The sequence below is a fragment of the Pezoporus wallicus genome, unplaced genomic scaffold, assembly GCF_028554395.1.
Source record: "Pezoporus wallicus isolate ANWC-B61680 ecotype Strahan unplaced genomic scaffold, APGP_CSIRO_Pwel_v1 contig_2348, whole genome shotgun sequence".
Lineage (NCBI taxonomy): Eukaryota > Metazoa > Chordata > Aves > Psittaciformes > Psittacidae > Pezoporus > Pezoporus wallicus.
In genome coordinates this window covers 1075906-1346364 of record NW_026636985.1, presented here as the reverse complement: position 1 = coordinate 1346364, position 270459 = coordinate 1075906, and the positions used below count along the sequence as shown (strand labels likewise).

Genomic DNA, 270459 nt, shown 5'->3' with positions numbered 1-270459 from the left:
GGTAAATCAACCCTCTCAGGTTCATTTTTCCACTCGTACAAGTTATAATCATCCCTGTGCCTCTTTGCACATGCTCTTTTGGTGGAAGAGACCTAAATTTAGCAGCTGGGATGAATGCAGGCTGTGCTCCTGTGAGCATGTCTGTGAGCTGCCTTATTATAGCTCTCACTGCAACTCAGCTCCCAAAAACAACCCCACAGAGGCCACCAAGAGCATCTACTCCCTCCCTGCTGCTGCAGGGGGTCACTGAGCAGAGGGGAATGGACAAAACAAGGCTGAAGCCACAAGCACTCTCCTTTTCCATTGCAGATTCCTTTTCCTTACAGAACTTGGCACTTCACCCTGTGCAGGATCCAGTGTGGATTAGTGCATGTTATCAACAGTCACTAAGGAGAAGCTCTGCTCTTTCCTACATCTGTTAAAGTTTCCATTCTCAGCCCTTCCTCTCACGTCAGCTGTCTCCTGCTCTGAGCCCATACCCCTCATTTTAACCCACCACCAGAACTGCTGTTTCTCCATCTTATGTTGCCTGGGGTTTTTTTTTTTAGCCTGTGTATTTTCAAAGCTTCCTTCTGCTGCTTTCCAACCTCTTCAACCCAAAGACTGGATGGCTGTGACACTGCAGCATTGGTACATGCAACAGTAAGTATTTATGTGCAACAGTAATTAGTTAAGACCAGAAGTTAGTCAGCATTTCTGTATTTATCCTTTATATATTGCCCCAATCCTGCCATTTGTGATTTGGATAATTCAGCCTTTGCTTTCCCTTTGGGAGAGGCTCCAAGTAGAGAAGAATATTTGAAGATAAAGTGTGTGGATGCTTTTGGCCATCTGGAATTAGTCATGTAAATGTAGTCCATTCAGAAGCCAGATCCTGACCCAACACACACCTGAGTTCCCTATAACCTTGGTTGGTTATGGTTGCTGCCTCCATAGCCATCCAACTCATATCACAATTACTCAGAAGAGAGTTAAAAAAAGCCCAAACCAAAGTACAAAAGCTTCTGACCATGCTGAGAGTTGCTGAACTGCTCTGGAAAGTGGATGGAAGGATGAGGGATGTAGGGCAGTGTTTGTCTGAACCCTGTTGTAACTTTCTCCATGAGCTGCTCCCTTCAGGAAGGCAAAGGGCTGTTACTGTAGGAGAAATTTCCTATATAAGATTCAGGAGACAAAGCTTTGGCCCTCCAGGAGCCTTTTATCTAAGGTCTGCTCAGCTTTCAGCATGTCTCTTCATCTCTTAAAGGATGAAAAGGTTACGGCTATCCTTAAATATCTCCAGCGTGAAGCACTAACACAGCTTTGCTGTCCTTACATCAACAGTAATGGACAAGCCCATAGCTCTTATCAGTGTAGCAAGTGACAAAGCACATTTCACTGATAACTCCTGTTTGTCCCATTGATTATTTTAAGCCCCCTTATTATAAAGGTCTCCAAAACTCCAGACTTTCCGTGGTTGCATACCTGCTCTGTATTCCCTCTCCATCCTACTGTTTTCCCAGCTCTACAAATGACATAATAGAAATTAAAGGTCACAGAAAGACAGGGAAGTGTGTAATGGGTAAAAAAATTGAGCTCAAGCAGCCTGGTAGGAAGGAGGTTTTTATTTTAGGTCCCACAATGAGAACAGAGCTGAATCTCCTGAAAAACGGTAGCATTTGTGGTTTTGCCCTGAGGACCTACCCTTTCAAATCTGCACCTCACAGAGCAGCAGAGCCTGGTGCTGGAAGGAGAAATCTGATTAGCAGATACCTGCCTTTAGCTTTAGAGAAACAGCCTCACCTCAATCACTGAGGTCCAAATCCTGGCACTAATGAAGTCATCAGCCAATCTCCCACAGGTTTACGGATGGCCAGAATTTGGACCTTTGGGGATCGTGCAGGTGTTCTCAGGAAATTCATAAGGGAATGTTCATTTTTATACCCAAGTACCAGCAGATTGCAATCAGCAGCCCCTGAAAATGGGGTTGTTCAACTGTTGCGCAAGTGTTGTTGGCGCTGTGCAGCGATGCTGTAGCTCTGCTGTTTCCATAGCAGGGTAGCCAAGGTTAGGGTGGAGGCTGAAAACCAGCACTGGCTTTTCTAAAGGACCAATTTTCTTGTGGTTGTAAGAGAGTAAAGAATTCTCACCTTCTGCATATTGGTATCAGGTTATTCAAAGTTAACTGCAGATATTAGGACTCACTGCAAAGACTTAGGGGTACTTTTGACTCCTTACCTCCAGTTCAGCACTGTATAAGGAGAAATCCATTTCCACATGTCAGAGGTAGCCTCAGTGTAGAAACAGTGGTGTTTTGGCAAAGACCCTAGGAACAGCCATCCTGAAGCTTTTGTTCTCAAGTGAAGCCCTTTAACACAAAGAGAGGAAGGAAGGTGACATACACACTCCCAGAACTAGGTAAGCACTCTTGATTTGAGGTGGGAAAACTTAAATAGTCCAATTCATGTAAGAAATGAAAGTGTTCTTAGCTCTTCATCACTTACCATGACCATGAGAGGCGTTGTTATGAGGGGAATGTGTAGCACTCCACCTTGTAGCAATTCAGAGAGAGCTTCACAATGGCCTGAGCCAGTTCTGCTATGCAAGTTAAGGGCTCTTTGCATAGATCCAGGCTGATTACATAAACACACATGTCACATAAGGTCAAGGAACAGGGGAGCAGAACTGATCTGAGAAAATCCCTTTAACCTAACATGCCTTTAAAACAAGAGCCTGCATAGACACAATGATCTACACACCTCAGAATGAGGTGTATGGTGAGACAGGAATGAGCAGCTGTATGGAAGAGCCACAAATCAAACTCCCCACTTCAAGTGTGCTTCAATCACAAGACTTTTTAAGACAGGGCTGCTTGCATGTTCTGCAGGCGAGGAGAGGAGCTCCTAGGTGCTATTGCCATTTATAAGTGACAGCTATAACAGCGTCTGGGGTGCTACCACACTCAGCGCTTTCCACACTGCTGTCCCACAGCATATGCTGTGCTGCCACCATCTCAGAAGTGCCCACACACTCTGCCTTCCTCTCACAGAGAAACTTCAGGCTGCACTTGGCCACGAGCCCAGTCTGCTGTTTTCTTTTATTAACTAAAGCTATAAACAACAGGGAGCACAAACAGTCCTGGGCCAGTGGTTGTCTGACAGCCTCATCAGCTGCTTGTGTTAATGAATGCCATCCAAAGAGGGGCTGGAGTCAGTGAGCATCTCTGTAGTGGGCTTGTGAAGAAGGTTAAGCATTTGTAGGTGATGCTTTTGCTTTCAGAACAACTTGCAGCCATACAAGTTGCCACTTGCTCTTGATCCTAGTTGTGTTGGCTCACCTTCCACTGTTCAAACTGAACGGGGGAAAACACCCATAGCAGACATTCAGTACAGACTGTGGCCTTAAGACAGAAGTCTTCACAGGATCTAAGGTTGCCTACTCTTAATAAGCCATTCCCAATCCTTGCTGGGAAGGCATCACCCAGTGTGGATGCAGTGCAATCGAGGTAACACTGCTTATCACGGTATAGCCTATGTACATTAAGGACAAGACTAGACTACTGTAATTGCATTTACATTACAGTTTGTACAAATATATTAATTTTGCCTCAAATAAATCAAGACTAAGTGATATTACTTAAACCCCAAGCCTTAGGATATTTGCCAGCTCCATGGGGAGACATTCAGTAAGGGAAACTCCCAATGCCCCTGTGGTACAACCTAAACTGTCCTTCCCCAAAGCTGCAGGCTATGAACCACTACACCATTGCTTCCAGCAGCCTTAAATGCATTATCAAACCTAAATTCCATTTAATGAGCTTAATGAATGTTTGCTTTAATTAGCATACATACAGATCTGAAGAGGAAATGAGTAGCTTTCATTTTTTTCTCCTTAATTAATATCTGCTTCTATGTAGCTTTATCTTTCTTGGCTGCTCTGTAATTTGGCTTTAACACAGCCCTCAGGGAGGGAAACAGGGCTGTGACTGCCCAGCTCAGTGGGACTTCTAAGGCACGTGTGTATTCATTCCTTGATGGAAATGCAATAGAAGCTCATTACAGCTGATAACAACTTCGAGAGAAAAAGACATATTAAGCATCTTAAACATACACAGGGGAAGTTCAGGTTAGATCTAAGGCAGAAATTCTTCCCTGTGAGGGTGCTGAGGCGCTGGCACAGGGTGCCCAGAGAAGCTGTGGCTGCCCCATCCCTGGCAGTGCTCAAGGCCAGGTTGGACACAGGGGCTTGGAGCAAGCTGCTCTAGTGGAAGGGGTCCTTACCCATGGCAGGGAGTTGGAATGGGATGAGCTTTAAGGTCCCTTCCAACAAAACCAGCCTGGGAGTCTATGATCTTAACGTAAGGAATCTAGTGCTTAGAAAGCAAAACAAGCAGCCCTGCTGCACAAGGGAAAACAAGCTAGGAGCAAAGGATGCTGCTAGCATTGTGGATAAGCCTGCAAATAGGATCCAGTCCTACCATGCCTAAAGATAGTCAGGAGCAATAACCAGCTTCATCAACCACTCAGTAACCATGAGGCAGACCAAGACAACAAGTCCACAGCCTACTTGGGAAGCCATCTTTTAAACACCAATGAGCAACACTACTTACATACAAGTCCAGAGCTTTACTAGCAAAACCAAAAGCACCCCTACAACTGTTCTAAAGAGAATGATTATCTTGTGCCTGTGCTTAAATAGAGGTAATAGCTGATGAGTGGTGGTGGGTAGAGGCCCAGGTGAGCCTGCCTGGGGCAATGAGAGCCTGAGGGTACATTCAGGACCCTGACACTTGAAACACAGCTGACAAATCCCTTCTCAGTGACAATCCAAGCTGCAAATTTCTCTTAATGTAACAGTAACTTACTTTAAACAAGAGCATCTCTTTGTAGTGCACAGTCATGCTCCAGAAGCATGGCTCTTGTTGACTTGGTGCTCAGTCTCAATCCAGGCTGTGTGTAGCATTGCATCAAACATGCATGAGCCTGCAACAATCAGATGGCAATTAGTTCCATGTGTGCCTTCTATATTTATACATAGGCCATGCACTATTCCTACTGATGGAAGAGGAGGGCTTCTAGCTGTAGGAAGTGGAGCCATTGCTGGGTATAGTGAGTATGCCTTACATAAAAGGGTAATCAGGAGTGTGTAAGAAGTGGAAGTTTTTAAGCAGGTAGCATACAGCTATATGTTTTGGAGCCTTTTTATCTCTGCAGAGCTTGGAAGCCAGCTGAGTTACTGACTGTGTGGTGGTATGCTTGAGAGTTGACCTTTTCTTGGGGGTGGTAAAGAAAAGTGATGGCTTTTCTGGTTATGCTAACAGCGTTTGTGGGTCATTGCTATGCAATTAAAAGAAATTCATGGGATAAAATTGTGGCTCTATTACTGTTTAGCTGGTGAGAAGCTTGACAGAAAAGTTTGCAGTAAATATATGTGGTGAAGGGGAAATGCTTATCAAGGTAAAAATAACTGAATGAGAAGATTTTATTCTTATGCATTGACTACAGGAAAACACAAGCATTGCTTTGTTGCCCGTGAGTAGATCTGTGTAATCAAGCAGAGGAAGCTTGTGCAGGCTGTTTTCTACCTTGTTGCCGCTTCCCAAACTGTTCGGGAGGGGTCACTGTGCCCTCGCTTTTAGGTTGAGAGCCTGAAACCTTTCCAAAGGTCTGGTTTTATTTAGAAAACGCTGAGCTGTCTGGAAAGTTTGATGGGTAGGGATGCAGCTGGATTCATGTGCTGCTTCCTGGGGATTTGAATGCGTTTTACTAGCAGTATAGAGGGATCAGGGAGACGATATGCATGCAAACACCTCTGCTGACCACATCATCAGGACTTGATGTTTTAAATCCAGCATCATGGGATTCTAACAGATAAGATTTGGTGTTTAGGGTTGTCAGGTTTCTCTCTGCAGTAGGACAAATCTGTCTGTGAGCACAGTGGATTTGCTCCAGGCTAACACAGGAGTACCAGACCATGTCTCTCCTGCAGTCACTGGTTAGCTTTTTCACTTAAAGCTTTCAGGGTCAGTTCTCTGATCCCTGTGAAGGTCACTGGGATTGCAGCAGTGCAGCCTTCTGGAATAAAGAGTATAATCTGCAACTGATGATCAGCTTCTGCTGTGCTTTTGCTCCTCAGAATGGTCACTATGTGCCTTTGGAGAGAACATCAGTTGCGTGTGGGTCTGACACTCATCTGCATTACAGTTTAGCACTCCCAGGTACATTTAGAAGTACTTCTCAGTGCCTAGTTTAGATGTTCAGCAATGCATCTGCAAGCTGCCTGCACAGCAGTAGGCTTTATCTCCTTTAGTTGGAAATGAGTCATTTCCCTGTACTGTACTGAGATGCTCAATTTCCTTGGAAATCATTCAGTTCTGCAGAGTCCCCAGAAATCACTGATTACTGGACTCTCATTTTGCACTGGGTGTTTTACCTCAGCCTTAATAGATCCCTAAGGAGCTTTCACAGGTTAGAGTAATTAAAAAAGAAAGGCTATAGAAGCAACTGGGCCTTTACCCACTTAATATTTAATCTGAAGGGCAAGTGAACCTTCTGTATTGACCACTGGCACCTCATCACACAGCCCCAAAACACAGCTGAGCAAGCTTTAATGAAGATTAAATGAGAAAGGGCTGTGTTAGCTGGCTGAGATGACGGCAGTTGTAGCTATGTGGATGTAGGGTGCCATGTATATGACACTTGGGAATGAGGTGCAGATAGAAGCCACTCTGCAGCCCCTTACAAACTGTGGGTGAAGGATGGTGGTCAAAGAGGACTTCGAGGTCTGCAGGGTGGGTTTGTGGAGCCTTGTGTACAAGAACTGCTGAGAAGGATGATAAGAGCTGTAGCATTAACTGTGATGAAGAGGCACAGTGGCTCAGCAGAAAAGCAACTGTATAGCAATGCAGTTCTGCATCTGCACATCCAACATGCTCAAGATTATTACCACCAGCTATTTTGCCTATTCAGAGAGCCACATGCCTCTTAAAAGCCTCCAAATGGGGAGGGAGATGGGGACAATTGGGTCTGTTTCCAACGCGATGATCCAGTCTGTTGGCATGGCAGGAAGCCTGTGCCCAAGAGCAATGCAGGGACAAGGGTAAACATTTCTGCTATCCCACAGAAAGCAGGGCCTGCCTTTCCTATCCGCCTGGGACAGGAGCTTGTCAGCAGGATGGCTGTAGCTATTGCCATGATACAGGAAATAACACTCACAGGGAGAGGATGAGCGTGCTCTGGTTTCCTCTTCTGCCCCAGTCCGAGGGGAGGAAGGAGCAGTCCTGTCCTGGAGGCACTCCTGTGGCAGTGAGCTGCTCCTCAGGGTTCTATGCATTGGGGTGCAGGCTGGGAAAACTAGTTTCCCCCCCCTCATTTGAACGTTTCTGTTTGGAATCCCAGCTCTGGCGTTCCCAGCAGGAATGAGCCAGCTGCTGTGGATGCTGTTGGCTGGAAAAATCTCCTCACTTCTGAGGGGAAAAAAGAGGCATTTAAAGTAAAATTCCATCAGATTCAAACTAAACTGCTCTGAGGCTTGACCCAAAGGCTTTAGGCTCTTTGCATGAGCGGTGTGGCTGCTTGTGAGCATCTTGCTGTCAGCTCCGTGAGGTGGAGAAAGATGTAATTTAGAGTAAATTTGAGGCTTTACACACCCAACTGCGAGGCTTAAAGCCCTCAAAGGGTGTAGAGGGCTCGGGATCCTGTTTATACTTAATTTGAGGTTCTCAAACCCGGCATTTTGAAGGGCCTGTGTGAAGACAACCCAGGCCCCGAGATATCACCACAGGGGGGCTATTATTATTGCTATTATCATCATCATTATTAAGTTTAGGCGCACTGTCTGTAAAATACATGTAAATAACCATCACCAGGCGAGGCGTCAACACGGGCCGCGGCTCCTCGCTGACAGGATTTTAACGCCCATCCCTCACGCCGAAGGGAGGAAATGCCCCCCCGGGCATCCCTTGATGCCGCTGGACCGGCCGGGGTCCCCATCGCGGCCGGGCACACTGAGGAGAGCTCTCGGTACCGGAGTCTCCCCTCACGGCCCCACCACACATCGCCCCCCGCCCGCGCCCCCTCCTCTTCCCCGCCCGCCTACTCCGCCACCCTCCTTTGCCAAAGGGCGATTCCCCCCCCCGCCGCGCTGTGGGGCGGGAGCCGCGCTACCGGGCAGCGGGGGCTCCGCCGGCGGGAGCGGCCACCGGGGGTGACGGGGCCGGGCCGGGTCCCCCGGGCTCGGCCGAGAAGCGAGGGGGCGGCGCTGCCGGCGGCAGCCGGGACTTCCTGTGACAGCCCATTTCCTGGTCGGATGGGGCCGGCGGGCGGCGGGGTCGGTCCTTGACGGGCTCAGTGGCCGCCAGGCAGCGATGCGGGCCCCGGGCCCTGCCGGCAGGCGGCCCCCGCCGTGACCCGCCGCGGGCAGCCGCTGGGGCTGCGGCTAGGCCGGCCCTGGGCGCCGCTGCGGGGTGCATGGAGTCACCCCCCCCCGCCCGCACAGAGATACCGGGCGGGGGCCGTGTCAGGGGCCCTGTCACTCGGGCCTCCGCTGAGGGGGCTGCGGCGGCCCAGGCCGCGCTGTGGGGGTAGCTGCCAACCCCTTCCCGTTCTCCGCGTTGTGCTTTCGCAGGGGTGAATCCCTCACACCCCGCTCGGCCCCGGACCCCCGTCTTTGCCCGGCGGCAGGAAGCAGGAGAAGGGGGTTTGGGACCGGCAGAGCAGCATTGCCCCGCGCACGCAGGCGGCTGCTGCCTCCTGAGACATGAAGAAGTTTTTCGACTCGCGTCGGGAGCAGGGTGGCTCTGGCCCTGGATCGGGCACCAGCGGCGGCGGCGGTGGCAGCGGCGGCCCGGGCAGCGGGTACATCGGGAGGGTGTTCAGCATCGGCCGGCACCAGGTGACGGTGGACGAGGTGCTGGCGGAAGGTAAGACCCCAGGGCCTCTGCTTCCACAGAGCTGGAAACGGGAGGCTTTGGCCGTTCTTGGGCATTCCGCCTCCCCCTCTATCCCTAGCTCCCCATATATTGTATTGTCCTTGACAGAAGTGGCACCTGCAAGCTGACGTTTGTGGGCTTCCCATATGGAAACCCAGTGTGGGTTTGCTGGGGTTTATTTAAAGTGCTTTAGAAACTGAGGGGATTTCAGAAGTTCTTTCCCACCTTCCCTACACCAAATCAAATGGCAAATGTTTCACTGCTGTAAAATAACGCAAGCAGTGGCCTTCATTCTAACTTTCTTCAGCCTCCTTTCCTACTGTGAGCAGAGAGGAATAAAGCACTGGAGTAAATTCCTTGTAGATAATGTAATGCATGTAGGTAGGCTGAGTAGAGCTGCCTGTGATTTGGGCTGAGGGATTCCATTTGTGTGGGGTTCTGCAGTAATCCCAATTGTCTGGGGGGTTTTGGGGTGTATTTGGGCTTTTTTTGGAGGAGGTGTCAAAATCGAGGAATTAAAGGACTAAAAATGAGCAATAGGGGTTATAAAACTCTTTGCATGTCCAGTCCTTGCAGTGCAGCAAGCTGGTGGTGGTATCTTTTAAAGTGCAGCCAGCACTGCTGCTGTAACTATCATTTCCCATTTCATCTGCTTGGGGTATAAGGAACCTTCTGCATGAATTTGGCTGCTAACCTTAGCCTTGACCTTCAGAGAGATGTTGGCCACCTCCTGGTCCATCTCCTTTGCAATTCCAGTCAAAACAGTGTTATGTTTTGCTGGTGTAAGTGTGAGGGAGGGGGTAGCCGCTTGTGAGAGCGGAGTGGGAGGACCTGTGTAGGCTTCTGCAGAGAAAAAGCCCTAAAATGGGAAAGGGACTCTGTGTACGCCGTGTGCCTTCAGGTTTGTAACAAGTCACCACAGTGCAGAAGAAAATAGAGCTGTGACCATCTTCCAGGCATGGTTTCTGACATGTTCTGCGTGCTGAGCTGAGAGGAGCCCCAACACCAGGCCTCCAGCTAGTAACTATAGTGATCTTTTCCATCTTGACTTGAAATTTGCAATATAGGTTTGCCTTGGCTGATATTTCCAAGGCCTTAGAAGCTTAAGAACTACAGGAGCTCAACCTGAGAAGCTGTCACAGTCTTCTTTAACTCACGTTGGCCTCATCCTGGTAACATGGGGAACCAGAGGCTTTCTTTGCTGATGAATAATGTGCTGGCAGGTTCTGCCCTGGTGCTGACAGCACTGGGAAGCAAGCCCGTGTGTCACTGGGCTCTCTGCTCCAGAGCCCTAAGCTACAGCTGCAAAAGCACAGGTTGCACAGGAGATGTGCTTCCCCTTTATACCTTGCTGCCCCAGAGGAGCTGCTGCTTGTTGAGGGCTTTTCCCTATGATTCCTGCTTTCTTGGCTAGCCTTTGGGATGAAGCATGGCTTAGGGTGGGTTACAACTATTACATCTGCATGCACAAGCCAAGCGAGGAGTGACAGGCCTGTAAAAAGGGTGCTGTGTTCTCTTCCTGGCTGCATTACAAGGCAAAAGAAGTTCTCTTGTTGAAATGTGCTATGCAGGTGTTTTCCTCACACTTGGACTCCTGGTGTGGGCAGTCCAAAAGCATTCTGTGTGCTGAATGAAGTCTCCAAGGGGACAGGAACAAGGTGGTTTGTAGGTTTGCAGGTTGATGGGAACAGAGGGGTGAAATACCATTTCCTTTATCAAAAGGTAGGTCATCTGGGGAGGCAGCATGGGTCAAAAGCACAGCTTTGCATGCTTCTGGTCTTTGGGTGTAGCTCTGTGTGCTCCCCAGGTGCTGGTAAACAGCATTTTTCCACTGACTCAGCTGGAGACCTGAGGGGTTCTCAGGCAACCTGGTCCCTGCGTTACTGATGTCCCAATCCTTGGCTGGAAAGCTTCCTTGTGTCTGCAGTGAATTTTGGTGCTTCAGCAGTGTTAAAAAGGCAACTTGTGAAGTCTTGGCTATTTCTGCTAAAAGGAAAAGTCTCCTGGGAAGCACTTTGGTGGAGGAGGAATATCCTGTCTGGGAAAGAGACATCTGTCTTCTCTGTTGCTTTGGAAGGGAGAGAAGAGGCCTGGGTTTTGGTGCAGCATAGAATCAACTAGGTTGGAAAAGACCTTTAAGATCACCAAATCCAACTGTTACCCCAGGACCACCAAATCATGTGAGCCTAGAAAAGAAATGATATGTAAAAGAGACTGAAATGATGGATACTGTGGGGGAGATTGGAGTTGCAGGCCCAAGGAACTGCTTGAACCAGAGCTTTTGGAGTTAAAGTGTTGGGATTTATGTCTCTCGGTCAAGCTGCGACTGGTCCCTCTCAATTCTGCTGAGCAACCCTGCTGAGGATGAGCATTCCCTGGCCCAGGATGGGAGCTCTTGATGCAGTCACAGAGCCAGATGGCAAATGTCTCCACGTGATCCCCCAAAATATCTGCTGCGGTTAGGTAGTTCCACACCCCCTTAAAAATAGTTGTCTGGATACTTGCTTTCCTGGGCAGGGAGGAAGTGGATGGGAATAATACATCAGGAACTTGAATGGTTGTTTGTCTGTGGTGATGTTATACTGATGAATCAGTGCCTTTTTACAAGTATATTGCAGTAAATGAGTCTTAGTTGAGGCTTTGTAGATGTCTTGCTCTGATCCATATAATAGCAGAACCCTGGAGAAATTCCCCTCAAAGTCTGCATGAGGATTACGTGCTGTGGGAAGCCAGCACTGCTGGCCTTGGAGTTCTGCAAGGTCAGGGTTAAAGGCAGTGGCATCATCCATACTGGAACTCTAAGGGGGCTCGAGTTCCCATTTGGAAGGTGTCTGGTGCTTCAGGGAGCTGAGGTGAATGCCCAGGAGGTATTTGAGTGTGGAGGAGAGTCAGGCTGCGATCTTACTGTTTCATTTGTGAAAAGAAACCCAACCAGTGTGATCCGATTGGATGCCTCAATCCAACGGGATTGCCCCAATATCCAGTTTTTGGGATACATGCTTTGCGTTACCCTCTGTACTTGCAATAATGTGAGAGTGCTGAATTGATCCAAGGTACAAAAGCATTGATGGGGTGCGTGTTTGAGCTGGGATTTTGTTAGTCGTGGTGTATTCCCAGCAAAAGATGCAGGCTGTTTCTTCAGCTCTGTGAAAAGTCACTTTTTCCCTTAGTAGTATCCTTCTGAATGTGCTACTTGTAGTCTTTTCCCCTTAAAATATATAAGTTAGGGGATTCAGTTTAGTAACTGTCAGAATGTGTTTCAGATACATGCCTTGTGTGTGCTGCTGGCTAATGTCCACTTCAAAGCGTTCAATAGTGGGCCTTAGAAACCAGTGTAAAAATCAGCTTCAATTTGGCAGCTGTATGCTTTACTCTGTGCTGAAAGGATGGGCTCTGTGGGGAGGTGTCATCAAGAGCCTGGTCATGTACAGCCTGTACTGAAGGGGGAAGGTGGTCCCCTGGGCTGCCTGAATGTGTGGTTGGGCTTAATTGCAGAGGGCTCACCCCAGTTCCAGTGTGGTTGGGTTGAAGGCATCACTTTGAAGTTCATTTTGTCGCTTCTGGCTTCTGCCATTTGGGTTAGGAATTAAACTATTTCTCCTCTTGGAATGGGATGTGGGATTCTTTTAATTTAGCTTTTCCTGTGTACCTTGTGAGGCAGGGCATGTGTGCTCTGCACTGCTGGGTAGCATACTGGCTCCTCTGTGGTGTGGTAGTCTGGTTTCTTGAGTGTACAAGCCAGGCAGACTGGTGAAGGATCCCCAGTGAGTTAAATGTTGAGGTGCCCCATGTGCTTTGGTGCCTTTAGCAGCACAGATTTTGCTGGGTTAGAGCATGTGCCATGTCCCTGGATGTAGCCAGGAAGGAAAGGAAGGTGTTAATGGATTTAACTGTATAAGAAGTTGTATAGTGTAGAGACTCGCATCATCTAGCCTCACTTCTAAGCTTTATGCAACATGTCAGAAAATGGGTCTGGGATTGTACATGGGGGTGGCTGTTTTCTCTTTAGGTATACTTAAATATACTTCATCAGTATATTTAATGGCAGGGATTGCCCTCTGCAGTCATGGGGAGATGAGACTTCTGCAGTTGTTCTCCCAGGAAGGAGCTTTCCATGTTAAAACAAAATAGTTCCTGATTCAAGCAGTCCTGCAGCAGCCTTAGGAAGTTGCCAGTTCCTTAGTGTAAAAAAGCTTAGGTTTAGGATTCTGACTGGGGAGACGACAGGGTTTAACTCTCCAACACTGGTCTTGCAGAGCGTCCTAGTGGTGATGTATGAACAGGTTACCTCTGGTTGCAACTGCAGCAGCGACACTTTGGATCTAAGGAAAACCTCATGGCAGTGCATGTTCTCATTGTGTTGTGGCCCTTCTCCCCTTTGCACAGGAGCTTGTCAGCAGTTGCAGAGAGCAGGTGGTAAGTTATAAATGTGCTGAAGACAAGCTGGAATCCACTTTGGGGTTAGCACTTGCTGCTTTCCAAGTTCACCCACCTGCATTAATCATGGCTAATAAGGGCAGGACTGACTAGGTGCTGCACACTCGCACTGCAGCTGGAAGCTGCTTCCTTGGAAGGTGGCTTTTCCCAGTGCAAATAGTGATTTGGACAGACTGAGGCTGTGCTTGTTGGAACAGCAGCCGCAGGACTCACTGCTGCTCTGAGAAGTTGCAACCAATTTACCTTTCTTTGTACTAAGTAAGTGTTTACTCGTGTTTCACATGTGGAAGGAGATGGGAACTCTCTGAGGAAAAACATGCCATAAGCAAACTGAGTTTATGGAGGAGTTCTCTTTTGGTAACAAGAGGTAACCAAACCAGTTGTTTCCAGGAAAGGATTAAGGGAAGCACAGGATACCCTCTGGATACCATACTGGAATAACACCTCCTTAAACCAGGTACTGGCTGTTGTACTTTCCTGAATGTAGGAGCGATACAGACAGAGGTTTACAAGCACAAGGAAAAGGTTTGGAAAGGCTTAAGTGAAACACAGTTGCAGGATAATTCTTTCTCATTTGTGGGCTTTAGCATTAGGGAAACTTTCCTTTTCTCCTTTTGTAGGAGGTGCCACTAAACAAAGTGAAGGTGCCTCAGTATGATGCCATAGAATGAAAGCAGAGGAGAGCTGCTGCAGCTCCTCTAATGTGAGGAGCTCTCACTACCCTGTTGCCAGAGTATCTGAGCCCTGGCACAGGCGGTGGAAATGTCCTTCTGTTCCTTTTAGGGCTGCTGGGAAATAATATACTGAGATATGAAGGTGAAGAGTATGTGTGGCCAAGTGCAGAATTGATCTCTGGCCTTCCAGCTTGAGTGCTTTAATTGCAGTTGGTGTTCTCTCTCCAGTGCTGCCTCTGTGTTTTCAGTGGGGTTGCTCTTTGGGCATACATTTACACTTGCTGGGTGGTGCAACCCATGCTGACACCAGGACCTTGGGCCCTGTGTCACAAGAGTGCATTAAAGACATCTTTAGGAACAAGATGCTCATAGCATCTGGTTTGATTCATGATCTTGCAGAAACAAATCGTGTACCAGGGATGGGTGATCTCATAGATTAAAAATACAAGAAGCCATCAGCAGCTGAGTTCCCCAAGCCAGACTTTGCATGCATATACATCTACCCCAGAGCTGAGCTGGAAGCTGCGATGACGACAGGTAGATCTGATCTTTTTTCATTCAGTGGTAGGAATATGCTGGTCTTACTTCTTATTTGGTGTTGGTAGGGCTGTAATAGGGGACTGACCCCAAAATGTGCCTGTGTGAACTTAAAAAGCAATCCGGCATGCTGTTCTCAAGGGTGTAATAGTAGAATGCTTGGTCTTCTGAAGCTGTTTAAGTGCAGATCTGTTACCAGATGATAGCATGTCTCTCCTTTACTTCTGTAACCTAAATGATGCTTGCAAGGTTGACGTGTGCTTTTGCTGCACAGCTCTAATGGCAGCAGTAAAATAAACCCAGAGCTTGTCTCCCAAGTACAGGATGCTCCAGGAGAAGCGTGATGTGGCCTGGTTTGTGTGGGCTTTCCCTGAACAGCTCTTTCTCTTCCAAGTGCTGTAGCAGGCAAGAGAAGCCCTTGGTTTCATGGGGTACACCTGTGTTTGTGACTTCACTGCTGTCCTGGATGTAGATAGAAGCTATTTGGATGTTGTGAGAGTGAGTGGTCTCAAACTCTGACTTTCAAAGTGGTTTAAAATGCTTAAAATGAACACGAATAACCAGTGTTGATGTGAGAGGAGCACTGTAGCACAGCTTTATGTGCCTTCCCTGTGCAACCTACCTGCTAAGTCAGTGATACCCTAGTTACCTGTCATTAACTGCTTCTAACTGGAAAGTGCTTCAGAAATAAAGACCTTCCCTCAGTTGCTGCTTTGGAGGGGTGAGCTGGAGCAATAGGAAATCCCTGCCTTAGAACTGCAGCGTGGTCACAAGGAGATGTTTGTGGCTGCTCTTGGCCCTTGGGTTCTGCTCTGATGGTCAGTGATACCAGGGGATATGTAACTGATTAGTGGCGTGAAAGATAGGGTAAAATTCGTAAAGAAAGTAATATCCTTTTAAGAGAAGGATCTGTGTGTGTGTGTGTGTGTGTGTTCATGTGCTGTGTGCTGACATACCTGCTTTTCCTCCTGGGTATCATAGCATCTCTTGTTAGGCCGGCATAAGGGTGATGTGTAGAGATTAGGTGGGTAACAAGGAATAACCACTCCTCTGGGATTGAGCACTGACAGGCAAGAAACGTTGGCCGGAGGAAAGAGGCAGTGCCATGGCTCTGTGGGGAGAGGCATGGGGTAAGGGTAGGAGGTAGGCAGAGATGAGGATGGCTCAGTGATTGGGATGGAAGGGTTTCCTCTTTGTAGGATCCTGTTGCTTTGACTGGAGTCCCGCAGATGCCCTGTTAGGCAACTTACACACTTGAGAGGTGCCTGCTACGCTCATGGACCATCTCTATGCCTCATTTCCCCCTTGCAGTGTCAGCAGGATGCTCGTGACTGTGTTGGAGGGCAGCTGATGTGGACTGTAGCTGGTGTGCACTGAATGGTCCCTGGGGATTTCAGCAAGTGCTGCTTGCAAAGTTGAATGTGTTCTAACTTAAGCTCTTTGGTGGCTGCATGTTCACTACAGCCCTTTCACAATGTAAGTGAATGTAAGATGACACAAGAATCCAGTCCCAGTTACCAGCTGGTGAGATCATGCTGGTTCAGATGTTCTGTTTGTGCTGGTTATGTTTGCAAGGAAATGAAATGCATCCCAGAGCACTGATGTGTGGATTGGGGATGGCAGAGAGAAAAGGCAAGGGGTACTGCAGACATGAGTCAGACTGGCAAGAAAAGCTCTCCTGAAAGTCAGAGCCCTTCTTTTGGCCCTTACCTGTTGCTTTGGAATTAGAAGATGCACTTAGATAAGTGAATATGAGTTTACCCTTCTGTTTCGATGCCTGATTACTGGTTGTAGTTTGAGCTGTTGTGCAGCCTCTGCTCTCAGTGAACATGAAGACCCTGTGTCCTATGTGTCCTGTGCAACCTGTGGTTCTGCCCATGGCTGTTCCCTTCCCCTCTCTGCAGAGCAGACAAACAGATGGTGGAATAAAGGCTTATCAAGGTATTTCACAACTGAGAAACTGAAGCCCAGGAAGATGCAGTGATTTGATAAGGGCTACGGAGGAAAGCGGTGGTGAAGCTTTGTATTAAATGCAGATAGGTCCTTGTCTGGTGTTTTAACCACAGTGTCATTAATATTCATGTCACCATAGTACTGAGGAACTTTTATTGTGGTCTAGGGCCCTGTGTCACATCATGCAAACACAGACCAAAGATGCCCATGCTCCTGGGAGGTGCCTGGCTGCTCTTGCCAGTGACTGCTGAGGCTCAACGCTTGTGTTTGGCCCCAACATGTGCTCCTGTGCTGCTGCCTTAGGAAACACATTCAGAAAGACACAAGCAGCTGTACTCTTACAGCTGATCATTAGCACACGGTATCTTCTACAGTGCTGCTGTTATTCACAGGCCCCGGGAGACACACAAAGTCCTTCCTCACCCAGCATTCATGTTGTACTGACAGACTGGGCACACCACAAAGTGACCACACGCTAGCTGTATAATATACAGAGTTTATTAAGCAAGCACACTGATGTGAACTAGGTAAATATCTCTATATAGTGAATAAGTACGTTAAAGCAAATCAGTGATATAGGTATATAGGTAGAGTACTAAAGAATGTTAGCAATGCATCAAATCATTACTGCATAGAGAACAGAGATTAAGAAGAAATACATCACCAGTTACCACTGAATCATCATCCAGGCTGAGACTTCCAGCTGGGAAGCCCCGTTGCAGCCAGTGCCAGGAGTTTCAGGTAATTCTACCTTCAAAACTTTTTCTGCTACCAAGCAGCCTTGAAATACATCTGTCAATATCCTGTACGTCAGTTGGGGTTCTCCAGCAATTCTGGAAGTTCATTTGAGCTGATGAATTAAATCCATGATAATTATGGTGCTTGTGAGTACTGGGCACAAAAGTGCAGGTTCTGGATCCCCACAGCCCTTTCCATCTGACAAATGAACAGACAGACATATGCCTATCCATAGCAGCTTCCAGTGTCTGAAAGAGGCCTGCAAGGATCCTGGAGAGGGACCCTTCATCAGGGACTGTAGCGATAGGACAAGGGCTGATGGGTTCAAACTGAAACAGGGGACATTCAGGTTGGAGATAAGGCAGAAGCTATTTACTGTGAGGGTGCTGAGGCGCTGGCACAGAGTGCCCAGAGAAGCTGTGGCTGCCCAATCCCTGGCAGTGTTCAAGGCCAGGTTGGACACAGGGGCTTGGAGCAAGCTGCTCTAGTGGAAGGGGTCCCTGCCCGTGGCAGGGGGTTGGAACTGCATGAGCTTTAAGGTCTCTTCTAATCCAAACCATTCTATGATCTCTCTCCTTCCCCTCCTGCATACATGTGGAAAGAATCAAAGCCTGTTTCATGTAGGGCTTAATTTTCTTGTAGTATTTATTTAGTTTTACTTTTTCCCTGTGCTGAACGATGACTGCTGCGTGCTCCTGCCTGTACCCAGTGTTACTGAATCCCCTGAGAGCTGCCTTGTGGGATAGATGTCTCTGTGCTGTGAGAAGCTGGAAAGTTCATGGCTGTCTTCAGGCTTCAATCAGCATATACTCTTCTAGAGGAATGTGATGTAGTCCTTAATGTGTGTTTTCCTGTTAGTCAGTGAGATGTCACTTCTGTGGCTCAAGTATGCAGCTGGGAGACCTGTAAAGGCTGAAACCTGGGTTTAAGCAGAAGAGCCTTGTTTGAAACAAGCCTACGTACACTGTAGTGAAGCTCATACAGTATCATGTCGCCTGCAAACCTGAGCTTTGCCTACACCATATGTATGTATTAGGGCTTCTCTTGTGTTTTCCATCCTGCTTTGCTCAGGGATGTCTGAGTGCTACCATAGTAATCAGAATTCCTTCATGTCTGCCTTGGCTGTTGCCATGAGCTCTCTTTGGATCCTTGCATAACTGCTTCCCAAATGGAGTTTGCTGTTACCGTAGCACTTGAGGTCTCCATAAACCCACCCTGGCTGGCCTTTGCAAGCAAGTCCCATTAAAACCAGTCCCAGCCCAGCCACCTTAGTCTTGCTTTCTCCTTTGCACCTCCACTTACACCCTGCTCTCTGCTCAGCTAGTCCTGTGTTTTCTCTCCTCTCCTGTCAGTGTGATTCACCCTTCCTCGCCTTTCCACTGAAGCTTTTCAGCTGCAGCTTCTTGCTGGCGTTGCACTTCCAGTCATGTTCACTCAGAACAGTCATGCTCTGTAGCATGTTTATGGCACTGCTGATTTCACTTGGAGATGAACAAGGTCTCAGATGCTATTAGCAGCTGCTTGGAATAATGGTAGCTGAAATGTGCTTTGGAGAGGGCTGACTGATAACTAAACGAATGGTATTTTTTGAAGCTGTGAGTTATTCATGACCCAGTAATTACTCTTCCTTTTTTTGCCAGTCTTACAGTGGAAGTTCAAGGACTAAAATTGTCACAGGAGAGAGGGACTCACTCTGCTTTGCCAAATAATCTGCTTGGAGGCAGTGTATCTTGCTGCATAGTAATAAAGCACTGCTTTATCAGCTTTGGGTTTCCAAGCCTGCCTGACAGGGAGGAATTTGAGTGGATGCACAAGCCTGTAAAGCAGAGCACATGCCTGGCAAACCTACCCACGTGAACATCTGAACCTGCTGGGAAGACCAGTACAGCTCCGCAGCCTTCAGTGAGCTGCTGTTTGCTATGATCTTGCTGTCCCGAGTACTGTGAGACTTTAATCCCCCTAAATGAAGGTGCTCAGGCTGTGTTCTGACTGTGTGCTTGGAGGATGGAGTAGTGTGACCAAGCTATTGCTGCCCTTGAACTAGAGCTTCTGAAAATGGAATGCAGTGTTAATGCACAGGATGAGTCTTGCTCATTGATTTTAGGCTTCTAATATGCTGTTGCATGACGGAGATTAATTTCATTTATTTGGCCCCCCCCTTATTTCTCTGCTCTATTACAATTTATAGCTTCCTTTTTGACTTTCTCCATGGAAGCTGTTAGGTGTTGAAGTATCATCTAGGGGAGCAGAGTGGTTCTTAAGGACCTGTAATGAGACAGGGTCCTGGAAAATGCAAAGAGATAAAGCAAAACAGCTTTAAACCAGACCTATATAAACCCCACAGAAGGAAGGAAGAGGCAGTTAAGCTTTCTCCATGTTATCAATGCAGGCAAAATGCCTGGGACTGTATAAATATGAGGGGATCCCATCAATGTAGATCAATAGCTCAAAGGTGAGTGCCAGGAGGATGGGGACAGACTCTTCCCAGTGGTGCCCAGTGACAGGACAAGGAGCAATGGCCATAAACTAAAACACAACAAGTGTCACCTCAACACGAGCAAGAACTTCTTTACATTGAGGGTGTCAGAGCCCTGGCATAGGCTGCCCAGGGGGGTTGTGGAGTCTCCCTCTCTGGAGCCATCCCAAATCTGTCATGGACATGTTTCTGGGTGCCCCTGTGCTGGCAGGGGGTTGCACTGGGTGATCTCCAGAGGGCCCTTCCAACCGGAATGGCTCTGGGATTCAGTGGCTGTTTGTGGTTGTGAGCATCATGGCCAACAAATGAAATATTCACCCCCAAACCCCACAGTAATCCTCAGCCAACCAGTCCTGCTCTCCTCCAGTTGGGAGGGGTAAAGCCTGTGCTACTGTTCTGTGGTGGGGGATGTTTCTGGCCGTGTTCTTTCGCCCAGTTTGGGCCACACTAATGTTAACTGTGCCGTCCTGCCTATTGGAAAAGCACCCTGAAGAGGGTGGAGCCTCTAAATCTAAATCTCTCTTGTCATGGCCTAGATATTGCAGCAGTGTTGCTAAGTTATGTTGGTAATATTGGCTAATCACATTAGGATTCTCAGCTATGGTAAATCTGTAGGGCTATCAGTGTCCCTGCTTTACTCATGCTGAGAACCTGACCCACGAGCTCTACGAGAGCCTTTGCTTTACCTGGGGGAGAATTCCTTTGCTCTGTCAAGTATGCTGGATGTTTTATTATGTTTAAAGACTAGAGCTTAAGCAGGGCTGGAGCTGGGAGCCCTAAAGAGCAGGGCTTTGCCTGCGCACCTTGCACTGTTTCGCAGTATTGGATGCAGAGCTTTGCCTCTGGGGGTGTTGTCAATGGATGCACATGACTCCAGAGGTATCTTTATAGCTGTCTGGGTTTTATTTCCTTTTATTCTTCCCCCTCTTCCCACTACACTGGTTGTGATTTGAGATGCATTTGGTACCCAGCACAAAGCTGCCACGGATGCTGGGCTTTCCGTGCGCAGGGAACTTGCTCAGCATGAAGCTTCTTTTAAGCCAGTAGAACCTGGAAACCAGATTGCTCATACAATCAAATTGCTCATGTGATTTGCTTGCAGACATGCAAATTTACCTTATGAAGACCCAATTCTTTCCAGCTCAAATGTGAGCTGAGTGGAAAGTTTCTTGTTGCTCATAATGGTTAGTGGTGCAGGAGTGTGGAGCCTGACACCTAAACCTGGAGACCTCTGGAACTGTAGGGCTGCATGTGGCATTCTCTCTGCCACAGGCTGTGTGAAGCAGAGGATTAATGTGAGTTTGTGACCTGTTCTACTCTGAACTGGTGTTGATGTGAACCAGGTGAATGCAGACCCTGCCTTTGGATGCTGGAGAGGGGCTCTTCATCAGGAACTGTAGGGATAGGACAAGGGGTGAAGGGTTCAAACTGAAACAGGGGGAGTTCAGATTGGAGATAAGGCAGAAGTTCTTTACTGTGAGGGTGCTGAGGCGCTGGCACAGGGTGCCCAGAGAAGCTGTGGCTGCCCCATCCCTGGCAGTGCTCAAGGCCAGGTTGGACACAGGGGCTTGGAGCAAGCTGCTCTAGTGGAAGGTGTCCCTGCCCGTGGCAGACGTTGGAGCTGGATGAGCTTTAAGGTCCCTTCCAACCCAAACCATTCCTTGATTTCCTAACACTGCTTTCCTCTGGCAGTAGGATGCAACCCATGCAGCTGCAGCCTTTGCTGGGAGGAAGCAGTTGTGTGTGTGTTTGTTCTGCAGGAGGGAAGGCTGTGGGTGATGCGATGGAGCTGCTGCCCAGCAATGTTGCATGTTCTTGAAGAGCTTGTGCTGGCCAGGAGGATGCTGTTCTTGCACACCTTGACCCACGGCCTATGCCCATATTCCTTGTCTGGTTTCTTTAGTTGAAGTATCACTAGAAATACTTAGCAAATGAGAAGCTGCTTTTCCTGTAAGTTCAGTTTAACTCAGAGCTCTGTTGACTCTTTACAGTTGTGTCACTGCTATAATCTCCTTTCAAATAGGATCACTATTAAATTCCTGATCTTGTGGCAAATATACCTGCTTAGCTGAGTTTTCCATCAGCTTAGTATCTCATGTGGGGAGATGCAGGTTTCAGCTGATTCTCCTGCTATTTGTGCCTGCTTCAGGTTTCCTGCCTTGAAATCCTGAGTGTGCTTTATGCTTTATTGAGGTGCTCTCTGCTTTCCCCACATTTCTGAAGCTCTGATTTACTCCTACAGCCACAGGTGAATATGGTAACTGAGAGCTCTTGGAAATGAGCATGGGGAGCTTCCCAGTGCATGAAAGGAAACCTGGTACTTTGGTTTGTGTGGCCTCATTTCCTTCATAGCCGTAAGTCCTGCATGGACTATAAGGACTTTATCTTTGTGTTTTAGAGCCCTAGAGCTGAAAGAGAACCCCTGCAGTATTGCACAGAGACCCTGCTCTCTACCCTGCAGAGACCAGTGGTTTGTATTCCTGCTATGTAGAGCTTAGCTTAGCCTAAGAGATGCTGGTCAGGGCCTTTTAGATTGAAGTAGTCCCTTAAACTTGGCACTCTTAAGCTCTAGCTTAAAACAATAACCCCAAACCCAACTAAGTAAAGCTTGTTATTTCCTTTGAGTCAGAAAGTCTGGGCTGAGAGCAGGCCTGTTTAGTTTAGCATTATCCTATCTGCTTTGCCCAGTTGCAGAGCCTCTTGGCAGGGCATGAAGGCTTTTGTTATGTTCTTGCTCAGAGCTGGACTCCGTGGTTTCTATCACACGTTTATACACACATGAACACGTGCTCTGCTTGGAGTTAGGGCAACTTGGGTGTGCTAAAACCATTTTCAGGCCTTCCTGCTTCTGCAGCTTGTTCTGCTGTGGGTGCAGTGTGTCCCGTGTTTCACCAGTTATTTCCATGTACTCCAGAGACGTGATGCAAGCCTGTGCCTCTAGGACAAGCTGTGTGATTCCTGTGCGTGCAGCTTGAGGGGGAATAATCTTTGCTTCTACCAGTATAAAACAACATGGAAATAGCCTAATGTAACCAGAGGATTATGGAGTCGGGTGGCAGAGTGAGTCATAGGCATTAGTTAAATCCCAAACCCCAAGCGTGACGATGAACACTCAGACGTGTAGTAATCGACCAGTAAAATACAAACGCAAAGGAGCAGATTGGTTACAACCCTCACTGGCTTCAAGTCTTTTTAGCCTTTTTGTGTTAGGTAACCTGGAAATGACACCCTGGACAGCATAGCTCCAGCTCTGCAGGATGGCAGTGACTTGGTGTCTGGTGCGGAGGGTAAGAATCTGGGGTTGAGATCAAGTCAGGGAGGGTTTGGTGAGGCTTCCTGACTGTAACAGTGACCCAGGAATAAAGTGCTCCAAGAGCATGTGGGGGATGTGTGAGTATAGTTAAAGAAGAGGTTAGACAGTCAGCAGTGACTGAGGGCATTGTGAGTCCTGCCTGTAAGCAAGGGGCTGAGTCAGGTGAAATCCTGTGGCAGGCAGTGACGTGGTGACAGGGCCATGGTTTTACACCGGGGCAGCCCTGTGTTGCGTACCAGCCTCTTCTTGCTGTCTGGAGAGGGTGAAATGAGGCTGGAGAAAGCCTCCCTCTGTCTGCTGTTTTTCATCCTCCACCTATGTCCATTCAACGCCACTGGGTCAAGAAGAAAATCCTCTCTTTATGTTGTGCAGATTTGGGATGTTAGTCACCAAGCTGTAAAGCCACTGGGAGGGAGACCTAAGTGTGAAGACCCAAAGCACTCGCTTTTTGGGATGACCATTGAAAAGGAATGATAGTGATCCTGCAGTTACCAGTTTAACTGCAGCGAGGCTGGTGTCTTCACTGGGGTAAGGCTGAAGTGCCCTTTGCATCCAGGCTTTATAGAGCTGCTCTGCTGCCTTCTAAAAAGCAGAGCATGTAGGAAATGCTCTTTGACTTCCTCAGGGGTTAATCTTTCACCAGACCAAAGCAAGCTGGTGGGGAGCAGAGCTAATGTTCACTTTAAGACTGGATTCTTGGCAACAGTCAGAGCCCTTTGTGATACCTGGGAAGCTTCCAAAAGGGTTTCTTCCTGTTGGGAATGTGTGGTACCATACCCTAAATGTAGTGAGAGGGTAAACCTATAGTCCCATCCTGTTAGGTTGATTTGCTGTATCTTTATATATCTATCTCTATCTAGCTATATCTTTACTATGAGATGCTGTGGTTTGAAGGGTCTTTTCTGGTGCCTTTGCAGCAGAGATTTGCTTTCTGGAGGCAGGCTGCAGAGCCCAGGGACATGAGCTGTGTGAAGAGGGCCTTTGCTTCATGCTGCTGTGAGCAGTGTGCTGTCCCACTGACCCACATGGTCTTTGGGCAGCTTTCTTCTTTGCCTTTTCTGTTAACTGCAGGTTTTCCTACCCTAGCAGCACCCTTTTGAAGACCATGATGTAAAGAACAGAGGATTTACTTGCAAATTGCTTGTGCTTGTGACAAGCTTCACCTCAAGGAAGTGGGAGCAGAGTTAACGTTCCAGGTTGACCTGGGTAAATAGATGGTACCAGTGTTGTCTTTGATAGGGCTGTGATCTTGGGTGTTACAGCCCTAATGCAAAGTCTGCCTCATTACTGTGGCTTCTTAATTAAACCTCCAACCACTTGAAAAAGCAAATCTTGAGGGAGTTGCTATATTTTTCTTTAAAGGTGTTAATGCTGACATCTTTGTCTAAAGCTGTTGTAGGTGCTTCATAAGGCAGAAAAAAATCAGCGTGCAATGATCCTGACGGTTCCAATTCCTTGTTAGACATCAAAGCAGAACACTTCACAATACTGATCCCAGTTTCTGGGAGTATTTGGTAATAAAAGGGGTAATATTAGAACAGAAAACTTACTTTGGGGTGAAATATCCTGCCCTGGAAACACAGAGCTCTGAAATGATGGAGAAGTTTCGTCAAAAGGGGAAAAATGGGATTTGGAATCCTGTGGTTTTTAGCAGTTATGCTGCAGTAATACCCTGCAATGGAAGAGGGGAATAAAAGATAGCAGAAAGAATATATTAGTGCAGATTAATAGCAACAGAAATAGCCCTGTAATCCTAATGCCCACCAGAGCTGACTAGGGGAGTTATAATTCAAAGAAAAAGCCTGTATAAAAGTTAACCAGCAAATATTTGCCTGTGGGGAGGGTAATCCAAGAGACATGGTCACTGGGGGAGGTTGCTGGGTTCTTGGGACTGAGTGTGGTGTGTTTTATAAGAGCTGCTAGGCAAGGATCCTCTGAACGGCAAGACTGACGTTGAGGTGCGCAGTGGCACTTTCTAGCTGTTACAGGGAGCTGTTGTGAAGATCTCGACGGCCCCAGTGTGGTCCAAGGAGCAAATCCCAAGGCACATTGGTGGTTTTTGCCTGTCCTACAGATAGGTCACTTGTCCATCCTTGGTTTATATGTGGGGAATGCTGAGACTGGGCTGTTCCTTCACCTTTGTTGGGAACTGATGCTCAGAGCTGTGGGACAGAAGCACTGGCACGTGTGGATGCTTTTCCCTCCTGTTTGCAGAGCTCAGTGCTAGCACTAGCTGCCCTTGGCTGTTAGGTAGAATAACACCACATTATTGTATTGCTTAACCTCACCCAAAGTGCTTTCCTTGGCCTTCTTTCTTTGTGATGGAGAATAGGTGACTCCAAAGTTGAGGTTTGCTGAAGCCATCTCTGTCCTTTGAAAGCATAGAATAGAATCATAGTTAGGGTTGGAAAGGACCTTAAGTTCATCCAGTTCCAGCCCTTGCCATGGGCAGGGACACTTCACACTAAACCATGTCATCCAAGGCTCTGTCCAGCCTGGCCTTGAACACTGCCAAGGATGGAGCATAAAGGACCATGCCCTGATATGCTGGCGCTTTATCATCCAGAATCATATTCTAGAATGGTTTGGGTTGGAAGGGATGATTATGGTGTATATACAGCTCGGGAAAACCTTATTTTTTGTTCAGTGTCATGTTATGCCAGCTGGAGAGAGGTGTCAGAGGTGCAGGATGGCTTTCACAGCACAGCATCCCAGTGAAAATGGTGCTGGTGTTGCGAAGAGATGATGCTCAGTGATGGGTAACGTGCAGCATCTGTATTGGCTGGTTGTGGCTATGACTGTGGGGAGAAATAAGAGCTGGGAAGTCCGTTTTGGGAACGGTGAGCTGCAAACACCCCATGCAAGAGAACAGATAATGGTTTTCCTGTAACTGGATCACAGCATCCTGACTTGGGAAGGGTGGGGAATAAAAAGCGGAATGAGGCTGCCCTTGTACTTAGGAAAAGTAAATGCTACAGAAGTCCTTGTAGCTTGGGAGATAAGGCAAAGCATGACATCATTCTTGATGGATAAGGCTCAGGAAGTATTCCAGTGGTGCAACTGAGGAGTGGCTTTGTGCCTGGTGTTAGTGTGCAGCTGGAGCTTAAAATGCCCTGTTGGCTGGGGCTCAGTATTCCTGGGGCAGTTGTTGGGGCATCTAAAAAGCACTTGGCTGTCCCTCAGCTTCAAGGTGGAGGAGATAGAACTGAGCCACAGAAAGCTGGAAAGGATCTGGTGGGAAAGCACATGCATTGTTTGTCCAGCTCGGGAAGGAATTTCACCCCTGAAGAATGGAGTTTTTCGTGGCATCCAGAAGGTTTATCAGGAACTCTGGGAACTCCTGATAATGTTTGGTTGCTTGTAGAAGGGTGTGGAGCCAATCCAAACTGAAGAAGTGATTTTTCTGGTTTCTTTTAAGTGGGAATTGATGACTTGGCACTTGGCCCTTTGAAGCCCAATGATTTGAATAACTTAGCTGATAAGGGGAGTAATTCCTCCTCCTCAAACCTGGGCTGCTTTTGGGTTATTCAACATAGCCTTGGGGAGGTGGAAAGAGCGATGGGATCTAAGGCAATGTTTGCAGGGAGGAGACCCATCCAAGCAGTGGAGATGTTTTTGTAGCTGTGATTGCAGAGCTCAAGCATGCAGCTGGAAGATCATCCTGTCTCATTCCCACCTCTGCAAAGAGCACTTCAGGTCTCTGGGAGGTACTTCCAGTGTGGATTTTAAAGGGAGATGCTGGTTCTGGTTTGTCAGTGTACCTGCTGTCTCCTGTAGAGGGTGGTGGATCAGCGCAGCAGGGTAACACAAAGTGCAGGTGTTTTGAGGACACTGGTGGCTGTGAAAAGGCCTTTGGTCCTGCAGATCCTGTGAAATCCAACCTGCTTTACTCTGTGTGTACAGGGCAGGGTCCAGCCTGTCCTCTTCTAGACTGTGATTAACGTGGGTGAAGTGGTCTGAGCTGGTGCTTCAAGCACTGGTTCTGCTTGAGCTTGGTTTATTTTGACTCAGCATGAACAAAACGGGCTTTTATTTTTCTTATGGGGGCCTGTTGTCTGCAGGCACAAATCCTGCCTTCAGGAATATCTTGTTTCCTTCTCTGTGATTAAATACTTACCCGATAGGATGTGCTTGAAGCTCTGGAGCAGGACTTAAATGCAGCTCAAAGAGCAAGAGTAAGTGATGGTGAAGATACAGTAACAGTGTGGGCAGGAAGGGGGTTCTCAGGACAAGCTATTTCTGATGGTTCCTTACCACCACCACTAATGGTGCCATCCCAGGACAAGGTGGATTTGTTGCTCTGGAAGACCCGGGATGTGTGGGAGGGCAGCTGTGTTCATCCAAGGATGAAGGTGGGCAGCTCATCTGCTGCTGCAGCACCCACTGACCTTAGCTAACATATGTTCTGCAGTGAAAGGCAGCTCTGGAAGAGGCCCTCACAAAAGGGTGATAGAAGGAGCAACCCATTTCTCTGTGAACTTCCTCACCGCAGCATCAATGCAACTTGTTTGGAAGCAGCATCTTGTGCCTGCCTGCAGGTGGGTGGTGCTGGCTGCAGGAGGACTCCAGGCACTTGAGTGCAGCAGGATGCTATCTTCTTCCATTGCTCAGAGGTAGGAGAGGGGATCATGTGCAGCTGCTTTTACCTCCTTTAGAAGTGCTCACCCGGCTGTGGAGAGTTCTGCATCCTGCTGAAATTACAGAAGGGCTGAGGATACAACTCCCAGCACTGGAAGCTGGCCAGCCCGCTGCCAGGAGCCTGCATGGAAAATGGCTCTGGCATTCGCTGGCCATCACTGGAACCTCCTTTTATTCTCAGCTTATCCTGAAGCTGCTCAGCAAGACCAACAGCCAGTGCAGAAGTGTGTGGTAGGGTAAGTGTTGTTATGCTGTTGTAGAGGTAGATGCATTCCTGAGAGCTAAAGGCAGTGCTCTTTCCCAGGAGACCCATGGCTGTTGCTGGCTCTGAGCTGACTGTAATCATAGACTCACAGAATGGTTTGGGTTGGAAAGGACCTTAAATAATCCACTTCCAAACCCCCTGCCACTGTGGATTTATTTGCTCCATTGCATCTAAAGCCTGGACTCATCTCTTGACTTCTGCTTTCCATACATGTACTGGGAAGAAGGCTCGACCAGCAAAGAGGATGTTCCCAGTTCATGCTTCCAAGCTCTGCCTTGTGTGACCCACCCTCCTTGGCTGCATGTAGCACAATTATATCTGACTTCACTTGAGGCAACTCTTGACCTTGGTTGGATTGGAGTTACCCAAATCCTGGCGTGTCTATTGTACTGGAGCTGGCATAGAGCATTAGAGCTGGCAGCCTGTGCCTCTTGGAAGGGTTGCCTTGCTTGCTGCTCACTGAGAATAGAAGTAAATGGTCTTGTAATGTGCATCTGGCAGTGTTTCAGTGTAATTGTTGTCTATTTGCTTTTGATCTGGTTCCTTTCAACTTTGCCCGGATTTGGAAAGTTGAGGGTTGGACTGGAATAATGAGGGAGAAATTGGTTGTGGTCTGAGGCTCTGGAAGCTGAAAGCAGCCCTTGGGGCTGAGGAGGTGGTGATGTTGTCGTTAGGTGGTGTGCAAGGAGGAAGGGTTAACCAGTGGGGGGAGCAGCTCTCACAAGAGAGTTAAAAGCTAAAGTAAGTGTTTTAGTTTCAGCTTGGTGCTATGAAAAGCCACCAGAGCTTTCTAGAGCCATTTGTGTATGAGGAGTGTGGCAAGAAGCTGCTGTTCTTCGAGCTCTTTCTCTGTCCCTTTCCCTCATCCTCCTGCTGTTTTACTGTCTGCAGTCCTGTTCTCTGCAGCAAAACTGAAGCCAATTAGCAGTGGAAGTGTAATAAATGCAGAGAAATTCAAATGAAGGTGGTATTTTTCACACTTCCTCTGATTGAAATGTGGAATGATGCGACCTGAGGGGAGTGAGGCACTCTTGAGAAGCTGTATGGAGACCTCAGAGCAGCTTCCAGTGTCTGAAGGGGGCCATAAGGATGCTGGAGAGGGGCCCTTCATCAGGGACTGTAGGGATAGGACAAGGGGTGATGGGTTCAAACTGAAACAGGGGGAGTTCAGGTTGGAGATGAGGCAAAAGCTGTTCCCTGTGAGGGTGCCCAGAGAAGCTGTGGCTGCCCCATCCCTGGCAGTGTTCAAGGCCAGGTTGGACACAGGGGCTTGGAGCAAGCTGCTCTAGTGGAAGGTGTCCCTGCCCGTGGCAGGGGCTGGACCTGGAGGAGCTTTAAGCTCCCTTCCAACACAAACCAGTCTGGGATTGTGTTGTGCCTTTCTGGATACAGGTTACCGGGCTCAGTAAATGGAGTTTGCAAGGAATATTGTGCTCTGTTTAACTGAGACAATCAGACCGGGTGACACATAGAATCATAGAATAGTTAAGGTTGGAAAGGACCTTAAGATCATCCAGTTCCAACCCCCGTGCCATGGGCAGTTTGACAGGATAGTAGGACTTTGCACCCTCTTTTGAGTGGACGTGGATCATCAATTTTTGCTTCTCCAAAGGCAGGCGCTTACTGTAGGTCGCTGTGTGACAACTGCTGTGTGCACCCTGATGAAATCAATGCTTGTTTTCTCTGCAGTGCTGCTTTTACGAGCAGCAAAGTTGTCATGTTTTAATCTGCAGCCAGTGGGAGTTCAATAATGAAGTAATCAAATGGGTAGGTGTATTTGCAGACAAAAGAAGTTGAATGATTTTGCAGCGCTTCCGTGTGTGGTGTCATCAGGTGAAGTCTGCAGGAGTTAAAGGTAAGGGAGAGAAGGACACAAGGAAGGCCAGGTTGGACAGAGCCTTGGGTGAGATGGCTTAGTGTGAGATGTCCCTGCCCATGGCAGGGGGTTGGAACTGCATGATCTTAAGGTCCTTTCCAACCCTAACTATTCTATGATTCTATGTAATTTTCCCATGACTTTCCTATTGTGACAACTCTACAAATGTTGTAGGCATCCTCTTCCACCTGAAGGATTTGACTCCTGCTTCTGTTTCGGAGACGGTGGAATCCCAGACTGGTTTGGGTTGGAAGGGACCTTAAAGCTCATCCAGTTCCAGCCCCTGCCATGGGCAGGGACCCCTTCCACTGGAGCAGCTTGCTCTGAGCCCTGTCCAGCCTGGCCTTGAGCACTGCCAGTAGTGACTTTGTTCATCAGCCCAGCATCCGGACTAGAGGAGAAGCGCCTTGCTCAACACTTTGCTAATGAGACATGAGCAGTTGGTCTTGGGTACTGGTCCCACTTCAGCTGAAGAAGGAGAGCCTTAAATCTAGTGGATCTGCTGTTTCAAGGAAGTTGAATTGCTCTTTGTGCTGCTCAGCTCCTGTTTCCTTCTGCTGAGTGGTGTAAACAGAGGTACAGTGTCCTGCTGGCTTCCAGGCCTGGCAGGAGGAGCCCTGAGAAGGGAACTGCACCCCTTCCAATGAAAGAAAGAGTGAAAAGAGTGTTGTGCTTGCCCAGTTTTGATGATAACTGAGACTGCAAGAAACCCCCTCCTGTTTTTCTTTCTTCTTACTCTCTCTGTTGCATCCTTTTGCAACTTCTCTGGGGCTGCTATGAGTTAATTCTGTTGCTTAAAGCCGGTGGGGCTTCCTTGGCAAACATGCTCTGCTTCCTATGGCCAACTATGATGTGTAAAACTAAGGGGTTTGTATGCTAAGAGATTCTTTAGAGCTCTGGTACTGACAGGCATGGGATCTGCATCTGGAGCTCCTGTGATCGTTTTGGCTCTAATGGAATGCTGTAGAGCTGTGTGCTAAGGGATGGGGAGGGCTGTCCTTTGAGCACAGCAGTGTTGTCTGGTTGTTTGCTCTTTTCCAATCTTTTCTTGGTAAAAAGAAATCCCAGTTTTAGTAAAAGCTTCAATGGGCCTTTAGGCTCTGGTGGTTGATTTGTGATCAGCTATAAGCGCCTGTTGCTGCAAGACTGGAGTTGTCAAATTAAACCTATTTAAACACTCAATTTTACCCAAACGCAGCTTTCTCGCTTGTTCCATTTGACATGATTTAAGTGCTAAATAACCCTTCCTAATAATTATGTACAACCATGTCCAATATATAACCCTGTATGTGTTGTTACCTGATGGTTTCTGGCAGCAGAATGGGATTCTCCAAAGGGCTCAGACTTTTAAAGTGGGAATTCTTTGGGGTGTGACTGGCTCTTTACAGTCTGTAACTGCAGCTTTTGGTGAAGTGGGACTTTAGAAGTCCTTAAGCATCAAAGAAATATGTGCTGTAATATAAGGTAACGGAGAACAAATGAAGTGCTTTTAGGTTGCGGCATCGACAGTGTTGTTGTGCAGCACTTCCTGGGTACATGAGGCTCTTTGGATGTATTTGGGTCTCTGGAGCCAGGTGCCTCCATCAGCTTTTCCTCTGTCTATCCAGGCCTAAAACCCTGAGATTTTGATGCGTTGCTATCATACGAAAAGCTTTCATCCTGAACAAGTCCAGCATCCTGGGAGTCCTGACATTGCTACCAGCAATGCCCACAGAATGAATTGTGGTTGGCTAGGGTTTGAGATTTGTTCTTCTGGCCTTTCTTAAAAGCCCTGCCATCAAACCATGGGTGCGAGATTGTTTCTAATGCTTCTTGCTCAAACCAGCTTTGTACTGTGACTTTGCTCCCAAAGTTGGGGAGCCTTTTAAGTACGGGCCTTTGGTGATTCAGTGGGGGATCTGTGCCTCTGGTTTCTGTCCAAGGCAACACTGCTGTTTATACTTCAGCTTTCTTCTTCATAATGGGAATTAATGGAGCAGTGTCTGGCAGGACAAGTAACCAGTGTAATTGCTTGGGTTTAGGGTGATGTTAAATGTGAGCTTTGCTTCCAGTAGTTCAAGGTTTTCCCCCTTGGATTCCTCTCAGTTCCCAGAAATAATCATTTAGGAAGAGTGGGAGCTAAGGACATGGGAAGGTGCTTGGTTGGTGGCTGCTGAGCGTCCTCCCTCTTCCGGAGGCAGGGGCAGGGTTGGAGGCAAGGTCCAGGAGGTTTCTTTGCTAACAAACAGGAGGGTTTATGTCTTCCCCAGGTGGATTTGCAATAGTGTTTCTGGTGAGGACCAACAATGGGATGAAATGTGCCCTCAAGAGGATGTACGTCAACAACGAGTACGACCTGCAGGTCTGCAAAAGGGAGATCCAGATCATGGTAAGTCATCACCCAAACTGGGTGTGGGGTGCTGTCAGAGCCTGGTCACATTCTGCCCGTGGTCTGTGTAGCAGCTTGTCCCAAACAGTGTGTTTTCATAGCAGAATTGGCTTGCTTTTGGAAAGACCTAACTCCTGGAGTTAGCAGCTATGTGGGAAGCTCTTATTGACCTGTTTAAAATGGATGTGGTTTCAGTGGACAATAAAAACATGGAAGGTGAAAAAGGAGAGGGAATTTCAGGACAACGAGGGGAGGAAAAACCCCATGTGTCAACCCCATGACTTACTGGGAAAAGGAAGAGCTGAAGAGGTGAGCTGAGAAGGGATGTTAAACTTCAGTCTAACAATCCTCAGGTCAGGGCTAAAGTCTTCACCCTCTTAGACTTCATCAGAAAAGGCTGATGATGCTGGTGTACCATCTCTGAACTCCAGTCAGTGCATGAATGAGAGACCTCCATCCTGAGATCAGTTTGTGTCATGATAGCTCCTGTCTTTGGGGTTGGGATGGTTATCTCTGTATTGATGAGGTTGATAGATTAAAACAGTGTTCGTGGGGTGGCTACTGCCTGGCCTCGTGAAACAGGGAGGTATTTATAATAAGCACTGAGATTGTCTCTAGATTATTGGATACAAGGAGTTATAGCTATTTTTAATAGTTGTTTTAAACTTAGCATCTCTAAATAAAGAAGAAATTGAGATGATCCCCATAGATTTGCTTAGCCTTGTTTGGAGCCTGGTAAACATGGAAAGTGCCCCCTTTGAAGCTGTATTCAAAGATCCTGATGAGCACTTAGAGCAGCTGTGAGGTAGGGAATTGAATCGAAGATCCTGGTTCTGCTCATTTACAACACAAGGTGTAGATTTGGGGTAGAGGATCTTCAGAGCAGAAGCTCTTACCTGTAGCAGTTCTGGGGTTGTGTTTTGAAGTAGCTTTAAATCAGGTTAATACCTTTAAAGTTAACTTCTGAAGTTGGGCGATAGCGCAGTGGAGCTTGTGGGCATGGTTTGTTGTCACTGTGGCTGATGCTGTGTGGGAAAAGTTGAGATTAGATCTTACATCAAAGCCTTGAGCTGTGCTCACAAAGCTTCTTTACTTAGGTTTTGCTTGCTGCTGTCTCCTTCATGTGAGATGGGGAATGTGTGGCTAACCTGGAAGGCGAGGGTGAGGAGTATCCTTCTCACTTGGCAGGTCCGCTTGCTTCCATGCTGAATTCCATCAGAAGCACTTACCTTTGTCTTGAAGAAACCAGTATATAACTCAAAGGGAATATTTCCTTCTTTCCTAGCTTCTGTGCAATAAAGAATTACCTTAACTTTAACTCTACAGTGCTAGAGCAGAACATGGCCAGCAGAATCTTTCACTGGTGAACCTGAATGTGTGTGAAGGAGATATCCCAAAGAAATGACTTTTCCCTGCATGTGTCATGGATAAGTCATTGGTCTGAGAACTTGTGCTTTGATCCATTGAATTACTGAAGGTTCTTCTAAAACCAAAGTTAAGGTTTATTAACCTAATGGGGTTTTGGAGTATTTGAAGATCTAAGATACTGTTCACCAGCAGAGGAATGGAAGGCAGTGAGAACAGCAAGCCCAACATGTCCACATCCCCACCACAAACACCTTCCTTGTTCTCCTGGAGTGGGAAAGAGGAGCAGCTCCACATGGCTTGGCCTGAGCCATCTAAGGGAGCATGCAAAGATCCGGAGTGATCCTTGGATGAGTTAGTTCAGCAGAGTGGCTCTCTGCTGTTTGCCTCAGATCATTCTGGAAGGAGAATAGGTAGTGACAGACCTCAGGTTTAAGTTGCATATGGTGGTTAATCTAGAGTTGTGCCTGTCCTGAAGAGCTGGGAAAGCTGGGCAGTGTAGAGGAGCCAGGTAGAAAGGTTGCTCACTCTACATGGCTGGCTTGGGCTTTGAATTTATCTGTCTTACAGCGGGATCTGTCTGGCCACAAGAACATTGTGGGATACATTGACTCCAGTATAAACTCCGTGAGCAGCGGGGACGTGTGGGAAGTGCTCATCCTGATGGACTTCTGCCGAGGTGAGTGGTGTTCCTTGGGGATTTGCCCCTTTTCAGTGCTTACAGGAAACTTGCACAGCATCTTCCTGTAACAAAACCAAACCTCTTCCTAGGCCTGGCCCTTCCTTGGCTCCCAAGGAGCTGCTGTGCAAAGCAAAGCTAAAACCGGGGATGGAGATGAGGCGATGTTGACTCTGCTGATGGGATTTGTAATGCCTTTGCCCCTGCCCAGGGTGGTCCTAGATCCTTTCTGTTGTGAAGGACAACCCTTAAATATATATAGTGCTATTTTCCATAGGCTGATCCACACAGGAAGTGGCTGTTACAAAGCTGCCAGGCTGTGGAATGAAATTCTCCTTCACTTTATATCAGATTGCAAGCTTTTTTCCACTTCAGCCTGACTTAGGATTGTTCTGGAAGAAGCACGAAACAGATAACATGAAGCCAAGAAGTATTCCTCTTACCTCTGACCTTTTTGCTTGGCTGTCTCTAACCAGGCAGGCTCTTCCAGGCTTTTCCAGATGTCCTAAAGCTTTGATCTGCTGTGGCTAGGATGTGGTGTTTGGAAAATAATGTGTTCCAATGCCTCTCACAGGAATAGTGTTAAGCAAAACCAGTGTTTGGCCAGGTGACTTCCCAAATCTGTGGCTGCTTTTGGATGGTTGCAGCTGATGGAAATAGGCATCCGTGGCACCATGCACAAGCCAGGTGCATTGTAGCATGAACAACTAGATGCTAAAATGCCTTTAAGCATGTCTGATAGAGCTTTGTGTTCTGCCATGACCTCTTTGCTGCTTCATTTTGATGCAGGAGTCTTGATTAACTGCATTGTTTGCTGGTAAAAGGAAGAGCCTTATGTGGAGTTTTGCTGAAGGAATCATTACCTAAGCTCTCTGCAGGCCTAAACCTAAATATCACAAGGAGAGCTGTAAGAAACAGGCCTGGGCAATGCTGGTAAATCCTTACTCTGCTCCAGGTTGCAGAGCTCATGGTGGAGGAATGCACCCCTGCAGCTGCATCAGCCTCCCCTCTGTGCCACAGTGACCTAAAATGTGTGTTTCTAAGGTGCTCCCTTCCATCTGAAAGGTGGAGAGCTGTAAGGTGGTTGTTCCTTGTAGACAAGGCCCTCAGTGCCATGGGTTAGTGGTGCCCTTGGCAGTGCTGGAGAGTGGTTGGACTGGATGAGCTTAAAGGTCTTTTCCAGCCTGGTTGATTCCATGATTCTCACATGGTTTGCTTTTGCCAGATGCTCTGCTCAGCACACATCTGCCTCTGTCTCCAGCATTCAGACTGAAGCACAGGAATTGCTGTTGCATGCTGGTTTTTCCCTTTTGTGTCCAACAGCTTCCAAACCAAATCAGTGTCTTTGTGTGCAGAACTGCACTCGCTTGGAGTGGGAAATGTTCGCAGCTGTAATGTTTATTAGGCTGAGCTTTCCCTTTGTCCCATGCAAATGACTTTTTTCTGGCACTTGTGATGTGAAATGATGCAGTTTTGCGTTGCCAAAGGTTCAGAAAGGAGATTTTTTTCCCCTGTGTATATAGGGTGCTTTGAGAGGGGAAGAATCGGACTGTTTTGGAAAGGCCTTGACAGCAACAAAACCTGAAAGCCGAGGCAAATTCAGGACTCATTCATGAAAACTTGCTTTGGTTTGTGAGGAGTTTCCCTTGTTCCAGATGGATTTTAAGTTTGCTTTGCCAATCTGTGACTTTAGCCAAGCCTCTTGGTTGTGTATGGGGGATTTTAGTAGCTCACTTTCCCCCTCCTCTTGCTTGTATGTGGCAAACTACTCTTTGGACTGTGTGTGCCCCATATTCAGCCTTTATTTCTCTAGTCTGCCAAAAAGAAGTCTTATTTTGAAGAAGAAAGGGAAAGATGTGGCTTAGAATCACATCGGAGTGTTAACACAGCCAGGTGGCTGCGGGCCTTAGAAGCTAACTTGGTGCTCTTGTTTGAAGACAAGATGAGATGCAACACCCCTTGGCAGATATGCAGACCCCCCCTTGGTTTAGATGAGGAAATGAGAGCAGCACAAGAGGAATAAGAAGCCTCTGGGGAAGGTTTGGTGTGAATTTGGTGTTTGAACTGACTGTACAGCCACAGTGTGGGGAGCAGACAAAGACAAGTGATGTCTGCTAGGGCTGGGGCTTAGACCAGGCCAGCCCTCGCTTTGCTTTGCTTTGCTTGCAGTTTTCCCTTGTTCCAGCCCCATCCCTGCTCTGACTCTTGGTGCTGTTTGTGCTCAGGGGGTCAGGTGGTGAACCTCATGAACCAGCGCCTGCAGACGGGCTTCACGGAGGCCGAGGTCCTGCAGATCTTCTGTGACACCTGCGAGGCTGTAGCCAGGTTGCACCAGTGTAAAACACCCATAATCCACAGGGATTTGAAGGTGAGTTGTGGGTTCCACTGGTACAGCAGGGGGTGGGCATCCTCCTCCACGTGTCTGTCTGCTGCCTACGCCACGGCAGACAGGCTTGGAACGCTGGTGCTGTGCTTCTGTTGTTAGCAGTGAGGAAAAACAGGCATAAATATCTCTCTGTATTGGAAGATAAAAACAGAGATGAGCCTCTCATTGCTCCTTACCATATGTTTGCCATCTAGAGATCTCCTTAAAGCACACAAATGTTGGTGAATAGTTCTGGTTTGCACAGATGAAAGTAGTGGATGAATTATTCAGGGGGACTTTCTACCACCTGAAACAGAAATGGTGATAGAAGGTAGGGAGCAAAAAGCAGGCTGTAAATTTGTTCCCTGGACCCGCATTAAAAGGATCCCTCCAGAGATGTTGGCCGTGGGGCAGGAGGCGTCAGAAGCTTTTGAAAGTGGCCTCTAACTCTCTGTTGACCATGAAAGTGCATTGTAAAGCTCTTGTGTGCTTAGCTGGGCACAGAGGGGATTGCTTTGGAAAAATCCCATGCCTATCATCAAACAAACGGAAAGATGTTCCCTTTCTTCTCAAGCTGCTCATAAAATGCCTGAATAACACATTCAGCCACGGAGGAGGCTCCTGTGTGCATTTGAAATTCAGATGTGCTTTGTAGGTCAGGCTCTGCTTTCCGAGCCCTCAGCAGATGTTTGCTTTGTGCTGTTGGTTATAGGAGCCAAAGACCCCACATGTGCCAACGAGAGCCAGGTATTGCAGGGGGGGTGGGGAAATCCTCAGGAGTTGGTGTGATTTAACATGTTTCATGAGGCTTAGGAACAGGGACCTGTTCAGATGATATTAACCCTGCTGTTACCTTCTGCTGTTCATAAGGAACAAACTCATTGTGTGGCACGTGAATGAATTCTGGGACATCTGTGGTGGGTTAATGAGTTGATCTTGAGTGCTGCTTTCTACACTGAGCTGCAATTGAAAGGGGCTGTTATGGTCTAGTGTCCAGCCCACTGCTGTGTGCTGAGATCAGTAAAGCCTCTGCAAGGCTTGGCTCTTGGTAAGCTGTGTCCAAGGAATGAGAGTTGGCTTTTCTCTGTTTTGTGGCACGTTTCCCACTTGGCTGTTGTGTTATTTCTGTTGGGATGGCCTCTGCAGCTCCTGTCACGATTGGGAATCCAAGTGCTAACACAGAATGAATGGTTTAGATATGTTTTCACTTTGAGTTCAAACTCAAACACCAAGAAGGAACTGTAATTCCAAGAGAGACATTAGGGCCAGCAAAGCTTTGTACAAGTCCCGAGTGTAAGGAAGGGCATCATCAGGTAGGTATTTTGGTGGGTGAACACAACCCTGTTGAAGAGTGAAGATGTTGACTTTGGGGACTGGGGGATTTTTTTGCCTTCCAGCTCTTTGATGTTGCTCTAATGCTGGAGGTTCCTGCTCAGAAAGCTCTGCCAGCAGAAAGGATGGTGTGAATAATCTCTAAGCCCTTTCAGTGCAGCTGGATTAGCTTCAGTGGCCTGTAGCTGTGATTCTGAATTAACCCAACAGGCTTTGCCTGAAGCAGAACAACCTCTTGTTGGCCCAGTCTCCAGCTGGTGGTATGTAACCAGCAGCTGGGGACAACACCTTTGAGCAGCTTGCCTATAAGCAAACACGGACAACTCACTGCAGATAACGGCCATGAAAAATACACTGTGTGATCCTAGGGTGTTTGTTAAGGTTTTCTTTCCTGATCATAGAACCCTAGACTGGTTTGGGTTGGAAGGGACTTTAAAGCTCATCCAGCTCCAACCCCTGCCATGGGCAGGGACCCCTTCCACTGGAGCAGCTTGCTCCAAGCCCCTGTGTCCAACCTTGAACACTGCCAGGGATGGGGCAGCCACAGCTTCTCTGGGCACCCTGTGCCAGCGCCTCAGCACCCTCACAGGGAAGAGCTTCTGCCTCAGAGCTCATCTCAGTCTCCCCTCTGGCAGGTTAAAGCCATTCCCCTTGGCCTGTCCCTTACAGGCCCTTGTCAGAAGGCAGTGATGATGGCTGCCCCTGAGGAGCTGTGTCAGCCTGTCCCTGTGTGCTTAGAGCTGCATGATGTGCAGTACAGGGGGTGATGCTTGTTCCCATGTGCTTTGACTGACACAGAACCAGGTGTATATTGATGCTGCTTTTTCCCTAGAAATGAAGAAGCCCCTCATGTGCTGCCTCTGCGCTAGTTAGGACCCCTAGAGAAGCCCTGTAAGCCTACAGGCCTGCTTTGTGTGGTTACCTTTGCTTGTCCTTTTGGGTATTTTCCTTGCCCTCAGGGTTCACAGGCTATTGCTGCTGCAGAGCCTTCCCTGGAGTAAGAATTCCTGTTTCCTTACAATAGTGGAGAACAAATGGCCAGATCTTCTTCTGGCTGTGTGTTAATATTACCCTGGCTGTGCAGCCTCAGCTTTGAAGCTGGAATCTGTTAAGAGAAACTATGACTGTCAGGCCCCAGAGAAGGGGGGTTAGCGAAGTGGGGGGAGCACAAAATCTATCTGTCCCTGCTCATAACTATTTACTCAGCTCCTCTCTACCTGGTGGCAGTTGTTGGCATAACTTGGTTTATATTTAACCTTTCCAGTCTCACACCCTGTACCTCACGGTGTTAAAAGCACCAGCTTCAAGCCAGCTTTGATTTCTACAGCTCGGAGCTTTCCACAGTGAGACATCTCCCACTTTACCTGGGCTGCTTCTATTCTGATCCCATCTTGTTCCAGGAGTGGCTTGTGGATGAGTGCCTGATTGTCTTGTAGTAGTCACCCAGCAGGATACACCAAAATACTCTATCAAAATACTCCATCAGTCAACCCAGAGGATGCTGTTGATCAAAACAGCTTTTTCTTTCCCTTTCTCTGCTTTCTGAAGTAAGAAACTTGTGCTCTCCTGTTAAGGATTTAGTTTCTTCTGCTTTCATTGCAGCAGCAGCGTTTCCCAGTGTCGCTCTTCTCTGCGGTGTGATAAGAGAGTCACGCTGTGCTGCTCTTATCTCGCTGCCTTCCATCACCCTGCTTTGTAATGCCAAGTCTTGCCCTGATGCCACCAACAAGCTTCTGCCTGGAATGTGTTTGCCTGGATCTGTGTGCAGAGTGTGATATGTAAAATTCTTGAGTCCTCGATTGGTAAACCCTTGTATCGACCATGTTAAGCGTATGGCTGTGCCAAAATCAGGCAGTGCTCTTAGATGTCACGTTGCATTCGTTTCTTGGCCATGAAGTAGTAAATAAGCTTTCGGAAGCAAATAGTGGATGGTGTCACAGGAGAAAGGGATGTTGAAACGTCTCTTTAGAGACTGGAAGGTACAGGAGGGCAAGCTGAGAGTGTACCTGGGTCGTGCATCCCACCCACATCACCATGTGAGCTTAGGAGCACTGGCCTTAGAAGCCATTGCTCTCATGAGAAGATAAGTGTTGATTTTGCTAATTAAAGGCAGCTTTATTCTTTATCCCTCACCAGTGTGTGTCTGTACAGTCTTATAGGACCCCAGTCTGGTTTGGGTTGTAGGAACCTCAAAGTTCATCCAGCTCCAACCCCTGCCACGGGCAGGGACCCCTTCCACTGGAGCAGCTTGCTCCAAGCCCCTGTGTCCAACCTGGCCTTGAACACTGCCAGGGATGGGGCAGCCACAGCTTCTCTGGGCACCCTGGGCCAGCGCCTCAGCACCCTCACAGGAAGAGCTTCTGCCTTATCTCCAACCTGAATGTCCCCTGTTTCAGTTTGAACCCATCAGCCCTTGTCCTATCCCTACAGTCCCTGATGAAGGGTCCCTCTCCAGCATCCTTGTAGCCCCCTTCAGACACTGGAAGCTGCTCCGAGTTCTTTGCGCATCTTTTCTTCTCCAGCTGAACAACCCCAAGAGTTTTCTTACGACTTCAGCAAAGGAAATCATTTGTGTCATAGAGTAAAGGCAGAAGCTGCACACTCATAGTTTCCCTTAAAGGTGTTTTTTGGAGGCATGAAAATCTGACATTGGGCACATCAAAGACTGCAGCTGGAGTTGCAAGCGTTGAGCAGTGCTGGCAAGTGACTGAGGAGTCACCTCAGACTTCTCAGCCAGATAAAGTGGAAGGGCTCTTCTGGAAGTGTTTGCAGGGAATAGGGAATAACACTGTCAGTGTTGATCTGGGGAGAACATCTGTGTGTGGTGCTTTATCCAAAGCAGATGGGTGCTGGAGGGGGAAGCGGTGTTGTTTAACCCTTGGTTTCAAGCCAGCCTTTCCCCCCTCAGCTGTTCTGCTTTGGCTGCATTTTCTGGTGCTTAAAATGCTGACTCCTTCTTTTTCTTTCCTTCTTGTAAAGATCAGCCTTGTTGGGGAGCTCTGCTTCCAAAGGCTTTTGTTAGTCCACAGTTCTGGGGTGGGTTTGGGGAGATGGCTGAGCAATGTGTTTGATCTCATGGCTGTATCTGAGCATTTGACATTGATTGAAGAGAAATACGTTCAAACCTGGGTGTATTCCCTTGAGAGAGCATCTTGGTCATGCCACTGTGCAGGTGAGGAGCTGGAATACAGGCGTGCTCTGCCAAAGCAAAGACTGAACCTAGGTTTTTCCACATCTTAGGTCAGTGTTGAACCATTCAGACAGCTTTCCTAGGTGGGTGCAAGCTGGACTTCTGTTGCTGTGTGATTAAGTGTGAGTATTTAGGGGAAAGGCAGTGACTGCTGGCTTGATTTCCTGACTTCCAGCTCTCCCAGGTGTTGCTTTCAGCGTGTGTTTCAGTTGTCTCATTCCAAACACTACTTCAAAGAAGGGGCTCATCTCTTCAGCAGCACATGGTGGTTTTAGCAGAGGCAAGGTAATGTGCTTGTGAAAGGAGAAGGGAGAGGTGGCAGAGGGAAGACAGTTCCTAGGTACAACTATGCTTCCATGATTTGACTTCTATTTCAGGAGATGTGACAGAGTTTTGATGCCTGTTTCCTTTGCTGTCATGTTATGCTTTTATGTCAGACATACCTGCTATGTCTTCAGGCACTAAAAGCTCATCTGAAGAACATGAATGAGTTTTTTGTCTGTTTCTCTATTTGTGATGCTTGTAGGTTGAAAACATCCTGCTGCATGACCGTGGCCACTATGTCCTGTGTGACTTTGGCAGTGCTACTAACAAATTCCAGAACCCTCAAACAGAAGGGGTGAATGCAGTAGAGGAGGAGATCAAAAAGTAAGTGTGCTTTTCCTTTGCAGCTCAGACACAGTTTGTATTTGTTGCAGGTAAGTGCCTGTGGGAAGGTGAAACAATAAACTGAGCTTGATGTAATTGCTTTGGACCTGAAAGACTGAGGCATTACTGCAGAGAGGTTGCCCACGTTGAGGAGGTAGTGACCTGTTCTGTTATGTATGGGGTCTGTCTCTGTCCTTCCTCTATCTTGGCTTCTTTGGACTGTGATACAGCAGATGACAGAATCCCTGTCCTCCACAAGCATAAATCCTTGCAGTGACTAAGGGAACTCATGGCCTGACTCCTCAGCTCCTAAGATCCTTGAAGTGTTTCATCTGGCTCTTTCTCTTGCTGCATGCACGACTAGCTGTATGATAGCAACTAGGTGCACCCTGATGCTTTTGAAAAGGGGCCTTAGGTGGCAGTTCAGTAGGACATAAGTGAGGAATGGGGCACTGTCTGGGTCCTTTGTCTTGCTTTAGTTGTATAACATCACTGCTGCAGACGTTCCAGTTCTGTTAATACAATGTTCTGGTTAGAAAAGAACAAATGCCTCCTTTTTGTTAGAATTCAGTTCCACCTCCTTAGGTTTCCTAGGCTTCTTTGGCTGAAGCTGCTAGTCTGGCTTTGCAGCCCCTTTGGAGCCCTTTTCTATAGGCTTGTACACTTATTAACAAGCCTATAGAAACTTTGCCTTTAGCAACGCTTTCTTGTGATCAAGGTAAAGAGCATGTGAGGTGCCACAGCAGAAATGGTAGGAAATCTTCTCGTAGGAGTCTCTTCAGCTGTGGTGCAGCTTCCAGCTTTTCTGTTTGTTAAAAAGAGGCAGATTCTACCTATATTTGTGATGCAGAATAACTTTTCCCTTGTGTACAATGACTCTGAGTAGGGCTCTGGGTATGGAAGCCTATTTATTAGGAGCCACATATCCAGTTACAATCTTTGTAATTCACTTGGCCAAAGCCCCAGCAGTGAGGACATTGCCGAGGACATTTGGCTGCTGACCTTGTTTAATACTCTGAATCCTTGGATATTTCTGTTCTAGTTCTTAAAATGACTGCACAGATTTAGGAGTGAATTGCTCACTTTAGGCAGGATCTTGGTCTCTGCTTTGGTTCCACAGGGCAGTTTGCAGTGCTTGGTGTTTTATTGTTAGAGGGATGCAGCAGATGCTGTTGTTAAAAGATTTCTCCACTAGATGATCATCTTTACTATCCCTTTCCTTAAAATGAATAGGGAAAGAGTGAATTTTGAATCGTTTGGAAATGTGACACAGTGCAAGTGCATCTTCCAGCCATTCCCAACTCACTGATAGACTTTTCTCCTGCAGGTACACTACATTGTCCTACAGAGCACCAGAAATGGTCAACCTGTACAGTGGCAAACTTATTACTACAAAAGCAGACATATGGGTACGTATCAAACCCACTTACCGTCATACAACCAGACTGCAGCTTGTTTTCATTACCATAATGATGGGGTAGCTTTCTGGCTGGGGCTAACCCAGTTTCCTTAAGAGACTGGGCAGTTTCTGAGTACAGAGTTTCTCTGCTTGATGTTTCCCAGCAGTTAACTGCTGAGTAGGATGCCTTGTGGATAAAACATGCGTGCTTCTTTGCATGCTACTTGCAGTGTGGTTTTAATTTGGAGATGAATGAAATCCCGGGGCTGAACAGTGCAAACCTGATGCCATAGCAGGAATTGAAACAGGAAATTCAGAGGGCTGTGACTACTTGTGCCTGAGTTGCTTTGCAAGCATGTGAAAGCAAAGTCACTGGTTAGAATTGAGTAGAAAACAGACCTTCCCTCAGGAGCGATAGTATGCTTATCCTGGCTAGTGTCACGCAGTTACTTTGTCAAACCTGGCCAAAGACCAAGCATTTTGCAGTGCTGTTTCTAATGATCAATGCAGTCTTGCCCTGTGCTTTTCATGTTGAGAGCAAAATGCAACTGGGGTGTAATCCATTCCTGGCTAAGCTGGTGAAGGATGGAAGGCTTCCCTTTAGTTGGGTTGGAGGTGAAAAGAAGTCTGTGCTGTTTGTAGTGCAGTGGCGATTCAGCACATGGGAGGTGTTTAAATTCAGAGCATGTTTGTAGGGTTTAGGAGGCCTTGAGCTAGGAAGTAACAAGGCAGGAGCAGTATAAGCAGAGGTTTAATGTCTCCTCTATAGCTCTGCATCTGCATATACAAGAGGGAAACTTGCTGGGAAGAGTCCTCTGTCCTCTCTTGAGCTGAGCTTGGAGGCAGGAAAGCAGCAGCTCCTGTGGGGCTCTTGCTCTGCGGGGTTCAGCAGGAGGTTTGTAGGGCCAGGCTCTGTACCAGTGCTGGGTCACTCCTCTTGGGGTTAGAGGGCTGAAGAGGGACTCACAGCTAGAACAGCATGGAAAGATTGCCAGGTCTCAAAGGTACTAGGATTCACCCTCCTTCCCGTGATAACATGGAAGGGAGGAGACCCAAAGACTCTCCCCTTCCTGACATGGAAGGAATTTTGTTCCAGTAACCCACTGAGTGTTTCCAAACCAGCCTGTGGTGCTCTGCACAGTGGGGCCTCGACTTCAAGGCTGCTGCAGTGCTTGTCCTGCTGGAAACGTCCCTCTCCTTAAATCTTATCAAGGTTATTTTAAACCGGAGTGCAGCTGGACTGTGACATCCTATGACAAAAGATAGAAGCTGCTGCTGAGTTGCTTAGGATGGGGAAATGCTTCCCCCTCTCCCCTCTGAAGTGGTGGGAGGGTTTTATAATTAGCCTTTTGTGCAAAACATGGCTTTTCTTTTGCAATAGGTGGTGGTTCTTGCTGTCAGAAGCAGCACAGGGATAGAGGGCAGGGTGACAGAAGCTAGAAGCCTGCAGCCGTACGCGTGTGGCTCTCCCTGCAACACCTTTATAATGGTTGAAAGGTTGAACTTCAGCTTGAGCACAGTTTGGATCTTTCTGTGTCAGAAAAAAACGTATTAAGGATGATGGGTACCATTTATTTTTGCTATTGCTTTGCCTTTTCCTCCCAGCATGGGCAGAAACAGGCTTTGCCTGTTTCATGATGTGAATGGCTGCGCTGTATAGTGGTATTTGGAGCTCTCTGTGTGATGCTGCTTGCACAGTCCCCCAGGTTACGGTGTCTCAGCCTGGAGATGGGAGAGCTTTTCATGTGTTTACCTACGTGTGTAACTGTGCTTGTTTCCAAGTGCATCACAGGGATGTTAAAATGTAGTGGGTGCCATGTGGGACCCATGCAGCAGAAGGAGCTGGAGACTTCTCCTCTTATCCACGAGGGTGTTTGAATTTTACCGTTCCCAGTTTAAACCCTTTGCTGTGTTCTGTCTCTTCAGGCCCTCGGCTGTTTGCTGTACAAGCTGTGTTACTTCACCTTGCCCTTTGGAGAGAGTCAGGTGGCAATCTGTGATGGCAACTTCACCATTCCAGATAATTCCCGGCACTCACAAGACATGCACTGCCTCATCCGTGAGTTCTGGTCCCCTTCTGTGCAACTCGGGTCTTCTGTTCTTGTATCTCCTGCCCCTACAGTGAAACTCTTGGTGTTTCTCTTCTTTTAAGACACTTCCTTGCACACAAGGGTGGTTAAAGTGATCTTTTGGTAGCTATGGGATCACTCTTTGACAGACGGTTGTGACAGAGGTTGCTGTTTGGCCAGGCTGTCGTGAGCTCTGGAAAGGCAGGAAAACAGAGAACCATTTGGTTTAGGAGTCCCACAGGAACTTGCACAATAACCCTATTGATGTCGAAACGTATTTCCCCAGTAATAAATCTATTTGGATAAGGAACTGAAAGGACCCACAGTGACTTAAGACGAGCGATAAGAATTCATCTTCTGTGAACTGAGAAACAGAACTGAAATGATTTATAAATAAGGCACTGACTGGAATGAATGTGGAACGAAGGGGACAATGCGCTGCTCTTGGCAAAGCTGGGGCAGCTCTCTTGTTTCCAGCACAGCATTTGAGTTTATTTTTCTTTGCCTAGCCACAATCTTGACTAATACAGACTTGGATGTGTTTGCAGAGCAGCCTGGTATTTTCTTTGCTTATGTGGTGTGGTGGATGGGTACGCATGGACAGAGCCATCTTTAACTAGATCAGGTTGCTCAGAGCCCCCTCCAGTATGACCTTGAATGTTTTCAGGGATGGGACATATTCCACCTCTCTTCCTTATCTCTATTCTTGATACACTGCCACAAATGGCTTGTGAACCTGTCTGTTCTGTTGCTCTGATGTTAGCATCTCTATCTCTTAAAGGGTATATGCTTGAACCAGACCCTGATAAGAGACCTGATATTTATCAGGTCTCCTACTTTGCATTCAAACTGGCAAAGAAGGAATGTCCAGTCCAGAACGTCCAGGTGAGTGGCAAAGGAGTGGATTGATGCAGGGCTTTGTGGGAGGAGACTGGGGGTGGCATTTGCTGAATATTGAGTATTCAGCTGGATTCTGCCAAGCTCTGACATTAGGAGGGTCTTTCTTTTTCAACTAGCAAAGCTGTTTGGGATTTTGGCATGTTTCTGGGGAGGAATAAGGGCAGGAATCAGGATTTTGTTTCCTGTGTTGTGTATTTCTGTCCCTGATTTACCTCTTCACCCAGTTACCAGCGTGAGGTCAAGCAAGAGATCCTGTGCATGTGAGCATGGAAAATTAGGCCATGCTTGTGCAGCTGATTGGATTTCCAGGCACATTCATCATTGCATGTGTAATTTGTGCTGCAGTTGGGTTTAGACATAGCAGGTTGTGTCTGCTTCCATTTGAACTACACCAGACCCTCCACCACCATCTTAGTGTATCTTTATAGGCTTCAACTGAAAAACAGGGTGGACAAGTATTTTCTTATGGTGTTATGGCACTATTCTACCCGTATTTTTTACAGTAGTATTAGTAAGTATTGTTGCTCTTGTCCCCAGGTTGTGCTATGAAGCTTTGTGTCCACATGTAGGAAGTGGTCAGAAAGCTGAACTGTATTCTTCCCTTGTAAAGACTCTCCCATACTCCTGTTTCTACATGACATTAACATTGAGGGGTTTTGTCCTTTGTCCAGCGTGAGGAATAGTTGCTTTGGGGATCCCCCAATCTGCCTGTTTCATTGTGCAAATGGTTTCTGATTCTATTTTCACACTAAATGTGGTGCTTTTGGGATCTGCAGAACTCGCCAATCCCCACTAAACTCCCAGACCCAGTTAAAGCAAGTGAAGCTGCTGCAAAGAAGAGTCAACCCAAGGCCAGGTAACCACATCTGCATTATGCTCAGACCTTTTTAGTGCCTGTTGTCCTTCTGCTTTTAGGAAAGGTGCCTGGTATATTTAGCTGCTTCCTTGGGGGCTTACATCTACACTGCAGTCCTGAGGGTTCTGCTTCAGTGACATAAATAACTATTGATCCCATTGACCTGAAAGGCAGAAAATGCAGATATTAAAGGAAATCTTTCTGCATGGGGAGGACTTGGGTGATACTCAGCATGACTCAACAGCTTAGCTTTTTGTACTGGAGACACTGCTTGACAGCAGCACTTGAGGTTCATGCACTTAAATGAATGTAGTGTGTCATCCATCCGGAGTACCTGAGAGCAAAGTCAGGAGGCAGACTGCAGCTGGCCTGCACTGGGCTTGGAATTGGCCCAGAGAACAGGAGTCTGCTGAGAAACTGCATCACGGACTGTTGCTGTTAGAGTTTGACCCTTGGTAGATGATAAAACCCAGTACTTACTGGATGAAATTGCTGTGATTTCTGCAAGAGCCCTATAATATCTTCCAGGGGACACACACAAAAGCCCAAGGAGGCTCCATCCATCTGAGGAACCCAGTTAGGGGGGAAACCACTGTACTGCTGTGGTTTTAATCCTCTCCTGATGCTGCTGCTCTGCTTATGATACTGTGATTGAGACTTGGAAATTCTCTTGGGCAAAACTTGCCCCTTGTTTTCCTGCAAAGTGAGCAGTGCAGCAGCAGGCTCTGCAAACCCAGCAGCTTCCTTCACTCTGGAGCAGGGAATCTCTCCTCCTGCCTGTCAGTCCCAGGAGTCTGCTTTGTTTGGTTTTGTAACTGAGTGCAGCTACTTCCACGTTAGTAGAACAACTTGAGACCTAATGAGCAATGCACAGAAGGGCAGGGGGGTGTCTGGCTGCTTGGCTCTGTTGTGTGCGTTGTTGGAGTGAATTGCTCAGTGAATGCTGAGCAGAGATCAGAAGAGGCGCAGTGACCTATTCTGGGGCAGATGGACTAAAGTTAAGGTACTTCCAAAGATGCCAATTTAGATAACTCTGCCCAAAGGTGCCAGCTGCTCCTAATCTGATTTGTGATGCCCTTCCTTTGCTCATCCAGAACTCTAAGTGGATTTAAACAAGATGTTGTATCAAGTATTTGAATGAGTGGTTTTAACAGCTTCCGGCCGTCACAACAGGAGAAGATGCCACAGTTGGTCAAAGAAGTCGAAAGGACGGTGTTAGATCAATTGTTGGAGATGCATCTGTTCAGTTTTACTGTGCTTGCAGCTTTCTGGAAAGAGTCAGTGTGTGTGTCTGGATGTCACCAGCATCAGTCACGTGTTTCAAGCCTCTAGTGTGTGTTGCGTGCAGCAGCTATCAGGCTAACAAAGACTGTGCTTTTCCCACTCTTCCTTTTATTCCTTACCTTCTAGGCTGACAGATCCCATCCCTACAACAGAAACTTCCATAGCACCCCGCCAGAGACCTAAAGCAGGACAGACACAACCCAACCCTGGAATTCTGCCCATTCAGCCAGCCCTGACACCTAGGAAGAGACCCACGGTTCCAGCAGCCATTCAGCCGCAAGGTGAGGTGGTGCTCCCTGTGTGGTACCACAGGGCTGTGGTACACCTTGATCTAACTGAGCTGTTTTGTTTCTCCCTCCCCACCAGTTGCAGGCCCTGCTGCCCTGGGCAGTGCTCAGCCCTCGCTCCCTGCAAGTGTTCCCCAGCAAAAAGCAGCACCTCAACAGGCTCCAGCACAGCCCCAAGCCAAGCAAGCACCGGCTCCACAGCAAGCCCCGCAGGCACAGCCCCAGGTCCCCTCTACTCAGCCACAAGCCACACCTCAGCATCAGCAGCAGCTTTTCTTGAAGCAGCAGCTCCTGCAGCAGCAGCAGCAGCAGCAACAACAACAGGCTGCCTATTACCAGCAGCAGCAGCAGATGATGCAGGCGCAGCAGGTAAATGGGCACAGCTGTGTTTGTCACATGCTTACTGTGCTAGAGGCCTGTGAGGTTGCATCTTTGCATTTAGGGCAAGCCCTCTGGTTTTGGGGGGAGAAAGGGCAGGTTTTGGACATTTTCCAATGTGTCTGCAGTTCTCTAGTGAGATTTTTTTGCTACACAAGGCTGGTATTTTTAACTGTTAATGTTAAAAGGCCTTGAGATAGTTTAGTCACATACAGACATGAAATAGGCAGTGAAGATTTTACAGCTCCAACTGTTTCAGAGTCTTGAGGTCAATGTTCAGCTGATGAACAGAAGGGTGCAATTTCTCTTCTGCTCTTGTGATACAAGGAGCCTGGCATGTCTTCTGAATTGTAAGATTCAGGTCTGGGTTTGTGGTAGCCAGCAGTGATAAGGAGGCCTGTGGACGCATGATGTGTTAGATGGGGTGGGTGTAGATGACAGACTTGCATGCTGTTTATAGGTGTTTATAGCAGCAGAAATCCCTGCTAAAGCATATTTAACAGTAGAAGCAAAGGCATGGTAAATCTTCTTATCCTGGGGAAAGGTGTAGAATTGATAGAAGTGAAGAAAGGAGTTTGGGACCACAGGAGAGTCTGTGCTGAGGGAGCCCCTTATGGGTGTAACTCAGCATCTGTCCTTAGATCAGAAGGCCACTTCCCACCACACATTTGGCCTCCAAGCCATCCCAGCCTGTGACTGCTTCACCACTTGCAGTGCCTGTAACCATTCCTGTGGCTGGCCCCAAGTTGGGGTGATGGTACCCCAGTGCCCAGTTGCTCACCAAGCAGCTCAACCGCTGCTTGTTTCCCAGTTCCCAGTGATGCAGCAAGGAGCGCCAGCACAGCAGCAGCTCATGCAGAACTATTACCAGCAGCAGCAGCAACAGCAGCAGCAGCAGATGATGGCCCAGCAGGCAGCAATGCAGCAGAAGACAGCAGGAGCAGCAGGTCAGCAGAAGCAGCAAGCCCCAGCCCCGCCGCAGCCCCAGCCCCAGCAGAGTGTGGCCCAGCCAGCACAGCCACAGGAGCAAGTGGTAAGAGCCTTGTGGGAAGGCGTTCGGAGTTGCTGGTGAGTGTTCTCCTGCCAGGTCCTACAGCCCAGGAGCAGCTCAGCAGGGCTTTTCTGACCCACAGAGCCCAGGTAATGGGTGCTCTGGGGCCTGCTGGTCCCTAGTGTGCTGTCCATAGTGTCTGGGTGGCAGATGTCAGCGCAAACCTTGCTACCTCAGGCACCTGTGCAGTTGGTTGCACTACTCTTTGCAACAGGGTGCTGTACATGGGAGTTGTGCTCTGTGTCCATAGGAAGAAGACGAGTAGATGATGACCAGAAAGCAGATAAGATCTTTATAGCTGCTTAATGCAGCTTTCCCCTACCCCTCCCCTGTCATGCTGCCTTAGAAGGCATGCAGTAAACTTCTAGAACTTATTTGTATGTAATGCATCATGGTGGGCATTAGGCAACAGAACAACACTGTTTATGTCCCCAGTGTAAGAAGGACATGGAGCTGTTGGAGCAATTCCAGGGGAGGCCATGAGGATGCTCAGGGGCTGGAGCACCTCCTGTATGGAGCCAGAATGAGAACACTGGGGCTGTTCAGCCTGGAGCAGAGAAGCTGCGTGGAGACCTCAGAGCAGCTTCCAGTGTCTGAAGGGGGTTACAAGGATGCTGGAGAGGGACTCTTCATAGGGACTGTAGGGATAGGACAAGGGGTGATGGGTTTAAACAGGGAACAGAGAAGATTTACCTTAGATATAAGGAAGTTCTTTACTGTGAGGGTGCTGAGGCGCTGGCACAGGGTGCCCAGAGAAGCTGTGGCTGCCCCATCACTGGCAGTGTTCAAGGCCAGGTTGGACAGAGGGTCTTGGAGCAGTCTGCTGTAGTGGAAGGTGATTTAAGGCCCTTTCCAACCCAAACCAGTCTGGGATTCTATATTGCTGCTTGTTTGGCTATCTTCCATCCCGTATTAAGGGCTCTGATGCAGAAGGAGGTGCAACAGCCTTTCCTGGCTGTTTCTGACACTGGGATAACTTTGTTCCAAAATGAATGCTGTGGAAAGGAGCCTTTTCAGAGCACCTCTCTCAAAACCTAAAAGTAAAGAAGCAAATCCTCCATTTTAATCATGTGAATGTGCATCCAAAATAAATGCTCTTTACTTAATGGCAAATCTCTGTCTGCTCCAGGGAAGTAGCTGCCCGCAGTGGTAAAGGCAGGGAGCTGCACCAGAGGGCAGGATCCCCGCTGCCAAAGTGTCTCTGCAGTGCATATGGGAGGAAGCTGGGCATTTTCCTTTCATTCCTGCATAATCCCAGGTTTTGGAAGTGCAAAGGGATGGCCCTAACACTAGCTGTGGGTTGGGCAGAAAGCATGTGCAGGGAAGCTGCCTGTTACCGTGCTGTACCACAGCAAGCAGTAATTAATAAGGAACCACTTCAGGAGCACAGAGCTCGAGTCCAAACTAAGGGGTCATTGCTTGTGCATGACTTGCCAGGTATTCAGGATCTGATGAATCTCCTTTGAAGTAACATCAGGGATTAATTTGACTGATAAAGTCCATAAGCCAGTGACCTGTGCAATACTGGGGAAGCATCATTTTACCCTCCAATGTGTCTCAAGGCTGTCACATTCACCCCTTTGTTTTATAGTAATTCTCAGTGCTAATCTGGTGCTTAGGGGAGGTGACAGCCTTGGAGCTGTTGTGTTCCTGGGCTTGTTGCTGTTCTGAATGACCTGGGGCAAGTCAGTTCCTTAAAGGTGGTGGGAGATTTTCAGTGCATGCAGGCAGGTTTTGGATGAGGCCCATTATGATCCTGGTCCTTTCAGAGGAGAAATGCTGAACCCAGTGCACATGGTAATGAAGAGCATCTCTAAAGGGCTTTGCTGTGATTCACTAGCACAAAAAATGGCCTTAGTTTTATTCCATCAGGTAGATGGAGAGTTAGCATTCTTCCCCTGGAAGGCTGCTCTGAATGGATGCATCTGGACTCTTTTCCACTCCTGCAGCAGTCAGGAGAGCAAAAGCAGTTGATGGGCTCATTTAAAAAGTGATTGTGAAACATGGTCTCTGCAGAGCCTTTGAGCAGAATGTATCAAGCCAGGACCCATCAGGACCTTTTCACGTTGTGAGACTTCAGCTTAATCAGCTCTGCGTTCATTTCTGGGGTGGTTTTTGGCACTGCCCTTTGATTTCTCAGCACCAAATGTACTGTTCTGCAGTGACCTATATAGCGAGATGCAAGGTGGGTGCATCAGGAGCAGGCAGGTCAGCTTGCACCTCAGTGAATTGACAGGATGCTAAATGAAAAGCAAGGCAGCTAACCACTTGTTTGCCTTCCCCCACTGTGGTTAAGTACCACGCTGGGGATATAACTCTCATTGCCCTCTTAGGTATTCCCAAGTATTTCCTCTGTTTTCCCTGGTTGGATATGGTCAGGGGGGATAGAGGGAGTGCCCAGGCAGTGGAGGTGTTGTGCACAGCTCTTTGCATTCCAGTTTTCCTGCTTTAAATCCAGCCATGCTATCTCACTGCAGAGTCTGGAAACTCACACAGCTGTAAGCGATGCTGTTATTTATCACTACCAAACGGTATTTCAAGTACTTAAAGGGATGTGAGTTTAACACAAGACTGAGGGAATGGAAGAAGATCAGTGTGAGGAGTTTCCAAAGGGTTTGTAGCTGGCTATCTTGACTTAAAACCACCCAAACCAAACGTGCCTGGGTTTCTCCTCCATTGTTTTAATGACAAATGATGCTCCTGTGGTCCTTGGAGGGGGTTTCCCCTAAAAGAAAGCTTCTTGCACAAGATTTCTGCACAAACCCTGTATCCCCTTTAGGGATTTGACCCCAGTCACGCATTATCTGCTGGAAGAAGCGCTGCTCTTCACTCCTTGTGTCCCTACAATAGGAGTCCTGCACACTCTGAACTGATGTTACCTCTGCCCTGGATCTCAGCCTCTTCATCTGTGTTCAAGCTCCTGAGACCAGGCAGTCTTTAACACCAAGCACTAACAGAGGCTTTGCCTTCCATAGAAAGAGGAGAAAGCCTCTACTTGTGCAGTTGTAGCAATACTGGAATTCTGTGCATCAGTGAATTGAATTCCTCCTTGTCCCCAGTTCTTTGTGTGTTTGTTCCCCTCCTGACTATTCCCAATCCATGACTCGAAGCTCAGATCCTTCAGCACGGAGCTGTGTTTTCATCGTGCCTGCTCTTCATGAACAGGGACATATTACTGCCCTTTCTCTCCTAGATGCAGGCACAAATGAGGCCACAGCAAAAGCCTCAGACGACCCCCCCTCCAGCAGTGCAGGGGCAGAAGCTGGGGTCTCTCACCCCTCCATCCTCCCCTAAGACCCAGCGTGCAGGCCACAGGAGGATTCTGAGCGACGTGACCCACAGCGCGGTGTTCGGGGTTCCAGCCAGCAAGTCCACCCAGCTCCTGCAGGCAGCTGCTGCTGAGGCCAGTCTCAACAAGTCCAAGTAGGTGCTTGGTCACCTGGTGTCAAAGGGTATGGAGGGAGGGGGGAAATGAGGTTCTTGAGGCTCCCTAGACGTAAAGATGAAGGTAGGCAGCAAACTGCCAAAGACTCTAAATGAGTCTTTGCTTTCTGAAGACCAGAAGTTTAGGGCTTGGCACAAAGTGCCTGAAAAGCTTCCCCAAGGGCAGAAGTCCTGAGTGCTTCCATGCTTACTAAAAGCAAAGCAGACAGGGCCTGCACTCTGGATTACAGAAGCTACTGCTGTTTCAGCTCTTCCACCAGTAGCCCTGGTGCATGCTTCGTGCTTGCTGCTTGACATCAGCACTCCCCTGGGATACTGACTAGCTCCCTCTCACAGTGTCTACAGGCAGGAAGTCTCCATGAGGGCATTGCAGGGAATTGTTTCAAATGGGGTGCTGCTGATCCTGGTTTTAATCCTCGACTCCAGGATGCACAACCACGTTAAGAATAGGCAAGGGTAGCAGGTCCCAGGTCCCTGAGCATGCAAGTACAATGACTTGTGTTTTAAGTAGGAAGTAATTGTAATGTAGTAGCTTGGACCAGCACCTAGTGCTGGCCAGAGAGTTTCAGATGGGTTATTAATGTCTGTTGTTTGGTTGGGATGATCACATACAGATCTGCTTCCACCACACCCTCGGGTTCCCCAAGGACCTCACAGCAGAATGTCTATAACCCGCCCGATGTCTCCACGTGGAATCCATTTGATGATGATAACTTCTCCAAACTCACAGCTGAGGAGCTGCTGAACAAGGACTTTGCAAAGCTGGGTGATGGTAGGTTCATGGAGATCCTTTTATACCCGCCTGCCCTCAGAACAGAAGATGGCATGGAATGGTGATGCTGTTGGGCAAATGCTGCTGGGCTTTTCCCATATTATCACGGTCCTCTGTGCTTGTAAGAGCTAAATCCTTCTCAGTCCTTGTCCTCTTTGCTGAGCCATTGCAGTTAAATGAGCATGATCCTCAAAGGCAGAGGTACTAACCCCTCCCAAAGCAGCCTTGATCAGTTGGTGTAGGAGCTGCAGTTTAAACTCTGCTTAATCTGTGAGTTGGGGTTTGCAGGAAGGGGCTTAAAGCCACATCCTGCAGTAGCATCATGAAAAGTCTAGGGAAGGACCCAACCTTCGCAATGGAAGTTTTATCCCTAAATGTGCATCTGGCATTTCAGGGAAAGCTCCAGAGAAGATGGGCAGCTCCACAGAGAACTTGATCCCAGGTTTCCAGCCGGCTTCATCTGCGGCCCAGCCGGATGCATTTGGTGGCTCTTCCTTCGCTCCTGGACCAGGTGAGTGTGTGGATGTGACCTAGAGGATGATGCTCTGCAGAAGCACTGCAGGAAAACAGCAACTTTTTGTCATAGCCTCTTTGAAAGGATGGCAAAACTGATCGAAATAGAGCTGGGCCTTGGCTTTGAGAGCTCTAGGATAGGGTTGGTGTTTCAGTGGAGAAGGCAAGGTAGGAATGACGTGTGCTTCTCACAGTTGGGTAGCACAGAGAGGAGGCACTGCCTGCAGGTAGAGGTGAGGCTTTTGGTGAGGGAGGAAACCAAGTGAGCCCCTTAAATTCACAAGAAAAACTCTTAATGTGTTGCAGCTCCATGCAGCTCATAATTAAAAGTGTTAATTAAAAGTAAGTCATTAATTAAAAGTGAAATATGGAGTGTGCAATAAGGGAATTGGACTCGGAGCCACAGGACAGACATGCTGGAAGGTATCCCTTGCCTGCAGCTCTTTGGCTGTATGAAGGAGGAGAGGAGCAGGGATGATAATGTCTCTGCTGCAGGAATTGCAGAGCCAGGAGTGAGCAGGGAAGAGCACAGTGGGTCTCATAACTGACATGTTAGATGATGAAGGCAAGTTTTGCCCTGGCTCTGCTGTCTGGGTCCAGAGGCCACAAGTCCTTGGCTGGTCTAAGAGACTTTTATGCAGAGGCTTCTGTATGTGTGACCTCATCTGGTGTCTCCTTTGGTGCCAAGGTTTTGCCATGAGCAGCCCCTTCCATGCTGAGAAGCTGAGTGAGCGCTGCTGCTTGGTTCTACATCTTCAGCATCACTTCTCACTGTTGGAAACCTGCTTCCAGGAGCCCTAAGGAAGCGACAAATCCATTTGTGCTTATTTCTATTTATAAAAAGAGATTTAGAGGAGCTTATAACTGAGCTTGGTGGTGTTGGCTCTTACCTAATAATGAAGGAGTTGAAGTCCATGATGCAGGAGTGCCCTGTGCTCAGTTTATGATGTTCCATCAGCCTTTGTGGAGTGATGTTGAGTTGCAGCAGCTCCAGATCCAGCTGTAATATGCCTGAGAAGCATCTGCATGTTCTGGGCTTTCTGGGTGCTATAGCATGTTTGATTCTTTTAGTAGCTCTCTCATAGGAAGGTTTCTGGGAGGTATTTTGGCACTAGGTGGTTCTAGCCCTTTTCTTTCTCTTTGCTGGTAGATACAGCTTGTCTGATGCAAGATGCTGTATATTGCTGACAAAGAGGCCCAGCGTGGGGCTGCTGTGTGGCCTTTGTGGAGGCATTTCACCTTCTGTCCTGCTTGAAGTGAGGGAATAGTACTGCCCTTTCAAGGAATGTTTAGAGGTCTGTGAGTTCAGCTGTGTTGGAAAGCTACGTGGTAATAGTTGTTTGGGGTTGTTGGGTTTTCCCTCTTTCTTTCCTTCCCCTGGCAACACAAACTGGTTCTGAGTGTGTGTGTTCTTGTCAGGCCACAGCCTGCACTCTGACACTGAGGTTTTGCTCAATGCTTTCTGCTTGTTTCTCTGCTCTGTTTCACTCTGCCTTTTCTCTTCCTGGGTACCAGCTGAGAAAACGAAAGACATTCTGAGCTTGGACACTAGCCCTTCTCTTCTGACTGTGCCTGACCCTTTCATTCCTCTCCCATTATCCGACACGCCAGGTAACTGGAACTGACTTTATAGAGGGGGGGACACATTCGTGGTCTTTGTTTTGTATGCTTAATCTGCTTCTATTTCTAGGCACACTTGAAATCCTGGGCCTCAGCCAGGAGTGCTGGGCATTGACAAGCTGTAGTGGTGTGTAAGGCTTTCATCAGTGGGAGCAGTGCAGAGCCCTTCGTTTTCATGGCAGATTGTAGGGTTATCACCTTGTTTCTAATGCCAACAGTGTTGGTGTCTTGAAAGGCTCAGTATTCAAAGGCAAAAATAATGCCTGGGTATTTGCCTGTTCTGATCTAAGCTGTGCTCAGATCAGTCTCCAGGTTTGAAAGGGTAGTTTTTATTATTGCTCCTCTTTCCTTTGCCATTAGAGTCAGTGTTTCTTTGGCTTCCAGGGTCTCTTGCAGATGCACGAGTTTAACATGGAACATTTCCTCATTTGGCAAAAGCCTCTGGTGCAGTTGGTAGCTATTTCCATTTGCTTTGCGGTGCTGCTTCAGAGCCTTTCCTATGCACGCATCTCTGCCAGCACTTTTTAGCACAAGATTATGTAAGTGCCTTGGAGCTGGTGGGGTTTGGAATATGGGAATGTTGGTTTTTTCCTTGGAGTTTCTCCTGTCAATGTATGTTTCGGGTCCCTTGTTGGCCACTAGCCCCAGAGGACAAGTGCTGGTTACAGCTCTTGCCCTTGTCCTTCTCTCAAGCTGTGGCTCACTGGTGGAGGACACCAGCCTTCAAGCTGTGCTTGCAAAGGTGGCATCTCTCCATGAACAGTTAAGCAATTCGGGGTTAAAAAAAGAAGTATCTGTTTCTTTCCCTAACTGTGGAGCTTGCTTCCTTCTGGTGGATGCTCAAAGAGCACGAGAAACGTGGTTTGCTTCCACAGGGATTTTACTCATAAATGCTGCAGGTTGAGAGAAGAAACAGAACTTACAGCACTTGACCAGCCCATCTCCTGTGTGAAACAAGCTTACAGAAGGCAGATAGGTCCCTGCATGCTCTTCTTCCTCCCAAATACCATTGGAAGCATTGGTTTTCCTGACATGAAGTCTGTCAGCTCTGGCAGTGTGCTCAGTGCAGACAGATGCACACAGAGGTGGTTGCTTTCCTTATTGCCTATTGCATTTGGTACAGCACAACCATATAAAGCAGCAGTTGGACCCTGGGCTGCAGGAGCTCTAGAGTTCTTCATAGCAGGGGCAGTTCCTCTGCAGTGGCTTCTTTCAACGCTGCCCTTGGGTACCAATAACCACTCTGCAGGTTTTGTGGTGTGTGTAGATGTGGCTTTGTTGGCTTCCTGCAAAGACATCTCCGGTTTATATATATAAAACTTGAGGCCAGATGCTCCTAAATGTTTTCAAGGGCCAGAGATCTCTCCTTAGCTTGGGAGGGAGCTATCTGTGCTTGTGAATTCAACAGAATGGACGTGGGGTTTCAGTCTGTGTGTCTGTCACACAGAACAGAGTCATCTTTGTTTCCCTGTGTCTACGTTACCTAGGCAGAAGCATCCCCACGGCAAGCAGAGAGGTCTTGGAGGAGAGCAATGTGCTGACTTGCATGTGAAAGGCATCCTTTGAGTAGAGCTGGGATTGCCTTCAGTCTCTTGGTACAGCAGCATCTCCGGCTGCACGGTTGCAGGATGCCTTTGTCGTGTGCAGAAGCAGCTCAATTTCTTTGTGAGTTCTAAATCACAGAATCCCAGCCTGGTTTGGGTTGGAAGGGACCTTAAAGCTCATCCAGTCCCAGCCCCCTCCCATGGGCAGGGACATCTTCCACTAGAGCAGCTTGCTCCAAGGCCCTGTGTCCAACCTGGCCTTGAGCACTGCCAGGGATGGGGCAGCCACAGCTTCTCTGGGCACCCTGTGCCAGCGCCTCAGCACCCTCACAGGGAAGAGCTTCTGCCTGGATACTTGCTTTCTGTTCGGAATATTTTCATTTCTTCTCAAGCCCTGACAGTGAATCTCATTGCTTTGAAACCATTGCACGTCTGGTTTATAGACTGGGAGCACGCGCAGCCCTTTGAGGAGCGAGTGTGAGCCTTCACCCCGTGCTCACAAGAGGAGTGTTGTTAGGGAAGGCTTTCAGTGCAGGCATAAGGAAGGCTTTTATCTGGTATTTTCCCTATTTGTCATACAGAGCCCGTGTTGTCAGCTCTAAACCTGTGGCAGCTGAGGGGCTGCTGAGGGCTCAGCTTCCTTATCTGCTTATGCTACGAACTTGTTCCCTTTGCTGGCACCTGAGGGTGCAGGTGGCATTGCCTGCATGGTGGCCAGGGACCTCCTTGGGCTTTCCCACCTTTCCTCAGGATGCTCAGGACGCATGAGCCTTCCTGTAACAGATTCAGGAGAAACAAACAAATGATGCCTGAAACACAGCAAACACCCATGGGGTGCATCCGCAGGCAGCCCCCTGCAGAATGGAGGAGCTGTGGAGCTGCAGCCAACACATGTGGCTCTAAGGAGGGCCATGGAGCTGCTGCGAGGGCTGGGGCAGCTCTGCTCTGGAGCCAGGCTGAGAGCTGGGCTGGGGCAGCCTGGAGAAGAGAAGGCTCCTGAAGGGGAGACCTGAGAGCAGCTCCAGTGCCTGAAGGGGCTGCAGGAAACCTGGAGAGGGGCTTGGGACAAGGGCCTGGAGGGACAGGCCAAGGGGAATGGCTTGAACCTGCCAGAGGGGAGACTGAGATGAGCTCTGAGGCAGAAGCTCTTCCCTGTGAGGGTGCTGAGGCGCTGGCACAGGGTGCCCAGAGAAGCTGTGGCTGCCCCATCCCTGGCAGTGTTCAAGGCCAGGTTGGACACAGGGGCTTGGAGCAAGCTGCTCCAGTGGAAGGAGTCCCTGCCCGTGGCAGGGATTGGAGCTGGAGGAGCTTTAAGGTCCCTTCCAACCCAATCCATTCCATGATTCTAAGTAGGGCCACTTGCTTTAGCAAGATCACAGGTTGGGATCCATGTGGTCAGTAAAGGCAAACTGGAGTGCTGGCTCTATCAGAGCATTCGTGTGGGTCACAGCACTGGAGATGCTCAGTGTCCTAGAGGAGATGGGTTTTCATTTGTTGTGGGTACCATGTTTCTCATCAAGTGCTTCTGGAGAAGAGGTAACAGCACCCATAGAAGGCAGAAATACCAGCTCTGGCCAATAATCAAGAGGAAGTAGAATGGTTTTCAATATATTCCTCCTTCTCCTGCATATAATGGCTGCAAGTCTTAATGGAATTGTAGCTAGGAAGAGGAGCTGGCAAGAGGGATGTAAAAAATATGGCAAAACATCTGTTAAAATAAGGGAGAATGAAATATTCCTGCTGCAGACATTTTTCCTTGTGTGTGTGCAGGAAAGGGAGCCAAGTTCTTCTTAAGAAGCTTATTGCAGGCTCCACTGCTGATAAATCAGAATGGGGAATGGTGATTTTCCTGTTACATGTGGCTGCTTCATGTCTATTGCTATGAATTCAGGACAATTGAACCCTAAACCTTGCTTTAGGGTTAAAGTGAGGATTTAACTGCTAAACCGTGCACCAAGGTATTTAAGAGACCTGAAACTAAACTGAGTTATGAAGCTTCAAGACTGCTCTTTCCCTTTGTCATTGAGGTTTCACTCTGTGAATAGTCCCAAATCTGGGGTTTTAAGCCTGCTCTGCAGGAGGGTTTAATGGGAGGCTTACCCCAGTGTGTGAATACTTGTGCTTTTAGCCCATGTCCCCTGTTAACCACTGAAATTGGAATGCTGCAGTCATCGTTAGTGTCAAGAAAGGGTTTAGATCCTCTTAGTCTAGAAACGTGTTGAGATAACCAAGGTGAGGGAGATGCCCTCTGAGATGCTGCCAAACCGACTCCTTTCCAGTGGCTTGAGGGTTGGTTGGGATGGGAGGGACGTGTCTCCTCCTCACTCTAGTTCCAGATACGTGACCTTCCCTAATCCTAACCCAGCTCATTCTCTCCTCTCCTGTCTGCAGAAGAGGCAGAGATGAGGTGGTGGGAGTGGGTCCTTGGCAGCAGAGCAAGCATGGAGAAGCTGTGGAGCAGCAGCACTGAGGTGTGAGAGCTGAGAAACAGCAGCTCTGCTCCCCCATGGCTCTGGCTGGAGGACAAACTCCCTCGTGCTGTGGATTGCACAGGCTGAGTCCCTGTGGTTGTACTGGGGGCCTCCCTGCATCAGAACCGACTACAGTGCCATCGTTGCACAATGAGCCCATCTTTGATAGCCCTCCTCAAAGGAGAATGGATCCTTCTTTGTGCATTGACACGACCATTTACTCCCTGCAGTAATTCAGCAGCTTAACTGCAGCTGAGGGACAAATGTGTCTTTAGTGGAGTTGTTTGTCTGAGGAACAGCACCACCAAGAGCCCTCTGTGGCATTGTCTTGACCGTAACAGAAAGTGAGACAAGAGATGTTCCATGTCTGGCACAGCTAAGTAAACACACAGATAGAGCTGGGGAGGGAAACACAGGCCAAGAAAGCACCCCTGTGCCATCTGAGCCCACGCTGGTTCTCATTTCTGATGGGAAAGCAAACAGTGTTGCTTATTATAGAGTCATTGTCATGTTGGAGTTCTCTAAAGCTTTTGAATAACACTTAAGGATGATTCTTGCCTTTTTATTTGCTTCAGATGTTCACGGTCTGATGCATTTTGGTGTTAGTCTGAGAGGATGCTCATCAAAGGGCTAAGGGAGTAGGTATCTTGCAGTGCAGATTCAAACCAAGATCATCCAGCTCCAACGCCCTGCCATGGGCAGGGGGTTGAAAAGGGACAGTTTAAGGTCCCTTCAGCCCAAACCAGTCTGGGATTCTGTGACACACTGAGATGAAGTAATTGCAGATACACACAAGCACTTATGGATGTGTAAGGATCTGAGTTCACATCTTGAGTTGGGAAGAGGCAAAAGGAGAGCTACTCATATAGGAACTTGAACTTGTTGCCATGTTGTTAACTGAGAGTACAATACGGATGAGTTGGAGGAACAAAGCCAATGGGCTACAGGGATCCCAGCGAAAGAAGTGCACATAGTATCATTTCTGTTCAGGGTTTTGGTTTGATCCAAAAGGATATTGAGATCTGAAGAGATAACCTAAGATTGAGTCTCATCTGTTAAATGCTGTCCTGTTACTCTGCGGTGCTGCAAAGTGGTGGGTATTTAAAGCATGCCAACTCCTCCTGTTTGTTATCCTTCTCTTCCTCCTTCTGCTGTATAAGAAACAATCCCAAGTCACAAGAACTCCATTAGGAAAATGAAAGTCCAGTGCCTTCCCTTGATGAGTCCAGGTGCTCTGCTGCTGCGTAGCATGCAGGGCCTCCTTTACTCTTTGGTCCTTGGCTAATCAATAGGCAGAATGACTAATCCCTGCCCACCTTGGTGACTTGCCCTCCCACTCGCAGCACACTGGACTTGGCAGGAGTTTCACACCCTTGTCTTTCTTCCTCAGTTGACATCCGAAGAAAAGACCTCTGCTGTGTGCTCTATTGAGCTGCCTTTCTTTTTGCTCTTCCTCCCCAGTACACGAGTGAGTAACGTTCTTGCTGTGTGCTGTGCCTGGCTGGTGGCATCTCCTTTGGCTTTGAGGTGTTGCATCTTGGCTGTTGGCTGTGTTACAGCTGAGGGCAGAGCTTTGCCCTCTGTTCCCTTTTTAACTTCGAGTGTTTCAGGAGTCTTTCTTCTTTCTAATGTCCTGCTCTGACTCAAACCCCATTTGCCACCCTTGTCTCTTGGTTTATAGGTTTTCATAACTCTAGTCTTTCTTAAAATGCTTCCTGCAGATACTTTGCTGCTTGACAAATCACTATCGCCCAGTATAAATGCAGCATGCCAGCTGAGGCTTTGCAGAGGCAAAGTCTGTGCAAACTGATTTAAAATCCCCCAAATCACACTGTTGCATGTGTTAGAAAAGAAGGGATCTGAAGGAAAAGGTCAGGAGTTTCTCCCTGGGTTGTCCAGAGCTGTGCTTCCCAACCTACGCATGGGGTTTGAACCTGCCTGCTGGTCCCGTGGTATAAATCAGAGTTAATGCTGCTGATGGGAAATGGCATTACCTCCTTCTTATGCTGGTGCCAATCAGAGGAAAGGCTCTTGCTTTCATTCCAGGAGGAAGTGATTTGGTTTTGCAGTCTCTGAAGCTACCAGCATCTCTGGTTTGGGGCTGCCTGTGAGAGCTGTTAGCTGTAGGCTCTCGCGTTGCTTTCTCTGCAGTGGGTTTTGCTTACTGTGGCTCTGAGAGGCAATAATCACTCGTTTCTTACTGGGAGGAACTGGAACGTCACAAGAACGTGAAACACTTGTCCAAAGGCTGCAGTATGTGCCTGGGCTTTAGCTCTGGGAAGGGCTGATGGGGCACTTTTTAATCCACCCCCTGCACACTGGTAAGCTCAGACACCTTCTTAAGGTGTGCTGTTGACTCTTGCTTACTCAGCCCCTGTCCTTACTCACTGGTGCAAAGCCATGGAGAGGTTGCTGCTATCCTGTCAGGCCTGAGAATGGGCAAAGTAGAAAACCCAATGGTCAGCTCAGTCCTGAACCAGAGCTGAGCTTTCTTCCCCTGTGACCCCCAAAGCCTGGGGGAGAGGATGTCTCCAAGAGGCAGCCTCATGTGGGAGCACAGGTATCGGTTAAAGCACCTGGAGTTTGTGTAAAGCCCTTCAGGAGCTCTGTGATAGAAATACCTTTATATTGGGTTAGGTTTTCTTGGCCTTGTGCATTTGTCTCTGTAGGAATAATCAGGATCTGTCCGTTGGGTTTGAGGCAGAAGGACTCTGACAGTATAAATTCCTCTATTTGGTGGTGGAGTCTGCTCTGCAGTTGAAGATCACTTCACCTGTACTTGACTTGGAACTGTAGGGTTAGTACAGGTACCAGAAATGAGACTACTAATCCCAGTTTTCCCTCGCCTTGCACTGCTGTATTCCTTACTCATACAGGTTACTTAGCATTGCTGCCTGCTCACCATCTCAGCCATGACTTCACTTGCAGGTGAAGCAGCTTTTCCCTTGGAAATGACAAATTAAACGTCTGCTGGAGACTTCCCTTGGTGGCAGAACCCAAACTGCAGCTCAGTATCATGAGGGAGAAGGCTTTTCCTTCTAGGGCTCCATGGAGCTGAACTGCAGCTGATACTCGTGCCCAGCGTGCAGAAGGTGCCCTCCTTGAGTCACTGCTTTGATCACTGGAGCAGTGGTGAAGCAGGGGCTCAAGAGCTGGGTTTATTTGCCACTGCAGAGGCACGCTGGGTTCTTGGACCTGAGTGTCTGATGTGGCTTCAGAAGACACATACATGTGTGTGTTTAATAACTGTGTCATGCCAAAGAGACCAATCCTAGCTCTTGTAGAGGTGTTCCTGCTAACTAATGTGGGGCCATGGATTTCACAGGGCCTTCATTAGCTTCTCCTTTGCTCTTAGTTGAACGTGAGTTTCCCCACTACTTAAAGCAACTGCTGTTCCTGTACCTCTTCATCCTCAGGTTAATAGAAGATGCAGCACAAAGCAAAGCAGGGGAATGAATTGCTAAGCCTCAAAACAGACTTGAGGCCTCTGATTTTTTTTCTGCTGCTTTTGGTCTTTCCTTTCCCATCCATCCTGACACCTTGTTCTTGTTGGACTTCCCAGCCTCACTCAAAAGGGATAAAGTTCCTTGAATCATGCACTGGGTGTTGAGGTGACTGCCAGTAACAGCACCTACAATGGGGGGAAACAAGCAAGGAGGTCTCGTGAGGCAAGATAACACAAAGAACCACTGACAGCTTAAAGTGTTGCATAAAACCAGTTGAGCCCAGGGGCCAGAGTTTAAAACTAACATGTAGGGAAGAAGGAACACCCTGTTTGGTCTCAGTTTCTGCATGTTCATAATGTGGCTCAGCTCAATAGGCAACAGTCTAGTACCTGACCAAGAGGCAGATCCACTGTGTTAAATGGAGACTCTGCAGTAATGGGAAAGGAGGAAGCTGTTTGGAAAGGTAAGGTGGAAGGAGGGAGACTTGGAGGAGCGAGACACTTGGCAATGGGATTGTAAAAGGGATGGTTACTGCAGGTGTGCTCTGACTGCAGACTGCTCTGAAAGGATTATCTTAGGCCTGAAATGGGAGTGCACTCACCATGTCCCATGTGTCACTTTACTGCTGACAAACTTCATCTCAAAGTAGGAGCCAAACCCAGCCTGAAACTGCTCAACTCTGAGGCAGTCCATAGGTCCTGCTGCAGTTGTGTCTTGTGCCTGGCTCTCTGGATTAACTGGTACCTGGCTGAATGCCTGTTACCTGCTGCTTCACTTATGGGCAAAGGAGTTGAGCATGTTCCTTGTTGTCACCAGGCCTCTCTCCTGTGTTGTGTTTTGTGCTTTCCCAACACCCTTTAAGCAATTCCATCCTCTTAGTCCCCTTTTTGATAGCATTAAGACTGCTTTTTGTTGCCAAGCCCCTGCTCCCAGCCTCCTTGTTCATCCAATGGGATGCAGTTAGGGTGTCTTTTCTTTGGCAAATGCAACCTTTAATGCTGTGTATTCCTCATTGAGGTGGGGAAGGTCGCAAGCACATCCAAGGGTGCAAGTACATTCAAGTACATCAGGTTTTTCCTTTCAGTTGACCTTCTTCAGGCCCTTAATGATACAACAGCTGCCTCTTGGCTTGCTTGTTAGATTTCCTTCCCCTCCTGGTTGCTTTAGTGGCTTGTGAGGTATTCCATGGGGAGTAGAAGTTGTGCTGCTTTGACTAAGTAGCTCCAAAGCCACAAGGCTGTGTTATTACTTACATAGGGCAATACAAAAGATGGATGGCATTGCCGTGTATGGAACAGTGCAGTTTAAGCTCTTCTTTGGCTTTCTCAGCATTGTCTTTTATAGAGCAGGATTCCAGAGCCCGAGTTGTTGAGAGCCACGTGGATAATAAATAACACCACCAGCCTTTGAGCTCCCAACACAAACCACGGATGTAAAAGCTTTGTAAAGGAGGGCCAGGGCCACAGCTCCTTCTAACCTTGGATTGCAAACGCACCGTTTCCACAAGTTGAGTGTGTCCATGTGGAGCACAGTTTATCAGAGGTGTTCTGCTGAAGGTGATTCCTTCTAGCAAGCCCTCAGAACGTCCTTTATCTCCTTCCTTTGTGAAGAATCCCTTGGGAAAGCTGAATCATTCATCTGGGTCCTGGAAACCTGCTTAGTTTGATGGTGAAATCACTCATCTCCCAGATTAATAACTGAGATGAGCTTTTTGCCCGGGCTCTCTGCATTTCTTTGTGTGAGGGATAATGGGAACCACAGAGAGTTGTGCTGCTGAGGATGATGTGTCTGATTTGAAACCTGATCATTGACATAATGAATTGGTACCTAAAGAGCTGTTTAACCCAAGGGCAGGTTCCAGTGTCTGGCACTTCAGTGTCTCCGTGATTCTTGCCTTTGCTGAAGCTGTGAGTATTCCATTCTTGAGCAAATGAATAGGCTCCTTAGGGAGAGCAGTGCACAGTGGATGAGGATATCCTCAGCTGTCTTAGAAGACCATGGTGAGTGAGGAGCTGCCCTCTACCATCTCTCAGTGATAGTGTGTTTGCCCACAACACTGTGCGGATGCTCTTTGGAGGCTGCCACGCTGGACTCTGAGGCCCTGAACTGAGCTCCTGATTAACGTTGTCTCTTCTGTTTGCTTTTCTTTCTCTGCTGCTTTCCTCCTTTTCCTGCTGTAACCCAGAAAAACTGATTGAGGGACTCAAATCTCCTGAGACTGCGCTTCTGCTCCCTGATATCCTGCCTCTCGCTGACCCCTTCGGTAGCACCTCAGATGCTGTGAATGGTAAAGAGAAACCCAGGGTGCCCCCTCCCCTCTGTCTTACACAGCATGTCTTGTCCTGCATGCTGCCTCTGCGTGTTGACCCCACTGGGCTCCCAAAACAGCTGCTGCTGTTGGGGAAACTCAGTGCAATGGGAAGCTATGGATGATGTGAGGGTGCTGAGGCGCTGGCACAGGGTGCCCAGAGAAGCTGTGGCTGCCCCATCCCTGGCAGTGCTCAAGGCCAGGTTGGACACAGGGGCTTGGAGCAAGCTGCTCTAGTGGAAGGGGTCCCTGCCCGTGGTTGGAGCTGAATAAGCTTTAAGATCCCTTCCAACCCAAACCATTCCATGATTCAAAAACAGATGTGCCTGTTCTCTGTGAGAACAGCAAAGACTTGGTGTTTACATTTAAACTCTAAGCTTACTGATGTGGCACAGCAACCATGGTTGTGCCTGCAGTGTTTGCCTGCTCACGGTAGAAGAAAGTTAAAAGCTGACTGAAGGAGATACAAGAACTCCTCTGTTTCTGCTAAAGGCTCAGTGTGGAACCATGGTCCATGTCTCCATCGGCCCTCAGCAGGGTGACGAGGGAGCATTGCCTTTGGCCTGGGGCATATGCTGGGAATCAATGTGCCCAGACCCAACAGGCTTCATATATGTTTCAGAATCATGTTTTTTATCTACTTGTCTGATGTACTAAAGGCTGACAATTGCAAGCTGCAGGCAGTTGCAGTCGGCTCCTGTTGTGGGTTTGGGTCCCAGCCATGTCCCCTGGTTAGCTGGTTGCAACCTCTGTAGCTCTGAATAGGAAGGTGGGAAATGGGTCCTGTTCTTTCTTCTTCTCCCTTCTGCAGTCTTTGGCAGTTGTCTGAATACCCTTAGATAATGACCCTGCAAATCACACACACTGCTATGCAAGCAGAAATAGTCATGAATCTCTCCTAGGCTGAGCAATCAGACCGTTTCTGGTCCTAGCATTTGAGGGCATCCTTGCTCATTGGTCATTCCCTTGATGTTGGTCCTCGAGGAAGAGACCCAGACAGGTATGACCGTGGCAGTTACCCCTTCCCTTTCTATGCAGCCTCTATAAATAACTCAGTTTGGATCCACGGAATGGGCACCAGCATTAAATGATGCTGGGGACTTGTGTTCTCCCTGAGATACTGAGTTCCAAGTCTTCACCACCTCTCTGTAGGGTGCTCCGCTCAAAATGGGACAGAAAGATGCCACAGCTTCTCTTTTGCCAAGCTTAACTGGGACTACATTAAGGGTTCTGCAGTGGGAATTTGAGTGATCTGTTACTTCTGATGCAGGGGGACACTTTAAAGGTCGATGTTTCCCTTGTGCTGGCTAAAGATCTAGTTATTTACCCAGCCTCAGGCCTTCAGACACTGATGTGTCCGAGTCCTCCTTCGGGATTGCATTAGCATCGGTCTAACTTCAGCCTGGTGTTGCTGCCAGCGTAGCTGCCATGTGTTCAAGGGTCACTAAAGCATTCAGACAGCTGCTGCCTTAATTCCTCCTAATGCTGCCTCTTGCAAACTGACCTCTGGCTTCTCCTCTGCTCTGCTGCTCCCCACGTGTGGAAAGGAAAAGCTGACGTAGCCGTGGAGAGTCTCATTCCAGGCCTGGAGGCTCCGCTGCCCCAGCGCCTCGTCTCGCAGACCGAGTCGGTGGCCTCCAACAGAACAGGTTGGTGAGGCAGGAGGGTGTTGGTTGGGGCACAGGGTTGTGTCGTACCCCTGTGGGCTGTGGGAATCACATAAGCACCCCTTCTCCTGCTGCTTTGCCCACCAGGGGAAACTGGGCTTGCTTCTGTGTCTTGGAAGCAGATGCTGTGTGGTTCCTCGGAGGTCAGGGTTGCTTGTCTCCCTGTACAAGAGCACTGGGCTCCTTCAGCCCACTACAGAGCTGTAGGTGCTGGAGTATTGCTCCAATGAAGTGCTTTAGAAATCTGGAGCAGTCAGATTTCTGACTTTTCTGCTGGACTGGGACACCGTAGGAAACGGTTCCTATCCCTTTGTTTCTGGGAAGGCCATGGAATTGGAGCAAGTCCGGAGAAAGGCACCAAGATGATAAAGGGGATGGAGCAGCTCCTGTATGGAGCCAGGCTGAGAACATTGGGGCTGTTCAGCCTGGAGAAGAGAAGCTGTGTGGAGACCTCAGAGCAGCTTCCAGTGTCTGAAGGGGGCTACAAGGATGCTGGAGAGGGGCTCTTCATCAGGGACTGTAGGGATGGGACAAGGGCTGATGGGTTCAGACTGAAACAGGGGGAGTTCAGGTTGGAGATAAGGCAGAAGCTCTTCCTGTGAGGGTGCTGAGGCTCTGGCACAGGGTGCCCAGAGAAGCTGTGGCTGCCCCATCCCTGGCAGTGTTCAAGGCCAGGTTGGACAGAGGGTCTTGGAGCAAGCTGCTCCAGTGGAAGGGGTCCCAGCCTGTGGCAGGGGTTGGAACTGGGTGAGCTTTAAGGCCCTTTCCACCCCAAACCAGTCTGGGATCTGCCCACTTTGGCTGCAGGTGGACTTGAGGTCCATCTTCTCAGAGATCTCCTATGAAATAGGCTGCACATTCACTTTTTTTGCCAGAGTTTTGCCCTTCATCTCTCTTCCCTTCCCAAACTCCCCTTTTGCTGCCCCTACTTTAACCTGTCACTTGTGTGGGATCTTGTGGTTGTGTCCTGGGCTTTAGAGGGCAGTGAGACCCAGGGAATGTGTTACTTGTTCCTGAAGGCGTTGGGAGTCCCCCTGCCCTCACTGCAGAGCAGCAGGGAGTGTTCCCACCACAACAAATGATACTGGGAAAAGGGATGTGGGAACATGAGCTTAACAGTGTTTGTGTCCTGTTTAATGCTACCTCGTGGATGCTAACGTGGATTCAGACTCTCTCACTGGGGAAGACTCTCTGCTTGACTGTTCTCTGCTTTCTAACCCTGCTGCTGACCTCGTGGATGAGTTTGCTCCGGTAGCTTTCGCAGCTCAACCTCACAAAGGTAAAACTGTCCCTTTGTCTCTTCACACCTCCCGGTCCTGGGACGTGCTCTGTAGCTGCTCCCAGTTCACACAGTCAGATGCTCTCATCCATGGTGGTGGTTTTTCTTTTTCCCCAAGCCATTGCTTTGTTTCCTTCCCAAGCTGGTTAAACTTGGACTGCACATTGAAGTACTAAGGGAAAAGGATAAATGAAAGCATTCAGCTTGACTGTAAAGACAAGGTTTCCATGAAGCAAGGATGCAGCAGAAGGGATACAATAGGTTTAAAGGGCAGGCTTGTGTATGCAGCCCTTCTTCAGGTTCATAAGTGAATGCCGTCTGGTTTTGCTCTTTGTACATGGTGTTTAAGACCTGATTTTTGGGCTGTATTATTCATTCTGGAAGGGAGCCTGACACCCATCTGTACCAGTGACAGGGGTTTGTGACACTAAAGGGGTTTGTTAGCATGTGAGGCATGGGACTGAGCTCTTCCAGATCTCGAAGCTGTTTTCCTTTTCAGAGGCTAGCAGGAGAAGGCTCTTGAGTCAAACTTCAGCCTCACAGCAGGGGTGAAAGCAGGCCTGTAAGTGCAATACCCAACTGAGAAGTGGAACAGCTTTATAGTAACCCAAGAAAGCAGAGCTGGTGAGGAGAAGCAACCCCTGTGTGGCCCATCCCAAGAGCTGCAGATCAGCTCTTGCAGTGTTTGAGCTCTAGGGCAGCTCTGGGAACACTGCAGTGACCGGAGCTCTCTGCTCTTTCCACTAACACGAGTAGAGGGCCCTGGGAAGCTGGGTCCTAACTCCACATAGCACCTGCCTACTATGGGCTAAAGCAGTTGGGCGCAGTGGGGACAACGCCAGGTGTTAGTGGGTGACTGCCATAAAGCCAGGCTTGTAGTGACTATGGGGGTGCTACACATCCACCTGGGTGGGAGGAAGACCAGGACTTCTGTGCTATTTACTGCCTTCAACAGAGGCCCATAGCACAGATGTTGACTGCTGAGTGCCCCTCGATGCTGGGTTTTGCTTAGCTCACTTGGTGAGTATCCCTATAGCAACAGAGAATGATCTGTGCTCGGAGGACTCGCTGGAAAACCAGTCTGGAATCCATTCTTACACTTGATATGCACTTCAAAATGAGCTTGTGCTTTCTTCATAGAGCTTTTGGGTTTAAACAAGCACATGCTGTAATACACTTTGAGTAAATGGCTTGGCATGTACGTGGAGCAGTTATTCCTCCGTGTGTGGAGCACAGCAAAGCCCTAACACCATGGGTGGGACAAGGAATGAATGGACCCCCTGGGCTGCTCTGCTGTTCCCTCTGGGATGAGGAGGACTTGCATTTCCTGGGGAAAATTGAGACTTTAAAACCTTCCCAAATCTCATTTCTGGCTTGTTTTCCAGCCCAGCTCTGGGTGTCATCATTCACTGTACATCCCTCTCAGTCCCTTTCTGTTTGCTTCTGTGTGCAGTCCTGGCTTTGAGGATAGCTCTGAGGCAGATGCTGCTGTCCATGGGCATAGCCAGCCTGTGGCACTGCAATGCTGCAAGTTATGGTGGGACCAGGAGGACATGAAAGAGCAGCCACAATGTGCTGTGTCCTTCACTAGGCTCCTCCTCTTTGCATCTCCCAAGTGCAGCACAGGCTGTAGGTATGGGAGAAGGGAGAATTCTCCTTCTGGTGAGGTTCAGTCCCTGAGGAGAGCTCAGAGGCTTTTGGAGGAGTTTTACCCAAGCAAGGCCACTCATCAGCCTGTTCTTCCCTTATAGTCCACAGTTAAGCAGTGCCCCTTCAGTAGCTTCTTGTACAGCAAACTGCAGGGCTGTGAGCTATTGTGTGGTTAAAGGGAGGGAAATGGAAGTAGGAGGCTTGCAAAGGCTCCCAGGTAGGTTGAGAAGAGCCAGAGTGATGGCAAGAAGAGGCTTTGTGTTGATGAAGCATCTCTGTGGTTTTGACACCTCACAGGCCAGGCTCCTCTCTGGGTCTCATCCTTCAGAGGACAGGGTGTTACCACAGGTGGTTTCTTCCTTCATCTCACCTAAAATCTGTTATCAGATTTGTCAGCTTTAGGTAAAGAGCTTTTATTCTTGATGGGAGTCAAACAGCAATCTGCTTGTTCCTTAGAAATGATCAGCTTGACTTTCATGTAGCGATTGAGGACCAGATTTTGGCAGGTATTTTAGGTGTCTAAGGTGTAATAAGCAGTGATGCACAGCAAGAGCCTCTGAAGGTGTGTAATTGCCTGATAAGGCAGATAAATGTCTCAGCTACTGTGGAGCTGGTTGAAAGTGCCTCCCACCAAGTGTCTCACTGCAGCTGACGTGGTTTGAGATCAATGGAATTGATGTGTCAGGGCTGCTCCTGGGGCCTTTAAACCCTCTCTAGTGATGTCTTCAGGCGCTTGAAATCTGACTGCACGTTGCACTGCTTGCTTTATCATCCCTGCTGAAAACTCAGGGCTTTTGTCTCATGGAGATGACTGGAGTTCCTTCTGTGGTGGTTCTCTTCTTTGGTTCTTTCCCCCCTCCAGTCCTTTCCTTCTCCTTGTGCATGGGGGTTGGAACTGGATGACCTTAAGGTCCCTTCCAACCCTACCTATTCAATGACTCTATGAGGGCTGGTAGCCAGACTGCTCTCAAGCTGTCCTAATACCTGCCAGCCACTGGATGATGATGGAGAACACCTTCAGACCTAAGGAGCTTAAGCCCTGGGCTTTTACCACAGCTTTGAGCTGTGGCAATGGCTAAGCCTTCAGATTAGCCACGTTTTATTGTGGTTCTCATGACTTGGCTTGCTTTTGGTTTGCCTGCCTTCCACTTGTGTATTTCTCTTATTCTTTACCTTGTTTCCCAAAGGCTTACCAGCTTTATTCACCTTTTCAGTGAAACTCCTGCTTCTAAACCCTGCCTCTGAAAACATAAAAGATGCTCTAACACTTTTCAGCCATTCTAACCAGCCTTCTCTGCTGTCTTTGCTTCTTTACCTCTGTTTCTCCTTTACGCTGCAGAAGATACTAACCTGATATCAGGCTTTGATGCTCCTGAGGGCTCTGAAAAGGTGACAGAAGATGAGTTTGACCCAATTCCAGTGTTGATATCCAAAAATTCACAAGGTAAGCCAGGCCGTGGGGGCGAAAAGGGTAGGGAAAAGGAAAGCAATGGCTGTAAATCAGTTGTGGGGCAGTGGTGCTGCAGCACATATGAGCTAGTTCAAATCATCAGCTGTAAGAGACCAGCACTGCAGTGTTTAGTGAGCTTAGTCTTCCCCTGATGTACCCTGGCCTTGAAACCTCTCCATACTCCGTGAGAAGACTGCATGCCCAAAAAGACAATGGACATGGGAGCGCCTTTAGAGCCCATGAGGCCAGGCAGGGCACAGACACCTCTGTGGCTAATGCACAGCAGAGAACTGGGTTCTCCTATGCCTTAGCTACTGTTCAAGCCAGTGGAAGGAAGCCCTTTGACTTCTAAGCTAAGTTGGCATGAGGCACAAGGAAGGGAGATGATGATAACCCTTTATACCACTCAGATTCCTGCTGAAAGGGAATGCTGATGCCTTTCAAAGGCATTTGTGGGAGCCGGGGGCAAGAGGTTTGGTAGATGCCACCCCCTTCCTTTGAAGAGCTTTTAAGCAGGGTCCTTAGGCCGCAGGCTGGGAAGTTTCTCCTTTCACAGCATTCCCGTGACCTGGATCACACTCGTGTGATCTTTGCAACCAGTTTCAGCCTTACTTAGGGTTAATATGAGCAGCTCTGTTCCCTTACAACAGATAACAGTGCTGCATCTCCTGGCTCTTGCAGGGACAGAAGCAGGCAGCCTTTTGCTGTCCCATCAGTCAGATAGGTCTCTGCAGTTGAAAGGTTTGGGTCATGCTAATGCTGGTTTAAAGCCAAACTCCAAGGCTCCCTTTTGATCCTGTGTTGATTCTGTCTTTGGTTTGGATGGGTTTTTAAGCTGGATTGTAGAAGTTCATTGACTTCCCTAAGGCCCCTTTTTGTTTGCAGCAGGAATGTGCTATACCCCTGCTCTGCTTCCACTGCTAGCTTGCAAAGACTGACACTCATCAGGTAGAAACCCTGCTCCTGCTGAAAGACAGAGATTTCTACCAAAGCTGGGCCATATATACCTTGGTATATGTACAAGGCATATATATACCTTGAATAAAGAGGAGCATCTCCCCTTCAGTATCAAAATACCACTTAGAGAAAGCCACCTGATAGCTCCACTCTCCTTGCAGTGGTCGCCAACTTAAAGATGCTCTTCAAACAGCAACTGAATGCCAAGATTTAAAACCTTTAATAGCCCTTTCTATAGACTAAAAACCTTTAATAGTCCTTCCTATAGATTTAAAACCTTTAATAGTCCTTTCTGTAGATATAAAACCTTTAATAGTCCTTTCTATAGGCTCTGCAGTTGTATTCACTTGATAGATCCTTTAGCAAGGACAGAATTCTGCAGCTTAGGTGCAAGCCTTGGGAAGAGGAAATGATTGCTGCTGTGATGTTTTGCCATGCAAGCCAGTTAGGATGGGGTGGTGGGAAGCGGGTGGAAGAGCGAGCCGGGAATGCTGTTGATGTGATACAAGCAATGAGAAGAGCTTGAGCAAATTTGCTGGTTTGCTTTGACTTTTGTCTTGCTTGCTTGATCTTGAACATCTGAAACTGTCGTGTGTGCGTGTCCTGTTCACTACTGAATTCCTATCTCTCACACTTTCAGGTGGGCATTCTAGAAACAACAGTGGAAGCTCTGAGTCCAGTCTTCCCAACATAGCCAGGTCTTTGCTGCTGGTGGATCAGCTCATAGACCTGTAGCAGTGACACAGTAGCAGACGCAGTTTCTGTAACGTACCTAACCCTCCGTTTTCAGTTCCAGAAGAGTTCCCTTCGCGCGTGGTCCTTTTGGCCTTTTTGGTTTTGCTGCTTTGGTTGCTTTCGTTTTCTCCTCCCTTCAAAGGAAACCAAATCTGCTGCCAGGAGCCACTCACCCACCTTTGCCCCTGTCCCCTCCCCAGGCCCTGGGAAAGAGTCTGGCTCAGGTCTCCAGGTAGCCCCATCCTCTCTAAAGCTGGTCAAAGCCTTCTGCACGTGTCTCTATAGCCTGTGTGTAAAGGGAGCACCATCCTTAGCCACCCTGCTGAGATGTCCACATAGCACCATGGAAAGCCTCACTACATGAATTAGAGAACTGGAGCTGATGTGCGATCCACAGACTCCTTTCTCCTTAGAGTAGGGCATGAACTGCTGTGTTTAAAGCTTTGGGTTTGGGTTTTGGTTTGTTCCTGTGTTCTGCTGAATGGGCAGGGGGGGTGTCCCTCTCCTGCACAACACGGGTTAGGAGAGCTGAGGTTTCTCAGTTACCCATGGAGGAGGTACAGTTCCTTCCTCTGAAGTACCTCTGGTGATGGTGCATTGAAGAGAGCTTTCTCGACTGCCCCCAGCTCTTTAACAACCCTGCTTGTGAATGAACTGCGCTTCCTTGGGGAGGGGAAAACCTCACCCAAACCTGATTGTTAAAGCTGCAGCAATGACCCCAGGGGAGCTCTTGGAAGGTTTGTGAACCAACTCCATGTGAGTATGGCTGTGACGTGCGTTTTGCTGACCCTCATTTGGATGAGAAGGGCGTTGTGGCAGCAGCAGATGTATTCCCTGTGACTTCTTTCCTGTGTTAGACTGGAAGAAAAAAGCAGATTCCCCCCCACCCACCTGTAAATTGTGTATGAATCAAATCGTCCTCCGGTCATTTGTCTATTTTTAACCCTGGTTTTAGTCCAGCATCTGGTATCTGTTCTGGGTTCCCCGTTATCTTTGTACCTGCATATAGTGCAAACCAGTTGAGTATGGAACACATTTGTTTCAGTAGACAAAGATTACCGTGGACTTCACTCCTCAGTCTGTGTGGAACAAGCATGCACTTGGTTCGGGTGGTTTGAAGTTCAGTGCTGCTACGACTCGATGGGGTTTTACCTTTTCTTTTCCCTTCCCACGCTTAGTTGGTCCATCAGCTGGATACACTAACCTGGGTTTCACTGGCTTCTGGTCCTGAAGGCTGGGATTCCTATCTTGTATTTGAAAGCTCTTTCTGAACGGAAGGACTCTTCCTCTGTAGTGGAATACTTCCTAGCTTCCTGCTAACCTTGTGTATGTGTACGTAGCTGTATTAGTACTAAGTGCAGTTTCCCATGTGCGAAAGTAGGAACGACTGAAACCTGTATGTACTGACCTCTTGCTAAGAAGGAAAGAAATCCAAGCTCGTGACTCCTCCTTTCCTCTCTCCAGCCTCTCTGCTCTTCCCCACCCCGACACTTAGTTGAACAAATCCTGTACATAGAACCACCATGGATGGTGTCCGCTCTCCATTCCTCTTCTTTTTCCAACCTTACTAATAAAAGTATTGCTGAAGTGTGTTGTATCATTCCCTGTGTATACTGCACTTCCCAAGAGAAGCTTTACATGAGAACTGTTGGAAATGACCTTAGTCCAATTGTGGATAGAAACCTCATTATTTTTTTGGGTTTATATTCCTAAAGCACAGGCGAGCTGGACTGGAACCCATGAAGATGTTATAGATAGAAAGTTATTGTATAGTCAGATACTGAGATTATATGAAAAGAGAATGGATTTTACAAAGTAACCATCTACTGTATATTAGAAACAAAGATTTCTGTGAATTAAAGTACTTTTAAAGAATGTTTAAGGTTTTAAATCTAATGGCACTTGTTCGAGGGAGTTGTTCTGGAACGAACTCTAAATGCACTGGGTTGTGAATAATGCTATTAAATAAGCAGATGTGAATGGTTATTTTATTGCTCTTTCCAGTAGCTGTTCCTGGAGCTGGGTGGGAAATGGTACAGTGGAAGCTTGCATTTGAGAGGTGTCTGTTATCTTGACCTCCCTCATCCCAAAGGACTTGTGGAATGAATGGAAAATGAGAGATGGAATGAGTGGAGATTTGGGATTCGGTTTAAGCTCTCCGAACCCCGTGCCTGCCCTATAGGTGCTGGTGTGCTGCTGGATGTGGAGGCTGCTGCTGCGAAGGGACAAAGTGAACTTGCCTGCCTGGGAGCCATTGGGTGCAGTCCCAAAGTGGTGCCAGAATAAGGCTCATAGTGATGGTTGGAGCCTTCTTGGAAGCTATGGGAGATGTTTGTGTCCCCTTGTGAGAAGGTCGCAGGGTTGGTGGTGGTAAGGAACACAGCAGATTCTCCTTCCTGCCCTAATGGGCTGGAGCTTGTGGTGGGGTTCTTGGCATTACCTGTTCAGGTGGATCCTCCTGGTAGGAGTTGTAGGTACTACCTCTGCAAGCACCCTACTGCATGGAGTAGCTGGAACTTCAGCCTCTCACAGGCCACTTACCGAAGCGAATGGCAGCTGGAGTGAATGTGTGCAGAGCAAAGTTCTTTTTAGAGGGGGCTTCTTGTGAATGAATGATGGCAAATGAATGAGGATGGCATCCTTCAGCCTGAAAGCTTGCAGGATGTTGCCTCCAGAGACTTCCCAAACCTCCTGCCTTCAAAATGGATTGGAAAAGAAAGAAACACTTACTACAGTGGAGGTTTAGATGCGATTCAGGCCAGAGTTCAGCAGGTTTTGGGTGTCCAAGCAAACACCAATGTGGAGCATGTGGGCCTCTGACTGCAGAAGGTCATCGTGCACGTGGTGTGCTGCAGTATATGTGTGTGTCTGCATGGAGCACGGCGTTCCCCTTTTTAGCCATTACGTTTCCTAGTTCAGGAGCTCGCAGGGAGCAGCGTTGGGAATGGTCGGTGTGAATGTACTGGGATGGAGTGCTCAGATGAACGAGTGAGACCAGTTCCTGTGACTTCTCCTTGCTGAGGTGATGGGCACTGCCCATCAGAACTGCAGCACCCAGCAGGAACCAGGGGATGGGGTGGGAAGGGGTTTTCTTTGTGTTCATTTCTCACCCTGGCAGAAGCTGTGCTCTGGGCCAGCCATGCCAATGCACCGAAGCACGGGCTCTCTGCACAGCATGGGATCTCCTTGTGCCTCAGGTGGTTGGAAGGATGGTACCAACGTGAGACTCGTGCTCCTGCCCTTTCTCGAGGCTTAACCCCTAGAAACTCACCTTGTGTTCTTGTGGATGGAACACGGGGCTTGTGCACAGTACCAACGGGGGGTACTAACGCTTCATTCTGCTCCCCAGATGATGCAGTCATGGTGATGCTGAGCTTTGGTGTTCTCAGAGCGTTGTATGGGGCTGCTCTGTCTTGAGGTTTGTTGCTTCCAGGAATGGGAATGCAAGGAGGAACTCCAGCGTTTCAGGAGCAAAGGCATGAGGAGTCCTTTGACCCTTTTCAAATGCCAAAGCAGTGATCCTGCGTGCTGGTGGTGGTGCTGAGTTTTAGATCCCTGTTCCTGCCTGTTGAGACCTCCCTGACTTTGGCTGGCTGAAATCAGGTGGAAGAGCAGCTTTAGGCTCTAGGAATGTCTCCATCTCCCCTTTCTTGTTCTGGGCTCAGCTCCAGCAATGAGCTCATCGTCCCAGTGGCTGCTCTGCCTCCTGCAGCCCCATCATGGGAAGAGTAATCGTTTTACAGCATTCCTGTCAGTTATTCCAGTACTTGGCCTCTTCAGGGCATGGTTTTCCTTAGAAGATGGGGAACTCCATGTGTTAGTGCTGTAACTCAGGGGTAAATGGTCTTGTAAATGCTATCTGATGGGGCATTACCAGGTGATAAGTGGTTTTAATGCTCAGGTTCTCCCTGCCTGGAGGGGGGTTTCTTTAGTACTTATCTCTGAACCTGGAATCCAGACTGATGGGCACAGGGGTAGGGCAGGACCCGAGCTGTAAGCTGAAGCTCGATGAAGACTTGATGCTGTAAAGGAGTGTGAGTGTGTGTGTGTGTGTGTGTGTGTGTGTGTGTGTGTGTGTGTGTGTGTGTGTGTGTGTTAAAACCTGGTTTCATTCAGAACCTAAGGGATGCTTCCCCATGAAGTCACGCACAGATCCTGAAGCCCAGAGGAGGAGGAGTTGGGGACACACACACACGAAAGAGGCAGCTGCCTGTTGCCTGTGTCCATCTTGGCCTAGGCAGGTGTTAGGAAGCGCTGCCTCTGCAGAAGAGGCATCTCTTTGTGTGTCTGTTCAGGCAAACCATCTGCCTGGCTCTTTTCAGGCCTCTTGCATGGTGTCAATGGGAGCGCAGGCAGGCAGAGGAGGGGCAGGGCTGCACACAGACAGGCGCTGTCTCACAGGGCTTGTCCTTTAGCAGCCCCTGGAGTGAGCCTTTCTGTGCTGTGCAGAACAAACGAACCCTTCTCGTGTGGAACCATCCCAGGCTCTCTGAGCTCAGACCTTGGAAGCATCCCTCAGCGCTGGCTGATTCCACTTCCCTGTCCTCTGAAGCCTCCTCTGCAAAGCCTGTAGCTGTGGCTGCTTGTGGGAGTGCACTGATTGTGTCTCATTAGCTCTAACCTGACCTTTACGCAAAGGGATCTGGGGGATTGCATATTTTGGTGTCTTAAGCGTAGCTCAGACCTTTATCTAACATGTAAGAGGAGGTGTCTAAGGCACTGCCCAGGCATGCTCCCAGATGTTAGCCAAAGGAAAACGCTGGCATGGGGATGTCTTCTTGTAGCGAGGCTGCTGCAGCTCCTTCTGGGCCTGTCCCTTTGCTTTCTGCCAAAGGAAGCAGATGGGACCCCAAGAACGTGGGAAGGAAAAAGTGCCTGAGGTCAGATGCTGTGGGATGGTGTCTGGAAGCCGGGTCTTCCTCCTTCAGCATCAGGAAAATAGAGCGTGGATTATAGCTGGTCCTCCTCTCTTGTCAGTAGATCCCCACGCTTCCCAGTGCGTGTTGCTGTTCCTGTGGCCATTTCCCTTCCTGCTGTGTTGCCTGGCAGCTCTGAAACCAGCTCAGCCCTGGAGGCCAGAAGGAGCTCCCACTGAAGCATCACTTCATTTTCTCCTCCCAGCCACCAGTTCTGGGCTCAGTGAGGAGGAAAACCGCTTCCCTCCTCACTCGGATGGGCAAAGAAAGCATCGGGAAAAGTCACTTTTCCAAAGGCAGTGTTCTGCCTGTTACACAAGGTCAGACGCGTGCTGCTCTGCCCTACGCAAACAGGCTCATACCGTGTCAACCCTCTTCTTGCCCTAAGTGTCGTCGCTTACACAAACGTAGGCACCTACTAACGCAAGGAGCTCTTTAAACAGGAGAATTCAGCTCAAATGACTGGTTTGTACTGGTTTTGTGCACCGAGGGGCACTGGTCTGCGTCCAGGTTCCCCATGATGAATGCCTTGTTCCTTCCCTTGTGTTCCTGCACGCGGTGTTTCCGTGAGAACCGGGGCATTCCGAGGCGGTTGCTTGATGTGGTCACTGGTTTTGCTCTGCTTCAACCCTCCTGATAACACCTGGTAAATGCATAACCAGCCTCCTGGAAGGAAACCCCGCCACACACGTACTGCTCCTGTGGGCTGAGGTTAGCATCTGGGCTTTAAAGTGCTGCTCGCACCATTCGCTTCAGGAAAGAGCGATAGTATTTTTGTAGGGTCACTTCTGGAATGTTCCTGTCTCTACACTGTCTTTCTGTAGCAGTGTAATGTATCCCAGTGAAGAGTTTCCCAATAAATACTGGTTTTGATGCCTAATGACTGACTGCTGTGTCTTTACTTGTGAGAAGGGGTTGACTTGCTGTGGAGGTGATGGAGAAGCTGTAAATGGGAATGATTCACCGGGTGATGCTCTCTTGTCATAGCAGGGTGTATTGGTTAGTACCTCACTTATCCATTAGATACCGTCATTACCCTCCTCATTCTTCCTGCGAGTCACACTGCTGCTTTTTCACATGCCTCTTTCCTATCCCCTTGCTAACAAGAGCCCAATGACACACTCCTAACCTGCCAGTAGTTCTCTGAAGGTAAGATATCTTGTGTTCTGTCTGTGCGAGTCGTAAGGCAAAGCCAACCCCATCTTGGGCTCTTCTACCCGGAGGAGCCCAGAACAGGAAGCCTCTCCCCACCCTGTCTTGTTACACTGACACAGAAGCCAGCCAGGTTGTTAGGGTTATGTTAGATGCTCAATTCGAAGCCGTGGTATGGAGTGTTGAAGATCATTTGCCTTGCAGTGATTTAAAGAATGCTGCTGTAGTTAGCTACAGGCTGACCTTCATCCTTTGAACTGTGTATGTTACTTTAGCAGGTTGCAGGGATCCATCCCTGTGTGTTTTACCTACCTGAGTGTAATTCCATGTACCCGTGGGATGGCTCACAGCAACAGAGGCTATGCCAAGCAGTACGTCTGCTTGTAGGGCAGTCAGCAAGCACCAGTACAGAATGAGGTGGCAGAACTTGGCTGCTTGCTGCAGCCCCACTCCAGCAGCACAATGTGAAAACCTCTCCTGTGGTGGTCGCTGTCGTGGGTGGCAGAGAAAAAAACCTTGTGGAAGGTGCTGAGGGGGTGCTGGGGTTGCCCATCTGTGTGTCAGACATCTTCCATCTCTTTCCGGGTTGTGAGCGGTGCTGAGCTGTGTCACTTCATGTGTCTTCAGTCCCTTCCCTTGTATGTTCTTTCATTTGCCCTCCTTCTCCTTCCCATTTTCCATGCGTGATGGTGGTTTAACTCTGAACAGCATGTTTCTTGTGTAACAAGTACCCTTCTTATGTACGACTGAGGAGATGGAGCTTGTTGAGTAACGCTCTTCTCTTGCGTTTTTAGGTCTGCAGAGGGATCCAGCCCTATTCCCAGTGGTAGCTCTTGAGCCCTGTAAAGGACCTTCTGGCAGTGATGGACTTGCTCCGTACAAGGGTCGGTGTGAGATGCGGGAGGTGAAAACGCAGCACAACTCGGAGTCAGACTACTTGGCAAGAGATGGTCCTTCAAGCAACAGCTCCTTCTACAGCAGTGAAGGAGAGGGGACAGACCATGAAGGGGACATTCTGGATTGCAGCGGGTCCAGGCCGTTGCTGATGGATTCGGAAGAGGAGGAGGAAACCTGCAAGTTGTGCCCAGGGTTCCTGCAGTCTGTGCCCAGGGAAAGGCATGAGGCCTCCAAAGAAGATCCCCACTCCCAGCCTAGAGCAGGGGAGTCGTTGTTCCCTGCCTTCCAGTCACACACCGGGGAGGTTTTTAATGAGCCGGATGTCTTTGCCACGGCTCCTTTCCGAAGCGTGAGGAAAGTGCCTGATGAGGTGGATGTCTTTACCAAAGCTCCTTTTATCTCCAAGGGGAACATGGCTCTGAGGCATCCCGAAGAAGCAGACGTGTTTCTGAGAGCCCCTTTCACTAAAAAGAAAAGCGTGGAAGAGCTGACTTCCCATAGCACATCTAAAGAGTCATTCACACCTCCCATCCTCCTGGCTCAGGGAGGCGATGGCCAGCACCGAGCTAACCCCGGGATCCCAAGCCTGGACTCCGCAATGTGTGGGTCCACAGCCACGGCGAGAGCTCAGTATGCCTCTGCTGGCTTTCATCAGCCAGGAAGCCTTCATCCCTCTTCCATCAGAGCCGCAGAGCCCCAGGAGCACATCCCTGCTACAGGCTCTGTGCCGCCAGAGCAGGGTGGCACTGCGGGCGAGAGGAGCCCGGGAGGAGCCGCGCTGCCGCAGGAGGCCGTGCTGGGCTCCGTGGCTACCAAGCCTTTCCGTCCACAAGCCCTGTCCAAATACTCCCGTCACTACAGCCCGGAAGATGGGCCGGGGCTCGACGTGAAGCCCATCGCTGCTTACAAAGTGGTTTCCCAGGCCAACAGACAGGCGATAGCAGGATCTGTCTCTGTTGTCCCTCTGTCTTCCAGGACTACGGAGCTGCCCGGCGGGGATCCCTTTGCTGCAGCACCCTTTCCTTCCAAAGCAGGAAAGCAAAAGCCTTAATCTGCTGTGAGCTGGGAGGTGTGCTTCCCTAGGGCCACCTCCCACAGGACCTTGAACCTCTTAGTTGAAATGAATGATATAGCAATATATATATAAAAATAATTATTATTTTTGGGTCAGAACTCTATTTGCAGTGCTATATAGCTGAACCGTTTTAAGTTATGTTAGCCTCAAACCTGGCTCTCAGGATCTTCATATCCTTTTCAATTGCTTCTTACCTTCCTCCTCTCATTGTCGTCCTCTCCGTTTATTGTTTAGATGCTTTCCCAAACCAGTAATATTCCATATGTTCTGGTCCTGGCTGGGAAAATGCATTACAAGATGAATGAAAATGTTTATGGATTACAGAGCAAGTCAAGCGGGACTTGCTAGTGCTCTGGAAAGGAAGTGATTTCACAGGTTAAAGGGTTTTTGTGACTTCGTCCCTCTTTCCTATCAGTGCAAGACAGCAATGTTGTATATTCCTGCTGCTTGGCCGCGATGGCAAACCTGGCAGCCAAGCTCCAGAGTCTGTCGTGTGCATCCATAGGTGATGCCATGCAGGAGGCGGTGGCACCAGGGCTGTGTTAGAGCCATTTCTTTCAGTTCATGTGCGTACTCCCTGCCTGGTTTACACCAGCACAGGGATCTGCTGATGGTGGTGTTGCAGGAGGGAGCTGGGCAGCAGTTTTACAGTATTAAACAGAAGCCTTACCGGAAAGCTGAGTGTGCAAACACCTCCCTGGCTGTCCTGAGCTCCATACCTCATGTGGTCACTTCAGTGCTGGCTGCAATCCGGTTAGACTGAGCTATAGAGAACCTCCCCTCTGTGTGTGAACTCTGCCTTCTGTTTTCCTGGTGATAAAGGATGAACCTAAGCAAAATCCATCCATGCTCCATTGGGAATGTTTGCTCTGCTTCTGAAATACTGTGTGTTCTACCCTGTTCCCAAGGAGAAAGGCAACTTCTTATGGGTTGTTCAGTCATTGAGGTAGGGAATCCCAGTACAGTGTTTGGAGGAAAAGCAGCCCTGATGGGCAGAAAGCAAGCAGACTGTGCTCCCCTCTCCTTCCACTGATGTAGGACAGGGATAAGAGTGAAACCTCCCAGCCTGATTCTGCAAAATGCCTGGTGCAGTTGTCTCAGATCTGCAACCTCTGGCCCTCAGAGGCTATTTAAGTGTGGAGTGGCTCCCAAAGATGCAGGTGTAGGGACTCTTTGGGCTCCCAGTCGTGGATGGATCTTTGCAGTGCAATCATCCTTCCCCTGAGAGGTGTTGGTGCTGCAGAATGTCTCCCAAGTGAAGATTTTGGTGGGTTTAATCTGAAGGACTTGACTTCTATGGAAAACATCCCCTTTGGCTTCTGTGGTATCTGGCCAAGCCTCTTAAAAGCCTCGTGGTGGCCATTTCCCAAGGGAGTTTGTTCATTATGGTGTGAGCTGAGCCCTGCACTGAGGGTAAGGACTTATCTCGCCTTTGGGGGTCTCCCGAGCAATGGGTGGCTTGGTGAGATCAGGATGGAGAGCAAGTCCCTGCCCTGCCCTGCCCGCTCTCTGATGGGATTGTACTGAGTACTGTCCCTGGAAGAGATGGGAGGATCAGGTACAGCTGCTCCTAACTCACTGGAGGCCCACTGGGGAGAGCTTCTGCAGCTCAAATTAGACCAGTCTAGTTTGGCAGGGAAGAGACCCCCTGATACCACCTCTAGAACAGAGCTTTGTCCAAATAATAAGCCCTAGAGGAATGCAACAGGCATATTGAAGCTAGAAGTGAAGGCTGCTGGAACAAAGCAGAGCACTGCGCAGTGCAGGGTTGACTCCTAACCCAGCAGTGTAAGGGGAGGAGGGATGGAAAAACCCTGCATGCCAGGAGCTGACTAGCAAAGCATGTGCAAAGAGGAGTTACCAACTGCTCCAGGTTTCCGTTCCCCTCCCCAGACTCCGTCCCCTCCAAACCATCTCCAATTGCAAGAGATGAGCCAGATGTTCTGCTGGACGTGCCTGGCGCGGGGATCGCCTGGAAGGGAGAGGAAGAAGTTTGGGCTGAGCCCTTGCAGCCCTGGGATGGGGAGGGAGAACACTTGGAAGCAGGGGGGCTTGCACAGCCTGATTGCTGGCAAATAGCGACTTGCTGAGCCCAGGTCAGGTCCAATTCTGCTCTGCTACACTGGGAGTGAAGTAATATTGATGCACACTGGTGGGTTTTGTGTCCTCTGTCACCATGCCTTGAGAAGTACTGTAAAGAATTCCCTGGATTTCCCCGGAGATGTTCCTTCAGCAATGCTGAGGCTGTTGTTGCTTGTGTTCTGTTGTTGCTTTCTGTTTCAATCTGTGCCTGGCAGGCGGTTGTTTCTGTTCTAAATACACGCACGATGCACACCCCAAGTCGCTTGTTGCTGGATTGGATCCGCGCGAGATGCAGACTGTGAATTCAAGGGGTACTAAGGACAGTGAGTGTGAGGACACAACTCGTGTCATGAGGCTGAACTTGGCCTCGAGCTGTTGAATTGGCTTGGGAAGCTGCTGGAAGGGAGGTCAGGCCCACGTGTAAAGAAGAGGTGGGTTCACGGCATTACCTCTGCAAACTGGATCCAGGTTCTCCTTCCTGCTTTTTGACTTGAAAACCTGCGTTTGGGTAATTCTGTGAAACGTCCTTCGATGCCACGTCCAGGCCTCCCTTAGCTGATGCTGGAGGAGCAGCATCCTGCTCCCCTTTATCCTCGGATCCCTTGCCCCTTGGTGGCAAGGTGGAGATGAGCTGTGGGTTCTTCAGCCCTCCCTTCTCCTGCCCTGCCAACCAAGGGTGGAAGGGAGAACCCAGCAAGGCCCATCGGGGTGTGCAGGCTTGCTGCAGCCCTGCTTCACCTCGGGGCAGGCTGAATCTCCGGGTTTGGCAGCTTTTATGTTCTTCAAGCACTTTACACAAAGAGCAAGCAAACCCTGCCCCAAAAGCCAGCATATATCCGGTGCTTAAGTGGTCTGAAAGCTCTTCTGGGGGGTGGAGGCAGCTTGTTTGTGTCTCTGCGTGTGACCTGTAAAGTGATGGGACTTTTGGTTCTGGGCAGAAAACTGAATTTCAGTGCCTGTTGATCTCAATCTCATTTCCAACCTGGTTTCCTCCTCATCCCGTACTACCAGTGCTGCAGCTTCAGCGTGATGCGTTGTAAATGGAAATGTGATTTCCATGCTCTCTGGAGCTTACTGGTTTTAATGAATGTGGAAGAATAATGGGAGTTGCTTCCTTTGCCACACAATCTTAATCAGATTGGTAACTCAGAACCACGCAGCCACTCGCTTACTCCCATGCCTCTGCTCCTGGAGGGATGGGGAGGAGAATGGAGAGAATGTAAATCCCATGAGTTGAGAAACGAACAGTCCAGTAACTAAGGTATAACACAATTCTACCACCTATAATAATAATGATAAGGGAACAACAAGGGAAGAGAATACAACCGCTCACCACCCACTGACCGATACCCAGCCTGACCGAGCAGTGATCTAGTCCTTCCGCGTAACTGCCCCCGGTTTATATACTGGGCATGACATGCTGTGGTATGGAATACCTCTTTGGGTAGTTTGGGTCAGGGCTCCTGTCTCTGCTTCCTCCCAATTTCCCCTCCTCCCTGGCAGAGCATGGGACTAAAAGTCCTTGATCAGAGTAAACGTTACTGAGCAGCACATCAAAGCATCAGTGTTATCAGTGTTGCTCTCAGGCTGCACCAGCTACTGAGAAGGAGCAAAATGACTGCTACTGCTGAGCCCAGATTAGTCCAGCCTCCCTGCAGCGCTTTGAGGCCACCTTGCTGAACAAACCATTGGTGTCATGTCTTGATTTTAAAGCTCTAGTACGTTGTTAACTGCCCTGGTCTTCAGGCACGGTCAGAGGGCCCCAGCCCTGGGACAATCTTACACTCATGCTGGCAAAGGGACTGGTCCTTACGCATCTGGAGCCTCTCTTTGAAGTGCTTCATCAGTTTCTGCCTGTGAAAAGTGAACTATGATTCTATGCTTCTGAACCTCTGGTTGGCTTGGCTCTGTGTGCCTCACTGCCATGGGGGTCAGACAGCACATAAGGGGCCAGCCACCCTGCTGTTAACCTGCTGCAGTATTGGTGGGGCTTGCCCCACGTCTCTCCCTCCCGTTCAGCTCCGCTCGGGTCACACACAGTGTGAAGTTTACAACCTGAAGTCCTTTTGGAGCCAGGACCCGCTCCGTCTGTGATGCACGCTCTGCATGGAGCACGCGGTGATGGGGAGCTTGGAACAGCAAACCAGTGTCAGCCCTCTCTTCAGTGGCGCTTAAAGCAAGGCTGAGCGAGATGTGGTTAATGGCTGAACCCTCCATCACTCCAAAGCAGTAACCGGTTACCTTTAACTCAGCTTCCACCAAAGACTTGCGTTGGGGAATTGAATCCTTGTGGGGTTTTTGCTGGGTTCTTTTATTCCCATGGTGTTGAATCAAGGCCTTTCAATGCACCCGGAGACTCCAAAGCGTTTTTACAGCAGTTACATCTTGGCAATGAAATCTTGTTCCAGCTCTGACACACATTCCTGAAACCTGGCCAGCTGTGTTTCTAAGATAAGCCACAGCCTATAGCTTCCATTGTAGGTAGGGTAAATACCCTCAACCACCCCTATAAATACTCCCCTATCAGAGGGGTGTTGATGCTCCACCATTCCCAGTCCCTCCTCTAGCAGTGGGGAGGCGGGCAGGGGCTTGCTCTGATGTAGGATGCAGCTACTCCACGCTACAGTGCAAGCATCTCCCTTGCTTCCTCATGGAGCTGGAAGCATCCATGGTCCCCGCTGTGACAAAGGCATCGTGTCCAGTTCACTGTTATCGAGGTTAGTCCTTGGAAGTACCCGGATCTGGCTCGCAGATTCCATGGAGTCACGTTCACATTCCGGGGGTGATCGTCCATGTTCCTGATCATCCTTATGGAGAGCTGTTGGAGTTGTAAACCTATGTGCGTTCTATTAAAGCTGTATCTGGTTGCAATGCGTCTCCGCTGTGCATTCCTTCTCCCCTCCCCATGCACAACAGTTAATCCCGGATACAAGGAATTCTTCCCAACGAGGTATTGAATCTAATGTGTTTTATCCGCCAGTCAAACTGATCCTAACGCCTTAAGATCTTTTAGGAGTGGATTTCCCCCTTTACCACTGGGAGAGACCTTCACATCCAGCTCAATGCCATGGAGCCGGATGGGGCTCAATCCAGAGCTGTGGATTGAGCACACCCAGAGGAGGGGCAGCTGGAGCTCATTCCAAAGGGGATCCGTGCCGAGCTGTGGGGGAACACAGGGGGGGATCCAAGAACAGGCTTTGGCAAAGGCAAGGGGAAACGTGTTGGACGTGAGCGGAGCAGCGGATCCAGCAAGGAACGGCTGGAACTTGGCTGCGTTTTTGGATGACATTAGTTAATTTTAGATGAAATTAGTTAATTTGAATCGAATAAGCTGTGACTGGCTTAATTTAAGGGACTTTTTGGTCCAAAATTGGCAAGATTAATCATATTAAGGGGGAGTTTTTTCATCTTGCTCAGTTCTTCATCCTCTTGTGCAACAGGCCTGAGCGCTGGCAGCTGCTGCACTGCAAAAGCAAGAGCTTCTATCTCCTAATCAAAGCAAACACACCTTTAGTTTTCCCAAAACCGCCGTGTCTGGGAGGTTTTTTGGGCTGAATTCGCAGGTTTTTGTTGCTTTGTGCGATTTGGGGAGGGGGAAAAAGCATCTTTTTGTGTGTTACCTGTGGTGAGCCCGGCTCAGCGCTGCGTGTGGTAACCCTGCTGCTTCCAGAGCGTGCCAAAGCGATGCCAGCGTTTGGGATGCGGACAGTGGGGCTTCATCGCTCTGGAATGCGCCGCAGCGATAGGAAATATTAAAAAAGAAGGGGAAAAAGTGGTGGTTTGAGGGCTAAAAACGTTAATTTCTGTCGGACCGTGAAGGTGCGGAGCCGCAGGGCAAGGCCCCGCTCCCGCCGCCGCCGCCAGGGGCCGCCGCCGCGCCTCAGGGCAGGCGGGAGCGGCGCTGAGGAGAGCCAAGATGGCGGCCGCGCGGTGGCTCGGCGCGGCTGCGGGGCTGGGCTCCCGGTAGGTGACCGCGCTGCCCCGGCCCGGAGGAGGAAACCCGGGTTTATCCCCCCCCTTCCCATCCTCGATGGGGTCCCCTCTCGCTCCTCTCCCCACACGGCTCGGGGCGGCCGCGTCGCAGCGAGCGGCACCGCGAGCCCGCAGGCCGCGTTGGCTCTTCCGCGCCGCGGCAGGGCGGACGAGGGTGAGGTTATTTCCTCCCTGCCCTCGTTACAGACGGGGAGTCTGTTTCTTCTCTCTACACCATTCTAACAGCGAGGGGTTAATTTCCCCCCCCCCCGCCACGCAGGTGCTGAGGGCCTTCCCCTGAGGGACTGCTGGGCTCCTATGCACAAAGGTGTGAGTAACGGAGTGGAATTCCCCTCACAGGGCTCAGGACCGTGCTGCAGGGAGTCATTCGCCCCCATAGGATCATGCAGTGAGGGGCAGTGGCCTCCCCCTTCGTGTACGTGTCCTTAGGGCCAAGGAGTAAGGGGAAATTCCCCCCCACCACAAGTGCTAGAGACTGTAATAAGGGGGAAATCAAAGGGCAGCATTGTTGTGGGCACATCTGGTGTGAAACGGAATCGTGTTTATTCCCCAAACCTAAGGGGGAAAGGAGAACTTGGGGGCCCTTCCTCGCTTCCCATTGTGGCCTCTCTACCTGCTCAAGACCACAAAAGTAAGCAGATAACATGATTCAGACCTCTTCTGGGTTCATGTGCCTTCACTCACACTAAAGAGGTGCATTCCTGACAGCTTTCCTCCTGTTCCCATGTTTGAGCAGTCTGGACCTGGTGTTGTGCTTGTGCTTGCTGCCTCTCTTACCAGCCCCTGTTACTCTAATGTGTTTAGTTTACCTGCTTTCCCTCCCCTGTATTCCAAAAGGAGGAGAGAAACCAGAAGTAATGAGTCCTCAGTATGTGGTATCTGTGAAACGAGGTGGATTTTGGTTCATTTCTGATTGTCACTTAGCTCTGAGATACCTTAATGCTGACAGTTAGGCCTGTTACTCCATCACTCCACCTTCCTTTTTCTCTTACAGTTCTTTTCCTCTCTGCTCTTCCCCCTTTTAACCCTATCTGAGCAGATGACGCCACTCCTGTTTTGGCTGCTAATGGCCAGCATGGAGCAGGGCCTCTTTTTCACTGGTCTGGTTTAATTCTGGAGCAATACTTGTACAGGAATGTACTGAGTTTCTTTATTCCTCCAAGGGAGGAAGTGCATAGAGGTGGACAGGGGTGAGGTATGCCTTGGTGTGAGTAGCTAAGAGGGGTTTTATTTCTTATCCAAGTGTCCTGCTATGTTTTTCTTATGTCAGTTGTTAGTGTAAGGGTAGCCATTGCATTAGCTCTTTAGCTTGTCCTGTAGCTTCTGAGAGTCCCATAGGAGACCCTTATCTTTGACCAGCTAAACCCACAGAGTATAGGATTGAATTCCAGCCTTGATTTAGCCTCAGGTGCTTGAGGCTGGATTCATCTCAGCTGTCTGTAGTCTTCTGAAAATCAGGTGTTTAGTCCAAGCTACGTTTCTAGGCACTGGCTACTGTCAAGAAGATGACAGAGGGTTTCTTTAGGATGTTTATCCTCTTCTGTCACAAGTAAGTGAGGTGATTTGCCTGGCTTTAGTGACTGAAGGAGTCTAGGTTAATGTTTTGGGTGGCTAAAACCTGGGAGCTGTGTCTCTTGTGATCCAGCCTGCTGCATTATCCAGGAGAGAAGCAATGCGAAGCACTCTCTCTGTGAGGTGGTGCAATTTGGGGATTGATAGTAAAATTCTTTTCCTCTAGGTTCTGTCGTATGATGGTGAAAGATCACAATTTGACACCTCAACAGTGTTTCCACCAGCTTGTGCAGAAGAAACCCTTTCTTCCACCTGCAGTGTGGCATAATGCAGGTAAATACTAGTTAAAAATGAAGAGATGAATGTACTGTGGCTTTGTGTCTTGTGGCAGTAAATGACAGTTTGTTATTCCTTCTGAAAGCCGAGTGGTGTCACATTTCCTACGTGGTTTTTAATGCAGTTTTAGTGCATTTGGAGCTTGGAGAGGTTTGGACGGCTCACTTTGTGCTGGATTATGCATGTTTGTTCTATGTCATTCAGCTGCCAAGGCTTACGAGGGGCTTTGTTAGTGCAAAATGTTATTTGGGCTTTGCTGCCCTTCTTAATTTAATTTCTTAGTGTAAGTGTATCTGTTGTCAAAGACTTTGTGTTGCCTTCTGTCCAGCTTCAGCTCCTGAGCTCTGCCAGATAAAACTGCTGGCTGTCCAGCTAGAACCTGGCAAGGATGGGGGCAAAGCTTTTCATTCCTAAACCTGCAGTACTCTCTTGTTTTCATTTCCCCCTGTCTAGGCATGCTTCACTAAGATTGCCTGCAACCTGGTATTACCCTGAAAAAGCAGTGTTTCAGATTGACTTTGCTGGTCCTGCCAGTTTTGGGGATAGGCTCTGATGCTCAGAAAAATTAACAGTAGTCTGAAATTTGCCATGCAGAAAAAACACTGGGTTTGCACCTGCCTGAGAGATGTAGCAACCGATCGCTAATGTTGCAGTAGGAAGAGCCTGAGACATGTTCTGCAGGTGCTGTTGCGTGGCATTAGTCACAAGTGGAAATCTAATTCAAATGAGTCTGCTCAGGCAGAAGGTTCTTTCTGGTTTTGGTTGCAGACAAGTCCTGTCTTATCAGCCCCAGCACCATTTTTCCTCTTGCGGTTTTACTCAACAGGCAGACTCTGACAAGCAGATGTAGTATTTTACCTGCTTCTGCAAGTATCCTAACAGTGGCCTCTGGTATCTTCCTCTTACCTTGAGCTGATGCTAGGCTGATGCTCTAGGTGCATGCACGGGCATGCACTGAGTGTTCCACAGAGGGTTGAAGGAAGCACTGTAGATGTTTGATGTAAATGCAGACAGTTACCAAGTGTGCAATAATAAATTCCAAATGAGTTATTTTCACAGCTGTGCACAGAGCTTGATTCCAGGTTGGTTCATGATTGAAAAACCTGGTCTTAGGAAGGCAGATCCTCAACTGCAGAAGTCACTTCTAAATACAGAGGCCCCCCACACAGATACCTTTTAGCAGCCATTTGTGTTTCAGGGTGTTAGAGATGGTAGGTGAATAATGTGACCCATTGCTTTCAAAAACTGAGCACTGTACTCAGTTTACACCATCCAAATCCCCCATTGTTGGTCATTAACAAACTACACTGTTAACACTGGATGTGATTTTGGATGCCAGCTGGGTTTGGAAGGTGAGTACTTCTTCCATCCCTGTGGATAAAGCTGACTGGTTGCTTGCTCCATTGGGATTATTCTTTCCATGTTAAAACTAAGAACATCTCTGCTAGAAAATGTGTGTGTGTGTGTGTGTGTGTGCTTTGCCACTGTGCATGTTGAAGTCAAATGGGTTGTTACCATGACAGACATATACAGTAACAATTTGGCAATCTATAAGTAGTGTCATTTGTCATCTAATACTAAAGAGTCACGAGCAAAATGTCAGCTCTTTTTGCTGCTCTAAGTCCCTGTTGCATGGGTTTTGAGTTGAGTTTGTTTCTCAACTAGTGTTTGTTTATAGATATTAGTTCCTAGAGATTTTTTGGCTTAAAATGCATTTTTATTCCCTGAATGTTTGTATATCTTTTGTTCTTTGATGTGCAGGGAGAGTTAGGAAGGGGGAGAACTAGAAAGAAGTCAAGAGACTGTCCCTAACTGGTGCTCAGCTTCAGTGGGACATTAGGAATATGCTGAGTGGACACATCTGCAGGAAAATACACTATTAAATGTAGACCATTAAATGTAGAGTATTAACTTTTAGTCAAGACCAGGTTATTTACATTCAGCTGTTGCAATGACATACCCACTCCACAAAAGGAACTTCAGTAAAAATGGATCTTTTAAACATCTTTGCCAGTGAATTGTAAGTAATTTTATGTTGAGTTGTTTGGTCAGTTCAGCTTCTGGAGGATAACTGACCGCTTAGAGTAGTTTTTCACTGTGGAAAGTATAGGCAGGGGTGGTTCACTGTAACTGTTGTTGCACTTGGTTTTCTTTTTTATGGTGCTGAAAAATGAGGTGAAGCCCAAGCCCCATAAATCCTGTGTATCTTCAAGAGAGGGTTTATAAAACTGACTATGCTTTCAAGAGGGAATGATAATGCTGAAAGATAATGCTGCTTTATGATTTGAGCATCATAAAATTAAGAAACGTGAACACAACAGATGTGAAGGTTGTGTCTCTTGGCCTTCAGTAGGAAGGGAGGATGGGACTGGCTTCCTGCTGTTGCAGTAGGATGGCTTTTAGTAAATAAAAAGCTAGCAAATGGAGCTTCCATTTATCATCTTGTTTGCCATGAGATGATGTTCTTGTGTTTATCAGTCTTTGTGTCTGAAAGCTTTTGTGGGACCCACTGCATTGTGCTTTAAACTATCACTGCTGCTGTTTGCTATAGCACAGCCATCTCCCTCAGTTTGTCTTGCTGAAGACTTCATTGAAGCTACTTAGGTTTGATTACACTGTTTTTCTTCTTTCTGTTTTTTGTTTTGTTTGTTTGCTTTAATTTCCAGTAAGAGGGATGTTTATTCAAACTCAGGACACACCGAATCCAAACAGTTTGAAGTTTATTCCTGGGAAGGAAGTGCTGGGGTCAAGGACTATGGAGTTTTCCAATCCAGCTGCAGCATTTTGCTCACCTTTAGCAAGGTATTATTAAATGGGGGGGGGTGGTTCACTACGGGCTGTGTGGTGACAACTGATGTTTTTAAGCTCATTCTGCTCCTTATACTCAGGAGCAGCTTGTTTGGATTTCAGTTTTCAGTGCTGCTTTCCTTGTGCATAAATTTAAAGCTGGGAGGATTGTTGTTGCTAAAGGAGTCCTTCTTTTGTGTCTGTACTCCCCATTTCTCTATCATCATGCTGTAGTTCATGTAACTGGGTTGAGTGGTATCATAAATCAGCATTCTTGAACAGTGAGACCTCTGGCCCTGTGTTCACAAATCATTCCCATCAGAACACTCTTAATTCAAGTAGTTACTTGGAAATCATGCAACTTCTCACAGTTGGGAAACAGACCCTCACAAGTCTCTCTGGAAATACTTGGAATCATCCCTTTTGTATCATTGCTTTCACATTTGCCTCTGAAAAGAGCCCTTATCCATTATATGGGTGGAAGGGCTTCAGTTTGAGCCCGAGACCCAGAGGTGCTGCAGTAGGTTACCTCTGGAGATCCCAGTTTAAGTCATCTTTATATGCTGGAAGAATTATATGCAAAAGTAGAAGCTGTTTCACATGGCACTCTCCAGGAACTGTAGAGTTATCAAACACGCAGCTCTGATGATTCCAACTCTCGTAGAGTTGTTTGTGCAAACAGGATCTTTATGAGCCAAGCTCTGCTAATTAAAGAAATACAGTGTGAAAGGGTTGTGAGGACGTCATGTGTTGACGGGATGCTGAAGCTGTAGGGTGTGATAATACCAAAGTACATCAGGCTGCAGGGTGCTGTCGACTGTCAGAAAGGAGCTTTTTGTTGTCATGTACCTGCAGATAAGCATTTTCATTAAAGAGGATGTATGTGGTAGAATGTGTACCCTGGCAAAGCAGCTTGGTTATGTGTATCGTGCAGGTTAATGGGGAAAAAACTGTCTATATCCTTAAACCCCAGATTATGTTTTTTATAAATGGAATACTCATTTATTTTAATAGGGGATATTCATTTTCCAAAGAAGTATTAAAAGCTTCCTGAAGGGGATGAAGGGGGGGAGTATCATTTTGGTTGATCCAGGGTGATATGGTGCACTTGCATAATGTCATTGTTTGAGTAACTTAAAATGCAGTTGATTTAGTGATGTAAAAGCCCAGAGCACGTGTAACTGTTTCGTGTGTAGAAATGCTTTCAGATGGCTATTGTGAAATCTCTTTTCATCGCACATACCTTTGTGATGAGATTTCCAATTCCTTCATTGCATTTTTGATTTCACACACACACAGAGTTACAAAAATGCCTTTTCAGGAGTAGCATCATTTCTTTATTTTGTGGATGAATTTGTTGGGGTTTACTTAACCATTTGTGGAAATTGGCTTTTGCATTCTCATTCTGCTTTTTGCACTTCATTGTCAAACATCTGCTCTTGCCTCCCCTGTAAGCTCTTGAGTTGCTTTGGCTGTGTGCTAATTTATGACCTGGTTGTTGGATGCTGTATGGGACCCTCTGAAGCAATTGAATATGAATCTTAAGCCTTTACTAACTGAATGACTAAAACTGTTGAAGACTGCTCACAAAGTGAGTTGGGTGTTAAAGCCTTGTGGACTGCTTGGCACTAATCCTTTTATTTAATGGCAACAGAATTGAAGGGAGCTTTTTTTGAGCTCAGTTACTTTGAATAACTTTAGTCTCAGGACCATTCCTTATATTTGCACTAGTCCTCTCTGAAACAGTAGGTACCTACAGGGTTTGATGCTGAACAAACAGCTTTTTATACAGAATATGATTTTGCCTTCAAAGAACTGTTGAGAGAGTAACACAGATCCTGTAAGAGATGAGTTCAGTCTTACTCCATACCCTGGTTCACAGCAGGATTTCCTGGCTCTTACTAAGCTGTAGGTGAAGTAACTGTTTCTCCTAATGGCTCTGGCTTTAGTGCTTGTTTTTGTCTAGAGGTATATTCTAGAACGTTTTTTCTCTGACATTAAATAAATCTTCTGGAGTTTGCTGAAATGTGTGTTGGTTTGGGTTTCTGTTTTCTTAACAGACAGTTATTCAGAATTGAAGGAGTTAAAAGTGTTTTCTTTGGACCAGACTTCATCACGATCACCAAGGTAAGCAGAGCAGAGGTTTGGATGTGCTGAAAGATGAGCTGAGATCCAGCTGTCTTAATAAATGGCCATAGGGAAGATCCAGTCAGACTCCTGGGTGTGTGTCATGAAAGCATCAGAGGCCATGTTCACAAGCAGCATAAAGGGAATTGCCTTTAGTATAAAGGCAAAAAAAACGTGATAAAGTGTGTATGAGCACTGGATTAGGTTTCCTTGATCTTGGAAATGGTCAGCATGAGGCCCTGTGCAACATGGTAGCTTGGAAGCTGGCTCTGTGTCAAACCGGAATTGGGACTGGTTGACCTCCAGAAGGCTTCCAAGTGAATGGCTGCATGATGGGGATGGATTCAGTGCTCACTGTGTTTGCACAAGGTGTGGAGCTCATGTCAACAGAGATAAGGTGGTGGCAGTAACCCTGCAGGTATCCTCTCACTGTGGGAAGAGCACAGGCTAAGTCAGGGAATGTTAATTTGGCTCGAAATGGGACCAGACAATCTCAAGTCTCTGAAATGGTTGGGTAGAAATATGTGTTAAATAATGTATTTAGGAGAGTTTCACCTCTTCAGTTAATGCTCTAATAGCACTTGTCTTGCAAACAAGGAAACCTTTCTATTGACCATTGTAAGTTGAGTCTTACTGGACTTTTTTGGCAAAGCTGTACCTGGACCTAACAAAACTATGAAATCAAATCCATGCATTGAGTGTGAGAACCCATGATATCTTTAACATAAGAAGAATCTCTGCCTAATTTGGTATTAGGAGGATGATACTCTGGTTTTACTCTTTCCTTCTTTCTTCACCTGATTCTCACAGGATAGTGAAGACCTGGATTGGAACTTACTCAAACCAGATATTTATGCAACTATAATGGATTTCTTTGCCTCTGGCTTACCTGTAGTCACTGACGAGGCACCTAGGGCAGATACAGGTAAATCAAACTCCTCAGGAAGAGCGATTGAGTTTAGTTTATGTTTTTAGTTTATCCAGAAGAGCCTCTGCTTGTTCCTCATATACACTTCCTGTGTGTGAAATACTTTTGAGGCTTTAGAAAGCTGGGGGGTTTTGTGGCAGACCCTTCTTGTATGAGCATCTACAAAGGGTTTTATTTCCCTCCTTAAATCAAAAAGAGTGCCCAAGCTTAATGGTAGGTTTATGTTCTCAAATGAACAAGAAATTGTAAGAAGTCTTTTCCAAACCATAATGAGAGGAACTGAAACTAACTTAATATTTAGCTCAGGGGCAGTATTTTGCTATTTATTTTCTCATTTGCAACTTAACAACTTAAGCAATTTTCCCAGTGTTTTAAGGAAGGTTATGGCTATTGAGTTCCTCTCTTATGTCTGGATTGAATTTCAGTATGCACATAGGCTTTGTTTTATTTGGAAAATTTGTCCTAAAAATGCTTCTGTGAGACTAACACTGAGCTCAAAATGGCATCCGGAACTGCTAAAGCCAGACATGGTCATAATTCTTCTCCTGCTTTGTTTTCTTGGTGCTAAAACCTTTTGAGGGCCCTGCCTTGATCCGTTAATCCTTACTGAATGTTAGTTGTTACTTCCTTTAAAAGGTGGGGCTACTTGTCTGTTAAGGCCTTTGCCTGCTGAGAACTCTGAACTGATACTGGGTTTTGTTGGTGGAGGCCTGGGATGTAAATAAGGACAATGCAGAAGAAGCTGCTCTAAATTGAGACATACACCTTTTGGTTTCAGTCACCTCAGTGATGGGTTTTATGCTCTCCCGTTCTGCCATTATGGATATACAGTATTAGTAATCATCAGAATTCTCTCCAAGTTCTGATTTGCACTTTTTGCCTTTCCCAAGGTGCATCAGAAGATGATGATGAAGTTGTACTGATGATTAAAGAACTGCTGGATACAAGAATAAGGTAAACTGGGAACATTACTGCGAGATGGAGTGAATTAGTCTTGGGGATTGGATTTATTTAGGCAGCAATGTGTTTTTCTCCGGGTATTTGTGATTTCATGGTCCAGTATCCAGTTAAAGTGCAACGTGCCAGAGTTGAGAGTGCTGTTTCCTCTGGTTGGAAGCCTTCTGTCTAGTTTCCCTGTTTAAGCAAACTGTGTGTGGAACAGAGTCCTTATTGCTCAGTGACTTTAGAGCAGTGTATAGCCTTACCCTCTGTAATGCATTTGAGCAGGTCCATTGGTTTAACCTGTCTTACTTTTAAACAGTGAAAACAGCACAGTCTTTGCTATTAGGGTATTTGTTTTCCTCTGTTGTATTAGTCTCTGTCTTAATTGTACATGTCCTTCCCTTCCAAGTATTCCAAACTAGTTTATATTCTTGTATAGTACTCTAAAGGAGAATTTACAAGTGGTTTTCCTTTACTGTCTGGGCTTCAGTGGATTTTTGTCCATGCATTCTGTTGCAGTTTAGTTGGTGTTTTAACATGTCTTGAATTTAGAGACTGGTGGTAACTAATGAAGTCTCATGGGGGCTGTGGATCATGATGTGTACCCGAAGGGTGTTTTTATGCTCATTAATTGCCTTCCAAAGTGAACTGAAAGGAGTAAGCAGCTTGACATTTTAGATGCAGGGGAAAATGTCTGATGTTTCTCATGTTGATACTTGTTGGTGACTTCTTCCCCAGCACACAAATTACAGGAGACAGCAAGTTTTATGTGCGTCAAAATCGTGGAATTCAGTTTTAATTTTTCCAGAATTTATGGCAAACTTGGGCTTTTTATTTAATTCTGCTGCCTTTAAAGTGCTATGAATGTCAAAACGTGGTTGTCCCACAGCTGACACATGGTATTGGTTAATGTTCCTGCAAGGAGAGAGGAGAAAAGCAGGAATAAGCTGGAGCTCTTTTCCCAAACATACGTACCAAGTGTTGAAACATGTATCCCAAGTATACCGTCGCATAAAGCTTTATATATGTCATATAAATACTTTATACTGTCTTATTAAAGCCTCATCCAGGAGGCCCTGCTCCTGCTGGGTATGTGGTTGGTTAAGCTCCCTCAGATATGTCCTTTCCAACCCTAACTATTCTATGTTTCTGTGTTAGGCCTGGATTTCCTCTTTCATAAGGTCACAGAATTTGTGCCCAAATTTCTGCTTTTCCCCACCTTTTTCTTTCACTTCCTTCTGCCTGTCCCCTCAATGGACCAAGAAGCTGTTGATGAGAGCATTAGCAGTAGTGTCTCTTACTTCACTCGAGAGCAGGATAGTTTACAGAAGCTATGAATACACCAGTGGTACACACAAAGCATTTATTATGTAGTTGATCAATAATACGTGCAAAGAAGTTGTCAGAAAGTGCAGGATGGAGGGAATATAGCTCTGAAAGGTATTTTTAGTTTTTGGCTTTCTGGAATGGAGATAATTTCTATGGTGAGTTGTTAATAAATGTGTAGATGTATAGATTATTCTCTTAGGAGTGTAGCTCTCAAAGAGTGACTTTGAAAAGCAGCATAAAGAGCTTCTGTTAGAGTAACCTGATGGTTTTAGCTTGGTCTGGAGAAATGTTCCTGTGAGACTACAGTTACAGTGCTGGGCATTTGTGGCTTGCAAAAGGAGCCCTTGCTGCAGAATACTGGGATGTATTCTCAGATGCTGGTTTCTTCACCTGCCAGCAGGATTAAGCTTTCCTAGTTGGAGCTTTTTCCTGTCCTGTGTAAACTCTTGTGAATGGTGGATTTATTTATGGAAGCATTTAAGGACTTCTTATCACTGTCCCTGCTCAGGTAACAGATGCACATACATGGTGTGGTAGGACACACCCCTGTTGTATTTGGCACATAAATGAGGCAGTCAGCGTTATGTGTGGGGAGGGCCTTAAGGCAAACCCATATGTCTTTGCAGATATATGAATCAAGCTCAACTCTGAGGTGCTTGCCCTCAGCCTTAGAATTTCAGTGATTCCTTTGTATGCTGCTGCCAATATGTTTTGCTTAATGTTTTATGGCAAAACAGCAGTGAGGGTCCAGCAAAGTATGAGTTGTTGGACATTGAATCGGGTGGTTTCAGAGAAAAAGGGCTATAGTTACTATGTCTTGGCAGTTCTTTGTGTGTATTAAATTTAGCTTTACTACAGATTTCTGGAAGGAAACATACTTCAGCTATACTTGCTTTAAATTGAGTATCGTGTTCCACCAGGCCGACAGTGCAAGAAGATGGTGGTGATGTTATTTATAAAGGCTTTGAGGATGGGATTGTGCAGCTGAAGTTGCAGGGTTCATGTACCAGCTGTCCCAGTTCCATCATCACCCTCAAGAACGGGATACAGAACATGCTCCAGTTCTACATCCCTGAAGTAGAAGGCGTGGAACAGGTGGGTTGGTCAGAGGTAATAGCTGTGTGCTTTCAAATGGAAAAGGTCTTTGTCCCTTTCCAGCATTTAAGCAAAAGTAGGGGATTTTTAGATGCAGTTTTTCCCAGTCAGAAGCTGTATCTTAGCTAAAGATACAGAACTCTGCATTGTCCTGTGCAGCCCCGAGCACCAATATGTGCTGGGGACTTCTTGGAGCAAGTCCAGAGGAGGCCATGAGGATGATCAGAGGCTGGAGCACCTCCCATAGGAAGACAGGCTGAGAACATTGGGGCTGTTCAGCCTGGAGAAGAGAAGCTGTGTGGAGACCTCAGAGCAGCTTCCAGTGTCTGAAGGGGGCTACAAGGATGCTGCAGCGGGGCTCTTCATCAGGGACTGTAGGGATAGAACAAGGGGTGATGGGTTCAGACTGAAACAGGGGAAGTTCAGGTTAGATATAAGGAACAAGTTCTTTCCTATAAGGGAAGACTGAAGAGTCTTTTGCTTTCTCATGAAAAATCTGATACCCTGTAGTGATTGTTCTGGTGGCCTCTGGAATAACTTCACCAGCTCCTTTTACATCATTCCTTCTGGAATTAATCTTTAGCCACATTTCCTCCCGGTGTTATTGATAGCCAGTGTTTCTTACCTTCTTCACGTGACCATTGTCATTCTGTGGTGTAGAATAACTGCTGTTCCCCTTGCGTCCAGCAAGGATTTAGTGTAATAAATTCTTTGCAGTCTGACAGGACTGAGAGTTTAAGCTATTTAACTAAACTACTTCTGGATCTGATTTCAGGTTGTTGACGACGATGATGACGTGGAGAAAGAAGCAAATTCTACGTGAGCTGGCATCCTCTGTGGCCAAATACGTAGTTACCTCTTGGTGTACGTAAACTATCCTTGTGCTGAGGAACAACCAAATTTGCCTTCTGTTTCACTCTTACATCTGTGAAAATGTGTCCTCAGTTTAAGCAATTTGTCCACTAAGTTATTAAAAGCCCTGCGTTCAAAAAAGAAACCTTTTGCTCTACTTTGTACTATGTCTTAAGCAAGAAATGATGGGCTTTAAAAATGATGTGTCTTTCCTATGTTCTTTCATATAAAAATCAAGACTGAAAGGCCAAAGTAAAGTTTCTTGTCTGACTTTTTTTGTGCAATAGAAATATTACATGTTTATTCCCCCAAACCTCCTTATGGGGCTCACCAGGGCTGTCTGCCCTTGCTCTGTAACTGGGGAATTCAGGAATGTTCATTTGAACCAGTCTTACTAAAAAGCTTTCCATAGGATTTTTGTGTGTGTGAAAAGTAACCCAAAACCTCAAGTGTTTGTTCTAGAGGATGCGATGTTGCCATCACTTGTGGAAAGTTACCTACTCACTTGCTACCCCTGTGCAAATAGCAACAGGCAGACAAAATGTGTTTTGTTATAAAAATTTTATCTTTTAAAGTAAATGTTAGAAGATTGAGATCCTTATCAGGTTTAGTAAGTGGAGAGACTAATTAGCTTATTTAGCAGTAAAATTGTTCAGCCACCATTAGTGGTCTGTTTAAGCTTGCAAAAGATGGTTTCTTAACGTAATGCTCCAGCATCAAGATGAATGTGTGGTGCTTAAGGGCACAAATTACATTTGTAGGCTAGCAAAGAAAGTGACTGTGTTTACCTATGCCGTATCCTGTTTGCTCCTTCTGCTGTGCCAGAGAGTGCAACATGTGTGTAACTTGGCTGCCCTGGCTGAGCAAGTGAAGACGTGGCACAGCAAAACACGTTCTGCTTTTAGAGACCATGGGATGAGAAGTATTTATTGTTCTGCAACGGAAAATACGTAAATCGGGCTTTGCAAATACCTCTGTTTACTTGAATGTGTAGGACTTAATTTCTTCCTGGTGCCTGGCTTTACCAGCTGCTTTGCTGTGGAAGTACTCCTCTCTGCTGCCACAGTTGAGCTGAGTTTGCAGTTGTTATGTGGCTTCTGGTTACAGTCGTATTCCTTGTGTGCAAGCTCCCAGGATGTCCCCCTCTTTCACTCCTTGCCAGTCTAATTCCACCGAGTCCCTAATTGGGGTCGGTTTGTCAGTGGAGAAACTTTTCTGTAATGTGCAGATCAGCTTATGCTAGCCATAAACTTCATAGAAGCATGGAATGGTTCAGGTTGGAAAGAGCCTAAAGATCACCTGGTTCCAACCCTCTGCCACAGGCAGGGACACCTTCCTCTAGAGCAGGTTGCTCCGAGCCCCTGTGTCCAACCTGGCCTTGAACACTGCCAGGGATGGGGCAGCCACAGCTTCTCTGGGCACCCTGTGCCAGCGCCTCAGCACCCTCACAGGGAAGAACTTCTTCCTTATATCTCACCATAAACTTCATATTACTGGTTCAAAACTTGAAAATAAATACTTTAGCAAAATATTTCTGCAGCTTTCCTGGGGAGTGATAACCTGCTGTCATTGAAATGACCCACTGATGATTTCAAAAGGGGTTTGAAATCACTGTGTTTTCTTTACCCTGTTACGAAGTAATGCAGTGCCTGATCCTGCAAGTATATAGATGACAAAATTCCCCTCCAGGCAGGCTCAGACTACCCAAAAGAGAACTTGTGCAAACATTATTGCCACGTTTTTCTTTGTCAGCAAATCATAGAACAGCGTGTAATGTTTCTGGTTTCTCAAAAATAGAGCTTTTGAGGCCCAATTTGTCGATTTAATGCATTATCAAAGCCAAAACTTAAACAGCAAAGTAGCTGGTTTGTGTGTTAAATAAAACATCTCTCTTAAAGATGTTGTCTGTATTCTCTAATTAAGCAGTACTAATCTCCTCCAGGTACAGTAAGGATCCAGTTCTGCCACTGTTGTATTTCCAGTCTTGTTTTTAATGGGGTTTTGATTTGTACAGATAGGACCAGATTAAGCTTGTGTGTAATGAGGCTGAAGATTAAGCATCTTGTGATCTTGAGACTGAAGAGCTTCCATGTCCAGCATATATCCTGTGTGTTCTCAAGCTCTGTTGCGGACAGAAAAGCACGTAATACTCACATCCTATCCTCTTCTCTGTTCTGTCATCTAAAGTAAGCTCTTAAGGGCAGCAGTTTTATTTCTGCAGCATAAAGCAATGGGGAAATGCTCCAAGTCTGGGTAAAGGAAAGCAGACGGAGGGGCTTAAGTCCCAGTTCTCACCTGGGGAACAAACCAAAACCCAGCTGTATTCACAGCATGTTAACCATGCTCTAATGCTGCAAACCATAAACTCTCATACTGCAGTAGCACAGTATGAATCATCCTCAATCAAGAGGAGTTTCTGTGTCCACCTCCTAAGCTCTGGAACAGCTTTGTCATGGAAAGAAGCCCTGCTAGGGAGAGGTGTCCTGTCTCCTCTGGTCTCCCAAAACACCTTCCCCATTCACAGACACCAAGGCAAATGGGAATATTGGAAAGACTGTGCAGTGGTTTAGCTTAGGTGTCTGCAGACGGGCGTATAGCATGATGTTCTTGCAGCCCTAACACAGAAAGGGCTTTTTAGCTGTACTTTAACACTCAGGTCAGCAGGGGGAAATTCTATAAAATGCAGTCAGAACATTTAAAATAGTAATGACTGCCTGAAATGACTCTGGTGGGTTTTAAAGGGGGGGAAGAAAAAGAACCTTGGTATTTTTGCTGTGGCTTAGATAAGTGCAAGACTGCAGTCAGCCATTCAGCCTGTTTGTTTTCACTCCTGTGGGACAGAGCAAATCCACTCCTGTCTCCGGAGCGATGTTCTAGCACTCTCTCTTACAGGAAGAGATGATGACAGCTATCTAAACTCATCATCTTGAAACTGTTTGCAGGTGGACATGTGCTTTTTGTCAGGAAGTGACTCATTCCATGCTCCTAGGAGGGAGGATTTAGCCTGTGTGTCTGTAAGACACTTGTGATGCTGTAGTGCACGGAGTGAAGCACCCACAGCCCCAGCCTTCGCTGACAGCAGCTTTGGAACAGGTACTTCCAACTTGGGAATTGCTCATGTTCCCTGATGTTAATCTGCACAGTGTGGTGTCTCAGGGGTTGCAAAACATCCTCCTCTGAGGTGATCGTCTGCAGTCTGTCTAAAATGCAGGAGTTCATCCAGAAATTCTATTTATATGAGTTATATTGAAGGAAATGGGTGTTTATTTTTCTTCCCCAACCATGACTCCTCTTCCCTTTTTGTTCATTTTAAAAGGCTTACATGTGAGAGAGAATTTTCACCTTTCTCCATTGGTACCAAGTGTCACATCTACATCTGTGTGAACTACATGTGCTAGTAAAACCATGTATTGTGTGCGCAGCAGACCTCAGAATGAAGTAGCACCTTATGGAGGGGATAAATACTGGCTTTTTATAGGGGAAAAATAAGCAATGGACACTTCCAGAGTAAACACATGGAGCTAAATATCTGTGTGTGTAAGCTTCTGTGGCATCCGCACCAGATCAGTGCGTGTGGATGGGTGAGCTTCAGTTTGAGGCATTCCTTTCTATAGCATCAAGTATAGCATAGGTTTAACCGCTGAGGTTTGGTGTTTGCTGATGTGAACTGTGTGTTTTGGGAGTGTTTGGCTGGCCTGTCCGTGCTCCCTCAGGTCTGGGCACCCCTTGTTTAGAAGTAGGGTCAGAACCTTTCCATTTGCCTTATGCTAATGCTGTAGTTTATGTTACGTAGATGTTCTGGTCGTGGTAAGAAGTGATGAACAGGAGCTGCTGCATAGAAACCCTGATACAGGAATGAACCAGCAGGAGCCTTGGGTGTGCCTGGTAGATGGGTAACAAAGAGAACTGGAACAGCAGCCAGTGCAGAGGAAGAGGTATTTCTGTGCCAGAGTATGTTGTGTGTATTTCTGGTGATCCCCTTTCTGTGGATTAGTAGTTTCCCTCTCATGTGGGAGACCAGTTTCCGCTGCCACAAGGCTCTCAGCTCCCTCCCTTGGTTATCTGTTGGCTTTTATAGAATCAAGATAAAGTTAAGTGAACAGCATTTTTCTTAAGTCAAAGTCAACACCGTTTTTCTGAAGTCAAATTTGAGCAAACAGCATTTTTTCCGAAGGGATTGCCCTCATTTATAGCCTTAGGCTTTTAGCTAGTTTTCCCATCACTGTTGGACCGTGGCGATTGCCCATAGCACAACCAAGCCGGTGAGCCTGTCCTTTGTCAAACACGCCCATCCCCGTTTGCTTTGCAGACTCATCTCGATGGTTTCTGTATTTTCCGGGTCCTTGCTGCTATAGCACAGTTGGAGTAGAAACTGATTGGAACAGCCCAGGGGGGAGTTGGGGTGCAGGAGCCCAGTGGTTGCTCCCCACCGGAGCCTGGGCTGGGGGTAACCGCTGTCGGTACCGCTCCTGGGCGGTGTTAACGGGGCACAGCGCTGCCTCCTCCGCCCGTACGGGGCCGCAGGTCCGGCTGCCACGTCCCGGGGGCCGGGCCGAGACCGGGGCGGGGCGGGCAGCGATGCCCAATAGCGGGCCGGGCTGCGGGCTTGCGCCCTGGACCCCTCCGCCGAAGGAAGGAGGGAGGGCGGGCGGCGGGGGCCCGGCGCGCAGAGCCGGCGCGGCCGCGGAACGGGGCGGACCATGTGCGGTAAGGGCCGGGCGGGCGGCGCGGCCTGGACGGGTGTGCGGGGAGCGGTCCCGGTCCCGGTCCCTGCGGGGCCGTGCCCGCGGCAGCCCCGGCGGAAGGAGGGCGCCGGCCGCGTCTGCGTTGCCTCGGTTATAGCGCTAAGGGCCCTGAGCGCCGTTATCTGGGGGTGTCATCGTGTTGTCCACCGGCAGCGTCCGTTTCCGCGGGGGGAGGCGTCTCGCAACGGGATAATAACTCAAAAAGGCGAATTGTCCCCGCATTGCGTGCGGTTGAGGCCGGCGCGTACAAAAGGCAGCGCCGCTCCGTCGGTGCGGGAGCCTTGCGGGCGCTCGGTGGTGGCCGTGGGTCTGGGTCTGGGTCAGCGGTGCTGGGGGTGGCGGCGGGTGGCTTTGTGGGTTCTAGTTCTCAAAGCAGCCAAGCGACACGGGAGCCCAAGCCCCGGTGAGCGTCACTGATATGCACGGTGTGGAAAAGGGACGTGGGTTTCACCGGCAGCCTTTCCGAATGTGGTTGTATCAGAGCAGGCGCTTCTAGGTGGAAAGTGTGGGTCCTGGGTATGGTTTTTTAGGCGTTAAAACTTGTGCCGTGGATGCTCGTACGTCAGTTCAAGTTTACTCGGTGTAGGTTGTGAGGCAGGCAGGTAAACGCGATGTGGAAATGTCCCTTGTGGGGTTCTGCCCCAGCTCACACCAGGCTGCTTGAACCCCAACAGGGCTTCCCTCGGTTGAGCAGATGCCTTAAGAGTCACTTTGGTACTTTCCCCTCCTGTTTGCTGTATTAGTGCAATGTCTCCGCCTCATCTGTTGGACACAGGGATGTGATTTATCCTTTCTCTTCCTTCTAACACGTTTTCATGTCTTTCCATGGAAATTCATGCAGCTTTGACCTGTTGACGACTCTTTGTTGTTTTTCCCCATTTCCTTCTCTTTCTTTCCCCCGTGTTGTTATGTTTGTAATTAAAATGCTGCTCTAAGTAAGGTTGTGGGGTTTACACTGAGCAAATTGCCGTTCCTTTCATTGTTTTGGGGAGATGGAACCAGTATCACCTTCAGCCTCTCGAGTCTGTGGAGTGCTATGAAGAGGCAGTCGGGAATTCATATTTGTGTTTAACACTATGTTAATTTGTGTTAAAGGTACAAAGCGGAGCAAAGCTAAGACTGGAAGGGGTAATTATTGTTATAAATAGCTTGCTGCAAGGATAGGGATGGTTTTGGGGCCTTGTGCTTGCCTTAGTTGAGGTTTGGCCTTTGAAATGTGCAATATTAACAGTATTCTCTTTGTCTTTTACCATGAGAAGCCCTGACAATGCTGTGGGTAGTTCCTCGTTGTGTTCAAGATTAAACGTGCTTCTTCCCTTATTGATACAAGCAAAGTTCTCCTTGGATATTGGCATGTTTTATGAAGCAGTAGGGAAGGCATTGAGGATCATTGAGTTTTGTTCTGGGAGCCAGAAATACATCGTGCGGGGAAAAACAAGAAGAGGAGAGCATTAACCAAGCACCTTCATGCAGAAAAATGAGCCTTGGAAACTGAGGAGCTTTGGAGCGCAGGAAGCGCATGGCTGGAGACAGTTCAGGTTCTGTAGGGAACAGGAGGGGAGCTGTTTGGAGGCAGAGGGTGCTACCACATGAACTCTTGTGACTTGTGGTTAAGAGCAGTTGGCAGAAGCACAGGAACGCAGTGAGCTCTGCTGCTGCCTTCGAGCTCCGTCTGGGAGCACAGGACAATCACCGGTGGTCTCAGCTTTTCTTTGGAAGCATCGACTGCAGTGGCAATTTGGGCTCCTTCCATCCAGCAGCAGAAGACTCCAGCGATGGAACAAGGAACAAACACAGGTGTTGCCCTTTGAGCTCATCCTGCAAGTGTCATAAATAGGCAGAGCTGGCTTGTAGGTACTCCGAGTACTTGCGCTAACTAGACTTTATGTTGCTCCTCACTGAAGTGACAGCAGTCTGCATCTTGGAGTAGAGGGCCCTGATGTCTCATGCTGTGAGCAGTGTAGTGTTAGCTGTGCAAGCCTGCTTGCTTGTAGGAGCCCTCAGACAACATTTCTGTACCTTCATTGTAAGGATATATGTTGCTTTATCTTGCTGTGCTGTCTGATGGGTGCGCCATCCACGTTTGGATTTTTATCCATTTTGGGTAGAAAGTCAGTTACTGAATGAGTGTTTTGCTTCATTAAGAAAAGATGACAATGCTGTTACTGTTACCTGAGTTCTCCCGGTGACAGCTTCAAGACTGGAATTACCAACACAACGTTTTCAATGTAAGATAATCTGATGTTCATGTTTATGCATGCGTGACCTTACAAAGTCCTGTGATCTGATGTGCTCTTCCTGCTTGACAGGTAAAGGAAAGTAGCCTCACAGTTTGGTTCCTTGATGCCTGCAGCAACCTGGGGGGATTGGTTTTGATAACATGAGTGGAAAATAGGTTTTGCTCTTGGCATGTCTTGCAATTTGAAGACCTAGCTAGGTATAAATTGGGTGTCCTTTAGGCTGGATGCACCAAACCAGTTCAATGGCATCCATGAAATAGTTTGGAAAACAGGTTTTTCAAGGTAGCCAGACTGTTCTGTAAATAAGTAAACCTGCCCTGACCATTCTTAAGGACAAAAAGTGATTGTAGAATTCAGGTCTTGTGTTACCAGCGATTGCTGGAGATAAAAATGGGCTTGAAGACTTGGGTTTCCAGCACAGCAGTGGGGACTGCCGAAATGCCATTTGTACACCTGGGTGTATGCTCCTCTGTGAAGCAGAGTGGTGGCTCTTGCCCAGAATGAGGCCTTAGGACTGATGCACTGGTTGTTTACTCCAGGCAGGAACAATTCTGCCCTTTTTAACTGGGGAGAGAGGTGTGTGCATGGGCAGTGAAAGCAGCATCCAGGGGACAGGTGTGGCTCTCCATGGAGGGGATGTTTTCCTGCTCTGCTTTTTACCAGTGCAGACTTGATGAATTGAGCATTGACTCTCCCATACACAGCTAGCAGACACAACAATGACATCTGCTTGCTTTTGACCTCGTGCTCCTTCAAACCATGTGGAATGAGGCTTATTTCATTACGCAGGGGTTGGCACAGTGTCCGCTTCTCCGAAGTGCAGAGCACCAAAGAAGAGGAGACTCCTCCAGCAGGTTTTAAGCATCAATCTGGGACTTTGCTCTGAGCTATGATGAGTATCTGTGAGAACTTGCTGTTTGCTGGTGTCTCCCCTGCTGTAGCTAGAAGGAAAATGTGTTTATTGCTTCCCCTGGTCTGTAACATGTATTATGTATGTGGTATTTAGTAACCTGCATCTAATTTGTTGCAGACTTGAGGCCTAATAATGATCACGAGGATAAAGGATTCTTTGAAATTGCCAAGTGGATGCACTGATAACATCGTCTGTTGTGATGGTTTGAGCAGTAGATGGTGTGGTATAAAGGAATCTGTAAATCCATCTCGAAGCCTAGCCCCAAGGCTCTTCTGCTTCTGTAGGGAAAGGATTAGGTGAAGCTATTCCTGAGTAACTGCGTCTTCAAGGCACTGGAGGAGATCATTTCTTCTTACCTGGAAGTGGTGATTAATACCGTTTGCCTGTTATCTTACCGTGGAATAAAGGAACATGAGCACCAAAAAGCTCACAGGAAAATGAAGTTCTCAGACAAAGTATTTTTGGTGATTGCCAACAATAGAAACTCTGAATGTCCACTTGGTAAAAATGCTCTTTGTTCAGGTGTGTCACCTCGTTGTAGGGAATGCTTCCTGTAGCTGTCATTAAGAAGGTCTGAGTTTTGTGCTTGGACATTAAGAATGGCTTCTAAGACAGAGTTGAGCTTCACAAGCAGCTCAGTGCCTGTTCTGCTGGTGGTTCACCAGGTTTTTAAGACGAACCCGCAAGAAAGGAAAGGTTTTATGTCCCCTAGTTCATTGTTCAAGGTATTTCACTTTAGAGAAATCTACGTAGAACTTCTTGCCACGGTGGGCTGTATTAATCAAGAATTGAATGATAAGCTGACATGCTTTGAATAAGAGTTTTGAGTCCTTATGTGCAAAGTCCTGTGTCAAGTTACTGGTTGAGATGTTTTATTATCTTGTAAAGCGTGACTGCTGTTCCAGTCCTGAAGTATATGAGTGTCCTGAATATATATGAGAGTTGAGTCCTGAAGTATGTGAGTGTATTCCAGATGGGGTTATTGTGTTTTCTGAGCCTAGAAATTCCTATAGTATGCTTGCTGCTGCCTTAGTCCAGCTTGGGAATTCACAATGACAAACAGTGCTGGACCAGGATGAAGCTCAAAGGTTGGGATTTTCTTTCACAAAGCATGGATTTCACCTCAAACAGTGCCAGCTCAAGGCTTGGCAAGGAAGTGTCATTAAATGTCATTCACACATCCTGATTTTCTGTGATACTTCCTCTTTCTGGCTTCTTCCAGAGGGCAGGTGTGGTGTTACTACTGTAAACCACTCATTGTTGAGTCACGGACTCAACCAGGTTGGAAAACACCTTTAAGATTGAGTCCAGCCATTCCCCCAGGACTACCAAGTCCACCACTAACCCATGGCACTGAGGGCCATAGAAGGCTTTATCCCTAATTTTAGCTTAATATCCCTTTGTTGGACATGGGGTGTTGCAGAAGAGCCGGTTTTAGTGGAGGCTTGTGAAGGCTGCTCAGGGCTGTGATGGACCAGCTGGTGTGGTGTCTAAAACGTGTAAGTTGAGCTGAAACTGAAACTCCTCTTTTCAGGTCTGCTTTATAGGGACCTGAGGTTCCCAGTTTCAGGAGTGTTCTGCTTGGTGCTGCACCACATGGGGACCCTGATGGAAAACCTGCTAGAGTTGCATTGGAATGTCATCCAGAGCAACATGTTTCCATTGACTGTTGTGATTTAAATGACTTTGACAGCAAAATTGGTGCTCTTATGTCAAGAGTGCACCCGATGGAAGCCTTCAGGCAGCTCTCATGGTTGGTACCTCTTCATCTTTGGAATGCTGTAGGTTGAGATGAATTTAAGCGCAGGGATGGAGCAAACAGGGCTTTAACGTTGTGAGTTACACACACAACCTGTCTCTAGTTTAAACTGCAAGGTAGAGTTGCTGTGTGCCACATTACACCTCGGAGAGGGCTGTGCTTTGTAGCTGGATGAAGAACAACCCTTTGTTCAGCTCTGGAGTAGAAACAGGTTCCTTCTTGACCTAGTTTTGCATCATGCAGGGCTGGATCACCTGAGAGCCCTTTGACTCAGCACAGCCACCTTCTTTACTGCACATTTACCCAGGTGAGACCAAGGGCTTGACGTCTAACTCCAGAGGAGTATTTTACCTACAGAGCCCCTGTTGGTGGCTGTTGGGAGAACCAAGTGATTTTACAAACTACCACTCGGGTCAGTGAAGCACAACAAGTGTTTGATGCTTTGGGTCTTTCTTTGCTCAGCTTGTGTTGAGGGCAATGGAATTGTACTTAAAAATGGGAGTGATGACAAGTGTTACTGCTTATATAGTTGTGAATAACCCAATAGAAAGCTGGTTGCTAAATGTGCATTGAAGCTTTCTCTGGCTATCAGAGTCACATTGTTGTGGCTTGCTTGAAAAGGGGAAGATTAAATGCATTTGAAAGTCTTTCCAGTAAATGAAACTGGTATTTACACTTACTTCAACATCAACAAGTGTCATAAATGGGTGAGAAGCCTTCAAGTAGTTGGTTTTAGCTTGTGGGTTAGGAAGTTGTGTGTTTAGGAAAAGTTGTGCTCGTTTTCAGCAGCCTTTTGTCCCATTTTTTACTTTCATTCTGTATTATTTTTCCCTGCTATCCTACTTTTTTACTTTTCCCTATTATTCTATTTATTTTAGACTTGTTTTCTCTAAGATGAGTTCTGAACCCTCTTGTCTCACTTGCCTTCCTGTTTATGAGTTCTTTTGCTTTGGTTTTCCCTGTGGCATCTCCATTATCACTCCAGCTATTTTCCTCTCACCATCTAATCACTGAACTGACTCTAACCTGAACCTCCCAGTGTTTACTTGGTCATCTTTAAGTGTGTGTTAATTTGAAGTGTTAATACTGTATTTGCATGTTATTTAGTTGGATTCCTGATGTAGTCTCTCTTTTCTGAAGCAATGAATTCCTTGGTTTGGGGAGGTTGTGTCAGTCTTAGTTTCATATTCTGATGAATAATCTTAATATAATTGTGCTGTAATTAATAATTTGTTCAAATGAATAACAATAATAATTGTTAATAACAGAGACAAATGCCAAGTTGGCTCCTTTCTAGCTACATGTTTGCAGTGTATTTAGAGCACAAGTAGGTGTTTAACAGCACTGTTGTTGGGGCTCATTCCAGCTGAGCCATCCCTTCCTGGAGGACATTGGTTCCCACTTTGTTCCTGCTCAGTCCATGGCATTTTGGTATGCTTCTGTGCTCCCATAGAATCAACCAGGTTGGAAAAGCCCTTTAACATCATCAAGTCCAACCATTCCCAGCACTGCCAAGGCCACCACTAACCCATGGCACTGAGGGCATCATCTCCATGGTGTGTGAACACTTGCAGGGACGGTGACTGCATCCCTGCCCTGGGCAGCCTGTTCCAATGCCTGAGCACCCTTTGGGCAAGGAATTGTTCCTAGGATCCCATCTAAATGAGGCTCTTGTTCTGCTGCTGTTCACTGGAAAGGTTTCCAGGAGCTATTTTCCTGTGGCCAGCCTGATGTTCAACATCCAGAGCACCTTCATGCTGGTCATCAGTCCCCATTCGCTCCAAAGAGCGTTTCCCACTTGAATGGTCTTTGGTGGTGTGTCCTGGTAGTGGAATAACTCACTAGGTATCCATGTGCCTGAGCAGGATGGGTTATGCCACAGTGGGATAGCTGCAGGGGCTGTTGGTGCCTCTGGGGAGCTCTTTGATGGACCCAGCACTGTCAAAAAGAGTGGGAATGAGACCCTTAGTGTATAAATCAAATGCAGGGAGAGGTTCCAACTCTGGCATTATTTAGCTAAATATAAGCAACATTTGCAGTTCATAGTTACTCGTGCTGGTTATACTTGTGCCTTCTGAAGTAGCTGTACCTTGGATGCCATGGTAGGTGATGTGAAGGGACATGTCCAGGACTGCTGGAACCCAGCCTGCCTTTTTATAGACCTCTCCTGTGCTTGTTTTCCCTGCTTGGTCGTACACACTTGTTATTTATATGTATGATGAGCTGCATTGGGTGTCTGGGAGGTGTCTGGTAAATAGGAGAGGGACTTTTCCAGCTGCCTGCTACCAAAGCAGTCTGCTTGGTACTCCTACTGTAAGACCTGGAAGTCATTTAAAGGACTTGAGGCATCGGGGATGTAGGTGAGATGCGCATCCTTTGGCCTGGATGACAGCTATTTGGAGTCAGCTCACTTGTAAACAGGGAGGCTGCTGTTTGCCTGAAGAATGGAGGTTTTAGAAACAGCCTGAACTAAGTAGCTCAAATTGGAAACCTTCTTTGTGCCAGAAGGGTGGGGAGAGGAGGGTTTGCTCATTGGAAGTATCCTTCAAAGGAGATTTGTGCCATGCAGCAGAGGTTGGTAACTGTGGCCAGTGAGCGGCTGGGTTGGAGCTGTGAATTGAGAGGTTTATGGAGAAGGACCTCACCCTGCTGAGGAGTTCCTGGAAACAACATTCAGGTTGAATGAGGGCCATGGGAGGTGGCAGCAGCCAAGCTCTGTGTGTGGTTGGGATGTCAGGAGGGATGGAAGCGGTGCAGATGTTCGTACGCTCGGTCCTGGTGGTCTTGCAAGTGGTGATGAGAAAAGGCTTTGGGGGAAATGAAGGCAGAAGCTAAAGAAACCCAGGGAAAAGCTCAGGTTTTGGGGTGTTTTTCCCTTCATCTGACTGCGTGGTTTGAGAAAGAGGAACAATAGAATGAGCATCTAATTTTTCTAGCAGCATGGAAAGAGGTAAGTGCAGAAGAACTGGAGGGGCTTTGCTGTGTGGTATTTGGTGCTACCCCGAGTGGCCCGTATTTCCACTTATACCATAAGTGAAGGCATCAGAAGCTTAGAATTGTTTAGTTTCATTCCAAACCAGAAAATGTAAGAGCATGGCAGCACCACCAGGAACAAAGCAGAGGTTCAGGATGCCTTTAAAAGGACTTTGTGTGTGTGCCTGAGCTCTGTTCCCCTCAACTTCCATGTTTGTGTGAAACCTCTTCTGTTTTTATTCCACATGGATACTTTTCCCCTTTAAAATATTAGGGTGAAATGGTAGATTTCCAGTATTATTTCCAGCATCCACTTAAATGTCTTCTCATGCTGCTGCTTGATGATGGCACCAAAGGAAATCTTTCTGAAATAGAGCTGTAGTTGGCATTAGGATTCTAGGAATTTGTGTGTCCCATCACTGCTTAAAAATAGAAGCAACGACTTATCTTCCTTTGCAACCTACAGGCAAAATAGCTCCATTAGTTTGAGGGTGTTAGTTTGCATGAGGGAAATGGGGGTTTTTCTTAGTGAGTCTGTGGGAGGAAGTTGGGGAAAGTTATTTGAGGAAGAATTCCTTTTGGAGATGGTTCTTCAGCATGCAAAGCTCAGTGATGGTGAACTTTGGCTTTCTCATCTGGAGTCAGTAGTCAAGGGGGGGTTGGACTTGGATGGTCTTCCAGTGTCTGAAGGGGCTACGAGGATGCTGGAAAGGGGCTCTTCATCAGGGACTGTAGCAGTAGGACAAGGGGTGACGGGTTCAGACTGAAACAAGGGAAGATCAGGTTGGAGATAAGGCAGAAGCTCTTCCCTGTGAGGGTGCTGAGGCGCTGGCACAGGGTGCCCAGAGAAGCTGTGGCTGCCCCATCCCTGGCAGTGTTCAAGGCCAGGTTGGACACAGGGGTTGGAGCAAGCTGCTCTAGTGGAAGGGGTCCCTGCCCATGGCAGGGGGTTGGAACCAGATGATCTTAAGCTCCTTTCCAACCCAAACCATTCTCTGGTCTCTTCAGGGTTGGGGATGTCACTAACATCCTCCACCGGGCCTCAGGTGGGGTCAGGAAGTGCTGTGAGCGTGGTGGTACCTTCAGGCAAGGCTTTTCAGTGCCGAGGCCTCTCAGAGCTATGCCACAGCGCTCCTCCTCGGCAGACACCATGTGCAGGGCTCTCCAGGTGTGACTCTGTTGTAAGCCTGTGCTCTTTTCCCCCATACAGGAATCTTTGCTTACCTGAACTACCATGTTCCCCGGACGAGGCGGGAGATCCTGGAGACCCTTATCAAAGGGCTGCAGCGCCTGGAGTACAGAGGCTATGATTCCGCAGGTAACGCTCTCCGAGCAGCACTCGTCCTGGTTTGAATCTTGACTTCTAAACAGGGATTTCCATGGCGTGTTTGTGAATGGTTTCTACTGCAACACACGTTGGAAGTGCCTCTGATCGTGTGGCAGAGGTTGGGATTCCCTTTCATTATATATGTTTCTAGGAGTATCCTTGATGCCCAGAACCTGATGCTTTAAAAATACCCATGAGGTGACAAAGGGGAAACTCGGGGCTTATCAAAGGGATTTCTTGCCTTTCTTTGGAGGCTCAGCTATGGGGAGAAAGGGCAATGCAGAGAAAAATATGGACAGTATTTATGTAAACCACACTTTCTGTAACTCACGTTTCCTCTTCATATCCTGTGGTGATGTTTAGGTGTGGGAATCGATGGTGGAAACGACAAAGACTGGGAAGCTAATGCCTGCAAAATCCAGCTTATCAAACAGAAGGGGAAAGTGAAGGCTCTGGACGAAGAGGTTCACAGTATGTATCTCCCTTCCATTCATTGCCTTGGAATGCCCTCTCATCTCCTTCATGGTTTGAAGATCATCTGCTTTGCCCAGGAAACTGGGTTTCCAAATAAATTGTGTATAAAGTGCATGTGCTGTGAAGAACCCAATGATCCTGTGGGCATTGGCACGAAGTTACAGATAAATCCTGATTTCACAAGACAAATGAATCACATCCTGTTAAAGTCAGGTAGACCTGGAATTTGTTTTAGAAAACACCTAAAAAACCCCCAAACAAAAGACTCCTTATGCTGGGGAAAGGGGATTACTGGGAGATAGTTATCAGAGACCTGGAGCTTGGGAAGAAGAGAGGAGTGCTCTTAGAAGTCTGTTAAATCTCTGCACAGCATGAAGGTTGTTGGATGGGGAGTTCGTGTGAGCGCTGGGAAGGGCATGGGAAGATGCTCTTCAGAGGAATCACAGCCTCTAGTTTGCATTTGACAGCTGCTGTGTTATAACTTCCCTTCCTTATCGTGTGCTAGTGTCCTTCCAGGTGCAGCGGGCTCTTATCCAAAGGGGAGGTGGGTAGCTCTAATCTTAGTGTAAGGAGCCTGTTTCCCTATCAGCATTGCTGTTCTGGTGTGACTCCCACCTTGACTTTGGCATGGGGACACCCCCTTGGGACTAAAAACCTCTACTTCTGCCACAGAGCAACAGGACATGGACCTTGATATCGAGTTTGATGTGCACCTTGGAATCGCCCATACCCGCTGGGCCACCCATGGCGAGCCCAGTCCCATCAACAGCCACCCACAGCGCTCGGATAAAAACAATGGTGAGTGGGTGCTTGAGGCACTGGCAGGTCTTGGAACATCATAGAATCATGGAATGGTTTGGGTTGGAAGGGACTTTAAAGCTCATCCAGCTCCAACCCCTGCCACGAGCAGGGACACCTTCCACTAGAGCAGCTTGCTCCAAACCCCTGTGTCCAACCTGGCCTTGAGCACTGCCAGGGATGGGGCAGCCACAGCTTCCCCCTTGTCCTGTCCCTACAGGTCCTTGTCCAAAGCCCCTCATCTGGAAGAGCTTCTGATGCCCAGTGTGTCCCAGGGCAGTGGGTTTATTCAGGCTGTGCTGCGAGTTACTGGGAAGCTGGAGGGGTTTGGGCTCAGTTTCTGGCCATGGGATCTTTGCAGCCATGACCAGTCCCAGGGAGGGCCCGGATCAGTGCCCAGTGGTTGTGTGGCAGCTGCTGAGCGCTCGAGTGGCTCCAGCACCATAGCAGGACCTCAGTAACCCTTGTCCTGCCTGGGTCATTGCTACCTCCTGCCTTTACCAGCCCGGCCAAATGGGGCAGCAAAAGGGATGGCACCAGGGGCAGAAACTCCTCTGCTCTGCCCGGTGGGGACTGGTGCCAGGGCTGAGCAGGGCCTTTCCTCCATTCCCAGAGTTCATTGTCATCCACAACGGCATCATCACCAACTACAAGGACCTGCGCAAGTTCCTGGTGAGTGACACTGCGTGTGTGACACTCACCCCCGGCTCCCTTGTGCTCCCACACTTACCCACTCCCCCACTTGTATGCTCACCCTCGCTTGTCCCACTCCTCCACTCATGTTCCCCCCTCATGTGTTTGCACTCACACTCACTCTTCCACTCACTCCTCCACTACGCTCTCATGCTCTGAGTACATTCTCACACTTGCATCCTTCCCTTCCTTTCCTCACTCACACTTCTCCAGTCACTCCCACTCCCATTCCTCCCCTCCCACTGCATTCCCCCACTCACACTCTCACATTCACACTCACTGCCCTACTCACAGTCCCCAACTCGCACTCCCTGTTGATCCCTCACGCCCCCATTCACACACCCCTCTCATGTCTCCCGCTCGCTCCTTCCTCATACACTTACTCCTGTACTCCTCTCCCTTTTGCACTGTCGTGTGTGTACTCACTCCTCCACCTGCACTCGGATCCTCACACTCACCCCTGTACTCACACTCGTGGAGTGGGAGGGTGGGAGAAGGGAAAGGAGGTAAATACAGAGGGGAAGGGATGAAAGGGAAAGGAAGTGGAAAGGAGGACAAAGAGATGAAGGGAAGAAGGAAGGAAAATGAGAAAGGAAAGGGTAAGGAAGAAGGCAGGAAATGGGAGGCAGGGAAAGGAGTCCAAGGGAAAGGGAGAGAGGGAAGGAAGAGAAAGGGAAAGGCAGGAAAGAAGAAGGCACAAGAGGAAAGGCAGGAAATAAAGGGAAAAGTCAGGAGGGAAAAGAAAGAAGAAATGGAGGGGGAAAGACAGGAAAAGCAAGAAGGAGAGAAGGAAGAGAAGAATAAGGAGGAGGAAAATAGGAAAGAAGAAAGGGAAAAGCAGGAGGGAAGGATGAAAAAAGGGAATAAAAGGAAGGAAGAAATGCAGTATGGAAGGATAAAAGAAAGGAAAAAAGGGAAAGGCAGAAGGAAAAGGAAAGGTAGGGAGGCAGGAGCTAAGGAGAGGAGAGACATGAGAAAGCAAGGGAAGAAAAGCTAAGGGTGGGGAGGAAAGGAGAAATGAAAGGAAAGAAGGAAAGACCAGTAGAAAGGAAGATTGGGAACAATGTGAGGCAAAAGGGCTGAGGGAAAGGGAAGGAGAAGCAAATGAGCCAAGGCAGGCAGGAGGAGCAGGGTGGGAAGGGGGCAGCGGGCTGTGACCTGCGTGTGCTGTCGCTGCAGGAGAGCAAGGGCTACGACTTCGAGTCGGAGACGGACACGGAGAGCATCGCCAAGCTGGTCAAGTACATGTACGACAACCGTGACAGCGACGACATCAGCTTCACCACCCTGGTGGAGAGGGTCATCCAGCAGCTGGTAATACTGGGAGCAGGGGACACACGGAAAATAGAATCATAGAATGGTTGGGGTTGGAAAGGACCTTAAGATCATCCAGTTCCAAACCCCTGCCGTGGCAGGGACACCTCACACTAAACCATCTCACCCAAGGCTCTGTCCAACCTGGCCTTGAACACCACCAGGGATGGAGCATTCACAACCTCCCTGGGCAACCCATTCCAGTGCCTCACCACCCTAACAGCAAAGAATTTCCTCCTTAGATCCAATCTAAACTTCCCCTGTTTCAGTTTTAACCCATTACCCCTTGTCCTGTCACTACAGTCTCTAATGAAGAGTCCCTCCCCAGCATCCCTATAGGCCCCTTCAGATACTGGAAGGCTGCTGTGAGGTCTCCACGCAGCCTTCCAGTGTTGCCCAGGGTGAGGTGGCCAATGTGACCCTGTCAGGCTGCACATAGGTCATGCTGCGGCACGTGTTACGGTGTGGTTTTGTCTTTCCTACCTCCAACAGTTCATCCAAGACATATGTTGGGTTTTCTTTAACATGATTCATTCCTTGGGAGAGAAATGGCCACGTTTTGGGGCACAGAAGTATCTTGAGGCAGCGGGTCCCTGGTGGGTTGTGTGGTGAATGGGCAGGGGGTGGGAGCTGACGTGGGATGGAGTGGGAGTTAAGTGCAGTGAAAAGAAGTCTGGATCTCAGATTTTCCCTGCAGCCTCCGTCTGGAAGAGATGCTGACCCCTTGTGGGAACCGCACTGCCTAGCGTGTGGCTCCACTTGTTGCTGAGTGGTGCTCAGGAACAGAACCCATCTGCAAGGATCCATCCCCGGGCAGGGACCCCTTCCACCAGAGCAGCTTGCTCCAAGCCCCTGTGTCCAACCTGGCCTTGAACACTGCCAGGGATGGGGCAGCCACAGCTTCTCTGGGCATCCTGTGCCAGCGCCTCAGCACCCTCACATAAATCACTTCTTCCTTATCTCCAATCTGAACTTCCCCTGTTTCAGTTTGAACCCATCACCCCTTGTCCTATCCCTACAGTCCCTGATGAAGAGCCCCTCTGCAGCATCCTTGTAGCCCCCTTCAGACACTGGAAGCTGCTCTGAGGTCTCCACACAGCTTCTCTTCTCCAGCCTGAACAGCCCCAATGTTCTCAGCCTGGCTCCATATGGGAGCTGCTCTGGGCCCGAGCATCCTCGTGGCTTCCTCAGGGTGTGCTCCAGCAGCTCTGCATCCTTATGTTGAGGACCCTGGAACCGTGCACAGTACTGCAAGTGAGGTCTCACGCAGGAGCTGTAGCAGCCAAGACAGGGGATGTATTGTGCTGGCAGATCATGGTGTCTCACCCATTGGCACCAGACCTGAGCAGACACCCCAAAGTTCTGGTGCTGCTTTTACCTGCTCTTTGCCTCTGTAAGGATGGGATGAACAGTTTGTGTTTCTCTTGTTCCAGGAAGGTGCTTTCGCCCTTGTGTTCAAAAGTGTTCATTATCCTGGTCAAGCAGTTGGGACCAGGTAGGTATTGCTTTGGGAAAGAACATCCATGTTGCATCCCTGTATATCACTCTTTTGGCATAAAAGAGTGCTTTTATGGAAGGAGCTTGCTCTTCTTCAGCCCATTTCAGTGCTGTGCTGTAGAACAGTGGCTCCATTGGGTCAGATGAATCTTGGGGCACCTTGGGCTCTAACTCTGTGTCTTCCTGCAGGCGAGGCAGCCCCCTGCTTATCGGGGTGCGCAGCGAGCACAAGCTCTCCACCGACCACATCCCCATCCTCTACCGGACGGGTAAGTGGGAGCATCCCTGGAGCCTGTCTCCAGTCACAGCAGCACAGGGTTTCACAGGCATTGGAATACGTATTAACACTTTCAAACTTTCATCTGCAAATGAAACCATTACAAAAATGAGATTTTGGGTGTTTTTAATTCAGTTTTAACCACCGTGTACTCAAGTTAGTCTCTATTGTGTAATCAAAGCTTTAATGTTCAGTGGTTGCAAAGAAAACACATCTTAATGTGGCAGAATAGGGTAAAATAGGATAGTAAAGGTAACAGTTTCGTTAAACTTAGATCATAGAATGGTTGGGGTTGGAAAGGACCTTAAGGTCATCCAGCTCCAACCCCCTGCCATGGGCAGGGACACCTCACCCTAGACCATGCCACCCAAGGCTCCCTCTAGCTTGGCCTTGAACACTGCCAGGGTTCATGTTTTGTGTGTGGCGTGTTAGCATTCACAGGCCTGGCTGCTTTCAAGACCAGAAATGTCTGTGCTGTGCCAGCTTTCCACTGTCACAAACCTTTCCCCTATCCCCAGTGTGACTTTTAACAAGCAGAACGCTGGTACCCTGTGTGTGGCACCCACAGCTCATTGTCCCTCCATCTTCCACACGTGTGTGTAAGCACTGCAGACATGTGGGTGCCCCCTCGAAAATGACAAGTGCCTTAAGAATTATTTGTCCTTTCCCTCCTCTTTTAAATGATCCCATAATTTCCTGTTGTCAGAGAAGGCTGAACCTATACAGTCACTGGCCTGGTTCTCTGGGCACCAGTAAGCCGTGCTGTGGTTGCTCTGGGTTGGATATCCTCAATTGTATGTATGTATTTTTTCACTGATGCTCTCCAGTTTGGTGTTTGACAGTTTCTTTTCCCCCAATTACACTTTCAGCTGTGCAATCTATGGATCATTCTTTTGATGGAATATCCATAAAAATGGAGGAAGGTGCCTACGAGAGACAATTTAATACTCCCAAATTTCAGACAAACCCTCCAGCTCCTTAGGAAAGCAATCACGAATGAGACAAATATGCACTGTGTCTTTACTATGTGGTTATTGCTTTCCATGCAGTGAAATGAGTGGGAATTTCTTCTGGATTGATGAAACCAATGAACCCATGAGTCCACCCATCCCATTTCAAATCTTCTGACACAATTGGTGTCTTGGTGCAGCTCGTGCTGTGTGCTCCCTGCTGCTCTGATTATAGAAGGAAACAGTCAATTGCCTTAAACCCTCTACCCTTAAGAGAGTGAAACCCTGTTAGGAGGCTGCTAATGATCATAGAATTGTAGGATAGTTTGGGTTAGATTGTCAAAGAACTGCATCCTCCCTCCTGGTTGTAGCAGGAGTGTGAGTTGCAGCTCCTGGTAGAAGCATTAAGGTTGCCCTGAGGCTGGGACTTCCTTCCCTTTGCTCATTTATTAGGCTGAACCACTTTTAATGCACATTAACTACTTCAGTTCCTTTAAAGGCTAAACCCATCAAGTGTGATGCGATGAACCAAGTTCACATCTGAAGCAGGAGAGTGCTCTTCTGTAAGAGGAAAGGAACTGATTCTTAGTTTAAGAAGTAATTGTGATGCCCCCCTCAGCAGCCCATGGCCTTGGGAGTGAAATCTGTGCACTGTTGCTGGAGGAGAAACAAGCCTCAGGTTGTTCAAAGGGAGCAGTGTGTTTGCTCCACTGGGAGCTGCTTTACCTGAACCCAAACATTAGAATCATAGAATGGTTTGGGTTGGAAAGGATCTTAAAGCTCATCCAGCTCCAACCCCTGCCACAGGCAGGGACCCCTTCCACTGGAGCAGCTTGCTCCAAGCCCCTGTGTCCAACCTGGCCTTGAACACTGCCAGGGATGGGGCAGCCACAGCTTCTCTGGGCACCCTGTGCCAGCGCCTCAGCACCCTCACAGGGAAGAGCTTCTGCCTTATCTCCAACCTGAACTCCCCCTGTTTCAGTTTGAACCCATCACCCCTTGTCCTATTGCTACAGTCCCTGATGAAGAGCCCCTTTCCAGCATCCATTAGGTGAGGCTTTGTTTCTTTTTTCCCTCTTCAGTCAGTGTAAAGCATTAAGGCAGGTTGACCATAAGTCCTGGGGGCTTTAAGAACCAAAGTCCCTCAGCTTTCAGAGGCTTTTCTGAACAACTGAGACTCCCTCACCCATTTTTTACCCTACCTGTGTGAATTCTCCATGATGTCTCCTCCAGCCTTTAATTTGAAAGGGAAAGAATGAAAGATGAAGTCTGTGTTGCTTCCAAATTGTAGTCAATAGGAGGTAGGTGCTGCAGAGCAAAGATGCAGGTTACCTATAGAGAAATGGACAATTTGTGAACAAACCCATGGATGACAACTGCAATTGGCTGATAATACTCACTGGAACTTCTCAACCCCTTCTTGGTCAGATAGATCTGTAGTGCATGTGCACAATAACCACACGTTCCAGGTAGGATCCACAATACAGGAAAGCAATGCAACATAATAAAGCCAGTGCAGGGCAAAGTGCTGATCTGAGAACCAAATTTGCATGTTCTGATCAAGGTGGGGTGCTGCTGGGGGGGGAGCTCTGTCCTTTCTCACTGCCAATCAGCCTTTCCTGCCTCAACTCAACAATAAAGGAGCTGTTTCCCTCATGTACTGAACTGGAGGGGCTCTAAATTCTTGGTTGAGTGGAATCTTCTTCCTTAAGGAGTATCAACATGAAAGCAGTAGTTTTCCTTTACAGAAGGATAAATCCAAACCTCAGGAGCTCTGCTTACGTCCCTGAATCAGATTGGTGTCCGGTGGGTGAAACACAACACGAGAGCTTCAGGAGTAAATGTAACAGGCACTTTAGTGGTCTTATTCTTTGGCAATAGTCACATTTTGCCCAATCCCTCTCACCTCCTACCATGCCCTGCACGACAACCAGCTCATTCTGTCCAAGGTGAGTGCAGAGCAGTAAGTGTCCTGGTCCTCACCTGCATTCCTGGTGGGCTTTGCCACCAAAAAGTATATGGAGGATTAGAGGGAAATGCTGGAATACCTCAGAAAGGATCCTTGCTCAACCACTGCCCTTCTTTAAAGGCTTTCTACTAAGCTGACTCTCAGTTCTGTATCCACCTATCTCCATCCCTGGCAACGGCATAGGACTCACAGTGCTTTGCCAGCTTTTTGGATCAGAATGCAGTGGTTGTGTTTGGTAGCTCAGGAACACCACCAGGTACTTAATCATGGATTTCCTGAGCTGGGAAGCATTAGCTTCACCAGACAAAACTCAGTTTGGGTTACATGTGCTCACTGGAACCCCGTAGTTGCTCAGGCAGCAGCTCTGAGAGATAACTGACAAAGAAAGAGCAACCCTGCTCCATTTCCCACAGCCTCAGGAAAGGGAGTGCAACAGGAGCACAGGAGAAACTGGGAATGATGAAACAGGGCAGATTGGATCAGGAAACCCTCAGTAAATGTGACTGCTTCTAAAGCAGCTTGAATCCTCTCCCAGCAGAGCTACACATGAGCTTTCACTCACATTTTCCTCTCTACTTAAGCTCCCTGCTAACGTTACATTGCAGGCTGAATTCAAAAGCACATCCAGAGCCTTGCAAGCCAGCTGGGAAGGGGCCCCCTAAGGCGGGTGCTGCTCTGCTGCTCAGTTAAATCCTGCTTCATGTTGGTACTCCTGGGGCCTGTGGTGACACTGATGCTGCAGCCGCGTTCCGGTGTGTCGGCACGTGTGGTCCCTGACCTTTATGTCTTCTAGGGAAGGACAAGAAGGGAAGCTGCAACCTGTCTCGTGTGGACAGCACCACCTGCCTTTTCCCTGTGGAGGAGAAAGCTGTGGAGTACTACTTTGCTTCTGATGCTAGGTAATGTGCTGCAGAGCCTTTTAGTGTGTGTAAAAATACCCTGTTCAAAGGTAAGGCTTTGAACAGGCAAAGGGGTGGCTGTGGTTTTGTCCTGGGTAACGTAAACTCTGTGTACGGGGCTGTTACTTCACAAATGTGAACCCGTTACCACAGCCCTGACAGAGACAGAGGGGGATTAGATGAGGGTTTCTGTTAAAGGAATGAAGGCTCACCCCACAATGGCATTACCCTTCTTCAAGCACATCTGTTGATAACGTTTCTGAGGTGAATGATAGGAAACCTGAGAGAGCACTGACTGAATTAACGGCCCAGATCCAAACTGTGCTGGTTCCCCAGGGATCTCTTCACGTGTGCAATTCATTTAGCATCAAAGGTGGCTGATTTTAATCCCAATGGAGAGAGTGAAGGTTAATTGGGCAGCTCTTACCAGAGCTTTTGGGTTTCTCTGCATTGGGGACATGCTCAGGAACGTGAAAGCACTGCCCTGCGTGACTTCTGCAGCTCTACTCAGAGCATTTGGGAGGGTCTCAGGACACACTGATGGGTTCTGATTTTAAACAGCTTTTCAGTGACTTGCCAAGGTCAGAGCAGAAGTTAGTAAACCAGGGAGCTGATGGGTTTTAGAGCAGCTTACCTTCATCAGCTGTGAGAGTACACCCTAAACCCTGGCTGAAGATGGATTCCAACATTGGCATTCCCCAGGTAAACTGCAGGCAGGGAAAGGTGTTTGATAGTACCTCATCCTCCGAGTGCTTCTACACTGATCTCTGAGGACTTTAAGAGGTGGGTGAGCTGTCCCCAGTTTTACAGAGTGGGACAGTGAGGTGCAGGCAGGAGCAGTGGCTTCTCACTGCAAAAGGCAAGAAAGGAGCCTCCATCTGCAGTCGAGCACCCCGGTGTGCTAGAGCCAAGTTTCTGCCTGCTTGCTACCTCCTAACAGTCAGATCCCAGTGCTACACGTGCTGCTTTGTCCGAGGAGTTCCTAGTTTCTTCTTAAAGCAGAATAATGAGTTAGGTGGAAAAAATCCAGTTATATTGGCAGTGTGGAAATGTACTTTACAGAACCTGCCTTCTTTTAACAGAAATTCCATTGACGTGAGCAACTTTTTTGCCTCAAAAGCTGTAGGCTGGATTAGAAATGGGGCTGCAGCCCTCATCTGCCTGTGAGAAACAGTGTCTTATGGCAAGTGGTGTGTGCTTTCGTAGTGCTGTCATTGAGCATACCAACAGAGTGATTTTCCTGGAGGATGATGATGTAGCTGCTGTGGTCGACGGCCGGCTTTCCATCCATCGCATTAAGCGCACGGCAGGCGACCACCCTGGACGGGCTGTCCAAACCCTGCAGATGGAGCTTCAGCAGATTATGAAGGGTAAAGTCCTTTGGCTGTCACCTGTGGAGATGCACGGGTCCTCCCTGGAGTCACAGAATGAATCAGGTTGGAAAAGGCCTCTGGAGGTCCCCTGGGCGAGTCCGTGGTTTAAAAGCAGGGCCAAGTAGGTCAGAGTGTTAATGGTGCTTGTTCAAGTCGGGTTTGGGGTATTGCCAAGGACAGAAATCCCCCGGCCTGCTGAGCCCCTGTTCCAGTGCTTTATTGCCCTCGTGGTGAACAAAGTTCATTCATCTGGGACTTCCCTCTATTGCAGCTGCTGGGACCTGGCCTTGGACACTTCCAATAGTAAGGTAGCTCTTGCAGGCAGAATCTGTTGTTAATACAATGAGAGGAAGGGTCAGCTTTGATGACTACACTGGTAATTGAGATTTAGGGCTCACCTTATGTAGAACAGATGAAAACGGAAGCACAGATTGCTGTGCTTATTTCATATACCAAAGTAAGGGGGGAAGCAGTACATTTCTTCAACTTCATTATGCATCAGCAGTCTGTGCCATGGCAGGGGGTTGGAACGAGATGATCTTGAAGGTCACTTCCAGCTTAAACCATTCTGTGATTCTAGCTGCTAACATAACACCATAAAGGAGAGAATTGTGGGGCAGAGAGCTTTGCCTCCTGCTTGGAGGCATCCATTTTTCCAATATGGATCCCTAACAGGCTTGCAGTTGCAGATCTGACCCTTGACTGACACATCCTAGTAACTTCAGTCTAGCTTCCCCTGTAAGCAGATGCTTTGGCAGAACAAGAAGCATCAGCTTAATGATTCCTGACTGGTCGCTGGCCCAATAGTGGCTCTGGTTCAAGCTTTTCCCTATGTACACAGGAAAAATGTAGATTACAAGGAGATTTTGTTTCTTTCTTTCTTTCATAGGTAACTTCAGCTCGTTTATGCAGAAGGAAATATTTGAACAGCCAGAATCTGTCGTTAATACGATGAGAGGAAGGGTCAACTTTGATGACTACACTGGTAATTGAGATGTAGGGCTCAGTATCCAGTAGTTACAGTAGTTACAGAGGAGGAAGTGGGTGATGACATGGGAGACTAAAACATGCTGGTGTAAGATGATGTGCCTGTCTCCCAGGGAGCGCTTCCAGAATTACTGGTGGCAAGATTGCCTTTGGGGATGGATTTTTGGCAAGTGGTTGATGGGGATGGTGACAGGCTCTGTGTCAGCACTGGTGCTACCTGGTCACCCTAACGGTCTCTCTGAATCTTGCTTGCAGTAAACCTTGGTGGGTTGAAGGATCACATCAAGGAGATTCAGAGGTGTCGTCGCTTAATCCTCATTGCCTGTGGCACGAGTTACCACGCTGGGGTTGCGGTGAGTGGCCAGTCCTGAGCTGCAGGCAGTGTTGTGTGTGTCAGGCAGGTTAAGGATTGATTCATCAGGGACTGCAGGGGTAGGACAAGGGGTGATGGGTTTAAACTTAAACAGAGGAAGTTCAGATTGGAGATAAAGAAGTTCTTTACTGTGAGGGTGCTGAGGCACTGGAATGGGTTGCCCAGGGAGGTTGTGAATGCTCCATCCCTGGCAGTGCTCAAGGCCAGGTTGGACAGAGCCTTGGGTGACATGGTCTAATGTGAGGTGTCCTTGCCCATGGCAGGGGGTTTGGAACTGGAAGATCTTAAGGTCCTTTCCAACCCAAACCGTTCTATGATTCAGGTTAAGATTGAGCAAGTCCACCCTGCTGAGTGGAGACCCTTTTGAAAGCTGCATACAGCAGGCTTTCAGTTCCCCAGCAACAGCAGGAGAAAAGAAAAGCTGAAGAACTTATGAAGATGTTGCCTAGGACTTTATTGCTTTAAAACCCCAAACCTGCTCTGTCGTAGGAGACAGTTGGCAAGGGAGGAGACAAACAAGAGCAGGCTGCAAATGCTGCAGCAGGGGAGGATTTCCTCCTCTGCTATTTACAGAGACAGCGATGGCTCCTGCTCAGAGGCATCACTGTGCTTGCCCAGCTCAGAGGAGAGGTTTCACTTTGTACCAGACAGAAGCAGCTCTGGCTGTGTCAGCCACCAGTGTGGGATTGACCTCATGGTTGGTTAAAACGCAATGGCTGTAGATGGAGCCTTTCCAGACTGTAGCTTGGCAGCCCATAATATTGCAATTAAAAGTCCTCTACAGCTTCACAGAGGAATCCTTGGGCTTCTCTCAGAAGTGCTGCAGAACACAGTGATGTTCATGGGTTTACAAGGGCCAGCAAAGAGTTGCAGAGTTCTTCAGCAATACCAGTCATAGCCTGATAGAAGGACACCCTCTATTTTATAATATATAGGTAGCAGTAGGTAAGTGATGGAGAAGAGAAAGAAGCACAGATGTTAATGGAAACAGACCAAGGAAATGTCTATGGAAGTGAAATATGTATGAGGTGTGTACTAGGTACCCTAATTCTCAAACACATATAGTGAACCAGAATCAACTCTTCCACCATGACACATTGGGGCTGGAGGCCAGTTTGAGTTTGTATTATTCTAAACCAGGTGAGACTGATTTGATGGAGTTTTGGAATAAATGTTTTGCACAGTTTGTTTTTTGGTTGATTGTTCTCTGGAGGGCATACTGAATATATTTATTTTAAGCAAAAGCACATTAATAAACTGCAGTTATGCCAGGAGGACAGTTTTAATTGTCCTCTTAAGTGTCAGAGCACTGTGCTGCACTACTTCTGTAGTTTGGAGTATGCCAAAGCTGTGAACTGCAAAAATACAAAGCAAAACAAGATCTGATGCATCAGTTCTTGGTGGACAGCATCCCACCAGCTTCAGATCCTCACTTGGGGCTGGTTTTTCCAGGAATTACTTGGTGGGGAAGAGCTGCTGAGCCCCTCTCCATGGGGAAGGGCTAGGCTTTGCCTTCCTTAGGGCCTGGATTGTGGGAAGCTGACATGGAATTGGGTGAGGGTCCTTGCCCATGGCAGGGGGGTTGGAATTAGATGATCTTAAGGTCCTTTCCAACCCTAACTATTCTATGATTCCATTTAAGACCAGTCTATATGTGAGGGAGGAATTGGCCTCACAGGCTCTGTGTGGTGCCAGGAGCAGGGTCACTTTGCACAGGGGTGGTTGTGCGACTTGACTGTGGGTAATTAAAGTGCAGCTCAGCACTTGTTTTCACAGGCTATTTTGATAGTAATATTTTCCAGTGTGTGGCAACCAGAAGGCTTTTTTTTGGTGCTCAAAACACTTGTGTTTTTTTTTTTTACACATGATGTAATATGTCACTGTCTTACATCTCCTTTTACCAGACCCGCCAGGTTCTGGAAGAACTGACTGAATTACCTGTTATGGTGGAGCTGGCCAGCGACTTCTTGGATAGAAACACTCCTGTCTTCAGAGATGATGTTTGCTTTTTCCTCAGCCAGTCAGGTAGGGTCTCACTTGACCCCCCTGCCACTGCCTCCCCTCTTCCCTGTAAATGTGAATTTGAGAGGGACAAGGTTTTAGGGCCAAATTCTTGTGCCTGCCTGGGGGGTTGCACATGGGACGTGTGTGAGAAGATTGGCATGCATGTACTGGAGACAGGGAAGAAACAGAGTGGTTCTCCTCCCGTCCCTCTGCACGCTGGAGCAGGATTTTGTTTAGCTGGGTCCTACATATGGTAACAGCAGTTTTGTTTCCCTTCTCTGTGAGGAGGTATTCCATCAATCACCATTCTCTTGAGCTCTGGTAAAGGCAGCTCGATGGTGTCTTTTCAATAGCTGTAGTTCTCTGGTTAAAGCACTACCAAATACTGAGCCCTGTGGTGGACTGGAGCCATGAAAGAAATGGAATACCCACAAGCATCAAAAAATATGACCTTGGAATGGAATATGAGATAAAGACACACTTAAGCACTGAAGAAAAAAGCAATGTGTATCATATTCAGAATACTTTCAAGGACAATTGCAATACAAAACTACAGTATTGTTTTTCCTCTTAGTTGCATTTGCCATTATGGGTTTTCATAACTGTTCTTCACCTTTGACACCAGAACTATTCCTTCCTTATTCTCCATAGTTAGAATTCTATTTTGGTAGCAATGTTGCATTCTTGGTATCCCAGTAATTCAGAATATCCCCTCTTTGTGGGGAGCCTCGTGGTAAAGTTTACCCCCCTGGGTTTCTGACTACACGTGGGGGTGCTTCTGCTTCCCCTTTGAGGCACAGCAGGGATGTAGCTTTCCCCTGAGGTGCTGGATGTGGCAGCTGACAAAGATATTCCAGGAACCTGAGCCTGGTCATCCCACAACACAAACCCAAAGTAAATTCTGAGTTCAGATCACTCTAGTTGCCCCCACCCATAAATCTGTTCCTCTTGCCTTAGATTCCCCCCCCTGCATGACGTGCTCTCGGGGATGCAGTACACCAAGCAGTTCTCACACAGGGGTGTGCTGAAGGAGACGTGTACCAAGCTAACCTTGGGGGCCTTGCTCTCTGTTGTCACCTCAGGCATGCAGGAGTGCTCAGGAGAGGTGTGTCCTTTTAGGACAACAGCACACTGGTAACACCAGATGGAATTCACAGTGGCTTCTGTTTCTAGTCCCATCTCTGGAGCTCAGCTCACAGCCAGGGCTGCTGCATCCTCAGCACAAGGTTTTTTTGCCTTGTCCTCCCATCATGTTCTTTAAACCAACTTCTTCTGCTGCCTTTATATCTAGTTTTTGAATCAACACATTAAGTGAAGCTGGACCTCAGCCTGTGTTTGCATAGTGTGATTTGGGACAGGAATGATGAGTTTCAGACATAACCTCTTTGATAACAGACTCCACAAGCTCATGTGGTGGTGCTGTCCTGTGGCAGCTGAAGTTCCATGAGTTCCAGTGGCAGTAGGGTGGTGGGAGGATGAAGAGGTGGTTGTAACTTAGTGCCACGGCAGCCGCTTCAGCTGGGTGATGTCCAGGTATCCCCAGCACATTTCCCCCCACTGCAGCCTGCCCCAGGTGAGTCTTTATTAACCAGGAATAGGAAGAAAGTTGTTTTTGTGAAAGGAACAGCACTTGGAGACTGCCTTTTGCTGCTGTTTTTTAATCATTGCAGAATCCTGACTTTTACCTACACCAAACACTGTTGGGTTTTGTATTTTCTAGATTTCACTGTCATCTGTTTCGGATAAAACACAACTACTGGCTCCTCCGACTTGCAGGCAAATACAAACCTCTAAGGTTCAAGCTGGGAAATGACTGTGGTTTACATCTGCAGTGAGAGCAGTAACTGGTACTGACCCACAGCATTGTCCATACTTGTCTTCCCAGGTGAGACAGCAGATACTCTGATGGGTCTTCGGTACTGCAAAGAAAGAGGAGCCTTAACTGTAGGAATAACCAACACAGTTGGCAGCTCCATATCGCGGGAGACAGACTGCGGCGTCCACATCAATGCAGGACCAGAGATCGGTGTTGCCAGTACCAAGGTCAGTCACAAGTGTACAGACCCCACTGATTAATGAAGCTCCTTCCCAAGGTGTTGATCATCAATGGATTTGGGCCGTAGAGACCTTAAAGCTCATCCAGTTCCAACCCCTGCCACGGGCAGGGACACCTTCCACTAGAGCATCTTGCCCCAAGCCCCATCCAGCCTGGCCTTGAGCACTTCTCTCCTCTTTGCCATCGTTTGTCTTAAGGTGCAAACTCAGTTTAAGGTCTAAAGATGAAAAAGGATATTAAAAGACAAGGTTATGGAAACTCTGACCTCATGTAAGTGCCCTTAACGGCACTGCTTTACTAAAGAAAGTGTGATACTAAAACTATACTTTTTGTACTGGGGGAATGGTGTTTTACCAGTATGTATGTCCACCCAATGGAATTATCATGTGGTTGATGCATCTGCTACACATGATACAGTATAAACTTGCTTTGCTGCATTTCATTTTGATGAAGTGCTGCTGCCTGATGAAATCTGCTTTGATTTAGTTATATTTAGAGGCGAGATGATGTCAATCTGTTACATAAATGCAGCCAAAAGCCACATTTAATAGTTCATTGGGGAATTTGATCATGGAAACTTCATGAGTCTCTTACAAGAAACTCTTGAACGAGTTGTTTGTCCCTGGCTTGTCTCATGCAGCCATCATTGCAGTTTGGAGATAAGGGGAAATGGCATTTTCTCTGTGGTGATGTGGGGAGTTACCATCGTTGTGCGGATGTGAAACATGAACTTGAAAAGATTCTGCCCTAAGGTTCTCCAGAACTTCATTTTGAGAGCACATTATGAACAAGCCAAGCATTGTTAGGGACTGCTTGGTGCCATTTGCTTCTGTAACCATCAACTGCACCTGAACTAAGTACTCATGGTCCCTGTCAGACTCTGCTATAGTCAGCACAACTGAAGCTCTTCTAGATTCCTTCAGAGCTGTTTAAGTCTCCCCTGGTATAGCAGCATGAAAGTTTGATCACTGTCAGAACATTTGTGTTATAAGGCCTTTGCAGCAGCTGTGTGATGCTGTGCCTCTGGTTTGGTGAACACAGTTGCCTCAACTTGAGCACTGATTTCACTTGCCTGTGCAGCTGCTTATCCCCCAAAGTCAATGGCACCACTCACTAAGAAGAGGGGTGGGAAATGACCATGTCAGTGCCTTTGTGTTCCTCAAATGGGGTCCAGAAACCTTCCAGTGCTGTTGGGCTGGCTGGATGTTAGTGTTGGGCTTCACTGTACATCTCCAGTCCATGGCTCTGCCCAGCTTCAGTGCTGTCAGCATTTATTTGCAGTAGAGAAGGACACAGGCCAGGTCACAAAATAGGATTTGATAGGAATCTTAGAAATATACCATTTTGCTCATTGTATCTTCATCTCTTGGAGCATGAGGAGGCAGTGCCATTTCATGCCTCCATTTAAGATTTGCTCCAGTGAGATTTCCCTGTGAGTTTCGTGTTCATCTTGGCTCCTTAATTGGACTGAAAGCTGCTTTTTGGTACCATGGGAAGGATAAAGCCAACAGCTAATCTAAGGATTTCACACAGCAGGTGGCAACCACTGGGTTACTTGTTGTAGTGATGTGTTTTCTCTCTCTCCTCCCCTTCCTAGGCCTACACCAGCCAGTTTGTCTCCTTGGTGATGTTTGCTCTGATGATGTGTGATGACAGAATCTCGATGCAGGAGAGACGCAAGGAAATCATGCGTGGGCTAAAGGGGCTGCCAGGTAGGAAACTGCTGCACTGATTGTGTGTCACCAAGTGAAACTCAGCAGCACAGATGAGCTTCAGCAAGGCCTGAGCCTTGTTTTGAAAGACCAAGGGGATCAGATGAGTGCAGGGTGACCATTAGCAATAACTTTGGCTCCTGTGTTCTCTCTGATGTCTTCAAACCACTAAACTGGACTACTAAACCACTGAGTCCAGTCTGTGCAAGTTACTGCTCTCTGGATATGAAGAATAAAGAGCATTTGTAGCATGAGAGGCACAGGCACATAAACATGCACAGCTAATTCCTCTCTTTCCTCCTAGACTTAATTAAAGAAGTGCTGAGCATGGATGATGAGATCCAGAAGCTGGCCACAGAGCTATACCATCAGAAGTCAGTTCTCATCATGGGACGTGGCTACCATTATGCTACATGTCTCGAGGGAGCTTTGGTAAGAGATTTCTTGCTTTAAAGCTGGCTCAAACACACTTAGCTGGGGACTTCAGATTTCCATGGAAATGCAGGAAACTACATGTGGCTACAAGCTGTTTTAAAGCAGCCAACAGCTACTGCATGTTGGCTGACCCAGGGAGCCAAACAGCTAAAACACAGCATATCGCTGCCGAGACCCCAGTCAGGGAACAGCCATAGGCTACAGTGGGTTGAAAGGTGTATTTTCCACATTCACACTGGGAATGCTTCACTGGAGCAGGATAAAACCACCCTATGAACTGCTGGGGTGGCATTTCCAGCCATGCTCAGTGTCCAAAACCAGGCATGTACTTTCTGTACCCAATTATTCTTACTGCACTGACTTTTGGAGGAGGTTGCTGTTGTCCTGTCACCCACTGACACGCAAACGCATCCTCTTTGTCTTTGCCTGCCCCATTCAAGGCTGTGATGATCAGTATGTTGCCAAATCATAAGGCCTGTGGTGGGCTTGGTGCTAGAACTGAAGTGTGGATGGGCTGAGAGCAGCTCAGCCCAGATGCACTGCTCTGATGTGGGCTTTCAGGCTCCCTTGTTGATGTTCTGGCTCTCCCCAGATCCAGAACATGTTTTTACCATAATACAGAGAAAGTGGAAGACACCACAGAGACAGTTAAACCAAAATCACAAGGTTTTGTCCAAAGGTTCATGAATTATTTATTCCCCCTTTAGAAAATCAAAGAAATCACCTACATGCACTCGGAAGGGATCCTGGCAGGGGAGCTGAAGCACGGCCCTCTTGCGCTGGTGGACAAACTCATGCCCGTTATCATGATCATCATGAGAGACCACACGTATGCCAAGTGCCAGAATGCTCTGCAGCAGGTCATTGCACGGCAAGTGAGTAACCTGCACAAGTGCACAGTGCACCACAAACGGTGCTTTTAATATAGAAGCAGTTTAAAGAGCACCCAGACTATTTACCTTGGTACCACCAACTGAAACGGGAGCTCAGTAGATACTCTGGGCAGAAGCCTCATGTAGTTTGTTTGCCCCTTAAAACACGCTGCAGGGATGCCCATGGGATGCTGAGCTGTTTTGTTCTAAACTGAGTTCTTGCTACTGGTGCTCTGAACAGAAGTAAAAACCTTCCAGACCTGTTTTTCTCCAACGTTTCCCTTTGTTGCAGGGGCGACCCGTTGTGATTTGTGATAAGGAAGACATCGAGACCATTAAGAACAATAAAAGAACAATCAAAGTTCCCCATTCAGTGGACTGTCTGCAGGGGATCTTGAGCGTTATCCCCCTTCAACTCCTGGCTTTCCACCTTGCAGTTCTCAGAGGATATGATGTAAGTTCAGGACAGCATTCCTTCCCTTCTGTGCTCGTGTTTGCTGCGTGCAGGTTTGGAAGAGATGTGCTGGGAGATGTTGGAAGTCTGGGGGGTGTCTGTATAACTGCTGGAGCTGTGGGGAGGGTAGGTTACATGGAGCTGGCATTCCAAACAGGACTGGAAGGTTCTCTAGTGCCCTGGGCTGAGTTTGTGCACTTGGGGTTTGGACCCGTGGCTGTTCTCCGGTGTGAGCACACAGTGTCTGCAGGGCTGCAGGAAGCTGAAAGGAAGGTGACAGGACACAGGAGGATGTGTGACAGAGTCTGCTTGTGTCAGGGGTTTGATCTTTATACAGGCACTGGCCTCTGCCTTGTATCACAGTGACCTTTTATCACGTGAGCACTGTAGCAATGCTGAGTAAAGGGACTCACTCCTTAGCTCTCAACAGAGGAGTCGTGACAATGAGGTTTATGGACTTTTCCTGCACAGATTGTCCTAAACATGCAAATATGTTCAAATCTTCTGTTTAAAGAGAGAACAACCGTTCCACACGTTACGGTTATACCCAAACAGAAAGTGTGTGAATACTCACGAGCGTGTTCTTTCTCCTCCCTCTCTGCAGGTTGATTTTCCAAGAAATCTGGCCAAGTCCGTAACTGTAGAGTGAAAGATCATCTGAATCATAGGGGCAAAAGGGGGATTAAATGAAAGACTTCTTTTTGGTACCAAAATAACTCGATTTTAAAGTCCCCTAGGTAAATCTTATTTTGGTAAATCGTTGTTTGTGTATAAGATCACCATAATTCCATTACATTAGTGATTGTCAGATTGATTCCACGTGCTATGTCAATAGCTTTGGGGTTTTTTGAACTATAGGCTTCCATGAACGATGTTCAGTGGTCTTCTTTAAAGATGACTGAGCCTTCTAGGGAAGGGGCCTCCCCTTTACAGCAATGTCATTGTTTCTTATCCACTGTGGCTCACTCCAGTTGTTGATGAGACGCCATGGAACGTGTTACCTGTCGTGCTCTCAGGCAGTGAACCAGGGTACCAGAGTATCCAACGGGAACAAGAGCTGCTGCTGGCCATGCTTGTGCAGATAGTTTAACAGATACCATGGGGGGGTAAATTTCTGCCTCATGTACAAAAGGGAGTTCAACTGACCTGTCACAGCCTCCTAAGTTCACGTGCTAAGAAAGCAGCGTGGCTTCAGCAGGATTTTATGTGTGCCAAATACTTTGCCAGTGACAATCGTGTGGACTCAGTGGGCCACAGCCCCGTGTAACACCAGTGTAGACCTGTAGTTGTGCCTGTGAAGACAGTGGAACTCATGCCTTCGAGTAGAAATGGAAGCTGTGGCCGACCTGGTGTGGAGGCTCCAAGTGGGAGAAGAAGGAAAACCAGCAGTGCTCAGTCTGTGCTGGCGTCTCATTGCTGCTGGTTTGGGCTTTTTTAAGTACAAGTCTGCCTGTGTTGAGGATCCCCCGCCTTGAACTGAGCACTGTGGCACTATAACACGTCCTGAGGACCCAGCCTTGTGCTGCTGTAGGTCACTGACTAGTCAGAATGTGTAGGAGAGAGTTTCTGCCTTGTATCTGCAGCAGAGAGCGCACTGGAGTTCCCTTCCTGAGGCTCGCTGCCTTAGCCCCAGTGCTGTAATGAAAACAGGTTCTGGGTTAGCAGGAGCAGGTTTTATGTGACTTGTGTCCAATTCAGCTGGTTTAAAGGCTAGGAAAGGCTCTACAGACACAGCAGAAATGCAGACCTTGGTGATAGTTTCATAAGCTTGCAGAGAATCAACAATGACACACAAAATCCACCTTCAGGACTCGACACTGACTTTTCCAAGGCCATTAAAGGGCAGTCAGCCGTGTAGTTCCCCTCATGCAAAAAGGTGGCTTTCCTACCAGCTTGATGGGTTCTGAATTGGCTTTAGAACACCCTATAGAAAGCAAAAGCCCCCTACAAGGTGTGACGTGACGCTTGCCCTGTGCTGGTGAGGGTTCCACATCACTCACTGCCCCTGAGGAATGGCTCTAACACTGCCACTGCCCCTTAAAACCTGGTTCTGCCTGCACAGGGGACCCCTGTGTCCGTAGCAGTTGTGGTTTATGTAGAAACCACAGCGGCTGTTGAGCTTCAGCTCGGTGTCAGCTCAAGGCTTAGTTTTATTCTGAGTGTGAGATGCTGGAAGCAGCTTCTCCACCATTCTATGTGATTCAGGCTATTCATCTACAAGCACACTGTGCTGCCAGTGTCTGGTTAAGAACAAAGTGGTAAATCCTGCAGCTTATTTGTACACTGACTAGGCCAGTTACATGGCTCTGCTTAAACATGACCAGTGACTTCCCTGCTTCAGCTGGAGATGATGCTTGTCCTTAAGGAAAAGCCAGCACATGTCCAGTGCTAACGCAGTGAAGACAGTTCCTCTTCTCCTCTCATTCAGCTTGTGTGAGATGTGTTGGGCAGAGGGCTGGAACAGGCAGTTTCTCCCCCCCAGCACAAGGACTTGCAGTGTCACCTCCTCTGTTCCCATTAGGAAAGGGGGGTCTCATGCAAAAGAACCCTGCAAAGGGATTATTTAAGCCCTTTTTCTCCTGTTCCCCTCAGAACAGAAGCAGCCAGCTTTGCTTTTCTCAAGCCTGTCCACTAGGTTCCCAAGTCTCCTCACAACCAGGATGCTTGACATCCCTGTTCCCATACAAGTTGCTGTTCAGTAGTTGGATAATCCAGGCTGTTCCATGAGTAAGTTGTACACAATGAGGACCAAAGAGCAGGGGTCTGAGCTAGACGTGTCCGCCCTCCCGTCGGTGTAACTGGACTGGTGGTGCTGAGCTGTTTGGCTTTCTGCTGGGATAGACAAACCCTTCTTCTTTGTAACTTAAGGCATTAAAACCCACCCCAGGTTCCTCCCTGTCAGAAGGAAAGTAGCATTCACCCCCTGCATCCTCCAGGTCACCACCACAAGGCCTGAAGCTCCTAAACCCGCCTGCCAGGACAGAGGTTTAGTCACTACTCGGTGTAAGGTTTAACAGCAAAGAGTGTCACGGAGCACACTTGCCACGAAGAACTCCTCTGCTGAGCCTGGTAGGGCATGGCTCAGCATCTCACTGCTCGTCGTTGCCGTGGCTGGGAGGTGCGAGTGGATAGAGGACTCCCTTTGGCTTCCCTTTACCTCATCTCGTCTCGGTGTGATGCATTGTGATGACCAGATGATGTTTCTCTTCTCCTTAGGCAACTCTTTAGGGTGTCTCGTGGTATTTATTAACAGCTAGGCAGTCTTCTGCTCTCCAGGATGAATGTTTTGCTTACTGAGCCAGTAAAATTCCCTCCTTCCTAACTGAGGTGGTTGAATTGAGCCACAGGTAAACACGGATAAAGGCCTTTGCATTTGAAACAGCAGCTGCTTTTGGCAGTTTATCTCTGTTTAAGGAGCCGTTCTCCTCATCTGCCTCAACAGAAGCTTAAAGAGAAGCACGTGCCTGTAGGTCTTAAGGGGTTTTACTCACCAGACCAGAGAACCTTCAGCTCTGCACGTGCTGTTTCTGCCCAGCAGATCTCAAACCAAGTCCACCCTGCTCTAAGGCTATTCCACACCAATGGATTAAGTTGTACAGGGAATAGGCTCTGTCAGGGAGGTTTTTCCCTCCTGAGGAAGGGCTAGGGATAGTTCTGTCCGCAGTTTGTTGGATGAATAAGTACTGCCTGTGTGCACGTTCCTACTGAGAGCCCAAACCTGCCCTTGGGCAGCCGTGTCCCTGGAAGATGCAGCAGTGCCACAGCAAATGCCATTTCCTTTTAGCCTGGTCTGACTTGAAGGGGATTTAGGTACCACTAACACAGGGATGCTCTTCCAGCCCCAGAGCTGGACACCCCCAATGGGTGAGTCTCACCCCCTCTGTATGAAAGAGCTTCACACAGACCATTTCCCAGTCAAGTGGGAGGGAGCTCATGGACACAGCAGGTAATGATGCTCAGTTTGGAGCCTTAAACCTGGCCTAAACACTGCTGCAGATTGAGGCCTCTAAAGGCATAAAGAAACCCAACACATGAGTGTGAAGTTGGGCTTTTCCCCTCTGGAGCTGCCACTGGCAGCCCTTGACCCCATCCATGAGTAGGCACTCAGTGTGTGGATGAAGGGAGGGATTGGACTGAGCTCCCGAAGCAGCCCATCCGTGTTTAGCTGTGGCTGGTTTTAGATCCTACCCGGGTGTACCAAACTTGCCTCAAAGCGTGGAGTCCCTCCTCTGCATCAGGAACGGGAAGAAGAAGCAACAAGGAAGTGTTTGGCTTGAATAAAAGGAAAGAAACCTCTTTGCCTTCCATTCAGTTTGTGTAAACAGACATTTGAAGTGGCAAATACCCTCATCTCTTCCCTTCTAGCTCTCTCTGCCTCTGCTTGTACATAATCCAGCTGGCTTGGTTAGTGGGGACCAGTCTGTACCTTGTTTCCTGTCGTGTGCTGTATGCAGAAGATGTCTTTTCCTTTGTCTGTAGTGTTTTATAAGTTGGGTTTTGTCTTTTTTTGCTTCCTTTTTTTTGTATCTCACCCTTTGAATAAAATCAAGTGCCCTACATGAAACAAACAGAGCTGCTGGTCTTCAGTTGAACCCCACTTAGGAATAGGAAACCCCCATTTCAGAGAGCAAACCCAGGCTCTTTGTCCTATCTGAAATACAGACTCTGATTCCCAGCCATGATTATCCACTCATAGCCAAGAAGGAAGCCCCTAAGCTGCCCCTAAGGCAGAGCAGTTGGTGTTGCCTTCTGCACCTTCACTCATTTAACTCCCACTTCTCTACAATACAAAATCACAGCGCAGCCACGAGAACATTCCCTGTATTCCACAAGTGTTGAAGTCCAGGTTTGGAGAAGGGGTTTGGGTGCTGAGCCAGCAGAGGAGGATGAGCCCATGGGGAGCCCATAGTGCCCATTGGGAGGCAGCAGCTGCGGGATGGCTCATGGCTAAGCCAGGCCTGGATAACGGCAGTGACCAAACAGTGTCTGAGATTCCATCCCCCTCTGGCATTGATACCAAACACCCTCATTTGTTTCCCTGGATAAAGTGGACTCGCTCTTCTCACCTACACCTTTCCTATGCAGCTAAAAGGCCACGAGGCTCCTCTTTAAGGCTCAATGCCTGTGCCTTTAGTACCGCAACAGAACTGGTGCCTACGCGGGTGTCGGGAGCAAGCTGTGCTCTTTCTGCTTGCTCAGGCACAAAAGGGTTTCTGAGCTGCTTCAAGCCTGACCCAAAAGCTGCCCCGTGTGCTTAAGAAGAGTTAATTTCTGACTCATTTCCATGCATTTATCATGGCTGGAATGAACTGCAGGCCTTCAGTAACAAAAGGAGGAGAAGAAAGCCCATGGACTTGCCAAGATGGTCCTGCAGAGCTTACCCAGCCTAAGAGAATCAGACCCACAAAGCAGACATGCTGGGCCCCTTTCCCCCCTCCTCAGCCTCATTCCTTGTTGTTTAGGTCAGATCAACTCTGTTCCCATGGTCCTTACAAATCCCTATGGAAACGAGCTCAAACAAACACGCTGCTGGGCAGCTCCAATCCAACACTGGATCCCGACCGCCGCTGCCGCCAGCCCAGCCATGCTGGAGGCACTCACAGCCCAGCACGGCTCCAAGCACAGGGATAAGGAGGCTCCCGGGTGCTCCCGAGCATCCCGAGGCACCCCAGGACCACAGGTGGGATGGGTGGAAGTGGAGGGTGACCAAAGACCTTGTGGAGCAGGAAATGGCCCTGCATGAAGCCCAAACCTGGGCTGTGCTGAAGTGATGCTGCGGCTCCTGCTGGGAGGATGCTGGGATGTAGGATGGAGAGCACACGGGATCGAGCATCCTCAGTGTGTTTGTGTTGATACAAAGGGGAAGGAGGCAGAGAACAGGGGCAGTTGTTTCCCCCCCCAGGCACTGCTGCATCCAGGGAAGGACATTGTGAGTCCCTTGATGCCACTGGAATGAGGACCACGGCTCCTGATGAGCAGGAGAGCTCAAACCCACTCCTAACCCTGGAACAGCTTAAAATCCATCACATCTGCCCGAGGAGCACCCTGTACCTCATCACTTCACCCTCCTGTTCCTGTCTCTGTGGTCCTGGGGTCAATGCCTGCATGGAAAAGCAATGAAGGACCAGTTGATGCACCAGCACCAGCTGCAGCAGAACAATTGGACACACTCAGCTCCAAGAGGAGCTGTTCCTGAGCAGATGTGGGTGCGTGCTATTAGCACAGGGGTTAACAAGAACCTCAGCAAGAACCTGGGCTTTAACACCGTGGAAACACTCAGGAACACTGCTCCCATCAGTAGGAACAAGCAGGGAAACGAGCTGGGATGGGACTCACCCTCCTGGGAATGCTGCGCTCTTTGCCTTGCTTGTTTCAGTGGCTGTGGAAAGCACAACCTGAAGTCCTGTTCCAAAGGGAAGCAGCTGCTGTTACACTATGGCTGGATGAGCAGATGAAGAGCTACAGCTGCTGCTCAGCCCATGGAGCCGAGAGGATGCTGCTTCCAGGGTGGAAATGGGTAGAAAAGCCTAAAGAGAGGGGTCCTGGGGGACCCACAGCAGCTCCTGACCTCACAGGGGCTGTGGCTGACACTGGCATGGTCAATCCTGGTTCCTGCCTTCCCCAATGGAGTTCGGGAGGTCACAGCCCAGGCTGTTTTGACTGTATCCCAGCATTCCCAAAGCACAGATACAGGAGCAGCTCCCGTATGGAGCCAGGCTGAGAACACTGGGGCTGGAGAAGAGAAGCTGCGTGGAGACCTCAGAGCAGCTTCCAGTGTCTGAAGGGGGCTACAAGGATGCTGGAGAGGGGCTCTTCATAGGGACTGTAGGGATAGGACAAGGGGTGATGGGTTCAGACTGAAACAGGGGGAGTTCAGGTTGGAGATAAAGCAGAAGTGATTTATGTGAGGGTGCCCATTGCTCAAGGCCAGGTTGGACACAGGGGCTTGGAGCAAGCTGCTCCAGTGGAAGGGGTCCCTGCCTGTGACAGGGGTTGGAGCTGGAGGAGCTTTAAGGTCCTTTCCAACCCTAAACCAAGCTGGGATTCCATGATTCACCAACACCCAACTCCCCCCGGGGTGCACAGGGATGCACAAACCTCCACCACATCCCAGAGGTGCAGGAAAAGAGAATCAGAGCTGAGCACATCCCCCTTGGGAGCAAGGATTAGCCCCCATCACGCTGAGTATCCCTGTAGTATCCCACTTACAGGGAGCCATCCCATTAAGTGTGGACACACGAAGTCCTCCTTTGTTAAGCACCACAGAAAGCAGGTCCCCCTACTCCAGGGCTGTTCACCCCCGTGGCTGATAGGATGGACCCGGATGGCGGCTCCCATTCCGGTGCGGGATCGCGGCCGCAGCTCCTGCCCCGAGGGCTGTTCTGTTCTCTTTATGGCCTGTCCTTCTTGCAGGTGGACCGCATTGCTGCATCCCGAGACTGAGCATCACCTCTGCCCGAGCCACTGCCGGAGCCTCCGGGGGAAGGAGAGGGTGAGCTGCAGCACCCAAGGGTGCCACCTCCTCTGCCCGCACCAAGGGCAGCGCTGAGCGTCACTCAGGTCCCGTGTTTTGCACTGAATAAGGCATAGACCCCCTCCAAGAGACAGCCCCGGGTTACTCCAGTTGCTGGTTGCGTTTTGCCCTGCGGTTCTTGCTTCGGTTTTAGGTTTTAAACAATAAAAGTCTTCAAAGAGGTCTTGAGTTTTAAAGCAGGCGCCAAACCCGGAGCATCCCTGCTCCAGAGATCGGATTTGCTTGGGTGGATCCTTCCCTTCCTGGCTTCTGCAGGCCAAGAGACAAAGCCAAGCTCGTGACCCCCCCATCCCCTTCTGTTCCTGTTCAGTGATGGTTTTGAGGGCTTAAACCTTTGCTGCTTTGAGTGGAATCCCCAGCCTGTACCTGGCATGGTTTGGGCTGGAAGGGACCTTAAAGCTCCTCCAGCTCCAACCCCTGCCACAGGCAGGGACCCCTTCCACTAGAGCAGCTTGCTCCAAGCCCCTGTGTCCAACCTGGCCTTGAGCACTGCCAGGGATGGGGCAGCCACAGCTTCTCTGGGCACCCTGTGCCAGCGCCTCAGCACCCTCACAGGGAAGAGCTTCTGCCTAAGAGCTCATCTCAGTCTCCCCTCGGGCAGGTTAAAGCCATTCCCCTTGGCCTGTCCCTACATCCCTTGTCCCAAGCCCCTCTCCAGGTTTCCTGCAGCCCCTTCAGGCCCTGGAGCTGCTCTCAGGTCTCCCCTTCACGCAGCAGAGGGGCCGGATCCCCTCCCTTATGCTCTGCGGGTGCAGCCCAGCTCATGGGGGGGCTCTGGGCTCAAGCTGGCTCATGGGGAGCTTCTCATTGACCACCCCCCCAAGTCCTTCTGTTCTCATGACCTTTGCTAAGCCCAGAGCGATGCCGCCAAGGGCATCCCTGCCCCTGTTCCGCTCACGATCCCTGTTGGTGCTGCCCAGTCCATGGGTTCCCTGGCACTTTGTGCCTTCCTTTCCGCCCCTCGCTTCCTGGGCTGTTTCTTATTTACTTAGTGCTGTGTTGTGGGAGTGTAGACACGTGCCCCTGTGGATGGGGCCGGTGGCCTGGGTGGTCCAGCCCTTGGCCTCACCGGTGCCTGGGGGAGCCAGATGCTTTCAGTAAGAAATCACCCCTAAGAAGTACAAAGAGAAGGGCAAACCCCACAGCCCTCATCCCTATGGACCAGCGAGGGCCAGGATGCTCCGGCACTGCCAGCGCCACCAGGCACAAATCCCTTCTCCTCTCAGCTCATGCAATGCAGGCACTTGTGCCATTGAGCAGTTCTTCCCTAGGAGGGCGATGGGCACAAAGGACACCCTGAGGGACAGCGGAGCTGGGAGCAGAGCACAAACCCTGTGTAAGAGCAAGAGCAGCGTGAGTCCGGATCCATAAATCCCATGGGAATGTGGGCAAACACCTCATGAGGCAGCAAACGGCCACGTTCTGACTGTTAACAGGAGGGAGCTGGCATTGTAAACTGGTATTCAGTCACCTGAGCTCCAGCAGCTGTGATTTGCTTTGCTTGTCCCCATGTAAAGAGCACCTTTTACCCGAGCAGGCCCTGCTGACTCCTGTGGCTTCCCTATGAGACGCAAGCCTGGTGTCAACCAGACATCAAGCAGGATGCAGGCTGAGCTGATGTGCTGAGGAAAGAGCTGGCTCCTGCTTCCCGAGGGAGCCCACAGCCTTGCGTGCCCTGCTGGGAAAGGGCAGGGTGTTGAGGCTGAACCTCTTCATGCTCTGTTAACCTCCCTTGTAGAAGATGCTCCAACCATGAGTTAGTGTGAGTTAAGTGCAAAAAGGACTATGAGCAAGCGTGACTGTAAGGCAAGGTGCTGAGCTCCTTGTACTCACTGTTATGCTCTGTTAAAGGGGGTGAATGTGTGAACGAGGAGGTGAGGCCCTGGGTGACAGTGAGGAGGTTGTGTCCCATCCCAGTGTAAACAGCTCCTGTGCCAGGCCTCTGGGATACTGGGAAGCACAGCACCGCGCTGCAGCTCTCCAGGATGATGGAAAGCCAGGATCAAACCCATTGACCAGGATTCTCCTGCCTCCTGCCTCGTTCCCTTTGCCCAGGCAATGAACCACAGGGAGCCCATCACGGATCGGTGTAGTTCTTTAATAATAACATCAAGGGCAGCAAGAGTAATGACTGCATTTAACAAATGACACATGCAGCAAACAGAGGGAGCAGAGCATCATTGCACAGCGCTGGCCCAACCCACGAGCCCTGATTCCCCATCACAGCAGAGGCTTCTTTCTCCTCCTTTGCTGCACCAGCACCACATAAAGGCCACGGCACCAATTGGTTACCCTCAGACCTTGCCAGAAGCCCCCTTTCCCCAGGGGCAGGAGCTGCCTTCACACACTGAGGAGCAGAGGGTGAATTCAGTTGCCTGCCCCATTCCTGTGGGTGACCGCGTTGAGACGCAGCCAGCAGCCATCTGGAGCATTTTAGCCATTAAACCCCATGCTCTGAACCTGTCAAAGGCAGCTGCTGAGCCCTTTGAGGCTGCAGGACACCAAGGGAAGGTTTGCACGGAGGAGGAACAAGGCAGCAATCAAAGGGAGGGCTCCAGAGCAGAATGGAACAAGGGTTTATTTAATGCCATCAGACGTCTGCTTACGGCTGTCTAGACCAGCCCATGGAGGAGCAGTGAACAGGGAAGCCCTGGGAGATTGGGAGCAGATGTGGTGCCCCTCAGCTCCCTTTGATCTATAGGGAAGGTTTACTTAAGAACTGGCTAGTGAGGATTGGTAGCCTGGGTAATGTGTTTCTAGGAAGGTTTTATAGCCAGAGAATACATAGGGTACCATAGGGCGGTGTATGGCACACCAGCTGGTTCAACCTGGGTTACATAGCATCACTCGGCAGTGGAGGCTGATTTAAAGTCAGGACCAAGTTTTAGGCTGGATCACCTTATGTTTATCTCTAAATGAATCCCTAAATCGATCCTTAGGGACCAGCATGGATCTTTAAGAGCGCATGCGGTGCTTTGGGGAAGCCTTTTAAGCAGCCGCATTGAGGTTGATCCTAAACGCAAGACCAAGGGCCACCAAACGCGCTCCTGTTTTGTCTGCGAACGTTGGAAAGGATGCACCAAAAGCAGTTCACCAACGGGTTGGGTGCTCTGCTTTGGTGTCCATGCTCCGGCCACATCCCACCCTGGATCCACGGGGAAAAGCAATGCCAATGGATCAAGGGAGCGTGCAGGCAGGAGCTGTCGTGCTTCAGTTAATGCTATGTCCCACAGGCATTCGTCACTACAGGAGATATTTGTACATTGATAGAAAACAAAGCAATACAACCGTAAAGAACAAAATACAACAAGCACAGCTTGGTACAATAACGTGCCATGAAATGTCATTGGCTTCATAATAATTTACTACAACTTGAACAATGGTCTTTTTATCCGCACTCGGATAGGGAATGCTTCCATCTAACATATGGTAAGCACGCGGTAACAATATGTACAACAAAGAATTTGGAGTTTGGTGTTTCGTCGTGAGTGGGCAGTGATGATTTCCCTGGCCTCATCTGGGTTGGAGTTTGCTTCTTTGATACTGGAGGGGCTTTTTTCCCTTTAGGTTGGGGAAAACGAGGATTCCTATGTACATCTGCAAGAAAGTGAGCCTTAGGAATGGATATACACTGCTATGGAGCTTCCCCCAGCAGTAGGTTTGGATTTGCTGGCGAAGTGACCCTTAAACCAAATGAAATCCCAATGCCATCCTGTTGAAAATCAATTTCCTTCCCAAACTCTTGAAACACGAGGATCTGTTCAGAGACCTATCCATTGATCCTTATCACACCATTCCCAGTTCTTACCTCTTTCTTTCTGAACCCAGATCAAGCACCTATTGAACTAGATCCCATCCATCCCAAGAGGGAGTCCAACCAAACGTGTGTCTGGGTGTTTGAAGCATCCCATTCCCATGTGCCAAGCGCGAGGTTGACTTGAGCTACCTATGGGCTGTAGCTGGTGCATCTGACAACAGCGAGTAGAACTGTTGGGTTTGCTCCTGATTGGGGCTGCTCTGTGCTGCCTGCAGACAGAACAGGGTTAGGGGTGAATTAAGCAGCCTTTCTGCACAACAGCCTTGGCTGGAGGTTGCGTCTTCAGATCCAGCATCATGGATGTAGCAGATGGATGCGTTTATCCCATCTGATAGATGCCATGAGCTAGCGGTGGGGAAGGCTGGTGAATGACAGTCAGACTGGCTCCGAGTCTCACCATAAGGGGTCATTCACAAATATGAATAAATGAATGGGGACCAGAAGGGTCATTTTTTGTCTCTTCCCTTTCCTCCTTGAGTATTTTTTCCCTTTTTTTTCTTCCTAAAAAAGCTAAAATTCCTGTTTATTTCCAACAGCGCTGAAGGAAGCACTTGGCAAAGCATTTCTTTATCTGCTACAAACATACATGCTTGTGAGAACCCTTGGACATTCGTAGGACTGCAGCTACAAGGTGGGTTACCAACTTCCATGGAAAGAGTCACGTTGTGAGAACTGATCCTGACGGTCAACAGGGAGCCAGAGCTCTGGCTCGAGTGATCAAACCTACTTCTATTTGTCACAAAGGCAGGTTGTGCTATAGGAGAACAGCCACGTGAGTGTGTGCAAACGTTGTGGAATAGGGTGGGGGGCCCGGGGAGGCGAGGAGAAAGCATGGAGAAATGCAGCCAGTGCATTCCTTGGAAGGCTGATTCCCATCCTGCACGTCCAATGGGTTGAGTTTTGCCTTAGCAACCACTGCTACTGGGAGTGATGGTGTTGGGAGCTGAGGAGAGGGAGGAAGCGCTCTGCACCTCCTTCACTACGAGGTTGGAAGGCGCCTGCTGCTTATTCCGGAAAGGAAAACCGAATCCAGCAATCCGCATGGAAACGTTGTGGTGAAAGGATGCAATTTACAGGAAAACCAAACGCATCAGTGGGAACCCCTTCAAACTGACAGCAGCAAGGAGCCCGAGCGGAATGGGTGCAGGGAGATGGATGCACCCCTTACATCAGGAACTTTCCTTTGGCAAGCAGCATTGAATGGCACCGCTGCATGGCAGAGCCCTTAACTCAGTAGCCAGTATCAGCCTAAACTGAATGCAAAGACTCTTCCTCAACCATACCTTTCCCAGATTCCCTTCCTCCGTTGCCAGGAGCTCCTCTGTCCCGCTGGGAGCGCTGGAGGCCGACCTGTTGCCAGTTATTCCTTGTCCTCAGGGGATGGGATCCAAGCCTCGTGCCGTTCCACCTGGTGTATTTCCCATGCCATTCCCTAGTGGCGCTCCGTTCGCATTCACCTGCTCTTCCACACGCCGACATACGCGGATCCAGAGACCTACCCCTTCTCCCATCCAGACCCTCCGAGATGATGCCGCCTTCCCGTGGTCCATGGGAACAGTTCTCCTTGGATTTACCAGGTTCCTGGACTTGCAGGCCTGCTGTTGTCATCACCCGCTTGGCAGCTGGGATGGGAGCAGCTTTCTCTCATACCTTGAGTCTTGTCCCGATGCCCTTGTGCAGTAGCTACCTGGGATGGCTGCACTTGGAAGAGTCTCTTGCAGTTGTCCCCTAGGGAGAATTGGCCTTTCTGGAGAGCTTGCTGTAGTTTTCCATTCCTCTTTGTTTCCAATATGTCCTGGAATGGCCATGGGAAGCGTTGGGGACAAAGAAGGGAGAAGAGCCTTGCTGCAATGGGACTCAAGTTACTTGCCTTGTTCCTGCAGTCTCTTGGCTGCTCTTACTTGATAGTTTGGTGGCACTGATGCACAGGGGGTTTGAACAATAACAGAAATCTAAAGGACAAAGACAACCCCAAAGTCACCCCTTCCAAACCCAATCCAGCTTCCTCTACCCCCCTCCCACCCCCCCACCCCCCCAGCCAATGGATGTGGTACAGTACTGCTGAAAAAGCCCCTCGGATGCTTGTGGAAGAGATGGGAGCAAGGCTGAACCCCCCCCACTTAGACTGCAGGGCGAGGGGGGGGCCGGGATGGAGGGGGGGCCCTGTTGGGTGGGGGGGCTTGGGGGGGTGGGGGGAGTGGGGGGAGCGTGGAGGAGGGGGATGGGGTGTGTGGGGTGGGGGAGCTGGGTGGAGGGGGGGTGTAGATGGGTACTGGGGGTGGGGGGGTGTAGATGGGTGCTGGGGGGGGGGATGACGGGGGGTACGCATTGTTGAGAGGGTATTTGGGGGGGGCCTCTGTGTTCTTCACTCTGGTGAAGTTGATGCAGCGGCCCTAAAAGGAGAGAGAAGAAAATGAGAGATCAGTGATGGAGGCAACAGCATCCCAGGTGAGAGACCTGCATCCCTGGTACCAGTTGTGCACCTTGTTCATCTCCAAAGTGGGAGATCAGTGATGGAGGCAACAGCATCCCAGGTGAGATACCTGCATCCCTGGTACCAGCTGTGCACCTTGTTCATCTCCAAAGTGGGAGATGAGTGATGGAGGCAACAGCATCCCAGGTGAGAGACCTGCATCCCTGGTACCAGTTGTGCACCTTGTTCATCTCCAAAGTGGGAGATGAGTGATGGAGGCAACAGCATCCCAGGTGAGAGACCTGCATCCCTGGTACCAGTTGTGCACCTTGTTCATCTCCTCAGAGATGGATGTTGTAAGAGTAAATCCAAGAGGTTAAACCCCAACCACAGCTCTTATAGAGGAGGGTGAAACCTCCCATACAGTTTTCTGACCCTGGGATCATCAAACACCTCACACTGAAGCTGCAGGAACTGGTAAGAGCCAGCTCTTGTCCTGCTCCTGCTCTTCAGAGCTGGCATCTGAGTCAGCCCGACCCAGATGCCTCTTGCCAAACCTTGGTCTTAAACACCCACCAGCATGGATCTGGACTTTGCACCTTGGGAGCCTCACTCTCCTTCAAATACCTGGTTTTTGGGTCTGATTTTGAACCATTTACCAAGCAAAAGGGGAGATTTCTTTAACTGAGTTGGGTTTCTTGCTCCATTCTTCACTAGGGTGCCTTGCTCATGGGAAGCCAATAAACTGCTGTTCTTGCTCTTTGGTGCTAAGCTACAGTTTGTTGTCCATTTTAAAACAAAACCTTTGCCCTCTGAGTTCTTTTTTCCCCTTCTAAGTTCCACCTGCAACCGATCCCACTGTAAATACCCGACTGTCAGGATCAGCACTACTGCATCGTGGCTTCATTCTTTCAGATATGAAATCATCCCATCATTCTGAGCCCAAGCTTTGCTTTTGGATCCCTCAGTGAGAGCTTATTTTCTGTTCTCCTCTTTCCTCTCCCACAGTAAATGTTTTGCCTGGTGGAAAACTGCCAAATGGAGCATCCTGTGCAGGATGGAGTAGATCTGTCGGGGTAACAACATCAGGCACGGCTCTGTACCTCCTCCCTCTGTGAAGAGGGACCCGCAGTGAGCTAAGGGAGATGCTGGTAGAAAGGAGAAGGATTTGACAGGGATGAGAGGAGCCGGCGTGGAAGGGGTTGACACATGGAGTGATGCAGGCAGCTCCTCTCTGAGAGCTCTGCCAGTCCTAGCATCACAGTGTGGATGTGAAGGAACGTCTGTGCGAGCAGCTGAGTGCAAGCAAAGGGCAGCTTAGGGAAACCAGGATCTCAGAGCTGCATCACGTTGGAGAGAAGAGCATCAGCATGGCTCAGCCCCGCCTTCCTGTCAGCAGGAAGAGCCTCTGGTTTCAACTCCAGCTCTCCTCAAGGAATCAGACTGCAGGGCAGAGCAGGGACTCACTAAAGGACAGGAATGCACCCATTGTAATGCCCTCCTTGAGGATTAACTCAGTTAAGGCTTGTCCTGACAGCAGGACAATTAGAGGGGAAAGGGGGAAGAGGCTTGAGCGCTGCTCGTGCACCGTGTGGTAGCGTGGGTGCAGTGGGGACACGGTCTCCATCCCTTCCATAGGACAAAATGCCAACACAAAATGAGACACCAGGGTGGGCAAATCCCTCTGCAGCATCCCAGTGCCTGGTGCTGCCCAAAGCTGGGCACCAGCTCACAGGCTGAGGGGGCCTGAAATAAATCACAGCATCCCAGACTGGTTTGGGTTGGAAGAGACCTTAAAGCTCATCCAGTCCCAACCCCTGCCACGGGCAGGGACCCCTTCCACTGGAGCAGCTTGCTCCAAGCCCTTGTGTCCAACCTGGCCTTGAGCACTGCCAGGGATGGGGCATTCACCACTTCTCTGGGCACCCTCAGAACATCCATCCATCCATCCATCCATCCATCCATCCATCCATCCATCCATCCATCCATCCATCCATCCATCCATCCATCCATCCATCCATCCATCCATCCATCCATCCATCCATCCATCCATCCATCCATCCATCCGCATCAGTGTCAGCTCCCAGTGCCCCGGGTTCTGTTCATTCTTTGCGGTGTCTCTGCTTTAACATCATTTTAATGCACTTGGCTGTGGTTTTAAGCAAACCCTGTGGGGCAGACCTGCTGAGCGAGGGGAAGTCTGCACCAAGATGAACCAATTCCACTCAGCCCCCCTCCCCTACCCCAGGAATGTTTTCCTTGTTCCAGTGCCACGTCTCCTGCGATGCAAATTCAGGCGTTTCAGATCGTGCCTTGCACGGGGTTTGTTGCCTTTATTTATGCTGAGAATCAACTGAACCCGCACAGAAAGCAGCACTCCAGGACTCCCAGCCAGAGAACAAGAAGTTGCAATTGTTTTTGTGTGGAGGGATGCTCTGTCTGGATGCTCTGGGAGTGAGGTTATGGTGCTGCTGATCCAAATGGAACTGAGCACCGCCCTTAGAGCAGTCAAGAGGATGCAGTGAGGCTTTGAAATCACTGGGTCTGGGGCTTGGGGACTAAAAGCAGTGCCATTGCCATAAACAAGGTATTAACAATTCCTACCAGTGTATAGCTGCATGGGGTTTACACTACGGTCTGCAGTCAGCTACGACCTGGTGAGCCTCTGCTCATGAATGGCTGCTCATACCCATGGCTGATGGTAACTCCTTTTCTCCAGTAATAGGGTTGCTTTGGAATTAGAGCTCTTTTTCAGTCTCCACTTGGTAACTGCTTAAACATGGGCTTTGTGGACAAGGTTTAACAAGGAGTTGGCCTGGAATCTGAGCAGGATTAGATGCTTAGATGCAGACGAGATGACTGAAAGCACTGGAGAGCAGACATGAGAGCCAGACCTAACCCAGGGCTAGCACAGCACAGATGCCTCTTCCCCATTCCCTTGTGCATTACATGGGTCCAGCTTCAGAGTTCAAACCTTCTTCCCCTTAAACCAGGATGGAGTTGCCTTTTGCTCAGCTCGAGCATGCCATTCCCTATCTATCTCCTCCTATTTCCTTTGCTGCCTGGGTCAGCTGCTCTGCAGTGCTGGGGTTTAAAAAGAGGCACTGGAAAAGATATGGTCCTTAATGTATGGGTAATGCAAACCTTCCATAAACAACATCCTGGGATACCCTGTTGGTATGAGAAAGAAACAAGAAACCCAGGAATGAAGAGAAAGAGAAAGAAAAATGGAAAGAAAGAGACAAAAGGCTGTGATTTGGTACCTGATTCTGACTCAAATAAAAGCTTTTGGGAGGGACTGGCCAAATGAATAAGAGGCAAACATGAAATCTACTCAATACCTTCACAGTTACCACTGGTGTCTGCAAAGAGGTGATTTACAAACTGTAGCTACTTTGCAAGCAAAGCACATACATGGATGAGAGAAACCAATGCTAAACGCTCCAAGCCCTCCTTCCCAAGGATCCCGGGTGCTCGAGTTGAGCCCAGTCCAGGGATGAAGCTCCCACAAACATCTGTGAGGGTGACGATGATGAGGAGCATGGATGGAGGCAGTAACCTGGCCCTGTGCCTGTGCACAGCCTGCAAGAGCCGAGTGGCACAGAGAAACACTGCGGCAGTCAGCGTGGTGGGGATGCCCTCCCATGAAAGCGGTCCTTGCTTTGAGTGCTTCATGTGTCCCTTTGTGCCTGGATAAAGGTGCTCCTGGGAAAGGACCAGGGTGAGAATCATCAGTATCTGCTTCCCACCAATGCGTTAGCGTTTGGGATCAGCACTGGTTGGGTCCCCAATGGGTTCTGCTGCTCTGAATCCCATCAAGGTAACCCCCCCGCATCCCAGGTGGCTTCCATGAGCTTGAGATCTCCCTGTCTGCAAGGCCTGGGCTGCTTTTAAATCACACAGGAGTGCCTGGAGACAGCACTGGGGAGCTGTAGAGTGGCTTCTGGGCTTTGTCAGCCAGGTCTCTGCAAGCTCAGTGTGCGTGGAGCATGGTGGAAAGAGCACATCACCAGAGATACAGCTACCTCCCTACCCCTGAGTCACCAAACAGCCATTCACACTGCCTCAGTGCCTGACACAGCATCACTGCAACAGAACCATTCCCATCTGTGCCTCATTACACAGAGCTCATAAGCCATTCCCAAGGCATTCCTGCCACCTTGGCCATTTAATAAGTAAGAAATTGGAGGCTTGACCTGTTTTATCCCCAAAATATGAGGAAGATGTCCAGCAATGAGATCATCACTCCAACCTGGCTCTAATAACCTGGTCTGTTACCTGAAAACTATGGACTGTTATGGTTTTACCTTAAAAGAAGGCAAAACCTTGTGGAAAGTGCTGCAGGGTGATAAAGTCTGGAGCAAGATGCAGGCATTCTGTTGGGACTCAGTGCTGGATTTGACTCTCTAATTCCCAGGAATAGAGCAGTACAAAATGGTGTTTCCTTCTGAAGCCAGTGAGGAGGTGGGATTTGCCCCAGGTAAGTGATAGCCACGTTAACCAACTTGGTGACAAGGAGTCTTGCACATGGCCACTGAGCTCCACTTATAGCAGAGGCAGTTTCCTGCAGTGCAGACAAGCATCCTAAAGCCGGAAAGGTAAAAAGAAGCAATATCCTAATGTTCTTCGATGCCTTCCTATGGGCTGGTCTGTTCAGATGTCGAAACAAGGGGTTGTATTTGTAGTTATGTGGTCCTGTTCTAGTCAGGCAGCCCAAGAGGAAACTGAACACCATGAAGGACTGCAGCTTTAGCAGAACCTCCATAGAATCTGGAATAAGTAAGAGTTTATTTAGAGTATCAGCTCAGTCATGTTGGCTTATGACTAAAGCTTTCATATACCTCTATATATATGCATGTGTGTTATATGTCTATATATGTACATATATAGATGTAGATACCGTGCATCTGAGGGCTCCACGGTACAAAGAGGGTTCTGCCAATTCAACCTCCCCTTCAGGTCTTACTCATAAGCTTACTCATAACTTCTCATCCGTGCCTGGCTCTTCAAACCTGCCATAGCCCAGATCCTGCCCATTGCTCTGCTGCAACCCAGATCCTGCCCATTGCTCTGCTGCAACCCAGATCCTGCCCATTGCTCTGCTGCAACCCAGATCCTGCCCATTGCTCTGCTGCAACCCAGATCCTGCCCATTGCTCTGCCACCTCTGCTTCTTGCTGTCATCTCTAACCACATTCTGCAGCGCTGACCCATACAGCCAACTCCTCCAGCACATGGAACAAGATGATATCGGCTTCAACCTTGCCAAATCTCAGCGTGGGAATGAGCTTCAGAGCCTCAACCTTTGGCTCGTGCCGGAGTTTGGGAGCGCGGCTCCTTCGGTGAGGAGCGGGCATTTGTGTGCCAGCAAACAGAGCTGATGGCTTTAGCAGGAGCTGCTTTTGGCTGGTGGACGCTGTGGGATGGGTGTCATTTCCAGGAAGATCTGGTCATTTTTCCCATTGTCTTTCTGGAAAGAGGGAGCTAGACTTGGAGAAATGAGGAGGGACACGGCAGAGACACTGCCTCGTGCAGGGCTGGGATCGCTCCTCTGCTGCTTGTATAGCAAACTGACGGGGCACGAGGAGAAGAGAAAGCATGGAATAAAACATGAAACAGGTTCTTTTGGCAGCAAGAACGGGAACAATTAATGAAGGTCAGGGAAAAACATCCCTCTGGAGAGCAAGAAAGAGCCGGGGGGATCGTGCAGCCTGCAGGCATCAGTGATCCCGGTGGGGATTGCTCTGGGTGCAATTTGTGTTTGGGCAAAGACAGGGCATGGTATAGGGCACAGCTCAGAGAATCATGGAATCCTAGCCTGGGATGGGTTGGAAGGGACCTTAAAGCTCACCCAGTTCCAATCCCTGCCACGGGCAGGGACACCTTCCACTAGAGCAGCTTGCTCCAAGCCGGAGCTCAAAGCTCTGTCTTATTTAGTGGGCAGCAATTCCCATCCCTGCAATCCCTGTTTGCTGGATTTCCCTTGGCTTCTGAGCCAAATCTCTGACCCTCAATGCTAAAGGCATAAACTTGTCATTCTGGCCAGGGGAAACGTTGCCTGGGTAGAGATAGGAGTGGGATGCTCCCCGATGAGCTCTCTGCTCCCTGCTTCCCAAGCAGAGCTCCAGCAGTGCAGGAGCCAGCTGCAGTAATCCTGCAGGCCGAGGAGGGGATCACTGGGCTTTTGGCTTTGGAGCTGTTAGTTCCAGGAAAACCAGCTAATGTTTAGGTGAACTTTTCCATGGTTATTAATGGAAAACCACGCTGCACTGGGGTGTGTGGAAAGGTTGCGATTTGGGTCTCAAGCACTGCAGCCCATCACCAGGAACCCCAGAACCATTCGTGTTAGAAGGTCCCTCTGGAGATGGTCCAGTGCAACCCCTGCCAGAGCAGGGCACACAGGAACGTGTCCATGGTGGGTTTGGGATGGCTCCAGAGAGGGAGACTCCACAACCCTTGGGCAGCCTGTGCCAGGGCTCTGACACCCTCAATGTAAAGAAGTTCTTGCTCGTGTTGAGGTGACACTTGTTGTGTTTTAGTTTATGGCCATTGCTCCTCGTCCTGTCACTGGGCACCACCGGGTCTGTCCCCATCCAGCTTCGAGCTCTTCATCTGCACTGATGGGATCCCCTCTCAGTCTGCTCTTCTCCAGACTAAACCAGGCCCAGCTCCCGCAATCTCTGCTCATAGGAGAGATGCTCTTATCTTCAAGCTTATACTGAAATATGGCTTAAACAACAGCTCCTTACTAGTGCCTGTGTGCTTTTGAGTCTGCAGAAGGAAGAATCATCGAGCAAGGAGCAATGTAGCAATGTGTAGTTGTGCGTGGGGTGACTTGGGATTCAACATAAAGGGTTTTATTCCCAGGTGGGAGAAGGGAATGTGGTCCAGTATTTACGGCAGGGGGATTTGCAGTTGTACCTCCTGGTTTCATAGACTCATAGAATGGTTTGGGTTGGAAAGGACCTTAAGATCATCCAGTTCCAACCCCCTTGCCATGTTTCAGGAGGTTTCTATTCGTGGTGCGTGGTACGAAATCAGACACTTGAAAGCTGCATTTCCTTATCTATAAAACAAGCTCCTAATTTCAAACAAGAGAGGATCCAGGGGACTTCCCAGGGTGGCAGATTTTGCCCCCGAGCTTTGTGCTGTTCACGCTTCATCAGTAATACCCACTAATGCCATAGGAATACCCAGCCTGTGCCCCGTTACATCTTGGCTACTCCACAATGCAACTGATTTCATGACTTCAGTGACCTCACTGGAGGTCTGTGTGGCAGAAGTTGCTCCTCAGTACCCAGCTATGAACAAACAATTAAGGCTTTGGGGATGCTTTCATGTCCTTGCTTGGCAGGATCGAGCCCTTCATGAAAGGGGTCATTAGGGTGGGCTGGTATAACCCAGAGTGGTCTGAACTCTGGGTCGTCAGGTATCAGTGTATCTGAACTCAGGTTTCAGCCGCACAAAACATCCCCAGTGAAGCCTGAAATCCAGTTAATTTGAGGTTTGGGCATTGCACTGGGATATTAGAGCACGAGTAGGGCATTGAGGGGCAGAGGGAGCTTTGGGAGCTTGGGTTCACAAACAGCACTTTTCTGTCAGGAAGATTCATGCTCTTTGGCTGTGAATTTGGCTTATTTCATCCTCTGCCTGTTCTGGTTATATTCAGAGCAAGTTTTTATGTCAGCACATGCACATACACACGCGTTCTTCCTTTCATAGTGAGAAAGAACCACTGGGATTACTGTAATGGGGACACGTTCATGTACTTCGTAGCCTCATCCTCTTGTCACAGCTGACCACAATCTGTACCCGAACTGTATCACCGAGATCTGAGAGCTGAGCTCACATCATTGCACCAGCAACATGCAAAACTCAACAAGGTCTGGGGAAAGCTCCTTTCCCTGCATCTTCATCCCGGGTTGCACAAGGAAGCTGTGGCTGCCCCATCCCTGGCAGTGTTCAAGGCCAGGTTGGATGGGGCTTGGAACCAGCTGCTCCAGTGGAAGATGGAATTGGGTGAAGGTTGGAACTGGATGAGCTTTAAGGTCCCTTCCAACCCAAACCAGTCTGGGATTCTGGGATCCATTACTTGAGGTAGGTAACCTCTTTCCACGTAACTACATGTGGTTTTGCGCTACTTCTTCTCCACATTTGTACCACCTATTCCTGTATTTCCCTTGACAAACACAAAATGGAAACATAATTCCTGCAATGCAATAACGATGAAAACATCATTTGCTCCCAGATTGCGAGCTCCTGGCCAAGCCTGAGCCTGGAACACATTTGGATAATCTCATCAATTCCTGACACAACAATGTTTTCCAAGGAAATGCAGCTTCAGCTTTGAAGACAATGTGATTATTTGGCTCCTGGGCTTAGTTATTGCCTTGGTCCATTCTCATAGCGATAAGGTGATCGAAAAAAGAGATATATTTTTACATCACCCCAACGTGATGATGGTTCAGATGTAAAAATAACCCCATTAACGCTGACAAGAATGCAAACCTAGGCTCCTGGGAATGCGAGGAGACCACAGGAATCCCATGTGACTCTGACTTCCTCCCCTTATTGGAACCATCTGTGCCTGTTGGTAACCTCAGGCCACTGCCAGGTTTGACTCCAAAGAAAAAAGAGTTTCCACAGCCTTTTAGTGCATCTCAGCCTCTCTCGTCCTGAGCATCCCTCTCCTTTCCTTCTGCTTCGGGAGAAAAGAGGCATCTTTAAAAGCCTTCAACAAAGCAGACCAAGGTTTCCTTGAGCCCCTTCAGGCACTGGAGCTGCTCTCAGGTCTCCCCTTCAGGAGCCTTCTCTTGTCCAGGCTGCCCCAGCCCAGCTCTCTCAGCCTGGCTCCAGAGCAGAGCTGCTCCAGCCCTCGCAGCATCTCCATGGCCTCACTCCAACAGCTCTATATTGTGCTTCTTTACATGTATTTCTATATCTGTACCCTTTGCAGCTCTCTTTCAAGGCATCTCAACCTTGATTCAAGGTTTCAGGGCAAGAACAGACAAGAGGCAAAGAGATTCTTTGGGGTCACGCAGCTTCAATACCCACATTATCCACTGCAATGTATATAGATTGCAAACATCAGTCATTGCCCTTGAACCAGTGTCCTGTTAGAGACTAAAGGGGACTTCAGGACATCCTTCTTGACAGTGTGGATGGTACCTGGGAGGCTGCGTGGGCTCCAGCAGACAAACAGCATTCATTAGTCGAGCCAGTGTTTGAAGCTGGATCCGTGTTCCAAGGGATCTTTCTGAACAGCTCAGCTCATGTGCTGGCAAGGGATAAAGTAACTGATTATAGCAAGGGATTGCTTCTATATGAAAATGATGTAACCCTGGGACTACGTCCAAGTCCTCTGCAGGCTCCAAAGCAAACAGAGATGCCTTTCAGTGATTGTTCATCTGGTATGTTGACCAGTGAGTGAATTAAGGTGCCCGTTCGACACCATGGAGTCTGAAAAGTGCTGCCTTCTTTTCTTCAGGAAAGAGAAGGGAAGGGGTACAAATTGCTTCTGAAACAGCTCCTTTTGTAGCTTGCAGGCATATCTTATGGTCAAAGCCCCCTGTGTATAAATCCCAGGGTCTGACTCTTTACCCAGCCTCACAATGCACCATGTGGTGGGTTCTTAAGCAGCTGGCTCCATTTGAGCCTGCTGGTTCCTCTAAGATGCTTTGCTGGTCCCTGCTTCTCTCATTCCCAGGGCACATCCATGCTGGAAGGGCTGCTCCAGCCTGTGTGTCGCTGGCAGTGCGGGCATGAGAGCGTGGTCTTGACCATCTGGGCCTCCACTTTAAAGGCTTGGGGTTGTCCATACCTGCTCTGATGGGCCCCTTTGCTGCCAAGCTGGGCAGAGCACCCCTTTACCTTCGCTTCCCAATAGAACAGGATCAAATCCAGACTTGCCAATGGACAGCTATGAAAGCCTGCAGCATCGCCACTGAAGGTTTTGCAGCCTGGTGAGGATCAAGCCTGTCCTTGCTGTGTCCCTGGTCCAAAGGAGCTATTAGGAATCACATGGAGAAGCCACAGGAATTTAGAGCTGAGCTCACCACTGCCAAAACAACTGTTACAGCTCTATCCTGCTGGCAAACCCTACACCAGGAGCACATGGGCTGGGGAGCGTCTCAGTGGCTGTGTGTGAATGTGCAGGGCTGCCTGGGTGTGAATGTCCTCTGCACTGCTGTCCTTTAGCATCTCCTCCAGCAGGAATAACTAAATCCAGGCCAAACGGCCTCATTCTGCATGCCAGATGTGTCCATGCTGCCACCCCCATCATTCAGCACCGACCTCCCCACTGGATTTCCACTCCCACCAAAGCACTAATGTGTTTTACCAGCTAATATTTGATGTTTGCTGATCTGGGGAGAGGCCACCAGCCTGGAAGGAGCCTGAATCAGGCAGCCTTCCTTTGGAGCCTAAGGTTTGGGCATCCATTTACAATCCTCTTTGAGGAGCAGTGGCACAGAGATGGATGGAGGGAGCGTGGCAGGGTTCAGGGATCAAACAGGGCTTGGGGGCTCTCTGTATTTAGTGAGGGGCAACTTTCTGCTTCTCTTTTTGACTGCTTTGGCTCCCAAGGCCCAGCTGCAGCCCAGCTCCAGCACAATCACTTGGTGTCTGCAAAGGGGACAGTGAGGTTGGACAGGCGTAAATCTAGCACCCAAATCATGGGGAACATCTGCAGCAAGATGGGAGATGGCTCAGAAAGAGCAAAGCTGAACCCAGTGCTTGAAAGCCAGGTTCTTCTTTAGGTCTGAAGGAGGGGAACAAACCCCCCTCATTTTGCTGAGCAAGGGAATTGAAAGCCCTGCCTAATCCTGCCCCTTCAGCTGTGTAAGCTAATGGAAGCCTTGTCCATGCTTTACTCATGTTGGGTTTGCCTCTGCTGTCGGGGTGACATCACCTTACCAGCACTGCCACTGCTGGGAAGGAATGAACATGAATGGCTCGCATCGAACCTGGCAGTGATTTAAAGCAGCAAGAGGGTCACCCGTGCTTAGCCAAAGCCAAACAGGCTCAGAGTTTGGTTGACACGAAGGCAAACCCGTGTTGTAAGAGCAGCAAGTGTGAGCAGCGCTTCCCATCTACACAGGAGGGTGCCCCAGCATCTGCAGTGGGTTATGGGACAGCAAGAGGGATTTTAGCAGCTATAAACCTGGGTGCACGTGCAGCCAGCTTCTCTTTCACACAGAACGATGCTTGCAGAGATCCTTTATAGCACAACAGAGTCATAAAGAGATTGGTTTAGTCTGGGGCTGGATCATGTAACACCTGGAGGGGCTAATGCTGCTATTGCTTATGCTGCAGGACACAGAACCACATGTCTGAGAGGTACAGCACCAGAAAGGGATGGAGCCTGCTGTCTGTGGCACTAATCATAGAAGCCTGGAATGCTTTGGGTTGGAAGGGACCTTAAAGCTCATCCAGTTCCAACCCCTGCCATGGGTAGGGACAACTTCCACTGGAGCAGCTTGCTCCAAGCCCCTGTGTCCAACCTGGCCTTGAGCACTGTGAAATTGCTCTTCACTCAGTCAGCTTCAGTTGAGCAGCTCTGGGTTTTCCCCAGGGGCATCTTTCATGTGAGTAATCTCAGCTGGTCGAGTGAAAACAGTGATTGACACCACAGGCATTCTTCAGTCCCAGATTCCTGGGGGGAATCATCAAGCAGTGGCAGTGTGTGCTATGAGAGCTTCTCTCCCAGACATCACCATCACACTCAGCAAAGACATTTTAGCAAGTCTCCCCTCTGAAGGAATAGTAATATTAAATAATAAATAACTAAATAATAAAGAACTAAATAATAGATAACTAAATAATAAAGAAATAAATAATAAAGAAATAAATAATTAAACCTCTGAATCTCCATCCTTAAAGATATCAAAAACTGGGGATTGGGAACAGCTCTGGGATACGGGGGTGTAGGCATCTGAATTGCAGGGAGTTAGGGGATGTCTTACGGCTGCCAGAGGGATTTCAATTCACCCCCATTGTGTGCCTTGAACACACAACCCCTGGGTGTGTGTTGGTCACTTCAGTGCTCAGAGACGGCAGGAACTGTCCTGGTATTGATCAGGAAGCACCCTGATGTTTAATACCTCTGAAGAGGAGATTGCTACCTTGGAGATGAGCTGCAGCCCTTTAGTGTCCTGCTGCCACAGACAGCATCATTCCTGTAAGGTGGCATTAGCCTGTTCTCTTCAATGGCTTCTGTTTCCACCCACAATCAGCGTACATGAATGGATGGAAGTTTGCATGAAGCCAGTTTTTACTAGCAACAGATGGGAATACTTCCTCCCTCTCACACAGCAAACCCCGCTCTGCAAACTTTGCCTTGTGCAAGTGCCCAGAAAGTTTGAATTTATGTAGCATTCACGTACATTGAGAGTTTTATTCCAGGATATGAGTTTAATCAATGAAAATATGCAGGAATATTGCCTACTGTTCCTTAGAAGGATGTCTTACTTGGCTGCAGCTATGTTATCCAAGCAAGACTCATCCAAGTCTGTGTTATCTAAGGCACGGTACCTTGTCTCCTGGCTGTGGGCGCATCACAGACACACGGTCGTAACCCTTCCGCAGCAGGACCCAGAGAGCATCCAGCTTCCCCTGCAATCCAAAGGAACACGGTGTTATCTTGGGAGCAAGGACAAGTGCGAGGTACGCAGCTCAGACCTACGTGTTTGATACTCAGCCATTGCCTGGGCTCGTACAAGCTGCTGGAGTCGATGCTTTCCCTCACAGGAACCTGTGAATGCTGCAGGTGAAAAGGAAGAGGCTTTAAGGGAGCACTAAGCAGGAATGGCTGAGAGCCAACAGCATCCGTGGGTCTTTATGTATTCTGAAACCCCCCAAAGGTAATAGGGGAATGGCTTGAAACTGGCAGAGGGGTGATGTAGATTGGTAAAATCCTTCTGTGACCCTGGTTCTCCGGTATCTAAAGACTCAATGCATTCACTGTGCACTCTTCCTGTCATGGGGACAGAGTCTTTCTTTTCCCTTTTCAAGAAGCCATTGGGAGTGTAATCCTCTTTGAGACCTGTATTCCTCAACCAGTGCGTTGAGCCAATGGTTCAAAGCTTGTTTGGGATTTGGAGGGATACACGGGTGGAGACACACACGCAGAATGACTGCATAGAGGTATTTCCATAGGATGCTGGGGGAAAGACTTCCAAGGTGAGAGCCAGGAAAGTGTAATCCTCAAAGGAAGAAGCAAGCAACTCCTCTGTCAGCCTCTTCTTGGACAGCACAACCCCTCAGACCTGAGGGAAGCCACCCCTGTCCATCCCAATCCATCTTTCTCCTTACATGAGAGCTGGTTCAAGCTCTTGATCTCCTGTCACCTCTGACAACTTAAGAACTAAATACCTTTTGCTGCCATTTCTCCTTTAGGAAACCAAAGGGAAAAAAACAACTTTCCATGGAACAAAAAAGCCCTTTTTTTACTCTCCAATCCTAGTTTCCAAGAGCCTACCAAGATTTCTTGGGAAAAGCTCCATCTTTGGGAGTCTGAATGGAGCTTCAGGCTCTGTCTGGGACATCTTGGTGGAGGAAAGGGAGAGTGCATCATGGAAAGGATGATGTTGGCTGAAGCAATGTGAATGGCAATGCATTCACTTGGGAATACGAACACCTCTATGCTCTGATGTCTCTGTTTAGGAGCTCCTTTGCAATTGGTCCCTTGGGGGGAAAAAAAGGTCTGGAAGCAAAGAAAGCTTTGAGTCCTACTGGGAATGAAGTCCAGAAAGAAGGAACAATCGGGGCAGAGGACAAATGGAGGAGGGCACAGCTTCAGCCATTGCTTTATCATGATGAATGCATCCTCTTCCTGAAGCAGGGGCTGCCCTTGGGCCTCTTCTAGGTAGGAAGCTGTGCATGGCAGCTTTGTAAAGAGAGACAGGAGGGAGAAGGTTAGCAAATGGGCCAGGGACACAAGGCTTTGTAAATGCTTGAGGATTCACCTGAGGTTTCTTTCTGAGAGCACCAACTGCTGCTTCAACCTCAGCCTGGAGGCAGGTCCTGCATGTGAGCTTTAGGGGATGAGCAGCTTGTGGTCCTTTCTGCGTTGGTTTTTAGACATCATTTGCACCTATGTTTTGTGCTGCCCCTTCCTCTGTAGGATGAAGGGAGGATTTGGCAAGCTCCTTAGGACTTGGATTGTTTGCGCTGACTTTACAGTCTGTTGCAATAGTATTTTTAAAGCAGGATCATCCGTTGGCACCGTGCTAAGAAGTAACAGCAGCAAATCAGAATCATACCAGTAACAACAACCACAATCTGTTCGGTGTCAGCAGCCACGCTTGGGAGCAAATAAATCTGTGGAGCATTTCAAACAGCCTTCTCCCCACTCTCAGCTCTCTACTTACATTATAGGCGTTACTCTGGGAAGAGTAACAAAGAGAGGGAAGTAAAACTCCATCAGATAACCTGGCAAAAGGCAGAATGCTCTAAGTAAAGGCTGGCACTCGTGCTGCATGGGGAAAAGGAGGCCTGCAAGTGGCCCCAGAATGTGAATTTCCTGGCTCTTTGTCAGATCCAAGCTACGCCGGTTCCCTGCTCCCGAGATCTAATTGTCTGCCTTCCTCCTCTCATTTAAGTAACCTGTTACATGTGTGTTTATCTCCCTTCCAAAGAGGTCTTCCAACCAGTTCAGCGGAGAGGGTGGAAAGTCAACATCTGCTCCTAGCAGTGCACTTGGAGCACGGGGATGAGGGCAAATCGAAGCTCTCAGGAGGCATTTCCTATGGGTGAGATCAGGTAGTCTGTGAAATGCTCCCCCCTAGGAGTGGTGGGAGCCTCTGATAGATAGGTATATATCTATACATCTATATATCTATAAGCCATAGATACAGGATGGATTCAAGCTCACGGTCCTGCCTTGGCTGGGACTGCAGTCCCAAAGGCCCCCCCACCTCCCTCTGCCTGATGACTGCTGAGCTTCCCCATATAACACAGTGCAGGTACCTCTCCACGTGCTCACATCTTCAGGGCAAGAGCTCCTGCCACGAGTGCTGATGGCCTTTGCTGCCTCCCTGCTGAGAGGACCTGCAGGACCCCTGCTTCCTAGGAATGATCCCCTCCGGATCTGATGAGTGCTCACGGGGAAAGCGCTGGCTGCTTTATCCCATCTGCATCCCCTGCCTTTTGGGTGCAGTTCAATGGGGGTTGTGGTGGCAATTAATAATTAGGTACATTCTTGTCCACAGGCTGTTAAATCCTGCCTGGATGTGGAACACTGCAGGGTTACGGGAGCATTTGGATAAGGGCTCTTGGACTGGAACTGCATGCAATCTGAATGGTGGATAGGAGATATTACTAAAGGAATTGGGAATATCACCCATGAGATACTCCTGATATTTGTAAGCTTCCTTATGAGTGAATTCTTGGTGTTACAAAGCCAAAGCCGTTCCTAGCAGAGGCAGAACTGAACTTGAACCCTACATGCATTGAATCTTTTCCCCAAGCCTCTCTTGGACACGAGGGAACTTCCAGCTGGGAGACAGATCTGCCATGAACTGTTCAGAGCAGAATAACCTCTGCAAATGAGCTCTCCTGAGGCTGCAATCCAACAGCATGAACCGGTGCAGGAAGAGGGGAGGAACTCAGCACTATCTTCTATGGGAAAGGAGCCAGCTCTGAGCTGATGATCTCAGGTAGTTGTACCCGTGTGGATTGCAGGGCTCAAATCAGTGTTTCTGGCAGCTCCTTGGTGGACTGAGGTATAGCTCTGTGTGCTGTGAGCCCTTCTGACTGCGGCGTGCAACAGGCGCTGAGCTGTGTCTCTCAGCTCCATGAGGTCATTTCCATGAGCACAGAGTGGGAGTGAAAAATCCCCCAGGTGGGACAAAGTGTGCGTTACAAATGCTTCACACCGCTGCAAAAAGGGGAAGAGATGCCTTTAGGAACAAGGGAGCAGCTATACGGGATGGTGCTTAGCGCGCTCCCACTCCAAGCTGCAAACACTGACTCTCGAACCTGGCCCAATGTGGGAATGAAAGACCTCCATGAGCACATGTTGAAGTCATTATGACACCACTGAGATGACTCCTTGGTCAGCTCTGTTTAGTAGATGATAATCTTTAAGGGGGAAAAGAGAGAAGGCACTGGACCAGGTTCTCAGAAGCTCACATTTCCGTATCCTCCGGAAACCACTCTTCCTCCCCTGTGCATCCTTGCCATTCCCGTTGCTGGATTTGACCCAGCTGCAAGATCAATGACTGAGGCGAGCCAAAACATGTGACTGACTTAGGAATCCCTATGGGCACTGCTTGGAGCTGATCAGTAACCAGCTACAACACAGGGAAACCTGGGTGTACTGCGAGGTAGCCTATCCGCACTGCAATAACCTGGCTATCAGAGTGTGCCTGACTAGAGATGCTGCTGGGGAGGAAGAACACAGGAGAATAAACCCTCTCTTTTCCAGCAGTGAGGCACTTTCTCGTGCCCCAGCATAAAGTTTAAGGTGAGCTCTGCACACCAAAAGCTTTACTCCATATGCTACACCCTCTTTGCAGACTACTTGCAGATAAATTGCCTGTTAAAGGTTTCTAAGGCATTAACCAGCATCTCCACTTCGAAATGAGATCCAAGCTCCAGTGGTGTGAAGTTTGCACTTGGATATGAATTCATATTATCACAGAATGGGTTGGGTTGGGTTGGAAGGGAGCTTAAAGCTCTCCCAGTTCCAACCAGGGACACCTTCCACTAGAGCAGGGTGCTCCAAGCCCCTGTGTCCAACCTGGCCTTGAACACTGCCAGGGATGCTCTTTATTCCCTCCATCTCAAGGTATATGCAGTGTGGACTAAAGGGAGGTGCAGTCGATATGTAAGAACTTCATTGAACTTAGCTGCACCACCAGAAGTGCTCAGGATCCTGTTCTGCTCCAAGCAAGCAACGCAACCCCCAAACCTCACCAACCTGGTAAGAAATACCCATTGCCCCATGTAGCTCCTTCCTATAGTCCCTCCCTAGGCACATGTCCAGAGGGACTCCCTCATGCACATCAGCATCTCGAGATCACAGGTTTGTGGTCAGTTCTATATCTTAGCCTTAAACCACTTAAGACTGCATAGAAACACCCCGTGCTGCACAAGGCTTTGCTTACCTTGATGGGGGAGTACCACTTCCGAGGAGAGGAAGGCCTGCGCATGTTGTTCGCCAGGTTCCTGGGTTCAGGGAACTCGTATTCCTGCTCTGGCATCTTCACCCTGGCATTCTTGGCTTTCTCTAACTTGGCACCTTCTTCCGTGGAGCCCTTTTCTCCCCAGCGCACCTGAGAAGATGCAGCAGGGCACGTTACAAGAGTGGCTGCTGCATCCCTTGGCCATACTTTCCCAGTGTCCAAATGGGAGGCGAAGAGCGATGCTATGAGGCTTGTTTCTAGCCAGAATCCTACTGTACTAAAGGAAAGAAGACGGTCCCAAACTTGAGGATTCTACGTTTGGCTCCCAAATATCCCTCTATGAAAAATAACCTGGGCTCAGATGTGCAAAGAAAAGCTTAAAGGGGCTTGTGCCTGTCTGTCTCCTGAGTTTCTTGCTGGGTAATTGCAGGGGATAGCACACCAGTAAGGTCTCTGGATACACAAACTGGTATCTAATTACCTCCATTCGTTTGATGCCACCAACTCCACGTCCACCATAGTAAGAGGCATCTACTGTTGGCCATTTCTTTTTCGGAAGGCCATCATCATCTTCCTCCTACAAAACAGAAGGAAGGGATTACACTGTTGGGAAGCATGACTAGAGATGGAAAGGAATAAACAGCCAGAGGCTATGTGGTCCTCTGAGCCTGCTAGAACCAGGCCAGGCAAGGTTCTGGTCTCCACTGGTGATTCTCTGGAGGATGTACACTCATGAAGAGAAAATGCTTCATGACATAAACATCCACCACTTGAAAGGTCCAGCCCAGCTCCAGCCCCAGCGTGATCCTTGCACTCACACACCCCCCTCTTTGTTTTGTGTTTCTTAAGGAGACTCTGTCTTTCATCATCCTTTAATCCAGGGGAGTAAATTGTCTCTGAGCTGCAAACCCATTGAAGCAGGCACCAAACCCTTACTCAGCACAGCTCAAGAGCTGGGGTCTTTGGGGTGCACGCTGGGTGATGTGCAAGCCATGAGTGGTGATAGCAGGGGCTTGCCTCCTCCTTGCCATTCCTTTGCTTGTGCCTGTGGCTGGGGAGAGATGAGCTTCTGCCCTGCACCAAGGTTCCCCATGGGGAGGAACCTCCAGTGAAACCATCCTATGGTCATTCAGATTTGACAGAAGGAAGGGGAAAAACAAGGAATCAAGGCAAATTTCCTCCTGAGTGAAGGCAAATTAGGAGGACACTTGGAAACAACCCCAATGCGGATGTCCAACGGGGAGATGAAACGTTTTGAGATGAGATGGACAAGGGTAATAGGATGGAAAAGTCTCATGGAAGAGTTATAAGGATGGAAAGAGCTCTTAGAAGAATGAGCTCTGCTAAAGAGGCTGCCCATGGAAGTCCATGGGGCTCCAGGGAGGGTCATGGCTTATGGCAGCAGAAAGCCAAGCGTGAACGTGATGTACGTGGTGTACAGGTTTGGATGTGGTTTACCCCTGCATAGTGCAGGCAGAAACCGATCACCATGCACAGAGTTCAACGTGCTCAGGACCTTCACGATGACATTCACACGCAGCCAAACGAAGAGATCAAGAATATCTCCTTAAGGAGCCTATCTAAAGTCCTGGTGATGGATTCTATGTATTCTACTCTATATATATTCTATGTAGGATTCTATATATTCTACACTCTTTGTTGCACTATAGAACAGCTCCATACATTCCCTGACCTATAGCAGTGCCTTTGCCTTTAATTCCTGCAGTTGAGGCCATGAGCTGGCAAAGCAGAAACGCAGAGTTCATCAGAAACGTGAAGTATTTCCTGTGAAAACGGGGAGAGAAATGAAAAATGCTCCTTTCTTTTTTCCCCCCACTTTCTTCAATTTTTCACCGGGATTTGGCAAACCTCCAAAATCCAAAAAGCCAAAAATACTTGGGAATGGAAGGAAAACTGGAAAAGGTGTGGGGGGGAAGACCCAAGACAAACTCACATCAAACAAAAGCATTTCTGTTTCTGCAGAATACGCATCAAGTGAGTGCAAAACGCGTCCTGCTCGAAAGGAAGGGTGAACAATTGGGCCATAAACACCCAGGTTCTTCTCCCTCCCAGCTGAGCCCTTTCTCTCCCTCTGCTTAGAGCTGCTGAGGCTCCTTTGCTGCAACCCAAGAACTTGATATCTCTGCATGAAGTTTTCCATGAGGACTTCTTTAAGAAGCAGGAATCGAAGCCATGCACATATTTTCCTTCAGCGATTCCCTTCCTCTCTGTGCAGCTCAGCACAGACCGGACTTCTCACAACAGGAAATACCAAGGTTTAGGAAATCTTCCCCACAAGCCCTTAAAAGCCCCGTGCGAGTCACTTGAATGGGAGATAGGAGCCTCCTGCCAGAACAACAACCGAAAGAGCACACGCACAGAAAGGCAGCCCTGGACACATGGAAAACAAAGGAGTCACAAGCTGCCTTCAGGAGGAGGCTGTTTACGTGCTCTGAAGGCAACGGGAGGTTTTGCAACACCAGCAAAAAGGAAGAAAACCCCACCAGTGATGTCCTACGCGCTTGGCAAACGCGCTCGCAGCGCACGTGGGCATCGGAAGGGAAGACATTGGGAACGCGGGGGTCAGGGAGTAGAGAGGCAGCAGGAAAATGTGAAGGAATCACAGCATCCCAGCCTGGTTTGTGTTGAGGGGACCTTAAAGCTCACCCAGCTCCAACCCCTGCCACGGGCAGGGACACCTTCCACTAGAGCAGCTTGCTCCAAGCCCCTGTGTCCAACCTGGCCTTGAGCACTGCCAGGGATGGGGCAGCCACAGCTTCTCTGCCCCATTCCCAAGGGCTGAGCCAATGAACCAGGGCTGAATTCTCACGTCCTGGCTCGGTTTTGCCCGTATTTTGCTACATTTCACTACAATGGGTTTTTTGCCTGAGGGAGAACTGCAAAAGGATCCTCAGCTCTGACCCAGCAGCAGTAGTATAAAAGCCAGCCCCGGAAAATTCAAGTGCATTTAAGGATGCTGGAAAGTGACTGTGCAGAACTTGGCATCTTTCCACCCCTAAAATCTGCTTTAGATGGAGCTAGAGTTTCTCTTAAAGAAGCAGAAGAAGCAGGACAGAGCCGCAGTTCCCAGTCAAGAGCTGCAGCTCCAGAGCTGCTGGGTTCAGAAAACAAAGGTCTCTGTTTATCTCCATGCTCTATACTTTGACCCTGACCTGAGAGAACCTCATCTGTGGGTAACACAGGGATAATTCAGGCTCCACTGGGGAGATCTGAACCACTCGGGGTGAGACTCAAACTGAATCTGGCCAGATATGAAAATAAAAAGCTTGGAATACTTCCCCCTCTCCCCACCCTTCTAATTGCTTTTGCAGTTGCCTGGATGCTGTCAGGGTTTAGCACTTACAAAGAGCTCGGACACGACAAGACAGTCATTCCTTTGGGGAAGAGACATTACCATCTAACTACAGCGGAGGAAAGAGGGAGGTGAATGCGCTGCTCTCGAGGCTTCTGGCTCATCTCTGCCTCCTTGTTCTCCAAACACCAGGCTCAGTTCTAAATCCCATCATCTGGTCTAAATCTCATCCCCGATGCCAAGGTGCTGGTACCCTTTAAAGACACCTTGCTTGGCTCTCCAGAGCTTCCTCTCTGCGGTGGAAGGTTTTCCTTGTTGCTCTGTGCCAGGCATCTGAATCCCAACTGCATCCGTTCATCGCCTTGGGTTCCTCGTATCCCTGCCTCTCCCTGGTCCAAGCCTGCAAACTACCAGCAGAAAGCAGTGCCAGGTCACACGAGCATCCGAGGGAGGATGTTCTGCTGGTGCTTTACTAAGGAGCAGGCTGAAGATGCTCTGATGAAGAAGAAAGGAGGTTGAGCTATCACCCATCCATTGCTCAGATGCTGAGCTACCCGAAGATGAAGTAAGGTCTCATAATGACAAAGGAATTAACCCAGGTGCTCCCACTGCATCTCCAATGTGATCAAACCCAGCTTCCACAGCCAAACACTGGCAGTTTGCTTGGGCCTGCCTAGGTATTGCATGTGAATCTAGCTATGAAACTCCACTCCTTCATGGTGTCACACCTACACCTCATCTGTTGCCAATAGCATCCCCAATGATGCTATTCTAAATGCCTTGAAAGGTTCATTTCTCCTCCTCCCATACTTCCCCAACTCCCTGTGAAAGGGGAGCAGAGGGGAGGGAAGGAGCTGGCACACCACTGTGACCTGGCTTTGCTTCAGGAATAACAGAATGAATTTCCTGTGTCTACAAAACATTCCAGATCCTTTCTCTGGAGCTTGTTTTGCTGTCTCCCCAGCAAGGCTTTTTAGGAAGGGAGAGAAAAGCAGTTGGGAAAAGATCCATAAACACTAAGAAGTGGGGGTGCAAGCAGCAAGAGGAGCAGATAACCCCCTTTTAGCCATTCTCTGGCCTCATGAATGTTCAGAGGTGAGTTCACAGAGATCAAAGTGATTCAAGCTGAACGTGTGGGATGTCCTCACAGAAGAGGAGGCTCCTTAAGGGGAGACCTTAGAGCAGCTCCAGTGCCTAAAGAGGCTGCAGGAAACCTGAAGAGGGGCTTTGGGCAAGGGCCTGTAGGGGCAGGCCAAGGGGAATGGCTTTAACCTGCCTGAGGGGAGATTAACCTCCCAACCCAAACCAAGCTGTGGTTCTATGACGGGTGGTTTCATGTACTGACTTAACAACAGCTGCTCTGCAGTGAGTTCACTTCTTCCTGTTCATGCTGCCTCCCATGACAGTGATAACCACCTCCAGCATCTCACGTCTGTGCTGCTGAACACTCCTTTCCCCCCAGGACTTTGTGCGTGTTTGCTTCGGTGCATGTGGGCAAGACGACAACAGACAGAGGAATTACCCAGTTTCAGGCTGGTTGGTGGCTTGGCTCTGGGGCCATGTTAAGGGTGACTCCGTTGCTTGGGTGACAGAGCAGCAGGGAAAAAACAGGTCTGAGTGATGAGGCTCTGGTCACTTCCTAGATCTCCTGCCTGGCTTTGCCCTCTGACTGTAGGTAGAGTCTGTTCTGACTAGCAGCAGACTCTGGCATGGGTCACTACTAGTGCCCAGGAAGGTGCCAGATGCTGCAGAGCACTGCAGGATGGGGTTTCTCATGCAGAAGATGGTTTGCTATAGTGAGAACCAGCTTCAGCTTCATGGCAAGCTTCTGGTTGGAAACTGGTTGGAGTTGAGGAGGACTTGCTCCAATAAGCCCAGTTTTGAAAGTGAAGGGACACAGGAATAAGCAACCGTGTCTTCCTCCAATGCAGCTAGCAGAAGCCTTCCTATTCACTGGAGGTAAAGGAATGTGGGTTTGATCCACCAGCAATGACTAACCTCAGGCCACAAAGGTGCTCACAGGCTCCTGCAAGCATCCACCTCTTCCCATTGGCATTAACTCAGTCCTTCCTGGCTGTAAGTGAAACCATCTGGGCTTCCCTCCCCAGCATCCTGCGCTGGGGAGGTGAGTTCACAACAGTCACAATTCCTGAATGAACCCATTGGAAGTCTCTATCCAATAATGGTTTCCTTCACCAACAGTGAACGTGACTCCAGGAGGTCTCAAAAGACCTTTAAAGCTCCATAAGACCTCTGGCAGCTTTGACAGCAACGCTCCTTTCCTTGCATTGTTCCACTATAATGCATTCTCCTTGCAGTGCAAGGACATATGGGCCTCAGCTCCCAGCCCTGCTGAGGCAAGAATTCCTCTTCTCTTTCTTTCTTTGCCAAGATTTTGGGGAGATGTGAAAGACAAATGATCTTAGTGCAGGTGTCATGCTGCTGCTGAAGGGATTAGCACTCCTTATGCTGGAGATCAGGCAGTTGGGGTTGGAAAGGACCTTAAGATCATCTGCTTCCAATCCCCCTGACATGGGCAGGAGCTCCTGGGTGATCTTATGGCCCTTTCCAACCCAAATCATGCTGTGATGCTATGATTGGATTGAGCTGAGGGGATGTGCTCCGGTAGAAAGCACATGTGGAATCCTGCCATCAGACCAGTCCCTCCAGTGTTGGTGACGTTGTTATAACCAAAGCTCCCCATTCCAGGGTCCTAAAACAGTAAGAATAAGCTAAAATAGAACTCCCCTTGTATGAACAAGGAAGCAGGTGGAGAATGGTTATGAGTTAATGCCATTCTTCAGGCACTGTGCAGGGCCTGATTCTGGGTACAACCAAAGCCTGCTCTGCAGTTAGGCCACCACCTATGGGGAGCGAGGCAGTGAGCAAACAGAACTGCGTTCTGCTTTGAAACAAGGAGGATTTGCCCCATGTTCCCACAAGATCAGGTGAGTCCCAGATGAAAAGCCGATGGCAAATCCATTAGGGGCCTATAGGGATGCTGGGGAGGGACTCTTCGTTAGGGACCGCGGTGATAGGACAAGGGGTAATGGGTTCAAACTGAAACAGGGGAAGTTTAGATTGGATATAAGGAAGAAGTTCTTTACTGTAAGGGTGCTGAGGCACTGGAATGGGTTGCACAGGGAGGTTGTGAATGCTCCACCCCTGGCAGTGTTCAAGGCCAGGTTGGACAGAGCCTTGGGTGAGATGGTTTAGTGTGAGGTGTCCCTGCCCATGGCAGGGGTGTTGGAACTGGATGATCTTAAGGTCCTTTCCAACCCAAACCATTCTATGATCCTATGAAACCCATAGCTAAAGGAAAGCTGTGAAGCAGATGACTTTTGACTAAGGCATTTGGGGAGCTGCACACATAGACCATGCCCAGAAATACCTTCACACCAGCTTAATTCAACGTAACCAGAGGCAAACATAACCGGTGTGCTGCAACTGGTTTGCTTGTGCAGCACTTACTGCTCTGATAAAAGGCTTCCTTCTACTTGAAACGCTCCTGCCCTCTTAGCACAGAGCTGTAATTTCCCCTTGCAGCCCTTGGCCAGCATTCCAAAGGGATGCATTTTAATTAGCTTCAGCACTTGGATCCCTTGGCTTGGAGGCGTGTGTGATGCACAGCGGAGCATGTGCAGCTCTGGGGTCGTGTTTTCCTCTCCATTCAGAGCACAAAAGCTAGCAAAGCTGGTGGATTGAGACACAGCCCGAAGAGGAATGGCTACCTTGGAAAACAGCCCAAAAGAGAGGCATGGGGAGCACTGGATCCAAACGCAAACCTCCCTCAGGTCCAGGAATGCTCAGGTTTGGAGGTTTCCTTCTGGCCTGGGCTGAAGGGGATGAGTGGCACTAAGACAGGTTCTAGCGCTGGCCTGGGCTCCAGATGCCCTGAGCTATTCCTCTGCAGCAGAAGCTGGGTTGGATTCCATATGGAGCATTGCATATGGGCTGAGTTTTGAGGGTGTTTGCCTGCCTTGGCACAGACACTAAGGGCAGACGTTGAGGATCATTCCAGCTTTTCCATTTGCAAGCTGAAGCAGGCAATGAATTTGTCTCCACATGCAAAAAGCAAGGGAAGCAACCAAATCCCTCTGAGCAGAGGTCTAAGTCTTCTTTTACTTGCATAGTTAAGAGGAACTGATCCAAAGCCCAGTGAAGTCAATGGAAAAGCTCCCACTGACATCAATGCAACTCAGCCCAGGGACCTGCAGTGAAATCCCACATGCAAAACAGTGGAAGTGAAGAGGAGACTCATCATGTGCTGGAAGCAGGAGGCCACAGGAAGAGGCAGATCAAGAAGTGAGCGTGTTTCTGGGCAGAATCTACATTAGACCTGAGCACTGGTGACGCAGCTTTAAGCCATTTGTTGTTAGATTGACCTAAAGAGCACAAGCAGAATTGAGATGGGTTTAATGCTTCTTCACTGCTTCTCTCTAGTAAAACTTCCCTCTCTGCAGCTCTTCTGAGGCCAGGATGGTTTTACTCCTGCCCACTGTCTTCAGACACATTGCAGAGACCATGGGGCTGCCTTTACCCACAGCAACTGTGGTCCAAGGGATCAGCATCGTGAGTTTCCACTCCGCTGCCAAGAGTCGTTTTAGATGCTAAACCACCAAAATCATTGCTGTGCCTTCCCAAGCAGATGAGCACATGTTTGGGTTCCATAACTTCAACAACGTAGACTTAAGGGTTGTCCTTTCTGTGAATCACAGCCTAACTCTGCAGTACCAAGTGGAAGTATTGCCTACCTGCTCAATGGAGGTACTTGTACTGTACATCTACAGTCATTCCTGCAGTACCAAGTATTGGCTGTCCTTCCCTACCTGCTCAATGGAGGTGCTTGTATTCCTCATCTACAGTCACTCCTAAACACACACATCTCTATCTCTATAGCAAGCAAAGCGAGCAGAGTGAAACACGTGGTAGACATCAATTACAAAGCCTGTAGCTTAGCTAAATCACTGTTGGCTTTAAGGCTACAGAGCTGAGCACAAAGGTTTAACTGATCCCAGCCTCTCATGAGGAGTCTGAGCAAAGCCTTGTCCCAAACACTAAGGAAATGAGGCTGATGGTGTTACTCACCTCGCTGTCTTCTGCAGGAGGAGGGGGGGGCTCTTTGATGATCTGGAAGGATCAAAGAGAAACAGAACAGTAAATTCTTCCTTCACTCTTTAGCACGATTCAAACATCACCAAAACCAACCCCAAAGAGAAAGCACCAGCAGCCACGGCTGTGAACATCCCTGAGCTCAGTCACGGGGCTCTGTGTGCTGCTGGCGTCGGGCACTGAGAGCAAGAGGGGAGACTGGAGGCATCCCAGAGCCCTGCCATGGAGACATCTCCCAGTCACAGCTCCAGACTCACAGCACCTGCTATGTGACCCCTGCTCTGTGTGGGCTAACAGCAAATTCAGTCCCATACCCTTCATCTTCCAGCCTCCTGATCCCAGCAGGAGCCGTAGGCACCGTTTCACCCAAACACCCACATCAAATCAGTGTCTCCTTCTTCCGGCTGCTGCTCAAACCCTGCCTCAAATGGCCTCAACAATGACTGGCAAGTGAAACCAGGATGACGTGAAATGCCCTGGAGACACTGCAAAGCAGCAATAACCCCCCCAGACTCTGTTCTCCCAGGCCTTCTGCATTCCAGAGGCTGTGCCATGCTCTCCTCCAGAATGCTTTTCACATTATCAGGCTAACGCAGTTCACTCTCATAAGCTGAGAAGATAGACATATATATATGTACAGATTTGAGGCTGTCCCAGGGGTTGGAATAAAGCAAGCAGGGTGAGGTTTTACAGTGGTCCAGGATATTTTCCATAGAAACAATTGAAGTTTCTATGGGCGTGAGGCTATTATTTCATGCAAAAAGTTTGCATCGAGGGCTCAGCAGGCACTTGGCTGTTTCCACAGCCCTCCACTCCAAGAGCAACAAAAAGCCTTCCAAAGGGAAAGCAGTTGCATGTAGGCACGTCAAATGTCCCTCCCTTACACAAGATGCACCCCAATGCATAGCCACTGAACCCAGCCCAAACAGCAGTGATTGCCCCAGGGGTGGATCTTCCCCCCTTATTTGCAGTCCATCTGGATGAGCAGCTCTTTCTTTACACCCCAGGCCAGGAAGCAGATGCTGTCAGGATGCTGGGAGCCTGTGGAGGTGGCACTGAGTGTCCTCAGCTCCAACCAGGAGTGGGTATTAGGTGTAAAGGCTTCATGGGCATAGACTACACATGGGTAGGCTTAAAACTGACCCTACCAACCCAAACCTCACAGTGCCAAACACTAACAACGCGGCTGCTCAAATGCAGAAGGGGAAAATGACAGTCACATTAAAGGCCCTGAAGAGATAAATATTTACACAGCTCCTTTCACTCGTGTTTTTCCTCTCTGATGAGCTCACTGGTTTTATTTCCCTCTGCAAAGCCCCAGTCATGCAATGTGGCCATTAACGAAGAGCATGCGCCTCTGGCTATGGAAGATACCAAGGCTGGGTCAGGCCTTTGCATCTCAGCCCACAGCAGTGATGGGTGCAGTGCTAAAGAGCTGTGGTGCATCAGGAATGGACACGGAGTCTCTATTTATAGGCACAGAAGCACAAAGCACATGTGGAAGCATGAAATGACATTGGACAGGAGCGTGGTGGGTGCATCCGCTGCCCTGCTCATCAGGCACAGCGCAACCGAGGTCCGGCTGTGCCATTAGGGTGATGCCCAGAGGAGCTCAGGCTGACTGGTAAAGCATCCATCACTCCCTGTCTGCAATTCCCAGCTTGTGCTTGAAGCTCCAGGTACAGTGGCTCTTTTTCCTGCTGGAAAGCAAATGATGAAGGGTTGTCTGCATCAGGCTCCTGCTCTGTGGGAAGGAAACCATGGGTACCAGCAGGGTTTACTCAAAACTCCTTGGTTAGAAGTAGAATCACAGATTGGTTTGTGTTGGAAGGGAGCTTAAAGCTCATCCAGCTCCACCCCCTGCCACAGGCAGGGACCCCTTCCACTAGAGCAGCTTGCTCCAAGCCCCTGTGTCCAACCTGACCTTGAGCACTGCCAGGGATGGGGCAGCCACAGCTTCTCTGGGCACCCTGTGCCAGCGCCTCAGCACCCTCACAGGGAAGAGCTTCTGCCTTATCTCCAGCCTGAACTTGTGTTTCAGTTTGAACCCATCACCCCTTGTCTTATTGCTACAGTCCCTCATAAAGAGCCCCTCTCTGGCATTCTTGGATGGAGACAACATAATCTTTTCTATGCCTCCTGACACGATATATACTGACACAGCACATACAATGCTCCAAAATACACAGCACATTTTCCTAGCCACGTTTTTAGACTTGTTTTGGTCAGTGTAAGGGATGGCACTTATCAGCAGACCTCCTTTTGAACCCAACCCCTTCATTTAAACCCATTGGATGCTGAGAAACATCAGATGCCTGATCCAAAGTACACCTACTGGAAGTGGCCTCATTCGCCTGTTCTGGTGGAACGTGATGGGTTTCAGAGTAAATGTTCTCATTTGCATTGGCATGAAACCTCAGGACGATCCATCCAGCACATTTGGTCCAGCTCAGCATCCAAACAAAGCTTCTCAGCCAGAATCACTAGGAACTCTGGAGGTTCCAGACTTGGAAATGAAGAGGTGGCTGTGTTTGTCATGATTTTCATTCCTTCTCATAACATATGCATGCACATACACACAAACCAAGTGATTTCATGAGCAGATCGAGCTTTCCCTATTCTGGCTCAAGAGGGAAAAAGGAAAACAAAAGAAGAAAGATAATAAAAGAGATTCCTTCCATTTTTCAGTGCTATTCCTTTCTAAGAGCAACGGAGCACCCCGTACGCTGCCAACTTGGATGGGTTCGCTTGGACAGGTCCAAAGATGGGGAGAGGTTAGTCTCAAGTTCAGACCTTACAGAAATGTATCTTCTGTCTCTCTGCCCAGGTCTGGAAAGGCTTTTAGTCTGCAAAGAGCACAACCCCTCTCCTTCTCCCTTTGCATCCTTACAGCTGTATACGCACGGAGCCTGATTCTGAAGGCGGTGAAGCACACGGGACCTTGGTGCCATCTCCCACAAGTGAGCAGGGTGTGAGAAAGGTCCCAGGCCCTCGCCCCTGCTCACTTCGCAGAGATAGGAACAACGACTCAGGTACAAGAGGGAAAAGGCCATTGAAGGGACCCCATTGCAGGTCCCAGTGAGGACCAGTCGGCTCTGGCCACCGCACTTCATCCTGGGCAGCACCTCTCACCTTCCCCATTGCCACACGTGGGTCTGTGGAATGCAATCGGCTGGGAACACCCGTGGCCAAGCAAGACATTGGGGCCAGCTCAGCTTGGCAAGGCTGCTGTGTTTGTGCATGTGCATGTGCACTGCAAGTGTTTGGATAACCCCAGGCCAGTCCTGGGATGGCTGCTGCAACCGGAGCTCCTGCCTCCGTGTTTGAGAGAGGAAAAAATGGGATCATTCAGCAGCTCTGCTTTCTCACTGGGTGAGGAGCACCTGAGGGTTCCTACAGCATCACCGTGCTGTGAAACCATGGAATGGAAAAGAGCTTTAAGCTCATTGAGTTCCACCATTCCCCAGCACTGCCAAGGCCACCACCAACCCATGGCACTGAGGGTCTCGTCTGCAGGGATGGTGACTCCACCACTGCCTACACTGGTGCTTTGCTTCCTGTGGGATGGAGAGGTGGCCATCGGCTTTCCTTGGCTGAGGAAGGAACTTGGAGAGCAGTTGCCAGCAGTTCAGGATGGTAAAGGAATTCTTTTCCTTTCCTCACAGATGTCACCGTGCCTGTGGTAGACACAGGGCTCTGCTGGCTGTCCCACACTGGTGGCACAGAGAAGCGGATGCTTGCGATGGATAACCAAGCAGAGGAACTCTATCAGCCACCTCCTGCACGTTCCAAAGCACTGGAAAGGACTGGCTGGCTATTGCCCTGACATTTCTGTAGCCATTCAAGCAGAAGAGAGCACATGCTGAATCCAGGAATGTGTCTAGGATGTTTTCCGTGTTGGGAGAGCAGAAATCTCCACCAGTTTACAGTGTCCAGCAAGCACATACTCGAGTAACTGTCCCCAGAGTTTAATATGATAAATAGGGGCAATATGTTTCTTGTCAGTGAAGTGCATCTGTTTGAAGATGGAACAGAGCATCATTTACGATGAAGGCTGATGAGAAAACAGTCCAAAATCAGAAATAAAGGACTTACTTAGCCTCTAATCATGACCAAAACTTGGTAAGGGAGGAGGCAGTCAACTGAGCAGATCCTTTGTCCTCAGTTACCTTCATTCTTCCGGAGAACACAGAATCTGTATTTGTGTTATCCCAATAAACAGGGGTTGGGGTTTTTTATAGCAGTAACTCTGACCCATCTGACTCATCCTTTTTCTCTCCCCTCCCCTCACGTATTTATAGGTCTGACCTCTGCTAAGTCCTGGGACAGACTCATACTTTAGTTATGAGCTGGGGAAAAGAACGATTGCTTTTTACTTGGTTTATATCTGCCATGTCTTCTAAGTCCCCGTGAAAGCCTTGGAGGTTTAGTCTACACCTCAAGCAGGGTCAAGTAATACAAGCAGGAGCCTGTCCCTGTTCCACCTGCAGTCCAACCCATTCTTCTTCCCAGCCGCCCGAGCAGGAGGTCCATGGAATCCAACAGGAAAGCTAACTCATCCTTTGAAGTTAACTGCTCTGGTCAGCCTGGAGCACACCCAGGAGTGCCAATTTTAACTCATCAGAACTAGAAGAAGAGGCTCTTTCACCCCAGAACACCCTTTGGAAGCTGACAAGCACAAACCACATTCAGTACATCACAGCGCACGTCAAAATCATCCCCATATTGAAGACACGGCATCACGGAGGAAAAACCCTTCCATTGCACTAACCTGGGACAGTTGGCATGGGGCTGACAGGCAGCTCTCCAGGGAATGCATCTGCAAAGGCCATTCCTTTCCCTAGGCTGTTTCACTGCCACAGACGAACAGGGCCACAATCCATGGGGTTTGCTCCAAGTGTCTGACCCACTTTCTTTGGAAACCCATGTGAATAACATTCATTTTCTGGACTAAAGGAAAACATCATCACTACTTTCTCCTACATGCAGAATTCCTTGCTCTCACTCTCTGATTCCTAGTGAATTTCCTGGTTAAAACCATGTCCTAAAGATCTCTTTCTCCTGAGCTGGACTGAGCCAACTTCCTTTGGAAGAGGTGAGAGGAGACCAGGTTAAAAACCAAAGGAAGAAGTCATCTTTATTGAGTGAATTACTTCCCATGCAGCACAAGGGCAAAGAGCAACAGGGCCTCCCTCACATTAAGTATCTGTTGTGGTCTGGAACAAAGGGCGCTGAACCTGGTCCAGATTCATGCAATTGGCTTTTGGATCTGGCCTTAAGAAAATGCAGTAGCAAGTGAAGTGGTTTAGGAACCTGTAGTCTAGGCATATCCTCCAAAGGCAAATGGTAACTTGCTGCTCTTCAAATGATCTCCATGAAGATGCATTGTTTAGACACCCCAGATGGAGAATTTGGCTTCAAGTCTTTGGTAATGAGCCATCACACAGCATGTCAAAGCACCCCAGTTAATGCCTGGTGCTGTTCTACTAACCCACTTCTCTACCTGGGCTGCCGTGGAGATGATAGTATTAGCCCAAGCCAAACGCCTTTGTTATGCTATTATCAGGCTCCATGCTAGCCTGCTTAAAGGCAGCCACTTATAGAGCATGATCCTTTCCAACCCTAACTATTCTATGATATCCATATTTAACCCATTGTGATCCAACTGACAGGAGGCTGAGGAGCAGTGAGCTGTGTGGGGACTCTGGATGAAGAATGACACTGTCTTCATCCTCTTGCTGCCATTTGCGTGCTGCAATTGCAAAGGCAGGTTCTCTTCTTTTCCACCACTTTAAACCTACAGTAACAGTGCTACCACGTCCCAAACATGGGGAGTTGAGGTTGGATATAGGGCAGAACTTCTTCCTTGCGAGGATGGGAAGGGAGTCTATGAAAATCATGTAACTGCAGGAAAACTGGGCCCTGTGCACATGGGAGCGGTTGGGAATCGGGATACATGGACTGTTGTAAGTCATCTCCATCAAGCCAACAGGCTCCATGTAAGGTTATGACTCTTCAGGGTTGCTGTAGAGCCGGTGCATTTCCTCCCCTCCTCTTCCTCCAGTTTAGCCGTGGTTTTCATATGGTTTTAATATATATTTTCTGCATTTTTCCCCATCCAGCTTTCTGTTTCCAGGCAGAGCCAAGCAAATTGCTGGGTTCTTCCACGCTGCCTTCCAGAAAACAGCTTTGATTTAAAAATGGTGTTAGATGCTCCCATGCCAACACCTCTCGTATGCACTTACCCCACCCCTGGATTTGAAAAGCTGCAGTGTACAAAGGAGTAAGATGGTGCAGATACAGGCTAAGTGGGCTATTAACAACACCAGCTTCTTGTGCCTAAAACGCTTTGTGTCCCAGTCACAGCTGCATATCCTCATATCCTCTGCATTTTATCCCCTGGACAAGGTTGGCTGCAGGCACCACATCATCCAAACCTCCCCTCTGGCAGGTTAAAGCCATTCCCCTTGGCCTGTCCCTATATCCTTATATCCCAAAGCCCCTCTCCAGGTTTCCTGCAGCCCCTTCAGGCACTGGAGCTGCTCTCAGGTCTCCCCTTCAGGAGCCTTCTCTTCTCCAGGCTGCCCCAGCCCAGCTCTCTCAGCCTGGCTCCAGAGCAGAGCAGCCCCAGCCCTCGCAGCATCTCCATGGCCTCCTCTGGACCTGCTCCAACAGCTCCACGTCCCTCTTGTGCTGCTGCCCCAGAGCTGGATCAGGACTGCAGGGGTAGATCAGGCAGATCCTGCTCCTGTGCAAAGTGTGGCTAAAGCACAGATCTGGATCTGGCAACTCCAAGTGTCCATGGGAGACACTTGCTCGCTGTGTGCTGTATATTGGGACAGGGAAAGTGTCCCAGCACATTCAGTCCTTCCAACTATTGCATTAACTATGCCTTCACTGCACAAGCCAAACACTTCAACCAGCTCCATTTCCAAGCCAATCAAACAATGTGCCTATAAAATCCATGTTAAGACAGTTTTGGATGCTTATTATCTATTTGGCTTCTGTTTCCATTCAAATCTATTTGGGTTACATCAATATGAAACCTAAACCTTATGTTGGCCTCCTACCCAGACCAATTCCATCCCTGGGCACCTAAAGAGCCTCTTGCACACACAGTTCTGACTATGATTGCTCAGATTGCAGGTTACGCTGTGCTCAGGAAGGAGGAGGAACAGGAGGCAACAGCAAAATGCCCACAAGCATCAACGAGGCCAGGATGTGGCATTTGGTGTCTTGCAGATATGTTCTGCTCAGGGAAAGTGGGGTCACCCTGTTACAGATGGCTTTGTGTTTGCCCTCTTTCTCCTGGGATAACAGTGCTGGGGGTGTCTGTTTGCTTTGTTTTCTGTTGGTTTTGGATAACCATCCTTGAAGCCTTTGGAAAGGTCAGTGCCTGGCTCCTGGCTTTGCAATATCCACAGGTACCAAGGGAAATTTGCCTGTGCTGGTACCAAGGCCCAGCAAAGACCTTGTTATTGTTCTGATGCACTCAGCAGCAACTGCATCTACTGTAAAACAGAGTGGTAAATTCCAGCCTTCATCCCAGAATCCTTCTGAGGCCAATAAACTTGGATACATTTGGAAACAGCATTCCTTTATGGATGCATGCCAAGGAGAAACTGGGCTCCAGCTGAATCTCCAGAGTAAGTCTATTGACTTCAGTCCATTTACTCCAGGGATGGAGCTGGCTTGGTGTCTTTCCTGAAGAAGTGCTGGATGATAATGATTCCCATTTAATCAAAAAGCATGCCAAGAGGAACTGCAGGGTTTAGAAACGTGCTTGTCACTCAGAAACAGCTTTATACTCGGTAAGGAAAGAGTTTATCTCTGAAGCATCTCTGGGCTTCAATCCCCACAGTGTCTCTGGGGCTGCGGTTTGGTTACTGGAGGTTACTCCTTGCCTGCCTCCCTTGTCTGTTGTGCAAGCCAGTTCCTCTGCCCCTAGTTCACTCTGTGCTTCTGACAACACTGCATTCCTTAATGGGCCATTCCCAAAGCAGCAAGTTAGCACTGCTCTGCTCTCCTTCTCCCTGCCCTAAGCCAAACAGGCTGGGTACTCCTATGCGGATGCCTTTGGTTTTTGCTCTTTGGGTAAGCAACACAACAGGGGGTATTTTAGATGCTGATCTGCTGCCAAACATCCCAGACTGCCATCCCGGAGAGATGGAAGAGGCTTCCTGCAGGCTCTTGAATTAAAACCCTTCCAGCATGCGTCGGACTCACATTTGGAACCTATCAGTGAGATGGGCCCCCACTTGAAGACCTTACTAAGAGGGAATGTGGGAGGTAAAGGAGGAGAGAGGGTGAGGAAAAGCTTTTATCTACAACAGGGTTTCTAAGTACAGCATTTAAATCTGGAAGACATTAAGCTTATAAGGATTCATGTGGACAAGAGGCTCCCTATCTCTGCTGCACTCACTTTGCTTATCTGTATTTCTCACACTTAAAGAACACTGTTCCCTGACCATCTTTATATCACTTTATATGCAGCCGACCCACAGTACCCTCCCTAGGCACAGCTCCATACTCCCTTTGCTCCTGCTGCTTTTCTTTGGGTCCTTTTCTTATCAGCTTCATCTTCCTCCTGCAACAGAACCTTCAAAGAGCACCATCACCTCGAGCCTTTCCTCTCTGCCACCTCAGCTCTCCACCACATCCCACTGTAAGCATCTGTACAGGGCACATCTCCATTGCCTCCTATGCAGATGTGCCAACAAAGACTCTGGGATGGTGCCACTTAGTTGAGACCAATGGCTCTGAGCCACCTCCCACACTGCTGATCCTTTGCCCATTTTTAGAGCGCAGATTTTTATTGTTCTGAATAAAACAATTCTATTTTTATTGGAGATTTCCATCCTATTTCTGGATAGAGAACATCTCAACACAGAAGCTTATCCTCCACTGTGACTGCTCCTCCAGTTTGTGGCTTCAGAGCTCTCACCAATGGACCATAGCTTTGGTACAACGTGGTGCACGTTTACAGCACTGGGTAAGTCATCTAAAATCAGGATTAATGGCAGTGACCCACACAATGGAGCTGGTTTGGGCAGCTTTAAAACAGGCATCTGGAACATTACACAGAGCCAGTCACCAAAACCAGGCTCCAGTTCTGCTGCCGTTTGTGCATCCCTGATTCGTGTTCTGTATTTGCAGCACAAACATGACCCAAAGCAAAAGCAGAGCTTCACTGTGTCATCTCTTCCACAACCAATAATAAGACTAAAAGGCTCCCAACAAGGTCTGCATGTCAGCAACAGTGCTGTTTTATGGGTACAATCCAAAGGTCAGGCAAATGAAATAGAAGCACAATCAGTGCCAGCGATGGAAGAAACACTGCCTTGTTCAGTGACCAGTCCTGTGCTCTTCCTTACTGGAAAGCTTTGCCTCCTTCCCACTCGTTTCTTACACTCAGGCATCACTGAAAGGGTTCCTGTCACTTACCACAGTGCAGCAAAGGGGCCAGAACCACCAGAGGAGAACCAAGGCCAGCAGGAGGAAGAGGATCAACAAGGCAATAGCCAGGATGGTCCCATCTGACTGGAAGAGAAACACAGAGAGCGTGTGAGCAGCACTAACACTCCATGCATCCTGCTTCCAGGCAAGTACGTGCCCAGAGGCTACTGCCATACTCCGTTTACCCTTCAGACCAAATGCAGTTTTCCTCCTTCCTCAGGCATCCAATGTGGCACCCACTCCCCATGGCAAAGAGGCTGAGAGCTCAAGTTCACTGCCCAGAGTTACAGGTTTAGTCTTGATCTTGTGATCCTTGCACTTCAGATCAAGATTACTGCAATTCCTCAGAGTATTGTGAAGAGTGAAAGGAACAGATTGATAAGGGAGCTCACACCACAGTGTTTCATTGCAATTAAAGCATTCTCCTTTCTCTGTAACCCTGTTCCCCTCTTGTGGTATAAACTAAAAGCAGTGCTAGAATTCACTCCCAACAGAAAGCACGACGTGAGATGTCCATGTGTCCACAGCTCAGGTCATCCTGCTCCTCTGAGCAGTGCTGTCAAGGCAGCTCTGCCTTGGAAAGGAGCATGACCAGCAGGTTGAAGGAGGTGATCCTGCCCCTCTGCTCTGCTCTCATGAAACCTCACTTGGAGCATTGTGTGCAGTTCTGGTGTCCTCAACATAAAAAGGACATGGAACTGTTGGAACAAGTCCAGAGGAGGCCACGAGGATGATCAGGGGCTGGAGCAGCTCCTGTATGAAGACAGGCTGAGAACATTGGGGCTGTTCAGCCTGGAGAAGAGAAGCTGCGTGGAGACCTCAGAGCAGCTTCCAGTGTCTGAAGGGGGCTACAAGGATGCTGGGGAGGGACTCTTCATTAGGGACTGTAGTGACAGGACAAGGGGTAACGGGTTCAAACTGAAACAGAGGAAGTTTAGATTGGATCTAAGGAGGAAATTCTTTCCTGTTAGGGTGCTGAGGCACTGGAATGGGTTGCTCAGGGAGGTTGTGAATGCTCCATCCCTGGTGGTGTTCAAGGGCAGGTTGGACAAAGCCTTGGGTGAGATGGTTTAGTGTGAGGTGTCCCTGCCCAGTGCAGGGGTGTTGGAACTGGATGATCTTAAGGTCCTTTCTAACCCAAACCATTCTGTTTCTATGAGCCCTTCAAGGGGATTGAATGCACACCCCATCACACAAGACACAGGGGTTTTCACATCACAAGCCATTAACTCTAGAAGATCATTTCCTCTCTAAGTGGGATGCTTCCCCATTTAAAAAGGCATTAGCAGCTCTTCGACACCAGTTACCACCACAAACTGCTGCACAAGCCAGCCCCATGCAGCAATCAAACCCCAGTGTGGGTTATTTCTTCACCCAAAGCAGATGTTCTTGGCTCACATGCCAACTTCCCTGTGCTACTCCTACCCAACCTCAACCTCCTCCAAGCTAAGCAAGCAGACAGTCCTGACTTAAGCCTGTTGGAGACGGGTTGATGTAAGAGCCAGACATGTAAAACCCCCACCCAAGTGTCAAGATCCCAATGTGCCAGATAAAGGACATTCAAGGGCAGACTGACCTGGAGGATGGGAAAACTGGGTGCCTGCATGAGTCATACTATCACAGAATGGTTAGGGTTGAAAAGGACCTTAGGATCATCTAGTTCCACATCACTGCAGTTTGGTGGCCAGATGCTCTCCCATCATGCCATAATGGGAATTGTAATGGAAAAACCCCAATCTGGTTGACAGCATCTTCCAAACTCTTTTCTGGTGTAGAAGGAATTCCTGGAGACTTGGATCAAGACAACCTGGTCTTTGACACTTGGAAACAACAGATGTAGTCCACACGGGAGATGAATTCACCCAGAACATCTCTGGCAATGGAATGTGGACCCTAACACGAAACAAAAGCTCATTGAGAAGACAGAGCTGTGCATGGGATACTGCTCCTCCAGACAGACAACATGAACTCCCATCCATCATCCGCAAAGTGGAACCTGCTGAGATTCAATGCTTCAGCAAACAGCTGAACATCTTCACATAGCAAACCCTCCCCACCCCCCAGGTCATTCTAGGTGGATTCATTCCTTTTCTCATATTTGAACAATCATCAAACTACTTCAGACAAACCCAAACTGTGTTTGCTGGGATCAACCATAGCTTCAAAGCAGCAAACCATGACATCTAACTGGAGAATTATAGGGAGTGAACCCCCCTGAGCCTTCTCCATCTGAACCTCCCAGCTCCCTCAGCCGTTCCCCATCACCCCTGTGCTCCAGGCCCTGCACCAGCACCATTGCCCTTCTCTGTCCCCCCTCCAGCACCTCAATGTCTATCTTGTAGTGAGGGGCCCAGAGCTGAGCACAGGGTTTGAGGTGCAGCCTCGCACTTAATAACCCAAAGTGGCCTAAACTCTGCTTTTGGGTTGTTTTATCTTTATTTGATCATCTTCTGCTAGAACTTAGCTATCATCCTGTGCACTATCTATAGTTTTATGCAGCTAGAACTATGCTTAGCTGGAAACTGCCACTTAACCAAACTGAATCAGAAACAAGGAAAAGCGCCTGCCCAAAGAGCTTGTGGAGGTTCCCCTGACACGTTGAATCTTCCTCCCAGGGTTACAGCTGCTGAAGAAGGGCTGAAGCCTTTGGAACGTCTGGTTTCATTCCTTTCTGTTCCTTTTAATCAAAATTTGGAACAAGAATGTTCATGGAAACGCTGAACCATGGAATAATGCATGGAGCTGTGCTCGACACTGACAACAGGCTCAATTCAGCCCAAGAAAACAACTTGTGTTGGCCTTGGGGCAGCCACAGCTTCTCTGGGCACCCTGTGCCAGCACCTCAGCACCCCTACAGGGAAGAACTTCCCCTTTCCAGCTGGAAGATGCTCCTTTTTACAAGCACCATTCCCCAAGCCCTCCTCCTGAAGGAACACGGCATGACCCAAGAAGACATCCATTGTGAACATGGCGAATAAAGATGAGTTTCAATCAATGCTAGTGCAAAGCAGGTCTAATATCCTGCCACAGAAACCTTCCCCCCGCCCACACGTGGGTACCTCCATCATCTCTCCTCCTTGTGGAGAAGCACTGTGTGTTTCTCACTCGGTGATACAGGGAGTGCAGGAACATCACTGAGTGATACCCCTGCTATTCCCATCGGGAGCTGCCCAGGAGGACCTGCTCTACGCTGTCCCTTCCAGTTCTGAGGCTGGGAGCTACCAGTGCCAGAGGTCAGCAGTGGGTTTTCCTCTTCTGGGGCCAGTTGAGAGGATGAACAAAGCCTTATTTTAGTTCTCATTCTGGCTCCTCTCCAAGATGCTCTTTTTGAACTGCAGAACTTGGCAGCAGCAGAGTGGGACTCGCTTCCTGCCTCCACACGCTGCCTTCATGTGTCCTCTATTGGACATCCCTTTTCCTGAGCACACTTGGTGTGAAACCTGCCCCGGGCACATCTGCAGGGGGACAAATCCATACCCACCATTGATTTACTTCTGCCTTCTTCTAGTTCTTTGAACTCCCAACATGGGAACAGGAGTAACCCCTTCTTAAGGGCTTCCCAATTCCACCAGCCATCACTTGCTGCTACTTCAAGCAGACACCATGGCAGCATGCACTCTGCAGGCATTAGCTCGTGTGGGTGATACCAATGCACACTGGGCTCAGAGCACTAAAGGCTGATGTGGGGCAACTTCACACACCAAATTGGGGCTATGCTGAGACTAATAGGTGAGGAAGAATTAGTTGCACTTAGTCTTAGCACTAGTGGAAGCTGAGGCTGCTCAGTGCCCATTGCACTTCTGGCCCTGGGCCTTATGTTATTGCTGTTACAACAAGAGGAGGGGTTGTGTTTAGCAGAGTGAGCTCTAGTTCTTGGTGCCTTCAGCTATCAAAAGTCCCGACTTCAGCAGTGAGATGAAACTGCTTTTTAAACCCATCATTAATCATAATGATGATATCATATTCTGACCATGGAAGTGGTGGATTAACTCCTTGCTTTGCTTGTGTGCAGCTTTTGCTTTACCTGGCAAACTCTCTTTATCTCCACCCATGAATTTTCTCACTTTCACCCTTCAGATTCTCTCCCCCATAGAATCCCAGACTGGTTTGGGTTGGAAAGGACCTTAAGATCATCCAGTTCCAGCCCCTTGCCATGGGCAAGGACACCTCACATTAAACCCCCCAAGGCTCTGTCCAACCTGGCCTTGAACACTGCCAGGGATGCAGCATTTACCACTTCCTTAGGCAACCCATTCCAGTGCCTCAGCACCCTCACAGTAAAGAACTTCTTCTTTATCTCCAGCCTGAACTTCCCCCGTTTCAGTTTAAACCCATCACCCCTTGTCCTATCACTACAGTGAGTGGTTGTGTGGGATTAAACCACAGGACAAGGAAGCCAAGAGACAAAGTCATCACATACTTCCAGCCAGCTGAGCTTTGTCGTAGTGGAGATGCTGGCATCTGATCCCCCTTATATAAACAGCAGGCTGTCTCCAAACCTTAACAACACTCATTCCAGCCATTCCCCTGCTCTGTTGGGGTTGCTGCCAGTGGTCACACAGCCCAGGCCAAACAACACCCTAAATTACACTCAGGACAGCCCTATCTTCGTTTAACTGGGCAATAAGTAAGTTAGTGGGGAGCAGGATTAAAGTGCTGTCTGCAGCCCCTGATTTACAGTCACAGCAGCTTTACCAGAAGCCACTCACTAATCCCCAGTCTGGGCTATGCAGTCAGCAAAGCCTTTGAGGGACAAATCATACTGGCCATGCATAGGGAGGGTACAAGTGAGCTGGATGTTTACATGGAACATCACCCTGCCCTGAGCTAGAGCTTCATCTGCGCTCCAGCATCCCATAAAACCGATGCTCTGCCCAATGCATCTGCTTTACTAACCTGGTTCTATCTCCTTCCTTGCTTTCTTTTGCCCTTCTTGGAGGCAAAGGCTGCCCATTCCATGTGATTCCACAATCAATGCTTTTTCCCATTGGCAGACAACTCAACTCCACCTTTAATCTCACCTTCGCCCCTGCATGAGATCAGGGAGTCGAGCTTTGTTCTCATGATGCTTCTTGATGCGCCAGACACAGCCTGCCTGTGGAGTTGCACAGCTGTGGTACTCATCCCATGGGATTTCAAGGGGCCCCTTGTGTGTGACCAACTCCCTTGCCTCTAAAAACCCCCATTGAAAAAGCTGCAGAAGAACAACAAATCCAACCCCCAGAGGCCTCCTGTGGACTGTTTCGTACTTGGCCTTGGCAGGGACTGAATGTGGACTCTTTAAATGGAGATTTCACTCCACCTGATCCATCAGGGATCACCGTTATGTGGCTGCAAATGGGCTTGGCGATGGAAACACTGAAAGGTCCTCTGCAATAAAGGGATCTTTCCGAGCCTCTCCCACTCCTCCTTTCTTTTGTTGAGTGAAGAAGGTCCATTCCCTTTCAGCAGAGGGAAGGAACTGCAGTGGGGACAGGAAAGCCTGGAGGCTCGCTTAGAGAGCGACAGCTAAGCCCTTCTGGCAATGTTATTTTGGGAACCCAAGGCACCAGTTCCTTGAATCCCATAGAAAGAACACAGTAAAGCACATACAGTCATGCCTGTACTCAGGTCCTGGAAGGCAGGAGCAGTTGAGCAGGGGCAGAACCCATGCAGGTTAACTTCTGACAGTCCTTGCACTGCTGGGGGGCTGCAATCCCTGAAGCTTCCCACATTTCAGGAAGCAGAAAGCCAGGGAAAACGAGAAGCCCCTCAAAGCACAACAGACACCCACAGTCCAGGCGAGTGGATTCCAAAGGGCCCGGATTTTAGAGCTCCAAACCTGTTTTAGCTTACGTAGGACCCCTTGGAACAAAGCAGAACCCCAAAACCTCATCCAAAGCCCAAGCAGGGAGGTCTAATTCGGAGCTGACAGATATTCAAGTAGCATCACTTAATGCACCCAGGAGAAGCAGCATCAGTAGTGAAACTGGATTTGAACTCTGGCTGCTCGGATGCGCTACAAATCCAGTTTCATAGGCTGGAGGCATCAGAGGGGTAGGCACTGCCGTGAAGCACAGGCAAAAGAAGGTTCCTTAACAGCAATTAAAACAATAGCAGAGGAACGGATATTTCACCTCCTATAACCTAGAAATAATCATTCCAGCCCCAGCAGGAAGCCTATCAGGAAGGGATAACTTGTCTCTAAGAACTCTATCCCAGGTCTTGCTTCATACGAGCAAAACACGGCAAAGTATGCCTGCAATCTGCTGACAATACCCAAATGCCAGTGAGCAAAGAGAACTCGAACCAAAAGATTAACTAATAGAACTAATTCCCTCCTTTAAAGGCATAAGGAAGTCGTTGTATGGTTTGGAATATAACCCCCCTCCTGTAAACTCTGTTTCCACACAATCTGGTCCTTGCTGAGCAAGCAGCAAGATCAAGGGACACAAAAGACTTTTCTCCTCTTGTGCATCAGCCATTGTAGAGCGCAGCAGGCTGCTGGTAACCCATGTATCCCAGCCTTTCACTTGCCCTGTATAAAGCACAATGTGCCTTCACTGGGCAGGGAGTACCGCAACCCATGGACAGATTTGCTGGTGAGACTCCTCTGGCTTCCCAAAAGCACACAGGAGAAGTAAAGCAGCCTCCCAACCATTCCCAGAACAGCTCAGTCTGCTCACAGATGGATAAAGCTGTATACACTGAAGCACAAAGGACTGCTCTGAACTCAAAGTGAATTCCTCCTTCGGCACAAGTCATTTGATGCTTTATTCCTCATAGACATGACTTAAAATAAGCAGCATCTTCAAACCAAATGGTTTCATCATCCTCTGCCTGGTTGCACCAGAGACTGAACGCAGCAATTCCCTGCTACAAGCCATAAACCAGCTGCTGCAGTGCAGAACCTCACCATCTTTTGGTCCACACTGGTGTCCAGACAAAGGCTGTGATTACAACACCCATACACCTTCCACAGCAGCAGCACATTGCTGTAAGAGGAGCCAGACTAGCTAACAAAGCCCACAGACATGCTTCTTGTGCAGATACAGGCACCTTCAGGCCAATGGCTGCTGGTCCTGTTCTGGTCTGCATCCTACAGCAGAGTCCATGGTGCGTACTGAAGACTCAAGAGCTTTGCCACGCTATGGCACACATGATACACAAGATGTCACATCAGCACGCTCACAAGCTCACCTTTCAAAGAGAGAAACAGCTCTTTTGCACACCAGGCTCCCACAGTACCCAACACCAGTGTAAAACACCTGCTGCTAAGTCCCACCATCCTACTGAATCTTCGTAGGCGCATGAATCAAACCTTACACAGTGTGTGCTGGAGATGATGACGGAGCTGGAGATGAAGCTCAGACCATCGTTCATGCTGACTTGGAGAGCTGCTTCCCTGAAAAAGAGCCAAACCACAAGGAATAAGTCAGGAACAGGTTAAAGTGAGGGGACAGAGACTCATTCTTCCACTGGAAAGTGAAACACATACATGCCAACTTCTCGCAGCACAGGCGCTGGGCACAGTAAGTAGGTATCTTCCACTACGAAAGGCTTCTCATCTGGAAGATAAAGATACTGGGGTTTATTACCAGATCAGCAATACGGGCCTTCAAGACCAAGCTTAATTAATGTTTTCCCTCACTCTGGATGCATAAATAGGATCAAGCACTGTGTAAGGGGTAAAGGCAGAAGCTCTTCCCTGTGAGGGTGCTGAGGCGCTGGCACAGGGTGCCCAGAGAAGCTGTGGCTGCCCCATCCCTGGCAGTGCTCAAGGCCAGGTTGGACACAGGGGCTTGGAGCAAGCTGCTCCAGTGGAAGGTGTCCCTGCCTGTGGCAGGGGTTGGAACTGGATGGGCTTTAAGATCCCTTCCAACTCAGCTCTATAGTAAGAACGCACACAGTCATTTCCATTAAACACTGTGAGCAGGTGTATTTAACACAGGGTATTCCTTTGCCAACCCCATGCTATCTGGATTACATCCTCATTAATAGAGAGGCAGACAGACAAGAGGCACTTAAAGCACACGATGCACATCCCACACTTCCCACAGCCAGCAGCACAGGCACTGGATTGATGCTGAGCTTGCGTCCCATACACACTCTGTTTTGCAGTGGAGTTACCCAACCAAACCAGCAGCTTTCCCCACCTTGCACAAGCAAGAGCAGTGCAGTGGCGGTGAGTCTGGCCCTGGATCTCTTCTCACCCTGATTTATGAAGATATCATCAAGTCCCCTCAATATATGGCATTGTCTCAGCACACACACGCCAAGAGAATGAAGACCGATGTCTTGTTTTCTCCTTCACTAACACTGGCAGCAAAGGCCACAGAATTCCCCGTGCCAGCGTTCACTAAAACAAAGTCAGTTTGATTTCACCAGGCCGTCTGCTTCAATGCCATGAGCTTTTTGTTTCTCTTTCTCTCTATTCCCACCCCCAACTTGCATGGAAGTTGTGCCTCTCTCTCCCCAGTCTGTCAGAGCCGGGTCCCAGGAGGGAGCTCATGGCTGGCTACAGGGAGAGACGATTCTGCTTGGAGAATGTCTGTGCGTCGCCACAAAAATGAGAGATCCTTTTCCCTTGCTCTAAACAAAAGAGGATCCATTTGGTTTGCATAACTCCAGCCGTCTGACTCCTTCCTGGAAAACTTACACGGGGAACCCAACCAAACCAGCACTCCTCATCTGCCCCGACACCCCTGTCTGCAGGATGCGCGGGTGAAACGCCGCTTCTCTTTGCTGCGGAAGGAGCTCGCTGCAGCCTGGTGCAGGAAGAGATGGAGCTGAACGCTCCCAACCTCCGGATCCCCGGCCAGAATGGGAATTCTGTGGTTTGGCCTCCGCTCAGCTGACAACATGAGTGGGAGAGCTACGGAGGGCCGGGAGGGGAGCGCTCCACTCCATGTCTCTGCTGCCCAGGAAACGATTGCTGCTGGGTAACCGGGAAGAAATCCCACTGTGTATGTCTATATCCACTGGCAATGGATATATTGGCAATGTCTGTATCTATCAGCAATGCTACAGACAAGGTGCCCAGGCCTGAAGCACAGCTCAGATGCCAGTCATGGGCAGAGCTTGGGCATCTTACTTGCTTGATGCAGCCCATATACTGGGAGTGAGAGCAGCGTGTCAAAGGAGATGACCCTGATCTCATGAGACCCCACTCGCAGCACTGTGTGCAGTTCCAGCATAAGGACATGGAGCTGATGGAGAGAGTCCAGAGGAGGCCATGAGGATGCTCAGGGGCTGGAGCAGCTCCCGTATGGAGCCAGGCTGAGAACATTGGGGCTGTTCAGCCTGGAGAAGAGAAGCTTTGTGGAGACCTCAGGGCAGCTTCCAGTGTGTGAAGGGGGCTACAAGGATGCTGGAGAGGGGCTCTTCATCAGGGACTGTAGGGATAGGACAAGGGGTGATGGGTTCAGACTGAAACAGGGGAAGTTCAGGTTGGATATAGGGAAGAAACAGAAAAAAAACCACACAAAGATCCATCTGTTTTCCATGAGTCCCCTTTCAACAAGGTCCTTGCTCCTGCTCACATTCCTGTAACTCACTACCCAGCAGTCCTGCACCTTTAACAACTATCTGCAGCCTGCAAAATCTATTATTCCAGCATCAGGGAATAGTTTCTTTCACCATTAGCAGGGTGTAACCTTTTGGCAAGCCAGCACTTGGAGTACTTCCCAACCATAATAATAAAAGCCTCAATATATGCATTAAGTTTTAACACAGAAGAACAAACCCCAATGAAGGAGAGATACAACACCCCAAAGAAGGTGACCAGGCCAGCAGGACTTTCTTTTGGCCATATAACCAAGCTATTTAACAGCCTTTTCTTTGGTTACTGGTCCACCCCAGAACAACGTGGCACACTGAGAACTGACTGTAAAGATCCTTACAGGGGGACACAGAGTCTTCTCACAGTGCTGGTTGTCGAACCCACCATATCAGCAATAGTTTAGTCCCAAAGAGGATGCAAAAGCCATTTGCCAAACTTCCCATCTCTCAGGCTAACAACTTCCTTCTGTTATCCCTCTCTTTATGATTTCAATTCAACTAAAGTATATCTCAGGCAATGCTCTCAGGATGTCTTCTGCAGGGGAGAAGGCTCTGCTCCATCAGACCAGTACACGCTCAGTATCATCGAATCATAGAGCCCAAATGCTTCTGTCACCCAAGATGAGACAAAATATACCTCTATAATCCTCTTCACCAGCCACCAAAGCCCAATCTCTGTTCATCCTCGCCACTCCTTATGACAGCTCTGCAAGCAAAGTTTTCATTTCAAACCATTTTGTGGGGAGATAGGAACGTAGGAAGACACTGGATCACTCTCTGAGCTAAAGCAACTGCAAGACTGACACGTAAAGAAGAGATGTTTTGTTAATGCTGTAATGAAAACCACATTGAGATCATGTTGTAATTGCTCTGCTTTGTGTAGGCACACATGAGCTTTGAATGCCAAAGCCATTGAGAGCAGAGTTAGGGGATGGGGGGGAAGAGCAATGATATCGCATTCATAACAGTCTCCGGATGGAGAGGATGGATATGAAAGGATTCTCTTTCTCTGATGGGTTCAATAGGAATCCTGCTTTAAAAGCTCTTTAACCTGCAAATTCTTGATGGTCATTTGAGGGAAGCATGACTGTTTCGTCTGTGCTCATATTCTCTGTCAAGCAATGACTTGGGCCACCCTTCAAAACATGATGCCAAGCTCACCTTGGCGTATGTTTTCACCTAGGAGAAACAGAAGCATTCATTGTGTCCTTCATAAAGGCCACAGTCCTCCTCAGAACACCTGATGGGGCTTGTATGCAGTGACGGACATCCTCTAGTACCATAGGGGAAAGAGGGCAAAGCTACCATAAGAAAGGAAAAGATTGAGGGAAGGGTTAAAGTGATGCGATCAATGGGGGATTAAAGAGTGGGACTGCAGAGTAAACCATTCCTGTGCGACGAGTGAGCAGGCTGTGAGACAGTGAAAAAGGTATCACCAGGGAAGTGCTGTGCTGCCAGGAAAAAGGCAGGGAGAACGGAGCAAGGCTTTGAAAACACAAGGCATTTGCGGGTCAGTTTTGGGATGCCATTTTGGGGGTCCTTCTTTCACTGTCTTTGCCCCATTTCCCCTCCACTCTGCAGTGGAGCTGATCCCCACCAACCCTTCGGCTTTAGCACAGGGCAGAGCTCATCTCCATGCCCAGAACTATCCCTGCTGGCTCCTGCTCAGCCTGAGCAGACAAAGCCATTTGAGCACCGTAAGTCACTGCTCTGGGTAATTACTTTTAACTCTGTGCAGCCTGAAAGCAATTCTCCCAGGTCCTGTGCTGGCAGAAACACGCTGCTCTTGAACATGCATCTGGTTACAGCTCCGCTCAGCCAAGTGCTCTTCATGGCTTCTACAGCTGTTTTACCCCATAGCGTTATGAGTGATGCTCTCTTCTTCACCTGCCACTTCTGCCTGCCAATAACCCCAATAAAACCCTATTAGCTCATGCCCTTGACCTCAGCAAGTCCTTGCTGTGTTGGTTGACATCTCATCTGGGATAACTGAAGGCTTCGGGATCTGTTGGCTCAGTGTTATCTTTAACAATAACTCCCTCCCTGATACAATCAGCGGCTGAGAGGTTCCAAGCAAACAAAACCAGCTGAGCAAGCCAAACCCCACATGGTTTGCACTAAGCTCTTGTTCAGTTAACTCTTAGGGTAAGCTGCTCGCAGCTCCAGTGCAAACAGAGAGCCCAGGATGGATCTGTGGGCTCCTGTGCAGCAAAGACACGTTCTCACACAGAGCAACTGAAGAGAGCTGTTCCCACCCGGAGAGACTTGGCTTTGCTGAGCAACTGTCGAGTTCCCTCAACCAGGGAATGGTTTGGACTCCGAAACTCAGTTTGTGGCCTCCTGCTTCCAGGTCACTGCCTAGGGATCAACCTGGAGCTGAGCAAAACGGATCAGCGCCAAGGAGAATGAGCTCACTTTGATGCATCAGTGCAGGACGCAATGGATGCACCAGGTCAGAGGGCAGGAAACATTTGGCCCATCTCCTTGCTTTCCACAGTCATTTTGTGGATACAGGAAGACAGCTTCAACTAAAAAGCACCCATGGGTTGCACTAAAAGAAGCTGATCCTTCCCCAAAACTACTATGAAACGATGGGGAGAGACAGCAGAATAAATCACAGCCAGACAAGCAACAGCAGCATACACAAAGCAAGGAAAGAGTCTTCCTCCTCACCACCACCAGGTCACAGTGTTTGGGAGTGAGGTAACCCTCGCAAACAGCTCCTCCCATTGGCAGCACTGGATGCTTTTGTGTCTCCATAGACTGAGTGGAAAGCTGATGGATGACATTCCTAACTCTGGATGTTTCCAGGAATGAAAGGCTTGCTGCAGAGCCAGCCAGCTCGGAGGAAGCGGAGCTGAGGAGGAATTGGGATGCAAGAGCATCTTTTAGCCTCAGGAAGCAGAAGAACCTGTCACACCAGTGACAAGGGAGCAAGAAGTCTTCTCTTGAGGAGAAAGTGGATCAGGAAATCAAGTGTTGAACCGAGTTTACATAGGAGAGAAATGGAGGAAGAGACCAGCATCACCTCCCTACCTCACAAAGCAGGAGGAGGAGGTACTTCCACCTTCCATTCAGGCTCAGTGCATAGGGGGCCATAATAAGGACAATTATTGGGTGGATACGGAGGCAGAAATGAAGGAAGAAGTGTCTTCAGGCAGCTCACTTGGAGCGGCTACCTTCAGCTCTCCCATCTGGGAAGCAGGAGCGGTAGGGTTTGCTCCATGTGGCTTCAGACTTCAGACAAAAAGCAACTCCTAAATATCCAAACAGCAATTCCATTCCCATTGGAACCTTCCTTCCAGGTGGAGAGAGGAGGGCAGGTTTCCGACGGGAGACGTTATAACGCCTGTGATCCAAACACTGTTGAACTCTGGTTCAACACCTCAATGTGGCCATGATCCAGACTGAGGGAGCTCTGGCCACGTGTCAGGTTCGGGTCTGATGTTATGGAGCAAACACAAGCCACAGGCAGCCAGGCTTCCTGCTTAGGGACATCACCATTGGCAATTCCAGAGCCAAACCAGTGCAGAGGAGGCCACTGTAACAGTGACAGAGCTGTTCAGGACAAACCACACACACTCACTGTCCTATACCTGCCCTGAATGCTCAGTGACATTCCTCATAGGACAAACAGCCTTAGCAAACTGCTGCCTGCTCCAAAGAGCAAGTTACAGATGCTCGAAGCATGAAAAGTCCAACATTGAGCCATTTGACTTCCACGCTTTAACTACTTCATGCATCTATTTCATACTGAAGCATCAGCTCCACCTCCAAAGTGATCAGGCAGCTTCAGAATAGATTGTGTTAGACAAGCTGAATTCTGCTGTCACGGTGGTGTTAGCTATGAGTTATGCTATCTGGTTTCCTGTGTGGGTTTGCAAACGTGCCAGATGAGAGCAACAGGGTTGTGAGTTCTTCCAGCTAAATGGATCTCATACATCTCACAGAGGGACCAGACACTCGGGGTCTAATTTGCTTCTCTTACTTTGGTTCCTCTGTAGAGGAAACTTCTTTCCAAGCTGCCTCCACAGAAGCACATCAGTTCCTTAACCACTGCTCCACTGTAGCTTCCAGCAGCAGTGTTTAATTAAGCTGCATGAGCAGACCTGCTAAATACCACCAAATATAGGTAACCATTGAATCATGGAATGGTTTGGGTTGGAAGGAACATTAAAGCTCATCTCAGTCTCCCCTCTGGCAGGTTAAAGCCATTCCCCTTTGCCTGTCCCTCCATCCCTTGTCCCAAGCCCCTCTCCAGGTTTCCTGCAGCCCCTTTAGGCACTGGAGCTGCTCTAACATCTTCGAGAGCCTTCTCTTGTCCAGGCTGACCCAGCCCAGCTCTCTCAGCCTGGCTCCAGAGCAGAGCTGCTCCAACCCAACAGACCTGACCTCACTTCATACTTAACCCAACAGGACACACAGAGATGCTCTTTACAGGCAAGTTTCTCATCTTCTGTACCTGTCCCCTCCGCTGCTCAAGCTCACCTAGTCACATCCTTGCTGTCAGTCACAGCACACACCACCACCATAGCTCCTCATCCCATACAATTGCTCCCTTCACAGCCAACACACTTGAAGATCCAGCACGTTTTCCAAGCGCAGGATCAGACAAACCACAGATCCAAAGCACTCACTGAGGGTAAGGGTGTCGTTGATCCTGAAGCTGCAGAGCACCCTGTCAACGTTGCGGGCATGTCGAAATCCGTTCCCTCTCACAACCACCTGGAACGACTCTGGAGCAAGAGAGACAGTGCGTTATCGATCCATGGAGAGGCAAAGAGTGGTCATCTAGACAAGGTGTCTACGTCACCAGTTTTCACTTGGTCTCCTCAGCTGAAATATGCAGTTTAATAAGTTTTAAGTTTAAACATAGTAAAGAATGGACCTTCCACTCCCTCCCTGCCCAAACTCAACCTTTAGCAACAGGCAATAACACACAACACAAGCATTTGAACTGAGAACATTGAGCTTCAGCGACACTGAGCTTCCCCCTCCCCAGGCTGGCATTTTAAATAGCAGGAAGGTTTGGGTGAAGAAAGGTAAAAGTATCTTTCCACGGAAAGGAAAACCATCTCCCAGTGACAGATCATCTGGAGAGGTTCAAGGGCAGCTTTGGGTAACTCAGTCTTGTAGCAGTTGCCATGAGTTTGGCCGCATCCTGCCCTGTGAGCCTGTACCATGACCAGGAGTCCTTGATGGGGCTCGTTTCCATGCAGTTACAGGGGATTTCATTCCATCAGCTTCCTGGCGCCTGGACAAACCGGAGTGTGGGCATTTCCCCAAGTCTTCCTCTTTGCTGCTTCTCCATATCCGCTCCACAAGGTCTAATGCAGAAGGCATCAAGGATGGTCCCCTACACCTGAGCACTGAACTGCGCGGTCCTTTCTGGAGCAAGCATCCCTGAGCAATGAGATCACCTCCTCACAAGTCTGACAGCGCCCTCCTATCCCTTGTTATCCCAGCTCCTTGAACCTAACACTGGGGAAGCTTTACAAGCTTCCTGCCACCACCAGCAGTACGACTGCCTCGCAAGGAAGCATCGCTTTCAGATGTTGAAGCAGGGCCACGGACCCAGACAAGTTCTGGACACGAGGACTACAAACCCAGCGAAGGAAGCAGCCCCCTCAATTCCTGTTGTGGGAATTACCATCTTGGAGAGGCACTCCGATAATCCCCACTGATGTTTGGCTGGTGGCTGTGGCTTGAACACACAACGTTTCGCCTCCCGAGACAACGCAGGAGCGACCACAGTGCATCCAACACTGCCCTTGGTTTGATGGTTCCCAGGAGCAAGAAGGAACCGAGTTTCTGCAGACTCAAAGCTTTCCCTTTGCACTTCACAACCCCCAGCATCTTTCATCTCCCCGAAGGACTCGCACACTGTACTTGTCAAGAAAAGCAGCTCTGCTCTGGAATCTGGGATCCCCTCCAGGTCCCACTCCTTTACAGCCAAGTTGCAAATCATCCCAGCACTCCCAGCCAGGGAAGCTGCTGCTGCCTCACAGGCCCATTGTGTGAGAGCACTTGGGAAGGACGGGGGAGACAAGCTCTGTTCTGGAGTGTGGGGGCTGATGAATGCCTAAGAGAAATCACAGGAGCCTCAACTGCTGGGGAATGAGCTCAAGCCCAGTGGAAAAGCAGAGCGTCGGGGATGTCTGATTAACCACGGGGATCCTGTCTCTGCTTGAGACTGAAAGGAGCAGATGCAGCACGGGCTGAACGAGACAGACTGGTTTGCCTGAAACACACTGAGCAAAACTGTCAAATTCAAGCCTTTGCACCAAGAGAAGCAGCAGATTTAGCACCGGTTGATGGGTTCCTTTTGCACTCGCCAGCGATCGGAGATGGAGTATTGTTTGCAGTTCTGGTGTCCTCAACGTGAAAAGGACATGGAGCTGTTGGAACAAGTCCAGAGGAGGCCAAGAGGATGATCAGGGGCTGGAGCAGCTCCCATATGAAGAGAGGCTGAGAACACTGGGGCTGTTCAGCCTGGAGAAGAGAAGCTGCGTGGAGACCTCAGAGCAGCTTCCAGTGTCTGAAGGGGGCTACAAGGATGCTGGGGAGGGACTCTTCATAGGGACTGTAGTGATAGGACAAGGAGTAATGGGTTAAAACTGAAACTGGGGAAGTTCAGATTGGATCTAAGGAGGAAATTCTTTCCTGTGAGGGTGCTGAGGCACTGGAATGGGTTGCCCAGGGAGGTTGTGAATGCTCCATCCCTGGCAGTGCTCAAGGCCAGGTTGGACAGAGCCTTGGGTGCCATGGTTTAGTGTGAGGTGTCCCTGCCCAGTGCAGGGGTGTTGGAACTGGATGATCTTAAGGTCCCTTCCAACCTGAACTATTCTATGATTCTATAGACCCAAAGTGTGTTTTAGGCAACATGACCACTAGGGCTCAGCAGATACTTACCCCCTGCACATATACTGGAAGGTTCTGCTGCCAGGATTTCTATACAGGATTTCTTCAGGATCTAAAAAACAGGCAACATGTCAGGAAGTCTCTTGGACTTGTTCTATAGCAGCACACAGCAAAGCGTGAGCGCTTGTTCTCATGCAAATGCTTAACTCGACATTGCACTTTGCATTCGTGCCACAATTATGCCACCTTAGTGGCACTTTAACCCACCAGCCACGTGTCATTGCTCTTCCACAGCAAGCTCCTGCTATGGAGGAAGGCAGCAGATGCTCTCCAGGATCCCAGTACATATTGGTGTTTGTCTGTGGTACGAGCTACTCTGCAGACTATGATCCTCAGCAAGTCAAGTGCGCACTGAAGGGTTAGTGAGGCAGTGCCATTGCCCTACCTTTGCAGTCACACCTCCCTCTCCTAAATGATTCTGGAGCCCAGAACTCCAAATAAAACAGCACAAGTTTAAGCTGAGCTGTTTGCATTCAAACATCCTATGAATAGCTGCATAGCCACTTCCCACACCTCAGTGTAGGGGCTCCAACTTCATCAGGTGTTAACCTGACCTATGAGAGCATACCCGAGTGCATCCTCAAAGATTTCAAATCAAGGTGTATGGACAAATGCTCTTCGCTAAAGCCAAACTCATATTGAGCTGTATGTCATGGTAGGGTTGGCACTGCTCTTAACCATGTCACATGTCGACAGTGATTTACACAAGTACTTCAGCATCAGGCCTGGCATGGTGCTTGCAGGCACTCTGGAGCTGGGTACTCTCTATTCCCACATGGTGCTAGAATGGCTCAAGCTGTTTGTATGCAGCAGCCTTTCCCCTGCACTGAACACCAAGTCCAGCTCTTCACTGTTCCCACTCAGCAAACTGGTGCCAGTGTCTATAAACCCCTGTGAGAGCAGCAACCAAGAGCTGTGATGTTCAGTGCTGGGCTGAGCAGCCCCCAGACGAGGCAATGCTAAGCAAGATTTAGGTCAGCTCCAAGAGGCAAGTAAATGTCAGCCAAGCATCATGACTCAAATCCAACACCGAAAGTATTTTCCCAACTTTAAATTGAAACATCTGTAAGGAACGAGCAGCAACCAACAGCATCAGTTCAGTGAGGAAAAGATAATCTCTGATTTCTCCGCAATCACAGCTCTTGAATCAATCAGACTCAAATACCTGATAGCAGGCGGTGCAGACAGAGCCGTGATTTAGTTATTTTCTACTTTTAAACAAGGGTTTGATTTACTCAGAAGCAGGGTGGGGAGAGATGGAAGGAGTACCAAGGGACTGAAGGAAGCAGGGCTGCTGGAGCTGCTGGCAGCCGAACAAGCGAGGAGGGAGGATTTGCAGGAACAAGGTTATACAGGAACTGTCAAGTGGAAAAAGAGAGAAAGTCAACAGTTGAGACCAGAGCTGAAAAGCACCAGAAGAATTTGAAAGGCAGAAGAATAAAGAGGGCTGTAAGAACACTTCCGAAGTACCCATCCGTAGTTACCCATCCCTCCATCTCCCGTCAGTCCTCTGCCACCCCCTGCCCTTGCTCATTCCAGGTTCTGCTCCTCTGAAATACCAGCAGTTTTCAACCAAAGTGCCAGGACTAACGAGCACAACCAAGAGTTGAGGTTTTTCCAGCATTTTTCCACTCCACTGAAAAACATCTCCTTTAAGAAGAGAAGCTTTTCACATTTCCCCCAATTCTCCCTTAGATTCCCTTCCCCTCTTCCTCAGCACCCGCAAACATGTTAATAATGATTTCTTCTCCTTCATGTCACAATGAAATGGAAGAGAAGCAGACAAATGAGAACAAATGCATGAAAAATACCATCAATACATCCATTCTTTGAACAATCAAGCAAAACCTGACATGGTTGAGCTTGGAATTCATGGCTTGCATTCAACCCTTTGCACACACATATGTTGTAAGTCAGCTTGGACACAGGGTGCAATAGCAGGTGGCTATGATGGTGCAGAGCTCCCTTCCAGCCCAACCCAATCCATTTCCAAGACTAAAAAAAAGCTTTTTACAGTGCTCACTGCAATATGTACTTTGCTTTAGAATAAGCTTCCAATGCTCCAACCATTGGAGCACCCACCCTAAGGTGAAAATCAGGCAACGGTGGTTATTGCACAAGAATTCCTTCATGTCTCTTCCTCATCACAAACACATTCAGAAAGGACTTCAATGCATTCAGCAAGGAGGATTTCATCCCTTCTCCTGTTTCCTAGGGGCTACACAGCCTTGTGTGGGCTAAAGATGCACTTCATTCACTATAGCCTGGCTCCCCAGGAAAGGGAAATGACATGCAGGAGTGGGGATGCAGTCCCTCAGCTGAGCACTACTCCAAGGGGACACAAGGGAGAGCAGACTCCATATCCTCACTTCCATAGGGAGAGCCACAACAGCTCTGATTCACTCAGGAAGTAACTGCAGCTTGCTTTGGCACCCAGGCAAGAAAGGCATCACCCATGGTGAGGAAGCATCCCACTGTCCTGAGCAGTGCATGCTTAGTGAGGAGCTCAGATTCCCAAACCCATCTCCTGGATGCTGGAAGCTCCCATCTGGAATTCTGCTCCACAAGCAGGCAGACAATAAGCTCACACAGCAGCTGCATATTTCTTGTGAAGGTTTTTTCCACCAAATTTGGGAATTCTGGTTAGCCGACAGGATGCTGAAGTTCAATAGAAGGTCACTGCCCCATCACTGTTAGTGTGAGTGACCTGCAGGCTGAGGCTGGGTACTCATTATCACATCTGGTTAATTACTACATAACCATGGCTCTTACCAGTTACAAACAGGAATTGTTTATGAAGTGTTTCCTGCCCAATGATATCTGCATGAGCTCAGCAAGATATATCTATTTAAGTCCTTTTTAAAGATGCATTTAAGGTAAGGAAGAAGTAGAAGGCGCGATCATAAGCTGCTAAAAGTAATGAGAAACAATATAGGGTTAAGCCTGGGGTTCATCCTGTGCTTGAGATGGGTAAGGCAGCTACCCAAGGGAAGAGGCTGGAGCTGGTGACTTGCTCTTCAGGTGCCCAGACCCCACATCCCTTCCTCTTGACTTTCCCAACTGCCTGACAGGAGGATGGAGCCAGGAGGGGCTGGGCTCTGCTCCCAAGGAGCAAGGGATGGGACAAGAGGAAACGGCCTCAAGCTGCCCCAGGGCAGGTTTAGATGGAGCTGAGGAGCAATTCCTGCCCCAGAGGGTGCTCAGGCATTGGAACAGGCTGCCCAGGGCAGGGCTGGAGTCACCGTCCCTGCAAGTGTTCACACATCCTCAGTGCCATGGGTCAGTGGTGGCCTTGGCAGGGCTGGGAATGGTGACCAGGTCTGAGCAGCTCACTCAGGATGAGCACAGAAAAGCATCCCCACGTTTCTTATGCTTCATCTATCAAATGCTCACAGGTTATCCCATTATACATATCTGGTTTTCATGGCAAAGCAATATTTCATAAATCATAGAATCATAGAATATCACTTCAGTTCTTCCTGTTGTTTTCAGCTTGCGGCAATCATGGAATCCTAGAATGGGTTGGGTTGGAAGTGATCTTAAAGCTCACCTAGTTCCAACCCCCTGCCGTTAACACCCATTTGTCAGGAGGCTGAGAGTAGAAAGCAGAGTTTGGGGGATTTTGGCTCAGGAGATGAGCAATGCAGCACAACCATCAGGACAGAAGGATGCTGTCCGAGCAGGAAAACCAAAGAGTGCTCTCATCCTTCATACAGAAGGTGCTCTAACAGAGCCCTGCTGTCCTGGGCTGTGCAGCTATTTGATGATCTGTCCCCTTGTGCCTAAGCCCATTCAGTCAGTTACTGCCCACAAAGATAACATTTGGGCTCAGAGGTCCCTTTACTGGGACCTATTGATAAACTCGACCTGGAAGCAGCAATATTAACACAGATAAAGCTGAGTTTCTTTGGCATGTGTAAGTGATTTACTAGCAGTCAGCAAGTCCTTGTGAACATGGGAAAGCTAAACCCTTAACTATGCAAGCCAGACTAACATGCAGATACAGGAGCTCAAATACTTACAGAGTCTATGATGCCCTGAAGGGCTTCGAAGCCATCGTTCACTGGGAAGACGTGGTCTCTGCTGTCGGCAATTCTGGCCAGCTGACACGGTGGGGAAAGGGAATCAAAGAGAAATGCAAAGAATGAGGTGAATGAGCCAGCAGGCAGCAAAGTGAGGCCTCTCCAGACCCAGCCACTGGCAAGGCAAAACCCCAAATACCCCAGGTGTCTGTGCTGGTGTGTTGTAGCTTTGTCAGGCATTGAAAAGCTTCTCTTTAGCCTGATTGAGTTTAGAAAGCTCTGTATCAGGCATCAGAAAAGGCTTCTCTTAGCTCTGAAGACAAACAAAGTGGGTTTTACCAATACCCAGAGCCTAATGGTCTTTAGTGCAAAACCTTTTTCCACCTGACTGCCACCAGCCAGCACAGTGACTCCCCAACCAGAACAGCCCCAGCATCAACCTGACAGGCCACTACTGCAGCAAACACTTCAGCACACACCATTTAAACCAGGGAACTGAGCAAAATGGCTCAGTGTTTTCCCATAAAGAGAAGACTAATGCAAACCATACCCTATCTGGAGATAGAGGCCTGGTTCACCTTTCCTGCCAGGACAGATTTGACTGTTTGTCAAGGGGCAACCATCAGAGCCAAGAAGAAGAGAGCAGGGACCTAACAGAAGGTATTTTCCAAGTGGAGGGAAGAAGGTAGCAAAAGAGCATCTGGAAACCTACACGACAAGGAAGGGGTGGTAAGATGAGGAGAGCCAGGACATTAGCAGTGAAGAGCTACATGCAGGTTCACTTGTGAGCAGCATGCTAAGGGTTAAGCAGAAAGAGAAGTAATGAGGTCTCCATGCATCTGCTGGAGCAGAACCAAGGTCTGGACCTGCCAGGCCAGGGTTTGTTATAGTAATTCTCTCCCATGGCAGAGGTAACAGCAACCCAGCAGGCTCCTGGCGTTTCCTGTGCGCTGCAAAGGGGAGGCAGCCACACATTCCTCCATCAATCCCTCTGGCTCCCTCTTCTCAAGCAAAGCACCAAAGTGCCAGCTCCTGGTTTTGCATCCAGAGGAATGCTCCAGGCAGCCTTCCCCTGCAGCTTTGCTGTGGCTGGGATACAGCAGCTTCTGTAAAGCAGGATGTTTGCAGGTTCCTCAGCTCATTCCCCATAGTCTTTCTTCTTGGGCAATTCAGACAGTGCCATCTAATTCCAGTTGGTTTCTTCAGCACCAAAATGGCTTTGAGGTCTGCTCTTCAGATCCAGTCTCTTTGCCCTTTTTATTCCCTCTTTGCTTTTCTATGGCTTACCCTGGTTTTGATTCAAAGGAGGTTGTTCTAAACCAGATTTGGTTTGACTCCTCCTTGAACCGCTGTGAGCCTGGAAGAGCTCTATTCCGGAACTATTCCAGCACTTAGGGGCTGTACAAGTGTCCCACTCAAGCTAGAAAAACAATGGCAACCGTTACACTTGGTGTGAACACAATTCATGGACACACCAACATTCATACGGTAAATTGAGAAGTCAGGCTACCAAATAGGAAACCACTAAAGTCTTGATGTCACTAATAAAGCTGCTTGCTTTTTATAGCATAGTTTTCCCAGGGAAGAAAAGCTGGACTGGAACTGAAGCGTCCTACGGCAACATCTCAAGTTGATGGGGAAAAACCAGTCCTCACGACCTCCTCCTGCCTACAGCCGCAGCCACGCTGATTTGCTGCTCTCTGATTGTCTTTACCTCTGCTTTTCTCACTGTTAGGAAGAGTCACAGTGACATGCAGAGGGACAGTCCTCCACATAGGGATATAGAGAGAGAAAGGGGCTTAAACCCAACAACCCGACCAAGAGACCATTTGAGGAGCACTGGATGTGTTCAACACGCAGCTCTGCAGGGAACAGGAGGCATCATTTACCTGGGTCTCATTGAAGTCTTTCACACCGACGCAATACACTGTTGCTCCCAGGTCGCGCGAGCGGTTAGCCTGAAACAAGGAAAGGAGGATGATCCGGATGCAAATGGGATGGGAGCAGGTTTCTGACAGGTCTGCATCATGTAGTTGCGAAAAGAAGAGCAAGCTAGGCTATTTCATTGCTAGGCAGGTGAAGGTGCATTTACCATTCAGAAAGCAACTGTTGTGAACGCCCTTGCCTGCATGAGTATGAAGTGGTTTAATCACATTTCATTAGAACAGGGGCACTTACACCAAAACCCCAGTCCCAGGAGCGATGGCAGCGAGTCACATTACATCAGAACACCGTAGTAGTTCAAGTTGTTCAACAGCAAAGTGCTCTATGAGAAAAGCATCATTCCAGTTTTACACCGAGCAGCTTAAACCCAAAGAACTAAAGCAATTCCCAGTGTAAGAGCCAAGATCGGGATCTGCGTTCTGCTCCCTGACTGCTCCTCTCCAAACCGAATGCAACATTCCCATCTAAGGAGCACCGAGGTGAAGTTGTGGCACTAGAGAAAAGGTTTCCCTTCATTTCTGCCTTCCAAGCAGCAAGCCCAGACATTGCTCTGGCTGAGAACATGTAAGACACTTACCTCCCTCTCAGAGTAGAAAAACAGGTCTTCATGGAGCTCTCCATCTGTCAGTGCAATGATGACACTTGCAGTTCTGTAACCTAAAGACACAAACTTCCTTAGCCCCTTGGGTTTGAGTAGTATTTGTTACGCTACCATAGAAAGCATCCTGCTAGTGACTTCCTAGTGCACTGAAAGGGCCACCAAGTGGCCACCAAGCCCATGTCCTTACTAGCCATGAATTGCTGCATGCTCTTTCACTCACCTGCCTTCAGTATCAGTTTTATACCGCCCTCCTTTGATGTGCCAATGAGTTTTAATTGACACCCTCATAACTATTGCACTCTTGCAGACCAGTAGATTAGACTGCAGCCATCAAACCCCAATGCAAAGCGTTCCTAGTTATTCCTAGTTATTCCCTGATTTTATCGATGCTGTCAATTCAATAAATCCAGAGATGATGTTTTTTTCAGCTTGTGATAAAAAGCTGACTCGGGATTTTAACAGATAAATGGGAAAATGGCTTAAAATCCTCAACACTCCTATGCAACTGATTTCAGCAGCGAAACCTTGCAGCCTCCCTTTTGCACTGATTACAGCTTGGGGTTTTCAAGGTGTGTTAGGTTACACCAGAATCAGTTCCCATTTCTGGCAACAGCTCTGCTACGGATCGGAGGGAGCTCTGTAGGTACCTCTGCACAAACACTGCCATGGAAAGGTAAAGGCTGAACGCATCCAGGTGTGTAAGTCATCAACCTTTACACCCCTGAAACCATCTCTGCGGTTTTCCTGTGCCTTTACAAACTGTTGCTGAAGAGATGAAACATCCCAACAAGGAGCTGGGAGCAGAGATCTGATCCCTACTTGTCCTGGGGCTACTTAGAAATCCCCAATGATAAATAAGGTGGTAATGAAGCAATGGGAAGTTGAGCACTTGACAAGCAATGAGCAACACATAGGGTCAAGTGTCAGGCTCTTTCTGTAGGAAACAGGAAATCAAGCACTTCTTGTGCCTACTTATGGCGTCCAGAGGTGCCTTTCTCCATCCACTGACTACTGCAGGAGCCTCTGGACCCACTGCAGGTGACAGAAACACTTCTTAGAGTGAAGCAAGGACAAATACACAGGCCAGCATTCAGCCTTGAGGACCCAGTTGTCCACTGCTTCTTGCATATAATGGCCATCTGTTTACTTGTACTCTATACGTCAGCATTTAAAAGCATTATCAACCCCAAATCGAATTGTTTGAGCTACCTATTCCATCCTGCTGCAGTCAGGTGAGTCCCAAAGCTCTGTGGACTTAGTCTCTACTGCATCTGATTCCTGAATGGCCCTGCAAAACCCTTAGCACTGGCTTTGTACTGAACCATCTGCTTGCCTACCTTTTGCTTTCCAAGAAGAAACCTTTGTAGCTCTAGTTCAGGCTTTCTCTGTTAATTGCAAGGAAGGACAGACCAAACCTTTCTGCAGTTGTCTGCACTTCAAACTGGGTTTCATAACTGCTCATAACAAAACCACTTTTACCTGCCAGCATCTCCCCAAACTCACGTTTCAGAAGGAAGAAGAAATGGTTACCTGAGTCCTCAAGCACAAAGAGCAACATAAAGTACCATACTGGGTAAGAATAGGTACCTTCACTTAGCTGGCTTCTTGCTTTTGGCCTGACACACGTTCATTCCAGCTCTGGATCCTTAAAGCTCCAACTGTTCCTTTTCAGGAACAACTACCTTAAATAGCAATATTCCTGTAGGAACAGGAGCCACCCCCACCTCTCCCACAGTAAAGCTGCATTTCAACTGTATTCATCAGTCAGAAAGAGAAAAAACAATAATCAATGTATCAAGAAAGTCTCTCACCATGAACATTTTCATAGTAAATCTGTTCACTTGCCTGAAATTAAATCAGAATATTATTAGCAATAAAGGAATGATAATACTTTGTGGGCACACATGCACCAGAAAGAAGGAGAAGATGGCAGTGAGGATGCCAGGCCTGCACATAGCCTCTGCTTTCAGAGGTAGCTGCTTCACAGAGCAAGTTTCTTGCCTATAGTCAAACCAACCCTAAGGCCCTTGGCCAACAATAATACAGTCTCCTGCTATTCTGCTATGGGAAAATCCCATTCACCTCCCTCCTTAGGAAGCATCCTAGGTCCAAATATTCCCCAGCAGCTCTAGATTCAACTCCTCTGATTGCAAACAAACCAACCTCAGAAAGATATTGTCTACGATATGTCATTTGGTCTATGCACAAGGGCACTGCACATGGTAGAAGGGCAAACGCTTTAGTGTGCATCAGTTCTAAATCACAGTGGTTCACTCTGAACATTCCTGGCTTAGGGATTTCATGACTACTCAGAATTTAAATCTCTTTCTCTTTTTGGACTCCTCCTGGAGAGTTTCTGAAGTCACCAAGCTCTGGGATTGGGTTTTGGACCCCTGGTTGGGAGCCAGCATCTCTGTCAGATCAGTTGACTTTCTGTTGTGTCCTTCCAATAGGCAGCCAGTTCCCCAGTCCTCCCATATGTAGTGGAGTGGGAGATGGGGGCCAGGAGCTCAGGTTTCAATAAACTCTGAGCTTGTTAAATGACTCTGAAGGAGAAGGTAAGAACAGGCAGTCACTTCTGTGCAGCATTACTTGGCCACCAAGTTAGAACCATGGCCTTAGCCCTCACCCAGCTCTATGAAGCCTACTAACAGCCCCCATGCAGGACTCCAGACTTTCCACTCCTCCTGACCATGGTTCTGTAGGGACTGCAATGCCAAAGCCTTCTGAAAAGGCAGCTTCCCCATAAAGGATGGAGGCAATAAGAGAAGCTAAGGAGCAGGGTTTGCAGATCCCTTGTGCCAGTTCCAGCACTGAATGCCAACACTTCAGTGTACCTGCTGTACCTAGGAAAGGGGAACAGCCCCACTCCCCTCCCAGAGGGCCATTAACCAGATCCCAAGGAGCACCCGGACACAGCTGAGAGGCACTGGGCATGCATGTGGTTACCCTTTCAAATCCCTCATGCATGTACGTGTCGCCTCCCGGGAGGACTTTCTGCAGCTCTTCCAGCCCTTGGCGGATCTGTTCCCTGGAATGAAGGCAGATCACACGTATCAGGAGCTGGGATCCAGGCACAGGAGGCATGCATGGCAGAGCCGGGTACAGAGAGGGGGGGAAAAGGAGTTAGCTCAGTGCTTATCCAGTTATCCAGGCTAAGGTAATGTCTCAGTAGATGCCTTCCTAAGGAGGTGGAAAACAGCAGTGGTGCTCCCAGGGCTCCCACAGCATCCCCAAGGTCAGGTTCCATGCATTTCTTTCTAATATTCCCTATGTCACTCTGGACAAGCCTCTGGAGCACAAGACTTGCTCATGGCTCCCTTCCTTCACACTTCCCGACTATACAAATGCCACCAACCCCAAACCAGCCTCCAACTCTGGTTTATTTGAACATCACACCTTCAGCCCCTGCTCAGACCAAGCTGAAGAATTAAAGCCTTTCCCAGTAGTTTATTACGATCCAGGGAATGCTTTCATTTCTTTAGGATTGCCAGGAAAATGACAGGTAATTGCAGGCTCAATGGGGTGGGCACCCATTTGCTGGTCCACTGAGTTGCAGACATCAAACTCTGAAGCAAAGAACACGCCACACGTCTTTAATACCAAGATAAAGGGTTCTGAGCAAACTATACAAGCTTCATGGGCAATGGGTTAAGTCAGTGCTTGGAGGACCACTGATGCTGCAGCACTGAATGCCAGAAGCCAGTTTTGTCCCCGAATTTAACTACTCCAGCAAACCCAATCTGTGTGTTCACGCTCTCCCTCTCATGTTTGTGAGGCTGACTGCAGCAGCTCATTGACATTATCCACTCTATAGAGCAGTAACTCCCACAGGGGAAAGAGTATCTGGTTGCAATGGGTTATCGAGCTATCAGGAACCTATTCTGTACCTGTGATATCTCAAACTAGCCAGACCCCGAGCTGTGTATTAAAGGTGGGTAGGGGCAATATTTCCTCTGTTCAGCTACCTATGCACATACCCAGCCAAAGATGAACATAGAATCCAGAGCACTTCTTGCCATCAGAACTCTTCTGCAAAACACCCAGCAAAGACCTTTAAGATACATCACTGCAATGCCAAGAGATGCACTGAGGTTTTCCCAAGGGATGCTGAGCACCCTCAGTCTCCACATTCAGATGCCACTACTGCTGCTTGCCACTACTCCAGCTTCCTGCTTCAGAAAGGCCCACGTTAACTAAAGGACCAGCACGAAGCCCACACCTTGTTTGTCAGTCCCCCAGTAAAACCCAGCAGCTCTGCAGTCAATCGCTTTTAGACTAATAGCATACCAATATCCTGTTCCCATCAGCATTTCTGGATGAATATGAAATACATTTCCACATGGGAAACGCTTCAGTGTCATCACTTCCAGCCTGAACACACCAGAGACCCTTGCACTGAGCAGGAAGAAGCAGAGAACTGCTTTTCCTTTGGCATCAAGTTAGACAAGGGTCATTCTCTTTACACTTTGAGTTGCAGTAAGTGGCAGGAGCTGCTTGGGCTGCCTGGCTTTAATGACATATTCAAGGCTGGTATGTATGTGGACTGCTCTTTAGGAAGGCTGCCAGCTCCTTCTTCATTCCTCTATAGCAGCTGCTCTGGTATGCCATTTCCTAGACATCCAATATATAGAACACATGCTGACTTAGAGAGTCTTCACATGTGTTCCATATATTCTTGCTCCACGTGGCAATGAAGTTAGCAGAGGAAGCAGGAGTGATTAAAGGAGCTCATGCAGCTCTCCTTGAAGTCAGAGAAGAAAGAAAACCCATCCCATAGGTTTTACTGGGATTAACTTGGGGATCTACATGCTTCAGGAATATGGCACTCAAACTGTCACTGCCAAAACTATCCACCCTTGCAATGTAACCTGAGCACGGCTGTCTATAACATACCTTAGGCCCTCTGTCATGGGAAAATGGGCTGGTGATTCAGACTATGAAACTGAGAGGCACAAAGGTGTCCCAACACTGCTCACAGCCCTGGAAATCACTGAGCAAGGAAAGGGAAGGAAGCTACAAGGACAGAAAAGCTGCTGTGCGCCTTAAACCTCTTCTTACCTGTCTTCTGTTAACCTCATTAGAATGGTCCCTCTCGTTGAAAACACAATGAAGGACATCCTCAGCTGAGGGCTGGAGAAGGAGAGGAAAAGGAGAGTTATTTTGAAGGCCCAGAGCTTAACACCAAACACGCAGGATGCTCTGAGGGCTATCAAGACTCGTTCAACAGGGTGAAAGATGCTTTGCCCTGGGCCTTCCTAGTCAAGGCAAACCATCAGGAAGATGTAAATAGCTCTTGCATCACTCTTGCTGAAGCAAGAAAAGCTCCAGCACATCCCGGGGTCACCATGGAGACAAAAGCAGGCTGATGGTGTTTACCACAACACATCCCACCCACTGGATTTCTCATCCAGCCTCAAGTCATTCAGTGCCTGAAAGCTATAGCCTCACGCCTGTCCCTGCAGACCCAGGCTGCTGTACTCAGGTTGTAGCCAGCCAAGAGGATTCCATCCCCATCATCTGATCCATGGGAGTCAGGCAGGGAAAATGGGAACAACTGGCTTATCTGCTCTTATTTCTGTGTGAATGCAGTCAGTGAGGAAGCAAGAGGAGCTCCTCTGTGTTCCCTGGTGCTATCCACGATAAGAGCATGGCCCCACTTCTTACCTGATGAACTTGCGGGCCAAATGCTCCACGAAATGATAGATTTCATTCCAGTGGTGCAGGACACTTCCCGACCTGGGGAAAGAGGACAGGAGATATCAGTGTAACGGCTGCTACTGCCTGATGGCTCCTTGCACATTGCCCAGCGAGGCAGTTGTTGTCTTGTTTAACACTGTCCATGTCGTGCCTTTAGAGAGATCTCAAACTGGCAATGCCATTTCAGGCTTAGCTTTGAAGAGCAGAATGATTCCCATTGGGGCAAGTGGTTGGGGCTACACTTGACAATAACACACAGCAGTTGCACAGACCTTTAGCATGACCTTAAGCTCACAAAGCCTATGTGAGTGAAGACCTGGCTCTCTCCGCTGTGGTTTAGATTAACTCCACCATCTCACACCATTCATAGAGTCACAGAATGGTTTGGGTTGGAAAGGACCTTAAGATCATCCAGTTCCAACCCCCTGCCATGGGCAAGGATGTCTCACACTAAACCATCTCACCCAAGGCTCTGTCCAACCTGGCCTTGAACACTGCCAGGGATGGAGCATTCACAACCTCCCTGGGCAACCCATTCCAGTGCCTCACCACCCTTACAATAAAGAACTTCTTCCTTAGATCCAACCTAAACTTCCCCTGTTTCAGTTTTAACCCATTACCCCTTGTCCTATCCCTACAGTCCCTAACGATGAGTCCCTCCCCAGCATCCCTATAGGCCCCCATTACACACAGCTTTTAGCTCAAGTGTATTTAGAGACCAAATGAAGTTGGAAGAACAGTTTAGGAACCTTCTCTAGTGCTTCCACTGGGCTGGAGAGCAGGGAAAGTGAAACACCTTCAACCACATCTCAACTGCTGTATCTAATCCTTGCACCCCTCAGCTAAAGGAGGACAAGCCATGGACCACAATGGGATTGGATTGTTCTTTATGTTGTAAGAACCAGGAGAGAATCAGGTTAATTAGAATCTTTCAGCACTAAATGCCCCTTCTGGCATCAACACTTTTGTGAACACCCAATATTAATACTGGGGGGAAAAAAAAACCTTCCTGGAGCTGGGAAATCAATGTGTCATCACTTTTTTAATTCATTGCATACAACTAACAACGTTTATAAGGAAATAACCACCAAAGCTCTGACAGAAACCCATTGAACTGCAGCCTGAGGAAGAAGAGATGAGCATTTGAGATGTTATTCTCCCCATTTGCAGTCTTTCAGTGCAAACCTCAGCCCATGGTACCTTAAGCTCTTCTTTCTCTATATGACCCAAATATGTGCAAAGACAACCTCCAGTGACATGCAATGGGAGCCCTTGCACAGGTACAAAGGCACATGGTCCATCTGGGTGAACAATGAACTCTCCATCACTCACTGCACAAAGGACTCATAGCAAATGCACCTCTTTAACCTCAGAGGCACTCCTGTGACTGCAAGGGACAGATTGCAGAGGAGACCTGTTCATAGACAAAGGTTAACAGTGCTGCATTGCTTCTTGGCTCTCCTTCCTTTCATCAGACCAGGACTTGAAATCATTACTTGTTCTCTATACAAACGTGTATCAGGGAGGACCAAAGCAACACTGAGCCTTGATAAACTCTTTAAACCACACAGACAGTGGGAAAACTGGGCTCTTGTAACAGATGAAAGGGACTTGCTCTCAAACACAAAACTAACTCCCACTGCACCCAACCTGAGAGATCAGAGACACACAGAGCTCAGCCCCAGGTGCAAGTCCCTCTCAGGTGTATGGAATAACTCTGAGACAGGCACTGCAGTCCCACCAACGCCACATAGCCCAAACAGTTCTGAGAACTGACCTGGGAAGTAAGTATTTACTGTCATTACATGGTGAGGCATAAAGGGAAACACTTGTTGTGGCCTTTCAGTTCTTAAAAGGAACCTATAAGAAAGACGGGGAGAGACTTTCAGCAGGGCCTGTTGTGACAGGAGGAGGGGGGATGGTTTTAAACTAAAGAGGGAGATTCAGGCTGTGCTATGATTCTATGGCTTTATAGCAGTGGTTACATAGGTCTCCAGAAGACACATGAAGCCAAGGCTTTACTAACCATAAACCAGTTACTACCTCCTCCAATGAAACGTGTACGTTGTTTTGGACCATATATCTGCCTCTCGTAAAAGGACACCTCATTGAAGTTTCACACATCTTCCGAACCATCCTTTATCAGACACATGGAACCGAGACCCTTTCACAAGTATACCCAAACCACCCTTCCAGCCAGCAGGTAGGACAACCACACTACACTTCATGCTGTGGGGAAACTCAGCTTTCAGCCCCTGCGGCTGACCCCTCCTTGCAACCAGACACTGCCCTAGAAGCTCCATCAGCCTTTAAAAGGATGGTTATTTCTTCCCCTTTGAACTGAAGTTGATCATCCCATAGAATGACTATTGCAGCAGGGCAGCTGGAATGAGATGCAGGCATCAAGTATGTGGGTTGTCACATAAAACCCTGTCGTTTTCCATGGCTCTGGGAAGTCAGAAACCAGCATTTGCCAGGATAAAGCTGAACCCAAGAGCTCAGTTCAGGGCTGTGCCAGTCAACACGTCAATAGCACATCCTCCTCAAGTGTTTGTCTCTGTAACTGTTGCTCTGCTGGGCTTCAGTGGCTGGGTAAGCAGTGCTTTTAGTTCTTCACACAGTAAGCTTCATCTCCTACTGCACCTCCTTCCCCTCCAGCATCCTCACCCTGGTTTCCCATCAACAGTCCCATCTTTATGCCCTCTGGATCAAAACTCCCCCTATCTGAAGTTACAGCTCTTTTTCCATGGAACCTTCCCAAACATCTCTTGGCACATAAAAGGAACAACCTGAAGTTCAAGAATGGTGAGCACCTATTTGAAGGACTGATATAACCATTGCTACCATCATCAAAACACACCCTCTCTACCCCACAAAAGGAGGACGATTCCTGCTTTCAGTTCCAAAGGCACTGAAGTGGGACAATTGGAATAGTCTACAACCCATTTGCTCCTCACCTCTACCAGAACAAGCTATAGAAGGGGCCCAAAATGAAGGCTCACACTTTGCTGACCATAACAACTCCTTCTAGCACAGCAAGGTTTCCATCTATAACTTGCATCTACCTGCAGCCATCTAGTCAAGCCCAAGGGTATGGCTATAAATGCCCAGGTCTGCATTTAGAAAGAAATACTCCCCCAATACATAAAGCATCTTCTGAAACACACTGCAGGCTTTTTAAAGTCTTCACTTGACCTAAAATAGATAGAAGCAATACAACTAACCTTCCTGCAGTCAGCAGAGAGTTCACAAAAGCACCATTGGCTCAGTTACTCACTGTGTTACTCAGAAGCCCTGCGATAGAAGACACTCGTCGCTTGTAAAGCCTCTCTTAAAGCAGGCCAAGAGCTCAGAGTGGGACAAGGATTTCTAAAGCCTAACTCTAAGATAATAAAAGCCAAATTTAAAATCATTATCTCTTCATATTCCCAGAGAGGAACACGATGATCAGCGAGCCAGCACTTTGCAGCTGAATGCTTGATGCTAGAAACGTGCAATGTAAGAAGAGGCTCATCATGAGGATGCCAAATTCTCCTGCTGGAGAAAAACCCAGTAAATGGAAATTAAGACTAAGTAAACCATTATGGCTTTGACAAGAGATGTTCTGTGGTCAACTGTGCTGGCATTTTGCACATCTCGACTCCATGCAAGGCTGAGATTGACACTCCACATGGCTCCGTGCTTCCAGACTGACTAAACCCTGCCCTCCTGCAGGTGCTTTTCTCCTGCTCACTGTGACAAGATGCTCCAGAACCCAAAGCTGCAGCAACCCAAACTCCTTACGGTGTCCTGCACTGTTTAGACTGCTCATTCCCGAGCCTCTCATGGCACCTTCTCGGAGTCCCCATGCTTTTCTTTAATTCACAAACCAGAAGGAAACAGAATCAAGCCCACAAACTCTTCCACAAAGACTTCACAACAGTTCTGTGCCCTGCAGCTGATAGAGATACGTAAAGACACCCAAATCAGAGACTGATGTTGATCCAAGTTCTCCTTATACTCACACAGCTTTGGGCTCACTTCAAGAAGCCTCAGAGCTGTCAGAGGTGGCATTGACCCAAGCAGTTTTGCAGCATCTTTTTATTGAGCTCTTTAAAAAGAACACAAATGAGGCAAAGAAGTGTTCTTTGTCTTTCCAAATACTTCAGGAGCAATTCAGAGATACTAAACAACACAAAGATGTTTGATTCTTTGAGGAAACGCTGCTGTGCTGTGCCACACTCAACGGCTCCTAAGAGATGCTGTCAAACTGGGTTGGGAGGTGCAGTTCAGAGCTGGATGAGCCTCTAAGCCCAGCTGCAGCCCAAGAGCTTTCTTCTCTTACTGACTGGCAGTGGACACATCAAAACACAACTGATGGACAAGTAACCATGAGTGGATTTACATCTCAAGCAGCGGATACAGTGCGGAGTGCTGCAGGCACACACGTGGCCCTGGGTGGAAGGCACCTCCTGCCCTTCCCTTTACCAACCTTAGATTCCCCACTGGCTAAAATCATATCCACAGGTCCTGACAGGCAGGGATTTCACAGAGTCACTCAGCTCCTTGCAATTGCTGCCCACAGCATTGGGAGTTCATTCACTCCTTCAGGCAACAAGCAAGGATACAAGAATGAGCAGGCTTCTCCACCCTGCCCTGCTAGCACCCTGAGCCCTCAGCCTCCCTATGCTTGCAATGGCCACCATCCAAACACAACGCAAATGTTGCTCTGGAATCGGGCTGTGAATCCAGGAAAACAGCCAAGAAATCACTGACTGGGTCAATGAAGATCAGGAATGAGTTTGAGTCTATTCCTGCAGACACTCGATTTTACCATTACCTACTAAAGGCTTGTATTTCTTCAGGTTCGAGCAGGTGGAATATCACTCTGCTCTGTAAGGGTCCTGGGGTTAGCTCTGCCGAGGGCTCACATTTCCCAGAGGAAGAGTCACTAGGACCAGAAGCAGTTCACACAGGTCAGCCTCCATGTCTGATGATGCCATGTCTGTCTGCTCTCCATCCCACCCTGGCCCCTATGGCCTTCTACACCGAGTGTAAATCTGGACTTAGTCCCACTTAAGTCCCGGTAACTCCAGCTACGCAAGCTAGACTCAAACCCCAACCAATAGCCTCCCTAGAGCAGGAGTTTCACTTCAATACAAGTGGTTAAATCCAGGTCAGCTGTCTGGCTGAGCAATGAAGGGATCATAGGAAACAGCTTGGATTACTCGCTTCATCTGGCCAAGGATCTTTCAGAGCCAAGTTTTCCTTCACACATGCGAGTTTTCTGCACATGGATATAAATGCCCACAGTAGGCAAGAGCACAGGAAGGAGCACCTCTGACATGGAGTGGATACAGCCACAGCTTACTGAGAACACATCCTCATTGCTATTCCTTCCTCCCTACCTGCAGCTAAATTCATCTGGGAGCTGCCTCTAAATGGTCCACTGAGTTAGAGGGTGACAGCAACGGACACCCAGGGCTGGGTCATATCTTCATTAATGACTTGCATGGATGATGTTTCTGCAATATCAGCGTCAGCAAACCCCAAATGTTTGGGTTTTATCAGCCTCTTCCTTCTTCACAAAGGCCCGTATCTTATCTTGCATCCAGGCTGCACCATCTTCTGCCCTCTGTTTTGCTACCGTGGGTCTATGGGAGCCTTGGTGCATGAAGCCCCTCAGCAGCACAGGAACACAAAAGGCTGTGGCTGTGCCATCTAGGACCAGCTCTCAGCAGTTCTCCCAAGGTAAGCCAGCCTCACCTTCCACAGCATCTTGGTACAGCCTCCACTGCGAGATGCTCAGCACCCTGTGGGACTAGATCCCGTGTGTAACCTCAATAGCATACAACCGCACTCCAAATAGCACCCAGTTGAGTTGTAGCCCTACCTCCCTTTGCTTTTTCTGCAGCCAAAGCACAAGAGAAATGGATTCATCCAGTCTTAACCCACAGGAAGACAGCTCCTTCAGCAAAACTGCATCCTCTGGGGTGTCTTTGCATCACTTCTGGATCATAACTCTGCCAGGCTGAGGTCCCATGGTTACAGTGTGAGAAGCTCCTCTGCTGCTTCCTAAGCTGGGTGAGAGCTCTTGGAAGTGATAACAGACATTCAAGTGCACACAGGAGGCTACTGTCCCCAGACAAGCCTGTCTGGCATCATTCGAGCTCTGCTGGTGTTTGACACAGGCTGCAGAGCTTAACGGGATTACTCCTGAACAGCTGAATCCTGGATTTGCTTCTCCTTCGTGACCATAAGAAATGGGAGATTGGATTCAGCCCCCCTGAGGAGGGAGTCCCATCTCCAGCTGCCTGCAGACAGCCAGAGGAAACCCAGGTTGCTTGGACCAGCAGGTTTGCTTAAGGAGAGCATCGCAGGAAGTTAGAGCATCCCTGGATGAGGACAGCCCATTACACGTGCCCCTTCCCCATGGGTTACACGTTCACGTTGAGGGAGCTTCCTGCAGCCAGATGTGCTTCAAGAGCCAGTGCTGGGCCAAGGACCGAGCCCAGCGCAGCAGCTGGAGCACATCCTGCAGCAGCACACGCACAGGGCACTACATGGACTTGAGGAGTCACTAAATCCATGAGGCAGAAGGGCTCCAGCGCTGGTGGCTTCCAGGGCTGTGTTTGTTGTTTTTATTACTCCTTCAATCCCAGCAAGTAGGTTGCTCAATGCTTTAAATGGCTTTCATCCACCACCCAGACTCGCGTTTCATGCCTGGGAAGCTCAGTCTCTCCTGCCCCAGTGCCCTCTATCACTTTTAATCGTTTTGAGTCACTTTTAGAGCTATTTCAAAGTGAGCCCTGAGCCTATTACTTCATAGTTTGCCTGAAGGCCTCTATAGGCATCACCTCACTGCATCCAGGACTTCTGAAATCAGCCTCTAGACAACTGGAAGGTGCGAAACCCAGGCTAAAGAGTGCTCAGATTGTTTAGAACTTCAGCTGAGCCTTGAGGAACGACGGAGGTTTAAAGGTAAAGGATATGGGATAACCTATTCCACCACAGAAAGTCCCCATCAGCCTCCTCACAGGCTGAACAGCCAGGCCCGTGGCATATTGTTCTCATGAGTAACTTAAGCACTGTAACTCTCCTCCAAATCCCATTAGAGACCAAGGAAACTTTTGCATCAGTTCCTGTTCGTTTCTGCATCAGAAAAAAATCCCAGAAATGGAAAACCTGCAATTCTCAAGGCAGGATTGTTTGCTGGATACCTGGATGCATACACTGGGGTAAGCCTGCCTGCTTTAAAGCTTGTGCCAAGCCTCCTATTTCCACCCAAATAACCCCTTAAGCAAGGCTAGAAAGTGATGGCTTTTAGAAAGAGGACAGCCCAGCTCTGGAAACCAGTGCCCGTTAAAACTGCATGGGCTCCCAGGTGTAACACAGACGTCCATCAGATGTGAGAGAGCCTCCAATCCTGCTTCAAGTGCCAGAGAAACAGCACTTGAAGGACGAGCCATGCTCTGGCTTTGTTTGTTGATGTGGAGCAATGGGAGTATTCCAACTAATGGCTGAGCAGCCAAAGCAACACAATGCACTAGGCAGTTAGATCTTGCCGCTGAAGAAAGCGGTAAGACTCAAAGCCTTAGGACAAGCGGCACGTTTCAATAGCCACTGTCTTGGTCTGACTTTTTACCCAGTATTTTGTAACAAAGCGTGATGGAATTCCAAGTCTTTTATACTAAGGGAATGTGGGAGCTACTGCAAGACACTCCAGAGGATCAGAATGAGTGCTTTGGCAGCTTGCAACTACTTTCCTGTGTCTGAAATTCATGGTTAATAATGTCAGTACCATGGCTCTGGCATAGACATTCTCCAGTATTCCCAATCCCCTGGTGAAAAAGAACTCTTCTTAATCCAGAAAATGAGGAGGATCACTGTAGCTAGTACTGGCCTAGTCTTTCTTTTTGTCCGTTGCTGTATTGGCTTCCCAAAGCTCAGCACATTTCTATTCCATATTGCTCCATCTGGAATGTGAAGGCCTGTAAAGAGGCAAACTTGCCAGTGCCAAGAAGATGGTGCCATCAGAACCGGTGATGAAAAAAGCGAGGTAGGAAGTTATCTTCGGTATAAACAGTTAAACAGTCAGAATATGCAATTGATTAACAGGAAACAAAGAGAATGTGACTCAGCAGAGCAAATAAAGGTCTCTTTAAATAGGGCTGTTTTCCATCACAATGGCCAAAGCCAGACCCTTTCAAAGGGAAGAAGTCGACTCTCAGAGCCAGTTGTTACCTGAAAGTTGCTGCTTTAGAGGTTAGGGAAGAGCGTACGGAGCTCGGGAGCAAGTGGAACAGGATCAGACCTCCAGGCAGGAGCACTGCCTCCACCTTTTCAGCTATAGAAGTAACGCCTGCAACGATAGCACCCACTTCCAGGAGTGCCTCAACCTCCTCTGGCCATCGGGAAACCCGAGGGCACCATGGAGCTGCCCTTTTCCCAACCACTCTTTCAAGCACTCAACAAAGCTTCGTTACCAGCCCCAGCAACACTGAAAACAAAGTCCAATGGCATTATAAACCAGACCGACCCAAGCAACAAACCCAAAGCCCAGAGCAGCAACTGGGAGTCTGGCAGGTCCCTCGGGGACACAGTGACTTCCACAAGCCCGAATCCAAGGAAAACCCCTCGGGATCGGTATATGCCGTCCCAGTGCATGCAGAGGAGAAAGATTTCCTTGCAAACAAAGTAGAACTCACTTACTTGTCTAGAATGAAGTACAAATCAAATCCCCCGTAACAGGCAGGACCCCCGTTCTCTCGCTTTCCACCTTGTCCATCGCAGGCCAGCATAAACGTTGCAAGGAAGAGCCATTTGAAGCCGGATCTCAAGATGCTTCGCTTTGCAATGGCCATTGTATCCAGAGAGGAGGAGAAAAAGAACTCTCTTCTTCCCGGGCTCCTTTATTTCGCAGGTCTCTGCACAAAAGCCATCCACCGCCCTCTTAAAAGCGTCTTTTATCCCTTAAAGCTCCACTCGCGGCAGTTGTCCTCGGGAATGGCGAGGCTTTCCCGTTGTTCCCCCTCGCACTCCTGGTCCTGGGTCTCAGGTTTCAAGATGCACAATGCTGGATTCCACTTTGTTTTACTTAAAGGGGCTGGAGCCTCCCTCGGAGCGGCACCAGCGCTGTGCAAAAGGAGCAGCAGCCTTCTGGCAAAACCCGGCTTTGTCACACGCTCCAGGCAGCACAGGCAGGGTTTGAGGGTGTTCTCCCCCCCATCCTCGATTATTGTTGTTATTAGGAAGGATGGGGAGGTTTGGTTTTCAGGAGGGAAAAAGAGCTCTGAGAATGCCACCTCGTGGTGGGAGCTCGGGCTGAGCATCCCGAGCGCACCATCACCTACGGGCCAGCTTTAGGGGCGAGCATAAAAACGACCATGCAGGGATGTGTGTGGTGACGGCTTTGTTTCTCACATAGGCAACATCTGAGATTTAAAGGACCAACAGCTCCGGGAGGGGTGAGCAATAAGGGATCTGATTGCATACAGCAGTTAACAGTTAAGCTCCAGCTGATGCCCTCAGTGTATGAATAGGTCAAGGTCAGCTTGGATTGGGTTTAGAGCAAGCTGCTCTAGTGGAAGGTGTCCCTGCCCGTGACAGGAGGTTGGAACTGGATGAGCTTTAAGGTCCCTTCCAACCCAAACCATTCTATGATCATCTAGTCACTGCTATGTGTCCTATGGGGCCCTTTTCTGAAACCCACAGCATGGCAGAAGGCAGCTCTGTCAGTTTGGGGTACCTGTGGGGTGCCTGACAGGGGAGGTGTAGGCCCTGACAGTGTCCTGTAGGTTCTGTGAGTGCTCACTTGGGTGTCTTTGATGGGGGGACAACCTTTGCCTCGCAAAGTCTGACCTGTGTAATGGCTTCTGTTCCCTAGTTTTCATGGCCCTTCAGGAAGCTGTTACAGCATCTGCATGGGTAATCGAGCAGTAACAAATTGCCTGCAGTGCCCAGTGTTATTATCACAAACATATTATCACTGCACAGGAGCTATTTCCCTATTGTCAGTGTAGACATGTCCTTAAATTCACTGCCTGTATCCTCAGGTTGTGTAATGCACCCAGCAGAGCTACTGTGATCTACACGGTGTAGGACAACAGGCTTTGGCTGTTGAGTTCCCACTTCAATTGCACAACGTACAACTCGAGGCTGTCACCCAGTGGCCAAGGAAGCTTTTTTCCTTCCCTGGATCGCTCCAAGTTTTCAAGGGATCCAGAATTCATAGAATCATAGAACAGTTAGGGTTGGAAAGGACCTTAAGATCCCCCAGTTCCAACCCCCAATCATCCAGTTCCACCCCCTAATTCCAAAATTCATTTGTCTCTTACTTCTATCTGACTCTGCCCTGCTTTGATTTCACTTCCCCCTGCTGCAGCATGTAAAGCTGTGCTGCCTTATTCCCCTGGTGATCAGTTTGTTGCAGCAGCTTTTTCACTCTGTGTATGTACATAACTCCCTCCTGAAGAGCAGTAGTCTGTGAACAGTTGAAAACCCATTGCTTGTAATGTACCAACCAGGAGAAAACATGGGGTAGGGAATAATTTTACCGTAACCTAAGAAGGCCACAGCATTGCTTTCCAGGTCTTGGGTTTCAATCTCTGCCTAGGAGCAAGGGGTGCAGTAAATGAGCTTTGGTTAGAGCTGTAGGCACAGTGCTGTATAATAAAGCTACACGCTTCTCAAAGCCTTCCCTCCTCTACTCAGTGTTGAGTGTGTATTGCTTGTGTTTGCCTTTAACCAATCCCAAGCACTTTGCCAAGGCCGGAGCATCCTTGCAGCACCTCTGCAAGTGGGTTTTTTAGGTTCACTTACAGCCAGGCAAGGTTCAGCCCAGGTTATCAGAGGGCCCTTTCTAACTGCTCCATTTGCTCAGATATTTGGACAGTGATTATCAGTAATTATTAGCAGTTGAGTAGATATTGAGCAGTAATTAGCACCCTGGAGACCTTGAATTGCATGTATCTGAAGCAATTCAGTCTAAGGTAACACTGGTTATGTAGAAACATGCATCTATGAGCAATGAGCACGCAAGCAGCACTGCTGAAGCACTGTTGGTTTAAATGAATAGCAGGGTCTTCTGCGGTTGGGTTTCAGGCTAAGGATAAGCACGGATGCCAGCAGGAGGGAGCAGAGCTGTGCAGGATGAAGGATTTGGATTTACTGACTGCAATTCACCCAATCCTATGGGATTTAAAACCAAGGATTTATTTTTCCTGTTACTGCAGGGACTGTTGGACCTGCAGTGTCTGACCTGCCCCTTTCAAAGTGTTATAATCATGAAGGAGGTGACCATTCATCTACAAGGCAAGATGTTGTATCTTAACTGATTCTGATCCTCCTTGAAGACTTTCATTGGAAGAGGCTTAATTGTACTGACACATGCTCCAAACTAGAGTCTGGACTGCAGTGATACATGGAACACTTTCCCCTCTTCAGCCTAATCATCTTCTCCTAATCATGCTTAAAAGTCTCCTTTGATTGAGCATTGTCTATTGTCTTTAATACAGCACTTCTTTTATAGGGCAAAATGCATAGGGGTATATCAGGTGGAGGTGGCTTTTGAAAACCCCAAAGCAGTGTGTATGAGAGCTGACTTGGTGCCCACGTGCTATGCACGGCTCTCTGCCATTGAATGTCACCTGCTGGGCTACAGCCATCTTCTGCAGTGCTGGAGGATGGAGCAGGCTGGTGGAGCTATAGTGAGACTGCTCCTGCTGTATTTGCTCTGCAGAGCTCTCAGCCCAGCAGAGTGAAGCCAACGTGTCCATCTGCTGGGAGAGGATGGTGTGGGAAGGAGCTAAAGGAACTTGGGTGATTCCAGAAAGGAAAGTGATCAGCCATAACAAACTGCTGTCTGTCTCTCTCCTCTGCTAGGCCTGATGTGTGCTAACCCACACATTCAGATGCTAACCCATCATTCAGATGCTTCTCCCCGAGATGTGCCTAAGTGGACTCTGTGTCCTGCAGAACAAAGCCTCTAGGGACCAGTGTAATGGCAGCTGAGGGATGCTGCATGGCTGGTATCCTTCTTTCAGACAGATTTGCAGTCACCTGGAAAACCCAAAGCATTTTGATGGAACAGAGGAAATCATCTTTGAAGTTTTGAGCAACAGGGACCTTGCCTTGCTAAAAACTCCTGTACCTGAGTACCACTAGCCACAGTCTTTCCATAGGAAAAAACTGAGAGTCTAGGAACAGGACAGCTCTAAATCCTACAAATAGACTCCTCTTCCACTAAAAAAGGCAAATTCCTTGTGTTGTTCCCCTTTCTGCTTTCATGCCATGTGAATGAAGAGTCTGGAAAGGGAAAGTCTGAACTCTGCATGCCTTATTTGTAATGTACATAGGCTGACACTTGCCCACCTCTAAGGGAGGTGGAGAGATGTAATCAAAGTATTGCTTTCTGGGTGTGCCCACAGCTGATAAAGGGCATAGAAATGAGAAAGTAGCCAGAGTTAACCCATGCTAAAGACCTTTAATTGAAAGATATGGTCACCAGTTGATCTGTTTCAGCATCTGAATCATCAAGAACAACACTCTCGGAAGAGATGCCGGGGATGAACAGTTTCGGGGTCAGTTTTGTGTAGCAGCTCTCGAGCATCTTGGTTCAAGAAAGGCAAGATTTTCACACATTGTCATAGCCACGGCAGTATTTAAGCTCCACAGCACGCATGACATCAAGTGTAGTGCAAGATCCTTCATTGTACGTGTCTTGGGGTCCTATAAGAACAAGGAAACAGAATACCATGTGCTAATACTGAAGATGGGTGCTCACCGCCAGCCCCTGATACCTGGCACACTGCACTCATTTTTAGTTGACTTAACCCATCTCAAGCAGCAAAGCAAGCAGTGAGCAGGTGGAAATGCTGCTGTGTCAGAATGCACCATCCTTGGCCTGATCTGCAGAGCATCTTTCTCATGACAGGGTCTGCAATCAGCTTGCAGTAAGGCTCTGAGTACTCTGCTGGTGCTCCAGGATTAACTCCTAGGAGTAAAACTCAGTTCCTTCCTATGTAATTGAAAAGAACTTCTTGTTTCCCCACAGTACAAGAAATCCTGTTGCAAGTGATCAAAATATGGTCATGGCCTTACAGCAAGACAGCTGATGTAGATGGGTCTCCATAGCAATAGCTGGAGCTCTACATCGGTGTATCTTTATTGCTCTGAGCCATGCTTTTACTCATTGCTGCACTAGAAATTCCTTCCATGTACCACCAAATGTAGTCACCAAACACAGCTGGATCTTTACCAAAGAAAGGAATGATCAAAGATACGCTATTTATTATTCTTTGGGATTTGCAGTACAAAGGGACACTGGTACACCCTATACTATCAGTGCATTATGTGGTTGTGCTGGTTATGAGGCCCTGTCATTCTTTCTTGTTACCAGAGAATCATATGAAGTTGTTAACTCCCAGGTAATGGGATCATTCCATACCTTAAAAAACCTACAGAGAATGGAGCAACCTGGGTTAGTATTGTGAAACACAAGGATTTGGTGGGATTCCTTGGAAAACTCAGCAGCAGCCTGAAGGAGAGCACTTCTTTGGACCACCCTTTTTCTCTGCATTGGCATTAAAGCTGCAAAATTCTGAGCCAAAACTTAACCCATCTTAAGCTTTACTAAAGAAGTAGCAAGGGTTTGGATCAGATCATTATGGAGGTTGTGGCTCAGCACTCTTCCAACCCGGATCTGCGGAGACACTGATTTGTGTCCATCTCCAGTTGGAACAGCAGCATGTGTGTTATTCCCCAAGGAAAACCAAACAAAAGCCTGCATAGAGACATCATTCGTTTGCCTGCACTCACCCCGAACTTCATGAGCCGTGTAGCTTGTGAGTCCGCTGCACATATTGGAGATGTCTGGGCCGTAAGAGTTGAGGTCCTCGACAGGTTCCTTGACGATGAATGTGACCTCCCTTCTGGGTTTTTCTTCGCCTTCCAGGATCTAGACATGAAATAACATCATTCAGCAAGGTCAGTGCATTTAATGCTATGTATATTCCTGTTTCTGGAATGATGACTTAGCGTTGTGGACTCCTGTTCTGGCTCATGCCATTAACACGGAGGAATGGCTGCTGAACCCAGAGATGCTCTCTTGTGCCCTAAAGGAACATAGAGGTCTGAACAATAGCATCTGCAAAACAACGCTCTGGAATGAAAATGCCATTTCCTATTGAAATGACTCAGAGCTATTTTTAGGTATTGCCATTCCAAAATAATTAATGCCATTGAAGGTTTCCTAATTTAAGCTGTTTCTTAGCAACCTGCACACCTAAAGTTCCTCAGAGAAAGCAGAGTGTGTGTGTGTGGGGGGGGAATGATGCACCTACTCTTTTCCTATGGGAAAACCACCCCCATGGCAAATTCCCAAGCCACATTCCTGTTCAGAAGAATAAAATCCTTCTACCTGTGAAAACCTCAGCCAAGAAAAAGCACAGTTAAGAAACAGCTTGATGATTCCAGGGTAAAGACGCACGTAGTGTAAGGGGTGACTGGGATGGACGTAGGCTTTCGAAATGATGGTGGGATTTGAAAGCCCACCCCAATGTGCTTCCTCTTGCTGGTAAGCAAGGTTCTGAGATGAGCTTTAGTACAAGCAAGTACAGGGATGCACTTTAGTACGAGCAAGCCTGGAGCTACAGCTAGAGGCAGATGGTTTTGCTCAAGCCTGTACTTGGACAACTCTCCCCTTTTTCTTCCCCACCCTGCCTTCTTGCCCTTAAAAGCCAGGATTCTCCTAAGGACTCAGCTCTCAGACTTCCAGGGAAGTCAGTGAGTGCAAAAGGCTCCTATGCTGAATGCTGAGGTGGGTTTTTAAATACCTGTGCTAATCCTGATGACAGAACTTATGCTAATGCGATGCTTTGAAAAGGCTCTGAAAGCTTGAATCTTAACCTTTTTTCCTCATTACTGGGTTATTTTTTCTTTTCCAACTCGAGCTGCTTAAAACCCTTTTTAGCCTGCAAAGAATGTGAGGTTATAATGAGCACCAAGCCAAAAGCCTCCAAACATAAAACAATATCAAAAGATTGCCTGCTTTTTAAACCATCACTAAAACATGCAAGCCCTCCACTGCAAGCATCTGAACGCGGGCATTCTAACCTGTCAAAGGTTAATGTAAAGTGTCACTGAAATGGATACAGCTTCATAATCAATGGTGTGATCTAAATGGGTTTTAAGTAACTGTTGGATAAAAAGCTTTTTGCAAGTGATGATATCTCTGTCATCTGTTTGCTTTGCACTGTTGTGCAACTCCACACGTAGCTACTCTTTACCCCGTTCTCTTCAGTCAGGCTGCGAAGCGTGTCGAACCCAGGGAACTCTTCTCTGTTCATGGTGGAGATGAAGCAAGATCTGTCGGGCAGCACTTTGGTTGCAATAAAGCCCTGGAAAAGAAAGGTATTGACAACTAGAATTCAGTTTTTCAGTAATTAAGATTGGAATAAAGTCTGTATTAAAGTCATAAATGCCGGTAATTTCCACTCCAAAACTCAAAATGTGAAGATCAAAGAAAGAAGTCCTGTATTCTGGTCAGCTCTACAGGACATCTTCTGATAAAGCAATTGCCACTCACGTTCTCATAGTTCCAAATGGTTTTCCATGAGCCATGGGTGCTCCTCTGCTCAATAGTTGCCACGTGCCTTTCGTTGTTGAGGTTCAGCATTTGGTAGCCTCCTTCAACAGCAATTTGGTTTCCTCCTTCTGGATTCGGAAACTACCAAACAGAATTAAACAACACTGTAAGACTTTCAGTCTATTATGTCCCCAAATCACTGCTACAATAGAAGCAATGCTGCCTACAGGGAGCACCTGGAGTGACCACAGTGTTTCCAACATGACAGAGAATTAAGGCTGTGGCATTCTGGAATAGTTCCATGAGTAATTCCTATATCTTACAATGGTCATCTGCTGGGTTTAAGAGTTTTATATACAAAGATGTTTTAGGTTCATTTCCTCCAAAAGGATGGGGAAAGAAGCAAAGAAAATGCAAGGGAACATAGAAACAACATCAACGGATGTGGCATTTGATCCCTGTACTCACGTCTTCAGCAAGGGTTGGAGTCAACAAGACTCCAAGAAGGACCGCAGTCACAATCTGAAATGGAAATGGGAAACCAAAGTGTTACTGCAGGTCTGGCTGACAAATCTGGTCCTGAGAATCCTAATTCCTAATGTGGTGTTTAAGTGTAACCCAGATCTTTTTGGGCTGGCATACTGGAATTACAATAGCCCTTGCTTTCCCCTTGAGTAATACAAAATAGACATGGAAAAAGCTCCTTCTTGAAGAGGTGAATCTGCAGCTGCTTCTGACACTGTGCAATAATATCCAGATATTTCACTGGAATGAAGAGAAGGGATTTAAATTCCTTCTTCTGGAGCATTACAAGAACGTGCTTGACCCATTAGGGCATTGCTCCAGTCCTGCAAAAGCACTGATAAAAATGGCCATGGATTTTAGGCTTCCTGCAGATCCTTACCCCTTCACCTGAGGAGATTGATGGGGCCTGAGTTGCTCACTCTGGAAGAGAAAATGCCCTCCAGAGAATACCTTTTTGCTCTAGATAGGCACATGCACTTTGGAGAGATAAACACGATAGCTTTAAATCAATTTGAGTTTATAGGGAGGAAAAGAAGCATGCGTACTTACAGTGAGTTTCATCTTGACCGCAGAGCTGACGCTAGTGCAGGCAGAATGAGTGATGTGAACTTATATAGTTCCCAGAATCAGGTGTGGAAGGCTTAAATGTTGAAATACAATGATTTTGCCATTTGTATCCCTGTTTGCATGTTGCTGAACATGGTTTCCTGCTCGAACTCCCTCATGAATATGGGGATTGTGCTTCTGCAAACTGGGACCTGATAATTACCGGGTAAGAAACCATTTGCAGTGGAAAATCAAACATGTCTTCTAGTAACCTTCTAGCTAATTGCTTTTGAAAATTAACATCAAACTCAAGACCAGAGATAACCTAAGGGGTAAAAACCCCAAAGCCTTGAACTAGACAAATAAATAAGAGCCAAAATGTACTGTGTGCTACCCATGTAACCGCAGCGCCCAAGGAAATCCATGGCCCGAACACAACATCGAACAACGTTTTGCAATCCGTAGGCAGTTCAAGCTGGAATATTCCATGGATGTGCAAGTCTTTGGGTGTCTCTTTGTTTGGCAACCATCATTTTATTCACCTTGTCTCCCACTGTTTTCCTTGGGGATACAAATCCTGAAGGAGGGGATCACTCAGGGAGGTCATGGAATACTCAGGGTTTAAGGCAAGTTGCTCAGTTTCATTTTGTGTGCTGCCCATGGCAGGGAAAAAGCCTGTAAAGGTTGAAAACCTGTTTTTTTTTAAACTGAAATTCAGCATGTTATTAAAAAAAATAAGACAAATGGGGGGTGTTACTATAGAAAACAATAAAAATTCCTTGGATGTGGAAAAAGCAACTCCTTCCCTTCATTGGGTCAGTAGTAATTGGGTGTTTTCTGCAAGGTGTGAGATTTTACTGTAAGGCACATGGTTAAGTTAAGCTTTCCGTGGAATGAAAAAAGCTTGGAGTAGTATTAAGCATCACAATGTGTAGTGTTATAGTAAGAATAGGACTCTGCATCAAGTTAAAGTACCTTTGTAAGAAACTGAACCTTGCTGCAGATGCATTATGTTTAATGATTAAGGCGATTTTAAGGCAATTATATTTAATGTTTAGGGCAATTTTGGCCTTAAACAAGAGGCCATTGGAGCAGGCATCAGTGTCCTGGTATTCCCTATCAAGGAGACCTGAGTGAGCCTGATGGAGAGTTACCTCTGTTTGCCTGCAGGGTACCACAGACTCTGCTCAGGTCAGATCCCTGCCACCTTGGGCACCTTTAAATCATCATCTGTTACAGAGCCTGGCCCATAGTCTTCAAGGGCTCCAGAAAGACATTTCCCAGTGACAGGCACTGTAGTGATAGGACAAGGAGTAACGGGTTCAAACTTAGGGGAAGTTTAGATTGGATCTAAGAAGGAAATTCTTTCCTGTGAGGGTGGTGAGGCACTGGAATGGGTTGCCCAGGGAGGTTGTGAATGCTCCATCCCTGGCAGTGTTCAAGGCCAGGTTGGACAGAGCCTTGGGTGAGATGGTTTAGTGTGAGGTGCCCCTGCCCATGGCAGGGGGGTTGGAACTGGATGATCTTAAGGTCCTTTCCAACCCAAACCATTCTATGATTCAATGATTCTATGACATGCGATGGGGTAAGTGAAGAGGATGCCTGGGTTATCTTGGGAAAAGGCAGTCTAAGGTTGGAAAAGAAGAGGAGATTCTCTCCAGAGACCTCAGGCACATTGGATGGGAGCTTTTGTTGAATGCTGCAGTGGGATTCTTGCTTTTCTTTGGAGTTTTGCTTTGGTGTTGATGTCAGTTAACTCTTAAAGACCCTCCCAAACATTTCCTCAACATAACAGGCTGCTACATCTTTTATATAGAGCAACTCTTGACTGTTCCTCAATGGGTAAAGGGTCTCTTAAAGGAATTGCTTTCAATCCAGTAAGAGGGCCTCTGAGGAAGGAGGGAAGAGGTGAAGATGTGGTATTTTCTAGACAGAGTTACTGAAGTGATTGCCTTAGATGAAGAAACCTTAGTTTGGGCCTAACTGCATTTTGAGTTGTTCAAATGTCCAACTTTTACTTGGTGAAGGGATGCTTTCATGCTTCCTGTGTGAAATACCTATAAAACATTAAGTACCTTCTGTATTCAGCTCCAAATGCAGCTCCAAGTTGCATTTCATACACTTATTCTCTTATTCTGGGTTGATCAGAGCAATAGAGCATCTGTCTCTTTGCAATTGCTTAGCACCATTTGCTTTTACTCTGATTAATAATTACTTAAGGCAGCATGTGAAATCTCACTGGGAATGATACGGGATGAGGTTGAAACGGCCACATTGGGGTTTTGTCGGAACACTACTTTAGCAACTTGTCTTGGGAATTGCTTCTATTTCTGAAAGGGTTTGTAAAAACAGAGCACAGACCACTGTAGGGTGATGATAAATTTTACTGAGATACAAGAGCAGAGGAAACAGAGGAATGATTGAAAATGTGATCAAGAGCGGGTTATCGGGGAGGAAAATCCTGTTCATGCGGATGCTGGTCTAATTCTTCAGGAATTAATGACAGTAATGGAAAGGCCGTTCATTAACATTAACTTTGAAGCATGAAGTCTCTTCCGTAACGAAGTTTGAGCCTGAAAGAAAAGGGAGAACTGATCAGATTTGCACTGAGAGAAAAAGTGAGCTGCATCTCTCTCAACTTACACCACGAGCAATGGTTAGCACCACCTTTTTAGACAAATCTAAGCTGTATATTGGCGTTTGAACCTCAAAGCTGTGCTGGGGCAGGACCCGTGGTAAGGAGGTATTGTATGTGCAGGAAGCTGCCGAAACAATTGAGCCTTGTGTTAGCAGCCAGAGCCCAAAGCCTGCTCTCCAGGTTACGTGCACAAGGATGACAAATCTGTTGCTCTTCTTTACGTATTCATTCCCCGATGCATAAGAAGCCATAGAAAACCACAGGAGTTCAACGAGGAGCTTGCGCTTCATTCCCTATTTGTAACCTCGCTGCTCGTTGTTTTGGTGTACAAACCCTGTTAGTGCATACTGACCAGCAGCTGGGTAAGCCAGGTAAGAGGGAATCCCTCTGCACAGGGCTTGAATGCGTTTTCCATATGGGCGCAAGCTTTGGAGCCTGTCTCTTGAGATGAGGAGGCGATTCTCTCTGGGTGGAAGCTGGCGAGGGTCAGATCCCTGAGCAGCAAAGAGACAAACCCAGACAACAGCATTTAGAGACGGCAAGGTTGGAGCTGAGTCTCTCTGCACAGCTTTGAATATGGATGAGGGGTTCTTGAGGTGCAGCATTTGACACGACTGAACCTTCAGTTCAGCTTTGCTGAGAAGCTTGTCTTTGGTCCTTGGAGCCTTTCCTGCTCTGTGTGTAGGGAACAAGGGCTTTTCATAGGTCACTGCTCAGCTTTCTCACTGCTTTCATTCACCCTCCTACCTGGTTGCCTAGAGGTGGCTCAGGAAACCTGTTATCAAACAGGAAACTCTCGTCCATTTTCGAGATGATGCAGGTGTGTTTTGACAATACCTTGGTGGCAACATAGCCCTATGGAAAGGAAAGAAAGAGCTTTTTTGTTGCAAGCAATATACAGTGAAAGAGGATTGCCAGAGAGAAGCACTGATTTGAAGAAGAAATAAAGCTTCATACAGTAAAAATAATCCCAGCGAAGGAAAACAGTGCTTTTTCAATGATATTGCCTAGGTAAATGTGCCATTGAGGACTGGTAACGGGTAAATTGCTTTCTCCATACTACCGTGTATATGAGGTTTTACACTGCTGGAGTCGGGTGCAGGGATTCACCGCTACCAACATCAGCGCAGCAGAAGCACTCGGGTGGTTCAGTGAGAACGTTTTGAAGCATCTCCTATAGAACCTTGTGAAGTCTTATGGAAGCTCAGGTGTTTCAGACACAGCTTTTTGCTGTTTCCCATGGGGTTTGCACCATGGGGGCACTCACTCACCGTTTTCACATCCCAGACTGATTTCCAAGGGTCAGAGTCCTCTGGGTAGATGTTGTCCCCTGTGTCATAGAACAAGCTCACACCGCGGTGCCCCTTGAGGTTTCTCTCTCCTTTCTGGGTTTGGGAACAGATGAAAGGAGGTGAGGATTGAGGACGGTGGGGTCCCAGGAGCTGTTCACTCAAAGCCATAGCTCCCGTAGCCACGTTTCGGGAAGCGGTTGCTCTTGGAGATCCCATTAAAGGGGAAGTATTTTCTGGCCTGAGAACTGTTGTGTCAAGCCTGACATTCAGGCTTTATCTAGCCCTGGTTTTCACGTGTCTGCAGCCACCTTACAAAGGCAGCCAGGCTTTAACACTGCTGCTCTATTCCCCCCATAGAGATGTGTGAAACGCTTGTTTCACTGTCCCACTGGGGAATGTTCTTTAAGCTGGATGCTCAGAGTCAAGCGTGAAAGAAAAAATTCCAAGGAAAGCAAAAGAATTCCCTGTTGTCCTTTCGGCAGCAGGAACGTGCAGGCAGTGGGTTCTTTACAGCATTTCACTGTATTTTGTGGTCACATGCTAATATTTGGGGTTCTATGCTTACGCTTATTTCAAGACAGACTTTGAGTTCACGCCTAGCAACTGCCTTGCTTCCCCTCAATATATCAACCACTTCCATAGCATATGTTTTTATACCAAATATCTTATTTGGTATCAAAACAATGCGGTTTCCTGTTAAGCATCAGACTTTAACATACACCCTCTCTTTCAGAAACATCCAAAAGCCACGAGTCCTTGTGGCAGCAGTGTATGGTCACAGCTAGCTCCATACTTACCCTGTTAGCAAGAGCTGGAGCCAGGAAAACCCCAAGGAGAGAAGCAATCACGATCTGAAACGGACATTCGAAAGTCACAGCACTTTGACATTGGGAATGGACATCTGGCATCAGGTTATTTGCTGTCCTAAAAGCATTTTGGCTTCCAGTTTGCCTTTGTGTACCTGCTCACATGTATCTGAAGTGGGGTCTGGCTGAAGGGTATTTGAATATACAGACGACTCCTTTTGCTAATGATAAATTCTCTTACCCTCAGTAACATACTTTGCACAGGTAAGAGCATCATTTCAATAGAGGGCTGTAAAACACACCCAGCCCCAGTTCAGCGAACTCCTTGCGGAAAGAGGGCTGAAATGCTCTATTTTAGGAGTGAACCATTCACCTTGAGCTTTAGCTTTCAGACCTGGAGCAGATGCATGAAAGGTCCATGTGCACCTATTGCGAAGGGTTGGAATCTGGGTGCACAGCACAGCTCTGTACTCAGAACACAGCAGAAATGGGGTTTGAATATAATAGATCTCATCCCTCTGAATACAGGACTAATCATGTAAAGGTAGAACAATCATTTCTGTTACAGAAAATGAAGGGTTAAGCACGTTCTTACCCACTTATAAAGTACTGTAGTTTCAGTGACTCACATGCTTTTTGCTCAGATTTGTCAAAACTGCTGCTGATACCTTTTTGAGAGATTTAATACCCTTATGATGATACATTCTTTGGTGATAATTATTGTGAACAATCCTCTTGGAGACAATCCCTCCAACATTGAGTTAGTCACAAACTCCATCTACTTCAAAGGAGGATTTTAATGAGAAGAATCCAAGTGTGACTCAGAGTATTTCTCCCTTACAGTTTGGGATTTATCCTGCTGTAAACATCCTGGCTTCAGAGTCGAGCACTTGGAGTCTTTCATGTCCCATGGTGCTTCCCCTACACGGTAGCCATGCCCTAACTTTATCAAACTTGCTGAGACTGACTTGCACCTGAGTTGCGAATGAGAGAATATTGCCCTTGTAACAGAGCACTTCTCTCCTTCACGTTTCAGTGGGCACATGGCGTGAAATCCCTGCCAAAAGTGACATCCCACCCCTGCTATCCCAACCCGTTTGGCGTTATCCCTCTGCAGCCCCTGCACAAATCAGTGCGAGTCAGTTCGGCACCGAGAAAGACTCAGAATAAAGCCATCCATCCTTACCCATTTCATGAGAAAGTGATGCAGATACTTACAGTGACCTTCATTTTGGTGGTAGGCGAGGTGAGAGCTGCTGGCAATGCATGTGTACTCTTTTTATACAGTAATAGCCCAAAGTTAAACCTTCCACGGGCTTTACCCTATTGGCACGTGCCCTGTGTTCACAGAGTCGCGCCGGGCTTCCTGGGGAAGTGCTCTGATAAGAGGAGGTTTGATACCAACCTCAGGGAGTTCATTATGTGCAGGAAGGTGAAAGGAGCCTTGTCATGGTCGGTTCAGTGCGGTTCATAGTAACTTTTAAATGGGGAAAAAACCACAGGAACTGGATAACAGATGCCTAATGAAATTTGCAGTGATGATTTGTGTCTCCAAAGGACAGGAGGCAAAACATCAGGTGAAGGACTCAGCCTGATATTGTATCTATAGCTGATACCAGCTTTCATATCAACGGAGGTGCTAACCTTGCTGTGTCAAATGTTAAGCCAGTCCCTGGAAACCATGAGGTTACTCTAAATCCTAGGAATTACCAAGTTCTTTTGTTACCTGTCTGAGCTCGCTCTGTTTGGATCTGCTTGTCAGTCTTTGGGTGCAGCCTCTGTGTCTTCACAGAGCCTCTTCATGAGAACAGGACCTGATTACAGACTAAGGGCTAATGCCAGAAAGGGCCCACAAGCTAGGGGCAACAAGAGATGAGGAAGGGAGGAGCAGTAACAATGAGTATTTTATGTCACTATTGTTTCAAAGGAAATAATAAACTAAGATTATATATATGTGTATCACCTCAGATAACATGGATTTGTTTCTTTGTGCCTGTTACAGAAGAAGCACTTTCAGAGATGCTATTTGCCTACTCCAGAAGTACCTACTCTTATTCAATAGCAGCTCTTTTGGTACCTCTGTTCGCTGACCATGCACTGTGCTGTGGGGCAGTGTGGGTTTACACACTTCAGCTGCCCTTTTCATCACCAGAATGGCACAATGGGGACTCAATGTCATTATAAACCCAAGTCTCTGAACTGAGCTGAGGATCTTTAGTGAAGCTCTTACTGGAAAAGCCACAGAATCTTATTGTACTTGAGAAGGTGAGGCCCAATTCTCATTTACACCAGTCAGGGCCATGCTCTTGTCATTCTACTGCTGGCTGGTGCCTTGGTCAGGCTACATGAGTGCAGTGGAGGTGTTGTGCTCTGCCAGCACTGTGAGCAGAGAGCTCTGCTTTCCATCTAGTTTGCACCCACTTTGCAGCTAAAATATGATGAATGAAAGTAATAAATTCCTAAGGGAAAAGATTTATGGGTCTTCGAATCGGACTGATAGGGGGATGGCAAATGGAGACAGGTACATCCTTAGCTTCCAAGACCCGAAATGCACAGAGAAGCCTTATTTTGCATGTCACGAAACCCTCTCGTAGCCTCTGGATATTTGATTGATGGACTAGTTCTCAAGAAAGGCATTTTGAGACCAAACTGTGGAATGCTAATCCCTGTGGTGTCGTTAGCAATCAGTTGGAAAGCACTTTTGCCCATTTCTTCCAACAACCGCAGCCAATTTGGCCATTACAGTGATGTGTCATACTTGGAAGCCTGCACCTCCAATCCTTCCATCAACTCCTGAGTGGTTTGTACGGCAAACACACACATTTGACGTTAGGAATAGCTTACGAAACTAATGGCAGCAGTAGGAGCCAGGAAACAGGGCAGGGAGGACTGCTTTTACTGTATAAGACCCTGTTCTTGTTCCAGTACAAGTTTGTCTCTCCCAGTTTTAAAGCTCTGCTCAAGACATTCTGTTTCTGTACAAACCTCTTGCACCACTGTGCAGGGAACTCCTAAGGTGAAGAGCTGCTCTGGCTTTAAACCTTTACTGCAGCTCCTGTTTCATTCCGTGCACACGCATTTCTACCTGGTTTTCTACATGTTGCTGTCTAACACGGGCACAACTGCTGAAATCATTCCTGCATTCAGCCTTGAAGCTTGAATTAGTTTCTAACTTCATTCTGCTTCACCTGTCTTTGTGCCACCCAGTTTTTCTCTAGGCTGTGTCACCCCATCTTTATCTCGTGCGTGGCATTCTGCTAATGGAAGCAGAGAGAATGGTGTTGATTTTTTGAGGTGTTGCTTCGTTCTTCCCCTTCCTCCCACTACCTGCTCCCTCCCTGATAAAGTACATATTTACCAAAAGGAGCTGGGAAAAAAAAGGCACCAGGAGCTGATGATGATTGAATCCATCTACCTTGGAATTCCTGCGTGGTAATCAGGCTTGAACTGCAGTTGGACGATTATCCTTTTCATTTCATGGAGTCATAGAACCATGGAATGGTTTGGGTTGGAAGGGACCTTAAAGCTCCTCCAGCTCCAACCCCTGCCACGGGCAGGGACCCCTTCCACTGGAGCAGCTTGCTCCAGGCCCTGTGTCCAACCTGCCCTTGAACACTGCCAGGGATGGGGCAGCCACAGCTTCTCTGGGCACCCTGTGTCAGCGCCTCAGCACCCTCACAGGGAAGAGCTTCTGCCTTATCTCCAACCTGAACTTCCCCTGTTTCAGTTTGAACCCATCACCCCTTGTCCAATTTGTGCAGAGGAAGGAAATGGAGCTGGTGAATAAGTCTTATGAGGAACAGCTGAAGGAGAAGAGAAGGCTTAGGGGCAACCTTATCACTCTACACTACTGCCTGGCAGCAGGTTGTAGTAATGTGGGGTCAATCTCTTCTCCCAACAACCCATAGGACAAGAGGAAACGGCCTCAAGCTGCCCCAGGGCAGGTTTAGATGGAGCTGAGGAACAATTCCTTGCCCAGAGGGTGCTCAGGCATTGGAACAGGCTGCCCAGGGCAGGGCTCAGTCACCATCCCTGCAAGTGTTCACACACCCTCAGTGCCATGGGTCAGTGGTGGCCTTGGCAGTGCTGGGAATGGTTGGACTGGATGAGCTTAAAGCTCTTTTCCAACCTGGTTGATTCCATGATTCCATGACTCTCGCATTGTCATGGATAACGTTGCCCCTGAGTGCCTGCGCACTGATTTCAGGTGCATTATTGGGAGGTAGGGGACGGAGGGGGGAAGCCTCCAAAAAGCAAGGCTTCCCTATTGGCAGTGTACGCAGGCTTTGCCTGTAGCATCTGGCAGCGGTTGTCTCTTGCAATAATGCTAATTAAGGAATTAATCTTTCCTTGTTGGCCTTGTCTGATCAGAGCAGCACAACCCAGTCAGTGCAGAGGGAGGTGGAAATCAGGAGATGGTGGCTGCTGTAATTGTCCTTCATGAAATAGCTGAGGGTTTCACAAGTTGCCTTGCTCTCACCTGTGCCTAAAATGCAGAAGCTCGATCTTGGGTGTTTTTCAGAAGAAAAGAGTACATGAAGTTATTTAAGCTTTACTTCAACTTACTCAAGCTTTTTGGTTTTGCTTGTGGCACCCGAACCCTCTTAGATCCCTGCTCTGAAAGGCTCCTTTGGCTGCTGAAATCTGAGTGTTTCTGACATATCTGTAATGTCAGGAACAAAGAATCTGTTGAGCAGGAGGGGCAGAGCCAGCTTTCAGGCAGTCTAATCTAATCAGTCTAGCAGTGCTTCTCAGTTTATATCTGTTTATGTGCATTCTGATACCTGCTTATCAGCACAGCTTTGTTACACTTGAGGTACCATTTTTTTTTGGGCAATAAAGCAAATGTGTGCAATTTCCTTTGTTTTTTGTTGAGGCCTGTTTGCTGAGAGAGATTCCACGCAATCTCTCTCACCTTTTCTTCCAGTGGCTGAGATTACAGAGCTATGTTGGCTCTTAGGCTGAGTTCTTGTTTTCTTAGAAGGGAATGGGCCTCATTTATGAGATGCTAATAGAAAGCAGAGTGTGATTTGTCAACGTTCCAGCTGGTGTGGAGTCACAGCTGAGGAGGAGTCAGGCAAGGTCTTATTCATAGAGGAATACTCATAGAATCATGGAATGGTTTGGGTTGGAAGGGACCTTAAAGCTCACTCAGTCCCAACCCCTGCCACAGGCAGGGACCCCTTCCACTGGAGCAGCTTGCTCCAAGCCCCTGTGTCCAACCTGGCCTTGAGCACTGCCAGGGATGGGGCAGCCACAGCTTCTCTGGGCACCCTGTGCCAGCGCCTCAGCACCCTCACAGGGAAGAGCTTCTGCCTTATCTCCAACCTGAACTTCCTGTTTCACTTTAAACCCATCACCCCTTGTCCTATCCCTACAGTCCCTGATGATTGGCACTTGGATTAAATACAGAGAACAGAGGTAGCTTTAAAGGAGGAATCCCCATCCTGCTCCTTTGGGTTTGTGGCCTTGTGTGAACTGCACATCCTCTGAAGGTCCATGTACGCTGAGGAGGCTGAAAGTTACCTGCAGTGTCTTGTGCAGGACAGCTGTTATTCCTGCTTCCATCACTGATTTCGATGCCTGTGTTATATCCATCATGGTAACTGATCAAACCCAAGCAGCACTCCCTGTCAAGAGCTCATGGGTATATTGGATGGAAGAAATGACTGATGAATTACTCTGTTCATGAGCAGGCCACCATGACGTAGGTGGATTTGCCTGCAGACTGTTAGGGGTTATATTCCAGAAGACGAAATGCAGTTGGTAGGAATGAATAGCAGAGTTATTCCTGATGCCGTTTCATTCTAGACGATATCCTGTTAAATATGTAAAACAATGGAACCACCAAGAGTGGGAACTCCTCTGAAGTTTAAACCACTGAATAATGGCCATTGGCAGAGTGATTCATTTCACAAAAGCTGACTTCCTGAGTGCTTTTATCATATCGGGGTCAGGTTATCTGTGCCAGCCCAAAATTCAGATATGAGCTTTGCCATAGTTTGGCGTGTAGATATGGACTTGGTCAAGAAAACTCCTGTCAAGTGTTTCCCACACCTCCAGCAAGATATAAAAGTTGAAGGTCTCTGGGCTTTTCCTGCATTCTTCCTTTCTGCAGCCTCTTGGTCTTATCTGGAGGAAAATGAACGGGCTTGTGAGTATATCCATTTTTGAGCTTGTGTTAGAAAATGTTCCTCCTTTCTGAAAGCAAAAGGATAGAGAAGATGATGCTCAAGTATGTGGTACAGTGTTGGGGCTAATGGGATCTGTGGGTTGTTTCCTTGGGTTGTTTCATGGGGAACTTGCACCTCTGGGGGCACAGTGATCCCTTTGAAGCATCATTTGTGCAGAACTCAGTTGTAATTCAGAAGGGGGATTTAGTTGTGATTTCACAGCTGTGGTTATGAAGGCAAATCAAGAAGAAGCACGGCATTGAGGAGGGACTTCGAGTTATCATTCTGCTTTACCAGTTGCAGGCAAAAGAGAGCTTAATAGTAAGAACTGAAGACTTGTTTTCAGCTAATACATGTGTGAAGTGGGGGATTTTGCAAACTGATGCTGCTTCCCTCTCTTCCTGAACTGGGTTTTTTTGTGGCACTGTCTGATGTGTTCCTCTCACAGGCTGCAGTCCTTGTCCTGCTGGGGGTCTTCTGGACTCAGACTTCGGCACTGGACGTAAGTAGAATGAGAAGCCTTGTAGTGCATGTACTCATTTAACATGTATTGGGTCCTGGGCAGGGGGGGAAGATAACAGGAGGAAAAGCACAGGGTGCTTCTGGCCAAGCGTAGAGGAAAATAGCATTTGCAATCATGTAAGCCAAAGAGGCAGCTCTATGCCAGTGCATGGTAACAAGAAATGTGTTGGGGTGTAGATGCCCTTGGATGAAGCTGCAGCAGTCTCCTGCTAGTACACATAGGGACTGGGATGCCCTGTGGTGTTGTTCCTGAGCCTGCAGCGGGAGCCTGTCCCCTCCTTTCTCACTCTGACACACTCATGCACAATTAATCTCAACCTCAAGAGCCTCCTGAGACTGCCATAGGGTTGTGAAGGGATTTACTGTTTACATAAAGTGTTGGGACTTGGGTTTATTGCCCCTTTAAAAGCTGCAAGCAGATGATGACCAATGATTTTGTGTGTTTTACCCAAGACCTTTGTCCTGCAAGAACCTGAGAATGGCTATGTCACTGGGACGATGACTATCGACAATGAGAACAGGATTGCTGATGTCCATGTCCGTTCTGGCATGTACTCCTCTGATACCATTTTTGACTACTCACGTGTAAGTAAATCTAAGAACCTGCCTTGAGTTTTTAAGCTCAGAAATCATTTTAGAGCACTCTCATCATAAGTTATCCTGAAACATGATTTATTTGAAGACTCCTCTTGGGCAACCTCTTTGTTTCACCCATGTGATGTGGTGACTTACAGTGAAATCTGTGGTGGCAGCTTGGGATGGTGAGAAGGATGCCTCTGACCTCCATGAGATCAATGGAGAATGGGCTTCCATCACTCTTGTGTAGCAAGTCTATTGGGAAAGATCCTTCCAGCCTTATGGACAGCCATCAGCTTGGGCAGGCTGCTTCCATTCCCCAAAGGGGCAGATTCATTCCACAGTAGTAGCCCCTTTATGTTTCTTCTAGGTTGTCCTAAGGCATTAGACAATCAGCTAATATTGGTGGTAGCCTTTAATTCATGAACTCCGTTGTTTTAATCACAGGGGTACATTGCAACGAGGCTGTTCTCACGGAATGCCTGCTTCATCATGAAGATAAACAGGGAAGACATCCCAGAGCTGGAAGAAATCGGACGCCAGGCCTTTGAGAGACAGGTAACTACAGTAAACCCATGCAGGAAAGGCTGCTGTCAGAGTTGTGTGCTGTGACATTAGGGACTGCAGTGACAGGACAAGGGGCAATGGGTTCAAACTGAAACAGGGGAAGTTTAGTTTGGATCTAAGGAGGAAATTCTTTCCTGTGAGGGTGGTGAGGCACTGGAATGGGTTGCCCAAGGAGGCTGTGAATGCTCCATCCCTGGCAGTGTTCAAGGCCAGGTTGGATAAAGCCTTGGGTGAGATGGTTTAGTGTGAGGTGTCCCTGCCCATGGCAGGGGGGCTGGAACTGGATGATCTTAAGGTCCTTTCCAACCCTAACTATTCTATGATTCTATGACAGCAGCCCCTTGCTCTGCCTTTGAAAGCAGCTGTCCTTAGGAATGGCTTTTCCATTCCCAAGATGATGAAGGCGATCTGACAAGATGGAACTGGAAGGCAATGTCAGATAGAACATTCTTTTCAGGTGATGAGCAATCTTGGCAGCCCCATACAGGGTTTTGTAGTGACTTGGCACTGGGACTAAAACTGCAACATCCCCTGCCCTGGGAAGCAGTTTAGACTGGCTTTCCCTTGGGTTCTGGACTGTCTGATGCTACAGGACAGCACATTTACAGCAAAACTTACTAGCAGAGCTTGTTGTGGCAGCAATGCAGCTCCATTTTGCTATCTTGGCAGTTAATATCAAGTGATATTGCTCCTGATGAGATTGAAAATACTTCTTTTCCTCTAAAAGTATGTAGCTTCTTTTGCTACTGCTTTGTGTGAGGCAAAGGAAGGGGATTTTAGATTTGGGGCCGTAGAATGAACCCAAAGCTACATTGCTGATGGTGTCTAACGCTTTCCTTTCAGGCTATGAGAAAAGTGTACTCTCCAAACAATGTGTGGGTACAGTTCCAACCTGGCAATTCCATGTTTGGCCGTGCTAGAGACTGGCTTGTCTATGGGAGACCCATTGAGCAGCTCTGCGCGGGTCTGCCCCTCTACCAGCTTGAAAGCACCAGCCGTAAGTTCCAAGATGAGAACGTGATGTTCCTGTTACAGTTCATAACCACCTTTCTGTCCTTCCAAACTAAGTCCAAATGATACCTTTGGGGCAGGAATATGTTGTTCTGCTTTAGAGAGGAGGGGTAAACTACACAATAGGATTGAAAGGGGAAGGCTCTGGGATGCTTATGTCTGAAACCGTGTTCCAAAGTGGTTTGCCTGGGGTGAGAAGGAGCCACTGTGTGGCAGCTGTACCCAGTTGATGCCCCAGCAATACAATAGTCCCACATGGAATGTACTGGATGCTATATGCTACCTGCTGTATGCAGGTTATGGGAAAGGTGGAGCACAAAGGTGATGTAAATCTGTACAGACATTTCCTCCCTTTGAGCTACACCATAAACACTTTACACAATATCCATCGAGACCAACAGAAACCTCAAACAGAACCATCATTGGGGATTGAATCTGTGTGGTAGGCAGACTTTTCCTCACTGGATACAGGGATCTTGTCACTCAATATCCTCATTTTCTTGTTCCTTTTAGCACGAGAGAATGTCAATGGCTGTGCCAGTGCTGGAATTCCAAGCATTCTGGGCATGAAGATCTGTGAAAGAATCAATTAGTCTCTATCCTGGCAATTCTGCTGCACGGAAACACCTTGTTTCTTTGCATGCTTTTGTGATGGTAGCCACATCCTCCAATTGGAACAAAACAGGGTGTTAGACTCAACTTGCCTACCCAAAGCTGGGCAAGCCTCTGATATACAAATAAAGATAATGCAGTAATTAAAGTGCTTTGTCTGTTGTCTTCATTGAAACATGGAATGGTTTGGGTTGGAAGGGACCTTAACATCATTCGGTTCCACAGGCTGGGACACCTTCTACTAGAGCAGGTTCCCTTTGGTGCATTCCTATGCTCAGGCTGCAACACGACCTGGGCATTGGATACTCTTCATGTCAACGAAGAAACAGCCCTAAGATAGTTGTTCCCAGTGGAGAACTTCCCTTTGGAATCAGCACCCAGCTCCTTCAGGTGCTGACTCACCTTACTGCTGTAGGGGGGATAGCAAATGTCAATAGAGACAAAGGGATGGAGCAGAGCCAGGTTACCAACACGTGCAAAGAAGCTTGAGAGCTGCAGCCAGTGACCATGTGCAGCAGTGTGGATGGGAGTAATGGGTCAGGGAGCTGCTTGTTCAGGTCCTTTTCACACCCGCATAGAGGAGAACGTCCCCATCCTAAAACGCTTATGACACAGAATGACATTATCCCTTCACACAACGCCAGTGTACATAGAGCTGTGCCCACTTGCTCCACATACATTAAGGAGTAGTTTGTGTCAGGAGCTGATCACAGGGCAAGCTGAGGCTCTGCTGGTAGAGCTCAGGGAATGGTCCCATTGACACATCCTTTCCATGGTGCTTGGAAGGAGTTTGGGGTTAAAGACTGTTTCTTGGAGCCTTCAAAGGAACTGTTGGAACAAGTCCAGAGGAGAACACGAGGATGCTCAGGGGCTGGAGCACCTCCTGTATGGAGACAGGCTGAGAAAGTTGGGGCTGTTCAGCCTGGAGAAGAGAAGGCTGGAGGAGACCTCATAGCAGCTTCCAGTGTCTGAAGGGGGCCTATAGGGATGCTGGGGAGGGACTCTTCATTAGGGACTGTAGTGACAGGACAAGGGGTAACGGGTTCAAACTGAAACAGGGGAAGTTTAGATTGGATCTAAGGAGGAAATTCTTTCCTGTGAGGGTGCTGAGGCACTGCAATGGGTTGCCCAGGGAGGTTGTGAATGCTCCATCCCTGGCAGCGTTCAAGGCCAGGTTGGACAGAGCCCTGGGTGCCATGGTTTAGTGTGAGGTGTCCCTGCCCAGTGCAGGGGGGTTGGAATTTGATGATCTTAAGGTCCTTTCCAACCCTGACTATTCTATGATTCCATGATTCTATGATTCCTAGGGAGGAAACTGGCCCCAGGTCTGCACTTTGTTATTTTCACATAAAACTCCTGGTTAAATCATCTGCTCTTTATTAAAGGAGCATTTTACGACACGGTGAAACCGTTCCTTCAGGTTGGATTCACAGCAGGCTGCAGGTTCCTGGGGATCCAAGGAATGTTTGTGGAGAGTCACACTTTGGTGATTAAAAGCAGGAATACTCGTGTGGGACTGCAGGATGCAGGAGATCTGCCTGAGTCATGTTTGGAGGGGGAGCTCACTGATGGGGAAACGAAACCAGGAGCTGTAGTTGTGATGCTCTTGGCTGGTGCTCGGTGGCTGTGAAACACCTCAAAGCCTTCAGAGCACTGCTTGGCAAGTGGAATCATGGGGGGGTGACTTTGCTGCCTTGATGCTATCAATGGGAAACCGAAGCATAAGCTTACTCTATGTGGTTTGACTGCTGTCATGGAAGGGGGCAGGAACTCAGTGCAGCTCTTCAGCCCCATAGATCTTTTGCTGCAGTTTGAATTCCATCGAAATGAGAAGCGGACTTGAGCTCTTCGATGTTTTGTTTGCATGGACATCTCACCCATAAGCTTTCAGTGTTGACTGCCTGTTAATTTTGAGGGCAGTGTCACAAGCTCAGTGGGTTTGCACCCGAAAGAGAGCAAACAGCTCTACAAAGAGCAACTGAAACAAGCCTCAGCACCTCCTATCTGCCCTTTAGTTTTGTTTGAGCTGGGAGGTAATGTTTCTGCCCTTCGTGTACTCAAGCATGGAAGAAGATAGTCCCTAGCTTTTACTCTAGCTCCCAGTCTCACTGTATCAGCCAGGCCTGCCAGCAGTACAGTTGTGTTTATTGTTCGATTAGCAATGCTTCCATCCACTCCCATGGCATTCCAATGCCGAGCTGCACACATACAGGGACCTGCTGTGGATGGAGCACCCTGAAGGCACGTCTGTTGTGATGCGCTGCGTCTTTTGGGGTACAGCTCACACAAAGAAGAGGAAGCACAGGAAGAACCATATTCCACATGGTCCCTATGCCCGTGTTCTTCTTCCTCTGTTTTTCAGAGGGTGGCCTGTTCTCCATCTGATACTGTGGTTTGTCAGTGCTATTTCCTGCTGTGTTCACTCTCTGCTGGCTGTACCACGGTTTACCATGTGTTTTACATACCTGTCTTAGACTATAAGGAATCTCTTCTTACCTGGTGAGGTGGTGGATATTGTCACTCCAGTAAAGGGAAGTGCCCCTGAAGATATGGTCCATTTCTTGCCTTAAATAACTGTAGTCCGAAAACGTCAATCTTCACATCTTTGCCTGTCAGCAAAGGGTCTGCACTGAATGTTCATGATCTGAAGGAGCTATAGAGCTTCCATTTCATTCCCCAGTTACCTGAGATGCTGTATATAGTATGAAGCACCTGGTGCCATAGAGCTCATTAGGTATCGGTAGCTTTACAGGTCATCTATTGGAAAGGATCTTTTTACCTTGTGCTCCATGAAATCTCCCACTGGAATGGATGGAATATTCCCACTGACTTCCATGGGAGGATTTGCAGCCACTTCCCAAGTGGAGAGCAGCCAGCGACTGTTGCAGAAACAAAGGGAGAGGGAGAGTTATGTTCAGGGTCAACAAAGCAAAGTCCTTATCCTAATAACTGCCCAAGGTTAATGTGCAGAGGGGATAAGGTGAGGCTTTATGAGCCTTAAGTGTAAGATTAACACCTTGGAAACAGCACAGCAACTGGTGTGTGTGCATCAGGAGAGGGGCAGGGCTGTGGTGATCCTCCAAGGGCTGGAACACAGCTCCAATCACAGCAGTGAAGAAAGGAGCCAGTGCATGTGCACTGACAGCTGTTGTAAGTTAAACCCGTGTTTAACCCCAGGGTGGGATATCAGAATAACGCTGGTTATTTGCTCCCAGCTTTCTAAAAGGTGTTTCAAGGCATTCCTGGCATCCCAGCAATGGTATCATCGGATGCACACTGACAGGAAGCTGAAACAGCTCAAGCATCTGGGGAGGGCAGAATTAGCACACATTCCAGTCACATCTCCAGCTGTGCTGCAGTTAACCTTTCTGGATCCTCACACGTATCAGTGGGCAGGAAGCCTCTGTGGTCCCTCACTGCCAAGGACACCAGTTTATCATCAAATCCATTGATGGAGAATCCTCCCCCCCAGGTTTCCCAGTGTACAAGACTGTGTACCAAGGTCGGGGTATGACACCTCTGGCAGCTGTGGTAGGTTTAAAATCAGAGCTCAACATGGAAACTCTGACCCTGGTGAGCAATAGCGTTTGGATGAGGCTGCTTCTGCAGGTATCTTGTCTGGTACAGGAAAAGTTCTCCAGCTTCCAGCAGGTCATGAAAGGGAGCAGCTATTGATAACAGCAAAGTGTCCCTTAGAGCAAGGATTCCCATTAGAGGAGACAAAATGAAGCCAAACTGGAGAATCACACCTGTGCTTGAAACAAGAATTGTGCGCACTGGGCTGGCAAGGCCATAATGGGAAAGAGTGTCTGCTGGTCTAGGGCTTCCCACCTTTTAGTACTAGCAACGAGGAGGAGGAAACACATTGCCTTGAGTTTAGAAGACAAAACCCTGCCTCTTGAGTGTGTCTCTAAGCACCCAGGAGCTGTGCTTGAGCACTGAGATCCATGAGCATGAAGAAAAGAGGATGCAAAAGGGAAGGACTTTCTTAAGCACTCGGATAGGAGGTTATTTTCTGGAGGAAGATGAGCTGGGGTTTGAGCAGTTCCTGGTTCAAACCAAGGAAAACCTTGGCTGCACAGGTTTTCCAAGGCCTGTAACCCAGTGCTTGCCCCAGAGCTGAGAGCCGGCTGCGATTTCATCCACCACCAGATGGCAAACGGCTCCAGTAACCTCCGCACTGGGTCCTCGCTGCAGCCTGAGCCGGGGGTGGGGCTGTTGAGTGGGATCTCGCTGTTATTGGGCTGGTAAAAACACCGGGTAGGAGCAAACCATAACTCAAACCTAATATACATAGAATCATAGAATAGTCAGGGTTGGAAAGGACCTTAAGATCATCCAGTTCCAATCCCCCTGCCATGGGCAGGGACACCTCACACTAAACCATCTCACCCAAGGCTTCGTCCAACCTGGCCTTGAACATCACCAGGGATGGAGCATTCACAACCTCCCTGGGCAACCCATTCCAGTGCCTCAGCACCCTAACAGGAAAGAATTTCCTCCTTAGATCCAATCTAAACTTCCCCTGTTTAAGTTTTAATCCATTACCCCTTGTCCTATCACTACAGTCCCTAATGAAGAGTCCCTCCCCAGCATCCCTATAGGCCCCCTTCAGACACTGGAAGGCTGCTGTGAGGTGAACATTTATGCTATGACACGAAGCTCTGTCAACCCGAGACCTGTCCCCAGCATGTAAAAGAGGAGCCAGGATGCAGAGGATTAGAATGGTTTCTCTCACATTCCCAAAGCAGGGGGGTGTTTGTTCTCACGTGGAATGATGCCCCATTTGGTGACGAACTGAACTCTCTTTCAACCCCTTCGTATCTGTTGTTTTTAATCTGTAATGTACAATTCCATTATTGAATGAGCCATTCACCAAAGGCTTCAAAGGGCTTTAAGAACATGAATAGCAAAGATGCATGAATGAGTGAAACCTCTTCCCTTTTGGACAAGGGATGCAGCAACACCTGAACGATCCATCTGACAAACAGCCATCACTCACTGCCCATGAGCACAGCTAAGGGGGGGAGCCCCAGCTCTCCTGTGCTCCTCTTATCTCTCCTTATCACAATCCCATTGCCACCATGGGAAACCGAACCAGCTTCATCTGCCTCTGCCTGTCCTGCTTAGCCAGGCTCCTCCCTCAGGCAGGAATAACCCACCAAGGAATGATGTGCTCTTGGCTCCTCATTTGGGCGGGGGGAGTTTGGAAGGGGAGCCTTGCAGGCAGGTCCTGCTGCTCTTAGCACCCATCATGGCCACATCCTTTGCTGGTTTTAGCATCTTTCTCCCTATTCTGCAAGTTCTTTTCTTTGCTCTTTCTCTCAGCTCAGTACGAGGCAGCCAGACTCAGGTGATTTGGCAGTTCTCATCTCACTTCATCTTTTGAGGGTGTCTATAATGAGAGGAAGGTGATTCAGGCCCTCTGAATGGGTGCCTCAGGTTGCTCCAGCCCGTTCTTGTTGGATGGAAAAGCAGATGTAGCATAAAGCAGATCTTTTCATGGCTATGCTCAGAGTGGAGAAAGCATCACTGTAATTGCTGGTGCTCAGGTGGGAGCTGATGTGCGGATACAGAGGAGGGCAGAGGGGTAAAGCAGGACAATGAGTCTTTCTGAGGGGGTTCCTTAGGCAGCTCCCAGGGCAGCCCAGACTACAAAGGTAGCCAAGGCCTGTTTGCAGGCTCTTAATCCTGCCTGGCACTTCCCAGGTAGGACACGGTCCATCCACCCTTCCCATACGTATCCCAGTAGTCACCATGCCAGCTGCTGGGAGTTTCCCCTCTCTCCCGCTGGCCCCATCCTACAGATGGTCACGTAAGGACTGTTAAGCATTTAGAAATGCATAGGGACATCAAGGCTCGAGCCGACCACCTTTTCCATTCCCTGTGATGGGAAGCAGAGGCTGTTTTCACCTAAGGAAGCTCTCTGACGCCGCAGTTTGCCCTGAGCGCACCGGGAGGTGTTTGACAGCAGCACATTAAGCAATGTCCCCCCTGGGTGCGACATACTGAGAGCTGAGCCAGGGCACTCTGCCACTCATTCCAGATAAGTCGAGCCCTTTAACACCAGGGCCTGCGAGGGGCTTGTTCCATGCTCTCAATGAGATAAGCTGCCATCCACGCTTCACAGGACACTCCTATCTGCCAAGCTGCTCTGGGGGAGAGCTGGGAGATGTGCAGCATGATCTAAAGCATGTTACAGACACCCCACCCCACACCCCCAATCCCAAATGTGGGGGGGTGCTAGTTAAAAAGCGAGGAACTTCCAAAGGGATGGGATCCTTCAGACAGGGCAATAGCTCTGCATAGCTTACAGATGTTAAACAGCTGTGAAGGAGAGAACAACGCACCAAGAACGGTAGAGCTGGCACTGCTAGAGTCTAAAGAGTGGGAGATTGATGCAAAAGCCTCCAATTAAGATGCATTTTCATGCTCCTGAGCCTCACAAGTGTTAATGCAGTGTAAATACAGCATGCATACATACACTAAACCTCTGAGTGATGTGGCAGCTAATCAGTGTGTGTATCAATGGGGTGACTTTCCTGGCTGGAAAGGTATTTGAATAGAGCTGTTACCCCTCGGCTCTCATTTCCCTGCCTCTTGTCATTGGTAACCAGTGTTCTAAGCATCCTTAAACAGGGCTGCAGGCTAAGAGGACCAGACCCGATTCTGAATGAAAAGCCAAAAATTAATGAGGAGTTCTATACAGTTCCCCTTAAATGTATGTATATAGATACAGATACATGGAAAAGACAAGACTGATATTCAGTTGCATGGCAAACATGAATGAGGCTGACAACCCTCATTTACCCAGTCTAATTGCAAGCATCGTTACAGACACTGCAATGTATTACATTTAAATCTTTGCACTTTTAAGGCTGTGCTTAAGCAGCATTTTCACTGAATTTCTACTGTTACATGCAATTTGCTTTCCCCTTTTGATCCCAACCCTAACAGCAAATGAACAGCAGGTATTAGACCTGCCTGTCTGATTTCTCCCCTTGCTGTGGCTACAAGCTGTTTGCCTTTGCAATCACCATCTCGTGCTGAGACATTGACTAACGCTGCTCCATCAGTCAGGTTTTCAATGGAACCATTTCAAGTCCTTGCTCAGGATCATCAATAGGATAATTCCTGGTGAAAGAGCCCGTTTTCTTCCAACCCATTGCTCAAGACTGAGAATCCACCCTAAGAACCAAGGGCGAGATACATTTAGTAACCATTCCCATTTGTTGTGTTGTGTGGGAGCATTTAAATGGAGCTCATTAAGGGAAAGAATGATCTTCCTCAACCAGCCCACTTGGACCCAGAGCTGACAGAGGAAGAGGAATGATGCTGGAGGGTGCTGTGAAGCTTTATATTCCTGCCTTGCTTTTGTCAGTGTCACTGAAGCTGCTCCGAGGAGTTGAACACCCGCAGGAATCCCGGAGCTCCACGGAATAACTACATGAGGAGAGAAGGAATTCCAGAAATGTCAAATTCAAACTTTCTCTTGACCTTTCCCTATGTGATAAGGAGCCTGCAGAGTCCAGCTCCTGGGGGGGGGGGGGGGGAAGCAGCGTGCCTACGCTACTGTTCATTAGCCCTGCAGTGCGGTCGCGTCTATGCCAAGGTCTCCGATAGCAATGGGTTGATTTTGACCATGTCTCACCAGGTTTGTATGGCCAGATTGAGTTAATAAATAATGTGACCTTTAGGGATACTGGTTTTGAAATGGCCTTTTACTATTCAGGCCTCTGTCTGCACAGGGGCATGTACCGAGATAATGGTTGTGGAGGCAAACCAAGAGGTTTCTTGAGACACCTCTCATCCTATCAATGATATAAGCCAATATTTAGCTATTTAGCTCTTCTGGAAGCACCTGTGCTTAATGCAAATGTGTCTATTGCCTGTGTTAATTCACTTTGAGGTCTAGAAGGAAAAGACACAGGTTAAATGCTGGAATACGCAGAAGCAAGCAGCAACCCAGTCACACTACAAGCTCTTCCCAATAACTACGTGGGAAAGGAGCACACAGGGACAGTGAGGCCGTGAGCTTGCAGTGAATTTGATGCACAGGGATGACAGGACACTGACAGGAAGGCAATGTCCAGCGATTTCCAGCTCTTTTCTTTCTCTTTCAGTCTCTCAGGCTTCGTGTTGGCTTCAAAATCCCTGCTTATCCTTATGTATCGGTACCGCCGCATGGCCATTGACTCGCAGCTCAGACCAGGTTGCACAAGTGCAGATGCACTCCTTTCCTGTACCCTTGGAGCTTCTGCCACCTCAGTAGGAGAAAAGGAGAGAGGAAAGGGAATCGCCAGGATCAGTGCAGGGAGTTTTGGTGTTCTGCTTGTCAGCGTGACCCCATCCTTTCCACTTGCCTGGAAATAGCAGACGAAGAAGATGTGCTGGGGCTTTCCTATATAAAGCTATTGCTGCGCATCTCAGTGCTGTCTCTGGCTCAGGAGGAGGTTGTAGCACACAGTGTAAGTAGTTCCCTGCCCTTGTGGCTGCACAGAGACTTTCCTTCTTCTCCCCATTTCCTTTCCTCAGCCACGCAGGTCGCAATGCATCGCCGCGCTTCTCTCGCACCGCTCTTACTTTAAATCCTATCTTTTCCTTTTCCATTGCCATCTGAAATCAGAGCAGAGCTGCTGGGAACAGCCCATTTATGGACAGGCAAGCCAGAGCAGCCATGAGCGGAGGCATATGGGAATAAGGACTCGGGCAGATGCAGGAATGGAAACTAATTTTAGTTATTCCATTGCAAGCTCATCACACTGTCAGTGTCACACTCTTCTTTATCTCCCATCTCGCACCCAACAGCTACCTCATGCCACAGCTATCTCCCGACAGGGACCATTGTGGGGTAGTTTTGTAGGAATTTCAAACCTGGATCGTGGAAAACCGGAGGTCACATGCTGTGCTGGAGCTCCAGCACTCCCCTTCCTCCCTGGAATGGCACATATGGCTGTGGTGTCCTGATTAGAGAGCAGCCTTGAACTGAACCATTTACACAGCTTTTGAAGGGGATTTCAGGTCTGCCCTCTATGAAGTTAACGATTTCTTGACAGGATGTGTTGCTGTCGATTCAATTGGAATGCTGAGATCCAATTGGAATGCTGAGATTCAATCGGAATGCTGAGATTGAATCCAAATGTTAAGGTTCAATCCAAGTGCTGTGGTACAGACGTCTGATACCTCCTTACAGTGGAAAAATATGGGCTTATTTCAGACTGATCTCAGTGGGTTTGAGCACTGATTGACATCACTAAAGGTGCTCCTGTTCTTCCATTAGAGCACATCCTTTTCTTCATTATTAATGTTATTTATGGGCAAAGGCACTCTTGTGGCTGAGTGACAGCTCTCTGTCTCAGATAGAAAAGCCTCAAGCTTGACATTTTCTTTCTCAAAGGATTAGCACAGAAACAAAGCTTCCCTTGTGCTATAATGCAAATATCAGATATGATACAGGATATGAGCTAGGATATAGGATAGTTTCTTGTGGTGAAGCAGGACACTGCATCTTGAGTTCTGGGCATCGAGGTGCGATTGCTGGCTCTGCTATCGAAGCCCTCGGCTACCTTGAGCAGGTCATTTGATAGATTTTCTTCTCTTTCCTTCAGTCTCACCTGCCCTAAGTATGAGGATTTGGAGCTGCAGCTTGAAGATCGATGAGAAATGTGCCCCAAAGCCCCTGGTGTGGGTCCTTCCTCAGTGACATTCGAAATGAAATGCTCTTCCCTTCGCTTTCCAGCCACAGTTTTACCTGTGATCCTTATATTCACATAGAAATGAGCAGGACAGGCAAAATCCTGATATCATTTCCCCCTCCAATAGATTATTTATTATTTGAATATATTTTCAAGGAATATTGTCTTTTGGGTAATGGTTCTGTATTTAAGCCAAGAACAATTCCGTTTTCCTCTACCTTTACCTGTTTGCGGTTCCTCAGTGGTGTTTCTGAGAGGTTCTTTAAACAGAATCCATCAAAAACAATCAGAGGAAAAGGGGAGGAAGAAAGGATCACATAAAAAAGAAACCTTTTTCGTGATATAAGAAAAGCCCAAGATGTGATAACAATCTAACATTAAAATCTCAATTAAATCAGTGAAGGCGTACACGAACCAAGCTCCACCTGAGTTTATACGTGACATTATAACTAACTGGCAAACTTCCTTTCCATTCATGTTCAGGAAGCTGAGGCATTTCCTCCTGGAAAAGGTTCACCATCCCAGTCTGGGTGTTAGTGAAAGCAGGTGTTCCTCCATCCCAAAAGCCAGGCTAAGGAGGATGCTTCCAAATCCCTTCGCATTCCTTCTCCCCGTTTCCTCTCACCCAGAGGAGCATCACACCCTTTCCATCTTGTATATCGTCGACCTTGACACTTCATAAAGCCCTGCTTTGCTTCCCAGCCTTTCAGCACCAAGCTTGCTTCACACATTCCTGCTCCAACCCGTGCTCTTCTGCTGCCTCTTGACAGAAGAAGCCGTGGAGGCATCGGCTTGGAGGAAGTTGTGGGGTGCCTGAGATTAGAGGCTATTTTGGAGCCCCACCAGCTTCAGGACTGACCCTTTCTGTTCCCAGGAGCTGTTGCACTCATGGTCCTGCCCCATCTGCTTAGTGCTGGCGGTAGGAAAGGCCCCACTTTGCTCTCTGAGCTGATTTTCCCCCTCTGGTCCTTGCCATGGTATAAGAATGGAGAGCATCCAACCTGTAGTGCCACCTCCAGCTCTGACAGGGAGGGTGAAACATCCATTAAACAGTGCTCTGTAGGTGCTGAGTGTTGATCCCAAACACTGGCAGGTTCAGTGCAAAGGTTTAGGCTCTCATTAGTTCTGTTCCACCACATACAGCTGCAGATTAACAGGGGAAATGAGCACAAACTTCCTAGGACTGAGAGCCAAGAGCCCTGTGTACAGCTCTGCCTGCCTTGTGCATCGCTAAGGGAATGGGCTCACTCTTTGTGCTACAGATTTAAGAAGAATTAAACTGATGCTTCTTAATATTCCCTCTCCAGCTACCTCAGGTAATGCATTTAACATAGATTTGTTGAGAGCAGTTTCCTTTCTCGGATACTTACTGTGCGTGTGAATAAAAGGACAAATCTCTGCATTTCAGTGACATGAAATAAAACCCTTCTGTGAAACAATTAAATTTAGGTGGGGGGAATATGTGTGTGAAATTCATCAATCTCCAACCTAAGGAAGCAGGAAGCTCCTTCTGTAGCAGATGTACTCTATGGGTATTCCTCATCGGGCCAGGTCCCAGCAGGGTCTGAATGGAGTAAATTAGAGCACTGAGCAGAACTGGGGCTGTGTATAACCCAGAGGCTGCGTGGCCCTGCAGGATGCTATTGTTCAAGGAGTTATCAAAATGAGAGCGGAAATGCAAAGACAGTTGGAATGTCTGAGCAGGAATCGTGTTCCTAATGAGCCTCTGGATCAAGACGACGTTTGTGGGGTAGGAAATTCATGTTGGACTCCTGCACACATCCTACTTTTTACATACTGATATCTGCAGGGTGTGAAATTACAGATTCGTAGAGAGTCTATCTGGATGTAGCAGAGCTTAGAGGGGTCACTGAGCCCAGTCTCTGCTCCAGGGCAGCGTTGGGGCTGTGTATGTCACTGCTGGAGCAGGAATGCTGTTGGTTCGCACCCAGCAAGCTAAGTTTTAAGTGCCAGGAAAGTGGAGTGAACCTGAAAAGCTCCTCTGGCTCTAGAGCTGTTCATCTGGATTAACACAGAGGAGAGTTTTACTCAGTGTCTGATCAAGGGCCGGTGCACTCACAGTGAGAGGAGACTCATCTAGAAACCTCAGAGCCTCACAAATGCTGAAGGAATCCTTTTAAATTCAAACCCATCAGCTCTGAATCTCATAGAAACCCCCAAAATCTCAGAGAGGAGCCGTGTAATGGCATAGATCCCAGTGCTTGCCAACTCTGCAAGGCATATTGGTGAGCTCTTGCCTGTACAAGACATTATTGGTACTTGTCTGAGAAAGAAAACCTGGTATGAGCAAGGACTTGAGGATAAGGCCATGTCTGTGAGTCCTGAGAAGCTCCAGCATGTGCTGCCCTCCAGCAAGCAGTAGCTTTTCCAATGTGCTTCTCCCTTTCATTTAACATCATCTGCATTTAGATACATGAAACCAGCGCATTCTGGAATGGATATTTGAGCATTAAGCAAAGGAAACCACTTCTCCAGGTATTATTGCTCTCATGACAAATCTCCTACCTCCACAGCTGGAAGGGACAAGCCATCCTGAAGACTTTCCCTTATAGGAGCCAGTATTACACTACATGAAAGAGTTAAGGCTAAGCCTTTTCTCATGGTTATAATGTTAATCTCACTTCCTATGGCGTAAGGACCTTAGCTCTGCATAGTCAGGTGATGAATCACCACCAAAAGAAGCTCTTGCTTTTCTTTTCAAGTTAATGAACAGAAGTGACCTGAACTTGATTCCAGAATTTCCTCAAGTTTTCTGTGCTTAGCTCTGGAATGCCACAATATTCCAAGATGAGTCTTTCAGAAGGATTTATAGATAAACTTGCACAGATAACCATGAACTCCACAGTGAGGTCTGAATTAATCTTCTTAAGCTCAAATATCTATTTCTAATGTGGCGTATCGATAACAGGGACCTTGATAAAGTACTTGGCTTCTGTTGTCAAGCTCCCCATGCTCAGAAGAAGAAAAGTTGAATAAAACAACTAAAAGGCCATGCCAACATCTGGCTCCATGGCAACAATACATGAATTCTCACAAAGATATTGCTATTTAAGACAAAAAATAGAGGATGAATTTAAACCATGGCTTGGGTATCATTCTCATTAAGTTAGATGGATCTGTGTCCCTTTGTGCCACCGATAGACTTGGGCTATTGAAAAGGGAAGAAAATTGCACAGATGGAGTAACAAATCTAGGGATGTGCTTAGCCATAATGGCAAAGGCTGAGCTCTGGCCCTGCTGCCAAAACAAGGGTGCATTCAAAAACCTCTGTGTAGATCCAGAACACTGGAATGGACCATGTTATACAAGAACCAGACACATGCTTGCATGCACAGTGCTCCCATCTTGTGGACATCTCCATACCAAAGCATAAAGGCCCACTAAAGAATTGTAGCACATCTTTTTGGCAATATCACTTCCCTGTTGAGCCTCTGAGCTGTTTGAACTGATGTGAAGGTGAAGTCAGAGTAGTCCGATGGCCTTTGTGTATTTTCAAGAGCTTTTAGATACTCACAGCACTGCCAAAGAGGTGAAATCAGGGATAACTGCAAGCTGCCAAGTCGCACAGGTGAAGAAGGAAGGAGTTTCTGAACCCACTGCAAATGCTCCAGCTCTCTCTGTGTTTATGAGCATCTGTACGGCACTCAGCACTGAGCCCTCGCATCCAGCTGGTGCTGACGTTCAGCTCAGGGAAGAGTGGTTTATAGCAAAAATAAACCCTGCAAAAGAGCTAACAAATCCTTTAGCACTAAACCGTGGTGCCAGTGCAGTGTATGGTGCCTGTATAACGGAAAATGAAGTCCCAGCTTTACAGGCCATGCTCCTGGCTGGCATTTGATGTCTCTTCAAAGGGCTCTTTCCAGCAAAGCCATTGCAAAGCTTTATAGCTGTGATGTGAGAAACTCTTCTCGCTCGTCTTGCTCCTCTGCATTCAGGGCCTTGTACCTCCAGTATTGTGGTGGCACCTAGAGCTCCTCTCCCTATGTACGGGCAAGGAGGAATGGAGCTTTTCCTTACTTCTGTAAGCGTAATGTAAGGACTTAGCTCTGAAATCATAGAAACATGGAATAGTTAGGAGATGGGTTTTTAAAGGACAGAGTTGTTACCTTCAGGGAGCAACTGCATGAAATTGGTGCGTTAGGATGGAGACTCTATAGAACTGAGCTCAAAACACGCGTGGATGGGAGCTGTTGATGTTCGGCAGCCGGCTCCCAGAGGCAGGGAGAAAGGGCAGCTCCTCTCTGAGAAGAAACTTGTCCTATCTCGGCGTGTCCTAGCGCAGAATGTTTACAAAACCCTCATTAAGGGAAAGGGGATTGCGAGATAGCAACAAATCTGGTGGACAGCTTACACGGCCTGAGATAAGAGAGGCAGGGCGACCACAGAGAGAGCAAGCCATATCCAATTACCGAGACCTGCTTTTGGGGAGGGGGAAGGGGGAGACAGGCAGGACGGATCACAAGCTTCAAGACAAGAGCTTCCAAACTTGTCATCCCGTCGTGACACGAGCACAGGGGATAAAACCGCCACTTAGCCCGCACAAGAGCTAGAGCTTGTTGAGTGCGGTTGGAGGCTCCAGCGAAGCCATGGATTCTCTAGTCCCCCGGCTGTGGGCTGCCCTCTGTCTCTTGGTTCACCTTGCCTCTTGCAGTCCCATCCTGAGCTTGGAGCACTCTTCCTTGGAGGAAGATGTGCCCCTTTTCGACGAGATCCTCTCCGAGCAGGATGGCGTTGATTTCAACACGCTGCTTCAGAACATGAAGAACGAGTTCCTGAAGACCTTGAACCTCTCTGACATTCCCCTGCACGAATCGGCCAAGGTGGATCCGCCAGAGTACATGCTCGAGCTGTACAACAGGTTTGCCACTGACAGGACGTCTATGCCCTCCGCCAACATCATTAGGAGCTTCAAAAATGAAGGTAAGAAATGTGCAATCTCTAGGAGAAGGAAATAGAAAAGAGCATCTTTATAGTCGGTGTGAAATGTGTTCACCGGGCACGGAACGTGAGCCGTATTAGGGGGAAAAAGGCCTTTCAATGAGGCATGGCATTGGGAATAGGCACCAGGATTACCAGATCCCGCTCCTAGTGTCATAGATCCCTTATCCTTCGCTTTTGGGACTGAAAGGTTTTGGAGGAAGGTGTTTGTTTAATGTTTGGGCAGCACCAGGTAGAATGCAAGGGCATCAGTTCCATTATCCCCATAGTGACACGCATCGTTTGCAATTACATGATATCAAATGAATACCTTAAATAACGTTCGAAACTAAGGCAAGAAATGGTTTTACACACCATTTACAGGTGCAATATTTTCCTAAGAAATGGTTTTACACACTGTTCAAAGGTGCAATATTTTCTTATTACGAGCTTAACCAATTCAGGTTTCTATTAATATCCTCACTATTGATCCTCATGGGATTTGTAACATCTTCCTTTGGCATCTGAGCACAGATACGTAGAAACACGTGAAGCAGAACTTTGGATAACCCTTAGGTTTTACTTTGGGAGAGTCGAATATTTCCTATTACAAGGAAAGGAAGCCTGATTGTGACTTGTTTCTGCTTCATCATTTCCTCTCAGCTCAATGAGGGCAAGAGAATGTTTCAGTGCTAACACTCCAGTTTGTCAATACCTATTTGCACCAATACAGGTTTTATGTTAATGATGTGTTCCAACTAAACCCCAAATACCAATCACCCCACTGGGCAAACACGAATGCTGTGATTTGGTTTAACTGCTCAGGGGCAGACGTAGCTATTCAAACTGCTGAGGGGCTTCTCTCATCCTTTCTTAGCCTAAATAATGAAGTATAAGGTTGTTATTACTCTTTCTATAGCATTTGCCATTTGAAGCTATGACCTGTAAGGAGAGGCTATGTGCAAGTCATGCAGTGAGGTGCAAGGAGAGAATCCAAAAGCTCTGCTCTGCCCTCCTGCCAGGCCTGGGCACGCTTTACCAGCAGCCTGCTTCTGGTTTAAATGTGGTTTAAACCTTCTTTATGTATTCTTTTCTCCAGTGCAGAGAAATCTATTAAAGGCTTGGTGGCAAAGCACTTAACACCCACTGGGGAGCAGTTACTCACCCAAACAGCCCTGCCTGTCACTGCTCATCCGTATAAATGAAGACATGCAGGAACGTGCATCGTTCTTTTCCCATTGTGCACTAGCCATAAAAAGTAAATGGGATAAAACTGGTCCAGTACAAGGTGCTAAAACATAAACTACAGCGTGGTTTAGTGACACAAGGCATCATCCCACTGACAAAATCAGGTTTGCAGCTCTGGAAAGGGACAGACCGACCTTTTGCAGTGGTTCACAGTTCTGTGCCCTGCTGTAGCCATCACTTGGCTTCACTCTCTGTCATGTCAGTATTTCTCTCCCCTTTTCCAATGCAAACCAGCAAGACGCGAAGTGAGACAGACGGCTGACGTTAAGACAGCTTCATAGGAGCGCCCGGTTAAAGGGACTGTGCATGTTTGTTACGTGTCTTCGGAGTCTGCGTAACCAAGAACCATCCACTTCATGCTAAAGATAGGGAAATTAATCACTTGCAATGATAAAGGCAGTAGAAACAGACCATGGAGCGTTTTTGTTCACCTGCCTGCTGAAAATTGGCAGTAATGGTGCTTCCATTATCCATTAAATCCCTTATTACAGAGCTGTAACACACTGCACGGCTGGCATCAGCTCTTTGTTTAACCCATGGCCCGTAATGTCTCCATTCTAAATGGGACTAATCAGTTCTTAAAACTTGAATAAAGGTCTCAAGGGAAATCTTTCATTTCCTATGGACTCCAGAGCTCTCTTCCTGATCCTACCAGGGAGGCACTGGGAGCAGTAGGAGATACTTCACCCTATGGATTTCCTAGCTAAAGATCAGAGTCACATCCTGACTTAGAACTGAACACTTCTTATGCCCTGCTAGCACTCACCTGGCTTCTTACACATAATGTAGCTTTCCACTGCCTTCTGGTGAGCTTCTTGGGCTTATCTATACAACCAGGAGGCATTTCTCCACCCTGTCATTATAAGTACTCATTGCAGACTTGTTGTAGCATAACAAGGTCTAGGAAACCCCAGAGATTACCTTCAGGATGGAGATTACAGCTAAGCTTGAACAGCATTGCCTCTCAGCTCATGGTTTGCTCCTACCTTGGTGCTGTGCAAAGCATCTCCAGCTCCCACCTTTACCAACTGACTTGTAGGGAAGCGAAAGCAGAATCACCCCTCATTTACAAGCAGATGGCAGTGCAGAGGTGCCTCAAGGAGGACAATGTGCTAAAGTCAACTGCTTCAGTGCACTCATGGAGCATGGCCAATACTTGCAGTGTTAACAGCATCATTTTCCTACAAACATACCAAAATTGGAGAAGTCAGAGATGAACAGTTTGCATTTGCAGACATGTTACCATAGTCTCTATGCCCTGATCTGTCTCCTGAGTTAGAAGCAGACAGCGCAGTAACTCAGCAGCAAATACACAGTCCCTAGAAATTAGAAACCTGGAGAGGGGCTTTGGACAAGGGCCTGTAGGGACAGGCCAAGGGGAATGGCTTTAACCTGCCAGAGGGGAGACTGAGATGAGCTCTTAGGCAGAAGCTCTTCCCTGTGAGGGTGCTGAGGCGCTGGCACAGGGTGCCCAGAGAAGCTGTGGCTGCCCCATCCCTGGCAGTGCCCAAGGCCAGGTTGGACACAGGGTCTTGGAGCAAGCTGCTCCAGTGGAAGGGGTCCCTGCCCATGGCAGGGCTTGGAGCTGGAGGAGCTTTAAGGTCCCTTCCAAGGGGGGGACCCATTGCAGGGTTCTATGATGAGCTGAGTCCTGCCTGGTGTGAAGAAACGCATACTGCTCGTGCATAAACAGTGCAGATAGGGCAGATGTCCTGATGGACAAACAGTCATTACACACTTATATGTCAAAAGTGCCTGGTTGAGTACAGCTGTTTGACTGCTCACTTGAAGCCCGTTGAGGCTGTGGCAGGATCTGTGCTGACTGGTGGTTCAAACGGGACGTTCACCGCCTGCTCTTCCTAACCAGGAACCTTTACATCTTCCGAAGCAACTTTTCCTCCCTTAGTGCTTGTCCCTCTCAGTTTCTGAAGGCTGTTTCAACAGCTCAGCACAAACATGCTGAGCAGACACAGATCCAGCCTGCTGCTCTTGCATGCACGGTTTATGGTCACCCATCTCATGTTCATGCCATATCCCTCTTCCCTTCCTGTTCTGCAGCAATGATTTTCCCCATTTAAAATAGTTGCTGTGCAGCCACCATGAAGCAGTTTGTATTTCAGTATTAGGCGATGCATTCTTAATCCATAATGCTTCCAGGTGACAAGGAAATGCCTGGAAGGCAGGGGGATAGAAGGAGACTCTGTAAATCCAGGTTTATGTTCTCCAGCATGGTTGGGATCTTGCTGTCCTTGCATAGCTAAAAGGAAGTCGGCCCTTTTCCCAAGTCTGATTTTGGGAAAGGGTAAAATCCACTCTCCTGGAATTAGCTGAAACCAAGCCATGCAAAAGGTATCAACTGAACTTCTGTGCACGTGTTGCTGGATGCATTTATGACCCTTCATAAATATTTGATCTTTGTCATTTCCAGACTTGGCTTCCCACCCTATCGGTGTCACAGGAATTCGGAAGTACCCTCTTCTATTCAATGTTTCCATCCCTCACCATGAAGAGATCACCATGGCAGAGCTGCGGCTCTACACCTTGGTGGAACGGGACCAGATGCTCTATGATGGGCTCGACCGGAAAGTCACCATTTTTGAAGTGCTGGAAAATGACCACCTGGGGGTAGGAGAAGAGAGGAAGATAATGGCACTGGCATCCAGGCACATCTATGGCACGAGCAGCGAGTGGGAGAGCTTCGAGGTGACCGAAGCCATCAGGCGCTGGCGAAGGGCAGGGTTGACCACGCACCGGCTGGAGGTTCATATAGAGAGCAGGGAAGGGGAGGAGCAGAACGGAGAAGGGAAGCTCGATATCGACATCAACTCCGAGGCGAAGCACGTGCCCCTGTTGATTGTGTTCTCTGATGACCAAAGCAATGACAAGAAAGAGGAGAAGCAAGAGCTGAACGAGATGATAGACCACGAGCAGCTCCTGGACTTGGAGAACCTGGAGGTTGGCAACTTCCATGGCCAGCCTGGGGAGGAAGCGCTGCTCCAGATGCGCTCCAACATCATTTACGACTCCACTGCCCGAATCCGGAGGAACGCAAAAGGCAACTACTGCAAAAAGACCCCGCTCTACATCGATTTCAAGGAAATAGGTTGGGATTCCTGGATCATCGCCCCGGCGGGCTACGAAGCTTACGAGTGCCATGGAGTGTGCGCCTACCCCTTAACAGAGCACGTCACGCCAACGAAACACGCCATTGTCCAGACTTTGGTTCACCTGAAGAATCCCCAGAAAGCCTCCAAGGCCTGCTGTGTGCCCACCAAACTCGATCCCATCTCTATCCTCTATTTAGATGCAGGGGTGGTCACCTACAAGTTCAAATACGAAGGCATGGTGGTATCAGAGTGTGGCTGCAGATAGTAGAGGGGAGCTCGAGCAGAGGGGAGTGCACAGTGGGGAGTATTTAATGATTCAGTCTGTAAATTTGTACATTTTGGATTTCCTATTTAATAAGGTTATTTAATGAGGCATGTACAGATAATTGTGTGTTTCCTGGTAGGGGAATGGGCAAGTTGTGACCGTAGGGAATGTATATTTTGTTCCATTGCTTCTTGCTGTTCTTCACTGTTCATGTTATGGCTGCATCTCACTTCCTGGCAGGGCATAGAGCAGATCACTGGGTTGTCTGGGAGGTTCCTTGTGCCAAAGGGGGACATGCAAGTTCACAGAAATAAAAACGTATTTTTGTACTTCATAAATGCTGATTGGTATCGAGAGGGATTTCCAGAAATATTAAAGGGCATAGAATAGAATCATGGAATCAACTGGGTTGGAAAAGACCTTTAAGATCATCCAGTCCATCCATCCCCAGGCACTGCCAAGGCAACCACTAACCCATGTCAATAAGGATCTCATCGACATGGTTTGGGAATTGAACCCAGGATAAGATCCCAAGTCCCAATAATTCTCAAGCTCCCAAACCCCAAAGGGACAAAAAGGTGTTAAACTTTGCTCCTTTTTTCTTAAGCATCTTTAATCTCTCCCTATCTCATTGAGACTGGCAGGGATGCTCTGGTATCTGGAGCAGAAGGGAACCATTCCCTTTCCCATCTTTCCTGGTGGAGCAATGGGCCCCATAGGTTTATTCAGTGTTCTGACAGGCAATGGCAGAATTCCCTTGTGTGTGGTTATTACAGAAGCCCCTTGTGTAAAGCACTGGTTTTGCTGCATTATCCATGCCCTATCTCCAGAGCAGAAATAACTGCAGCACACTTCCCGAATCCTTGAAACTATACCAGTTTATACCAGCTAAGAAACCTGTCCCTCTTCCCAACCCAGCAAACCACATCCGATACAGCTCCGCAACCTAATTCACATGGCCAAGTAGGATTGCATTTAGTCTGCATCGAGCTAGCTAGAAGAGGAAACCCCTTTGTGCCAGCGAGATAGAGAGGATCTTTCATTTATGTATGTGCTGACGTTGTTAATTCATAAAGATATTGCCATCCCCCCCCTTTAAACTCCATAGGATGGAGTCACATGCCATGTTTCCACCGCTCTTCTGCAACCCGCGGTGGAGATAAGGAGGTGTCGGAGCTCAGAAACAATAGACCCGTCACTTTATTTATACTAAGCTGCAAATTTGTCAGATTCTTGGGGAAGTGCAAGTGACGCTGACTCCTCCAGCCTGTCCCAGAGCCCGCTCCCTGCCCTGCATCTGGTGCTCACAAAGCTATCTTCCCGGGAAGAGATAAGGCTCTTTGAAAGCATCACTCGAGCGCTTCATGGGAATGAGCACAAATGACTTTATCGTGCACCAACTGAAAGCCAGTTTCACCTATTTTCACACATACTCTTCTGTGCTTCCCATAATTTATTGACCTATTTATTGACCGCCTGCCTTTGTAACATAATGTAGAATACAGAATGTTTTATTTTTGTGCTTGTGTGTAATCCTACTTGGATAAAACCTTGTACCGATCCTGTTTTACATGGAATCTTTCTGTTGAGATGTGCTGCACAGACATGGGTGTTGCTGATCTATTTTCCTCCTCTAGATATTCATAAACAACATGTAACCGTTCTCTTCCTTGCTCATGGAGTGGTTCACTCACTGCAGTGATTTATAATGGCATTCTGGAGCACTTGTCCAACATATAAGTTCTCTAGCAGGGGTATCACTGCTCTAAGTGGTCAGTGGTGTAGTTTACTGTAGACTTCCACAGTCTCCCCTCGTGCTGCCTGTTTCCCGATAGCAGGATTGCTGTGGGGCTGTATTGCTTTATGGCTGTGACAGCCTGTGGGTGACTGACACTGTCACAGAGCCTTCCCCACTGCAATCAGCCTCTGCTTAATGGCACGTTAAAGGAATTCGTTAGAGGTGTGATGTTTCGCTCTGCTGACATGAACTGCAGCAGCCAACGGTTGAAGTGTGACCACACAGCTCCTTTCAAAACTATCCATGATTCTTATGAAGCCATTTGCCAAGACAAACCATTCACCTTGTTAGGAGTGATAATCCAGCATTAGGGAGATAATCCGACATTGCCTTTTATCATCTCTTTTCCGCGACCGGCCCCGTGGCAGTGATGTGAGCAGAGTGCTCTTTGCACCACTGTCCTTTCCTGAACAGTGCCAACCTGCCTGAAGAGGCCCTAAAAATCATCAATAACCCACTGTAATCACCCATAATCACTGTTCCCATTCAAGTGACCACGTAGCAAAGCAGAGTGGCTGCTTTCACACTCTCTTAAAGCCAGAGATTTGTGTAATGGAGCAGATACAGTGCATTACGGCACCCAAAGGTGGGTAGGCACGTAGTGTTAGCAGTTAGTAAACCTGCAGGTGTGAATTTATACAAGATCAGTAAAAACAGCAGGGCTGGTTTTCTAGAATTAGGGCTCAGAGAGCATTTTTATGTTAATATTAGTGACTTTTTTGTAAAGAAACAAGGACTCTGCTGCTGATTGAAGGGGACTTCAGCCAGAGTTTGGGGTGAAAACTGTAAAGCATGAGACATCCCCTATGTGCTGTTCTGGGAGAAAACTGAGCATCCCTTGAATCAACTGCACTTATGCTGTTCATAACCTGCGAGTAGAACTACTGTGAACGGTATTTTGTATGCCTGTTAGCATTGCATGCTTGCTTTATGAGCAAACCTTTACCTTACCTTTGAATATCATTACAGAGACATTTGCTGGCCGTTCCTGCAGTTAGATGGCAGAGATGAGGCAAAATAGCACCAAAACCAAATGGGAGCAGTTATTTTGTAGAGCTTTCCCTAAGCAGCAAACGAAGGTTGGTTCCGCAGTTGGTTCAGTGTCTGTCCATGTGTATATAACACTCACAAAGAACATGGTGAGTGTGTGACAAGAGCCAGTGCTGCCAAGATGTAGTGCTGGGAATGTCAGAAGTCCCGGAATAAATATCCCACTGCATGTTTTCATTTCCTTCCCTTCCTTCCTTCTATCCATCCACATTGGTACTGTGACTATTTCTAAAGAAAATGATTTTGATTTTTCACATTAAATAGTAGCATGCATTGATCTTCCTCTTATTTCTAATCTATTTTCTATCAACATGCCAGCAGTTGCTTGACTTCAATCTTGAAAGCACAAACCAATTTTAGAGAGGTCTGGAAAAATATGGAAGTATCTATCTTTCCATCCATCCATCCATCCATCCATCCATCCATCCATCCATCCATCCATCCCCCCACCCATCCATCCATCCATCCATCCATCCATCCATCCATCCCCCCACCCATCCATCCATCCATCCATCCATCCATCCATCCATCCATCCATCCATCCATCCATCCCCCCACCCATCCATCCATCCATCCATCCATAGATTCTTCCATCCATGCTTCCATTCCATCCATCCATCCATCCTTCCATCCATCCATCCATCCTTCCATCCATCTATCCACCCATCCATCCATCCATCCATCCATCCATCCATCCATCCATCCACCCACCCATCCATCCATGCCTCCATCCATCCACCCACCCACCCACCACCCAGCTATCTGTCTCTGGTTTATTTCATGCCACTAAAGGAGGCACCAACCCCATCTCACCAAAATCAGCATCACTTGGATTTTTGCTTTCATCTGTTTCTAACTGAAGATGTACAAGAAGCATGAGCAGATCTGGAGCCCCTTTTTGCTATATGAAACCCCAGGCAGTGCGAATGGGACAGAAAGAGGGGTGGGAGCAGAAACAATTGAGACAAGGAGAGGACAAGCTGGATAACACATCAGTAAGGGGGTTGAGGGGAGAGCTTTGGTCTCGCATTGCTGCTCTTAGACCACCACCACACACAGTGTCTCCAGAAGAGCATGAACTTCAAGACGTGTTGCTCCTTGCTTGGCCTTTGAAGCTGCATCCTGTCCTGTGCAAACCCTCAGCACCAATCCCAGGTTTCACAAGGCGCTTGCAAGTCCGAGGTTCCCATAAATGATCCGCATCTCTTAGCTCTCTGCACATGGACTAGAATTCCTCAAACAGGTTTCTCCCCAGAGTTTTATCCCTTGCTTGGGTGTGATCCCAGGGCTCCAGACTCACCCTGCAGAGCTGACTGAGGATACAGATTCCTGCCTTTTTGAGTGTTAGAGCTTTTCCTGTCACACTGCAGATGGGCTGCTGGGGAGAAGGGGCAGAGCCTCGCACTGTTCTGGCAGCAAAGCCCAGCACCCAGCTCCCTGGCAGTGCCTGCTGCTGGCTTGTGCCACCCTTTGGAGGTGCCCAAATGAGAGTCCTTGAGGAAAAAGAAAGCATTCTTGGGTGCTGTGGACACATAACCTCTTGCGAAGCCAGTGGGTGCTCAAAGCCAAAGAGCCAAAAGCGTGAGGTTCAGCCTCCCCAAACCTGAGGTCACTTAGGAAAACCACCTCCCAAAGCAACCACCATCCAAAACCTATGGCCAGCTTCTCCTCATTGCCCTTCTTAGACAGAGAGCAGAGCAGAACCTGCAGCAGCCTAGAACAAGAGAAACCTCTTGCATTAACATCCTCAGAGCCTGGCTCACCTACAGTTGCATTCAGCGTTTGCTGTGCACCACGTTGAGCCAAACCCAGCAAAATCTGTCGGTTTTTAGGGGGGTTAAAAAAGCAAAGAGAAAGGAAGAGTTCTGGCACTTGAACATCTGCTGCAAGCGTTTGAAAAACTACAGCCCAGTGTTAATTTAAACTTCCTTAGAAGCCAGTTCAACGTTTGGAGTGCAAACACCGTTAATGGGATGGGAACCGGGGTGCTGGTGCTTTGCTTACTATATTGGGAAACAAAGCCAGGACAAAACTAGCTGGAGATAGAGGTTTGTTTATACTGCTGACCCATCTGTCTTCATTAACGCTCTATTTACAGGAAAAGCCAAAGAATCAGCTTCTGCTCCTGCTTCAATTGCAACAGCCACAAAGAAAGGCGGAATGGTTCAACTAAAAATGGAAATCCTTATCAGCACCCCTTGGAAGAGGAGGTTTATTATATGGAGTGTGTTAGTGTTGGGTATGAGAGCTGGGGCTGGGCAGTGTGGCCAGAGCTGCGTGTTCCTAGCACAGGCAGCATTGGAGTGCAGAGTGCTCAGGGAGGTGCCTATGGAGCAGAAAAGAGAAACCAGCCACAAATCGGGAGCTGGGTCCTACCCTAAGCTCCTGCTTTGAGCTCTAAGGGAGAAATGAGGTGTGTTTTCTCCTATACACAGGGTAACGGAGTGATTTTGGGGTGTGAAAAGGGACACATTTGAGGCTACACCTTGGCATGGCATAGAATCATAGAGTCAACCGGGTTGGAAAAGACCTTTAAGGTAATAAAGTCCAACCCAAGCTGTCTCTGGCACTGACACCAGATAAGGAGGAGACCCCTTTGTCTTATCTACAAGTAAAGGGACAACACTTGAATGCCTACAGTTTAGATGCCTAAATGGGAACAGATGAAAGGCACCCCAATGGTGTCTACCCTGACTGTCCTGTTGGATGCATCTGGAACCCAAAGAGGACTGGAGTTTATGGCTTAGCACCCCCAGTGAAAACAGTGTCAAACCTATGCTGTGCACATGAACTTCTTCAAATCATCATCTCAGGAAGAGGAAAAAGCTGAGTTTTGCCTTCACAGCCCACTGAGATAGAGACACCCCTTCAAAATCAAACCCATACTCTCCTTCCGTAAACCATGACACCATTCATCTCCAAGGGCAGGCTTATCAGTGTTATCATCTCATTTGCACATCCCACTACAGGGGCAGGCTTCCAAATGACCTCAGCACCCACATTCTGGGAACAGATGTGGCTGCTAAGCATCTTGTCTTGCTTTCCTTCACCCCTCATGCCTGCCTTGCTCTCCTTCTTCCCTCTATCCTTCTCCATCCACTTTTGCTCAGTCAGGGCAGCTTGGGTTTGAATCCTTGCAAGCCATTCCCCAGGGAGCAGGAATCGAAGCACGTCATTTTCCTGCCCCATTCCCACAGGAGCAGCGCACTGGGGGAACATTAAGGATGTTGGAAGCAGTAGAAGGAGCAGCCGTTAGAATTCCTGCCTCTTTTCCCTGATAAAAGTGGAGGGAAACATCCACCTTTTGATACCCTTGTCAAGAAGATGAATAGTGAATGGGGGTCCAGTTCTTCCTGCTGAAGTCTTGGTAACATCTCTGCAGCAGCTGAGGACATCCACATGCTGGTAAATGCCAGTTCACTCTCCTGACTCTCACGGAGATGTCAGTCCAAGCAGGAGTTGAGCTAATGTTTAGCAGTGGCAATCTCTGCTTCCAAGCCCATCTCAGCACACAGCATTCCTGGTCAAACCCATTAGGAGATGGCTGCATCATCCCAGCAATCTGAGCTACTTTGTAGAGCAGAGAACACCAGAAAACGTAGGAGAGCTCTCTTCCATGTGCACTGCAACACATCCTGCTCCGGGCAAGTGAGCTTACCATGGGAATAGGAAGTTTGATCCCTTGTTTTACTCTGCCAGATACATGCCCAATGTGATTCCATCCACGATGCAAACTACTCAACCTCCTGCTCAGCATTTTGAGGGCTTAGAGGCACCTTTGATTGCATTTCTAAGTGAACAAAGGAAATAAGAGGGATAAGAGCAGTCGACATGGAAATGAAGGCTCTGAAAGGAGAGGAACGGGTTTCTGTACCTCACAGGAGCTGCTGCCTGCCCTATCTGCAGCGACTTTAGGCTGAGGGGATGCTCATTGCAGCACTGGAGCTCCCCAAACAATGCCCTTCAGGCCTGTGTGGCTGAGGCTGTCCAGGATGTGAGCTTCGGATGGTGTTGAAAAGATACGTGTTGAGTTAAGTGAGAAGGTTTAAATACGGGGTGGTCTCTGCAATCAAGTACAGTAGCTCGCTAGCAACAGCAGCTAAACAACAGCCCAACCTTCCTTAGCTCTCAGGTTTATGTTGGCTTTGCTGTAGCAACTCCTTATCTGCCAGAGATTAGAGCTTTTTAAATCAGTTGTTGTGAGATTTGGTGGAATCCATTTCCTGAGCTGTCACCGCTGGCTAATCAGGCAAAGTCCAAAGGCAAAGCCTTGGGAGAGTGGGAAAGCAGAGCCAAGCCGTTGTCCTGCGGTACTGAATGTGCTCTCTTTGCTTTATCGCTACCAGAGTTTAGGTGCCCAGCTCAAGATACTGATACACAGAGAAGCCTACAGCCTGAAACAGGAGCCAGCTGAGCTGTTAGCACAGCAAGTGTCTTATTATAGGGGAAATGAGCCCTTTCCCCATTTCTACTAGCAACTGTAGTTACAGTTAGAATAGTAAGCAATAGTAAGCTATAACTGTTCAGCAGTTACTGCTTCCCGTGCTCACTCTTCACCAGACCTATGAAATCCCAACCTCAATTCCTTTAGGGGTTAAAATGGGAGAGGGAATCCATTGGAAACCCACACAGTGAGGAACCTAATGGGCTGACCCAACTGTTGAAGCAGTTTCAGTGACTCGACTTGAGCTGGGACAGAACACAGAGCATCCCGACATCATGCAAATACAACTTATGGATGTACCAAAGCTGAAGTCACTCTTGCGGGGAAAGCAAGACGCGCTCGAGCACAGCTGCTTCCCTTGCTGAACTCCCTCCTTTTCCCTCGGGATTTCTCCAGCTCCCACCGTTTCTTGTTCTTTCGCCCTCCGTTGCCGACGGAGGACTTACACCAGCCACAGTAACGTTGATGGCACGTCTCGCGCTTCCTCTGCCTGCCCCAATTAGTGCACTGCAGATAAGCAGCAGCAGGAGCAGCCGTGCCTGCGGGACACGCGTCCTTCCTGAGGGGCTGCCACACGCATTCCTCCGGGACACTGCTCAGGGCACTGCAGGCAACGCTAATGAGCTCCAGGGCAGGCAAAGTATTTATACAAGGGCCTCAGTGAGCTCCCCAGAGCTGATTAACCCCTGCTGCTGCTGCTGCAAGAGGAAGAGAAGCTTAGAGACATGGAATCCCAGCCTGGTTTGGGTTGGAAAGGACCTTAAAGCTCATCCAGCTCCAGGGACACCTTCCACTAGAGCAGCTTGCTCCAAGCCCCTGTGTCCAACCTGGCCTTGAACACTGCCAGGGATGGGGCAGCCACAGCTTCTCTGGGCACCCTGTGGAATGCAGCAGCCTTTCAGGGCCCTGGTAGCACCCCTGTTAATCAATGAACTGCACTTCTAGACCTGCCCTTGGCTGTTCTATCCATAGTTATCCCTATTTGGTAGCATTCTCTCATTCTTGCATCATTCTTCTCAAGGGAGAAACCAGTGTCTTCACCACTAGCATCGATGTTGTCAGCACTTCTGGCCTAAAACCTTTAGACTAAAGCTAATAAAAGGAAGGGTTATCTGGCAAGCCCAGAGATGAGTTAGCATCACATTTCTAGCAGAGATTGGGGTCCAGGACTCCCAAGTCTTTGTCTGTCTCTGCTTTGGATGTGCTCTACAAATATCATCAAAGGCTTCGTTACTTTTAGGTTGAGTTTTTGTGTTGAGGGCAAAAAACCATCTGTGCCCTCGATGGCTTGACTTTCATTGGGATAGAGGACTCATTGGTTCAGCTTGAATGGTGCTGCTGACTCCTTTGCCTTGACTGGCCTAGGCCCTGTAAGGCTTGAACTGCTTCAGGCTCCTCTTCCTGGGCTCCTTACTTGTTGGTGTGCAAGCTAAGACCAAAGCAACCATCAGTCCTACACCAGTGTCCTAAGAAGCACTCTAGATGCAAAACACATGAAGGCCCCATCCCCACGTTGGGATGGATGTCAGGCTATGGAATTTCTTCACAAATGGAACAAAGACTCTGCTACCCTTTCAGTTTTAAAAGCCACCCTGCTTGCCGTTATCTCTGCATTTGAGTGAGCAGAAGCAGGGCAGAGTGGATGACAGCAATTTAATCTGCTCTGCTTTTCCATGCCTTCTTGTGCTATCCTTGATCCCAAGCCAATGCCCTTCCACTGCCAGCTAGGGGAAAGATCCAGTCTTATGGAGCTGATGAGCTTCTAAACATGTATCCCAGGTCTTCTGCAAACCCGAAGTGTGATTTGTCCCCTTCTTCTTGCCACTGGATAGGAGGAGGGCAGCAAGGGAGCAGGATATTCCCATTCTCCCAGCAGAAACATCCCTTAGAGTGGACATTTCAATTGACCTTTCACTCCTCAGCGCTGCCTATAGCTGTTGTGTTGGGAACAACTGTCCTTGGGGTGCTCGGCTGGCCTCCTGACTCCTTTTGGGTTGGCATTTCCTTTGAGTTCACTGGTTAAAATGAACACCTTATTTCTAGCAGTATCAGAAACGCGGATGTATACAAAGGGAACGCTGGGCAGCGTTGGAAAATCCTCCTCCAAGCCCTAGGATGGGACACACGGGGTAAAGATGTCACTGGAAAGACTTAAAAGCTGCACTGGCCATAGGGATCCAGCATGGACCTCATCCAGAGCATGCAGAGAGCAGGGGGAGCCTCTCCGGCTGGATGGCAGCCTGGGCTGGCCCTTATCAGGTTGATGGGGAAGGAAACAAGGCAACACCTCTGGGAAAGGCAAGATTCACCCCTCACATGCTCAGGAAGCAGATGCCAAGCTGATGCTTATCCTCATTTCTTTAATAAGAGCCCAAAGCCTGGCCCCTGCTGCTAAAACACACTCGTTTGGAAATAGCTCCCTGGATGCAGCAAAGAGCATCTTGGCCAGCTGACGAGATTAAAGGCACATTCCCTGCTCCCAGTTCCTGTTCTCGGCACATTGTGTTAAGAGGGTTGAAATATCACATCGTGTTTTTACATGTGATAAAGCAAATTTGCACCAGCCACACCAGTGGCTGCTGACGGCGCTGGGGACGGCACCACGCAGGGATGCCTTTTGGACA

General features: G+C 48.3%; 8 protein-coding genes across 17 annotated transcripts; 5 read left to right on the top strand and 3 right to left on the bottom strand.

Annotated features, from left to right (window-relative positions):
• Positions 1-8684: 8684 nt before the first annotated feature.
• AAK1 (AP2 associated kinase 1) lies at positions 8685-81980 on the top strand. Of its 6 annotated transcripts, XM_057402527.1 has the most exons (21): positions 8686-8899; positions 32065-32183; positions 34119-34227; positions 36453-36595; positions 41641-41762; positions 43090-43171; positions 45088-45220; positions 46012-46115; positions 46907-46986; positions 48397-48551; positions 48637-48926; positions 49747-49968; positions 53180-53409; positions 54045-54202; positions 54597-54713; positions 56231-56326; positions 65982-66083; positions 67652-67753; positions 68940-69050; positions 72040-72144; positions 73748-73985. In XM_057402527.1, the coding sequence occupies exons 1-21, from the start codon at positions 8737-8739 to the stop codon at positions 73840-73842; spliced, it is 2838 nt and encodes a 945-aa protein (XP_057258510.1). In that variant the 5' UTR covers positions 8686-8736; the 3' UTR covers positions 73843-73985. The 6 variants fall into 6 exon arrangements, with proteins under 6 accessions (XP_057258509.1, XP_057258510.1, XP_057258512.1 ...); XM_057402529.1 differs by lacking the exon at positions 68940-69050 and having other exon boundaries at positions 73748-73986; XM_057402528.1 differs by lacking the exon at positions 56231-56326.
• A 5843-nt stretch (positions 81981-87823) lies between these two features.
• NFU1 (NFU1 iron-sulfur cluster scaffold) lies at positions 87824-100010 on the top strand. The gene is made up of 8 exons (XM_057402539.1): positions 87824-87927; positions 89696-89802; positions 92472-92607; positions 94653-94719; positions 95530-95644; positions 96538-96601; positions 98839-99013; positions 99789-100010. Exons 1-8 carry the CDS (start codon positions 87881-87883, stop codon positions 99834-99836), a joined length of 759 nt encoding a protein of 252 aa, XP_057258522.1. The 5' UTR covers positions 87824-87880; the 3' UTR covers positions 99837-100010.
• A 4496-nt stretch (positions 100011-104506) lies between these two features.
• GFPT1 (glutamine--fructose-6-phosphate transaminase 1) lies at positions 104507-140582 on the top strand. 5 transcript variants are annotated; one of them, XM_057402534.1, is made up of 20 exons: positions 104507-104572; positions 113706-113813; positions 114186-114293; positions 114969-115094; positions 115708-115766; positions 116967-117101; positions 118535-118596; positions 118788-118867; positions 119745-119798; positions 122588-122693; positions 123900-124063; positions 124956-125051; positions 125309-125406; positions 127331-127451; positions 129316-129473; positions 131084-131198; positions 131503-131630; positions 132341-132508; positions 132798-132959; positions 140373-140582. In XM_057402534.1, exons 1-20 carry the CDS (start codon positions 104566-104568, stop codon positions 140400-140402), a joined length of 2085 nt encoding a protein of 694 aa, XP_057258517.1. In that variant the 5' UTR covers positions 104507-104565; the 3' UTR covers positions 140403-140582. The 5 variants fall into 5 exon arrangements, with proteins under 5 accessions (XP_057258517.1, XP_057258515.1, XP_057258520.1 ...); XM_057402532.1 differs by lacking the exon at positions 140373-140582 and adding an exon at positions 133564-133914; XM_057402533.1 differs by lacking the exons at positions 104507-104572; positions 140373-140582 and adding exons at positions 105014-105035; positions 133564-133914.
• Positions 140583-145854: 5272 nt separating this feature from the next.
• ANTXR1 (ANTXR cell adhesion molecule 1) lies at positions 145855-219551 on the bottom strand. Its single transcript, XM_057402538.1, has 18 exons — positions 219149-219551; positions 210425-210496; positions 209819-209890; positions 207707-207788; positions 206569-206602; positions 204734-204813; positions 204102-204170; positions 202213-202293; positions 198182-198242; positions 195907-196005; positions 189207-189276; positions 189035-189113; positions 181718-181813; positions 172250-172291; positions 164330-164425; positions 163831-163998; positions 159254-159334; positions 145855-146703 (listed from the first exon to the last, which is right to left on the bottom strand). The coding sequence occupies exons 1-18, from the start codon at positions 219298-219300 to the stop codon at positions 146431-146433; spliced, it is 1707 nt and encodes a 568-aa protein (XP_057258521.1). The 5' UTR covers positions 219301-219551; the 3' UTR covers positions 145855-146430.
• A 3391-nt stretch (positions 219552-222942) lies between these two features.
• Positions 222943-227117, bottom strand: LOC130595661 (gastrokine-1-like). The gene is made up of 6 exons (XM_057402594.1): positions 227097-227117; positions 226491-226544; positions 226023-226163; positions 225724-225834; positions 224255-224393; positions 222943-223165 (listed from the first exon to the last, which is right to left on the bottom strand). Exons 1-6 carry the CDS (start codon positions 227106-227108, stop codon positions 223071-223073), a joined length of 552 nt encoding a protein of 183 aa, XP_057258577.1. The 5' UTR covers positions 227109-227117; the 3' UTR covers positions 222943-223070.
• A 2417-nt stretch (positions 227118-229534) lies between these two features.
• LOC130595632 (gastrokine-1-like) lies at positions 229535-233145 on the bottom strand. The gene is made up of 6 exons (XM_057402541.1): positions 233048-233145; positions 231821-231874; positions 231003-231116; positions 230479-230586; positions 230084-230225; positions 229535-229666 (listed from the first exon to the last, which is right to left on the bottom strand). The coding sequence occupies exons 1-6, from the start codon at positions 233057-233059 to the stop codon at positions 229590-229592; spliced, it is 507 nt and encodes a 168-aa protein (XP_057258524.1). The 5' UTR covers positions 233060-233145; the 3' UTR covers positions 229535-229589.
• A 4800-nt stretch (positions 233146-237945) lies between these two features.
• GKN2 (gastrokine 2) lies at positions 237946-241388 on the top strand. Its single transcript, XM_057402540.1, has 6 exons — positions 237946-237983; positions 238451-238504; positions 238978-239109; positions 239548-239658; positions 240511-240664; positions 241192-241388. Exons 1-6 carry the CDS (start codon positions 237972-237974, stop codon positions 241269-241271), a joined length of 543 nt encoding a protein of 180 aa, XP_057258523.1. The 5' UTR covers positions 237946-237971; the 3' UTR covers positions 241272-241388.
• Positions 241389-255271: 13883 nt separating this feature from the next.
• Positions 255272-260940, top strand: BMP10 (bone morphogenetic protein 10). The gene is made up of 2 exons (XM_057402482.1): positions 255272-255926; positions 259600-260940. The coding sequence occupies exons 1-2, from the start codon at positions 255593-255595 to the stop codon at positions 260541-260543; spliced, it is 1278 nt and encodes a 425-aa protein (XP_057258465.1). The 5' UTR covers positions 255272-255592; the 3' UTR covers positions 260544-260940.
• The last annotated feature ends 9519 nt before the right edge of the window (positions 260941-270459 follow it).

What these genes read in the sequence shown, in the direction of transcription:
- AAK1 (XM_057402526.1), top strand. Translation starts at nt 8,737, where the DNA reads ATGAAGAAGTTTTTCGACTCGCGTCGGGAGCAGGGTGGCTCTGGCCCT. An exon ending in AAAGGGAGATCCAGATCATG is followed by an intron (nt 32,184 to 34,118) that starts GTAAGTCATCAC and finishes TCTGTCTTACAG; the next exon opens with CGGGATCTGTCTGGCCACAA. An exon ending in CCTGATGGACTTCTGCCGAG is followed by an intron (nt 34,228 to 36,452) that starts GTGAGTGGTGTT and finishes GTTTGTGCTCAG; the next exon opens with GGGGTCAGGTGGTGAACCTC.
- NFU1 (XM_057402539.1), top strand. Translation starts at nt 87,881, where the DNA reads ATGGCGGCCGCGCGGTGGCTCGGCGCGGCTGCGGGGCTGGGCTCCCG. An exon ending in CTGCTGGATACAAGAATAAG is followed by an intron (nt 96,602 to 98,838) that starts GTAAACTGGGAA and finishes GTGTTCCACCAG; the next exon opens with GCCGACAGTGCAAGAAGATG. An exon ending in AAGTAGAAGGCGTGGAACAG is followed by an intron (nt 99,014 to 99,788) that starts GTGGGTTGGTCA and finishes ATCTGATTTCAG; the next exon opens with GTTGTTGACGACGATGATGA.
- GFPT1 (XM_057402532.1), top strand. An exon ending in AGGACCTGCGCAAGTTCCTG is followed by an intron (nt 115,767 to 116,966) that starts GTGAGTGACACT and finishes CTGTCGCTGCAG; the next exon opens with GAGAGCAAGGGCTACGACTT. An exon ending in TGGGCTAAAGGGGCTGCCAG is followed by an intron (nt 131,199 to 131,502) that starts GTAGGAAACTGC and finishes CTTTCCTCCTAG; the next exon opens with ACTTAATTAAAGAAGTGCTG.
- ANTXR1 (XM_057402538.1), bottom strand. Translation starts at nt 219,300, where the DNA reads ATGGCCATTGCAAAGCGAAGCATCTTGAGATCCGGCTTCAAATGGCTC. An exon ending in TTCCAGTATATGTGCAGGGG is followed by an intron (nt 196,006 to 198,181) that starts GTAAGTATCTGC and finishes CTCTTGCTCCAG; the next exon opens with AGTCGTTCCAGGTGGTTGTG. An exon ending in TCATCTCCAGCACACACTGT is followed by an intron (nt 181,814 to 189,034) that starts GTAAGGTTTGAT and finishes TTTCTCTTCCAG; the next exon opens with TCAGATGGGACCATCCTGGC.
- LOC130595661 (XM_057402594.1), bottom strand. An exon ending in GCCTGACTGAAGAGAACGGG is followed by an intron (nt 224,394 to 225,723) that starts GTAAAGAGTAGC and finishes TTTCATGTCTAG; the next exon opens with ATCCTGGAAGGCGAAGAAAA. An exon ending in CACGGCTCATGAAGTTCGGG is followed by an intron (nt 223,166 to 224,254) that starts GTGAGTGCAGGC and finishes TTGTTCTTATAG; the next exon opens with GACCCCAAGACACGTACAAT.
- LOC130595632 (XM_057402541.1), bottom strand. An exon ending in CAGTCTGGGATGTGAAAACG is followed by an intron (nt 230,587 to 231,002) that starts GTGAGTGAGTGC and finishes TCCTTTCCATAG; the next exon opens with GGCTATGTTGCCACCAAGGT. An exon ending in CCTGGCTTACCCAGCTGCTG is followed by an intron (nt 229,667 to 230,083) that starts GTCAGTATGCAC and finishes CTTTTCTTTCAG; the next exon opens with GCTCAAACTTCGTTACGGAA.
- GKN2 (XM_057402540.1), top strand. An exon ending in GCCAGGCCTTTGAGAGACAG is followed by an intron (nt 239,659 to 240,510) that starts GTAACTACAGTA and finishes CTTTCCTTTCAG; the next exon opens with GCTATGAGAAAAGTGTACTC. An exon ending in CCAGCTTGAAAGCACCAGCC is followed by an intron (nt 240,665 to 241,191) that starts GTAAGTTCCAAG and finishes TGTTCCTTTTAG; the next exon opens with CACGAGAGAATGTCAATGGC.
- BMP10 (XM_057402482.1), top strand. Translation starts at nt 255,593, where the DNA reads ATGGATTCTCTAGTCCCCCGGCTGTGGGCTGCCCTCTGTCTCTTGGTT. An exon ending in TAGGAGCTTCAAAAATGAAG is followed by an intron (nt 255,927 to 259,599) that starts GTAAGAAATGTG and finishes TGTCATTTCCAG; the next exon opens with ACTTGGCTTCCCACCCTATC.